The 213,854-nt window shown below is 34.8% G+C and overlaps 10 protein-coding genes, 2 long non-coding RNA genes, 2 other non-coding genes and 2 pseudogenes across 34 annotated transcripts; 10 read left to right on the plus strand and 6 right to left on the minus strand.

Moving 5' to 3' along the window:
* The first annotated feature begins 7,956 nt into the window (after positions 1 to 7,956).
* LOC126715130 (tubulin alpha chain-like) lies at positions 7,957 to 10,333 on the plus strand. Its single transcript, XM_050415573.1, has 4 exons — positions 7,957 to 8,186; positions 8,297 to 8,531; positions 8,620 to 8,990; positions 9,534 to 10,333. Exons 1-4 carry the CDS (start codon positions 8,094 to 8,096, stop codon positions 10,185 to 10,187), a joined length of 1,353 nt encoding a protein of 450 aa, XP_050271530.1. The 5' UTR covers positions 7,957 to 8,093; the 3' UTR covers positions 10,188 to 10,333.
* Positions 10,334 to 10,838: 505 nt separating this feature from the next.
* On the plus strand, positions 10,839 to 12,316 carry LOC126715131 (transcription factor ILI5-like). Its single transcript, XM_050415574.1, has 2 exons — positions 10,839 to 11,857; positions 11,999 to 12,316. Exons 1-2 carry the CDS (start codon positions 11,744 to 11,746, stop codon positions 12,143 to 12,145), a joined length of 261 nt encoding a protein of 86 aa, XP_050271531.1. The 5' UTR covers positions 10,839 to 11,743; the 3' UTR covers positions 12,146 to 12,316.
* Positions 12,317 to 17,598: 5,282 nt separating this feature from the next.
* Positions 17,599 to 20,380, plus strand: LOC126715136 (MDIS1-interacting receptor like kinase 2-like; annotated as a pseudogene).
* A 9,226-nt stretch (positions 20,381 to 29,606) lies between these two features.
* On the plus strand, positions 29,607 to 128,890 carry LOC126715135 (MDIS1-interacting receptor like kinase 2-like). 3 transcript variants are annotated; one of them, XM_050415578.1, is made up of 3 exons: positions 29,607 to 31,742; positions 32,037 to 32,198; positions 128,459 to 128,890. In XM_050415578.1, exons 1-3 carry the CDS (start codon positions 29,642 to 29,644, stop codon positions 128,671 to 128,673), a joined length of 2,478 nt encoding a protein of 825 aa, XP_050271535.1. In that variant the 5' UTR covers positions 29,607 to 29,641; the 3' UTR covers positions 128,674 to 128,890. The 3 variants fall into 3 exon arrangements, with proteins under 3 accessions (XP_050271535.1, XP_050271534.1, XP_050271537.1); XM_050415577.1 differs by lacking the exon at positions 128,459 to 128,890 and adding an exon at positions 94,322 to 94,406 and having other exon boundaries at positions 32,037 to 32,425; XM_050415580.1 differs by lacking the exons at positions 32,037 to 32,198; positions 128,459 to 128,890 and adding an exon at positions 43,483 to 44,039.
* On the minus strand, positions 33,618 to 135,222 carry LOC126715137 (sialyltransferase-like protein 1). Of its 18 annotated transcripts, none has more exons than XR_007651806.1 (13): positions 134,984 to 135,215; positions 134,810 to 134,889; positions 77,426 to 77,512; positions 77,254 to 77,331; positions 77,084 to 77,175; positions 76,786 to 76,987; positions 76,329 to 76,419; positions 75,696 to 75,754; positions 70,697 to 70,845; positions 70,372 to 70,453; positions 69,848 to 70,234; positions 45,029 to 45,123; positions 33,618 to 33,988 (listed from the first exon to the last, which is right to left on the minus strand). XR_007651806.1 is itself a non-coding variant. In XM_050415589.1 (13 exons), exons 1-13 carry the CDS (start codon positions 135,099 to 135,101, stop codon positions 34,113 to 34,115), a joined length of 1,395 nt encoding a protein of 464 aa, XP_050271546.1. In that variant the 5' UTR covers positions 135,102 to 135,222; the 3' UTR covers positions 33,618 to 34,112. The 18 variants fall into 18 exon arrangements, 13 of the variants coding, with proteins under 13 accessions (XP_050271546.1, XP_050271545.1, XP_050271544.1 ...); XR_007651805.1 differs by lacking the exons at positions 69,848 to 70,234; positions 70,372 to 70,453; positions 70,697 to 70,845; ... (4 more) ...; positions 77,254 to 77,331; positions 77,426 to 77,512 and adding exons at positions 130,306 to 130,692; positions 130,837 to 130,918; positions 131,162 to 131,310; ... (4 more) ...; positions 133,287 to 133,364; positions 133,459 to 133,545 and having other exon boundaries at positions 134,984 to 135,214; XM_050415589.1 differs by lacking the exon at positions 45,029 to 45,123 and adding an exon at positions 50,170 to 50,270 and having other exon boundaries at positions 33,618 to 34,310; positions 70,177 to 70,234; positions 134,984 to 135,222.
* On the plus strand, positions 65,100 to 128,459 carry LOC126715134 (MDIS1-interacting receptor like kinase 2-like). Its single transcript, XM_050415576.1, has 3 exons — positions 65,100 to 66,147; positions 126,586 to 128,001; positions 128,297 to 128,459. Exons 1-3 carry the CDS (start codon positions 65,148 to 65,150, stop codon positions 128,410 to 128,412), a joined length of 2,532 nt encoding a protein of 843 aa, XP_050271533.1. The 5' UTR covers positions 65,100 to 65,147; the 3' UTR covers positions 128,413 to 128,459.
* On the plus strand, positions 91,264 to 94,381 carry LOC126715133 (MDIS1-interacting receptor like kinase 2-like). The gene is made up of 2 exons (XM_050415575.1): positions 91,264 to 93,635; positions 93,932 to 94,381. The coding sequence occupies exons 1-2, from the start codon at positions 91,319 to 91,321 to the stop codon at positions 94,306 to 94,308; spliced, it is 2,694 nt and encodes an 897-aa protein (XP_050271532.1). The 5' UTR covers positions 91,264 to 91,318; the 3' UTR covers positions 94,309 to 94,381.
* On the plus strand, positions 96,422 to 99,077 carry LOC126715140 (uncharacterized). The gene is made up of 2 exons (XR_007651810.1): positions 96,422 to 96,798; positions 98,684 to 99,077. It is a non-coding gene; the product is annotated as an uncharacterized LOC126715140 (long non-coding RNA).
* A 3,506-nt stretch (positions 135,223 to 138,728) lies between the features above and the next one.
* LOC126715141 (uncharacterized) lies at positions 138,729 to 140,714 on the minus strand. The gene is made up of 2 exons (XR_007651811.1): positions 140,148 to 140,714; positions 138,729 to 139,142 (listed from the first exon to the last, which is right to left on the minus strand). It is a non-coding gene; the product is annotated as an uncharacterized LOC126715141 (long non-coding RNA).
* A 3,328-nt stretch (positions 140,715 to 144,042) lies between these two features.
* Positions 144,043 to 147,539, minus strand: LOC126715142 (40S ribosomal protein S9-2). The gene is made up of 3 exons (XM_050415595.1): positions 147,324 to 147,539; positions 145,908 to 146,289; positions 144,043 to 144,460 (listed from the first exon to the last, which is right to left on the minus strand). The coding sequence occupies exons 1-3, from the start codon at positions 147,349 to 147,351 to the stop codon at positions 144,277 to 144,279; spliced, it is 594 nt and encodes a 197-aa protein (XP_050271552.1). The 5' UTR covers positions 147,352 to 147,539; the 3' UTR covers positions 144,043 to 144,276.
* Positions 147,540 to 149,410: 1,871 nt separating this feature from the next.
* LOC126715143 (cullin-3A-like) lies at positions 149,411 to 154,387 on the minus strand. Of its 2 annotated transcripts, none has more exons than XM_050415596.1 (2): positions 153,912 to 154,387; positions 149,411 to 151,569 (listed from the first exon to the last, which is right to left on the minus strand). In XM_050415596.1, the coding sequence occupies exons 1-2, from the start codon at positions 154,070 to 154,072 to the stop codon at positions 149,526 to 149,528; spliced, it is 2,205 nt and encodes a 734-aa protein (XP_050271553.1). In that variant the 5' UTR covers positions 154,073 to 154,387; the 3' UTR covers positions 149,411 to 149,525. The 2 variants fall into 2 exon arrangements, with proteins under 2 accessions (XP_050271553.1, XP_050271554.1); XM_050415597.1 differs by having other exon boundaries at positions 149,411 to 151,586; positions 153,912 to 154,049.
* Positions 152,673 to 152,775, minus strand: LOC126716244 (small nucleolar RNA snoR109). The gene has a single exon (XR_007652057.1). It is a non-coding gene; the product is annotated as a small nucleolar RNA snoR109 (small nucleolar RNA).
* Positions 154,388 to 158,603: 4,216 nt separating the features above from the next.
* LOC126703746 (cullin-3A-like) lies at positions 158,604 to 191,133 on the plus strand (annotated as a pseudogene).
* Positions 166,728 to 166,859, plus strand: LOC126716231 (U6atac minor spliceosomal RNA). Its single transcript, XR_007652045.1, has one exon. It is a non-coding gene; the product is annotated as a U6atac minor spliceosomal RNA (small nuclear RNA).
* A 7,632-nt stretch (positions 191,134 to 198,765) lies between the features above and the next one.
* Positions 198,766 to 199,722, plus strand: LOC126703754 (uncharacterized). The gene has a single exon (XM_050402835.1). The coding sequence runs from the start codon at positions 198,766 to 198,768 to the stop codon at positions 199,720 to 199,722; it is 957 nt and encodes a 318-aa protein (XP_050258792.1).
* Positions 199,723 to 207,234: 7,512 nt separating this feature from the next.
* On the minus strand, positions 207,235 to 208,451 carry LOC126703768 (protein ATAF2-like). The gene is made up of 2 exons (XM_050402846.1): positions 207,375 to 208,451; positions 207,235 to 207,291 (listed from the first exon to the last, which is right to left on the minus strand). Exons 1-2 carry the CDS (start codon positions 208,449 to 208,451, stop codon positions 207,235 to 207,237), a joined length of 1,134 nt encoding a protein of 377 aa, XP_050258803.1.
* Between the last annotated feature and the right edge of the window lie 5,403 nt (positions 208,452 to 213,854).

Genomic DNA, 213,854 nt, shown 5'->3' on the forward strand with positions numbered 1-213,854 from the left:
TGATCCTTGTCCCATCAGCACCTTCCTGAAATCTTTGGGGAGTAGCTGTAAGGCTGAAAATTAGTGTTCAAGTATCACTTCCTCATTAATGCCGGCCAGAAAGTTAAATACAGAGCATTCAATGTGGTGATAGCAGTTTTCTTTTAAATATTATATGGCTTCCCTCTGTCCTATGCTTCTAGGGTATTCGTCCTTATCAACAGACCACACCGTCGATCCTTGGCTTTGCTTAGCTGAGGAGACATTCATCCTCAGACCACTCTCTCTGAGCATCATGGCTGGATCTCCTCCTTTATTTATGAACACCGACTTCCATAATAACGTTTACTTGTCCTCGGATAACTACGAGTCCTCGGCCCAATATACACTATTGGGCCCATTAACCCTACAATAACATTTCCCATGAAATATATATACATATATATATATATATATATATATATATATAACTTAAGGATCATTTAATACTACATCAAATAAAGTTTTTTGTTTTTTTTTGTTTTTTAAAAGAAAGTATATAGGAGGAAGAACTTGGAAGAGATGAGACAAATATTTATTATTATTTAACTTGTGCTCTTGCCTGTTAGGATACTTCGTTAACAGGATTTACTTACAAAATAGAAATTGAAGATTCATTAAAAAAAAAATTTTAACCAAAAGTCTTGTAACTCAATTAATTGACACTTTTTGATGTTTTCAATGAAAATATTTAAGGTTCGAATCTCCTATCCTTAACTATTGATATAATAATAAAAAACTAAAATAAAAATAAACAAACTAACAAACAGAAAAAGAGGAAGACTCCTATATATGGATCTCCAAAATCATACATTGTGGTCCTAAATAAGAGGGAAATCTTCTCATCACTCTGTGTATGTACGATGACAAACTAAACATGTTAGGAGTAGGTGAGTTGGCAAAATCAAAAGGTAATTCCATATGACACAGTTCGAGTCCGTAAACTTGTACCGTTTGTCCAAGAATGGTCATATAAAAAAATATTCTGTGCAAGTGTTACTCCTAGTCCCATCCAGTGTGTAACCATCAATTCCCACAGCACCCCCTAAAAGTCTAAGACTTTAGGCTTTAAATTGGGCTGGACCATTCTATAAAAGACCCCCTATATGCTGCTTTTTTGTCTTATTTCTTGTTAACTTTAAGGTAGCACAATTGAGCAGGAATATATACTGGCCCAAACCCAAATGTTTTTGCTAAATTGCATTCCCTTAAAATTTGGCTCCTCCCCTCAACGAAAAGAGAATGTAAATTTAATTATATCTTTTTAAAGAATACTTTTTTTTTTTTTTTTTTTAAGATACAACTGTAATTTTATGTAATAAATAAAATATGTTTTATTTTTATAGGTAAGATAAATTTCAACTTTTTGCTCTATGATTATTGTTTTTATCATTAAATTAAGATACCAAATTAATTTTTGGTGTAAACGAGGTTTGAACTTCATATCTTTTTATTCGACTACAAGAGATTTTACTGGTTGTGTTAATTGAAACCTACAAAAATAAACCATATAATGATTCGTTAATCTTAAAAGTCATATAACAATATAACATCATTTTAAAGGCTTTATTTTTCCCCTTTCTCAAAACCTAATTAAGCTGTTTGGTTCTCTCTATTAGTGAATAAGTAGTTTAGCAAATTTGCGTTACTACAAGAAAAGTTAAAATTGTTTGAATTTCTTTTTAGATGCAAAAATGTATGAGATTTGAGTTTAGATGTTAGCCCAAAAGCATTGAAACTTGAGACCCAGGTTGAATCCAGGCCCAAATAAGTTTAAGCAAACTTGCAAAGCTTGAACAAAAACAACACAAAGATAATCAAAATATACTCATGACAATCATATTATATAAGTATCAATATATGATAATGCTTAGTTATAGTACGTAGTAAGACCATAGGGACACTGTGACTAGCATCTTATTGGGAAGCGTGTTCCACCAAACCATTATCTTAGCATTTTTCTAAGTCTCTAACTAACCCATTATGGAAAATATTTAGGCTAATCCCATATTTTTTAACATGTTGATTTATAATTTATAATTCAAAACTAGACCATCCCATCAAAATTATACTCAAAAACTACCTGTCGTTCTCCAACCCTCAGGCTAATTCCATGAATGTGACAGCAACGAAGCCATCGAATAATCTAATCTCATTCCTTAATTAAACAATTAAAAGTGATTATAAAATAATAAACAAGATGCTTAGGGTTGAAAGTCATGTCAAAGTCACAAATAGGAGGGAAATGGTCGGCTAATCCTTTGACACTTAAGTGTACTTCTGAGGTCCTTTGGCTCCCTATGGTTTTAAAGTATGGTTTAAATGTTTATACATGAAAATAAATATAAACAAAGCCCAGTTTTTGTTGAGCCGAAAGGATTTGTAATTCAATGAAGTGGCTTTGGTTGTATTGTTGTCACTTTTTGAGACACTAGATCCGTTTTGGTGAACTAATTTTAGGCCTATTTTATGTTTCACTATGTAGCATTGAGGCATGTGATGTGTTGCTAGTGGTTAGAGTTTAAATTGTTAATATTTAAGAAGATATGAATTTGGATGATCTGGTGGTGCTGAAGTTACCTCATTACTTTGTATACCATCCAAATTATCCAATCACAATAATTTATTGGGTAAATTGCAAATTATGCCCCTAAAGTTTGGGGGTGTTAAGATTTTACATCTTAAACTTTTAGAATTTGGATTTTTCCTCCTGAAGTTTGGGGGTGTTTCAATTTTACACTTTAACATTTTAGAATTTGGATTTTGCTTCATAAATTTTAGAGGTATTTGGATTTACTTCCTAAAATTTAGGAGTATTTGAATTTTATACCCTAAAGTTTTAGAATTTGGAGGTGTAAAATCTAAATACTCCCAAACTTTAGGGGTGTAATTTACCCTAATTTATTTGAACCAAAATAAATTGGTTGGTAATCTTTTTTGGTTTGAGATGGATTTCATTTCATTATACCTCTAGAAATGGTTGTTGCTGATCATAACTCATATGCAATTAAGAATGACCAAAGAGATGGTAAGGAAGAAAAAACAATAGCAAAAAAATGATACTAGGGCCTAAGCTAGGACTAGGAGTAGGATGGGTGTATGAGAAAGGGAGTGATGGACCACAATATGGAGTCAAAGGTCTAATTCATGTGGCTAAGCCATGAATACCAAGCTTGATTGCTCTGGCTGCTCATAATTTAAGAGTAACTTTATGTGAGATTACTATATTGATTATGCCAAGTATTCCACCTAATCCGTGATCATTTGCATGATACAGCTTGATTATGGAGATCCCTAAGCTGATATTCGCCTTAATATCTCAGGAGTTTCACATGAAATGATTTGGTATGGTTGGGATAGGTGTAAATGTCCCACATAAATTGATCACTTCTTTGAACTTAGGGTTGCATTTTAAATCTTCACCTTGATAATTGCTTGAATGAGGGTTCCATTATCCTCTTCTACTTCTTCTTTTTTTAAACAAATGGTATTAAGATATTTGCTGTTGTAATTTGATTCCACGATAAAAAGCAATTATAATATATAATATATTAATATATACCATAGATTAAAAACATATCATAATTAGTAGAAATATTTAAGATTTTTCCTAAATTAATAGAGACTCAAGTGCAAAAAATTTAAGAGGTCGAATCACAAAATTAGTCTACGAAATCACTGCAGTTTCCATGACTTCTTGTAGTTTTTTTTTTTTTTTTTTTTAATAGCTAAAAATGACTTTTTGTAGTTGTATGTTCATCAGTAAGGTTGTATAAATGTTATAATAATGATTTAATGATTAAAATTTTATTTTAATAATTTAAAATTTTGAGATAATTAGTAATTTATCATGATATCAGATCTGGTAGTAGTAGTAATAATTTATCATTTTTTTATTAATATTAATAATTTATCATTAGATCATAATCTAATTAAACTTTTTCCAAAAAAAAAAAAAAAAACATGAATACATGGGAGTAGTACTGGGCCATCTCCTACATAACCAAATTCCCCTTAACCACAGGCCGAACAACACTTTGAGGGTCCTCATCAACCTGTCATACTCTTAATTATACAAATCTCATATATCCTTTTGTCATTCCAACTTTACAAGCTTCTTTTTCTTTTTACAAAAGAAAAATCTTCGCTAATTATTTTTAGCATAAACGACCAATAGCGAGCAAAAATAGATTAGCTTTAGACATGTGGGTACCTCTTGGAAACTTTCATGAGTGGTCATGAGTTTGACAAGTGACTCAATTATGGGTGTGTTCAAAGAAACTCCCTTTGCTTTCTCAATTTTTTTTGGCACAGACCACTAATTTTGCTACTTTTGGGCTACTTTTTTTTTTAAAATTTTTTTATTACTTGAAATTGTTCCAAGATTAGGTGTGATTTACTGTAAATCCTACTTTTGAAAACAGTTTATTTTGCTTTGAGTTTCATTACTAGGAATATAGCATCATCACTTTCCTCAATCATGAATAATTAAAACATGGATTATGCAAATAATGATCAGGCCAATGGCTATATTTGACTTAGTAGCCAGTACAGTACACCTCAATGATACCCATAATATATATAAACAAATTTCAATATTTTTCAAGCCTGCCCAGCTTTTGTACAGGCCCAAATTTGAGGCCCATTGTATTTCAAATAAGAGATTTGGGTTAGTCAGCTCTGCTAACTGGTAGTTAGCCTGTTTGTCTCTTATTTTAGTCAAACAACTTCAAATTTTTCATCAGCATTTTTTTATTTTTGGATGAAAAGACTACTACTTTTATTAGCTGCTAGCAATAGAGAGTACATAATGAAGAAGAGTTTGTTATAAGAAATAAAGGTTCTCTTCAATCTAGTAGAGAAATCAACAATACCCTTAATATATTTAGTTAAAAGGCGAGCCGGCCTATTTCCTTGATGACCCACGTGTGAGTACGAGACCTAGCGAAACTCTCCACTAAAGGACTGTAAGCCCTGTATTACAAAGTACACTAATGACGGAGGTGCATAAAGACCAGATAGAGCCCGATAGATAATGAATAAGTCTCCCTCCAAAATAAATTCTTGGACTCCTATATCTATCCCGAACTAAAACTCCAAGCCCCACTGCTCCCTGTTTCGAAAAAACTGCACCATCAACGTTTATATTTAAGGTACGTGCAGTTGGAGGGGTACACGATACTGCCTGTAATTCTGGAATCGACGCTTGCTGATTCAAGTCCAATGCTGCGTTGTATTCTGCCAAATACTGCACTGCCCTCTTCATCAATACAGTCCCCTCCTTCACGCCTCCAGCACGCACCTCGTTACGATTATTAATTCCATAAGCACCAAGCGCCAGTTACAAGCTTCGCCGTCGTCTCTGTCCGTCTTTCTTCCGCCATTAACAACTGCCATAACAGAGATCTTTAAAGGACTGCCAATGACCTCGATCGAACGTGATAATTAACTTCGAACACTCCCCAATGGGGCTCAAACATTCAGGCTGAATAGGGGGGAAAAAAATAATTCAAAGCCATATGTTGTACACATTGCTTGCTCTAACTTTCTAGTCTCTACTAGTTTCACCTTTTTTTTTTTTCCCTGTTTTCATACTACTTTTTCCTCTTGTTGTCAAATATATATACTTTAAATGATAGTTTTCCATTTCTTTTTCTCCACATCGAGTCCCAACAAAAGAAAATTATTAAAATTATATAACTTCATACTTGATTCTTTTTTCCATTTCCAATTTCTTCTAGTTTTATTTATTTATTCATACTTGAAATTGTTCTAAGATTAGCTGTGATTTACTGTAAATCCTACTTTTTCAAAACAGTTTATTTTGATTTGAGTTTCATTCCTAGGAATATAGCATCATCACTTTTCTCAGTCATGAATAATTAAAACATGGGTTATACAAAATAATGATCAGGCCAATGGCTATATTTGACTTAGAGTTTGTTTGAGATCCACTTATTTTGTTAAAACTAAATTTTTTTTGCTGAAAGCACTGGTAAAAATTAGCTGAAATAGTATAATGAGACCGATGAATAATATCAAAAAGTGCAGTGAGACCTTTGAATAATAGCAAAAATAAGCTGAATAGTAAAATAAGTTAGCAAAAATAATATTTGCCAAACCCACCCTTAGTGTCTATTTGAGAATAGCTTATTTAGTTGAAACTAAAAACTTTTTGCTAAAAGTACGGTAGACAAAGGTAAAAGTTAGTTAAAATAGTACAATGAGACCTATAAATAATACTAAAAAATGTTGTGAGACCTATAAATATTAACAAAAATAAATTAAATAATAAAATAAATTGACTTTTTAAGATTTGCCATGCCTGCCCACTTTTTGATTGCCCATTTATTTGTACAGGCCCAAATTATAGGCCCATTATATTTCAAATAAGAGGTTTGGGTTAGTCAGCTCTGCTAACTGGTAGTTAGCCTGTTTGTCTCTCATTTTAGTCAAACAACTTCAAAGTTTTCATCAGCAATCTTCTGATTGCAACTGTTTCTCTAGAGAAATAATTATGATAAGTTAGTTCATCATAATGACTTGAAGATCACAATGGGGCGCCAAAGCCATATGTTGTCAATGTTGTACGCATTGCTTATTCTAACTTTCTAGTCTCTACTAGTTTCACTTTTCTTTCCTTTTTTTTTTTTTTTTTTTCCCGTTTTCTTCTTTTTCCTCTTGTTGTCAAATATATACTTTGAATGATAGTTTTCCATTTCCTTTTCTCCACCTTGAGTCCCAACAAAAGAAAATTATAAAAATTATAAAAATTCATACTTGATTCTTTTTTCCATTTCCAATTTCTAATAGTTTTGTTTATTTTTTTATTTTATTTTCTGGTTTCATAATACTTGTTCCTCTTGTTATCAAATATAATCACTTTGATTCTTTGAATGATAGTTTTCCAATTTTTTTCTCCACTTTGAGTCCCAAAAGAAGAAAAATTTATTGAATTTATATAACATCATATTTTTTTTTTCCCATTTTCAATTTGATTAATCCTTTTTAATACTCATGTGGCTAGACAGCTTTGGTTCATCATTAATATATATTTTCCATAAGTTTATTTATTATTCATTTGGTTTTAACAACTATTGGACAAAGTTTAATTTGGTTCCTTGATTATTATTTTTGTCAACATAGCCATTCACATTTTAAAATCAACTCAATTACATCATTGGGTGTCTCCTACATTGAAATTTTGATCGAATTGTTTGATTTGGCACTTGCAACATGCATTAAATCTCTAAAATCTCATTTTTCTTACGTCAAATAATCCCAATAAATTTTTAATAAATGTGAAATTTAAGAATAAAATTAAATTGACTTTAAAAGTTGAGGAACTAAATTAATAGTTGATGATTTTTCGATTATAAAAGAATCAAATAAAAACATAAAAATAAAAAATATATTGGTTTTCTAGGCCATGGAGATTTGTACCCAAAGATACTAAAGAACTATTGGAATAGTGATCTCTCCCAACTAAGCCCTAGCCCATTTGAAATACATTTGTCAATTTTATTTCCATGACATGTGGTACTGCTGAACGTTCCTAAAGAAAAAGTCCATACTAGGCCCAGTTTATATTAAATTTCATGCCATTCACAAGATGTTGGATTTAATTCTTCAAACCACACAAATTCAAGGGATAGTCAGGCCCATTAACAATGCAGTGAATCTGACCCTATGTCAACGACCCATCTGAAAAACATTAAGCACACTACTTGGTAACCCAGCCCACGAAAACAAGTTTACCTACCTTTCAAAATTCAAAATTCGAAAAGTTTCAAAGCCGGAAAAAACGGTCAGAACCAGCTGTATCCCAATTCCCCCCAAAATAGCATTTTCAAAATTTGAAAATCTAGCCAATCGAGAAATAGACGTTTCAAACGGACACTCTTTGCAAAACCTCTTTATATATGTACCACTAGTTACTTTACAAGGCTCCATTCAAATCCTCTAGATCTCATTTTCTCACCCAAAGTTTTTTTAAAAAAAGCCCCAGACGTCTTTGTATACGTCTTTGGCAAACCTTGTACCTTAGTTTTACTAGCAATCAAAATCAACCAAAAATGAGAGAGTGCATCTCAATCCACATCGGTCAGGCCGGTATCCAAGTGGGTAATGCCTGCTGGGAACTCTACTGCCTTGAACATGGCATTCAGGTAACCCTTTTGCTTCAACAACAACAAAAAAAAAAAAAAAAATTAGGCCTTTGTTGTTTTCTATTGGGGTAGTACTAATTTTCATTGTTGTTCTTTCTCTAATTTTTAAGCCTGATGGACAAATGCCTGGTGACAAAACAGTAGGAGGCGGAGACGATGCCTTCAACACCTTTTTCAGTGAGACCGGCGCCGGGAAACACGTCCCTCGTGCCGTGTTCTTAGATCTGGAGCCCACTGTCATCGATGAGGTCAGGACCGGGACATACCGCCAGCTTTTCCACCCCGAACAACTCATCAGCGGCAAAGAAGACGCTGCTAACAACTTTGCTAGAGGCCATTACACAAGTAAGCAAAAAAATCCGAAAATATATAGTAAATGTATGTTTTTTTATGAAGAAATTGAGGTATATTGGGGGGTTTTTTGTTTTGGCAGTTGGGAAAGAGATTGTGGATCTGTGCCTTGATAGGATCAGGAAGCTAGCTGATAACTGCACTGGGCTTCAGGGGTTTTTGGTTTTCCACGCTGTTGGTGGAGGAACAGGTTCTGGGTTGGGGTCTCTGCTTCTTGAGAGGCTGTCTGTGGACTATGGAAAGAAATCAAAGCTGGGTTTCACTGTCTACCCGTCCCCTCAAGTTTCAACCTCTGTTGTGGAACCTTATAACAGTGTTCTGTCCACTCACTCGCTCCTGGAGCACACTGATGTCTCGGTGCTACTTGACAATGAAGCCATTTATGATATTTGCCGCAGATCATTGGACATTGAGAGACCCACTTACACCAATCTCAATAGGCTTATTTCTCAGGTATAATTTAAAAAAATTAGTAGATTGTCGTTAAAGGAGTGATTTTTATGAATGTAGTTTAGCATTTGGTATGAAAATACATCAATGAACATGTGCGTTTTGAAAAAATAGTGTAGTTTTCACCAGTATAGTTTATTGTTGGATAAAATTTGTGAAATTTGTTTAGGCTTATTTCACAGGTATAGAAAAAAATTATCTTGCATCATTGGCTATATGTTACATTTGTTCGCATTAGTACTAAGTGTCCCTTTGGGTTGAAACGTGCATTCTGGGGGTAAAAGGCCTGATTTTGATGAACGTAGTTTAGCATTTGGTATGAGAAAGCATCTTTGGAAATGTAAAAAATTTCAAATTAGTGTGATCGTTACCAACATAATTTGTGAACAGTGTTATTATTGGGAAATTTTGCAGTATGAAAACATTTTTCTTTTAAAAAATAGAAATTTTGAAAAAGCATCCTATGAGCTGAGAATTGAATTCGCGGGCCAAATGGTCTCCAAGTTATACATCGCTGATGATAAATTGTGGTTGTATGCAATGCAGGTGATTTCTTCATTGACTGCATCTTTGCGTTTTGATGGTGCATTGAATGTGGATGTGACGGAGTTTCAGACCAATTTGGTCCCATATCCAAGGATTCACTTCATGCTTTCATCATATGCACCAGTTATCTCAGCTGAGAAGGCTTACCACGAGCAGCTCTCTGTGTCTGAAATCACCAACAGTGCATTTGAGCCCTCGTCCATGATGGCTAAATGTGACCCTCGACATGGAAAATACATGGCTTGTTGTTTGATGTACAGAGGTGATGTTGTCCCCAAGGATGTGAATGCAGCTGTGGCCACCATCAAGACCAAGAGGACTATTCAGTTTGTTGATTGGTGCCCAACTGGGTTCAAGTGCGGTATCAATTACCAGCCTCCAACTGTGGTTCCCGGTGGTGACTTGGCTAAGGTTCAAAGGGCTGTTTGTATGATCTCCAACTCGACCAGTGTGGCTGAGGTGTTCTCAAGGATTGATCATAAGTTTGATTTGATGTACGCGAAGAGGGCCTTTGTGCATTGGTATGTTGGTGAGGGTATGGAGGAAGGAGAGTTTTCAGAGGCTAGAGAGGATTTGGCTGCATTGGAGAAGGATTATGAGGAAGTTGGGGCTGAGTCTGCTGAAGGAGAAGATGATGAAGGTGATGAGTATTAGGTTGTGGGCAGTGTTGGTGTAGTGTTCTGCCAATGGACTCATTGGTGTGAATTTAGGCTTAAGTGTCTGTAGCTGCCTTATGTTTTAAATTTTCTTTAGATGTATTTTGATGTTGGTTTAATGGAATTGAAACTATCTTTGCTCAAGTAACACATTTTATATCACAATTGCCAAAGTAACTGAGACACGACCAAATCAATTAAAATTAGCTAGCTCATTTGGGGAAAAATATCATTAGCTTCCTTTTCTGCAAATGCTACTAGAGTTTGTAGTTTTGGTCCGGTCATCTCTAGCAGCAGACCAGTTTTTAGTGGAAGAGCAGTCAAACTCAATTTTAGAGGAAGATTTTATAAAGTATATAGAATAAGCCAAATGAAATGTCGTGATGAGATGAGGGGTGCATTAATAAACACTTGTGTTGATTTGTTTAATAAAATGTCAGTACTTGCCAATTTAAATTTTTGATTAATATGTTCTTTCACATGCCATCATATTTTTTAAGTTTTTGACGATTCATCATGTATAAGGGTGTATTGATGGGACCATGCTGACTACAACAAACCCGAGTCTCCCAAGGCCGAACAACTTACCCAGATAGATGGCCAAAGAATATCTCTGTCGATATGTTTCCCCAACAGATTACAGGTTCCAAAGAAAATAGCTCATGCTTCTCTAATTTTATATAGATAAAGGTTGATTTTTTTAATATCCCTTTCTTGAAGCATCTGAGATGGTAAATTTATGCGGTTTAAATTTTTAATGGCTTCATTTTCTCACCTTATAATTTTGAAAGAATTGAGAGAGGATATTTGAGTTCACTCCAAGGGTGAATTGGTTTTTAAACCAGGAAATGATAGTATAAAATTATGTATAAGCCAAACAAAATCTGACATGATGCGAGAGGATGTTTGATTCCTGAACACAATGATATTACTGGTTCTTGATGGCAACTCTGTATAGTGACATGCAAAAGGAAATTCTTATCAATTGATGAAAGAACTGGTTCTATTGAGAAGCTTTGGTCCAGAAAAATCGTTTGGTTTTAACGAAATATTCCACCTTTTTCTATTGCTAACCAAATATTCCACCTTTTATTATCACAATGGAATATTTTCCAAAAGATCTGCATTATAATTTATGAGTATATGTTCGTACTTGCCAATTTAATTTAGATAGATTACCGTGTTCTTCACATGCCGTTATGACAGAAAAACCAACGCATATTGTCACTGACTCCAAACTCTAACAACGTAGTAAAACGAATACGAGGATGCAATTAACAGCTTAAGAAACATAAGAAAATAAAAGGCCCACATAATTGAGGGGGCCATTTGGTCTAGCAGATATAGGACAAATGGATTCCAAAGCACCAACCAAGAATATCTTTTATTGATATGTTTCCCAAGCAGAATACTCACTCCATTCCTTTTCCCATTCTTAGCAACAGTCTTGCACTCTTGCTCCATAATATAGAGTCTATATAGCCTCCTTCCTTTTCATCGATCCCAACTCACCTTCTCACACACACAACACAAGCTCACCTTTAAGATCTAACAATGTCTAGCAGAAGATTAGATTCTACAATTGCAACAGAAGATGAGGTTAAAGATCTCATTCTAGAACTTCAAGCACTGTTATCCACTGAGGTGGACAGGAGCAGGACAACAAAGGTAGGAAAACTCACATTGTGTATAAGCATACATAATAAGATATGTTATATTGGTATTGCTCAGCCCCATTTTTTTCTTTTTGGTTAAGTGTTGTTATTGCTTAACTTGGTTTGTCTTGCAAACTTTGTTATCATTGTCCAGGTTCTGGAAGAGATTTGCAATCATATAAAGAGGCTGCAGAAAGAGGTCGACAACCTGAGCAAGAAAATATGTGGACCACTTGGGCCTCCAGACACTAGTAGAAATGTTGATTTTGCTGAAGTCCTCAAGCTAGTTATGGAATTGTAGGCACAGTATTTCTACTATTGTATGTACCTAACTTTTATATCAGTTATCACCATGTATATCTTCTTTCTGCCTTAATGTGTTTTCAATATGCCTAGATTTACTCATGCTGGCTGATGTATATCCCAACAATAAGCAGAAAGGAGATTAAATTCAATAAGGATTTGATATAAATACCCAGTTCACACCTCCAATAATAATGTGTCACATCAACTTTTTCAAAGTAAAATTAAAAAAGATGAGATCTCAAAACATAACACAGGCATTTACCATTATTAAAATTACATTATGTAGTGTTACGTCAAACCCGTGATTTTGTCTTTGGTCTCACTTTTTTCCCCCTAGTTTCTTCGAAACTTTGGTCATCATCTTCTTTTTATCATCATGTGTAGATAAGTTAGGAAATCAGAAAAAGCATGTGTAAATAAGTTTCACTTATCTTGACCGATTGAGATTCGTGCGGATTTCAAATCTTACCATTATTAAAATTACATTATGTAGTGTTACATCAAACCCGTGATTTTGTCTTTGGTCTCACTTTTTTCCCCCTAGTTTCTTCGAAACTTTGGTCATCATCTTCTTTTTATCATCATGTGTAGATAAGTTAGGAAATCAGAAAAAGCATGTGTAAATAAGTTTCACTTATCTTGACCGATTGAGATTCGTGCGGATTTCAAATCTAGCATTTTCTCTTAGTCGTTTGATCTAGGGTTTTGATGGATATTAAGTATATATAAATACAAACCTTAAAGCACGTTTTTACACATTCAAGAGGGGAGTGTTATGTACATAGATTTGGAGATTTTCCATACCCTTTTGGAACTATAGTTGGGAGACCTTGTGCAAACAATAGAACCAGTTATAAAGCAAAGTTATTACATTTAATCAACTATAGTTGCTGATCTAAATCTTTGAGTGAAGATCTCAAAGTCACAAACTAGAGAGTTTGTCCAAATCTTTGAATGGAGATCTCAGAGTCACAAACAAAGGGAGTTTGTGTGCAATAGTTTCACAATAGAAGAGTTCATGGATTTGGAGTTACGTGTGGTCATGAGGTATTTGTAGATTTAGGGTTAAGTTTATTGTATAAACTTCAATTCTATTAGTGAAATGTTGCTTTGAGGATTGTTTAGGTTAAATCCTCTTTAGGTTTTTTACTTTGAAACCACAATCTTAAAAGTTTTCTTGGGTCATCATTCTTGGTATACATGTGATTTGTGAATGTTTGATATTTGTTTAAATCAGATCTATTGCATAATTAATCTAATTAATTATTTGTTTAAAAGTTGATTAAATCTGAGACAACTAGTGTCTAAAACCCTAACACAACTCATTTAAGACAATTTGTTTTTGACCGAACTTGATCTTGGCCAAACTTGATTGATTCAAACTCTAACTTAATTGAACCAACTTGTGCCAAAATTGAGTTGAGCTTGTTTTCTATGGTTGTCACAGTAGTTGGGGTAGGGAGTTGGATGGACAATGTGTATGTGTGTACGTGTGTGTGTGTTTGAGAGAGAGAGAGAGGGAGAGAGAGAAATTTCTCAATGGACTTTGAATTCTCAATCAACAATGGCATCTTTGGTGGTGTCTTCAGTAAAACCAATGACTTCCCTCAGATCCAAAGGTGTCTACGACGACATCTCACATTGGTGGTGGGATTTTTAATTTTTTTATGATAAATTTAATTTTCTAATTATATTAGTTGAATATGATAACAATGAGAATAAGTGGACTTTGAATTCTCAATCAACAATGGCATCTTTGGTGGTGTCTTCAGTAAAACCAATGACTTCCCTCAGATCCAGTGGTGTCTATGACGACATCTCACATTGGTGGTGGGATTTTTTTATTTTTTTTATTTTTTGTGATAAATTTACTTTTCTAATTATATTAGTTGAATATGGTAACAATGAGAATGAGGTCTAGGTATGATTCTTTGTAGTAACTCCTATTTCTCTATTTATAAAAATATGATGTGTCACATTGGTATAGGATGGTGTAAATAGTTGCATTTGCATCAAATCATTATTAAATTTAATCTCTTCTCTAATCATATTAGCTAATAGAGTTTAAGGGGAGTGATTGTTTATTTATTGTATATCAATTTTTCTACGACCACAACTTTTGTCAAAACTCTAAAGTGGTTGATTTTAAAGGGTAGACAATAATTTATACATAGTCCCTCTACTTATTCTCCACTATTCACAGTCAACTACATCAAATTTGTGGCGAAAGTAATGCAACAAAAGTTGTATTCCTAAAATTTTCGCATAATTTATGTAGGGTAGATAGATTTATTGATGCAATTTCCATTAATATAAGGACATCATATGAAACTCTAAGAGTCTTGTAAGTCAATTAGCACATTTAGTTTGTCTAACAAAGACGTATAGGGTTCAAATTCCCACTTTCCTATTATAACTATTGAATTTATAAAAGCAAAAAAAAAAAAAAAAAAAAATTCATCATATTATATTTATATGAATCCTTTAATAAAAGTGTTAGAAATGACTCATAGTAAGTCAACACCTTTTTATTTTTTATTTTTTTTTATTTATTTTTTTTAATTTCTAATATCATTACACCATTAATTTTTCCAATAATGTATAAAACCTTTAATAAAATGTAAGAAATAAATCGTGGCCATAAAACGTAAGACAAAAATTGCACTAGGAAAGATTCTTCGCAACGTGTCCAAACTTAGATTGCAAGCTACGCAGCAAGTCCGCTATATAGAGCTGGACTTAGAGTCATCCGACATCGATGGAATTTGAAAGATGTTCATTCAATTGAATTATGAGGAAGATTTTTAGAGAAATTTCCAAGATGTTCACTTCAAGTTTAATTTCTGCACTTCAATAGGATTCAAAAGGATAATATTTCGGGAGATACACGTTATTGTTAATTCAAAGTTTGAAAAAATAAAAAAAATGCTAGTGCCACAGGGGCACAACTCGCCCACACCAAGTGACAAATTAGGAGTAGTAGAAAAAAAGTAGTGGGTTCACAACTTCACTATTCACAACTTATCATATGAGTGAGTTGTGACAAAAGTTGTATTATTTGTTATGACCTTTTTCAAAAATGTTATCCTAGTTATTTGACACCATTTGTTGGAGTTAATATCTCAAGAGAGGGCATAGGTTCAAGCTATGGGATAGCAGGCTAGCAAAATTTGTAGTAATGTAAGTATTTCTAACTATCTCAAAAAGAAAAAAAATTAGTACATTTTTAAAATGTGGTCAACATCAATTATGAATATGTACGTTTCTGAAATAGTGAATGTAAAGTAGATATTTTTTCCAAAAATAAATATCGGATATTTTACTAATGAGTCAATTCTGTATTTCATTCTTTTTTTCAAAGAATGCGGCCAATTTTTATCACTTTTGAGAGAAAGTACAATTATTATTACTGCACTGGTAATAATAATATTAAAGTAAACTAATAATTTTCCCTTTAATTATTATAAGGCTTTCTTTCTTTTTTTTTTTTGAGAAAGAAACTGATAAATTTTATTAATAAAATTTAACTACATCCAATTGTAAAATCGAACCAATATGAGATGGGACATCTTCCATCCATATTTGAAAATCTGGTATGCATAATGCATTTTTAGCCAGACTATGAGCAACCTCATTGTTGTTTCTCTTAATGTGAGAATACAACAATCCTTCTCTATGAACATGTGAAATCCTAATACAGTGAAATAAACTTGCAAAACATTTAACATCACGACTATGTAACCCAAAGGATTCCAAAGACTGCGATATAAAAAGTTTCAAGCTCTATTACAGTTAGGGGGAGAGGGATGACTCCGACCATGTGTGCCAAGCCTTTTCCTTGGCATTCTCGGATGATCACTCCAATCTCTGCCCTATCTTCTTCTTGAAACATTGTATTGATATAATTTGTGCTCGAACCCTCCACAATTACATCAATAGTCGATCTCCAAAACAACATTAATCCACCTCCCATATCCAAAACAACATCCACAGATTTTTGTTCCCGGAACATTACATTATCAGAGGTCACCTTCAGGATCGGCCATGGAGGTGGTTTCCAAATGGCACGGTGTGGAGGCTGGTCGGACTGATCAGGCCCATTACCCTTCATTGTTGTTGTTGCGCTTTTTTCCTTGTCTGGAATATTGACCATATTAACCGACCCAAACTCATGAGTCATCACTAATCCACCTGGCAGATCCCAAATATGCTCCTCTGACTTATTACCAATCAATTCCGTAAAAGGAAGGGTTGAAGGGTTACCAATATGGATAGACTTCTTTTTGGTTTCAAACTCATTCAATGCCTTGTTAAAATCCGAGATTAATTGGTTTACCTGATTTGGTTGTAACGTTCCTTCCACGTCCCCACAATTATTGTTCAGCGCTTCACCCTCTTTAATGCCATCAATGCTCTTTAATGCCTCACCATCAACGCATCTTTCTGTCACCCTCTCTGCTGGTTGCGCCACTACCGGACCTCCTCCCTCCCCTGCCCTCACGGATGAGCTTGACTGCTGTTGAACACCATGAAACTTATCACAGGGTCTAGGCTTCGAACGCTCATAATAACACTTTCCCACATCACCCAGATTATCCAAGGCAAATAATACTCGATGCTCCTTATGATTGCGTATCCTGGAACCATTCGTGGACCTCCATAATAGTTTGGAAGTTCTTGCCTCGGCTTCCATATCAAGGAATCGGGGCGTCAGTAACTGTGCTGCTAGGATGAATTCACCCGATTGTTGGTCCCTTTGAAGTACAAAGCCAGTGTTCTCCCTCTCGGATAGAATAATTTGACTCCATTTTCCATCTAAGTTCTCCATATCCGTGATAGGTAATATGCAAACTGACTGTGTTTCCCTTAAACCCCAAAAAAACAAAACCCCACTAGCTCTAAAGGTAACTTTGTTACCTTAGAGATACAAACTCTCCTTCGTTAGAAGGGACAGAACACTTCTACTGCCTAAGAGAAGAGAGAAAGCTCTCTTTCTAGAGACAGAGAGACTTTTCCTGCTGTGCTCGGTAGTGGACTTTAAGGCTTTCTTTCTTGAGTCTTGAATGATGCATATAACAATCAACCATTTGGCCTTGTATCGCATATATCAATCAATCAAAGAAATTACACCATTTTCTGATTTCACTTATCTACTGAGCTCACACGGAACAAGTGCGAGAAATAAACCGTGGGCCAGGATTACAAAGGGAACGTGTAAGAAATTTTCGAGGAAAGATCATGTGGGTAGATCTCAAGTAGACTTCTGAGCTAGATCTCCAGGATTCAAAGAGAATGATTTCGTGAAAACCACGTTGGTATTTATTCAAAGTCAAGAAGAGTAGCGACTTTCAGTCTTCGAAAAGTTTGCATTTCAATTAATAAAGCGTGTTAGAGTGATGCGTATATATAAGAACAAACCATTTGCCATGGGCATTGCACTCATCAATCAATCATACACTTTATTTTAACATGGCTCCCTCTGTCTCCATTTCCATTCTGGTATTAGCATTATGGGTTCTTTGTATATTCACGCACTCCACAACTATGGTTGTTGCAGCTAAGTCATCAGCGCTAGAACTAGAAGCCAAGGCTCTGCTGGAGAGTGGGTGGTGGAGTAGTAACTACACCACCAACGGTTCCTCCTTAAGTCATTGCGAGTGGCCTGGAATCGATTGCAATGTTGACAGAAGCGTCGTATGGATTTCCATGGAAGAGGTCTATCTGGGAGATAAGTTTCGAAAATTCAACTTCTCATCCTTCCCAAATTTAGAAGTTCTTTATCTTTATAATACTGGACTCCAAGGAAGCATCGCGCCAGAGATTGGTACTCTCTCTAAACTCAGAATGCTTTCTCTATCCATGAATAATCTCACAGATAATTTGCCTCTTTCACTTACAAACCTCACTCAATTAGAGGTGTTTTCCATTGACAATAATCTAATCAGTGGATCCATCCCCGACGAATTGGGAAATTTAAAGAATCTTCGATATTTAAATCTAAGTAGAAATGCTTTCAGTGGTGAGTTTCCTCTTTCGCTTGCCAACCTCACTCAGTTAGAGACACTTGACATTTCTTCTAACCTAATTAGTGAGTCCATTCCTAAAAAATTGGGAAATTTAAATAATCTTTATAGTTTAGATTTGAGTAATAACACACTCACCGGGCCAATCCCTTCAACTGTTAGCCTTCTAACCGGTCTTTCTCATTTGGATCTGTCTTCTAATGACATTGCTGGTCAAATCCCTTTCACAATAGGTGATTGCATTTTGTTAGTATATTTAGATCTCAGCTACAATAACCTTAGTGGTTTCATTCCCCGAACTATCAATCATTTAAATGCTTTGGAAACTCTGTCCCTCAAATGGAATCAAATCAGTGGCTCCATCCCCACTATTGATTGCCAGAGCTTGAGACATTTGACATTAAGCCACAACTACTTAAGTGGAAACATTCCCTCTCACATTAGTTATCTTAATTTCTTAAATGCTATTGACCGAAGTCATAACAATATCAGCGGAGATATTCCATTTGAACTAGGAGATTCACCATCTTTAGAGCTATTGGATCTTAGCTACAATAATCTTACTGGAAACATTCCCATTTTTTCTATTTCCATAAAAGAAATAAACCTTTCATACAATTCATTGCAAGGTCAAATCCCAAATGGCTACTTAAATTGTACACCTTACACATTTATTGGCAACAAAGATTTATGTGGCGACATCCAAGGTTTCCGTCCTTGCTTTCCAAATTCCCCAAACAATAACAAATCAATTGTCCACCAAATAAAAATTGTTGTTCCCCTCAGCTTTTTCCTTTTGTTTTTACTTCTTGGGTGTATTTTCCTCTCTCGACGTGGGGATAAGAAAACTAAATCGGATTCAAGTGAACCAAAGAATGGAGACTTATATTCAATATGGAATTATGATGGAAAAATTGCATGTGAAGACATCATCGAAGCAACAAAGGACTTTGACATTAGCTACTGCATCGGGACAGGCGGTTATCGTAGTGTTTACAAAGTATAGCTACCTAGTGGTAATGTAGTTGCCATAAAGAAACTTCATTGCTTGGAGGCTGAGAACCCAACATTTGACAAGAGTTTCAAAAATGAGGTCAAAATGTTAGCAGAAATCCGACATCGAAATATTGTTAAACTTCTTGGCTACTGTTTGCATAATCAATGCATGTTTTTAATATATGAGTATATGGAAAGGGGAAGCTTATTTTCTGTCCTAAGCAATGATGTTGAGGCTATGGAATTCGAGGATAAATGTCATCAAAAGTACAGCACATGCCTTATGTTACATGCATCATGAATGTGCTCCGGCAGTTGTTCATCGAGATATAACCGACAACAATATAATATTGAACTCTGAATTGGAGGGTTTTGTCTCTGATTTTGGCATGGCTAAATTTCTTGATCTTGATTCCTCCAATCAAACTTTAGTTGCTGGGACTTATGGTTATCTTGCTCCAGGTAAATTAATATTCTTTTTGTGATACTCCCAACTATTATTTTAAAAGGTTTGCCACGCGTGGAGCTTTCTATATTTTATGCTATTAGCATACTTTATTGTTTGTTATCTGATAGGACCATGCAAGCATAATAGAAAATATCACTTTCACAACAAAAATTTTATATACTAGCAAGTTGTCCAATGTCTTCATAAAATAAGTATATAGAAATAAAAGTAAAACATTAAGATTAAAGGTACACGAAAGATATTACATCTTTTCATACTTCTCATTTTTTTTTCTTCATCTCATGTATGCAAAATTAACCTATACTATGGTGGTGATTGAAAAATGTGATGTTTATAGCTTTGGAGTAGTGGCATTAGAAATATTAATGGGAAGACATCCAGGCGAGCTCATGACATCGTTATCATCATCTCAAAGTGTGATATTAAATGAAATATTAGACCAACGTCTCCCACCTCCAAACCGTTCGGTTGCAAAGGATGTTTTTCTTGTTGTTGCAATTTCATTTGCTTGCTTACACACTAAACCGAAGTCTAGGCCGACAATGAAATGGCTATCCCAAGAATTTCTCTCTCACAAGAAACCAATAACGAACCCCTTACATTCAGTTTCACTGTGGTAGCTGAGGAACCAAGAAAATTATATAATCGGAGAGAGTGAAACTCAATAAGGAATGGAGAGAGTGAAACTCAATAAGGAAGTGCTTGTTTTTCAGTTGAGAACCATATTGTTTGACGAACTTCTATGGCAAAAAATGTTGTGTGACAATAACAATACCTTAAGAATCTTGTGCAAGTTGTATGTGTTGTTCTTTATGATTTGTAACTTGTATTTTGCAACATGAAATTTATGTCTTTTCTGCTTTTCTAATGCCACACATCTAGAATTCCCATAACCGATCGCGAAAGTTACAAAGATTGATTTATATGCTTGATGCTCGACACTAGTTCAAGCTATTCCATAAACAATAATAAAGAAAAATTTCAATAAGTAAAAACAAGAAGTAATAAAAGCTCCCTTGCTATCTACTCCCAAGACAAACAATCCTCTCTCTCGTCCCTTCCTCAATAAATAATTAAGGGAAAATTCTTACTATCTCATGCAAGTCTGTCTTTCATCAAAGTTTTTGTGTAATTAGGATAGAGTTGGACCATAGGGCATTTGTTAATAGATCATTTTAATAAATGACAAAACTTAGGTACAATACTTTAGGTGTTGTTCCTTAGGTTACCCACTTAAGATTGAGCCATGTGGCTACTTTACTAAAAAATACACTTCAATCCCATGAGAAAAAAATCGAAATGGTAGAATCTTAGGAGGGATCATAAGTTACAAAACATAAGGCATTTGTTAATAGATCATTTTAAGAAATGACAAAATTTAAGTATAATATCTTAGATGTTATTCCTTAAATTCCCCATTTAAGATTGAGTCATGTGGTTACTTAACTAAAAAATACACTTCAATCTCATGAGGAAAAATCTACATAGCAGAATCTTACAAGGGGAACCTAAGGAACAGTATCTAAGTACTATATCTAAGTCTTGCCATTTTAGAAAAGTTTTAATACCCACTTTTATGAAAAATATAAAAAGCTATAAAAAAATGTTAATTATCTTTTTCTTTTACCATAAATAGTTACATTTTTTTAAAATATTTCCTAAACCAATACCCTTAAGACTTCCGTTAACTTTTCCCTTGAATTTATATCTCCTCATGGTGGCAGGCAATAATTCCAAATCTCAAATGCCGGCTACCTTCCTGGAACACAATATTAGACAATAACGGAAATCAAGCCCCATGGCAGAGACATTACTCCACCAAAATAAGCATTTCCTAGAAACTATGAGCTAAAGGAAGAGAGAGAGAGAGAGAGTGAGAGAGAGAGAGCATGTCCCAAAACCAAGATACAAGGCACTACCTTGGAATAGCTTCTAAAATTAGAAAAGAATACAAACTTTCATTCCTTCTACCAGATAAATTTCTTGTCTTCTATCAACTACAGGAACATACATTTAAGCCCAACCTAGAGCATACCAAAAACCTATGATCACAGCTTCACTCCATAAACTCAACTCTTAATATTCTAAAATTAGAAAAGAATACAAACTTTCATTCCTTCTACCAGATAAATTTCTTGTCTTCTATCAACTACAGGAACATACATTTAAGCCCAACCTAGAGCATACCAAAAACCTATGATCACACCTTCACTCCATAAACTCAACTCTTAATATCACTTCATAAACAAAAGTTGTCCCTAAATTTTCTCATATTTTATATAGGATGGATAGATTTTTACTTATTCCATTTCCATTAATCTAAGGACATCATATGAAACTCTAAGAGGCTTGTAGCTCATTTAGCACATCTAGTGTGTACATATAGGATTTAAATCCTCCATCTCCCATTATAAACTATTGAATTTATAAAAGAAAAAAGAAAAAGAAAAAGTATGAATCCTTTAATAAAAGTGTTAGAAATGACTCATAGTAACTCACTACACTATTTTTTTTTTTTTTGGCTAATATCATTACACCATTTACTTTTTCCACTAAATATAAGCACCTCATATGAAACATTTAATAAATTGTAAGAAATAAATCGTGGTCATAAAACGTAAGACAAAAATTGCACTAGGAAAGATTCTTCGCAATGCGTCCTAACTTAAATTGCAAGCTATGCAGCAAGTCCGCTATATAGAGCTGGACTTAAAGTCATCCGACATTGATGGAATTTGAAAGATGTTTACTTCAATTGAATTATGAGGAATATTTTTAGAGATATGTCCAATATGTTCACTTCAATTGAATTATGAGGAAGACTCATAGAGAAATGTCCAAGATGTTAACTTCCAGTTTAATTTTTGCACTTCAATAGGATTGAGCACATCTAATGTGTACATATAGGATTTAAATCCTCCATCTCCCATTATAAACTATTGAATTTATAAAAGAAAATAGAAAAAGAAAAAGTATGAATCCTTTAATAAAAGTGTTAGAAATGACTCATAGTAACTCACTACACCATATTTTTATTTTGGCTAATATCATTACACCATTTACTTTTTCTACTAAATATAAGCACCTCATATGAAACCTTTAATAAATTGTAAGAAATAGATCGTGGCCATAAAACGTAAGACAAAAATTGCACTAGGAAAGATTCTTCGCAACGCATCCTAACTCAAATTACAAGCTACGCAGCAAGTCCGCTATATAAAGCTGGACTTAAAGTCATCCGACTTTGATGGAATTTGAAAGATGTTTACTTCAATTGAACTATGAGGAAGATTTTTAGAGATATGTCCAATATGTTTACTTCAATTGAATTATGAGGAAGACTCATAGAGAAATGTCCAAGATGTTAACGTCCAGTTTAATTTCTGCACTTCAATAGGATTGAGCACATCTAGTGTGTACATTTAGGATTTAAATCCTCCATCTCCCATTATAAACTATTGAATTTATAAAAGAAAAAAGAAAAAGAAAAAGTATGAATCCTTTAATAAAAGTGTTTGAAATGACTCATAGTAACTCACTACACTATTTTTTTTTGGCTAATATCATTACACCATTTACTTTTTCCACTAAATATAAGCACCTCATATGAAACCTTTAATAAATTGTAAGAAATAAATCGTGGCCATAAAACGTAAGACAAAAATTGCACTAGGAAAGATTCTTCGCAACGCGTTCTAACTTAAATTGCAAGCTACATAGTAAGTCCGCTATATAGAGCTGGACTTAAAGTCATCCGACATTGATAGAATTTGAAAGATGTTTACTTCAATTGAATTATGAAGAAGATTTTTAGAGATATGTCCAATATGTTCACTTCAATTGAATTATGAGAAAGACTCATAGAGAAATGTCCAAGATGTTAACTTCCAATTTAATTTCTGCACTTCAATAGGATTGAGCACATCTAGTGTGTACATATAGGATTTAAATCCTCCATCTCCCATTATAAACTATTGAGTTTATAAAAGAAAAAAGAAAAAGAAAAAGTATTAATCCTTTAATAAAAGTGTTAGAAATGACTCATAGTAACTCACCACACCATTTTTTTTTGGCTAATATCATTACCCCATTTACTTTTTCCACTAAATATAAGCACCTCATATGAAACTTTTAATAAATTGTAAGAAATAAATCGTGGCCATAAAACGTAAGACAAAAATTGCACTAGGAAAGATTCTTCGCAACGCGTCCTAACTTAAATTGCAAGCTACGTAGCAAGTCCGCTATATAGAGCTAGACTTAAAGTCATCTGACATTGATGGAATTTGAAAGATGTTTATTTCAATTGAATTATGAGGAAGATTTTTAGAGATATGTCCAATATGTTCACTTCAATTGAATTATGAGGAAGACTCATAGAGAAATGTCCAAGATGTTAACTTCCAGTTTAATTTCTGCACTTCAATAGGATTGAGCACATCTAGTGTGTACATATAGGATTTAAATCCTCTATCTCCCATTATAAACTATTGAATTTATAAAAGAAAAAAGAAAAAGAAAAAGTATGAATCCTTTAATAAAAGTGTTAGAAATGACTCATAGTAACTCACTACACCATTTTTTTTTTTTGGCTAATATCATTACCCCATTTACTTTTTCCACTAAATATAAGCACCTCATATGAAACCTTTAATAAATTGTAAGAAATAAATAGTGGTCATAAAATGTAAGGCAAAAATTGCACTAGGAAAGATTCTTCGCAATGCATCCTAACTTAAATTGCAAGCTACGCAGCAAGTCCGCTATATAGAGCTGGACTTAAAGTCATTCGACATTGATAGAATTTGAAAGATGTTTACTTCAATTGAATTATGAGGAAGATTTTTAGAGATATGTCCAAGATGTTCACTTCAATTGTTATGAGGAAGACTCATAGAGAAATGTCCAATATGTTAACTTCAAGTTTGATTTCTGCACTTCAGTAGGATTCAAAAGGATAATATTTTGAGAGAAACGTGATATTGTTAATTCAAAATTTGAAAAAAAGAAATGCTAGTACCATGGGGGCACAACTCGCCCACAACAAGTGACAAATTATGAGTTGTAGAGAAAAAGTAGTGGGTCCACAACTCCGCTACTCACAATTTGCCAAGTGAGCGGGTTGTGGCAAAAATTGTATAATTTGTTATGATTCTAGCATTTTTCAAAAAAGTTACCCTTGTTATTTGATACCATTTGTTCGAGTTGATATCTTAGGAGAGGGCATAGGTTAAAGCTATGAGGGTAATAGGCTAATGAGATATGTATTAATGAGTATTTCTAACTATCTCAAAAAGAAAAAAAATTAGTACATTTTTAAAATGTGGTCAACATCAATTGTGAATATGTGTCTGAAATAGTAAAGGTAAATTAAATATTTTATTCAAAAATAAATATCGGATCTTTTACTAATGAGTCAATTTTGTATTTTTTTTTTTTTTTTTAAAGAATCTGGCCAATTTTTATCACTTTTGGGAGAAAGTGTACAATTATTTTTCTTACAATTATTATTACTACACTTTGCATGGTAATAATAATATTAATGTAAACTAATAATTTTCCTTTTAATTATTATTAGGCTGTCTTTCTTGAGTCTTGAGTAATTATTATTTGGCCTTGCATTGCACATATCAATCAATCTAAGAAATTACACCATTTACTGATTTCACTTATCTAGTGAGCTCATACCGAACAAGAAAGTGCAAGAAATAAATCGTTAGCCAGGAATAAAAAGGGAACTGTAAGAAATTTTCGAGGAAAAATCATGCGGATAGATTTCAAGTAAACTTCTGCGTTAGATCTATAGGATTTAAAGCGACTATAATTTCGTGAAAACCACGTTGGTATTTATTCAAAGTCAAGAAGAGTAGCAACTTTCAGTCTTCGCAAAAGTTTGCATTTCTTTGTTTTTTTTTTTTTTTTTTTTTTTTTTTTTTTTTTTTTTTTGAGAAAAAGGTAAGCGAAATATTATTAAAGGAAAAGAAATGAACTACAAAGAAAAACAAAAACCAAACTCGAGGAAGATCTGACTGGAAAACAACATCCACATCCTCTGGTAAATCTTCTACCCAAACCTTAAGATCTGTAGATAAAATTGCTTTTTTAGCTAAACTATGAGCTAATCTATTCCCATCCCGCCCAACATGTTGAAACATACAACTTCTTAATACATTTCCAAGTTGTTTAGTCTCATCTATAATATGACCAAACATCAGAGGACAGGGACCATTACGTAACAAGGCCTGAATAACAAAAAGACAGTCACCTTCAACAATAATGTGAAATAAACTCATCTCTTTGGCGAAGACCACAACCCTTCGAGCCTCCAAAGCTTCAGCCATCTCAGCTGACTGCACCTGACCTAGATTCTGACAAAGAGCAGCAATGGCTAGACCGGAATAATCTCGACAAACCACCTCGATACCAGCAAAACCCGATTCCTCACAATAGGCGGCATCAAAATTAACTTTGAAACAATCTTCAGACGGAGGAGACCAACGCACCCTGGGGCGAGGAATAGACTGTTTCAAAAGACTAGCTTATTAATATTTAACTTATTTTTGCAATTATTTATGGGCTTCACTGCACTTTTTGGTACTTTTTATGAGTCTCAATGTATTATTTCAACTAACTTTTACCTTTATCTACAGAATTTTCCGCCAAAAAAAAAAAAAAATTCAATTTCAGCAAAATAAGCAAATGAAGGTTGTTAAAATCGGGATCCTATATAGAATCGTTGAAGATAGGTAGGATCGTAGATCATATGATCGGATCGTGAATCGTAAGATCCTACATATTTTTAGATTTAAAGCAAAAAATACATTAATAATGACTTTGTATGTTGAATAATCACGTAAATTATAAATTTATCCATATGATATAATTTGCATGTCATACATCGCTAAGTCTATACCAACGAAACAAATATATTTAAGTTTTGTCCCAATGTATTTAAAAAGTTCAATAAATATTTAATTAGTAACCAAATACCAAAATATTTATCAAAACATATGGAAAATATTTTCCAAGTTCTAAGTTCCAAATTTGAAATCCAAAATAAGTTAGCAAATGGAAACTAGGTAACTACAATATGAAATCCAAAAGCAAGATGAATATTAAGGTGAAGTGAACATTTAATTATTCTCATTCTAAGGTTCTTATAACCACTATCCTAAATTCCTAATCATCATCCATTTCATCATTTATGTAAACATTATATATTTGTATACTAGAACTGCAAAAGACATCAAGATACAATTTCATACTCAACTATTCAAGTTATACCGCTTAGCAACAATTAAAGAGCATGTTCAAAAAAATCAATCAATCAATATACAAATACAAGTATAACTGATAAAATTATATATAAAAAAATATTTTAATAATATTAGAATACAAATTAGTATGTTGATCAAACAAATTTAACAACATTATAGCCAAAAGGCAGCAAAGCCAACATCAAATTATTCATTTAGAAATGATGAAGCATTCCTTCATTTTGATTACAAGTGAACTAGAAACTAAAAAACATTTACTTAGGTTAACATAATTTTATATAAATAAAATAAAAAGTCATACTATCATAACATTAAAAAATGAAAACCCTTAAAACTTCATCAAAACAAAAAATTTATCTCATAAAAAAAAAAAAGACCAAAAATTTATGTTTTTGGTAGGATCGGTAGGATCCCATACGATCCTACACGATCCTACATATGATCCTATCATTTTTATGATCCTGGTGCAATCCTAAATGTTTTGGTGAAGTGGAATTGTAAAATCGTGTGATCCTAATGGTTTGTTTAGATTGAAGGGGAGGGGAGGGGAGGGGAGTAGATTGGAATTGTTTTAAAATTAGTATTAAGAGGACGGGGAAGGAGGGGAAGTGGAGGGAAGAGAGTAAAGTTTGTTGAAAATAAATTAATTTTGGACTAAATTTATTATACTTTATTATACTTCTCTCATTTTTCCTTCAATCCAAACAGACTATAAATCCGTTTAGAAACAATTTATTTTATTTACTGAAAACTTTTTGTTGAAAATTTGTAAAGAAAAAGCTAAAACTGACTTTTGGAACAATAAAACTCACTTTTGGAGCAAAAGTAAGTTAAAAAGTAAAATAAGTTAACTTTTTCTTAAATTCCAATCGTAACTTATGTGTATAAGTGGTACATTTATTTTTGAAAATTTTGCGATTAAAAATACAAATCTATTTGCAAATAATATAATTAGTAAAATTTTTATTCTGTTTCCATTAAACACATTCATATTATAATTAAATCATGAACAATTAAAAATATATTTATTAAATAATAATTAAATAATATAATATAATAAACTTTGTTACTTTTTTTTTTTTTTTACGTTTTTTTGCCTTTTCCATCCTTTTTTTTTTTTTTTTTTTTTTTGATAAAACGGTTTGAAATTTTTGCAAGCATATTTGATATTTCTAAAAAATAAAAATAATACTAGCATATACATTGTATCTTAAATAAAATATTTAATAGAGAAAATAAAATGCATTAACTTTTTTTTTTTATGCCTAGTGTAGCTTGTGAAGACGTCCTGAAGTGTGTGAGGCACAAATGTGATATTTCCCTAATTTAAAGGAATAAAAAAGTATGAGTACAGCGCTGTAGCCTGTTAGTTCACTTTTGAGTGTTTGTGATTATTGCGTTTTTGAGACTATTTCTTAGCATTTATCTATCTCACCATTAAAAAGGAAAAATAAAAGATTTATCTATCTCGTTTTTTTAGTAAATAAAATTTTAGCATTATCAATATAACGCAAATGATACATTTTATTTGAAAATAACATGTGTGTATCCGTACAGTTGTAACAAGCATTTTTACTAATTTAGCATCTATTATAATAAATCCATTTAAAAAAAATTTTAATACCACTTTTATAAAAAAAAAAAAAAAAATTATTAAAGTGAATTTTTATCCTAATAAAAACTTTTTAAAAATAATTTACTAATAATTAATACTGTTATGATCGTGTTGGGCCACCTCGTCATTGTCCTCATACCAAACAAGAAATTACAACATTTACTGATTCCACTTGTATAAAATAAGAGCTCACACATAACAAGAAAGTGCGAGAAATAAATCGTGGGCCAAGATTAAAAAGGAAACTTGCAAGAAATTTTCGAGGAAAGATCATGCGGGTAGATCTCAGGTAAACTTCTGCGCTAGATCCAGGGGCGGCTTGATGTATTTGGGGGCCTAAGGCGAAAATTTATCATCTTAATTTAGATGCAAAATTACTACTAATTAACATGAACTGCATAGATATATATATATTTTTTTTTGGAATTTTTAAGACAAAAAAAATTTGACAAAATTTTTCATACTTGTTGATATGGTAGATTGATAGTGGTAAGTAAAACAGTGGTGTTAGTAGTAGATTTAGATGAAAACTAGTAAAAGTTTGCTAATTAAACTCTTATTATTATTTTTTTTTAGAAGTGCAACATTCACAATATTTTTTACAATAAATCCTAGATTTTAAACTGCTTTTTGTTTTTTATTTGAAAATATCACTATAATTATTTTTTTGCCATCAACAATAGGCTATAACAACCTGCTACTTAGCATTAGTTGTAAAAGTGTTGTGAAAAATATTATGGACGACGTTACATTTTTCTCTATTTTTTTATTTGTTTTTCATCTAATAAAAAATTTATTTTATTTATTACTTATAAATAATCCTATTGGTTAAAATTTGGGGGCCTTTTTTTTACTTGGGACCTTAGGCGGTCGCATTTCTTGCTCCACCGTAGAGCCGGCCCTGGCTAGATCTATAGGATTCAAAGAGAATAATTGCGTGAAAACCACGTTGGTATTTATTCAAAGTCAAGAAGAGTAGCGACTTTCAGTCTTCGGAAAAGTCTGCATTTCAATTATTAAAGTGTGTTAGAGTGATGCATATATATAAGAATAAACCATTTACCATGGGCATTGCACTCATCAATCAATCCATCATACACTTTATTTTAACATGGCTCCCTCTGTCTCCATTTCCATTCTGGTATTAGCATTATGGGTTCTTTGTATATTCACGCACTCCACAACTATGGTTGTTGCAGCTAAGTCATCAGCGCTAGAACTAGAAGCCAAGGCTCTGCTGGAGAGTGGGTGGTGGAGTAGTAAATACACCACCAACGGTTCCTCCTTAAGTCATTGCGAGTGGCCTGGAATCTATTGCAATGTTGACAGAAGCGTCGTATGGATTTACATGATCAACGTCTATCTGGGAGATAAGTTTCGAAAATTCAACTTCTCATCCTTCCCAAATTTAGAAGATCTTGATCTTTATAATACTGGACTCCAAGGAAGCATCCCGCCAGAGATTGGTACTATTTCTAAACTCAAAGACCTTTATCTACCTGCGAATAATCTCACAGGTAATTTGCCTCTTTGGCTTGCCAACCTCACTCAGTTAGAGACATTTGACATTTCTTCTAACCTAATTAGTGGGTCCATTCCTAAAGAATTAGGAAATTTAAAGAATCTTCGAGATTTAGATCTAAGTGCAAATGCTTTCAGTGGTGAGTTTCCTCTTTCGCTTGCCAACCTCACTCAGTTAGAGAGATTTAACATTTCTTCTAACCTAATTAGTGGGTCCATTCCTAAAGAATTTGGAAATTTAAAGAATCTTTCTACTTTAGATTTGAGTAATAACACACTCACCGGGCCAATCCCTTTCACAATTGGTCATTTTACTAACTTGAGAACTTTGTCCCTTGCTTGGAACCAAATTAGTGGCTCCATCCCTGCAGAAATAGCTAATTGCATTTCGTTGAACAACTTAACTCTAAGCCACAACTACTTAACAGGAACCATTTCCTTTGACATGAGTAACCTTTATTTGTTAGTATATTTAGATCTCAGCTATAATAACCTTAGTGGTTTCATTCCCCGAACTATCAATCATTTAACTGTTTTGGAAACTCTGTCCCTCAATTGGAATCAAATCAATGGCTCCATCCCCACTGAAATAATTGATTGCCAGAGCTTGAGACACTTGTCATTAAGCCACAACTCCTTAAGTGGTTACATTCCCTCTCACATTAGTGATCTTCATTTCTTAAATGCTATTGACCTAAGTCATAACAACATCAGCGGAGATATTCCATTTGAACTTGGGGATTCACCATCTTTAGAGCTCTTGGATTTTAGCTACAATAATCTTACCGGTAACATTCCCAATATTTCTGTTTCAATAAAAGAAATAAACTTTTCATACAATTCGTTGCATGGTCAGATCCCAAATGGCTACTTAAATTGTTCACCTTACACATTTATTGGCAACAAAGATTTATGTGGTGACATCAAAGGTTTCCCTCCTTGCTTTCCATCTTCCCCAAACAATAACAAATCAATTGTCCACCTAATAAAAATTGTTGCTCCCCTCAGCTTTTTCCTTGTGGTTTTACTTGTTGGGTTTTTTTTCCTCTCTCGACGTGGGGATAAGAAAACTAAATATGAGTCAAGTGAAACAAAGAATGGTGACTTATTTTCAATATGGAATTATGATGGAAAAATTGCATATGAAGACATCATCGAAGCAACAAAGGACTTTGACATTAGCTGCTGCATCGGGACAGGCGGTTATGGTAGTGTTTACAAAGCACAATTGCCTAGTGGTAAAGTAGTTGCCATAAAGAAACTTCATCGCTTGGAGGCTGAGAACCCAACATTTGACAAGAGTTTCAAAAATGAGGTCAAAATGTTAGTAGCAATCCGACATCGAAATATTGTTAAACTTCTTGGCTACTGTTTGCATAATCGATGCATGTTTTTAATCTATGAGTATATGGAAAGGGGAAGCTTGTTTTCTGTCCTAAGCAATGATGTTGAGGCTGTGGAATTTGATTGGATGAAGAGGATGAACGTCATCAAAAGTATAGCACATGCCTTATGTTACATGCATCATGAATGCGTTCCGGCAATTGTTCATCGAGATATAACCAGCAACAATATATTGTTGAACTCTGAATTGGAGGGTTTTGTCTCTGATTTTGGCATGGCTAAATTTCTTGATCCTGATTCCTCCAATCAAACTTTAGTTGCTGGGACTTATGGTTATCTTGCTCCAGGTAAATTAATATTCTGTTTGTCATACTCCCAACTATTATTTTAAAATGTTTGCCACGTGTGGAGCTTTCTACATTTTATGCTACTTAGCATACTTTATTGTTTGTTATCTGATAGGACCATGCATGCATAATAGAAAATATCACTTTCACAATAGAAATTTTATATGCTAGCAAGTTGTCCGATGTCTTCATAAAATAAGTATATAGAAATAAAAGTAACACATTAAGATTAAAGGTAAATGAAAGACATTACATCTTTTCATACTTTTCATTTTTTTTTTCTCATGTATGCAGAATTGGCCTATACTATGGTGGTGACTGAAAAATGTGACGTTTATAGCTTTGGAGTGGTGGCATTAGAAATATTAATGGGAAGACATCCAGGCGAGCTCATGACATTGTTATCATCATCTCAAAGTGTGATGTTAAATGAAATATTAGACCAACGTCTCCCACCTCCAAACCGTTTGGTTGCAAAGGATGTTTTTTTTGTTGCTGCAATTTCATTTGCTTGCTTACACACTAAACCATTGTCTAGGCCGACAATGAAATGGGTGTCCCAAGAATTTCTCTCTCACAAGAAACCAGTAACGAACCCCTTACATTTAGTTTCACTGTGGCAGTTGAGGAACCAAGAAAATTATATAATCAGAGAGAGTGAAACTCAATAAGGAATGGAGAGGGTGAAACTCAATAAGGAAGTGCTTGTTTTTCGATTGAGAACCATATCGTTTGACGAAATTCTATGGCAAAAAATGTTGTGTTTACAATAACAATTCCTTGAGAATCTTGTGCAAGTTGTATGTGTTGTTCTTTATGATTTGTAACTTGTATTTTGCAACATGAAATTTATGTCTTTTTCGCTTTTCTAATGCCACACATCTAGAATTCCCATTACCGATTGTAGAAGTTACGAAGGTTGATTTATATGCTTGATGCTCGACACTAGTTCAAGTCATTCCATAAGATGAGTCCAAATTTTTTGTTCCACTTTTCCTATTCCACCCTATACTCCACCAATAAAAACTTTTCACATGTTCACCTAATTAATCAATTACTACCACTAATTAATAATGGTAGTATTAATAAGTCAATAATGGTAGTATTTAATTAGTTAGGTGAACATGTGGCAAGTTTTTATTGATAGAACATAGAATGGAGTAAGAAAAGTGGAACAGAAGATTTGGACTCCTATAAGATTCAACAATAATAAAGACAAGTTTCAATAAGAAAAAACAAGTAGTAATAAAACCTCCCTTGCTATCTACTCCAAAGACACACAATCCTCTCTCTCATCCCTTTCCTCAATAGATGATTTAAGGGAAAATTCTTACTATCTAATGAAAGAAAGTCTTTCATCAAAGTTTTTGTGTAATTAGGAATGAGATGGACTATAAGATATTTGTTAATAAATCATTTTAAGAAATGACAAAACTTAGGTATAATACCTTAAATACCGTTCTTTACCTTAAATACCGTTCTTTAGGTTCCCCAATTAATATTGAACCATGTGACTACTTAATTAAAAAATACACTTCAATTCCATGAGGAAAAACCCAAATAGCAAAATCTTAAGTTGAGAACCTAAGGAACAGCACCTAAATACTATTCCTAAGTCTTGTCATTTTAGAAAATTTTTAATACCCACTTTTATGGAAAATATAAAAAGCTATATCCAATTAAGACTTCCACTAACTTTTCCCTTGAATTTTTATCTTCTCATGGTGGCGGGCAATAGTTCCAAATCTCAAATGCTACCTTCCTGGAACACAAAATTAGACAATAATGCAAATCAAGCCCCACGGCAGAGACATCACTCCACCAAAATAAGCATGTCCTAGAAACTATTAGCTAAAGGAAGAGAGAGAGAGAGCATGTCCCAAAACCAAGATACAAGGCGCTACCAGCTTGGAATAGCTTTTAAAATTAGAAAAGAATACAAACTTCCATTCCTTCTACCAGACAAATTTCTCGTTTTCTATCAACTACAAGAACATACATTTAAGCCCAACCTAGAGCATACCAAAAACCTATGATCACACCTTCACTCCATAAACTCAACTCTTAATATCAACATGAAAGAATCTCCACTAAGCAAGAAGAATCCCATCAGTGAAATCTCACACAACATCCATGTAATTTGTATTAGCAGAACTTGAGATTCCATTTTGCCACTGTTGCCAACAAAATTTGTTGAAAGTGGACGATAGTCATGTTCACTGTAAGACCACAAACAGTCAGTTAAACTAATTTTCGTTTAAGAATATAGGTATACCCAGTCAGGCCTGCTCTCAACCACAATCAGTGTAAGATCACAAAGAATTACCCACATCGCTTATACTTCAGATTTTAAGGAATGCCTAACACATACTAGATCATCCAATTTATTGCCACCATTTTGTACAAGGAGACAGCTTGCATTTGCATGTAGTGATCTTGTGCTTCCTTCCTAAGACTTTTAAAAGGCATGACTTCCCATTTACTGTAATTTGAGTACTTCCTGACATTGCTCATGTCTGGAGATCCTGAGATGGGTCCATTGCTGTCAGGCTCCACATTGCCCCACACCTTACAACTACCAAACTGGCTCAAATCACCCACTTGACTACCTTGACTCTTCTTGAAGCGCAAAGCTGCAGCGTGAGCTCTGCTAATCATATCTCGACTAGGTACATTTGACCATTCTTGCTTCCTCTTGGATCTCATTAGAGAATGGATCCTAATAACCTGACAGACATGAACCCTGGTCATTCAGAGAGAATAATTGGTGCATATGGGCCTGAGGTAATAAGAGTGTATGATAGCTTCTTAGAGAGAGGGGGGGGGGGGGAAGAGTAAAATGGAGAGAGAGAATATCCTTACCCCAAGGCATTCTAGAAGCTGATAGTATGCTCTCCCTTGAAGTGGATTGTGCCCCTTCCTAGGTGTAGAGAAGTATCGTGTCCTATCATAAAGATCATGACATATATGAGCTAGAATGCAAAGATAGCAGCATAGAGTAAAACATGTAAATAAGGAAACCTGATTTTAATGATTTCCTGATACAAGTCAAAAATATATATCCAGCCAGCATACAAGGCAATGGCAAATAACAATTAATTGAGATACAGATGCAAATAACAAGGACATCAACAGGTTATCAATTGCTGGAAAGTAAAATAATATAAGCAAGAAAATTAGAGCTAACCATTCCGTATAACCAGGATCAACAGTGAAACCATATATGTCAACAATGTCACACATTGAGAGTGCTAGTTCTATAGATTTCATTCCAGTTCCTTTGGCACCTCGACGCAGCACAATTCCTTGGAAAAGATAAACCGGATTTGGAATACTCTGCAACAAAAACAATCCAAAATGTCAAAATGATCACTGTCTTTTAAGGAGGCCTCAATTAATGGTTCTGCATGTAACAAGTGTCCAACCACACTACAACAAGAACATTTTACAAAAGCACTAAATGATAAAGGACGTTTACAAAAACAACTAATATTTATCATCACAGAAGTGAGGTACTTGGCAAACTGAAAGAATGATCTAGCACACAGATAGAAGCACGAGTTACACAAATTACATAACTCAGAAAAGCAACTCAATCACTCATTCATCTGATCATGATGCATGTCCTCTTTCTTCAGGTATGTGACCATTAAGGCCAGCATTAGATCTTGTTAGCTTATATGTACAGTCTTCCCACTTAACTATCTACTTGGCAATGAGGAATGCAACAGCATTCTAAGACAAGATTTTCACCTTAATCATAGCATTGAAGTCTCTATGTGTAACACTTTTAATTATAAGCACCTCGTCAACTGCAAGAGAAAAGAATTGTGAGTCATTAAACTGTCTAGATCCTGCACCAACAGAAATTTATGACTTTACTAAAAAGGGCACCAAAATCAGAGGCATCCTAAATGGTAGCCAATAACAAAGGAACTATGGAAGACTAAGCGTATAGTTTATCACTCCTTTTTTTTATTATTATTATGGATTAAGGCTTGTTGTTGATGTAATCTAAAACTTATGTTCAACCTGTACCATCATTCTTAGAGATAATAGTGAATTTTCAATAGTCAGTGCTAGAATTCAAGTTGTGGATTTCCATTGAAAAGATTGAGCACTATAAAAATGGTTTTCTGTAAAAGTTGGACGAGACTAAGAATCTTATACCAGTCAAAAATCTCATAATGCATCAATAACTGGTTAGGAAAAAGCAACAATAAACAGAAGAACAAGAAACACTACCATAACACAACTGAAATGCAAGTGCAGCATAACTCTTGTTCCTAAAATATGATAAAATAAGAAAGAAGAGAAAAATATACTAAGGGTCCGTTTGGATACCGCTGAAAACTGAAAACTGAAACTAAAAACTGAAAAATACTGTAGCAAAATAATTTTTAAATGTGTGAATAGTACCGTGGGACCCATTTTTAATGAAAAAGTTGCTGAAAAGTGAAATTTGTGGGTCCGTGAACAGTACACGATATGCACTGATTGGCTGAAAAAAGTTTGAAAAGTCAAAATTTGCGGTTACTGTTTATTGAACAGTACATGAACAGTAACCGCAAATCTAAAAAACGCGTGAAAAAAAAAAAAAAAAAAAAACCTGAAAAACGCAAACGCGCTGGTTTTCAGCGCAATCCAAACGCAGGCTAAATAAGAATTTTAAGAACCCATATTAATAAAACAAAATATATAGAACAACTTACCAGACCCATTTAGAATGGTGACCATGTTACGAGCAGCACCCCTCACCACAAGTCGGAAATCCCTCTTCAGGCCAACATACTTGGCATATTTCTATAATATATCAAAAGACAAAATGAATAATTTCACAAAAACACTTGAGTATGTCTATCACTTATATTACACTTAAAAAACTTTTTATTTTTATTTTTGGTTGACATCTAATATGAAAAGGAGGAAATATCATAATTGGAGTGCCTGGTGACCAGACATACCTATGAAAGTAAGTGTGAATAACAGATACTATGTAGAGGAAAATGCACGTTGGAAAGAACCAAGCAAATTATCTAAACAAACGATCAATTTCATTCTCAAAAGGAGTGTATGTGCATTTATAGCTAACAGAGACTCAAGGGCCATCAAATAACTGCATATTAAGAAATGACAAGAATTCATTGATGGTAAGGAAAATATTTTTCACCTCATTAACAGGAGCCTCATTGTCTCGTATAACAGCATCATGACCATCAATCTCTTTCCCAAACTCCGTCTTTAAGAGATCTCCTGAGTTTCCAACAAGTGCACATCTGCGGAACTGCCGGGGATGAAAAGGGGGTTTCGCTGGTAAAATCAAATTCAGGTGTTCTTCACAAAGGGTCCGGTTATGGCATTTTTTTGCTCCCCTGCAACCAAGGAAACAAAGGTATAAAGAGACTTCCTTGATGACAAACCAAAATGACATATATAAAACCACAAGGCATGACTGTGTAGAACCATACAATTGTGCTATCCTTTTTGCTGCATAATCTAGCCACCCATCAGGTCGAGCATCCAAATACTCTCTTGTCAACACAGTAGTCATGTTACGATACTGCATCCTAAAATTGTTTAGTACCTATACTCTCCTCAAAAAATAATTACCCAAATGGAAAAAGGAATAACATCTGACCTGTTCCCATAATAGAATTGCCTCACAAACATCATATGTGTACTCCAAGGGTTCATATATTTTAAACTGTTCATTGTACTGCAATTATTATAACTAAAACTATCAGCACTCAGCAGCTTATAACAAAATGCATCATAGAGACTGTGAGTGGGGGAGAGTAGAAGAAACATACCCAAGTACTGTTAGTACCTTCAGGGAACTTAAGAATCAATTTGCAGTGGTCAATTATATGTGCAGTGAGTCCAAGCCCCCTGTTTGCCTACACCCAATTTCAAGCTGAATACAAAACTGGCATGCTAGCAAATACAACAAATAATTATACAAGAGGAATAAAAGTGTACGACTTCTCTCAAATATTCCAATTTCAATAAGCCAAAAAAAAAAAAAAAAAAAAAAAAAAAAAAAAAAAAAAACTAATGAGCAAAGTACAACAACAACCCTTAGACCCAAATTTGTTGGGGTTGGCTATGGATCATCAATAGATTCATTAATATTTATTCTTTTTCTTCATTCTACTCTGTCTAAAGTCATACTCATTGTCACTTCCTTGATTTACATGTCTTTTATTATTTCTACCGATGTTATTTTTGCTCTTCCTTTACCTTTTTTTTTATTCCTTCAACTTGTTCCTTCTTACCATACCAGTGCATTAAAAATTTGGAGCTACGTGTGGTTACGCAAGTAAGTACTACATGAGGTAGCAGTAGATTTAGGGTTAAGTTTATTATAAATTTGAATTCTATTAGTTAAATGTTGCTTTAAGGATTATTTAGGTAAAGTACTCTCCAGGTTTTTTACTTTGAAACCACAATTTTAAAAGTTTTACTAGGTCAACATTCTTGGTATACATGTGATTTGTGAATGTTTGATATTTGTTTAAATCAGATTCGTTGCATAATTAATCTAATTAATTGTTTGTTTAAAAGTTGATTAGATCTGAGGCAACTAGCGTCTAAAACCCTAACACAACTCATTTAAGACAATTTGTTTCTGACCGAACTTGATCTTAGCCAAACTTGATTGATTCAAACTCTAACTTAATTGAACCAACTTGTGCCAAAATTGAGTTGAGCTTGTTTTCTATAGGTGTTAGAGTAGCTGGGGTAGGGAGTTGGATGGACAATGTGTGTGTGTACGTGTGTGTTTGAGAGAGAGAGGGAGAGAGAGAAATTTCTCAATGGACTTTGAATTCTCAATCAACAATATCATCTTTGGTGGTGTCTTCAGTAAAACCAATGACTTCCAATGGTGTCTATGACGGCATCTCACATTGGTGGTGGGATTTTTAATTTTTTATGATAAATTTAATTTTCTAATTATATTTGTTGAATATGATAACAATGAGAATAAGTGGACTTTGAATTCTCAATCTACAATGGCATCTTTGGTGGTGTCTTCAGTAAAACCAGTGACTTCCCTTAGATCCAGTGGTGTCTATGACGGCATCTCACATGGTGGTGGGGTTTTTAATTTTTAATTTTTTTATGATAAATTTAATTTTCTAATTATATTAGTTGAATATGATAACAATGAGAATGAGGTCTAGGTCCTGATTCTTTGTAGTAACTCCTATTTCTCTATTTATAAAAATATGATGTGTCACATTGGCATAGGATGGTGTAAATAGTTGCATTTGCATCAAATCATTATTAAATCTCTTCTCTAAACATATTAGCTAACAGAGTTTAAGGGGAGTGATTGTTTATTTATTGTATGTCAATTCTTCTACGACCACAACTTTTGTCAAAACTCTAAAGTGGTTGATTGTAAAGGGTAGACAATGATTTATACATAGTAGACCCATTACTTATTCTCCACTATTTACAGTCAACGACATCAAGTTTGCATCTCTCCATGCACAAAGTGCTTGGAGGTCTAAGGGGGAAAGGGTTTAAGTTGCGAGATTAGCAGCATGTTGTAATTATATCTCCAAAAAAAAAAAAAAAAACTACATCAAATTTGTGGCGAAAGTAATGCAACAAAAGTTTTATCCCTAAATTTTTCTCATAAATTATGTAGGGTAGATAGATTTATTGATGCAATTTCCATTTATATAAGGATATCATATGAAACTCCAAGAGTCTTGTAAGCCAATTAGCACATCTAGTTTGTCCAACAAAGATGTATAGGGTTCAAATTCCCACTTGTCTATTATAACTATTGAATTTATAAAAGCAAAAAAAAAAAAAAAAAAAAGTCTTCATATTATATTTATATGAATCCTTTAATAAAAGTGATAGAAATCAAATGACTCATAGTAACTCAAAACACCATTTAAGAAAAAAAAATTTCTAATATCATTACACCATTAACTTTTTTTCAATAATATAAGCACCTCGTATGAAACATTTAATAAAATGTAAGAAAAAAATCATGGCCATAAAATGTAGGACAAAAATTGCACTAGGAAAGATACTTCGCAACGCGTCCTAACTTAAATTGCAAGCTACGCAGCAAGTTTGCTAGAGTTGGACCTAAAGTCATCCGACATTGATGGAATTTGAAAGATGTACACTTCAATTGAATTATGAGGAAGATTTTTAGAGAAATTTCCAAGATGTTCACTTCAATTGAATTATGAGGAAGACTCATAGAGAAATGTCCAAGATGTTAATTTCAAGTTTAATTTCTGCACTTTAGTAGGATTCAAAAGGATAATATTTCGAGAGAAATGCGTTATTGTTAATTCAAAGTTTGAAAAAATAAAAAAAATGCTAATGCCACGGGGGCACAACTCACCCACGCCAAGTGACAAATTATGAGTAGTAGAGAAAAAGTAGTGGGTTCACAACTCCACTATTCACAAATTGCCACGTGAGTGAGTTGTGACAAAAGTTCTATTATTTGTTATGATCTTAGCATTTTTCAAAAATGTTATCCTAGTTATTTGACACCATTTGGTCGAGTTGATATCACAGGAGAGGGCATAGGTTCAAGCTATGGGGTAGCAGGCTAGCGAGATATGTACTAATGTAAGTATTTCTAACCATCTCAAAAAGAAAAATGATATCACAGGAGAGGGCATAGGTTCAAGCTATGGGGTAGCAGGCTAGCGAGATATGTACTAATGTAAGTATTTCTAACCATCTCAAAAAGAAAAAAAATTAGTACATTTTTAAAATGTGGTCAACATCAATTGTGAATATGTGTTTGAAATAGTGAATGTAAACTAGATAGTTTTTTCCAAAAATAAATATCGGATCTTTTACTAATGAATCAATTATGTATTTCATTTTTTTTTCAAAGAATATGGCCAATTTCTATCACTTTTGGGAGAAAGTGTACAATTATTATTACTACACTTTGCATGGTAATAATAGTATTAATGTAAACTAATAATTTTCCTTTTAATTATTATAAGGCTGTCTTTCTTGAGTCTTGAGTGATGCATATAACAATCAACCATTTGGCCTTGTATTGCATATATCCATCAATCAAAGAAATTACACCATTTACTGATTTCACTTATCTACTGAGCTCACACCGAACAAGAAAGGGCGAGAAATAAACCGTGGGCCAGGATTAAAAAGGGAACTTGTAAAAAGGGGACTTGGTGTAGATCTCAAGTAAAATTCTGCGCTAGATCTATAGGATTCAAAAAGACAATAATTTCTTGAAAACCACGTTCGTATTTATTCAGAGTCAAGAAGAGTGGCGCCTTTCAGTCTTCGGGAAAGTTTGCATTTCAATTATTAAAGTGTGTTAGAGTGAATGAGTGATGCATATATATAAGAATAAACCATTTACCATGGGCATTGCACTCATCAAGCAGTCAATCAATTATACACTTTATTTTAACATGGCTCCCTCCATTCTGGTATTAGCATTATGGGTTCTTTGTATATTCACGCGCTCCACAACTATGATTGTTGCAGCTAAGTCATCAGCGCTAGAACAAGAATCCAAGGCTCTGCTGGAGAGTGGGTGGTGGAGTAGTAACTACACCAATGGTTCCTCCTTAAGTCATTGCGAGTGGCCTGGAATCTTTTGCAATGTTGGCGGAAGCGTCATAGAGATTGACATGGAAGGCGCCTATCTGGGAGATAAGTTACGAAAATTCGACTTCTCATCCTTCCCAAATTTAGTCCGTCTTTTTCTTGATAATACTGGACTCCAAGGAAGTTACCTCACTGGTGAGTTACCTCCTTCGCTTGCCAACCTTACTCATTTAGACACATTTGACGTTTCTTCTATAGTGTCAGAAATTAGATTTCTAAAGAATCTAGAATACTTGGACCTACAACAAAACAAGCTCACCGGTCCACTCCCTTCATTTCTATGGTATCTAACTAACTTGACCTATTAGTCTCTTAATTCAAACCAAATCAATGGTTCCATTCCTGTAGAAATCGGCGATATGAAGAATTTGGGAGAGTTGTACCTCAATTATAATGACATCGCTGGTCAAGTCCCTTTCACAATAGGTAATTTAACTAACTCGAGAACTTTGTCCCTTGCTTGTAACCAAATTAGTGGCTCCATTCCTATAGAAATAGTTAATTGCTCTTTGTTGCACAACTTAAATTTAAGCCACAACCATTTAACAGGAAACATTTCATTTCACATAAGCAACCTTTATTTGTTACGATTTTTAGATCTCAGCTATAATAACCTTAGTGGTTTCATTCCCCGAACTATCAATCGTTTAGATGCTTTGGAAACTCTGTCCCTCTATTGGAATCAAATCAGTGGCTCCATCCCCACTGAAATAATTGATTGCCAGAGCTTGAGACACTTGACATTAAGCCACAACTACTTAACTGGAAACATTCCCTCCCACATTAGTGATCTTCATTTCTTAAATGCTATTGACCTAAGTCATAACAACATCAGCGGAGATATTCCATTTGAACTTGGGGATTCACCATCTTTAGAGCTCTTGGATTTTAGCTACAATAATCTTACTGGAAACATTCCCATTTTTTCTATTTCAATAAAAGAAATAAACCTTTCATACAATTCGTTGCATGGTCAGATCCCAAATGGCTACTTAAATTGTTCACCTTACACATTTATTGGCAACAAAGATTTATGCGGTGACATCAAAGGTTTCCCTCCTTGCTTTCCATCTTCCCCAAACAATAACAAATCAATTGTCCACCTAATAAAAATTGTTGTTCCCCTCAGCTTTTTCCTTGTGGTTTTACTTGTTGGGTTTTTTTTCCTCTCTCGACGTGGGGATAAGAAAACTAAATATGAGTCAAGTGAAACAAAGAATGGTGACTTATTTTCAATATGGAATTATGATGGAAAAATTGCATATGAAGACATCATCGAAGCAACAAAGGACTTTGCATTAGCTGCTGCATCGAGACAGGCGGTTATGGTAGTGTTTACAAAGCACAATTGCCTAGTGGTAAAGTAGTTGCCATAAAGAAACTTCATCGCTTGGAGGCTGAGAACCCAACATTTGACAAGAGTTTCAAAAATGAGGTCAAAATGTTAGCAGCAATCCGACATCGAAATATTGTTAAACTTCTTGGCTACTGTTTGCATAATCGATGCATGTTTTTAATCTATGAGTATATGGAAAGGGGAAGCTTGTTTTCTGTCCTAAGCAATGATGATGAGGCTATGGAATTTGATTGGATGAAGAGGATGAACGTCATCAAAAGTATAGCACATGCCTTATGTTACATGTATCATGAATGTGCTCCAGCAATTGTTCATCGAGATATAACCAGCAACAATATACTATTGAACTCTAAATTGGAGGGTTTTGTCTCTGATTTTGGCATGGCTAAATGTCTTGATCCTAATTCCTCCAATCAAACTTTAGTTGCTGGGACTTATGGTTATCTTGCTCCAGGTAAATTAATATTCTTTTTGTGATACTCCCAACTATTATTTTAAAAGGTTTGCCATGCATGGAGCTTTCTACATTTTATGCTATTTAGCTTACTTTATTGTTTGTTATCTGATAGGACCATGTATGCATAATGGAAAATATCACTTTCACAATGGAAATTTTATATACTAGCAAGTTGTCCAGTGTCTTCATAAAATAAGTATATAGAAATAAAAGTAAAACATTAAGATTAAAGGTAAATGAAAGACATTACATCTTTTCATACTTTTCATTTTTTTTTCTCATGTATGCAGAATTGGCCTATACTATGGTGGTGACTGAAAAATGTGATGTTTATAGCTTTGGAGTGGTGGCATTAGAAATATTAATGGGAAGACATCCAGGCGAGCTCATGACATCGTTTTCAACATCACAAAGTGTGATGTTAAATGAAATATTAGACCAACGTCTCCCACCTCCAAACCGTTTAGTTGCAAAGGATGTTTTTCTTATTGCTGCAATTTCATTTGCTTGCTTACACACTAAACCAAAGTCCAGGCCGACAATGAAATGGGTGTCCCAAGAATTTCTCTCTCACAAGAAACCGGTAACGAACCCCTTACATTCAGTTTCACTGTGGCAATTGAGGAACCAAGAAAATTATACGATTGGAGAGAGTTAAACTCAATAAGGAATGGAGAGAGTGAAACTCAATAAGGAAGTGCTTGTTTTTCAGTTGAGAACCATATTGTTTGACGAACTTATATGGCAAAAACTGTTGTGTTACAATAAGAATACCTTAAGAATCTTGTGCAAGTTGTATGTGTTGTTCTTTATGATTTGTAACTTGTATTTTGCAACATGGAATTTATGTCTTTTCCGCTTTTCTAATGCCACACATCTAAAATTTCCATAACCAATCGCGGAAGTTACAAAGGTTGATTTATATGCTTGATGCTCGACACTAGTTCAAGTTATTCCATAAGAATCAGCAATAATAGAGACAAATTTCAATTAGTAAAAACAAGTAGTAATAAAACCTCCCTTGCTATCTACTCCCAAAGACACACAATCCTCTGTTTCGTCCCTTCCTCAATAAATGATTTAAGGGAAAATTCGTATTACGTCATGCAAGAAAGTCTTTCATCAAAGTTTTTGTATAGGACATTTGTTAATAGATCATTTTAGAAAAAATTTAATACCCACTTTGACGGAAAATATAAAAAGCTATTAAAAAAAGAAGAAGTTAATTATCTTTTTTCTTTTACCATGAATAGTTACATTTTAAAAAATGTTTCTTTTGTTAACTTTTCCCTTGAATTTATATCTCCTCATGGTGGCGGGCAATAATTCCAAATCTCAAACCGCGACAACCTTGCTGGAACACAAAATTAGACAATAAAACAAATCAAGCCCCATGGCCGAGACATCACTCCACCAAAATAAGCATGTCCTAGAAACTATTAGTAAAAGGATGAGAGAGAGAGCATGTCCCAAAACCAAGATACAAGGCACTACTAGCTTGGAATAGCTTCTAAAATTAAAAAAGAATACAAACTTCCATTCCTTCTACTAGACAAATTTCTTGTTTTCTATTGACTACAAGAACGTTCATTGAAGCCCAACTTAGAGCAGACCAAAAACCTATGATCACATCTGCACTCCATAAACTCAACTCTTAATATCAACATGAAAGTATCTCCACTAAGCAAGAAGAATCCCATCAGTGAAATCTCACGCAACATCCATGTAATTTGCATTAGCAAAACTTGAGATTTCATTTTGCCACTGTTGCCAACAAAATTTGTTGAAAGTGGACAATAGTCATGTTCAGTATAAGACCACAAACAATCAGTTAACCTAATTTTCGTTTAAGAATATAGGTATACCCAGTCGGGCCTGCTCTCAACCACAATCAGTGTAAGATCACAAAGAATTACCCACATCGCTTATACCTCAGATTTTAAGGAATGCCTAACACATACTAGATCATCCAATTTATTGCCATCCATTTTGTACAAGGAGACACCTTGCATTTGCATGTAGTGATCTTATGCTTCCTTCCTAAGACTTTTAAAAGGCATGACTTCCCATGGATCCATATCCCGTGCAATACCTCAAATCCCAGCCATCCATTCAATCTAATGGCTTAAATCTTTGACACCTCACCAAATAACAAAAAGTCTATTTTACCCTTCAAAAAATTCACAGCCTGCCCACTGTTTCTGGTAAAAGTCTGAGTAACCAAACAGAAAATCAAGTTTTTTTCTCTCTCTTTCCCCTGCGTAGCTGCCGTCTCTGCCTCTCCTTCAATCCATTGTCATAGCAGCCCCAGCTCATACCCAAACACCGAAACTTAGCATTTGAAACCAAACCCCCAAACACTCACACTCCCTCTTTCTCGTGTGTGAAGCTGTCCCAAGTCCCAACTCTCATGGAGTGAAGTTCTCTCTGAAGCCAAGCGCCTTTGTGGTAGTCACCACGGGTCCATCACAACATAGAAGAAGATCGAGCAAGACAAGAACAGAACACAGAAAGACAGAAGTCAGAAGAATAACCTCAAACTCCTCTGCTTCTTTCCACCATGCACGCTTCAATCTCGATCTAGGACTCGCCATTTCCACTCTGTGAGTTCATCAACTCAAATACCAGTTTTTGTTTTCTTCTTCTTCTTCTTCTTTGAATGGCATACTCTTTATTCTTTTCCTTAATGAGCTGACTTTCTAATCTTGCCCAAGATATGTATTAGTTATTTCTTATACCCAAAAGAAAATCACCATTTTTCATTGGGCTAAATTTCCCTATCCATTGGAATATTTAGGCAAAACATAATTTGAGTTGAAAAAGGTTACTTTTTGATACTTGGGTTTATTGTAACTATCCACCATAAACTATAGGATTATTTGTAATGTCCATCCTAAACTATAAATTTTTGTGATCAATATATATTCAATACCCAGATTGGAGATCAATTTACCAGTCAAAATTAGTGTTGAATTTACCAAATCAGTGGGCTGGTTTATGTGGTAGTGTGCTCTAATGTATCAAAATTAATTTGTAATGTTCACCCAAGTGGGCCTTTACTAAATTTTGCATTTTAATACTGATATTAGATATTGGTGTGGGCATTGCAAGTTAATCTTGAATTAAGGTGTTGATATTGCAAAAATATTTGTGGGTTAGGGTGGAGATTGTAAATGAGTCAATGACTATGTAGGTCAGTGTCAATACTCAATAGCTACATTGAACCCTTAATACCAGAATTGCTTAGCTTCCAATTAGCCCTGAAATGTCCCCCTTTAAGTCTTATAAGATTTTTAGACGATTTTAGTAATTTTGTTTGTCCCACCAGTAGAGGTCTACTCATGATTGAAACCTTATTTTGTCATATAATTCAGGTAATTGAAAAATGGATAGTTGTTTCAGCGTTAATAAGTTTTGCATATTTCAATAATAACTAAATCAAAATCTTATCATTTATGACTTTATTCTCTCTCAAAGATCAATGAATACAAATCATCCTCAATAACTTTACTGATGTCTTTTACATTCTAATTTGAAGTATCACTTGGGTCTTTAGGATTCCATGGTCGATTGAGTTCTCAACTTAGGTTCATTATTTGTGCATTCCAATTGTTTGATAAATTGTCCTAATGATTATGTGATATGTGCTTTCTGTTCAATCTGGTGGGGTTGTTGCTGGTAGATGCCGGAGTCTATGCTAATCCTTGTCTCTGATCTAGTTTGGCTTTAAATGACTTTGTTTTGTATTATTAGTCTTGTTGTTATGTAAGCTAGCAATCTTTGTTAGGTTGTCCTTGAAGGACTGTGAGTTTCAGAGTAGCTTTACTCTGCTAGATGTAATATGTTTGTTCATCAGTAAAATATCTGAATAACCAAAACAATTCTTGTAAACATACTCTTTTGTGCCATTTGGATGAATTATACACAAAAATTTCTAGATAGAACGTGGTAATAGGCAGTAGAAGAACCTTGTCAAGTGAAATTTCTGATAAAATGTTACCAAAAGACTTAATTGGTCCAAATGAAGAACCTTGCCTATGTGTATGGCTAAAGGAATAGAATGTTAAAACTGTGAAAACCACTTAATACACCAGCATACTGGCTTCCCATATATATGCACACACTCAAAAAAACATTAGTTATGTAAGGTGGAATGAAGATATGTGAATACAGACTATGAAGTTAACCCTGGTATTTTTTACGCCTTCGACTAACGATCAATTGAGATTTGATTAAAATCTTATTTGGTTATGTAAAACCTCTCAAGTTTGGCAGAAATACACTAGAGGTTTTAGCTATAATTTAAATGCACGATAGAATAATTTAATACATCTAATACTAAGCTTGCTATATGATTTATTGATGTTTTACATATTTTTTTTTCTTGATTATTTCTTTCAAAAATATTAGAAATGATTCATTGATTATTTCTTTCAAATATTACATTTGTTTTTTTTACATTTGTGTTATGTGTAATTGCTTTCTTGTAGATGTCCTGTACAAGTAATGCATTAGGTCAGGAAGGATCATTTGCAAGTGTTGCACTATCATCTCCTCAAGAGAGGAGATCAAGTATTGCAAGCTCCAGCCACAAAAATTGATGGTGCAAGAGATCCTCAACTCAGAGAAGTGTTGCATGTGGAGAGAATGGGTGGTCCACAACATCAAGCAATTTTTTTTAGTTTAGAATCATGTTTTTTAAACTTTGGCTAAGTGCTCTAATGATTGTTCATATACCAATTAGTTTGGCAATGATGTACTAGTGATTTGTGCGAGATATATTCATGAGCAGATTATGATCTTCATTTTGTTATTAATAAAAAAAAAAAAAAAAAATTCTGCACCTATGTGCAATTTATACAAATTATAATTCTCGTTTTATCATTAAAGAAACATGTGCGCCTGTGTAATTTATTTTTGTAAATTTGTGTTTTGTTAACATCAATGAAAAAAAAAAAACAAAAATTGTACACAATAAATTGCTTCTCACAAAAAGAAAAAAGAAATAGTTTGTGGACAAATGATCACAAACAAGGTCCGCATTGCATATCCTTCAATTCATATGCAAATTTGAGTTAGTTTTTTTTATATATATAAACATCATTATATTACAAACAAGTAGTCAAGGTTGCAACTTAAAACTTGTAACACATTTTTGATCCCTTACATCTGTTTGAGAAAATTAAAAAAGAAATTAGATAAAACTAGATGTGAAGGCCATAAAGTCATTAGAAATACAATGAGAGAAGTCATTAGCAAGCATTTAGATTTCATTCAATTTTTCATCAGGTCGAACATTTTGATCCTAAAAAAAAGGAGAGCCCAATAATTAAACTGTTTTTATTTGCCTATTCTTGTTGATAATAACAAATCTAAATCTGTGTATAAAATGTTCAATCTATAAACTATGTTTTGAATATTTCCCCAGCCAAGTGAAGCTAATGGAGCCTCAAGCTGCTCTGCCATGTGATATAATCCTAGACTTAATTAAAATGAAGGTCATTAAAACAAGGTATAGGTTGAGTTTGATGTTTATGCCTTTTCTTTCTCACCTGAAACAAATATTGCTAGCTTACATAACAGCAAGACTAATAATACAAAACCAAGTCATTTAAAGCCAAATTGGATCAGAAAAAAGGATTAGAATAGACTCTGGCATCTACCAGCAACAGCGCCACCAGATTGAACAGAAAGCACATATCACATAATCATTGGGACAAATTACCAAACAATTGGAATGCACAAATAATGAACCTAAGTTGAGGACTCAATCGACTATGGAATCCTAAAGACCAAACACAAAATTCATTAAATCTACATCATTTGATCAATATCTAACCATAATCATCACAAAAATCCACGAGTATCAAAGGAACTAAAAAACAAATCAAAATAAATAAAAAAGAAAGAATACTTTAGGTGTTATTGAAATTGCCGAGTGCATCACCAACAAGACCGCTGTACCTGTAGTGACGATATTGGAAATCCATTTTCATTCAATCAAAACAGATTCAGCCATATTGCAAAGCCCCAATTTTCAAACTCAAGCAAAACCATCAAGCTTTACACTCAACAAGAAAACCCACTAATCAAGCTAATAAGAAAAAAAATCCAATTTCCATACACATAGCATCACAGTTTTAGCAAAAAAATCCAAAAAATAGCAAGGCACAATACAGAGAGATAAACTAAAACTCTATGAAGCATTTTAACAAACATCTTCAATGCCCACCCAAAAACCAGCTTTAAAAATGCCAATAATAACAGTTATTGCTAATACCAGAAATCCAAACAAGAAAACCCATTCATCAAGCTAATCAAAATTGAAACAAAATGAGTGTCAAAGGGGTTTCGGTCTTGTCTAAAAGGCAAATAAAAATTGAAAAAAAGAAAAAAGAAAATAAAGAATAAAGCTGGACCCGCGGCCACCAGTGGTTGTGACGCCGATGAGAGGCACCGCCAACGGCGATAGGTGTGAGTGGAAGCAGAAGCTCGGCCATGGCTGGGCTTGAGAGAAGGAGAAAACAGATAAACCCAGATGAGAGAGAGAGAGTGAGACGAGGAGAAAGCCATAGCGGCAAGCATCACCGGTGGTGGTGAGGGATTTGGTGGCTGCTAGCTATAGCCATGGAGATTCAGCCATAGACAAAAGTTTTGTGGAAGAGAGAAATATTTTGAATTTTTTTGAATCTGATGAGAAGCTTAGGCAGGAGGCAGTGAGGAGAGAGCAAATTGAATTGGCAAAGAGCTGAGCACACGGATTGCCAGCTTGGATTGGTGAGGTGTCAAAGACTTAAGCCATTAGATTAAATGGATGGCTGGAATTTGAGGTATTGCACACCGTGCAATACCCTAGGTATTGCTCGGGATATGAATCCGACTTCCCATTTACTGTAATTTGAGTACTTCCTGACATCGCTCATGTCTGGAGATCCTGAGATGGGTCCGTTGCTGTCAGGCTCCACATTGCCCCACACCTTACAACTACCAAACTGGCCCAAATCACCCACCTGACTACCTTGACTCTTCTTTAAGCGCAAAGCTGCAGCGTGAGCTCTGCTAATCATATCTCGACTAGGTACATCTGACCAGTCTTACTTCCTCTTGGATCTCATGGGAGAATGGATCCTAATAACCTGACAGACATGAATCCTAGTCATTTGGAGAGAATAATTGGTGCATATGGGCCTGAGGTAATAAGAGCGTATGATAGCTTCTCAGAGGGGAGAAAAGAGTAAAATGGAGAAAGAGAGAATATCCTTTCACCAAGGCATTCTAGAAGCTGATAGTATGCTCTCCCTTGACGTGGATTGTGCCCCTTCCTTGGTGTAGAGAAGTATCGCGTCCTACCATAAAGATCATGACATATATTAGCTAGAATACAAAGATAGCAACATAGAGTAACATGCAAATAAGGAAACCTGAATTTAATGAGATCATGATACAAATCAAAAAATATATCCAGCCAGCATACAAGGCAATGGCAAATAACAATTAATTGAGATACAGATGCAAATAACAAGGACATCAGCAGGTTGTCAATTGATGAAAAGTAAAATAATATAAGCTAGAAAATCAGAAGTTAGCTAACCGTTTAATATAACCAGGATCAACCGTGGAACCATATATGTCAACAATGTCACACATGGAGAGTGCTAGTTCTATAGATTTCATTCCAGTTCCTTTGGCACCTTGACGCAGCACAATTCCTTAGAAAAGATAAACCGGATTTGAAATACTCTGCAACAAAAACAATCCAAAATGTCAAAATGTTCACGATGTCTTTTAAGGAGGCCTCAATTAGTGGTTCAGCATGTAACAACTGTCCAACCACACCACAACAAGAACATTTTACTAAAACACTAACTGATAACGGAAGTATACAGAAACAACTAATATTTATCATCACGGAAGTAAGGTATGTGGCAAACTGAAAGAATGATCTAGCACACGGATAGAAGCATGAGTTACACAAATTACATAACTCAGAAAAGCATCTCAATCATGCACTCATCTGATCATGATGCATGTCCTCTTTCTTCAGGTATGTGACCATTAAGTCCAACATATATTAGATCTTATTAGCTTATTCCTAAAATATGATAAGATGAGAAAGAAGAGAAATGTCATGATAGGATGAGGGGCGCATTATGAACAAAAATAAAAACTTGTGTTGATTTGTTTAATAAATCTCAGTACTTGCCAATTTAACTTAGATTACCATGTTCTTTCACATGCGTGCCATCATATATTCATAATTTCATATATAAGGATGCAATTATTGAGGAGACCATGTTGACTCCAAATCCCCAAGTCTCCAAGGGCCAAACCACTTACCCAGATAGATGGCCAAAGAATATCTTTGTCGATATGTTTCCCCTACAGATTGCAGGTTCCAAAATGTTTCTTTAATTTTATATAGATTTTAGATTTTATGATGATTTTTTTTAATATTCCCTTTCTTGAAACATCTGAGACTGTAAAAATTTATGTGGTTTAAATTTTTAATAGCTTCATTTTCTTGCCTTATAATTTAGAAAGAATTGAGAGAGGATGCGAGTTCAGTTCAAGCATTGGCGAATTGGTTATCCAAAGATATGGAATTTTGGTGAATTGGTTTATTCCTGTGGTGATTTAAACCAGGAAATGATAGTGTGAATAAGCCAAAGAAAATGTGCCATATGATGAGAGAGGAGTAAGGTGTTTGTTTTTGAACACAATGAAATGACTGGTTCTAGATGGCAATTGGCAACTCAGTGACATTCGGAAGGAAATCTGATCAATTGATGAAAGAACTGGTTCTATTGAGAAGCTTTGGTCCAGAAAAATCGTTTCTTTTTAAACAAAAATTCCACCTTTTTCTATTGCTAAGTGGTAACCAAATATTCCACCTTTTATTTGCCCAATGGAATATTTTCCAAAAGATCTGCATTATAATTTATAAACATATATGTTCGTACGTGCCAATTTAATTTAAATAAATCACCATGTTCTTCACATGCCATTATGACAAAAGGAAACCAAACTCTTTTACAACGTAGTAAAACAAATATGAGGATGCAATTAATAGCGTAATAATAAGCTAAAAGGTATACACTAAAAAAAAAAAAAAAAAGCTTAAAGGTCCACATAATTGAGGGACCATTTAGTCTAGCAGATATAGGACAAATAGGTTCCGAAGTTCCAAACAAGAATATCTTTTATTGATATGGTTCCGAAGGTCCACAAACAGACAGTATTTCTGCAATTGTACGTAACTGTTTTATCAGTTATCACCATGTATATATATATATTTTTTTTTGGAGAATATCACCAAGTATATTTTCTCTATGCTTTAATGTGTTTTCCAATATGCGTAGATGGCTAGATCTACCGAAGCTGGCTGACATATACCCCGAATATAAACAGAAAATAGATTAAATTCAATAATGATTTGATGTGAATACCCATATTACACCCTCCAATAGTGATTTTCCACTTAACGTACGGATTTACAATTATTGAAACTGCATTTTTTTAGCGCCATGTCAAACCCCTGACTTCTTCAAAGACAAAGTAAATTGTAGTGCCACTTAAGATTACACCTAGCAAAATTGGATTTGGACTTATAACACGTCCAAACTAAGAGTAAATATATGGGTATGGGTCAGGAGTATTTGGACCCATGGGCCATGAAAAAGGGTTGACTTGAACTGACTCGTTAAAATGGTGAGTTAGGTTAGCCAGCTTTTTTTAAAGGGATTTTTCTTTTTCATTTTTTGCTTGTTTTGGCTTTATTATTTTGTGTAAACATGTTTTACACTTTCAAAACTTGCATTTTTCTTTTCCAATTTTTTTTTTCCTTCTCACACACGCTCATAGATTCTTTCTTAATTAGGTCGAGGCTTAAATGCTTCAATTTAATAGTTTTGTACGGTGTAAACTTAAGAATTTTTATGTTATTTAACTATTATTTTATATTATTTATTTTTATCGAAAAGTAGGGAAATATTATATTATTATTTTCATTTATTATTAATATTATTATTTTTTGCATTTGAAAAAAAAATATGGATTGTATTGGGATGACCTAACCCATAAAATACCATATTAAGGTCATAAGTTTTACAACTCATTTAGGACAATCCATTTCTAACCTAAACCTAATCTAGCCCAAATTTGACCAATTCAAACCGTAACTTGAACGGCACAACTCATGCTAAGTGTCTATTTGAGAATTGCTTATTTTTGACGATTTATCTGTATAATATGATACAAAAAATTAAAAGCTAACTTATTTTCAAAAGGCTAGAAGTTAGATTATTTAAAATAAAATTGATACAAAAAGTAGTGTGGAATTGGCAAACAATACATAAAATAAGCAAAAAGCTACCTTATAGTCATTCCCCTAACACACGCTAGGAATGAGTTAAAGTTGTTCTATGTGGGTGTCGTAGAAGTTGGGGTTGGGGGATGGACGGACAATGAGAGAGAGAGAGAGAGAGAGAGAGAGTAAATTCTCAATAAATTTTGAATTTCTCAATCAACAATGACGTCTCTAGTGGTGTCTTAAACAACACCAAAAACTCTCCTTAGATCTAGTGGTGACAATGATGACATCTCACACTTGTAGTGAATGGGATTTATAATTTTCTAATCAAATGGGTTTAATTTTTCGATTATACTGGTTGAATATGATATCAATGAGGGCGTGGTTGGTGTGCAGTATCTCCTATTTTTCTATTCATAAAAAACTGGTATGTCACATTGTTATTGAATGGCTTAAATAGGGGTATTTACATCAAGAGATTAAATTTAATAAGGACAAGGTGTAAAACCCCTTATTTACACCATCCAATATACAAATGCCACATCAGAATTTTTAAAACAGAGCATCAAAGACTAATATATTTGGTAACACTTGATTAAAGCCCCCAAAACCCTATTCATCGTCTCCCTCAGACCCATTCTCTGACCACAAAAACCATTAGCCATGGTTGAGCAACCCTTGCTCGCTGCTGCCGTCGCTCACTAGTGGTCACCATCATTATTGTCTTGTCCATACCGGTCTTGTCTCTCTCTCCTCTTCTCTGTTCCCACTGTCTTGCTCCTTCACTGGTAACTGCAACTACCATGATCAGCAGTGCCTTACTCCTTCACTGGTAACCACAATTGCCATGAGCGATGGTGAATCTCAGCTTATATGAATGAACCTCAAATCTTTAGTGTGATTGTTCTAACCTTTGAAATAAATTAATTAATTAATTAAAAATAAGTAGAAGAAGAAGAAAAATTGAGTTTGAGATTCGTATTTGGAGTGATGGGTATGAATCTCAAATCTCAATGAATCTTAGTGTGATTGGGTATGATTTTGTATTTGGAGTGTTGTTAATCTAAGTTTTCCTTTTTATTTCATTTGTTTATTACAGATTACTTGGAAGACTTCCATGGAAGTCTTGGACAGAAACATTTTATTTGAGTTTTGTCATATAAAAAGACATTTCAGTGTTTATAAAAAAAAAAAACACATTTCAGTCTCAGTATGTTTCAGGCGACTTCTCCAGTTCGATGAGACAGTGTGTTCAGACTTTACACAGCAATAGGTTTTCTTTTTTATTTGCTTGTTTTTGTTAGTAAATATTGAATTATATTGGATTTTAATGGGTTGTCCGGTGAGGTAGTGAGGTGGCAAATGGAGGTCCAGCGAGGATTGTGCCTGGAGATACAGGAACTGAGGAGAGATTGATATTTTAGGGAAAACGTGAGTTTTTTGGTTTTGTTTTTTGAGATGTTATTAGATGTATTAGGATGTATTGATATTACTATAAATTTAAGTAAAAGTCTGATGTGGCATGTTCTTATTGGCTGGTGTAAACCGAAGGGTTTACACCCCGTCCTTATTAAATTTAGACTCTTCTCTTCTTTTTTTTCCCTTTTTTTTTTTTTTTTTTTTTTTTTTTTTTTTTTTTTTTTTTGAGAAAGAAATGTAGACAATCAATTAAACATAAATTCACTACTTTTTTTCCATTACTCACAATCAACCATATCAAATTTATGGTAAAAGTAATGCAGCAAAAGTTGTCCCTAAATTTTCTCATATTTTATATAGGATATATTTTTATTTATTCCATTTCCATTAATCTAAGAATATCATATGAAACTCTAAGAGGCTTGTAGCTCAATTAGCACATCTAGTGTATACATATAAGGTTTAAATCCTCCATCTCTCATTATAAGCTATTGAATTTGTGGGGCCAAAGAAATTGTGGCCCTGGCCCAGTTTACCTTAGGGCCCAAGGCCCGAGCCGAGGTGGGGTATAGCTGAGGACATACAATAAAAGCCCAAGTAGCCTTGAGACATAGCCGAGGATGACTCTGTCCTCGGCATCCTCAAAGCCCTCCTAAAAGAAAGGGCAAGAACGGCATAGGAACAGTTTTGGGAATGACCGAACACATACGCGTTGAAAAAAAAACCCCTGGATAATATGGCGACAAAGGACAAAGGAAAAGCTGTCATTACTGCCATTGAATACTCTGCGTCAGACAGAGCAATACTTTTCAGCTTTTACAACCACCCCCAACCACTTTGAGTATGGGTTAATGGGACAAGTATCAGTCCTGGAAAGTCAAACCTACACGTGGAAGCTGGATGAGGGGTGCAGGCTAATATAAAAGGGGAAGTAAGCAGTCCAGAAAAGGGGCTGGGAAAAAAAGGCCAAGAACCAGAGCCTCTCAGACCGTATCGAGGAGATAGACTTCTCGAGCGAACATAGTTTATTTTCCGTATGAATACCACGACTAACCATCGTCCGGTGACCAAGGCCTAGCCTTTCAAACCCACGCTCTACAAATTATATTGTTTGGGCCCTTAACGTGCGAACCCAATATCATTTTGGGATCGTTATGAATTGAGTCCTTACAATTGGCGCCGTCTGTGGGAAGGCTTGTGTGTTGGCACAGGCGGTGGGTCGAGAAAGTCCCCCCATCATTTCCAACAGCCCGTTGTAGTGCCCTAACATAAAGTTCCACTAGTGGCTATGTTTTTCCATTAGGGGCTACGCTTTGAAGTGCCAGTAGCGCGGATGGTTCTAGGGGCTTGGCCGAGGGGCTAATCCCCCCAAACCAATGTCCCATACCTTGGCTGAAGAGCTAATCTCCCCAAACTTAATGAAAGTATCTAAGTGTTGGACAGAACCAAGGTATTGCATGGTCCTCGGACTCAAACCTATGGGGAAACCAACTACTTAAAAAGCTAAGTTTTGGACAGAACCAAGGTATTGCATGGTTCTCGAACTCAAACTTATGGGGAAACCAACTACTTAAAAAGCTAAGTTTTAGGCAGAACCAACGTATTGCATGGTCCTCGGACTCAAACCTATGGGGAAACCAACTACTTAAAAAACTAAGTTTTGGACAGAACCAAGGTATTGCATGGTCCTCGGACTCAAACCCATGGAGAAACCAACGAATTAAGGAGAATTCTAGATTACTCAGACCTATGGGATGATTATATACTAAAAGTCGGATTAAGTCCTAGACGGAATGAAGATCCCGACCTGTCCTCGGATCCTCAATTCTAAGGGAACTGATGCAAACGAGTGTTTAAGTTCGGTACGATCGTACTTCAATCCTCGGACCAGATGCCAAAAATGGCTAAAGGCTATGAAGGATATTAAGAAGGTGGCAAAGCACCCTAGTACTTGGTGACCCGCATGGGCAGCTCATTTTGGGTTACCCCTCCTCGGATGATTACCTCCTACACAGTACCGAGCATTCAGCTGTCATCTTGGTTAGTCTTGGGTATGTAACCTTTTTCAGGTCGGCATTATTGTGCCGGATAGTTTCAGTAAGCTCGGAATAATATCCTTTTCTTAACAAGAGCCTCGGCCCTAAGTATCGTTTTTTCATGTCGGCATTATTTTGCCGGATAGTTTCAATAAGCTCGGAATAATATCTTTTTCTTAACGAGGGCCTCGACCCTAAGTATCGTTTTCCCAGGTTGGCATTATTGTGCCGAATAGTTTCAATAAACTCATAAAGATATCTTTTTCTTAACAGGGGTTTCAGCCCTAAGTATCGTTCGGAATAATAAAAAATATAATCATATAATAGCACATCCATTCATAGCATAACTATTGCAGAAAAGAAATAATACATAGAATAAAATAATGTCAACTTTATTAATATAAAGAAGTAGTACAACGTACAATGAGGGGCTTAAACAAGCCTATACAGGAAGCTAATTACAAAAGCAAAAATAAAAAGATACAAGGAAACGACAAATCTTTCTAAACACTGCTCCAGTAGCGATTATGTATGAGAGGGTGACCCCCTTTGATGGATGAGGAGAAGAAGAGGAAGAAGTAAAAGCACCAGGATGGATCCGGTGATGGGAAAGAAGAAGAAAGGGAGGCAAAAGGAGGCACCAGTGAAGGAAGAGAGGAAGAAGCAGGGATACTTAATCCCTGCGTCAGCCTTGACTCCTATCATGCTGGTACCATATTAGCTATGCTCAAAAGAGAGCGGATGGTACTGATGATGAGCAACTCCAGCTCAGTTGCACCAACAATTTGATGCGATTAACACCTGTTTCGAATTTTGGCTGAAGGAAGATGAAAAATATCTTGAGTCTCTGCCTACCCTGTCCTGACCGAGCCATCTTAAGCTTCGGAGGGACACGATGCTTCTGGAGAGGGTGTGGTTCCTTCGTCCCCGCTTTTACCTCCGACATATCACACTCTAAGGTTTGATTGCGCTGATAAGGAAAACTTTGAGTGCAGCTGGAGGTTTAAGACTTTAGAAAGATTAAAGGGTCTCTATGTAAAGGAAGTATCCTCTTGCCTTGCTTCTTATATGGAAAGCAAGTTTAGTGGCATTTAATCCATACAGATTTCCAAGAAGAGCTGCAAACGAGATAGTATCCACTCAACTCCCCAACGCCGTCTATAGCCGTCAGATTTGATTGGCCTCGTAAAGGGAAGTTATTAAAGACGCGTCTCGTACACGGAAACGGCAGGAGCACATCGTGAGTAAATCTAAAAGAATGTCTCGTAACCCGGCGCATTTTCTAGGCAGATGAAGAGACACCGACATTAATGAGGGATAAAGCTGGGCGAGCCATAATACAAGCCCAATATCACCAAAACCCTCCTCCCCGACCAAGAGGTCGGGTAGCAGGATTTTGAGGGGCTATTGTGGGGCCAAAGAAATTGTGGCCCTGGCCCAGTTTACCGTAGGGCCCAAGGCCCGAGCCGAGGTGAGGTATAGTCGATGACATACAATAAAAGCCCAAGTAGCCTTGAGACATAGCCAAGGAAGACTCTATCCTCGGCATCCTCAAAGCCCTCCTAAAAGAAAGGGCAAGAATGGCATAGGAACAGTTTTGGGAATGACCGAACACGTCCACGCTGATAAAAAAACCCCTGGATAATATGGCGACAAAGGACAAAGGAAAAGCTGCCATTACTGCCATTGAATACTCTGCGTCAAACAGAGCAATGCTTTTCAGCTTTTACAACCACCCCCAACCACTTTGAGTATGGGCTGATGGGACAAGTATCAGTCCTGGAAAGTCGAACCTACACGTGGACGCTGGATGAGGGGTGCAAGCTAATATAAAAGGGGAAGTAAACAGTCCAGAAAAGGGGCTGGGAAAAAAGGCCAAGAACCAGAGCCTCCCAGACCGTATCGAGGAGATAGACTTCTCGAGCGAACATAGTTTATTTTCCATATGAACACCACGACTAACCATCGTCCGGTGACCAAAGCCTAGCCTTTCAAACCCACGCTCTACAAATTATATTGTTTGGACCCTTAACGTGCGAACCCAATATCATTTTGGGATCGTTACGAATTGAGTCCTTACAGAATTTATAAAAGAAAAAGAAAAAAGAAAATGTATGAATCCTTTAATAAAAGTGTTAGAAATGACTCATAGTAACTCACTACACCATTTTTTTTTGGCTAATATCATTACACCATTTACTTTTTTCACTAAATATAAACACCACATATGAAACCTTTAATAAAATGTAAGAAATAAATCGTGGCCATAAAACGTAAGACAAAAATTGCACTAGGAAAGATTCTTCGCAACGCATCCTAACTTAAATTGCAAGCTACACAACAAGTCCGCTATATAGAGCTGGACTTAAAGTCGTCCGACCTTAATGGAATTTGAAAGATATTTACTTCAATTGAATTATGAGGAGGATTTTTAGAGATATGTCCAAGATGTTCACTTCAATTGAATTATGGGGAAGACTCATAGAGAAATTGCACTAGGATTTTTTTTTTTTTTCAAAGAATATGGCCAATTTTTATCACTTTTGGGAGAAAGTGTACAATTATTTTTCTTACAATTATTATTACTACACTTTGCATGGTAATAATATTAATGTAAACTAATAATTTTCCTTTTAATTATTATTAGGCTGTCTTTCTTGAGTCTTGAGTAATTATTATTTGGCCTTGCATGCACATATCAATCAATCTAAGAAATTACACCATTTACTGATTTCACTTATCTAGTGAGCTCATACCGAACAAGAAAGTGCAAGAAATAAATCGTGGGCCAGGATTAAAAAGGGAACTTGTAAGAAATTTTCGAGGAAAGATCATGCGGGTAGATTTCAAGTAAACTTCTGCGTTAGATCTATAGGATTTAAAGCGACTATAATTTCGTGAAAACCACGTTGGTATTTATTCAAAGTCAAGAAGAGTAGCGACTTTCAGTCTTCGCAAAAGTTTGCATTTCAATTACTAAAGTGTGTTAAGAGTGATGCATATATATAAGAATAAACTATTTCAAAAGACTAGCTTATTACTATTTAACTTATTTTTGCAACTATTTATGAGACCCATTGCACTTTTTGGTATTATTCATGAATCTCAACTATTTCAACTAACTTTTACTTTTATTTACAGAATTTTCTGCAAAAAAAAATTTCAGTTTCAGCAAAATAAGCAAATGAAGGTTGTTAAAATTGGGATCATATGTAGGATCGTTGAAAATAGGTGGGATCGTAGATCGTAGGATCGAATCGTGAATCGTAAGATCCTACATATTTTTAGATTTAAAGCAAAAAACACATTAATAATGACTTTGTATGTTGAATAATCACGTAAATTATAAATTCATCCATATGATATAATTTGCATGTCATACATTGCTAAGTCTATACTAACGAAACAAATATATTTAAGTTTTGACCCAATGTATTTAAAAAGTTCAATAAATATTTAATTAGCAACCAAATACCAAAATATTTATCAAAACATATGGAAAATATTTTCCAAGTTCTAAGTTCCAAATTTGAAATCCAAAAAAAGTTAGCAAATGGAAACTAGCTAACTACAATATGAAATCTAAGCAAGATGAATATTAAGGTGAAGTGAACATTTAATTATTCTCATTCTAAGGTTCTTATAACCACTATCCTAAATTCCTAATCATCATCCATTTCATCATCTATGTAAACATTATATATTTGTATACTAGAGCTGCAAACACATCAAGATACAATTTCATACTCAACTATTCAAGTTATACCACTTAGCAACAATTAAAGAGCATGTTAAAAAAAAATCAATCAATCAATATACAAATACAAGCATAACTGATAAAATTATATATATAAAAATATTTTAATAATATTAGAATACAAATTAGTATGTTGATTAAACAAATTTAACAACATTATAGCCTAAAAGGCAGCAAAGCCAACATCAAATTCTTCATTTAGAAATGATGAAGCATTCCTTCATTTTGATTACAAGTGAACTAGAAACTAAAAAATATTTACTTAGGTTAACATAATTTTTTTAAAAAAAATAAAAAGTCATACCTTCATAACATTAAAAAATGAAAACCCTTAAAGCTTCATCAAAACAAAAAATTTATCTCATAAAAAAAAAAAAAGACCAAAAATTTATATTTTTGGTAGGATCGGTAGGATCCCATACGATCCTATTATTTTTACGATCCTAGTGCGATCCTAAACGTTTTGGTGAGGTGAAATCGTAAAATCATGCGATCCTAATGGTTCGTTTAGATTGAAGGGGAGGGAGGGAGGGGGAGTAGATTAGAATTGTTTTAAAATTAGCATATTTTCAGCCAACTCTATTATACTCTTCTCTACTCTCCCTCCATTCCCCCTCAATCCAAACGGGCCCTAAAGAATTTATATATTACTTAACTATTATTTTAGATTTTTTTTTTGTTTTGTTTTTTTATTGAGAAGAAGACAAAGACAATATTATTAAGTTTTATTTTCATTTATTATTAATATTGTTATTTTTTAGCATTTGAAAAAAAATAATGGTCATATTGGGTTGAACTACTCCATAAAATAGTTTAATAGGGTCATAAGTTTTACAATTCATTTTTAGGACACTCTGTTTTTTGATTCAAAGTTGATTTGTACCAAACTTTTACTTTTATTTATGGTACTTTAAGTAAAAAAATTTTAGTTTCAGCAAAATAAACAAATCCCAAATAGACCATTTAATCTTGGATTGTGTAAACTAATGGTTCGTTTAGATTGAGGGGGAGGGAGGAGGAGTAGATTAGAATTGTTCTAAAATTAGTATATTTTTAGCTAACTCTACTATACTCTCCCTCCATTCCCCCTCAATCCAAACGGGTCCTAAAGAATTTATATATTACTTAACTATTATTTTAGATTATTATTATTTTTTTATTGAGAAAAAGATAAAGACAATATTACCAAGTTTTATTTTCATTTATTATTAATATTGTTATTTTTTAGCATTTAAAAAAAAATAATGGTCATATTGGGTTGAACTACTCCATAAAATAGTTTAATAGGGTCATAAGTTTTACAATTCATTTTTAGGACTCTGTGTTTTAATTCGAAGTTGATTTGGCCCAAACTTGATGGATTCAAAGTCTAACTTGATCAATCCAACTTGTGTTAAGAATGAGTTGTGCTTGTTATTTGTGGGTTTTACAAAAGTTGGGATTGGGAGATGGACAGAGTGTGTGTGTGTGTAAGAGAGAGAGAGAGAGAGAGAGAGAGAGAGAGAGAGAGAGAGAGAGAGAGAGAGATTTCTCACATGACATCTAGTGGTGTCTACTATGACATCTCACATTAGTGGGGAATAGGATTTTTAATTTTCAAATTAAATGGGTTTAATTTTTTTATTTTATTAGTTGAATATGATATTAATGAGGGTGTGATTGTGTGTAGCAACTCTTATTTTTCTATTTATAAAAGATGATGTGTCCCAATGGTATTGGATGGTGTAAATAGGGGTATTTGCATAAAATCTTTATTAAATTAAAATTCTTCTCCCATGTTAGCTAGAAGAGTTAAGGAGAGTGATTTTTTTATATATTGTATATCTTTCTTCTTCTTGGCCAAAATTCTAAAATGGTTGGTTGTTAAGTACTTAAGTGTATACAATCACTTATACATGGAGATGGAGTTATGAACCTACCATTCTTTCTCGGTCATTCACAATTAACCACATCAAAGTCGTGGTAAAAGTAATACAATAAAATATGTATCCCTAAATTTTCTCATTTTCTATATAGGAAAGATAGATTTATTTTTTCCATTTACATTAATTTCAGGACATCATATGAAACTTCAAAAGCATTGTAGCTCAATTAGTGCCTCTAGTTTATCTTACGGAAACATATAGCAGCCATAATCCATAGAGTTCAAATCCCTCTCTCCATTATAACTATTGATTTTATGAAAGGAAAAAAAAGGACATCATATCATATGAAGCCTTTAAATATTTAATAAAGGGTTAGAAATGATTAGACCATTTATTTATTTTTTGAGTTTGCTAATATCATTACACCATTTACTTTTTTTTCATTAATATAAGTATCTCATATGAAATGTGAGTTTCAATTAGCTTAATTGATCGGATATCATATGTTCAAACTATATCTTAAAAAAAAAAAAACCTTTAATAAAATGTAAGAAATAAACCGTGGCCATTAAACCATTAGTAATGATTGCACTGGTCAGATTATTCGCAACGCGTCCTATTTTTTTTTTTTTGATGAGAACGCGTCCTAATTTCTAACTCAAATTGCAAGCTTCGAAGCAATTCCACTGGCAGGACTAACGCGCATTGGCCCAATTTCTGCAGTTCAATGGGATTTAAGAACATCATACTTCGTGAGAATTACGTTGTTGGCATTCATTCAAACTTCAAAGTCAAAAAGAAAAAGTAGCGCACCATTTAAGTGACTTTCGGTGGTATTTTTAATTATGAACGTGTCTTCTTTTTTTTGGTCAACATTATGAACGTGTCTTCTTGGTCATCTACAGTTAGTAAAATATAGTGCGGATGGGAATATATCCACATTAAAATAAAAAAATTGTTTAAAAAATTCGGCATAAAAACATGGGAACAGATAGAGGGAGAGTAGTATTAAGAGCCCGGGGAAGGAGGGGGAGCAGAGGAAAGAGAGTAAAGTTTGTTGAAAATAAACTAATTTAGGACTAAATTTATTATACTTTATTATACTCCTTTATTTTCTCCTTCAATTCAAATGGACTATAAATCCGTTTAGAAACAATTTATTTTGTTTACTGAAAACTTTTTGTTGAAAATTTGTAAAGAAAAAGCTAAAAAATGACTTTTGGATCAATAAAACTCACTTTTGGAGTAAAAGTAAGTTAAAAAGTAAAATAAGCTAACTTTTTCTTAAATTCCAATCGCAACTTATGTGTATAAGTGATACATTTATTTTTGAAAATTTTGCGGTTAAAAATACAGATCTATTTGAAAATAATATAATTAGTAAACTTTTTATTCTGTTTCCATTAAACACATTCATATTATAATTAAATCATGAACAATTAAAAATATATTTATTAAATAATAATTAAATAATATAATATAATAAACTTTGTTAATTTTTTTTACGTCTTTTTGCCTTTTCCATCCTTTTTTTTTTTTTTTTTGATTAAACGGTTTGAAATTTTTGCAAGCATATTTGATATTTCTAAAAAAAAAAATAATACTAGCATATACATTGTATCTTAAATAAAATATTTAATAGAGAAAATAAAATGCATCAACTTTTTTTTTTATGCCTAGTGTAGCTTGTGAAGACGTCCTGAAGTGTGTGAGGCACAAATGTGATATTTCCCTAATTTAAAGGAATAAAAAAGTATGAGTACAGCTGTAGCCTGTTGGTTCACTTTTGAGTGTTTGTGATTATTGCCTTTTTACAATTTTTATGGGAAGTGATTATTGCCTTATTGAGACTATTTCTTAGCATTTATCTATCTCACCATCAAAAAGGAAAAATAAAAGATTTATCTATCTCGTTTTTTTAGTAAATAAACTTTTAGCATTATCAATATAACGCAAATGATACATTTTATTTGAAAATAACATGTGTGTATCCGTACAGTTGTAATAAGTATTTTTACTAATTTAGTATCTATTTTAATAAATCCATTTTAAAAAATTTTAATACCATTTTTATAAAAAATAGAAAAAAATTATTAAAGTGAATTTTTATCCTAATAAAAAATTTTAAAAAATAATTTACTAACAATTAATACTGTTATGATCGTGTTGGGCCACCTCGCCATTGTTCTCATACCAAACAAGAAATTACAACATTTACTGATTTCACTTGGATAAAATATGAGCTCACACAGAACAAAAAAGTGCGAGAAATAAATCGTGGGCCAAGATTAAAAAGGAAACTTGTAAGGAATTTTTGAGGAAAGATCATGCGGGTAGATCTCAGGTAAACTTCTGCGCTAGATCTATAGGATTCAAAGAGAATAATTTCGTGAAAACCACGTTGGTATTTACTCAAAGTCAAGAAGAGTAGCGACTTTCAGTCTTCGGAAAAGTCTGCATTTCAATTATTAAAGTGTTAGAGTGAATGAGTGATGCATATATATAAGAATAAACCATTTACCATGGGCATTGCACTCATCAATCAATCAATCATACACTTTATTTTAACATGGCTCCCTCTGTCTCCATTTCCATTCTGGTATTAGCATTTTGGGTTCTTTGTATATTCACGCACTCCACAACTATGGTTGTTGCAGCTAACTCATCAGCGCTAGAACTAGAAGCCAAGGCTCTGCTGGAGAGTGGCTGGTGGAGTAGTAACTACACCACCAATGGTTCCTCCTTAAGTCATTGCGCGTGGCCTGGAATCACATGCTTTGATGGAAGCGTCGTAGGGATTTACATGGAAGAGGTCTATCTGGGAGATAAGTTTCGAAAATTCAACTTCTCATCCTTCCCAAATTTAGAAGATCTTGATCTTTATAATACTGGACTCCAAGGAAGCATCCCGCCAGAGATTGGTACTCTTTCTAAACTCAGAATGCTTTCTCTATCCATAAATAATCTCACAGGTAATTTGCCTCTTTCACTTACAAACCTCACTCGATTAGAGGGGTTTTTCATTTACAATAATCTATTCAGTGGCTCCATCCCCGACCTATTGGGAAATTTAAAAAATCTTCAAATGCTACAACTGGGTACAAATGCTTTCAGTGGGTCCATCCCACACCAATTGGGAAATTTAAAGAATCTTACATATTTAGGTATAAGTAGAAATAAACTCACTGGTGAGTTACCTCCTCCGCTTGCCAACCTCACTCAGTTAGAGACATTTGAAATTTCTTCTAACCTAATTAGTGGTTCCATCCCTAAAGAATTGGGAAATTTAAAGAGTCTTTCTACTTTAGATTTGAGTAATAACACGCTCACCGGGCCAATCCCTTCAACTCTAAGCCTTCTAACCGGTCTTTCTCATTTGGATCTGTCTTCTAATGAATTCAGCGGTCCACTCCCTTCATTTTTATGGCATCTAACCAATTTAGCCTATTTGTCTCTTAATTCGAACCAAATCAATGGTTCCATTCCCGCAGAAATCGGCAACATGAAGAATTTGGGAGAGTTGTACCTCAATTATAATGACATTGCTGGTCAAATCCCTTTCACAATAGGTAATTTAACTAACTTGAGAACTTTGTCCCTTGCTTGGAACCAAATTAGTGGCTTCATCCCTGCAGAAAAAGCTAATTGCATTTCGTTGCAAAACTTAACTCTAAGCCACAACTACTTAACAGGAACCATTTCCTTTGACATGAGTAACCTTTATTTGTTACAATATTTAGATCTTAGCTATAATAACCTTAGTGGTTCCATTCCCCGAACTATTAATCGTTTACCTCTCTCATTGGTTATCTTCATTTCTTAAATGCTATTGACCTAAGTCATAACAATATCAGCGGAGATATTCCATTTGAACTTGGGGATTCACCATCTTTAGAGCTCTTGGATATTAGCTACAATAATCTTACCGGTAACATTCCCAATATTTTTATTTCAATAAAAGAAATAAACTTTTCATACAATTCACTACATGGTCAGATCCCAAATGGCTTCTTAAATTGTACACCTTACACATTTATCGGCAACAAAGATTTATGTGGTGACATCCAAGGTTTCCCTCCTTGCTTTCCAACTTCTTCAAACAGTTTCTCAAAAAAAAACACTTCCCCAAACAATAGCAAATCAATTGTCCATGAAATAAAAATTGTTGTTCCCCTCAGCTTTTTCCTTGTGTTTTTGCTTCTTGGGTGTATTTTCCTCTCTCGACGTGGGGATAAGAAAACTAAATTGGAGTCAAGTGAACCAAAGAATGGAGACTTATTTTCAATATGGAATTATGATGGAAAAATTGCATATGAAGACATCATCGAAGCAACAAAGGACTTTGACATTAGCTACTGCATTGGGACAGGCGGTTATGGTAGTGTTTACAAAGTACAACTACCTAGTGGTAAATTAGTTGCCATAAAGAAACTTCATCGCTTGGAGGCTGAGAACCCAACATTTGACAAGAGTTTCAAAAATGAGGTCAAAATGTTGACAGAAATCCGACATCGAAATATTGTTAAACTTCTTGGCTATTGTTTGCATAATCGATGCATGTTTTTAATATATGAGTATATGGAAAGGGGAAGCTTGTTTTCTGTCCTAAGCAACGATGTTGAGGCTGTGGAATTCGATTGGATGAAGAGGATGAACGTCATCAAAAGTACAGCACATGCCTGATGTTACATGCATCATGAATGTGTTCCGGCAATTGTTCATCGAGATATAACCAGCAACAATATACTATTGAACTCTGAATTGGAGGGTTTTGTCTCTGATTTTGGCATGGCTAAATTTCTTGATCCTGATTCCTCCAATCAAACTTTAGTTGCTGGGACTTATGGTTATCTTGCTCCAGGTAAATTAATATTCTTTTTGTCATAAGGTAAATTAATATTCTTTTTGTCATACTCCCAACTATTATTTTAAAAGGTTTGCCACGCGTGGAGCTTTCTACATTTTATGCCACTTAGCATACTTTATTGTTTGTTATCTGATAGGACCATGCATGCATAATAGAAAATATCACTTTCACAACAGAAATTTTATATACTAGCAAGTTGTCCAATGTCTTCATAAAATAAGTATATAGAAATAAAAGTAAAACATTAAGATTAAAGGTAAATGAAAGACATTACATCTTTTCATACTTTTCATTTTTTTCTTCTTCTCATGTATGCAGAATTGGCCTATACTATGGTGGTGACTGAAAAATGTGATGTTTATAGTTTTGGAGTGGTGGCGTTAGAAATATTAATGGGAAGACATCCAGGCGAGCTCATGACATCGTTATCATCATCTCAAAGTGTGATGTTAAATGATATATTAGACCAACGTCTCCCACCTCCAAACCGTTTGGTTGCAAAGGATGTTTTTCTTGTTGCTGCAATTTCATTTGCTTGCTTACACACTAAACCAAAGTCTAGGCCGACAATGAAATGGGTGTCCCAAGAATTTCTCTCTCACAAGAAACCAGTAACAAACCCCTTACATTCAGTTTCACTGTGGCAGCTGAGGAACCAAGAAAATTATATAATTGGAGAGAGTGAAACTCAATAAGGAATGGAGAGGGTGAAACTCGATAAGGAAGTGCTTGTTTTTTCAGTTGAGAACCATATTGTTTGACGAACTTCTATGGCTAAAAATGTTGTGTTACAATAACAATACCTTAAGAATCTTGTGCAAGTTGTATGTGTTGTTCTTTATGATTTGTAACTTGTATTTTGCAACAAAAAATTTATGTCTTTTCCGCTTTTCTAATGCCACGCATCTAGAATTCCCATAACCAATCGCGGAAGTTACGAAGGTTGATTTATATGCTTGATGCTTGACACTAGTTCAAGTCATTCCATAAGATTCAATAATAATAAAGACAAATCTCAATAAGTAAAAACAAGTACTAACAAAACCTCCCTTGCTATCTACTCCCAAGCCACACAATCCTCTCTCTCGTCCCTTCCTCAATAAATGATTAAGGGAAAATTCTTACTATCTCATGCAATAAAGTCTTTCATCAAAATTTTTGTGTAATTAGGAATGAGATAGACTATAGGGCATTTGTTAATAGATCAATTAAAAAAAGACAAAACTTAGGTACAATATTTTAGATACTGTTCCTTAAGTTTCCTACTTAATATTGAGCTATATGGTTACTTAACTAAAAAATACACTTCAATCCTATGTGAAAAAATTCACATGACAGAATCTTAGAAAGAGAACTTAAGGTACAAAACATAGGGCATTTGTTAATATATCATTTTAAGAAAGGACAAAATTTAGTTACAATACCTTAAGTGCTGTTCTTTAATTTCCCCACTTAAGATTGAGTCATGTCGCTACTTAATTAAAAAATACACTTCAATCCCACGAGGAAAAATCTACATGACAGAATCTTAAGAGAGGAAGTTAAAGAATAGCAACTAAATAGTGTACCTAAGTCCTGTCATTTTAGAAAAGTTTTAATACCCATTTTTATGGAAAATATAAAAAGCTATAAAAAAAAGTTGATTATCTTTTTCTTTTACCATAAATAATTACATTTTAAAAAATATTTCCAAAACCAATGCCCTTAAAACTTCCGTTAACTTTTCCCTTGAATTTATATCTCCTCATAACTTTTCCCTTGAATTTATATCTCCTCATGGTGGCAGGCAATAATTCCAAATCTCAAATGCGACTACCTTCCTGGAACACAAAATTAGACAATAACGCAAATCAAGCCCCATGGCAGAGACACCACTCCACCAAAATAAGCATGTCCTATTAGATAAAGGAAGAGAGAGAGAGAGAGAGAGAGAGCATGTCCCAAAACCAAGATACAAGGAACTACCTGCTTGGAATAGCTTCTAAAATTAGAAAAGAATACAAACTTCAATTCCTTCTACCATACAAATTTCTCGTTTTCTATCAACTACAAGAAAAAATATTTAAGCCCAACCTAGAGCATACCAAAAACCTATGATCACACCTTCACTCCATAAACTCAACTCTTAATATCAACATGAAAGAATCTCCACTAAGCAAGAAGAATCCCATCAGTGAAATCTCACGCAACATCCATGGAATTTGCATTAGCAGAACTTGAGCTTCCATTTTGCCACTGTTGCCAACAAAATTTGTTGAAAGTGGACGATAGTCATGTTCAGTGTAAGACCACAAACAGTCAATTAACCTAATTTTCGTTTAAGAATACAGGTATACCCAGTCGGGCCTGCTCTCAATCACAATCAGTGTAAGATCACAAAGAATTAACCACATCGCTTATACCTCAGATTTTAAGGAATGCCTAACACATACTAGATCATCCAATTTATTGCCATCCATTTTGTACAAGGAGACACCTTGCATTTGCATGTAGTGATCTTGTGCTTCCTTCCTAAGACTTTTAAAAGGCATGACTTCCCATTTACTGTAATTTGAGTATTTCCTGACATCGCTCATGTCTGGAGATCCTGAGATGGGTCCATTGCTGTCAGGCTCAACATTGCCCCACACCTTACAACTACCAAACTGGCCCAAATCACCCACCTGACTACCTTGACTCTTCTTTAAGCGCAAAGCTGCAGCATGAGCTCTGCTAATCATATCTCGACTAGGTACATCTGACCAGTCTTGCTTCCTCTTGGATCTCATGGGAGAATGGATTCTAATAACCTGACAGACATGAACCCTAGTCATTCGGAGAGAATAATTGGTGCATACGGGCCTGAGGTAATAAGAGTGTACGATAGCTTCTCGCGCGGGGGGGGGGGGGTGGGGAAGAGTAAAATGGAGAGAGAAAATATCCTTACACCAAGGCATTCTAGAAGCTGATAGTATGCTCTCCCTTGAAGTGGATTGTGCCCCTTCCTAGGTGTAGAGAAGTATCGCGTCCTATCATAGAGATCATGACACATATGAGCTAGAATGCAAAGATAGCAACATAGAGTATAACATGTAAATAAGGAAACCTGAATTTAATGATATCCTGATACAAGTCAAAAATATATATCCAGCCAGCATACAAGGCAATGGCAAATAACAATTAATTGAGATACAGATGCAAATAACAAGGACATCAGCAGGTTATCAATTGATGGAAAGTAAAATAATATAAGCAAGAAAATCAGAGCTAACCATTCAGTATAACCAGGATCAACAGTGAAACCATATATGTCAACAATGTTGCACATGGAGAGTGCTAGTTCTATAGATTTCATTCCAGTTCCTTTGGCACCTCGACGCAGCACAATTCCTTGGAAAAGATAAACCGGATTTGGAATACTCTGCAACAAAAACAATCCAAAATGTCAAAATGATCACTATGTCTTTTAAGGAGGCCTCAATTAGTGGTTCTGCATGTAACAAGTGTCCGACCACACTACAACAAGAACATTTTACTAAAGCACTAAATGATAAAGGACGTTTACAGAAACAACTAATATTTATCATCACAGAAGCGAGGTACGTGGCAAACTGAAAGAATGATCTAGCACACGGATAGAAGCACGAGTTACACAAATTACATAACTCAGAAAAGCATCTCAATCACTCATTCATCTGTGTTAACGTGTATTAGGGTATGTGGGCTTTAGGCCCACCTTGTTTACTTGTATAGCACATTTACTTGTACTGCACACTTTGCCTCCTATATAAAGGCACTTATATATATTCTATTACTTGAGAAATACAATACAATCATTCAGTATTTCTATCATGGTATCAGAGCCATTGCTCTAATTTTCTTGTGTCTTGCAGTCCTGTCTTCGTTGGTATTTTCCGCTGCCTCGACTTTATCGGTCAGTAAACCTTTTTCGTGCCCTCTCCTGACTGTTCCATCGTCATCAGAGGTGCAAAGGTTGAATCTTCACCGCCAGAAGCTCGATCACCGAGACCAAGATCACTACTTCTGTCGGATCTTCCACACCGGATCTCCGATTAAGACATAAGACCTATCATCGGGTAAATCTTCAACCGATCTACACAACGCCGCCGGAATCACCACCAGCTGACCATTCACGCGCTTCCATGCGCCGGTCAAAGATTCCGCAGCTTGTCCACGCGCCTCACGCGTCACCAGTGTTGCTCTGATCAACTCACCGCTGCCTTCATCGGAATCGTCTTTCTCTGATCTACATAACCGGAGAAAAATCGGCCTGATCGGAATCTCCACGTGCTCTCACGCGCCGACCAAAGATTCGGCGAGATTGATCCACGCGCCACTGTGCACCTGCTGACGTCATCATCCACGTCAGCCCTAGCTGAGGTCTTCAGCTTACGTCATCCTGCTGACGTCATCATAGTGGTTGACCGTTGACTTTGACTTGACTGTTGACTTTTCTCAGGGTTGACTTTTTGCAGTCCAGGTGCTCCTTACCCAGTTTTTCGCGTAGATTTCATTTTTTGCAGTCCATTTCTGCATATTTTGCTTCTAAATGAAAAATAAGGACAGGTCTTCTTCTTGTTGCAATAATCGTCGTCGACAATCCAGCAAACGTTTTGGCCACAATATTGAGACTTGCTATCATCGCAACAAATCAGCTGTGTCAATTTTCGCTACTACTGTTGCTAACACTGAGAGTGTCCAACCAATGGCTCCCATCTCTGCACAGTCTAAGTCTTCAGGACGCACTTTCACCATGTCCACAGATGACCTTAAAAATATCATCGCCAATGTCATTTGTATGGTTGGTAATGCATCTTATTCCTCTTCTCTCTCAGCTTTATCTGGTATGTCTCCTTCCTCTTGGCTTATGGATTCTGCTTGTTGCAATCACATGACTCCTCACTCGTCCTTATTTTCTGAACTTAAACTTGCACCACACCCTCTTAATATTCACACAGCAAATGGTTCCACTATGTCTGGTCATAATATAGGTTCCGTTTCGACCTCCAATCTCTTGGTTCCTGGTGTCTTTAATGTTCCTGACCTTTCTTACAATTTATTTTCTGTGGGACAATTAGCTGAGTTAGGTTATCACATTATCTTTGATTATTCTGGGTGTATTGTGTAGGATCCAAGGACGGGACAGGAGCTTGGGACCGGTCCTAGAGTTGGGCGTATGTTTCCCGTGGACAACCTTCGTCTTCCACTTGTTGCTCCTGTTTCTGTTGTTGCAGCTACTGCAGTTTCTTCTACTCCTTCCCTTGCACTTTGGCATGCTCGACTTGGTCATGCATCTTCCTCTCGAGTACAACAATTGGCTTCTAGAGGTTTGTTAGGTTCAGTGTCTACAGAAAATTTTGATTGTGTTTCATGTCAGTTAGGAAAACAACCAGCTTTGCCTTTCAATACTAGTGAATCAATATCCACTGATATCTTTGACCTTATTCATTCTGATGTTTGGGGGCCTTCCTCTGTCTCTAGTATTGGTGGATCTCGATATTTTGTTGTCTTTGTTGATGATTACTTTCATTATAGCTGGATTTTTAATATGAAACATCGTTCTGAGTTATTGCAAGTATATTCTAATTTTGCAAAAATGGTTGAAACTCAATTTTCCAAACGTATCAAAATTTTTCGATCTGATAATGCTCTTGAGTACACTCAATATGCTTTCCAAGCTGTTTTGCATTCCTATGGCACTGTTCATTAACTAACTTGTCCAGGTACCTCTCAGCAAAATGGTAGAGCCGAACGAAAATTTCGTCATATTCTTGACACTGTTCGTGCTCTTCTTTTCTCTGCCAAAGTTCCTGCTCCTTTTTGGGGTGAAGTTGCCCTTCATGCTGTTCATGCTATTAATCGTATTCCAAGTCCTGTTATTCAAAATCAAACTCCATATGAGCGCCTTTTTGGGTCACCTCCAGACTATCACCATCTTCACTCCTTCGGTTCTGCTTGTTTCGTTCTTCTTCAGCCACATGAGCATAACAAACTTGAGCCTCGGTCAAGGCTTTGTTGTTTTCTTGGCTACGGCAAAACTCAAAAGGGGTATCGGTGTTATGATCCTATCTCTCATCGTCTTCGTATCTCCCGCAATGTTGTCTTTTGGGAACATCACTCCTTTGTCGAGCTCTCTCACTTCCGTGCCTCCCTATCTTCCTCCTCTGTTTTAGATCTTTTTCCAGATGAGGCACATATTCCTTCTGTAACTGCTCCTGATCCTCCTGTAGTTGCTCCTGATCCTCCTATAGACTTTTCTGTCCAACCACCAGATACCTTTGATCCCTTTCCTAGTTCACATTTTAATGAACAGGTGGAAGATGCACAGGTTGAAGACGAGCTACCCAACCCTGACCTTGGGTCCCCTGCTCCTGCTCCGCCTGAAGATCTTGCACAAGAAATTCCACCTCGTTACTCAACTCGGGTAAAATCCATTCCTACACATTTACTTGATTATCATTGTTACACTGCTCTTGCTACACTGCATGAGCCTCACATCTATCGTGAGGCTTCCACTGACCCTTTGTGGCAGATTGCAATGAAAGAGGAACTTGATGCATTATCTAAAAATCATACTTGGGATTTGGTGACTCTCCCCCCTAGGAAATCTGTGGTTGGTTGTAAGTGGATCTACAAGATTAAAACTCACTCTGATGGGTCCATTGAGCGCTACAAAGCTCGTCTTGTTGCAAAAGGTTTTACACAGGAGCATGGGATTGATTATGAAGAGACCTTTACTCCGGTTGCTCGTATCTCATTTGTTCGAGCTCTCTTAGCTGTTGCTGCTGCCAGAAAATGGGACATTTTTCAGATGGATGTCAAAAATGCATTCCTTAATGGGGATTTAAGTGAAGAAGTTTATATGCAACTTCCTCCTGGTCTCTCTGTTGAATCAAATAAGGTTTGTTACCTTCGGCGTGCTCTTTATGGCCTTAAACAAGCTCCCCGAGCTTGGTTTGCCAAATTCAGCTCTACCATCTCTCGCTTAGGTTACATGGTCAGTCATTATGATTCTGCCTTATTTCTTTGTCGCACTGACAAAGACACTATTTTATTTCTCCTGTATGTGGATGATATGATCATAACTGGTGATGACCTTAGTGGCATTCAAGAACTCAAGGGTTTTCTCAGTCAGCAGTTTGAGATGAAAGATCTTGGACATCTCAGCTATTTCTTGGGTCTTGAAATCGCTCATTCTACAGATGGACTTTATATTACTCAAGCCAAGTATGCCTCTGAACTCTTGTCTCGAGCTGGACTCACTGATAGCAAGATTGTTGACACTCCAGTTGAGCTTAATGCGCATTTGACTCCGTTAGGGGGGAAACCGTTGTCTAATCCCTCTCTTTACAGACGCTTGGTTGGCAGCCTAGTTTATCTCACTGTCACTCGTCCAGACATTTCCTATGCTGTTCACCAGGTGAGTCAGTATCTGTCTGCTCCACGATCGACTCACTATGCTGCTGTTCTGCGCATACTTCGATACCTAAAGGGCACTCTCTTCCATGGTCTTTTCTACTCTGGTCAGTCTCCTCTTGTTCTCCGTGCATTTTCTGATGCTGATTGGGCAGGAGATCCCACTGATCGTAGGTCCACCACTGGCTATTGCTTTCTTCTTGGTTCTTCTCTGATTTCTTGGCGAAGTAAGAAACAAACTCATGGGGCCTGCTCCAGTACTGAAGCAGAATATCGTGCCCTTGCTGATACCACATCTGAGCTCCTTTGGCTACGGTGGCTTCTCAAAGACTTAGGTGTATCCACATCCTCTGCTACTCCTCTTTATTGTGACAACCAGAGTGCTATTCATATTGCTCACAATGATGTCTTCCATGAACGGACTAAACACATCGAGATTGATTGTCATTTTATCTGTTGTCATCTTGTCCATGGTGCTTTCAAGCTGATCTTAGTTTCTTCTAAAGATCAACTTGCAGATATCTTCACCAAGTCACATCCTAAGGGACGTCTTCGCACTTTGGTTGACAACCTCAAGTTGGTCTCACATCCACCTTGAGTTTGAGGGGGGTTGTTAACGTGTATTAGGGTATGTGGGCTTTAGGCCCACCTTGTTTACTTGTATAGCACACTTACTTGTACTGTACACTTTGCCTCCTATATAAAGGCACTTATGTATATTCTATTACTTGAGAAATACAATACAATCATTCAGTATTTCTAACAATCTGATCATGATGCATGTCCTCTTTCTTCAGGTCTGTGACCAACAGCGTTCTGAGACAAGATTTTCACCTTAATCATAGCATTGAAATCTCTATGTGTCACACTTTTAATTATAAGCACCTCGTCAACTGCAAGAGAAAAGAATTGTGAGTCATTAAACTATCTAGATCCTGCACCAACAGACATTTATGACTTTACTAAAAAGGGCACCAAAATCAGAGGCATCCTAAATGGTAGTCAATAACAAAGGAACTATGGAAGACTAATCATATAGTGTATCACTCCTTTTTTTTTTTTAATTATTATTATGGATTAAGGCTTGTTGTTGATGTAATCTAAAACTTATGTTCAACCTGTACCATCATTCTTAGAGATAATAGTGAATTTCCAATAGTCAGTGCTAGAATTCAAGTTGTGTGTTTCCATTGAAAAGATTGAGCACTATAAAAATGGTTTTCTGTAAAATTTGGACGAGACTAAGAATCTTATAACAGAAAAAAATCTCATAAAGCATCAATAACTGGTTAGGAAAAAACAACAATAAACAGAAGAACAAGAAACACTACCATAACACAATTGAAATGCAAGTGCAGCATAACTCTTGTTCCTAAAATATGATAAAATAAGAGAGAAGAGAAAAATGCACTAAATAAGAATTCTAAGAACCCAAATTAATAAAACAAAATATATAGAACAACTTACCAGACCCATTTAGAATGGTGACCATGTTACGAGCAGCACCCCTCACCACAAGTCGGAAATCCCTCTTCAGGCCAACATACTTGGCATATTTCTATAATATATCAAAAGACAAAATGAATAATTTCACAAAAGAACTTGAGTATGTCTATCACCCATATTACACTCAAAAACTCTTTTTTTTTTTTTTTGGTTGACATCTAATATGGAAAGGAGGAAATATCATAATTGGAGTGCCTGGTGACCATACATACCTATGAAAGTAAGTGTGAATAATAGATACTATGTAGAGGAAAATGCACGCTGGAAAGAACCAAGCAAATTATCTAAACAAACGATCAATTTCATTCACAAAAGGAGTATATGTGGATGTATAGCTAACAGAGACTCAAGGGCCATCAAATAACTGCATATTAAGAAATGACAAGAATTCATTGATGATAAGGAAAATATTTTTCACCTCATTAACAGGAGCCTCATTGTCTCGTATAACAGCATCATGACCATCAATCTCTTTCCCAAACTCCGTCTTTAAGAGATCTCCTGAGTTTCCAACAACTGCACATCTGCGGAACTGCCGGGGATGAAAAGGGGGTTTTGCTGGTAAAATCAAATTCAGGTGTTCTTCACAAAGGGTCCGGTTATGGCATTTTTTTGCTCCCCTGCAACCAAGGAAACAAAGGTATAAAGAGACTTCCTTGATGACAAACCAAAATGACATATATAAAACCACAAGGCATGACTGTGTAGAACCATACAATTGTGCTATCCTTTTTGCTGCATAATCTAGCCACCCATCAGGTCGAGCATCCAAATACTCTCTTGTCAACACAGTAGTCATGTTACGATACTGCATCCTAAAATTGCTTAGTACCTATACTCTCCTCAAAAAATAATTACCCAAATGGAAAAAGGAATAACATCTGACCTGTTCCCATAATAGAATTGCCTCACAAACATCATATGTGTACTCCAAGGGTTCATATATTTTAAATTGTTCATTGTACTGCAATAATTATAACTAAAACTATCAGCACTCAGCAGCTTATAACAAAATGCATCATAGAGACTGAGAGTGGGGGAGAGTAGAAGAAACATACCCAGGTGCTGTTAGTGCCTTCAGCGAACTTAAGAATCAATTTACAGTGGTCAATTATATGTGCAGTGAGTCCAAGCCCCCTGTTTGCCTACACCCAATTTCAAATTGAATAAAAAACTGGCATGCTAGCAAATAAAACAAATAATTATACAAGAGGAATAAAAGTGTACGACTTCTCTCAAATATTCTAATTTCAATAAGCCAAAAAAAAAAAAAAAAAAAAAAAACAACAACAACAACTAATGAGCAAAGTACAACAACAACCCTTAGACCCAAATTTGTTGGGGTTGGCCATGGATCATCAACATATTCATTAATATTTATTCTTTTCCGTCATTCTACTCTATCTAAAGTCATACTCATTGTCACTTCCTTGATTTACATGTCTTTTATTATTTCTACTGATGTTATTTTTGCTCTTCCTTTACCTTTTTTTTTATTCCTTCAACTTGGATCAACTTGTTCTTTCTTACCATACCAGTGCATTAAAAATTTGGAGCTACGTGTGGTCACGCAAGTAAGTACTACATGAGGTAGCAGTAGATTTAGGGTTAAGTTTATTGTATAAATTTCAATTCTATTAGTGAAGCGTTGCTTTAAGGATTGTTTAGGTAAAATACTCTCCAGGTTTTTTACTTTGAAACCACAATTTTAAAAGTTTTACTAGGTCATCATTCTTGGTATACATGTGATTTGTGAATGTTTGATATTTGTTTAAATCAGATTCATTGCATAATTAATCTAATTAATTATTTGTTTAAAAGTTGATTAAATCTGAGACAACTAGTGTCTAAAACCCTAACACAACTCATTTAAGACAATTTGTTTCTGACCGAACTTGATCTTAGCCAAACTTGATTGATTCAAACTCTAACTTAATTGAACCAACTTGTGCCAAAATTGAGTTGAGCTTGTTTTCTATGGGTGTTAGAGTAGCTGGGGTAGGGAGTTGGATGGACAATGTGTGTGTGTACGTGTGTGTGTTTGAGAGAGAGAGGGAGAGAGAAATTTCTCAATGGACTTTGAATTCTCAATCAACAATGGCATCTTTGGTGGTGTCTTCAGTAAAACCAATGACTTCCCTCAGATCCAGTGGTGTCTATGACGGCATCTCACATGGTGATGGGGTTTTTAATTTTTAATTTTTTATGATAAATTTAATTTTCTAATTATATTAGTTGAATATGATAACAATGAGAATGAGGTTTAGGTCCTGATTCTTTGTAGTAACTCCTATTTCTCTATTTATAAAAATATGATGTGTCACATTGGCATAGGATGGTGTAAATAGTTGCATTTGCATCAAATCATTATTAAATCTCTTCTCTAATCATATTAGCTAACAGAGTTTAAGGGGAGTGATTGTTTATTTATTGTATATCAATTCTTCTACGACCACAACTTTTGTCAAAACTCTAAAGTGGTTGATTGTAAAGGGTAGACAATGATTTATACATAGTAGACCCATTACTTATTCTCCACTATTTACAGTCAACTACATCAAGTTTGCCCCTCTCCATGCACAAAGTGCTTGGGGGTTTAGGGGGGAAAGGGTTCGAGTTGCGAGATTAGCAGCATGTTGTAATTATATCTCAAAAAAAAAAAAAAAAAAAAAAACTACATCAAATTTGTGGCGAAAGTAATGCAACAAAAGTTTTATCCCTAAAATTTTCTCATAAATTATGTAGGGTAGATAGATTTATTGATGCAATTTCCATTTATATAAGGATATCATATGAAACTCCAAGAGTCTTGTAAGTCAATTAGCACATCTAGTTTGTCCAACAAAGACGTATAGGATTCAAATTCCCACTCTTCTATTATAACTATTGAATTTATAAAAGCAAAAAAAAAAAAAAAAAGTCATCATATTATATTTATATGAATCCTTTAATAAAAGTGATAGAAATCAAATGACTCATAGTAACTCACAACACCATTTAAGAAAAAAAAAAAAATTTCTAATATCATTATACCATTAACTTTTTTCAATAATATAAGCACCTCGTATGAAACATTTAATAAAATGTAAGAAATAAATTGTGGCCATAAAACGTAGGACAAAAATTGCACTAGGAAAGATTCTTCGCAACGCATCCTAACTTAAATTGCAAGCTACACAGCAAGTTCGCCAGAGCTGGACCTAAAGTCATCCGACATCGATGGAATTTGAAAGATGTACACTTCAATTGAATTATGAGGAAGATTTTTAGAGAAATTTCCAAGATGTTCACCTCAATTGAATTATAAGGAAGACTCATAGAGAAATGTCCAAGATGTTAACTTCAAGTTTAATTTTTGCACTTTAGTAGGATTCAAAAGGATAATATTTCGAGAGAAATGCGTTATTGTTAATTCAAAGTTTGAAAAAATAAAAAAAATGCTAATGCCACGGGGGCACAACTCACCCACGCCCAGTGACAAATTATGAGTAGTAGAGAAAAAGTAGTGGGTTCACAACTTCACCATTCACAATTTGCTACGTGAGTGAGTTGTGACAAAAGTTGTATTATTTGTTATGATCCTAGCATTTTTCAAAAATGTTATCCTAGTTATTTGACACCATTTGGTCGAGTTGATATCTCAGGAGAGGGCATAGGTTCAAGCTATGGGGTAGTAGGCTAGCGAGATATGTACTAATGTAAGTATTTCTAACCATCTCAAAAAGAAAAAATTAGTACATTTTTAAAATGTGGTCAATATGTGTTTGAAATATGTGTGAATATGTGTTTGAAATAGTGAATGTAAACTAGATAGTTTTTTTCCAAAAATAAATATGGGATCTTTTACTAATGAATCAATTATGTATTTCATTTTTTTTCAAAGAATATGGCCAATTTCTATCACTTTTGGGAGAAAGTGTACAATTATTATTACTACACTTTGCATGGTAATAATAGTATTAATGTAAACTAATAATTTTCCTTTTAATTATTATAAGGCTGTCTTTCTTGAGTCTTGAGTGATGCATATAACAATCAACCATTTGGCCTTGTATTGCATATATCCATCAATCAAAGAAATTACACCATTTACTGATTTCACTTATCTACTGAGCTCACACCGAACAAGAAAGGGCGAGAAATAAACCGTGGGCCAGGATTAAAAAGGGAACTTGTAAAAAGGGGACTTGGTGTAGATCTCAAGTAAAATTCTGCGCTAGATCTATAGGATTCAAGGAGACAATAATTTCTTGAAAACCACGTTGGTATTTATTCAGAGTCAAGAAGAGTGGCGCCTTTCAGTCTTTGGAAAAGTTTGCATTTCAATTATTAAAGTGTGTTAGAGTGAATGAGTGATGCATATATATAAGAATAAACCATTTACCATGGGCATTGCACTCATCAAGCAATCAATCAATTATACACTTTATTTTAACATGGCTCCCTCTGTCTCCATTTCCATTCTGGTATTAGCATTATGGGTTCTTTGTATATTCACGCGCTCCACAACTATGGTTGTTGCAGCTAAGTCATCAGCGCTAGAACAAGAATCCAAGGCTCTGCTGGAGAGTGGGTGGTGGAGTAGTAACTACACCAATGGTTCCTCTTTAAGTCATTGCGAGTGGCCTGGAATCTTTTGCAATGTTGGCGGAAGCGTCATAGAGATTGACATGGAAGGCGCCTATCTGGGAGATAAGTTACGAAAATTCGACTTCTCATCCTTCCCAAATTTTTAGTCCGTCTTTTTCTTGATAATACTGGACTCCATGGAAGCATCCCGCCAGAGATTGGTACTCTTTCTAAACTCACCTATCTTTCTCTATCCACGAATAATCTCACAGGTAATTTGCCTCTTTCACTTACAAACCTCACTCAATTAGAGGGGTTTTTCATTTACAATAATCTAATCAGTGGCTCCATCCCCGACCTATTGGGAAATTTAAAAAATCTTCAAATGTTACAACTAAGTACAAATGCTTTCAGTGGGTCCATCCCACACCAATTGGGAAATTTAAATAATCTTGGATATTTAGATATAAGTAGAAATAAACTCACTGGTGAGTTACCTCCTTCGCTTGCCAACCTTACTCATTTAGACACATTTGACATTTCTTCTATAGTGTCAGAAATTAGATTTCTAAAGAATCTAGAATACTTGGACAGTTGGACCTACAACAAAACAAGCTCACCGGTCCACTCCCTTCATTTCTATGGTATCTAACTAACTTGACCTATTAGTCTCTTAATTCAAACCAAATCAATGGTTCCATTCCTGTAGAAATCGGCGATATGAAGAATTTGGGAGAGTTGTACCTCAATTATAATGACATCGCTGGTCAAGTCCCTTTCACAATAGGTAATTTAACTAACTCGAGAACTTTGTCCCTTGCTTGTAACCAAATTAGTGGCTCCATTCCTATAGAAATAGTTAATTGCTCTTTGTTTCACAACTTAAATTTAAGCCACAACCATTTAACAGGAAACATTTCATTTCACATAAGCAACCTTTATTTGTTACGATTTTTAGATCTTAGCTATAATAACCTTAGTGGTTCCATCCCCAAACTATCAATCGTTTAGATGCTTTGGAAACTCTGTCCCTCTATTGGAATCAAATCAGTGGCTCCATCCCCACTGAAATAATTGATTGCCAGAGCTTGAGACACTTGACATTAAGCCACAACTACTTAACTGGAAACATTCCCTCTCACATTAGTTTTCTTAATTTCTTAGATGCTATTGACCTAAGTCATAACAATATCAGCGAAGATATTCCATTTGAACTTGTAGATTCAAAACCTTTAGACCTTTTGGATCTTAGCTACAATAATCTTACTGGAAACATTCCCATTTTTTCTATTTCCATAAAAGAAATAAACCTTTCATACAATTCGTTGCAAGGTCAGATCCCAAATGGGTACTTGAATTGTGCACCTTACACATTTATTGGCAACAAAGATTTATGCAGTGACATCAAAGGTTTCCCTCCCTGCTTTCCAACTTCCACAAACAATAACAAATCAATTGTCCACCAAATAAAAATTGTTGTTCCCTTCAGCTTTTTTTGTGTGGTTTTACTTGTTGGGTGTTTTTTTCCTCTCTCGATGTGAGGATAAGAAAACTAAATCGAAGTAAAGTGAAACAAAGAATGGTAACTTATTTTCAATATGGAATTATGAGGGGAAAATTGCATATGAAGACATCATCGAAGCAACAAAGGACTTTGACATTAGCTACTGCATCGGGATAGGCGATTATGGTAGTGTTTACAAAGCACAGTTGCCTAGTGGTAAAGTAGTTGCCATAAAGAAACTTCATCGCTTGGAGGTTGAGAACCCAAAATTTGACAAGAGTTTCAAAAATGAGATCAAAATGTTAGCAGAAATTCGACATCGAAATATTGTTAAACTTCTTGGCTACTGTTTGCATAATTGATGCATGTTTTTGGCCTATAAGTATATGGAAAGGGGAAGCTTGCTTTCTGTCCTAAGCAACGATGCTGAGGCTGTGGAATTCAATTGGATAAAGAGGATGAATGCCATCAAAAGTACTGCACATGCCTTATGTCACATGCATCATGAATGTGTTCCAGTAATTGTTCACAGAGATATAACTAGCAACAATATACTATTGAACTCTGAATTGGCGGCTTTTGTCTTTGATTTTGGCATGGCTAAATTTCTTGATCTTGATTCCTCCAATCAAACTTTAGTTGCTCGGACTTATGGTTATCTTGCTCCAGGTAAATTAATATTCTTTTTGTCATACTCCCAACTATTATTTTAAAAGTTTGCCACAAGTGGAGACTTCTACATAACCATGCTACTTAGCATACTTTATTGTTTGTTACATGACAAGGCCATGTATGCATGGTAGAAAATATCACTTTCACAATGGAAATTTTATATACTAACAAGTTGTCCAATGTCTTCATAAAATAAGTATTAGAAAGAAAGGTATAACTTTAAGATTAAAGATGAAAAAAAGACATTACATCTTCTCATACTTTTTTTCCCCTTATATTTACAAAGTTGGCCTATACTATGGTGGTGACTGAAAAATGTGATGTTTATAGCTTTGGAGTGGTGACATTAGAAATATTAATGGGAAGACATCCAGGTGAACTCTTGACATCATTATCTTCATCTCAAAGTGTGATGTTAAATGAAATATTAGACCAACGTCTCCCACCTCCAAACCGTTTGGTTGCACAGGATGTTTTTTTTGTTGCCGCAATTTCATTTGCTTGCTTACACACTCAACCAAAGTCCAGGCCGACAATGAAATGGGTGTCCCAAACATTTCTCTCTCACAAGAAACCAGCAATGTACCCCATACATTCAGCTTCACTGTGGCAGTTGAGGAACCAACAAACTTATACGATTGGAGAGAGTGAAACTAAATAAGATACTTGTTATTCGGTTGAGAACAATATTGTTTGATGAATTGCTGTGGAAAAAAATGGTGTGTGTTACAGTAACAATTCCTTCAGGATATTGAGTAAGTTGTACGTGTTGTTCTTTATGATTTGTAACTTGTATTTTGCAACATGAAATTTATGCCTTTACCACATCTAGAATTCCCCATTTCATTATGGCAACTCCACGCAGCACAATTCCTAGGAAAAGATAAACAGGATTAGGAATACTCTGCAACAAAAACAATCCAAAATGTCAAAATGTTCACCGTATCTTTTAAGGAGGCCTCAATTAGTGGTTCAGTATGTAACATGTGTCCAACCACACCACAACAAGAACATTTTACTAAAACACTTACTGATGAAGGAAATTTACAGAATAACTAATATTTATCATCACAGAAGTGAGAGTATGTGGCAAACTGAAAGAATGATCTAGCACACGGATAGAAGCATGAGTTACACAAATTACATAACTCAGAAAAGTATCTCAATCATGCATTCATCTGATCATGGTGCATGTCCTCTTTCTTCAAGAATGTGACCGTAAGGCCAACATTAGATCTTATTAGTTTACATGTACACAGTCTTCCCAGTTAACTATCTACACGGCAATAAGGAATGCAACGGCCGTCTGAGACAAGATTTTCACCTTAATCATTGCATTGAAGTCTCTGTGTGTCACACTTTTAATTATAAATACCTCGTGAACTGCAAGAGAAAATACTTGGGAGTCATTAAACTATCTAGATCATGCACGGTGCACCAACAGACATTGGTGACTTTCCTAAAAAGGGCACCAAATCAGAGGCATCTTAAATGGTAGTCAATAACAAAGGAACTATGGAGGACTAATAGTTTATCACTCCTATATTTTTTTTGGGAATAAGGCTTGCTATTGTTGTCATCTTAAACTTAATTCAACCTGTACGATCGTTCTTAGAGCTAATTGTGATTTTTAAATTAGTCAAGGCCAGAATTTCAAGTTGTGGGTTTCCATCGAAAATATTGAGCACTATAAAAATGGTTTTCTGTAATTGGATGAGGGATAGACACAACTAAGAATATTATAACAATCAAATATCTCATAATGCATCAATAACTGGTTAGAGAAAACAAGAATAAACAGAAATCCCTCCAGACCAACAAGAATAACTTGGCGTATTGAAATTGAATTTTGTAGTGCCATGTCAGAGTCGTGATTTTGTCTTTGGTCTCATTTTTTTTTTCCCCCCTCAAAACTTCTATTGTTGTTTCTTCTTCTTCTTGTTTAAAGGCAGAGTCGGTTGTAGTGCCAATTCAAATTAGAACTAGCAAAATTGGATATGGATCCGATAACCCATCCAAACTAAAAATAAAGATATGGGTATGGGCACAGATTTTTGGACCGGTAAATAGGGTTGACCCAAACCAGCCCACTAAAATGGCAGGTCGAGTTGACCAACTTTTTTCATAGGATTTTTTTTTTTTTTTTGGCTTTATAACTCTTTGTAAAACATGCTTTACACATCCACCTCTCTCTCTCTCTCTCTCTCTCTCTCTCTCTTCACAAACTCATAGATTAATCTTTCTCAACAAGTCAAGACTTAAAGACTTTAATCTTGGATTGTGTAAACTAATGGTCCGTTTAAATTGAGAGAGAGGGAGGGAGAGTAGATTAGAATTATTTTAAAATTAACTTATTTTCAGCCAATTTTACTTTACTCTTCTCCACTCCCCCTCTATTCTCCCTCAATCCAAACAAGCCCTACAGAATTTATATATTACTTAATTGTTGTTTTAGATTATTATTTTTTGTTTTATTGAGAAGAAGACAAGGACAATATTATCGAGTTTTATTTTCATTTATTATTAATATTGTTATTTTTTAGCATTTGAAAAAAAAATGGTCATATTGGGTTGACCTACTCCATAAAATAGTTTATTAGGGTCATTAGTTTTACAATTCATTTTTAGGACGCTTTACATTTTTATTAGGGTTTAGGGTTTGGCCAAAACTTGACAGATTCAAAGTCTAACTTGATCAATTCAACTTGTGTTAAGAATGAGTTGAGCTTGTTATTTGTGGGTTTTACAAAAGCTAGGATTGGGAGATGGACGAACTTTGTGTGTGTGTGTGTGTGTGTGTGTGTGTGTGTGTGTGAGAGAGAGAGAGAGAGAGAGAGAGAGAGAGAGAGAGAGAGAGAGAGAGAGAGAGAGAGAGAGAGAGAGAGAGAGAAATTTCTCAATTGACTTTGAAATTCTCAATCAACAATAGTGTCTTCAGTAACACCAGTAACAAGAACGACTCAGATCTAATGGTGTCTACTATGACATCTCACATTAGTGGGGAATAGGATTTTTAATTTTCAAATTTTTTTGAGAATTTTAATTTTCAAATTAGATGGGTTTAATTTTTTGATTTTATTAGTTGAATATGATATTAACGAGGGTGTGATTGTGTGTAGCAGCTGTTATTTTTCTATTTATAAAAGATGATGTGTCCCAATGGTATTGGATGGTGTAAATAGGGGTATTTGCACAAAATATTTATTAAATTAAAATTCTTCTCCAATCATGTTAGGTAGCAGAGTTTGAGGAGCGTGATTTTTTATATATTGTACACCTTCTTCTTCTTGGCCAAAATTCTAAAATGGTTGGTCCTTAAGTACTTAAGCATATACAATCACTTATACATGGAGATGGAGTTATAAACCTACCATTCTTTCTCTGTTACTCACAATTAACCACATCAAAGTTTCTCATAAAAAAATAAATAAAAAATAAAAAATAAAAAAAACCACATCAAAGTTGTGGTAAAAGTAATACAATAAAATTTGTATCCCTAAATTTTCTCATTTTCTATATAGGAAAGATAGATTTACATATTCCTTTTACATTAATTTCAGGACATCATATGAAACTTCAAAAACATTATAGCTCAGTTAGCCCCTCTAGTTTATCCTACGGAATCATGTAGTGGCCATAGAGTTCAAATCCCTCTCCCCGTTATAACTATTGAATTTATGAAAGGAAAAAAAAAAAGGACATCATATTATTTGAAGCCGTTAAATATTTAATAAAGGGTTAGAAATGTTTAGACCATTTATTTATTTATTTTTATTTGCTAATATCATTACACTATTTACTTTCTTCGTTAATATAAGCATCTCATATGAAATGTAGGTTCGGACATCATAGGTTTAAATTATATCTTATAAAAAAAAAAAAAAATCCTTTAATAAAATGTAAGAAATAAACCGCGGCCATTAAACCATTAGTACTGATTGCACTAGTCAGATTATTCGCAACGCGTCCTAAGTCCTAACTCAAATTGCAAGCTTCGCAGCAATTCCACCAAAGGTCCAAAGGGCAGGACTAACACGCATTGGCCCAATTTCTGCAGTTCAATGGGATTTAAGAACATCATTCTTCGTGAGAATTACGTTGTTGGCATTCATTCAAACTTCAAAGTCAAAAAAGAAAAGAAAAAGAAAAAGTAACGCACTATTTAAGTGACTTTCGGTGGAATTTTTAATTATAAACGTGCCTTCTTGGTCATCTACAGTTAGTAAAATATAGTACTAATGGGAATATATCCACATTTAAAAAAAAAAAAAAATTGTTTAAAAAATTCGGCATAAAAATATTGAAACAGAGAGAGAACAATATTAAAGTCCGTTTGAGAATAACTTATTTTGCTATAATTGAAAACTTTTTATTAAAAATACGTAAAAAAAAGAAAACTAAAAGCTGACTTTTGAAGTAATGGAACTCACTTTAGGAGCAAAAGTAAGCTAAAAAGTAAAATAAACTAACTTTTTTTAAAATCCTAAATGCATTTAGGAGAAAAAATAAACTAAAAAGTAAAATAAGTTAACCTTTTCTTAAATTCCAAACGCAACTTTTGTGTATAAGTGATACGTTTATTTTTGAAAATTTTGCGATTAAAACTATAGATCTATTTGCAAATAATATAATTAGTAAACTTTTTATTCTACTTCCATTAAACATATTTATATTATAATAAAATCATGAACAATTAAAAATATATTTATTAAATAATAATTATATAATAAACTTTGTTACTTTTTTTTTTTTTTTACGTCTTTTTGCCTTTTCCATCCTTGATATACCAGTTTTGAATTTTTTTTTTTTTTTGATAAAACAGTTTGAAATTTTTACAAGCATATTCGATATTTCTAAAAAATAAAAAAATACAAGCATATACATTGTATCTTAAATAAAATATATAATAGAGAAAATAAAATGCATTAACTTTTTTTTATGCCTAGTGTAGCTTGTGAAGACGTCCTGAAGTGTGTGAGGCACAAATGTGATATTTCCGTGATTTAAAGGAATAAAAAATATGAGTACAGCTGTAGCCGGTTGCTTAACTTTTTGAGTGTCTGTGATTACTGCCTTATTGGGACTATTTCTTAGAGCAGAGCATTAGCATTGGGGAATGCTAATGCCATATCTAAGAGAAATTTGACATTTTAAACCTAAAAACCTCCTGCATCAGAGAATGGTAAATAGTAGTATTGTAAATTTTTTTGCAATACTGCTACAGTACAATTCTAAACATAGAATTGTACTGTTCATAGAATTGCAAAAAAAAAAAAAAAATTTTACTCTCCTATTTCCCCCGAAATTTCTCTCTCATCCCTCTCATTTTTTCTGTTGTCTTCTCACTCTTCCTTCTCTTTCTCCATCTGCTCTCTCCTCTCTGAAGCTTCATCGCCAAAATTTCTCACCCATCTCTGAAATTTCTCACCCATCTCACACAGCCACTCTCTCATCTCTCATAGCATGGCCTCTCTCTCATCTCTCATCGCACGGCTTCTCTCTCATTGCACCGGTGCTGGGTTTTGGATTTTTGAGGTTGGAGGTTGGATCAGCGTGGATCGGCGAGCTGGGTTTGGATTGTTGGGCTGGGATCGGTTGATGGTGGGTTTGGATCGGTTGATCGGTGGGTTTGAAATGGTGGATCCGTTGATCGATGGGTGGATCGTTTGGGTTGATCATCGGTAGCTCCGATGGTGGCTCCGGTGATGATTTTTGGGTATTTTCGACGGCTTGGGTTTCAAATCGGCGGCGTGGGTTTGTTGATCGGTGGCTTGGTTTTGCTGATCGGTGGCTTGGGTGGTGGGTGTGGTGGCCGTTGTTGGCTCCAACTGGTTTGATGGTTTGTGTGTGTGTGGCTCTGTTGATGGTTTGTGTTTGTGTGTGTGTGGCTTTGTTGTGGTTGGGTTGTGGCTGAAGTGGCTGGTTATTCTGGGTTTCTGATGGGTTTTTTTTTTTTTTTTTTTTTTTTTTTTTTTTTAATATGGGTTTTTGTTCCTGTGGGATTTTGGTGAGCAGTGGGCCATGGCTTGGGTTTTTCTGGGTTTTTGTTCCGATGGGTCTGTGTGTGTGGCTTTGTGTGTTGAACCGGTGTTGAGGGAGAAAGAGAGGAAAAAAAAAGACTGTTGGAAAGCCTAGGAAAACAAAAGTTTCGGTCAGAAAAAAAATAATAAAGAAAGATTAAAAAATAATATTTTAATAAAAATAGAAGTTTGGGATGGTGGAGGTATTGTAAAATAAGATGATATAAATGATAAAGTGGTTTTTAGAATTGTAAAATAGAATAGCATTGCAATTTTCCAATGCTATGCTCTTAGCATTGGAGAATGCTAATGCTATATCTAAGGGAAATTTAGCATTTGTAGTCTTAAAATCATCTACATCAGAAAATTGTAAAAGCAAGTATTGTAAATTTTTTGCAATACTTGCTACAGTGCAATTCTAAAGATAGAATTGCACTGTAGCAGTATTCTAAAAAAAAATTAATATTTTATCTTTACTCTCTCTCCTCTGTCTCTCATCTTTCTCATTTTTTCCTTATCTCTTCTCTCTCTTCCGTCTCTGCTTCTCCATATGCTCTCTCGGCTCTGCTCTCCATCTGCTCTCTTATCTCTCTCATTTTTTTGAATGGGTTTGCTCCGGTGGCTCCGGTGATGATTTTTTTTGAATGGGTTTGCTCCGGAGGCTCCGGTATCTCTACTCTCTCTCCTCTGTCTCTCATCTCTCTCATTTTTTCTGTTCTCTTCTCTCTCTTTCGTTTCTGCTTCTCCATCTGCTCTCTCGGCTCTGCTCTCCATCTGCTCTCTCATCTCTCTCATTTTTTTGAATGGGTTTGCTCCGGTGATATTTTTTTTGAATGGGTTTGCTCCGGTGGCTCCAGTGATGATGTTTTTTGAATGGGTTTGCTCCGGTGATGATTTTTTTTGAATGGGTTTGCTCCGGTAGCTCAGGTGATGATTTTTTTTTGAATGGATTTACTCCGGAGATGATTTTTTTTTTAATGGGTTTGCTTCGGTGATGATTTTTTTTTTGAATGGGTTTGAATGGGCTTGCTCCGGTGATGATTTTTTTGATCGATGGCCTGGGTTTCAAATCTGCGGCGTGGGTTTCAGATCGGTGGCTTGGGTTTGTTGATTGGTGGACTGGTTTGATGGTTTGTGTGTGTGGCTCTGTTGATGGTTTGTGTTTGTGTGTGTGGCTTTGTTGCTGGTTTGTGTTTGTGTGTGGCTCTTTGTTGCTGGTTTGATGTTTGTGTGTGGCTCTTTGTTGCTGGTTTGATGTTTGTGTTTGTGTTTGTGTGTGTGGTGATGGGTTTGGGTAGGATGATTAGTGTATCATGGGTGTGTGTGTGTGTTGTGTGTTGAACCGGTGCTAGAGGTTGAGAGAGAGGAATAAAAATTGCTGTTGGAAAGCCCAGGAAAACGGTTGGAAACAAAATAATAAAGAAAGGTAAAAAATAATATTTTAATAAAAATAGAGTTTTGGGATGTGGAAGTATTGTAAAATGGTATGGTATATTGATAAAGTGGTGTTTTAGAATGGTAAAATAGAATAGCATTGGAATTTTCCAATGCTGATGCTAACATTTATCTATCTCACCATCAAAAAAAAAAAAAACATTTATCTATCTCGTTTTTTTAGTAAATAAACTTTACGCATTATCAATATAACGCAAATGATACTTTTTATTTAACATGTATGTATCCGTACAGTTGTAATAAGCATTTTTACTAATTTAACATCTATTTTAATAAATTCATTTTAAAAAAATTTTAATACCACTTTTATAAAAAAAATTATTAAAGTGAATTTTTTTAATAAAAATTTTCTCAAAATAATTTACAAACGATTAATACTGCTTCTGCTATGTTGATGTGGGGCCAGCTCGCCATTGTTCTCGTACCTAACAAGAAATTACACACCATTTACTGATTTCACTTGTACAAAATATGAGCTCACACGGAACAAGAAAGTGCGAGAAATAAATCGTGGGCCAAGATTAAAAAGGGTACTTGTAAGAAATTTCCGAGGAAATTAAGATCATGCGGGTAGGTCTTAAGTAAACTTCTGCTCTTCTATTTCTATAGGATTCAAAAAAAGACAATAATTTCGTGAAAACCTCGTTGGTAGAGTGATATGCATATATATAAGAATAAACCATTTGCCATGGGCATTGCACTCATCAATCAATCATACACTTTATTTTAACATGGCTCCCTCTGTCTCCATTTCCATTCTGGTATTAGCATTATGGGTTCTTTGTATATTCACGCACTCCACAACTATGGTTGTTGCAGCTAAGTCATCAGCGCTAGAACTAGAAGCCAAGGCTCTGCTGGAGAGTGGGTGGTGGAGTAGTAACTACACCACCAATGGTTCCTCCTTGAGTCATTGCGCGTGGCCTGAAATCATATGCAATGATGGCGGAAGCGTCACATGGATTCAAATATATGGGGTCGATCTGGGAGATAAGTTCCGAAAACTCAACTTCTCATCCTTCCCAAATTTAGAAGGTCTTGATCTTTATAATACTGGACTCCAAGGAAGCATCCCGCCAGAGATTGGTACTCTTTCTAAACTCACCTATCTTTCTCTATCCATGAATAATCTCACAGGTAATTTGCCTCTTTCACTGACAAACCTCACTCAATTGGAGATGTTTTCCATTCACAATAATCTATTCAGTGGTGAGTTTCCTCTTTTGCTTGCCAACCTCACTCAGTTAGAGACATTTGACATTTCTTCTAACCTATTTAGTGGGTCCATTCCTAAAGAATTGGGAAATTTAAAGAATCTTTATAGTTTAGATTTGAGTAATAACACACTCACCGGGCCAATCCCTTCAACTCTTAGCCTTCTAACCGGTCTTTTTTATTTGGATCTGTCTTCTAATGAAATCAGCGGTTCTATAGCTTCAGAAATTAGATTTCTAAAGCACCTAGAATACTTGGACCTACAACAAAACAAGCTCACTGGTCCACTCCCTTCATTTCTATGGCATCTAACCAATTTGACCTATTTGTCTCTTAATTCGAACCAAATCAATGGTTCCATTGCCGCAGAAATCGGCAACATGAAGAATCTGGAAAAGTTGTACCTCAATTATAATGACATTGCTGGTCAAATCCCTATCACAATTGGTCATTTAACTAACTTGAGAACTTTGTCCCTTGCTTGGAACCAAATTAGTGGCTCCATCCCTGCAGAAATAGCTAATTGCATTTTGTTGCGCAACTTAACTCTAAGCCACAACTACTTAACAGGAACCATTTCCTTTGACATGAGTAACCTTTATTTGTTAGTATATTTAGATCTCAGCTATAATAACCTTAGTGGTTTCATTCCCCGAACTATCAATCATTTAACTGTTTTGGAAACTCTGTCCCTCAATTGGAATCAAATCAATGGCTCCATCCCCACTGAAATAATTGATTGCCAGAGCTTGAGACACTTGTCATTAAGCCACAACTCCTTAAGTGGTTACATTCCCTTTCACATTAGTGATCTTCATTTCTTAAATGCTATTGACCTTAGTCATAACAACATCAGCGGAGATATTCCATTTGAACTTGGGGATTCACCATCTTTAGAGCTCTTGGATTTTAGCTACAATAATCTTACCGGTAACATTCCCAATATTTCTATTTCAATAAAAGAAATAAACTTTTCATACAATTCATTACATGGTCAGATCCCAAATGGCTACTTAAATTGTTCACCTTACACATTTATTGGCAACAAAGATTTATGCGGTGACATCAAAGGTTTCCCTCCTTGCTTTCCATCTTTCCTAAACAATAACAAATCAATTGTCCACCTAATAAAAATTGTTGTTCCCCTCAGCTTTTTCCTTGTGGTTTTACTTGTTGGGTTTTTTTCCCTCTCTCGACGTGGGGATAAGAAAACTAAATATGAGTCAAGTGAAACAAAGAATGGTGACTTATTTTCAATATGGAATTATGATGGAAAAATTGCATATGAAGACATCATCGAAGCAACAAAGGACTTTGACATTAGCTGCTGCATCGGGACAGGCGGTTATGGTAGTGTTTACAAAGCACAATTGCCTAGTGGTAAAGTAGTTGCCATAAAGAAACTTCATCGCTTGGAGGCTGAGAACCCAACATTTGACAAGAGTTTCAAAAATGAGATCAAAATGTTAGCAGCAATCCGACATCGAAATATTGTTAAACTTCTTGGCTACTGTTTGCATTATCGATGCATGTTTTTAATCTATGAGTATATGGAAAGGGGAAGCTTGTTTTCTGTCCTAAGCAATGATGTTGAGGCTGTGGAATTTGATTGGATGAAGAGGATGAACGTCATCAAAAGTATAGCACATGCCTTATGTTACATGCATCATGAATGTGTTCCAGCAATTGTTCATCGAGATATAACCAGCAACAATATACTATTGAACTCTAAATTGGAGGGTTTTGTCTCTGATTTTGGCATGGCTAAATGTCTTGATCCTAATTCCTCCAATCAAACTTTAGTTGCTGGGACTTATGGTTATCTTGCTCCAGGTAAATTAATATTCTTTTTGTGATACTCCCAACTATTATTTTAAAAGGTTTGCCATGCATGGAGCTTTCTACATTTTATGCTATTTAGCTTACTTTATTGTTTGTTATCTGATAGGACCATGTATGCATAATGGAAAATATCACTTTCACAATGGAAATTTTATATACTAGCAAGTTGTCCAGTGTCTTCATAAAATAAGAATATAGAAATAAAAGTAAAACATTAAGATTAAAGGTAAATGAAAGACATTACATCTTTTCATACTTTTCATTTTTTTTTTCTCTCATGTATGCAGAATTGGCCTATACTATGGTGGTGACTGAAAAATGTGATGTTTATAGCTTTGGAGTGGTGGCATTAGAAATATTAACGGGAAGACATCCAGGCGAGCTCATGACATCGTTTTCAACATCACAAAGTGTGATGTTAAATGAAATATTAGACCAACGTCTCCCACCTCCAAACCGTTTGGTTGCAAAGGATGTTTTTCTTGTTGCTGCAATTTCATTTGCTTGCTTACACACTAAACCAAAGTCCAGGCCGACAATGAAATGGGTGTCCCAAGAATTTCTCTCTCATAAGAAACCGGTAACGAACCCCTTACATTCAGTTTCACTGTGGCAATTAAGGAACCAAGAAAATTATACGATTGGAGAGAGTGAAACTCAATAAGGAATGGAGAGAGTGAAACTCAATAAGGAAGTGCTTGTTTTTTAGTTGAGAACCATATTGTTTGACGAACTTATATGGCAAAAACTGTTGTGTTACAATAAGAATACCTTAAGAATCTTGTGCAAGTTGTATGTGTTGTTCTTTATGATTTGTAACTTGTATTTTACAACATGGAATTTTTGTCTTTTCCGCTTTTCTAATGCCACACATCTAAAATTCCCATAACCAATCGCGGAAGTTACAAAGGTTGATTTATATGCTTGATGCTCGACACTAGTTCAAGTTATTCCATAAGAATCAGCAATAATAAAGACAAATTTCAATTAGTAAAGACAAGTAGTAATAAAACCTCCCTTGCTATCTACTCCCAAAGACACACAATCCTCTGTTTCGTCCCTTCCTCAATAAATGATTTAAGGGAAAATTCTTATTACGTCATGCAAGAAAGTCTTTCATCAAAGTTTTTGTATAGGACATTTGTTAATAGATCATTTTAGAAAAATTTTAATACCCACTTTGATGGAAAATATAAAAAGCTATAAAAAAAAAAAAGTTAATTATCTTTTTTTCTTTTACCATGAATAGTTACATTTAAAAAAATGTTTCTTTTGTTAACTTTTCCCTTGAATTTATATCTCCTCATGGTGGCGGGCAATAATTCCAAATCTCAAACCGCGACTACCTTGCTGGAACACAAAATTAGACAATAAAACAAATCAGGCCCCACGGCCGAGACATCACTCCACCAAAATAAGCATGTCCTAGAAACTATTAGTAAAAGGATGAGAGAGAGAGAGCATGTCCCAAAACCAAGATACAAGGCACTACTAGCTTGGAATAGGTTCTAAAATTAAAAAAGAATACAGACTTCCATTCCTTCTACTAGACAAATTTCTTGTTTTCTATTGACTACAAGAACGTACATTCAAGCCCAACTTAGAGCATACCAAAAACCTATGATCACATCTGCACTCCATAAACTCAACTCTTAATATCAACATGAAAGTATCTCCATTAAGCAAGAAGAATCCCATCAGTGAAATCTCACGCAACATCCATGTAATTTGCATTAGCAGAACTTGAGATTTCATTTTGCCAATGTTGCCAACAAAATTTGTTGAAAGTGGACGATAGTCATGTTCAGTGTAAGACCACAAACAATCAGTTAACCTAATTTTCGTTTAAGAATATAGGTATACCCAGTCGGGCCTGCTCTCAACCACAATTAGTGTAAGATCACAAAGAATTACCCACATCGCTTATACCTCAGATTTTAAGGAATGCCTAACACATACTAGATCATCCAATTTATTGCCATCCATTTTGTACAAGGAGACACCTTGCATTTGCATGTAGTGATCTTATGCTTCCTTCCTAAGACTTTTAAAAGGCATGACTTCCCATGGATCCATATCCTGTGCAATACCTCAAATCCCAGCCATCCATTCAATCTAATGGCTTAAATCTTTGACACCTCACCAAAGAACAAAAAGACTATTTTACCCTTCAAAAAATTCACAGCCTGCCCACTGTTTCTGGTAAAAGTCTGAGTAACCAAACAGAAAATCAAGTTTTTCTCGAATTTTTTTTCTAAATAACAATAAATATTAAAAAATTTAGTTAATTGTCACTTTCAAAACAATGTTGAAAACTAGCATCTCGAGTGTCTAAAACTCGAGTTCCAAGATAGAACTCGAGTTTTTAAGTCTCGATTTGCAAGTGGATTAGTTGGAAGTTGGAAAAAAATCAAGCTGAAAATCGAGTTTTAAAGACTCGATTTCCATAAATTGAATAAAAACGCCGCTATAGGTCTATAAAACGTCACTATAGGGCTTAAAAACGCCACTATAGGACTCCTTAAACCTGTACTTATAAAAATTTCTTTTGCAGGAAAACGTCGCTATAGGGTTTTAAAACGTCACTGTAAGTCTTAAAAACGCCACTATAGGTTAAATTTTTTTTGCATGAAACTCGAGATCTAAAGCGAGTCTTTCATACTCGAGTTCTAATATGGATCTTGAGTTTTTAAAACTCGAGATGCTACTTTCCTTTATTGTTTCAAACGTTGCCTAACTTACTATTTTGAATGGCTGAAGACATCTGTTATGCACAATACCTCAGTTTCTCTCTCTCTCTCTCTCTCCCTGCGCAGCTGCCGTCTCTGCCTCTCCTTCAATCCATTGTCACAGCAGCCCTAGCTCATACCCAAACACCGAAACTTAGCACTTGAAACCAAACCCCCAAACACTCACACTCCCTCTTTCTCATGTGTGAAGCTTTCCCAAGTGCCAACTCTCATGGAGTGAAGTTCTCTCTGAAGCCAAACGCCTTTGTGGTAGTCACCACGGGCCCATCACAACATAGAAGAAGATCGAGCAAGACAAGAACAGAACACAGAAAGACAGAAGTCAGAAGAATAACCTCAAACTCCTCTGCTTCTTTCCACCATGCACCCTTCAATCTCGATCTAGGACTCGCCCTTTCCACTCGGTGAGTTCATCAACTCAAATACCAGTTTTTGTTTTCTTCTTCTTCTTCTTTGAATGGCATACTCTTTATTCTTTTCCTTAATGAGCTCACTTTCTAATCTTGCCGAAGATATGTATTAGTTATTTCTTATACCCAAAAGAAAATCACCATTTTTTTTTTGGGCTAAATTTCCCAATCCATTGGAATATTTAGGCAAAACATAATTTGAGTTGAAAAAAGTTACTTTTTGATACCTGGGTTTATTGTAACTATCCACCATAAACTATAGGATTATTTGTAATGTCCATCCTAAACTATAAATTTTTGTGATCAATATATATTCAATACCCAGATTGGAGATCAGTTTACCAGTCAAAATTAGTGTTGAATTTACCAAATCAGTGGGCTGGTTTATGTGGTAGTGTGCTCTAATGTATCAAAATTAATTTGTAATGTTCACCCAAGTGGGCCTTTACTAAATTTTGCATTTTAATACTGATATTAGATATTGGTGTGGGCATTGCAAGTTAATCTTGAATTAAGGTGTTGATATTGCAAAAATATTTGTCGGTTAGGGTGGAAATTGTAAATGAGTCAATGACCATGTAGGTCAGTGTCAATACTCAATAGCTACATTGAACCCTTAATACCAGAATTGCTTAGCTTCGAATTAGCCCTGAAATGTCCCCCTTTAAGTCTTATAAGATTTTTAGACGATTTTAGTAATTTTGTTTGTCCCACCAGTAGAGGTCTACTCATGATTGAAGCCTTATTTTGTCATATAATTCAGGTAATTGAAAAATGGATAGTTTTTTCAACGTTAATAAGTTTTGCATATTTCAATAATAACTAAATCAAAATCTTATCATTTATGACTTTATTCTCTCTCAAAGATCAATGAATACAAATCATCCTCAATAACTTTACTGATGTCTTTTACATCCTAATTTGAAGTATCACTTGGGTCTTTAGGATTCCATGGTCGATTGAGTTCTCAACTTAGGTTCATTATTTGTGCATTCCAATTGTTTGATAAATTGTCCTAATGATTATGTGATATGTGCTTTCTGTTCAATCTGGTGGGGTTGTTGCTGGTAGATGCCAGAGTCTATGCTAATCCTTGTCTCTGATCCAGTTTGGCTTTAAATGACTTTGTTTTGTATTATTAGTCTTGTTGTTATGTAAGCTAGCAATCTTTGTTAGGTTGTCCTTGAAGGACTGTGAGTTTCAGAGTAGCTTTACTCTGCTAGATGTAATATGTTTGTTCATTAGTAAAATATCTGAATAACCAAAACAATTCTTGTAAACATACTCTTTTGTGCCATTTGGATGAATTATACACAAAAATTTCTAGATAGAAAGTGGTAATAGGCAGTAGAAGAACCTTGTCAAGTGAAATTTCTGATAAAATGTTACCAAAAGACTTAATTGGTCCAAATGAAGAACCTTGCCTATGTGTATGGCTAAAGGAATAGAATGTTAAAACTGTGAAAACCACTTAATACACCAGCATGCTGGCTTCCCATATATATGCACACACTCAATAAAACATTAGTTATGTAAGGTGGAATGAAGATATGTGAGTAGAGACTATGAAGTTAACCCTAGTATTTTTTACACCTTCGACTAACGATCAATTGAGATTTGATTAAACAATCTTATTTGGTTATGTAAAACTTTTCAGGTTTGGCAGAAATACACTAGAGGTTTTAGCTATAATTTAAATGCACAATAGAATAATTTAGTACATCTAATACTAAGCTTGCTATATGATTTATTGATGTTTTACATTTTTTTTTCTTGATTATTTCTTTCAAAAATATTAGAAATGATTCATTGATTATTTCTTTCAAATATTACATTTGTTTTTTTTACATTTGTGTTATGTGTAATTGCTTTCTTGTAGATGTCCTGTACAAGTAATGCATTAGGTCAGGAAGGATCATTTGCAAGTGTGCACTATCATCTCCTCAAGAGAGGCGATCAAGTATTGCAAGCTCCGGCCACAAAAATTGATGGTGCAAGAGATCCTCAACTCAGAGAAGTGTTGCAAGTGGAGAGAATGGGTGGTCCACAACATCAAGCAATTTTTTTAGTTTAGAATCATGTTTTTTAAACTTTGGCTAAGTGCTCTAATGATTGTTCATATACCAATTAGTTTGGCAATGATGTACTAGTGATTTGTGCGAGATGTATTCATGAGCAGATTATGATCTTCATTTTGTTATTAATAAAAAAAAAAAATCTGCACCTATGTGCAATTTATACAAATTATAATTCTCGTTTTATCATTAAAGAAACATGTGCGCCTATGTGTAATTTATTTTTGTAAATTTGTGTTTTGTTAACATCAATGAAAAAAAACAAAAAACAAAAATTGTACACAGTAAATTGCTTCTCAAAAAAAGAAAAAAGAAATAGTTTGTGGACAAATGATCACAAACAAGGTCCGCATTGCATATCCTTCAATTCATATGCAAATTTGAGTTAGTTTTTTATTACAAACAAGTAGTCAAGGTTGCAACTTACAACTTGTAACACATTTTTGATCCCTTACATCTGTTTGAGAAAATTAAAAAAGAAATTAGATAAAACTAGATGTGAAGGCCATAAAGTCATTAGAAATACAATGAGAGAAGTCATTAGCAAGCATTTAGATTTCATTCAATTTTTCACCAGGTCTAACATTTTGATCCTAAAAAAAAGGAGAGCCCAATAATTAAACTGTTTTTATTTGCCTATTCTTGTTGATAATAACAAATCTAAATCTGTGTATAAAATGTTCAATCTATAAACTATGTTTTGAATATTTCCTCAGCCCAGTGAAGCTAATGGAGCCTCAAGCTGCTCTGCCATGTGATATAATCCTAGACTTAATTAAAATGAAGGTCATTAAGTGCCCGTTTGTTTCCACATTTTGAGCCCAAAAAGGGCTTTTTGAAAAAAGCTAAACCTAAATTTGCGTTTGGTTAAGCCCAAAAACGCGGACAAACGTGGAAATTTTTATGGACCTCTGAGGGTCCATAAATGAAAACACGCAGTGTGCGTTTTGGATGGGTTACCGTTGCTACGGTAGAATTACGGAAATACCCATTCAATTAGAACAACAACTCTTTCGGAAACAGCAGATCAAGAACAGAAAAAAAAATTAGAACAACAACTCTTTCGGAAACGGCAGATCAAGAACAGAAAAAAAAAATTTAGAACAACAACTCTTTCGGAAACAGCAGATCAAGAACAGGAAAAAAAAATTTAGAACAACAACTCTTTCGGAAACAGCAGATCAAGAACAGAAAAAAAATAGAACAACAACTCTTTCGAATCAACAGCAGATCAACAACAACAAGAAAATTAGGACAACAGCAGATCAAGACCCTCTGGCGGATCAAGAAGACTGACGAAAAAAAAGGGGGGGGAGAGATTTACCGACCATCCAATCTTCCCGATCATCCAAGAACAAGAAAAAAAAATAGAAAAAGAAGAAGGAGAGCTGATTCCTTTGTTTGTTTTGAAGTGCTAAGAGGAAAAAAAAAAGAAGAAGAAGAAAGAGTTGTGGAATGTTCTGGACTGTGCTGGTATGGTAGGGAATAAAAGAGGAAAGAAGGAAAAAACAAAAGAAAAGAGTGTGGGTACGTGGGTAGAGGAGAAAAAAAGAGGGAAAAAAAAAAAGAAAAAGAAAAAGGAAGGAGAGCCCACGTGTGTAGAGAGAAAAAAAGAGAGAAAAAAAAATTATATCACAATATTTTCACAATAAATCTTAAGGTAGGTTATTATTAGCTAATATTGGTGAGAAAAAAATAATTTTTTTAGAAAGAGAAAAAAATAATTTTAATAGTATGTTAAAATTAAAATTAGTATCAATTTTTATCACAATATTTTCACAATACTTTCATAATAAATCTTAAGTGGTAGGTTATTATTAGCTAATATTGGTTCTAAAAAAATAATTTTTTTAGAAAGAAAAAAATAATTTTTTTAGAAAGAAAAATTGATTTAAATATGATGAAGTAATTGATTTAAGTATGAAACAAACTCACATAAAAAAAAAAAAGTATGAAATAAATTCCCTTATATATACATTGTCCTTTTTGGTAATTTATCCCTCAAACTGCCACTTTTATAAGTGCTAGCCAAACACTCAACTTTTTCATTATACACTTTTTAACAGTTTTTACCAAACACTCAGCTTTTTGAAACTCCACTTTTTCATTATGCACTTTTAACAAAACTCCACTTTTTCATTATGCACTTTTACAAAAAGCTGAACCAAACTCACCCTAAAACAAGGTATAGGTTGAGTTTGATGTTTATGCCTTTTCTTTCTCACCTGAAACAAATATTGCTAGCTTACATAACAGCAAGACTAATAATACAAAACCAAGTCATTTAAAGCCAAATTGGATCAGAAAACAGGATTAGAATAGACTCTAGCATCTACCAGCAACAACGCCACCAGATTGAACAAAAAGCACATATCACATAATCATTGGGACAATTTACCAAACAATTGGAATGCACAAATAATGAACCTAAGTTGAGGACTCAATCAACCATGGAATCCTAAAGACCAAACACAAAATTCATTAAATCTACATCATTTGATCAATATCTAACCATAATCATCACAAAAATCCACGAGTATCAAAGGAACTAAAAAAAAAAATCAAAATAAATAAAAAAGAAAGAATACTTTAGGTGTTATTGAAATTGCTGAGTGCATCACCAACAAGACTGCTGTACCTGTAGTGACGATATTGGAAATCCATTTTCATTCAATCAAAACAGATTCAGCCATATTGCAAAGCCCCAATTTTCAAACTCAAGCAAAACCATCAAGCTTTACACTCAACAAGAAAACCCACTAATCAAGCTAATAAGAAAAAAATCCAATTTCCATACACATAGCATCACAGTTTTAGCAAAAAAATCCAAAAAAAGAAAAAAAGGCAGAATACAGAGAGATAAACTAAAACTCTATGAAGCATTTTAACAAACATCTTCAATGCCCACCCAAAAACCAGCTTTAAAAATTCCAATAATAACAGTTATTGCTAATACTAGAAATCCAAACAAGAAAACCCATTCATCAAGCTAATCAAAACTGAAACAAAATATTATTCATCAAACTAAGAAAAAAATGAAACAAAATGAGTGTCAAAGGGGTTTCGGTCTTGTCTAAAAGGCAAATAAAAATTGAAAAAAAGAAAAAAGAAAATAAAGAGTAGAGCTGGACCTGCGGCCATCAGTGGTTGTGACACCGATGAGAGGCACCACCAACGGCGATAGGTGTGAGTGGAAGCAGAAGCTCGGCCACGGCTGGGCTTGAGAGAAGGAGAAAACAGATAAACCCAAATGAGAGAGAGAGTGAGATGAGGAGAAAACCATAGTGGCAAGAATCACTGGTGGTGGTGAGGGATTTGGTGGCTGCTAGCTATAGCCATGGAGATTCAGCCATAGACAAAAGTTTTGTGGAAGAGAGAAATATTTTGAATTTTTTTGGATCTGATGAGAAGCTTAGAGCAACCACATCAGCTCGTGTAAATTTTCTGTCTATTTTGCAAGAAAAAATCTACTTTTTCTATTTTACACATTCATTTTTACAAAACACTCATATCAGTTTATCTATTCTACACATTCATATAATAAAATATTCATTCTTTTTACATTTTTTATTATTTCATTCCCTCTCCTCTCTGGCACAAACTCATCACCTCGTCTTCTCCGTCCACACCCACACCCAGCCAGCCACTGTTCCACAAAATCCGGCCACTGATTCACCGATCTTCCACAACCAGCACCATAAAAAAAACCAACTCACTCAATCCGAAACCCAGTCAATCCCAAACCCATTCATCACCCACCAAACCTGAAACCCAATCAAGCCATCATCACCCACCCAACTCGAAACCCACTAACGATTTGATGATTTGATCGGCGTGGTTTGATGATCGGAGAAGCCTTCGTTTGATGATTTGATCGGCGTGGTTGGTGATCGGCGTGGTTCAATGATCAGCAGCAATTGATGATCGGCGATCGCGTGGCTTGATGAAAATGAGCAAAAGAATTCGGACTGTAATATGAGAGGAAGAACTCAAGAGGGAGAGGGAAGCTGAGACCTGAGAGAGGCACTGGTGTGCTCAGTGAGAGGAGAGAGAAAAAAGAGCGAAAATGAGGTTTTTATTATACTGTACAGATAATATTATTTTATGGGATAAACGGGCTACAGTGCCCGTGTAAATTTACACGGGTACTGTAGCTCGTTGAAAATTTTAGATGAGTTTACACTATTTTAAATGGACTGATGTAGTGTGTTTTTTGGTTCAAAATGTGTAAAAATGGTCAAAATGTGTATTTTACACAATTATAGAAGAGCTGGTGTGGATGCTCTTAGGCAGGAGACAATGAGGAGAGAGCAAATTGAATTGGCAAAGAGCTGAGCACACGGATTGCCAGCTTGGATTGGTGAGGTGTCAAAGACTTAAGCCATTAGATTAAATGGATGGCTGGAATTTGAGGTATTGCACACCGTGCAATACCTAGGGTATTGCACGGGATATGAACCCAACTTCCCATTTACTGTAATTTGAGTACTTCCTGACATCACCCATGTCTGGAGATCCTGAGATGGGTCCATTGTTGTTAGGCTCCACATTGCCCCACACCTTACAACTACCAAACTGGCCCAAATCACCCACCTGACTACCTTGACTCTTCTTTAAGCGCAAAGCTGCAGCGTGAGCTCTGCTAATCATATCTCGACTAGGTACATCTGACCAGTCATGCTTCCTCTTGGATCTCATGGGAGAATGGATCCTAATAACCTGACAGACATGAATCCTAGTCATTTGGAGAGAATAATTGGGGCATATGGGCCTGAGGTAATAAGAGTGTATGATAGCTTCTCAGAGGGGAGAAAAGAGTAAAATGGAGAAGAGAGAATATCCTTACACCAAGGCATTCTAGAAGCTGATAGTATGCTCTCCCTTGAAGTGGATTGTGCCCTTCCTAGGTGTAGAGAAGTTTCGCGTCCTATCATAAAGATCATGACATATATTAGCTAGAATGCAAAGATAGCAACATATATAGAGTATCATGCAAATAAGGAAACCTGAATTTAATGAGATCATGATACAAAAAAAAAAAAAAATCTAGCCAGCATACAAGGCAATGGAAAATAACAATTAATTGAGATACAGATGCAAATAACAAGGACATCAGCAGGTTATCAATTGATGAAGGGTCATTCTACCGTACCCCCTCCAAAAAAGAGAGGGTACGGTACCCACCTACATCTAAACCATTCATTTAATATTGTTTTAATCTGGACCGTTAATGTAATTTTAAAGGATTTTGGTTACCGGTTAAACAGGTTTCATATATAAACAAAAAATTATAACATTCATCCCACTTTTTTCCTCTCTCACATTTGCTTCACGCTTGCTCTGTCTCATGTTTGCTCCTTGCTCTGTCTCACGTTTGACTTTCTAAACAAAACTCTCAAATTAGACAACTAAAACCATACCCACAGAAGAACCAGACAGTGGCACAGCCACAACCTCAAATCAACAGCGCTTCTTCTCATCCAATCCAACTCGTTGGCTTCGCTCTCTAGCTTCTTCTCTTCCAATCCATCCTCAAATCGGCAGTGCACTCATATCCAATCCAACTCGGCGGCGCTTCCTCTCTTCCATTCTAAATCGGTGGCACCACCCACAATCTTCAGGTTCTCTCTTTACATATGATTAACGCTAATATGGGTTTATATTATTTCTCTAAACTTTGTGGGTTTAAGCTATTATTTTTTTGTTTGAGTTTAGGTTCTTATATATTTGACAAATTAATCTATTCTGGTTTTTTTTTCCCCCTGTTTTCTTCTTCTTCTTCCATTTTTGTTTATATTTTTTATAAAACAATCTTGAGTTTGAATCTGGAAAATTCTACAAGAAGTATTTAACTTAGCAGTACAGTTATGTGTAAGTTCAAAATAGCTTAAATCTTTTTTTACCTACTTGCCCATTTTGATAACAACATAAGGATCACTGCATCTGACATCCCTGACTGCAAGGTTTACCCCTCTATGGACCTTCCTGAGGTTTGCAGTCATATCTTGGCTTTCCTTCATGGTAAGTCCTTTACAACTCTGTTGGTAATATGAGTTCTTTATATTGGGTCTTGTATTTTTTTCTTCCTTGTATGATTATAAGATCATGTTAACTTACCAACTTGTCATGGACATATCTACTTGAGATTCTTTACCTGTTTCATGTATTTGTTACAATATGACATGATTTGGGATAACTTTTGCTTGTTGTCTATGTGGTCTATAATTACATTCATTAGGAAATGATTTTAGATAACTTTAGCTATTCACAAGATACTAGTAAAAGAGAGCTGATGACTTCCAAGGAAGACAAATAGTTTTTGGTTCTTAGAAGTTATTTGGGTGAAATTTAATGTGTGGGGAAGGTACTTTTTTGAAGAAAAAATGCCAACTAAACTGCCTTATTTATCATTATGCCTTTTGTTTCTTCTATCATAAATGTGAACATTGCATAATCTGCATTATTTACAATATTTGCATGACATATTAGGGGATATGTGCTAAGACACAAAATGTTGCTGAGCAACCAAAACTAATCTGCTTTCTATAGTTTTATATTGAAATCATGCATTAGTGTTTTGCTTGGTTATGTTGAGTGTGGTCCTTAGCATTTGATTTTTGTGATATAAGAAACTGGTAAACCATTCAATACGGTGGCTTGGAATTGCAATATTTGCTTCATTGCTGTTCAGAGGGCAGTTTTATGTTTATAAAATCAATAAGGGTTTAAAGAGGGGAAAAGTTATTTTTTCTTTTTCTGAGATATTTGCATCAGGTTTTGGAATGGGGAAGGGGAAGATATGTCAATTTTTTTGCATGGGTTCATATGTGTGATAGACCTAGTGCCATAAAATGAATGTACTACAATGTTTTCTTCTTTTCTATATATCATTCTTTTGAGGTCTCAAGCTGAACCATGAGGTTATAATTTACATCCTTTAACTGTTATTGCAGAAGCCTAAACTCCCAAGTTAGGCAAGATGCCAATCTCATCTAGCAATGAACAAGGTAAAGAAAGCAATGGGATTGTTGGGACGAGCCGGATCCCAGTTGGCTAAAATCTATTTATTCAGAGAAGGCCCCTCAGTTGGACAAGGCACCTGTTGTATTTCCTTGATTCACAAAGTTGCATTTGGCTGAGGCTTAAGAAATGCATAAACAAAAATACGAAGAAGTCCAGGCTCTAGTCAGAGCACATCGAGAGTACTATGATATGAAGATGAGGATGCAAGCAGATATTAAAGATCTGTTATTGAAAATGGAAGCTACAAGACAATCTTGAATTATGATTAGCCGATCAGTAGGTCTTTCTATAGAATTGTCATCTTCTCAGGTAATTGTACCCTTACTGCTGAAGGTTCTATGTTGTATTATAACATCATGTGTCCTATCTGTTATAGTTCATGATCAGTAGGTGAATTTTCTATTCTAGGTTCTGTAAACAAGGCAACTAGATTAGAAAATTTTCTTTTGTTAGGTCTCTTAGTCTTAGGCAATTTGGTGGATAATTTCTGTCAGGCAGCTGCCCCACCTCAAAGAAGCAAAAGAATAAATTATGAAAGTAGTGTGTGAATGTACAAAATTCTATAATAATCTTTATTTTCTGATGTGTTGTAGATGGAAGAAACCACTTTTATTTGGATAAGTTTGTCTTGTCAATGAAATTCTCTTCTGTTGAACTGATGGAACATTAGGAAATGTGTTCTAAAATACTGTTGGGCTTTATAGAATTTCTTAGGCATACTTATCTTGATTTGTGATATACTTGGAAAGATTAGATACCAAGTAGTACTTTGGAATATGTGCTTGTGCTGCACTATAGAAGCCTAAATAGCTAAACATTTATTGGCTGCAATTGTTTCCTTCTAATTTACTTTATGTCATTCAATGGCAAAGGAGATGCTTGAATCAACAAAACCGAGGATGACTAGCAGCTTGGCTACTCTAGCTTCTACGTAATACATTCTTCAATCTCTTTTTCATATGTTGTTGTTTCTTTTTATGTGGCATGGTTTTTAACAGGTCTCTAATTTGGTCTCATTTATCAAGAGCTGAGGAATTGAAAGGTAGCAGTGATGAGAGGCCTACTCTATTTAGTGGCAACCCCTTTGAGTCAACAATGATTGAACTAGCCAGCGGTTCAAAACAGGTCTTCAGAATCAACTAGATGCAGAGCTAACAGCACCTATTTCCAAGACCAAGGAGTCTCTCCCTTCTTAACCAAAAGAATAAATTATGAAAGTAGTGTGTGAATGTACAAAATTCAATAATAATCTTTATTTTCTGATGTGCTGTAGATGGAAGAAACCACTTTTATTTGGATAAGTTTGTGATATACTGTTGGGCTTTATAGTAAAATCTCTAGATCTTATACTTACAGTTGCCCCATCTGTCTCTCTCATTTGCCAATGATGAGGTTAATTGAAATTCAGAGTTTATAGTTTACTTAAGTACTCCATCATACATTTGGTAGATAAGTCAATTTCATTTTAGCATATATCTTTGGCTTCTCATTTTCCAAGTGCCACTACATTTTAATCTCCTATGATGAGAGATCCACAATAAAATAAAATACATATAATAATCCTCAACCCAAAATAGTTTGCATGACCAAATACATCCAATTTATGACTTTTACTCTGTCCAAGTGCCACTACATGTGGTTGACTACAAATGGCGGAGCATAAAATAGAACATAGTAAGAGTAAGACAGAGGACTTTTACTCTGTCCATTTCACCTTGCATTACAAGCTGTGGTTCTAAAGCTCATTGTCATTTAATTATTAACATTTAAAAAAAAATTAAAAGGAATTTACATTGTGGCACTGAGTATGCACTTGGGGTTGTAAGGTTATCTCTAAATCACTCTATTTGTAATTGTGTTGCCTGAATGTTTTTAGGGATGTTTGGCAAATTACAAAGCTTGTTTAGTTTGATACAAGTTGAACTAAAAATGAGACTATTAATCCAGTTTGTCTAGAATCAAAACCAGTTTTAGTTAACAGGTAGCTTGTGAAAATGTCAAATTTGTACGCATGTGAAAACACCAAAATTTAAAATTTTAATTTGGAGGGCATGATTTTTAAAGAACCACTTTGAAGATATGGGAATGCATTTAGTTCCCACTTTGAATAAGTTTTTTGAACAAAAGACTTGCCAAACTAAAAACAATTAAAACTAATTATGTTGATCTTGGCTGCCCAACCTGGTTTTGTGATTTGCTACATTCCTTTACTTATTGGTAATTGCTGCTGCCAGGGAGGCATACTTGAAAAAAGAAAATAGTGTAGGCTCTCTCAGACTTAGCTAGTGGAGGTTTTGTTGACTCAAATGAGGCTCACACTTATCATTATGGCCGAAATGCTAAACTCTCAATGACAAAATTATTTTTGATAATTTTTTTAAAATAACTGGGTTGTTCGTTTTTGGTAAAATTGGTCAATTGTGCTTAATTGTTTTTAGCTTTTTTATTGGTAATTTTTGTTATTGTGGAAATTTTTTGGGATGCTTATTTTGTTTTAGATGGGTTCAAATGTTATAGTAATTTTATGAAACAAAATTGCATAGACACTTTAGTTGGGGTGGTTATACTGGTGTCGGACATAGACATTTGGGACACCTCCACACACGTGGATCTAATGAAAATGCCTAAAAAATATAAGATCTAGTGTATTAGCCTTGATTGATGACCTTTTCATACTGGATCTGTAATTTCAATTTAGGTGTTTACTGAAAATTTTAAAATTGTCAACAATCTTTGGATTGGATTTTTTGCATAACTTGCTAATTGTATGGTCACCCTACTTCCAACCTTAGACACCACAATAAACACACAACTATGATTAAGTTGCAGATGTTGCATAAGAAAAATTAGAGAGCACATAAGGTTATACATCTTCGGTTTTATAGTATATATAAATAATAAAAATAAAAACATCAAGAAAGTGACCAAACACAAATGTGAGACAAAAGTAAGGGAACCACCAAATGTGAGAAAAGAACTGTCACATGTGGTGTTGGAATAGCATAATGTGAGGATGAAATTGTTAAATGTGAGAAAAAAGTAAGGGAACCATCAAATGTGAGAAAAAACTGTCACATATAGTATTAAAATTGCACAATGTAAGGATGAAACCGTCAAATGTAAGAAAAAAGTAAGGGAACCACCAAATGTGAGAAAAGAATTGTCACACGTGGTGTTGAAACTGTACAATGTGAGGATGGAACCGTCAACCACCAAATGTGAGAAAAGAACTGTCACATGTGATGTTGGAACTACACAATGTGAGGATGGAATTGTTAAATATGAGAAAAAAAAGTAAGGGAACCACCAAATGTGAGAAAAGAATTGTCACATGTGATGTTGGAACTGCATAATGTGAGGATGAAACTATCAAATGTGAGAAAAAAGAATGGGAACCACAAAATGTGTGAAAAGAACTGTCCCATGTGGTGTTGAAATTGTACAATGTGTGGATGAAACCGTCAAATGTGAGAAAAAAGTAAGGAAACCACCAAATGTGAGAAAAGAACTGTCACATGTGATGTTGGAACTACAAAATATGAGGATAGAACCGTCAAATGTAAGAAAAAAGTAAGAGAACAACCAAATGTGAGAAAAGAACTGTCACATGTAATGGTGGAATTGTACAATGTGAGGATGAAACCGTCAAATGTGAGAAAAAAGTAAGGGAACCACCAAATGTGAGAAAAGAACTGTCACATATGGTGTTGGAACTGCACAATGTGAGGATGGAACCATCAAATGTGAGAGAAAAGTAAGGGAATCACCAAATGTGAGAAAAGAACTGTCACATATGGTGTTGGAACTGCACAATGTGAGGATGGAATCGTCAAATGTGAGAAAAAAGTAAGGAAACCACCAAATGTGAGAAAAGAACTGTCACATATGGTGTTGGAACTGTACAATGTGAGGATGGAACCGTCAAATGTGAGAAAAAAGTAAGGGAACCACCAAATGTGAGAAAAAAATTGTCACATGTGATATTGGAACTGTACAATGTGAGAATGGAACCGTCAAATGTGAGAAAAAAGTAAGGGAACCACCAAATGTGAGAAAAGAACTGTCACATATGGTGTTAGAACTGCATAATGTGAGGATGAAACCGTCAAATGTGAGAAAAAAAAGTAAGGGAACAGCCAAATGTGAGAAAAGAACTGTCACATGTGGTGTTGGAACTGCACAATATGAGGATGAAACCGTCAAATGTGAGAAAAAAGTAAGAGAACCACCAAATGTGAGAAAAGAACTGTCACATGTGGTGTTGGAATTGCACAATGTGAGGATGGAACCGTCAAATGTGAGAAAAAAATAAGGGAACCACCAAATGTGAGAAAAGATCCGTCACATGTGGTGTTGAAACTGCACAATGTGAGGATGGAACCATTAAATGTGAGAAAAAAATTAAAGGAACCACCAAATGTAAGAAAAAAACTGTCACATGTGTTGTGGGAACTGCACAATGTGACGATAGAACCGTCAAATGTGAGAAAAAAGTAACTTGTTATAGCAAGTTACTTACTAGTGGGTACTGTACCCCCCCCCCCCTCTTTTTTTGGGGGGTACCGTAGAATTACCCATTGAGGATGAAAAGTAAAATAATATAAGCTAGAAAATCAGAAGTTAGCTAACCATTTAGTATAACCAGGATCAACTGTGAAACCATATATGTCAACAATGTCACACATGGAGAGTGCTAGTTCTATAGATTTCATTCCAGTTCCTTTGGCACCTCGACACAGCACAATTCCTTGGAAAAGATAAACCGGATTTGGAATACTCTGCGACAAAAACAATCCAAAATGTCAAAATGTTCACCATGTCTTTTAAGGAGGCCTCAATTAGTGGTTCAGCATGTAACACCTATCCAACCACACCACAACAAGAATATTTTACTAAAACACTAACTGATAGCGGAAGTTTACGGAAACAACTAATATTTATCATCACAGAAGTAAGGTATGTGGCAAACTGAAAGAATGATCTAGCACACGGATACAGGGACGGACCCAGGTACAAGGCTAAGGGGGCCCGAGCCCCACCTGGGCCCAAAAAAAAAAATTTTTAGCAAGTAAAATTTTTCCAAAAAAAAAAAAAAAAAGGGGCTTGGGCCCCCCTGAAATTTTTGCTCCGGCCCCCCTTCCCCTAGCCCATCATCCGGCCAGCTCAGAGCAGAGCCCATAAGGCCATAACCCATGTCAATACACAAAAAAAAAAAAAAAAAAAAAAAAAAAACTCAGCCCTCAGCAGTCCAAAACCAAACGAAGAAAGCAAAAACCAAAGGAAAAAAAAAAAAGAAAAAAAAAAGAAAAGAAAGGAAAGTGAGAGACCGAGAGGCGAGAGCTACGAGTGAGAGTGCGAGACGGAGAGAGACAGAGAGGCAGCGGTGTCGCCGTGACGGAGAGATTAGAGAGACAGAGAGTGAGACGAGAGCGAGAGAGTCCCTAAGTGCGAACCCAGCTTCGAGCGAGACCCACGCCGGCGAGAGCGAGACCCATGCCGCCACGCGAGACGAGATCCACTTGCCGCTGCTGCCGCCGGTTGCCGTTTCCCGATCTGCCCAACCCAGCTTCGAGCCTTCACAGAATCACAGGTATTTACTCTTTAACTCTTATCTTTTCCTTCAAATTTCAAAACCTTGTGAATCTGTGATCTGAGATTCTGAGAATTAAAGAAACTGTGCTTGTGGTGTTTGAGTGTTTCTTGTTTGTGTTTTTACTGATGAACTGAAGTTACTGAACTGATTTGGTGATTTGGTGGCTGGTGCTTGTGCTGCGGCTGAACTGAATTGCTTGTGTTTTTTTTTTGTTTTTTTTTTGTTTTGGGTTTTTGGCTTTGTGACTGTGTTTGTGGCTCTTGCTGCCTTGCATTATATAGATAAAAGAAATAGAATGATAGATAGAGAGAGTAGAGATTGTATTGAGTAGTGACAGTCAGATGCTTTGTTGACCGGTAGTTGGACATTAGTTGTACATAATAATAGGGAATAGGGAAAAGTGGTGTGGAGTTGCTGTTGGGCAAAGACAAGTGACAGGGGAGAAAACAAAAAAAAAAAAAAAAAAAAGGTAAAGTTAAGAAAAGTTTTTGTTAGTAGTGCTTGACTGTCTGTAGTGGGATTCATTGGATATTTGGGTTAGTGGGTCAGAATTAGGAAGATGAAGACAAGAGACAATACAAAGATACAAAAAACATAAAAGATATAAATAAAGGAAGAGACAACACAGAGACATAAATAAAGGCAGTTTAAAGGCAGACAAAAGACAAAAAGAAAAAAAATAAATCATATAATATAAGAAATTATCACACAAATTTAAAAAAATAACGGTAATTCTTATATAATTTTTATTTTATTTGTAGATCATGAAAAAATCAACTACAATGCTTGATTTTTTCAAAAGAAAAGGTTCAACTTCAAATTCTTCTGAAGTCAACGTGGAATTGCCAACAATTAATGTTGCTATTCCAATTCCGGAAAATGCGGATGTTCCAATTCCGGAAAATGCAGATGTTCCAATCTCTCAAATACAATTTCAAAGAATTGACCTTGATTCTTTGGATTATGATCCCGAAACACGCAAACAAATATGGGAATATCATGTTAATCAACGTGATGAAATTCGACGGGCTTACATTAAAAAAGGTCCGCACCAACCTCCTCTAGAGACATTCAAAAAAAGTGGAAAGCAGAATCGTAGTTTTCAAGTTTCTTGGTATAGAAATAATTCAAAATGGCTTGAATATTCTCCTACAACAGATGCAGCTTATTGTCTACCCTACTTTGTCTTTCATAATCAAATGTGGTTGTGGGACAAAATACATTTATTGTTGGTGGATTTAGAAATTGGAAAAAGGTTGGGGACAAAGATTGTTCTTTTCAAGTTCATATAGGAAAAGATCCTAACTCAGCTCATAGAGTTGCTGAGCAAATGTGTAAGGATTTGATGAACCAATCGCAGCATTTGCAAAGGGTAGTTGATCATTTCACTATTGAACAAATTGCAAATAATCGGTTGCAATTGAAGGCCACAATTTTTATTGTGCGATATCTTGCCTTTCAAGCTATAGCTTTTAGAGGTCAAGATGAAAGTTTTAGTTCATTAAATCGTGGGAACTTTCATGAATCATTGGGTATTGTGACTTTTTGGAATGAGAAGGTTGCTGAAATAATAGAAAAAGCTCCAAAAAATGCAACCTACACATCACCTAGGATTCAAAAGGAAATTCAACATGTTTTCTCAGCCAAAGTGAAGAAGGCCATTCGGGAAGAAATTGGTGATGCAAAGTTTTGCATAATGGTTGATGAAGCTCGTGATGAGTCCATGAAAGAGCAAATGGTTGTGGTGTTTAGATATGTTGATGCAGAAGACTTTGTGAAAGAACGCTTTTTTGGGCTTATTTATGTTGTTGACACTGCAGCTTTGACTCTAAAGAAGGGGATATATTCTTTGTTATCTCAATATTGCTTAGATATACAAAATATTCGAGGGCAAGGATATGATGGAGCAAGCAACATGCGAGGTATGTGGAATGGATTACAAGCTTTGATTTTGAATGATTGCTCATATGCTTACTATATCCATTGTTTTGCACATCGCTTACAATTGGCATTAGTAAAAGCATCAAAACAAGTTGTTCCCATTAGTCATTTTTTCCTTACATTGCTTTTTCTGATCAAAATTGTTAGTGCTTCATGCAAGCGCAATGAGCAATTGAAAGTTGTCAATGCTAATGAAATAGCACGTTTGATTGATCTTGAAGAGCTTGAGACTGGAAGTGGACTTAATCAAATTGGCACTTTACAACGACCTGGAGAAACACGTTGGAGTTCACATTTTAGATCAATTTCTAGCTTATTAAGGATGTTTAGTTCAACTGTTGAAGTTTTACAAAATATAATTGATGGTGCAATTGATGGAGAAAATCGGGCAGAAGGAGAGTCAGCTTATGAAGGTTTAACTTCATTTGAATTTGTTTTCATCTTGCATCTTGAGAAGGAAACTATGGAGATCACTGATAAACTTTGTTAAGCTTTGCAAAGCCAATATCAAGACATTTTAAATGCCATGCATTTAGTTTCATCTACTAAAGCACTTATCCAAAAATTTAGAGATGATTGATGGGATGGCTTACTCACTACTGTGATATCATTTTGTGAGAAGCATCGCATTGATGTCCTGGATATGAATGCTCGTTATGTTGCGAGGCGAGGTCGAGCTCGTAATCAACCAGATAACGTTACAAATGAGCATCATTATCGAGTAAATATTTTTTATGCTACAATAGATTCTCAACTACAGGAACTAAATTATCGGTTTAATGAAGATGCAATGGAGTTGCTTAGGCTTAGCTCAGCTTTAGAACCTCGAGAGGCATTAAAATCTTTCAGAATTAGTGATCTTTGTTTGTTGGTAAAGAATTTCTATCCATAAGATTTTACAGATTATGACAAACAAGTGTTGGAGAATGAGCTTTATCATTTTGAGCATAATGTAGTCCAAGATCCAGAGTTCAAAAAATTGAAAAGTTTATCTGAGTTGTCTCAATGGTTAGTGAGAACTGGAAATTCAGAACACTACAAACTTGTTTATAGAATGGTGATACTTGTGCTTACTCTTCCAGTTTCTACTGCTACTACAGAGCGAGCATTTTCAGCTATGAAACTTGTCAAAACTGAACTTCGAAACAAAATGGAAGATGACTTTTTGAATGACTCTTTGATGTTATACATTGAAAAGGATATAGCTTCGACATTTAGTTTGGATTCAATAGTAGATGATTTTGAAGATTTGAAAGAGCGTCGAGTTCCCTTTTCATAGATGATTGTATAAAGAAACAATAGTGTTTCGCATCTTTTGTTTTTGTTAGTAGATTGTATCTTAATATATTAAGAAACAATGATTTTTGGGTATTTGTCTTGGTTGATAATTTATTAATACTATATGGATGCGTATTTGAAAAAAAAAAAAATTGCTTATCTCTGGCCCCCCCGGCTTAAAATCCTGCGTTCGTCCCTGCACGAATAGAAGCATGAGTTACACAAATTACATAACTCAGAAAAGCATCTCAATCATGCACTCATTTGATCATGATGCATGTCCTCTTTCTTCAGGTATGTGACCTTTAAGGCCAACATTAGATCTTATTAGCTTATTCCTAAAATATGATAAGATGAGAAAGAAGAGAAATGTCATGATAGGATGAGGGGCGCATTATGAACAAAAATAAAAACTTGTGTTGATTTGTTTAATAAATCTCAGTACTTGCCAATTTAACTTAGATTACCATGTTCTTTCACATGCGTGCCATCATATATTCATGATTTCTTATATAAGGATGCAATTATTGAGGGGACCATGTTGACTCCAAATCCCCAAGTCTCCACGGGCCAAACAACTTACCCAGATAGATGGCCAAAGAATATCTTTGTCGATATGTTTCCCCTACAGATTGCAGGTTCCAAAATGTTTCTTTAATTCTATATAGATTTTAGATTTTTTGATGATTTTTTTTAATATTCCCTTTCTTGAAACTTCTGAGACTGTAAAAATTTATGTGGTTTAAGTTTTTAATAGCTTCATTTTCTTGCCTTATAATTTAGAAAGAATTGAGAGAGGATGCGAGTTCAGTTCGAGGCATTGGCGCGAATTGGATATCCAAATATATGGAATTTTGGTGAATTGGTTTATCCCTGTGGTGATTTAAACCAGGAAATGATCGTGTGAATAAGCCAAAGAAAAATGTGCCATATGATGAGAGAGGAGTACGGTGTTTTGTTTTTGAACACAATGAAATGACTGGTTCTAGATGGCAATTGGCAACTCAGTGACATTCGGAAGGAAATCTGATCGATTGATGAAAGAACTGGTTCTATTGAGAAGCTTTGGTCCAGAAAAATCGTTTCTTTTTAAACAAAAATTCCACCTTTTTCTATTGCTAAGTGCTAACCAAATATTCCACCTTTTATTTGGCCAATGGAATATTTTCCAAAAGATCTGCATTATAATTTATAAGGGAAATGATATGTCTACAATATTTTTACAACATTTTTACAACAAATCCTAAGTGGCAAGTTGTTACTAGTTGTTATTGTTGGGGCAAAAAAGTAATTTTAGCATTAGTTTGAAATTTGAACCAATAACAATTAACCACCTGTGATTTGTTGTAAAAATGTTTTAGACGTAACATCTCTCAATTTATAAACATATATGTTCGTACGTGCCAATTTAATTTAAATAAATTACCATGTTCTTCACATGCCATTATGACAGAAGGAAACCAAACTCTTTAACAACGTAGTAAAACAAATATGAGGATGCAATTAATAGCGTAATAATAAGCTAAAAGGCCCACATAATTGAGGGATCATTTGGTCCAAATAGGTTCCGAAGTTCCAAACAAGAATATCTTTTATTGATACGTTTCCCTAGCTGAATACTAATTACATTCCTCTTCCCATTCTGAGCAGCATTCTTGCTCTATATAGCTTCCCCCCTAGTCATTGACCCCAACTCACCCTTACACACACATACACATTAGATATTACACAGAACACAAGCACACCTTTAAGATCTAACAATGTCTGGCAGAAGATTAGATTCTACGAGTGCAACAGAAGATGAGGTTAAAGATCTTATTCTAGAACTTCAAGCACTGTTATCCAATGAGGTGGACGATAGCGGGACAACAAGGGTAGGAAAACTCACACTTTGTTTATAATCACACATAATAACATGTGTTATATTGCTCAGTCAAACCCCTTTTTTCTTTTTGGGTAAGTTGTTATTGCTTAACTTGGCTTTGTCTTGCAAACTTTGTTATCATTGTCCAGGTTCTGGAAGAGATTTGCAATCATATAAAGAGGCTGTAGAAAGAGTTTGACAACCTGTGCAAGAAAATATGTGGACTGCTTGGGCCTCAAGATACTAATAGTAATGTTGATTTTGCAGAAGTCCTCAATCTAGTAATGGAATTGTAGGGACATATTTCTGCTATTGTACCTAACTGTTTTATCAGTTATCACCAAGTATATTTTCTCTATGCTTTAATGTGTTTTCCAATATGCGTAGATGGCTAGATCTACCGAAGCTGGCTGACATATACCCCGAATATAAACAGAAAATAGATTAAATTCAATAATGATTTGATGTGAATACCCATATTACACCCTCCAATAGTGATGTTCCACTTCGTATGGATTTACAATTATTGAAACTGCATTTTTTAGCGCCACGCCAAACCCCTGATTTCTTCAAAGACAAAGTAAATTGTAGTGCCACTTAAGATTACACCTAGAAAAATTGGATTTGGACCGATAACACGTCCAAACTAAGAGTAAATATATGGGTATGGGTCAAGAGTTTTTGGACCCATGAAAAAGGGTTGACCTGAACTGACTCGTTAAAATGGTGAGTTAGGTTGACGAGCTTTTTTTAAAGGGATTTTTCTTTTTCATTTTTTGCTTGTTTTGGCTTTATTATTTTGTGTAAACATGTTTTACACTTTCAAAACTTGCATTTTTCTTTCCCAATTTTTTTTTTTTCCCGTTCTCACACACGCTCATAGATTCTTTCTTAATTAGGTCGAGGCTTAAATGCTTCAATTTAATAGTTTTGTACGGTGTAAACTTAAGAATTTTTATGTTATTTAACTATTATTTTATATGTTTTATTATTTATTATTTATTTTTATCGAAAAGTAGGGAAATATTATATTATTATTTTTTGCATTTGAAAAAAAAATATGGATTGTATTGGGATGACCTAACCCTTAAAATACCATATTAAGGTCATAAGTTTTACAACTCATTGAGGACAATCCATTTCTAACTTGAACCTGATCTAGCCCAAATTTGACCAATTCAAACCCTAACTTGAACGACACAACTAGTGCTAAGTGTCCATTTGAGAATTGCTTATTTCTGGTGATTTATCTCTATAATATGATATAAAAAATTAAAAGCTAACTTATTTTCAAAAGGCTAGAAATTAGATTATTTAAATTAAAATTGATACAAAAAGTAGTGTGGAATTGGCAAACAATACATAAAATAAGCGAAAAGCTACCTTATAGTCATTCCCCTAACACACGCTAGGAATGAGTTAAAGTCATTCTATGTGGGTGTCGTAGAAGTAGGGGTTGAGAGAGAGAGAGAGAGAGTTCTCAATAAATTTTGAATTTCTCAATCAACAATGACGTCTCTAGTGGTGTCTTAAACAACACCAAGAACTCCACTTGTAGTGAATGGGATTTATAATTTTCTAATCAAATGGGTTTAATTTTTCAATTATACTGGTTGAATATGATATCAATGAGGGCGTGGTTGGTGTGCAGTATCTCCTATTTTTCTATTCATAAAAAACTGATATGTCACATTGGTATTGAATGGCTTAAATAGGGGTATTTATATCAAATCATTATTAAATTTAAACTCTTTTTTTTTTTTTTTTTAGAAAGAAATGTAGACAATCAATTAAACATAAATTCACTACTTTTTCTCCATTACTCACAATCAACCATATCAAATTTATGGTAAAAGTAATGCAGCAAAAGTTGTCCCTAAATTTTCTCATATTTTATATAAGATATATTTTTATTTATTCCATTTCTATTAATCTAAGGATATCATATGAAACTCTAAGAGGCTTGTAGCTCAATTAGCACATCTAGTGTATACATATAGGGTTTAAATCCTCCATCTCTCATTATAGGCTATTGAATTTATAAAAGAAAAAGAAAAAAAAAAGTATGAATCCTTTAATAAAAGTGTTAGAAATGACTCATAGTAACTCACTACACCATTTTTTTTTTGGCTAATATCATTACACCATTTACATTTTCCACTAAATATAAGCACCTCATATGAAACCTTTAATAAAATGTAAGAAATAAATCGTGGCCATAAAATGTAAGACAAAAATTGCACTAGGAAAGATTCTTCGCAACGCGTCCTAACTTAAATTGCAAGCTACGCAACAAGTCCGCTATATAGAGCTGGACTTAAAGTCGTCCGACCTTAATGGAATTTGAAAGATATTTACTTCAATTGAATTATGAGGAGGATTTTTAGAGATATGTCCAAGATGTTCACTTCAATTGAATTATGGGGAAGACTCATAGTGAAATGTCCGTTAACTTCAAGTTTAATTTCTGCACTTCAATAGGATTCAAAAGGATAATATTTTGAGAGAAACATGATATTGTTAATTCAAAATTTGAAAAAAAAAAAAAAATGCTAGTACCATGGGGGCACAACTTGCCCACACCAAGTGACAAATTATGAGTTGTAAAGAAAAAGTAGTGGGTTCACAACTTCACTACTCATAATTTGCCACGTGAACGGGTTGTGGCAAAAGTTGTATAATTTGTTATGATTCTAGCATTTTTCAAAAAAGTTACCCTTCTTATTTGACACCATTTGTTCGAGTTGATATCTCAGGAAAGGGCATAGGTTCAAGCTATGAGGGTAATAGGCTAACAAGATATGTATTAATGAGTATTTCTAACTATCTCAAAAAGAAAAAAATTAGTACATTTTTAAAATGTGGTCAACATCAATTGTGAATATGTGTCTGAAATAGTAAAGGTAAATTAAATATTTTATTCAAAAATAAATATCGGATCTTTTAATAATGAGTCAATTCTGTATGTTTTTTTTTTTTTTTTTTTTTCAAAGAATATGGCCAATTTTTATCACTTTTGGGAGAAAGTGTACAATTATTTTTCTTACAATTATTATTACTACACTTTGCATGGTAATAATAATATTAATGTAAACTAATAATTTTCCTTTTAATTATTATTAGGCTGTCTTTCTTGAGTCTTGGGTAATTATTATTTGGCCTTGCATTGCACATATCAATCAATCTAAGAAATTACACCATTTACTGATTTCACTTATCTAGTGAGCTCATACCGAACAAGAAAGTGCAAGAAATAAATCGTGGGCCAGGATTAAAAAGGGAACTTGTAAGAAATTTTCGAGGAAAGATCATGTGGGTAGATTTCAAGTAAACTTCTGCGTTAGATCTATAGGATTTAAAGCGATTATAATTTCGTGAAAACCACGTTGGTATTTATTCAAAGTCAAGAAGAGTAGCGACTTTCAGTCTTCGCAAAAGTTTGCATTTCAATTACTGAAGTGTATCAGAGTGACGCATATATATAAGAAAAAACTATTTCAAAAGACTAGCTTATTACTATTTAACTTATTTTTGTAACTATTTATGAGCCTCATTGTATTTTTTGGTACTATTTATGGGTCTCATTGTACTATTTCAACTAATTTTTACATTTATTTGCAGAATTTTCCGCAAAAAAAAAAATTTCAATTTCAGCAAAATAAGCAAATGAAGGTTGTTAAAATCGGGATCCTATGTAGAATCGTTGAAGATAGGTGGGATCGTAGATCATAGGATTGGATCGTGAATCGTAAGATCCTACATATTTTTAGATTTAAAGTAAAAAACAGATTAATAATGACTTTATATGTTGAATAATCACGTAAATTATAAATTCATCCATATGATATAATTTGCATGTCATACATCACTAAGTCTATACTAACGAAACAAATATATTTAAGTTTTGACCCAATGTATTTAAAAAGTTCAATAAATATTTAATTAGCAACCAAATACCAAAATATTTATCAAAACATATGGAAAATATTTTCCAAGTTCTAAGTTCCAAATTTGAAATCCAAAATAAGTTAGCAAATGGAAACTAGCTAACTACAATATGAAATCCAAAAGTAAGATGAATATTAAGGTGAAGTGAACATTTAATTATTCTCATTCTAAGGTTCTTATAACCACTATCCTAAATTCCTAATCATATCAATTTCATCATCTATGTAAACATTATATATTTGTATACTAGAGCTTCAAAAGACATCAAGATACAATTTCATACTCAACTATTTAAGTTATACCGCTTAGCAACAATTAAAGAGCATGTTCAAAAAAATCAATCAATCAATATACAAATACAAGCATAACTTATAAAATTATATATAAAAAAATATTTTAATAATATTAGAATACAAATTAATATGTTGATCATACGAATTTAACAACATTATAGCCTAAAAGGCAGCAAAGCCAACATCAAATTTTTCATTTAGAAATGATGAAATATTCCTTCATTTTGATTACAAGTGAACTAGAAACTAAAAAAAATTTACTTAGGTTAACATGATTTTATATAAAAAAAAAAAAAAAAAGTCATACCATCATAACATTAAAAAATGAAAACCCTTAAAGCTTCATCAAAACAAAAAAAAATTCTCATAAAAAAAAAAAAGACAAAAAATTTATGTTTTTGGTAGGATCGGTAGGATCCCATACGATCCTACGATCCTATACGATCCTACATACGATCCTACCATTTTTACAATTCTAATGCGATCCTAAACGTTTTGGTGAGGTGAAATCGTAAAATCGTGCGATCCTAATGGTTCGTTTAGATTGAAGGGGAGGGAGGGGGAGTAGATTAGAATTGTTTTGAAATTAACATATTTTCAGCCAACTCTATTATACTCTCCTCTACTCTCCCTCAATTTCCCCTCAATCCAAATGGGCCCTAAAGAATTTATATATTACTTAACTATTATTTTAGATTGTTTTTTGTTTTGTTTTTTTTTTTTTTTTTTTAATTTAGAAGACAAAGACAATATTATCAAGTTTTATTTTCATTTATTATTAATATTGTTATTTTTTAGCATTTGAAAAAAAATAATGGTCATATTGGGTTGAACTACTCCATAAAATAGTTTAATAGGGTCATAAGTTTTACAATTCATTTTTAGGACACTCTGTTTTTTGATTCAAAGTTCATTTGTCCCAAACTTTTACCTTTATTTATAGTACTTTCAGCAAAAATTTTCAGTTTCAGTAAAATAAACAAATCCCAAATAGACCCTTTAATCTTGGATTGTGTAAACTAATGGTTCGTTTAGATTGAGAGGGAGGGAGGGAGGAGGAGTAGATTAGAATTGTTCTAAAATTAGTATATTTTCAGCTAATTCTACTATACTCTCCCCCACTCTCCCTCCATTCCCCCTCAATCCAAACGGGTCCTAAAGAATTTATATATTACTTAACTATTATTTTAGATTTTTTTTTTTTTTTATTGAGAAAAAGATAAAGACAATATTACCAAGTTTTATTTTCATTTATTATTAATATTGTTATTTTTTAGCATTTGAAAAAATAATAATGGTCATATTAGGTTGAACTACTCCATAAAATAGTTTAATAGGGTCATAAGTTTTACAATTCATTTTTAGGACTCTGTTTTTTGATTCGAAGTTGATTTGGCCCAAACTTGTCGGATTCAAAGTCTAACTTGATCAATCCAACTTGTGTTAAGAATGAGTTGTGCTTGTTATTTGTGAGTTTTACAAAAGTTGGGATTGGGAGATGGACAGATTATGTGTGTGTGTTTTTTGATTCGAAGTTGATTTGGCCCAAACTTGTCGGATTCAAAGTCTAACTTGATCAATCCAACTTGTGTTAAGAATGAGTTGTGCTTGTTATTTGTGAGTTTTACAAAAGTTGGGATTGGGAGATGGACAGATTATGTGTGTGTGTGTGTGTGTGTGTGTGTGTGTGTGAGAGAAATTTCTCAATTGACTTTGAATTTCTCAATCAATAATGGTGTCTTCAGTAACACCAACGACTCAGATCTAGTGGTGTCTACTATGACATCTCACATTAGTGGGGAATAGGATTTTTAATTTTCAAATTTTTTTTTGAGAATTTTAATTTTCAAATTAAATGGGTTTGATTTTTTGATTTTATTAGTTGAATATGATATTAACGAGGGTGTGATTGTGTGTAGCAACTCTTATTTTTCTATTTATAAAAGATGATGTGTCCCAATGGTATTGGATGGTGTAAATAGGGGTATTTGCATAAAATCTTTATTAAATTAAAATTCTTCTCCAATCGTGTTAGGTAGAAGAGTTAAGGAGAGTGATTTTTTATATATTGTATATCTTTCTTCTTCTTGGCCAAAATTCTAAAATGGTTGGTTGTTAAGTACTTAAGTGTATACAATCACTTATACATGGAGATGGAGTTATGAATCCACCATTCTTTTGGATCAAAAAAAAAAAAAAAAAAAAAAAAAAAAAAAAAAAAAAAAAAAAAAAAAAAAGAAATCCACCATTCTTTCTCGGTCACTCACAATTAACCACATCAAAGTTGTGGTAAAAGTAATACAATAAAATTTGTATCCCTAAATTTTCTCATTTTCTATATAGGAAAGATAGATTTATTTATTCCATTTACATTAATTTCAGGGCATCATATGAAACTTCAAAAGCATTGTAACTCAATTAGCACCTCTAGTTTATCCTACGGAAACATATAGCAGCCATAAAGTTCAAATCCCTCTCCCCATTATAACAATTGAATTTATGAAAGGAAAAAAAGGACATCATATTATATGAAGCCTTTAAATATTTAATAAAGGGTAAGAAATGATTAGACCATTTTTTTTTTTTAATTTGCTAATATCATTACACCATTTACTTTTTTTTATTAATAGAAGTATCTTATATGAAATGTGAGTTTCAATTAACTTAATTGATCAGACATCATAGGTTCAAATTATATCTTAAAAAAAAAAAAACCTTTAATAAAATGTAAGAAATAAACCGTGGCCATTAAACCATTAGTAATGATTGCACTAGTTGCTGACCAAAAAAAAAAAAAAATGATTGCACTAGTCAGATTATTCGCAACGCGTCCTAAGTCCTAAGTCCTAACTCAAACTGCAAGCTTCGCAGCAATTCCACTGAAGGGCAGGACTAACGCGCATTGGCCCAATTTCTGCAGTTCAATGACATTTAATGAAGGGCAGGACTAACATTCATTCAAACTTCAAAGTCAAAAAAGAAAAGAAAAGAATAAGTAGCGCACTATTTAAGTGACTTTCGGTGGTATTTTTAATTATGAACGTGTCTTCTTGGTCATCTACAGTTAGTAAAATATAGTACGGACGGGAATATATCCACATTAAAATAAAAAAATTGTTTAAAAAATTCAGCATAAAAACATGGAACAGAGAGAGGGAGAGTAGTAGTAAGAACACGGGAAGGAGAGAAAGTGAAGGGAAGAGGGTAAAATTTGTTAAAAATAAACTAATTTTGAACTAAATCTATTCTACTTTATTATATTCCTCTCATTTCTTCTTCAATTCAAACGGACTATAAAGCCGTTTAGAAACAATTTATTTTGTTTACTAAAAACTTTTTATTGAAAATTTGGAAAGAAAAAGCTAAAAATTGACTTTTGAAACAATAAAACTCACTTTTAAAACAAAAGTAAGCTAAAAAGTAAAACAAACTAACTTTTTTTTAAATCCCAAAGACATTTAGGAATAAAAATAAGTTAAAAAGTAAAATAAACTAACTTTTTCTTAAATTCCAATTGCAACTTATGTGTATCAGTGATACATTTATTTTTGAAAATTTTGCGATTAAAAATACAGATCTATTTGCAAATAATATAATTAGTAAAAATTTTATTCTGTTTCCATTAAACACATTCATATTATAATTAAATCATGAACAATTAAAAATATATTTATTAAATAATATAATATAATAAACTTTGCTACTTTTTTTTTTTTACATCTTTTTGCCTTTTTCATCCGTCTTTTTTTTTTTTTTTTTTTTATAAAACGGTTTGAAATTTTTGCAAGCATATTTGATATTTCTAAAGCATATACATTTTATCTTAAATAAAATATTTAATAGAGAAAATAAAATGCATTAACTTTTTTTTTTATGCCTAGTGTAGGTTGTGAAGACGTCCTGAAGTGTGTGAGGCACAAATGTGATATTTCCCTAATTTAAAGGAATAAAAAAGTATGAGTACAGCTGTAGCCTGTTGGTTCACTTTTGAGTGTTTGTGATTATTGCCTTTTTAAATTTTTTTTTTTTTAAATTTTTATGGGAAGTGATTATTGCCTTATTGAGACTATTTCTTAGCATTTATCTATCTCACCATCAAAAAGGAAAAATAAAAGAATTATCTATCTCGTTTTTTTAGTAAATAAAATTTTAGCATTATCAATATAACGCAAATGATACATTTTATTTGAAAATAACATGTGTGTATCCGTACAGTTGTAATAAGTATTTTTACTAATTTAGTATCTATTTTAATAAATCCATTTTAAAAAATTTTAATACCATTTTTATAAAAAATAGAAAAAAATTATTAAAGTGAATTTTTATCCTAATAAAAACTTTTAAAAAATAATTTACTAACAATTAATACTGTTATGATCGTGTTGGGCCACCTCGCCATTGTTCTCATACCAAACAAGAAATTACAACATTTACTGATTTCACTTGGATAAAATATGAGCTCACACAGAACAAAAAAGTGCGAGAAATAAATCGTGGGCCAAGATTAAAAAGGAAACTTGTAAGGAATTTTTGAGGAAAGATCATGCGGGTAGATCTCAGGTAAACTTCTGCGCTAGATCTATAGGATTCAAAGAGAATAATTTCGTGAAAACCACGTTGATATTTACTCAAAGTCAAGAAGAGTAGCGACTTTCAGTCTTCGGAAAAGTCTGCATTTCAATTATTAAAGTGTTAGAGTGAATGAGTGATGCATATATATATAAGAATAAACCATTTACCATGGGCATTGCACTCATCAATCAATCAATCATACACTTTATTTTAACATGGCTCCCTCTGTCTCCATTTCCATTCTGGTATTAGCATTATGGATTCTTTGTATATTCACGCACTCCACAACTATGGTTGTTGCAGCTAAGTCATCAGCGCTAGAACTAGAAGCCAAGGCTCTGCTGGAGAGTGGCTGGTGGAGTAGTAACTACACCACCAACGGTTCCTCCTTAAGTCATTGCGAGTGGCCTGGAATCTATTGCAATGTTGACAGAAGCGTCATAGACATTGACATGGAAGAGGTCTATCTGGGAGATAAGTTTCGAAAATTCAACTTCTCATCCTTCCCAAATTTAGAAGGTCTTTATCTTGATAATACTGGACTCCAAGGAAGCATCCCGCCAGAGATTGGTACTCTTTCTAAACTCACCTTTCTTTTTCTATCCATGAATAATCTCACAGGTAATTTGCCTCTTTCACTTACAAACCTCACTCAATTAGAGAGGTTTTTCATTGTCAATAATCTAATCAGTGGGTCCATCCCCGATCGATTGGGAAATTTAAAAAATCTTCGATATTTAGATCTAAGTGCAAATGCTATATGTCTTTTAACTAATCTCACCTATTGGAGTGCAAGTAATAATCAACTCACTGGTGAGTTACCTCCTTCGCTTGCCAACCTCACTCAGTTAGAGATATTTCACATTTCTTCTAACCTAATTAGTGGGTCCATTCCTAAAGAATTGGGAAATTTAAAGAATCTTTCTACCTTAGATTTGAGTAATAACACACTCACCGGGCCAATCCCTTCGACTCTTAGCCTTCTAACCGGTCTTTCTCATTTGGATCTGTCTTCTAATGAAATCAGCGGTCCACTCCCTTCATTTCTAGGGCATCTAACCAATTTAAACTATTTGTCTCTTAATTTGAACCAAATCAATGGTTCCATTCCCGCAGAAATCGGCAACATGAAGAATTTGAGAGAGTTGTACCTCAATTATAATGACATTGCTGGTCAAATCCCTTTTACAATAGGTAATTTAACTAACTTGAGAACTTTGTCCCTTGCTTGGAACCAAATTAGTGGCTTCATCCCTGCAGAAATAGCTAATTGCATTTCGTTGCAAAACTTAACTCTAAGCCACAACTACTTAACAGGAACCATTTCCTTTGACATGAGTAACCTTTATTTGTTACAATATTTAGATCTTAGCTATAATAACCTTAGTGGTTCCATTCCCCGAACTATTAATCATTTAGCTATTTTGGAAACTCTGTCCCTCAGTCGGAATCAAATCAGTGGCTCCATCCCCGTGGAAATAACAGATTGCAGGAGCTTGAAACACTTGTCATTAAGCCACAACTATTTAACTGGAAACATTACCTCTCTCATTGGTTATCTTCATTTCTTAAATGCTATTGACCTAAGTCATAACAATATCAGCGGAGATATTCCATTTGAACTTGGGGATTCACCATCTTTAGAGCTCTTGGATATTAGCTACAATAATCTTACCGGTAACATTCCCAATATTTCTATTTCAATAAAAGAAATAAACTTTTCATACAATTCACTACATGGTCAGATCCCAAATGGCTACTTAAATTGTACACCTTACACATTTATCGGCAACAAAGATTTATGTGGTGACATCCAAGGTTTCCCTCCTTGCTTTCCAACTTCTTCAAACAGTTTCTCAAAAAAAAACACTTCCCCAAACAATAGCAAATCAATTGTCCATGAAATAAAAATTGTTGTTCCCCTCAGCTTTTTCCTTGTGTTTTTGCTTCTTGGGTGTATTTTCCTCTCTCGACGTGGGGATAAGAAAACTAAATTGGAGTCAAGTGAACCAAAGAATGGAGACTTATTTTCAATATGGAATTATGATGGAAAAATTGCATATGAAGACATCATCGAAGCAACAAAGGACTTTGACATTAGCTACTGCATTGGGACAGGCGGTTATGGTAGTGTTTACAAAGTACAACTACCTAGTGGTAAATTAGTTGCCATAAAGAAACTTCATCGCTTGGAGGCTGAGAACCCAACATTTGACAAGAGTTTCAAAAATGAGGTCAAAATGTTGACAGAAATCCGACATCGAAATATTGTTAAACTTCTTGGCTATTGTTTGCATAATCGATGCATGTTTTTAATATATGAGTATATGGAAAGGGGAAGCTTGTTTTCTGTCCTAAGCAACGATGTTGAGGCTGTGGAATTCGATTGGATGAAGAGGATGAACGTCATCAAAAGTACAGCACATGCCTTATGTTACATGCATCATGAATCTGTTCCGGCAATTGTTCATCGAGATATAACCAGCAACAATATACTATTGAACTCTGAATTGGAGGGTTTTGTCTCTGATTTTGGCATGGCTAAATTTCTTGATCCTGATTCCTCCAATCAAACTTTAGTTGCTGGGACTTATGGTTATCTTGCTCCAGGTAAATTAATATTCTTTTTGTCATACTCCCAACTATTATTTTAAAATGTTTGCCACGTGTGGAGCTTTCTACATTTTATGCTACTTAGCATACTTTATTGTTTGTTATCTGATAGGACCATGCATGCATAATAGAAAATATCACTTTCACAATAGAAATTTTATATGCTAGCAAGTTGTCCGATGTCTTCATAAAATAAGTATATAGAAATAAAAGTAACACATTAAGATTAAAGGTAAATGAAAGACATTACATCTTTTCATACTCTTCATTTTTTTTTTCCTCATGTATGCAGAATTGGCCTATACTATGGTGGTGACTGAAAAATGTGACGTTTATAGCTTTGGAGTGGTGGCATTAGAAATATTAATGGGAAGACATCCAGGCGAGCTCATGACATTGTTATCATAATCTCAAAGTGTGATGTTAAATGAAATATTAGACCAACGTCTCCCACCTCCAAACCGTTTGGTTGCAAAGGATGTTTTTCTTGTTGCTGCAATTTCATTTGCTTGCTTACACACTAAACCAAAGTCTAGGCCGACAATGAAATGGGTGTCCCAAGAATTTCTCTCTCACAAGAAACCAGTAACGAACCCCTTACATTCAGTTTCACTATGGCAGTTGAGGAACCAAGAAAATTATATAATCGGAGAGAGTGAAACTCAATAAGGAATGGAGAGGGTGAAACTCAATAAGGATGTGCTTGTTTTTCGATTGAGAACCATATCGTTTGACGAAATTCTATGGCAAAAAATGTTGTGTTTACAATAACAATTCCTTGAGAATCTTGTGCAAGTTGTATGTGTTGTTCTTTATGATTTGTAACTTGTATTTTGCAACATGAAATTTATGTCTTTTTCGCTTTTCTAATGCCACACATCTAGAATTCCCATTTCCGATTGTAGAAGTTACAAAGGTTGATTTATATGCTTGATGCTCGACACTAGTTCAAGTCATTACATAAGATGAGTCCAAATTTTCTGTTTCACATTTCCTGTTCCACCCTATTCTCCACCAATAAAAACTTTCCACATGTTCACCTAATTAATCAATTACTACCATTAATTAATAAAGGTAGTATTTAATTAGTTAGGTGAACATGTGATAAGTTTTTATTGGTAGAGCATAGAATGGAGTAGGAAAAGTGGAACAGAAGATTTGGACTCCCATAAGATTCAACAATAATAAAGACAAGTTTCAATAAGTAAAAACAAGTAGTAATAAAACCTCCCTTGCTATCTACTCCCAAGACACACAATCCTCTCTCTCATCCCTTTCCTCAATAGATGATTTAAGGGAAAATTCTTACTATCTAATGAAAGAAAGTCTTTCATCAAAGTTTTTGTGTAATTAGGAATGAGATGGACTATAAGATATTTGTTAATAAATCATTTTAAGAAATGACAAAACTTAGGTATAATACCTTAAATACCGTTCTTTAGGTTGCCCAATTAATATTGAATCATGTGACTACTTAATTAAAAAATACACTTCAATTCCATGAGGAAAAATCCACATAGCAAAATCTTAAGATGAGAACCTAAGGAACAACACCTAAATACTATTCCTAAGTTTTGCCCTTTTAAAAAAATTTTAATACCAACTTTTATAGAAAATATAAAAAGTTATATCCAATTAAGACTTCCACTAACTTTTCCCTTGAATTTTTATCTTCTCATGGTGGCGGGCAATAATTCCAAATCTCAAATGCTACCTTCCTGGAACACAAAATTAGACAATAACGCAAATCAAGCCCCACGGCAGAGACATCACTCCACCAAAATAAGCATGTCCTAGAAACTATTAGCTAAAGGAAGAGAGAGAGAGAGAGAGCATGTCCCAAAACCAAGATACAAGGCACTACCAGCTTGGAATAGCTTTTAAAATTAGAAAAGAATACAGACTTCCATTCCTTCTACCAGACAAATTTCTCGTTTTCTATCAACTACAAGAACATACATTTAAGCCCAACCTAGAGCATACCAAAAACCTATGATCACACCTTCACTCCATAAACTCAACTCTTAATATCAACATGAAAGAATCTCCACTAAGCAAGAAGAATCCCATCAGTGAAATCTCACACAACATCCATGTAATTTGTATTAGCAGAACTTGAGATTCCATTTTGCCACTGTTGCCAACAAAATTTGTTGAAAGTGGACGATAGTCATGTTCACTGTAAGACCACAAACAGTCAGTTAAACTAATTTTCGTTTAAGAATATAGGTATACCCAGTCAGGCCTGCTCTCAACCACAATCAGTGTAAGATCACAAAGAATTACCCACATCGCTTATACTTCAGATTTTAAGGAATGCCTAACACATACTAGATCATCCAATTTATTGCCATCCATTTTGTACAAGGAGACAGCTTGCATTTGCATGTAGTGATCTTGTGCTTCCTTCCTAAGATTTTTAAAAGGCATGACTTCCCATTTACTGTAATTTGAGTACTTCCTGACATCGCTCATGTCTGGAGATCCTGAGATGGGTCCATTGCTGTCAGGCTCCACATTGCCCCACACCTTACAACTACCAAACTGGCTCAAATCACCCACCTGACTACCTTGACTCTTCTTTAAGCGCAAAGCTGCAGCGTGAGCTCTGCTAATCATATCTCGACTAGGTACATCTGACCATTCTTGCTTCCTCTTGGATCTCATGGGAGAATGGATCCTAATAACCTGACAGACATGAACCCTGGTCATTCAGAGAGAATAATTGGGGCATATGGGCCTGAGGTAATAAGAGTGTATGATAGCTTCTTAGAGAGAGAGAGGGGGGGGGGGGGGGGGAGAGAGTAAAATGGAGAGAGAGAATATCCTTACCCCAAGGCATTCTAGAAGCTGATAGTATGCTCTCCCTTGAAGTGGATTGTGCCCCTTCCTAGGTGTAGAGAAGTATCGCGTCCTATCATAAAGATCATGACATATATGAGCTAGAATGCAAAGATATCAGCATAGAGTAAAACATGTAAATAAGGAAACCTGATTTTAATGATATCCTGATACAAGTCAAAAATATATATCCAGCCAGCATACAAGGCAATGGCAAATAACAATTAATTGAGATACAGATGCAAATAACAAGGACATCAGCAGGTTATCAATTGATGGAAAGTAAAATAATATAAGCAAGAAAATCAGAGCTAACCATTCAGTATAACCAGGATCAACAGTGAAACCATATATGTCAACAATGTCACACATGGAGAGTGCTAGTTCTATAGATTTCATTCCAGTTCCTTTGGCACCTCGACGCAGCACAATTCCTTGGAAAAGATAAACCGGATTTGGAATACTCTGCAACAAAAACAATCCAAAATGTCAAAATGATCACTGTCTTTTAAGGAGGCCTCAATTAGTGGTTCTGCATGTAACAAGTGTCCAACCACACTACAACAAGAACATTTTACAAAAGCACTAAATGATAAAGGACGTTTACAGAAACAACTAATATTTATCATCACAGAAGTGAGGTACTTGGCAAACTGAAAGAATGATCTAGCACACAGATAGAAGCACGAGTTACACAAATTACATAACTCAGAAAAGCAACTCAATCACTCATTCATCTGATCATGATGCATGTCCTCTTTCTTCAGGTATGTGACCATTAAGGCCAGCATTAGATCTTGTTAGCTTGTATGTACAGTCTTCCCACTTAACTATCTACTTGGCAATGAGGAATGCAACAGCATTCTAAGACAAGATTTTCACCTTAATCATAGCATTGAAGTCTCTATGTGTAACACTTTTAATTATAAGCACCTCATCAACTGCAAGAGAAAAGAATTGTGAGTCATTAAACTGTCTAGATCCTGCACCAACAGAAATTTATGACTTTACTAAAAAGGGCACCAAAATCAGAGGCATCCTAAATGGTAGCCAATAACAAAGGAACTATGGAAGACTAAGCGTATAGTTTATCACTCCTTTTTTTATTATTATTATGGATTAAGGCTTGTTGTTGATGTAATCTAAAACTTATGTTCAACCTGTACCATCATTCTTAGAGATAATAGTGAATTTTCAACAGTCAGTGCTAGAATTCAAGTTGTGGATTTCCATTGAAAAGATTGAGCACTATAAAAATGGTTTTCTGTAAAAGTTGGATGAGACTAAGAATCTTATACGAGTCAAAAATCTCATAATGCATCAATAACTGGTTAGGAAAAAGCAACAATAAACAGAAGAACAAGAAACACTACCATAACACAACTGAAATGCAAGTGCAGCATAACTCTTGTTCCTAAAATATGATAAAATAAGAAAGAAGAGAAAAATATACTAAATAAGAATTTTAAGAACCCATATTAATAAAACAAAATATATAGAACAACTTACCAGACCCATTTAGAATGGTGACCATGTTACGAGCAGCACCCCTCACCACAAGTCGGAAATCCCTCTTCAGGCCAACATACTTGGCATATTTCTATAATATATCAAAAGACAAAATGAATAATTTCACCAAAAAACTTGAGTATGTCTATCACTTATATTACACTTAAAAAACTTTTTATTTTTATTTTTATTTTTGGTTGATATCTAATATGGAAAGGAGGAAATATCATAATTGGAGTGCCTGGTGACCAGACATACCTATGAAAGTAAGTGTGAATAATAGATACTATGTAGAGGAAAATGCAAGTTGGAAAGAACCAAGCAAATTATCTAAACAAACGATCAATTTCATTCTCAAAAGGAGTGTATGTGCATGTATAGCTAACAGAGACTCAAGGGCCATCAAATAACTGCATATTAAGAAATGACAAGAATTCATTGATGATAAGGAAAATATTTTTCACCTCATTAACAGGAGCCTCATTGTCTCGTATAACAGCATCATGACCATCAATCTCTTTCCCAAACTCTGTCTTTAAGAGATCTCCTGAGTTTCCAACAACTGCACATCTGCGGAACTGCCGGGGATGAAAAGGGGGTTTCGCTGGTAAAATCAAATTCAGGTGTTCTTCACAAAGGGTCCGGTTATGGCATTTTTTTGCTCCCCTGCAACCAAGGAAACAAAGGTATAAAGAGACTTCCTTGATGACAAACCAAAATGACATATATAAAACCACAAGGCATGACTGTGTAGAACCATACAATTGTGCTATCCTTTTTGCTGCATAATCTAGCCACCCATCAGGTCGAGCATCCAAATACTCCCTTGTCAACACAGTAGTCATGTTACGATACTGCATCCTAAAATTGTTTAGTACCTATACTCTCCTCAAAAAATAATTACCCAAATGGAAAAAGGAATAACATCTGACCTGTTCCCATAATAGAATTGCCTCACAAACATCATATGTGTACTCCAAGGGTTCATATATTTTAAACTGTTCATTGTACTGCAATTATTATAACTAAAAATATCAGCATTCAGCAGCTTATAACAAAATGCATCATAGAGACTGAGAGTGGGGGAGAGTAGAATAAACATACCCAAGTACTGTTAGTGCCTTCGGGGAACTTAAGAATCAATTTGCAATGGTCAATTATATGTGCAGTGAGTCCAAGCCCCCTGTTTGCCTACACCCAATTTCAAGCTGAATACAAAACTGGCATGCTAGCAAATACAACAAATAATTATACAAGAGGAATAAAAGTGTACAACTTCTCACAAATATTCCAATTTCAATAAGCCAAAAAAAAAAAAAAGAAAAAAAAAAAGAAAAACCAACTAATTAGCAAAGTTCAACAACCCTTAGTCCCAAATTTGTTGGGGTTGGCTATGGATCATCAACAGATTCATTAATATTTATTCTTTTCCTTCATTCTACTCTATCTAAAGTCATACTCATTGTCACTTCCTTGATTTACATGTCTTTTATTATTTCTACTGATGTTAGTTTGTGATGCTGGGGTCTTGGGTCGAAACGGGCGATATTTTAGTAGGTAAATTAACGCCTCAGGTGGCAAAAGAATCGTCGTATACCCCAGAGGACAGATTATTAAGAGCCATACTTGGCATTCAGGTATCCACTTCAAAAGAAACTTGTCTAAACTACCCATAGGTGGTATAAAAGAATAATAAGTAAAAATAATATAATATATAAGGAAAAGTCGATTATCTATTCAATTATATCATATTAAATTGATTGCCGGAGCACTTAGAGAATTTCATGAGTCTGTATACAAACAAAGTATCTTTCGACTTTTCCGCAACGAATAATTCCATTCCCCGTTCGTCTATCCAAAAAAATTCAAGATTCAATTAATAAGCATTAGTAATAGAAGAGTTGTCATATCAAGATTTAACGATCCCTTTTCAATATTCACTAATATAATCTTTCCGCTTTTGCTCTTCCTCTACCTTTTTATTTATTTTTTTATTTATTTTTTTTTTATTCCTTCAACTTAGATCAACTCGTTCTTTCTTACCATGCCAGTGCATTAATTGCTCTACTCTAAACATAACTAAACTATCTCAAGCGACTCTTCCTCATCTTTCCATCAACATGAGCCACCACTATCTTTAAACTAATTTTCTCATTTCCATCAACATGAGCTGAAAAATCAGTCTCACATATCTAAACATATCAAGTTTAGAACAGTGGTAAGTTAAAACTGAACCAACCCAATTAAACCCAAAACAAATTACCTTTGCTAAAACTAATTGAACATCTATAATTCAATCCCAAAAACAAAAGCACTACAGAGGTAGAAAGGCCAATTATCATAAAAAAACAGATTGGATTGGAGCATGTATATAATCAAAGCTAGAGAACCCAGAAAGGAATTCATGTAAAAATGGTAAATTTAGCGAGAAATGTGGGAAGAAATTAATGCTAACCACGCATTGCTGAACACTGGACTGAAATTCTGACAAAACCCGAACTTCTTCTCTGTTGAGATCTGATTTATTCTGATTACCTGAAGAAACACATTCCAAATTTGGAATAAGAAAGAATGGGAAATTGGGTGTGAGTGTAAAAGTTAACAAATTTCAAAGAAAGAAAGGAGAAACCTGTGAAGAAAGAGGATTGGATAGCGAAAACGAAGAGAGAGAAGAGAACGGCAGAGCAGACCAGATGGAGAAGCAAAGGTCGTTTGTTGTTGTTCGAAGATGTCTTGTGAGATCTCATGATCGAGAGAGCAGAGAGAAGAACACTTTTCACAATTATACAAAACACGCAAAGACACACACTCCCTATCTCTCTCTCTCTCTCTCAGAGTATTGTGCAGATCGGTTTAGTAATTTAGTTTTAGCATTTTATAATGGGTTGGGCTGAACAAAAAAAGTCATTTTGTGGACTACTTGGACTAATGTTGATTTTGGTGAAATCCTAAAATCTAGTCATGAAATTTTAGGGACATTATTTTGGGCTATTATACCTAAACTGTTTTGCTTTCAGTTGTCACCATGTATATCTTCTCTCTAGTTTATTTTGTTTTCCACTATGTCTAGATTTGATCAAATCCATTAAGATCATGACACGTGACAAAATGTGACAAAATGGACCTTTATCGTAACTCTTACCGGTTCTTGACCCAATTTTTGTCCATAAAAAATAGGTTTCATTTATAACTGATGTTTTTACTATTTAAGTTGTCTTTGTGAAGTGATTTTCTCTCTTTTCTTAATCAACAAATATATGGGTATAAAATTTATTTTTACTTAAGATTTATTTATGAATTATGATGGGTACATACAAAAATAATGTTAATATGACCCATATAAAAATGATGTTACTCTCATTACAACATGCTAAGCCAAGTTCAACTATTTTGAAAAAATGCGGTGTCTTTGAATCTCAAACATCACTCTTATAGGTTGAGTAGCAAACAACTATTTTATTCATTGGGTTATTTATCATCTCTATTTCAAAGTTGACGTATATAATCACAATGAATTTTGTTATATGAGTCCTTCATTACATTTTCTTAATTTAATGCGCTATCATACAACTACTTTTTATTACTTTCTTCTCTCTCTTTTTTTTTTTTTTTAATTTTAATTTACTTACTTTTTAGATTAATATAAAAAGGTTTCTTTGTGTGATGAAAATTAATGTCATTTGGGAACATAATGACACCTCTCTTTTTTGAAAAATTATTGAATACATCGATAGCCCTAATGACATCTTCTCTCTTTTGAGAAAATCTTCAACTTGAACAGTTACACGATCCTCCTAATTCCTAATTAATAGAATTAGACCATTCTGGTTTTTTATGATTATATGATTGTTTTAAAAGTAAGAGATGATAAAAATAATAATAACATCTTTTTATTGGTGGAAGACTATGTGACTGTCCTCTCGTTATATTGATCTCTCATTGAATAAGAGATCATGTTCGAGTTTCAATAAAAACAAAAAATGGATCAGTTTTAGGGGTACTCAACCCATAAATTGGGTTTGGGGATAAATTGTATGGTACCAAAACCGACCAACCGATGAATTCATGAAGTCATTTTGAGCCCATTTTTCTAAGCCTAGCTTGTCGTCATTTCACTGCTCTACTTACAGATAATGGATAGGAATGGCATGACAAATAGTTGCACTTATATCATCTGCCCATTTTGCCTGACCAAAACTTCATATTACACATAAAAACTTATCTAGCCTAGGAAAATATTTCAAACCGGCCCATAATTTTTCACATTTGCTTTCTTCACTGTACACATAAAAGACCCCCCCCCTCTCTCTCTCTCTCTCTCTCTCTCTCTCTCTCTCTCTCTCTCTCTCTCTCCCCTAACTGCTAAAAAAAAGTGACCAGAGATGAAACTTTGATTTCAACTTCACTTTTTCTTTAACTAAAGTCCACATCTTCTCCTTGGAATCCCCTATACGAAATCCTGCCAAAAAAAAAAACCCATTCAATGTCATTACTACACTTCAATTTGTGCAACACAACACATACCTATAACCTACCAAAAAAAAAAAAAAAAAAAAACTCATTCAGCTAGTCAACATTCTCACTGGGCCTGTTCACGGGTCGGTTCGGGTCAGGTTTGTGCCCAACCCAGAACCGACCCGACCAGATCGGATGGTCGGAATTTCAACCCGCCGCCGACTGCGTGGTTGATCGGATCGGGCGGATCAAACGTTCAACAGAGGGCGGTCGGTTCGGTCGGAGTTGGAAATCTGAAAATCGGCCAAATTCCAGCACTTTAATGGCGAAATTTCGGTGATATTTTCACCGGATTTTCGCTGGATTTTCTTCGGATTTGTCGAAATCACATCAGGTTCGGCGAAATCTTGCCAGATCTAGTGAGATCTTGCCAAATCTGGTGAAGATTCCATGGATCTAGCTGAGATCTCGCCGGAAATGGCTGAGATCTCGCTGGATCTAAAAAACTTCTTCCGGAAATGCTTAGATCTCGGTTCGGTCGGGTTTCTTCAGGTTTTGGAGAGAAAACCCGCCAACCGACCCACCGTTTTCGGGTTCTAGAGGCCGAGATCCGCTGCCGACCGTCACCTGCGTCAGGTTAGACGGTTGTCGGGCCGGATCGGACGGGTTTGGGCAGGTTGGTCGGATCACGGTTTTGTTGGACACCCCTAATTCTCACACTTCTGAACCTTAGGGGTGGAAATATAGGTACAGGAGAAACCTCTCTCAATTTCCTCTTCTCGGTGACTGTGGGTCGAAGTTTCAGACCTGTTGAACCACGTTTTCCCTATAGAGCTGAAACTTGAGAGCCAAAATCCATTGAGTTAGGAAACATTTTCACAATTCTGAATCTTAGAGGTGGAAATATGAGTACAGGAGTACCTTCCCTCTCTTTCTCACAACCTCTCTCAATTTCCTTTTCTCAGTGACTATGGGTCGAAGTTTCAAACCTGTTATGTTTTTATGCTTTTTTTGCACTTTTTTTATTAGCATTTTAATTCTCTCTTGTCAAAGCATCATGAGCCTTTGTTTTCTATACATTTTGAATTTTGGGCTTGATTCTCTATAAATAAATACTTCTAAAGAACCTAAGGGGAGATTTGGGCCATTTTCGCATTTTCGGCCCTTGTCGCAAAAACATCCCCAATAAATGTTAATTGATTCATATAGAAGTAATGTTACTCCAATTACTACATGCTAAGTCAAGTTCAACCGTTTTGAAAAAATGCAGTGTCTTTGAATCTCAAACATTACTCTTTTATATATATATTGAGAAGTAAACATTACTCTTATAGGTTGAGTAGCAAACAACTATTTTAAAGTTGATGGATATAATCACAAAATTCTGTTATACAAGTCCTTCATTACATTTCCTTAATTTAATGCTCTATCATACAACTACTTTTTATTACTTTGTTCTCTTCTTCTTTTTTAAAATTTACTTTAGATTAATATAAAGGGTTTCTTTGTGTAATGAAAATTAAGGTCATTTTGGGAACAAAATGAAACCTCTCTTTTTGAAAAATTATTCAATACTTATTTTTTGTGGTTATGTTGTGGCTTTAAAAGTAAGAGATGATAAATAGATAAATAAATAAAACATCTTTTTATTGCTGGAAGAATATGTGATTATGCTCTCTTTATATTTATTTCTTGTTAAAGAGTAATACTAGGGACACATAACTTGGTAGAATTTTATGCCACAACTTGTCTTATGGCAAGTTGTGATTTGTAGAGGTGTGATGGTGGGTCATGTCACATGTGGAGGCACCTTTACCAATCACAACTTGTTACATGGCAAGTTGTAATACAAAATTGTGTCAATTTATGTGTTCCTAATATTATTTCTCATTCAATAAGATATCATGCTCGAGTTCCAATAAAAACAATAAATGGGCTTGGGGATAAATTGTATGGTACCAAAACCGACCAACCGATGAATTCATGAAGTCATTTTGATCCCATTTTTCTAAGCCTAACTTGTCATCATTTTGCTGCTCTACTTACAGATAATGGATAGGAATGGCATGACAAATAGTTGCACTTATATCATCTGCCCATTTTGCCTGACCAAAACTTCATATTACACATAAAAACTTAACTAGCCTAGGAAAATATTTCAAACCGGCCCATACTTTTCACATTTGCTTTCTTCGCTGTATACATAAAAGACCCTCTCTCTCTCTCTCTCCTAACTGCTAAAAAAAGTGACCAGAGATAAAACTTTGATTTCAACTTCACTTTTTCTTTAACTAAAGTCCACATCTTCTCCTTGGAATCCCATATACGAAATCCTGCCAAAAAAAAAAAAAAAAAACCCATTCAATGTCATTACTACACTTCAATTTGTGCAACACAACACATACCTATAACATACATAAATTTTCTTTTTGTACTAATCAGTAATCACAATCAATAAGTTCACAAAAAAAATTATATAAATACTTCTTTTCATATTTGGTAAATATATTATTATGATTAGTATACAACAAAAATGATTTCAGAGTAATTATCTCATCAAGTTGTCAAATTTTAGAAAAATTACCAACAACACAATATTTTTCGCAACTTATTAAAGAAATTGACTATTAATACTAGTAGAAAAAAAGTGATGAATTCAAATTTAGCTTGGGTCCAGAGTCTTTTGCACTAGACATGTTGCCGTGTGTTCAAAAATTATTACATGGCAACATCTCATTGGGTCTAGTGTACAGGAAGCACCGAACCCAAATCTCTCTTGATAGATTTATATAGAAGTGTTATGATGTTATTCACCACCTTCTTCTTCTTCTTTTTTGGCTTTTTGAGAATCTCTTGTGTGAAATACTTTTAATTGAGTAATTTAAAAGACACAAAATTTCAAATGATAATAACATTTGGCCTGGCGCTCTGGCTCAAACTCAAAAATTACAAGTTACTCAATTTTTTAGTATTTTTTATTTTATTGAAAGGATAATTTTGAAAGATAATTTACTACTATAAAATTCTAATAATAATAATAATAATATTTCGCCCGAATTTGAGCTAAATTTTAAGGGAAATTGTAAAATAAAAAACAAAAATGAATATAAACATTCTGTTATCGTTTTCTCTTTCTTGGTAACCAAACAGAAAATAAAGCAAACAAATTAAAATTTTATCAAGCTTAATCCGTTTCTTTCTTGGTAAAAGTAATGACTAGGTGAAGTAATCGTTCTTTGTTGTTTAACTGGAAAATTTATATTCTTCCTTTTTCTGAATTTTCCTTAAGTTTTTCTCGGGAATGAAACTAAGAAAACAAAAGGTCAAAGAAGGCTAACCTTGATTATGTCCGTCTGGTTCGATTTTCTCAGTGTAACGACTTGACAGTTGTTGTGGTGGTGGTCTTGCCGCTGAGAGGTGAGCTCGGCAAGGTCGGCTTCGTGAACATCACCACCTCCATCGCCGATTCCACATCATCATGATAATCACGATCACGATCATGATGATCATGATGATAAAGATGATGATGATGATGAGAGTGTTCTTTGAGTCCGAGACCGAAATCCTCGCCGAGATGCGAGTCTTCCTCTCGGATCTTCAAGATCTGACTGTGCACGTACTTCATCGTCGTCGCCTTCTTCTTCGGCACATTCTTTCCAGCGAGGAGATCGCCGGAATTCACTCTCAGCTCCGTCTCCGGCGACGGTATCACCACCTTCTTCGGTTTCTGAAGATCAGACTCGTTCACGTGCTTCACCGTCATCTTTCTTTCTTTTTTCTCTCGGACACGACACGACACGGCACCGAAATGAAGCGATACGATACGTTTTCTTTTTCGAGGGCGATAATTATAAAATCAAAACGCAAAGAGCTTTGCTTTGAGAAATCTTTCTGTTAAATATTTTTTGCATGCAAAATTCGAATGGAATTTAGCTATTTATAGAGGGCGGGGGTGAAACGTTGCGTTTTGTGATTGGGTGACACGTGGCAAGAATATCACGTGTTGAATTGAAAATGACGTGAGGTTAATAATAGTTGTTGAAAGATTGAAAAATGCTAAAATCACACCAAAATTTATCATATTTTTCACAATAATTGAATTAATAAATTTTTATATGTCTTCATCTGAACATGATATTATTAACTTTATTTTATTACTTACGGCTAATAATTTGCCATGTCAATTTATTGTAAAATCTTTTGTACCTCTAAACTTTTTAACTAGGGTTTTCGGTTTTGAATTTATGGGGGACCAGTGAGTCTATGAAGCTCATCAGGTCGTTGCCGTTTTGTTAGGATTCAACATTTTTTTTGTGTTTTGGCTCAATGCCACGTCTCTTGGACCTTTCTAAAAGATTTTATTTTCATTTGTTGAAGTGATAATTATTAGTGATTAGACACCCCACTAATCCTGGTTTGGGGTACTAGGTGTTAAATAGAGATTGGGTTTTGGGGTATTGGGTCACCATCAATCTGTTTACCTTGGATGCTTGTGTGGTATAATTGCGGTTTGATACACAGGATCAATTATCAAATACTGTTTTCTTATATTAATTTATTGTTTTATTGGAGATTTAGTGGTGTGCATATGGCAGAGAAAATCACAAGTGAGGTTGAGTGTCTTAGAGCATCCACAACAGTGGAGCTATAATGCTATAATACTAAAATTTAGCTCCACAAACACAAAAGTCTTGCTGCAGCAGTGGAGCTAAATCTAAAAAATTTAGCTCCATTGCTACAGTGCACATCTATAAATAGATGTGCACTGTTCATCACATCTAAAAGAAAAAAATATTATTATATTAAATTTCTCTCTCTTCTTTTATTAAAAAAATATTTTTTTCCTTTTTCTTTCTTTTCTCTCTCTCTCTCCGGTGTCACTTCTTTCTTCCTCTTTCTTCATCTTCCAGTCCTCCATTTTAATCAAACCAGCCTCTCTGCTCAGTCCTCCGAAGCCCAGCGCCGATCGCCGATCGAAGTCCATCCCAAAGCCGACCACTCCTCGCTGCCTAGCGCCGATCGCCGATCGAAGCCCAGCCCAACGTCGACCACTCCTCAGCACCGATCGCTGATCGAAGCCCAGCCCAGCACCGACCACTCCTCGCTGCCCAGCGCCGATCGCCGTTGTTTTTGAGGTGTTGGGACCAAGGGGAGGTGGTTCGGAGATCAAAGGCTCGGACCTAGCTAGCCCCTCTTCTGACGAGCTCCAAGCAGAGAGCGGAGCGTACGAATCCAAGCCCACCGCTCACCACGAAGGCGTTTCCCTCTATTCCTTAGTTCTCGCTTAAGTGCATTTTTTTTTTTTTTTTTTTGGGGGGGGTTTCTCTGACTTTTTTTTTTCTTCCTCTCTCTCCTCTTTTGCAGCTGCAACTGTTTTAAATTCACTGGACACTCAAATGGTGAATGTAGACTGGCCCATATTATGACAAATCAGAATTTGATCTGATGTGCTGGCGGGGGATGGATTAGGAATTAGGATTTTGTAGAGTTACCATCTTGTGTTTGTGTTTGTGTTTGTGGCAGTGGGCTTGTGCTTGTTGTGGTTTTTTTTTTTTTTTTTTTTTTTTTTTTTTTGCTGTGGACTGCCGGTAGTGGTGGTGGTGGTGGTGGTGGTGGTTGTGCCTGTGGTTGATGGTAGAGGTGGTTGAGGTTGGTGGTGTAATATTTTTTTGGTAGTGAAATATATTATTTTATTGTAGTGGTTATAATATTTTATTGTGATGTTTATATTATTTTATTATGCTGAAAGCTAAAATAGATCCACTGCTGCAGTATGTGTGTAGGTAAAATAGATAAAGTAACTTTTGGTGGAGCTAAATTGTTAAAAATTTAGCTCCACTGTTGTGGATGCTCTTATATAGCTTTTTGGGGTTAGCTGAGCTTAGTACATAATAGGGACACGTGGTGTGGAGTTTAGAAATTGGCATTCTGGTCACATCCGATACTAGTTGAAGCGGGTCCAACCAGATTTCTGTCGGGACTTACATGACATGGCAATTGACAAGCCCAAGTCTGTGGCATAAAATTTTCACAATATTTTTGGGTGTCGAGGTCTCATAATTGGTGTTTTTTTTTTTTTTTTTGATTGAGGTCTCATAATTGGTGTCAATAATATAAGATTATCAGAGAACTCACTAAATGATATTACACCAATTATAACTTGTCATAGTTTGACATCATGAACAATTTTTGTATCCTTGACACTTGTGTTAATAAAAATGAAATGTGGTTGATGGTGGAAATGCTTATAATGCAAACGTAGTTTGACATCATGAGCAATTTTTGTATCCTTGACACTTGTGTTAATAAAAATGAAATGTGGTTGATGGTGGAAATGCTTATAATGCAAACGTGGCAAGGGTGTGTTTGGTTTCAAAAGGGACCCAGGTAACAGGTGGAGTCTGGTGGCAGGAGCTTTGCCAAAATAGGTTTTCAAATGAAAACCGTGACATAATATCAGATCCAAAAACCGTGCACGAGTCAGAGAAGAGGCCAAGCTGCCCATATTTGAAGTGCAAGCAAAAACAGGAAGCCTAGGTGCCAAGAAAGGGGTAAAGCTGAAATTGAAATGCAAGCAAAACGGGATGACTTGGTGTTAATGATGCGTGTTTAACTGGGCACATTCCATCAAGAGAGAAAAGAGACTTCTTGCAAATCTATCTAAATTTAATAACCAAATCTATTGGCACACTTTTTTATTGGTAGAATGGTAGGTAACAAGATCAAAACTTCACAACTTGAGAACCTACAACAACCAATGGTAAAACACTTTTTTAAAGACAAAACTTAGGTAAGTATCTTAAACTTAAGTACAGAACTTTAAGTGCTTTTTCCTAAGTTCCTTCTTAAAATTCAACTATGTAACTACTTAACTAAAAAATACACTTCTATCTCATGAGAAAAAATCCAAATGGCAAAATTTTAAAAGAGGAATCCAAAAAACAGCACCTAAGAATTGTACCTAAGTCTTGCCCCTTTTCAAATTGGTAAATAGCAAGATCAGAACTTCACAACTTATCAACAGAAACCAGTGATTGTGGCGTGTTAAATACAACTAAGCTAATAATAGCTCATAATATACAAACCATTGACCATCTAACAAAGTGCACTAGTTGAAACAAGAACCATTCATATCCTCCATCACATGTAATCGATGATGATAGGAAATGTTGAACAATCTAGGTCAAAATGCAGCATTAAATCTTAAACGGACATGAATCTACAATTTCCAAATAAAATAGATATAGGCATCAACTGCCAAAATTTTCATTGATTAAACAAAATCATGGTGATCCATAGGAGTGCTTTCGAGTTCTATTCCAAATAAACCAAAATGAAACATGTACTAAAATTCACTAGGATAAAGATTTGAAAACAAATGTCAGGTACGCGAACAAAAGCCGAACATAAAGATGCCAGATAGGAAAAAATCTCAAATAGTTCCTAGGGTTGGAGCTAGCCTAAGCTTCATTCTTCATCCTCCTCACCTCCATCCCCACCAGAAGCCTTCTTGGCAGCTGCCTTCTGGTTCTTTCGCTTCACTCTTCCAGGGCGACCACCTCCGAAGGGGCTAGCAAGAGAGAAATCAATGTGCTTCTGAGAATCAACTCTCACCATGAAAGATGGTATGTTAACCACCTGCCTCCCAACCCTGACAAGGAAAGAAGTGGATGAATGTGTGAGATTCTGAGAGTTTAAAGAAACTATTAGATAATATAAAATGTGAAAGGACATGGCTAAACATGCATATGATAGGCACGAAAGATACTTAAATCCTCCTACGAAAATCAATATAGCACTGGACAATCAACATTAAGCTGCTATAAAAGAGATTATTCAAGTGGCCAGGAGCTGTTTCAGCACCATGTAACAAGGACATCACAGAAGCACACATGGCATCAAATACCCCAGAACCAGATAAAAAGAATCCTAAAACTAAATACATTTAAAAGAATACTGAACATGAAGCAAAGGTACACACAACTACAGTGCAAGCTGAATGTATACTGTGTTAAGAAAAGGTAGTGATCATAATGTGGTTTGATTGCACTTAGACAGAGGCAAGGAGAGTTACGTACTGGTGTACAACTACAAGAACATGGACAAACAGAAACTAGCAAAACATCAATGCCATTAATGTAGAGACAAATACAATATAAGTGAAAGGCAGTGAAAAGGACAATACATTTCACAGAAACAGACACAGGTGTTTTCATTCTAACTAGCTCACCAGGTAGCTACTAGCTATGGAACAGAAAAATCACCAAGCATCTTTTAAGTTAAGAAAAGGTAGTGATCATAATGTGGTTTGGTTGCACTTAGGCAGAGGTGCGGAAAGTTATATACAGATGTAAAACTACAAGAACATGCACAAACAGGAACTAGGAAAACATCAATGTCATTAATGTAGAGACAAATACAATATAAGTGAAAGGCATTGAAAAGCAAAACACATTTCACAGACAAACAACAGACACTGGTTTTCATTCTTACTAGCTCACCAAGCAGCTACTAGCTATAGAACAGAAAAATTACTAAGAGCTTGTTTGGATGGGATGAGTTTTGAGTGATATCACTCAGTTTTCTGTTTCCATTATCCAAATTGTGTGGGTCCCACAAAAAAAATAAAATTGTTTGGCTTAGTTTTCAACCCTTGTTTTCATTACTCAATTCTTTGATTTTTGAGTGATGAGTTATGGAAATTGAAAACACATTTTAGGCGTTTTCAATTTCCATAACTCAGTTTCCAATGGCATTTTCATAATTATCAGCCGCAATGTTTAACTTTTGGGTTTTTTTTTTTGAAACAAAGTAACGGGAACTGAGTGATGAGTGGGGTTTGGGAAATTGGGGTATTTTAAGTGATAAGTGATGAAAATTGAATGATAACAATTTACAAACCAAACGGGTCCTAAGCATCTTTAAGTGAATAACTAAGATAACAAATAACACTTTCATAAATTCTATTTACCACAATGCATTAGCCAATCAAACTAGTTATACATAATCTGTGTATATGTAAAACATAAAAGGATAAAACAAAATAAAAATTTAAACAATGTTAGTCATTTTTTGTGGGAATAAAACAGAATTTATACCTGATATGCCTCTGCCTAATAAGCACACGAGCATGGTGAATAGACTTGGCCATACCCGACTTGAACACAAGGGTTTGAAGCCGGCGCTCAAGAAAGTTCTCCACGGTTAAGGCCAGGACATAATCAAGCTTGTTCTGGCTCTCATCCAAAAGTCCATACCTGTTCATCCTACGCAAAAGGGCATCACCCTCAAAGATCCGACGAGGATTCTTTTCATCAAGAGTAAGAAGCTCCCTGGCAGCATTTCGGATGCGGCTCAAAGCATATTGAACCCTCCACAACTCCCTCTTACATCGGAGCCCATATTCTCCCACAAGCCTCAGTTCGTGGTCCAATCGCTCCTTCTCATATGGACGACGCGGCTTCTTGAAAGTCTTCCCATCTAAAACCAACCACCATTGCAAAGTTAATATACAGATGAACCATTAACTACAATGTCAAAATTCAACACGTAAATCATTATATTTAATCTTTGTACAGATCATTTCTGTAACAATTAGGGAAATCACGTAATGCATGAGGAATTTCATAAATTATTCATTTATGACGTAACAACAACCCAAAAGCTTCTACAAATACAATGTTAAACCGACCCAATTGAACATGGAAAAAAAACTGGGTCTCTTACTCTAGACAAGAATCGTAGAGCTACTTACGACTAGCCAGGTTATTGCATTAGGCACAGTTTTTAGAAGACTAATTTTAACCTACACATTACACTTTTCTAAGTAACAAATCCCAATTGATTGTTTCTCAGTTTTTTCTATTCCTCTCATAAACTACAACATAAGATTTTGGAGCAAAAACCCATAACAAGCTTAGGTTCGATTTTGTATTAAAAATGTACAGATCATTAAGGCAATTACGTATGAGAAATGTCATAAAATTCATTTATTAAGAAACAACATAATAGAAGCTTGTACAGCTATAAAATTAGACTAACCCAAATGAATATCAAATTACAGGGCCTCATATTTTCTATTGGGTATTTACAAAAATGGATTTTTTTTTTTTTTTTTTGTAAAAAAAATCCCCTTTCAACCAGCTATTTGATCGTATTAGGCACAGCTTGAAAGATCAATTCTGAATCAAAATATAACATTTTTTTCTAAGTAACATTAATCATTTTACATTTCGTCGTTTTTCTCAGCAAACAAACGAGGCAAATAGCTAAGAAAGTTACAATGTACAACTCGAAACAGTAAAAACCAACTGAACCTAATGCGTATCCAATAAAATCAATGCATAATTATCAAAGATCAATTTAACAAACAAATAAATCTCACACACACAACAACAAAAAAAAAAAAAAAAAAAAAAAGTGCATACACAAACATAACCACTTAGCTAATAAAATAATAAACCCTAAATCAAATCTCAGATCTGAATGAAATCTCAGAGAAAGTGAGAGCATACAGTTGCGGTAGAAAACGACGTGCACCATTGCTTCGGATCAACAGAGAGGTGCACAGAGATACAAGACGAGAGGGCACAAAATGAAACAACGTTTGGTTATATATACGGGCAAACCCTAAAACCCTAATTGCCAATCGCAAATTACCTTTTTGCCCATAAGTTATTTCGTGGGGGCCTATCAGAATTGGGCTGTGTTTGTTTATGGAGTTTTGGGCTTTAAACTTTGACAACACTATGTATAGGTTTTGGGCTGGGATCCGAATCAGATTTTTTTTTTAAACCCTATTCAATTTTTTGAAACGGTAAAATCTTGTTGCATACGATACAACATATGCAAACTTTTTGAAATCGTGTTTTCCAAACAGATTCTCAAATAAAATTATGAAATGGTGAAAATATGGCCCATGTTGCACGGTGTGTATAGGTTGTGTGCAAATATCGTTGTCCTCTTGAAAAGCCATTGCAATCATTGCTAGAGAGTGAATTGAATGGATTGAGTTAGGTTTAAGATATTTAAATATTCGAACTCTTCGGATTGATAAATCTCTAACCCAACTCAACTCATAAAAATTGAGTTAGGTTATCGGGGAAGGGTAATTTTGTTAGGCATAATAAAAAAAATTGGATTGTATTCAATTAATTAAATACACTATTCAATAAAATTATCACAATTTGCACAATGAATAAAGTTTCTCTCCAAACTAGAAGTTTCTCTCCAAACTAGTTTTGAGAGAAACCCTTCAAACTTATCATATATTTTTATATTGAGTGTGAAATTTGAAAATTTAACCGTTGAATTGCATGTTCTTATTATATCCTTCATGCTTGCAAAATTTCAAGAAGATCAATTGCTATGTCATCAAATAAATGTTAAAATTTCAAGTTTTTGTAATCTAAAATTGTGTATAAAAAATAAGTTCATTGATCACATAGTAAATAAAATCCGATTTGAACGAAATTTGATAGGCATGTTAAGAACATAAGGAACATGAAATTTAACGGTTAAATTTTCAAAATTCACTCTCGAAAAAGAGATATATGATAAGTTTGAAGGGTTTCTCTTCAAACTAATTTGGAGAGAAACTTTGTTCTCGCACAATTTGGCATAATATTTCAATTCCGTTAAAAATTTAAGTATAGAACATAATAAAATAAATCAGACAAATAAATTTAAACCAAGTCTTAAAATTCAAAAGAAATCAAACTAAGAAAGTTGGAATATAAATATTTTTTATAAACTATTAATAGCATGACTTGAGTCTAGTTAGTTGTATTGAGCATATTATCAACCCAAACTTTTAAAAAGAATTAGGACCCAACCAAACCCATCAACCTATGAAAAAACAACCAGATACCTCAGGTTGGATTAGGTCACGCTGGGTTATGTTTGTTAAGTTAGCGAGTTGAATGAACGTCCTTAAGTATTTCATTTGCCTTAAAAAGAAAAAGAAAATAATACTAATTATCTAGGCAATTAGTTTTAAATATAGCATTGCAATGTAGGCATATTTGAGAAAGTCCACCCTAATTTGAGTGCTCTCCTATTCCAACTTTTCTCCGGTTCCAACATTTCTTATTTTGTATGTCAATTGTTCGCGAAACTATAGCGTTGATTCCTTCTTTTTGTTAACCTATATCAATTCACATTTGTTTTAGTTTTTAGGACAGCTCTATCCATAGAGTTCTTAAAAATTTTATATATCCTCTTTAAAATGAACTTAAATCGTATTATCAAATCTTTAAATTATCAAAAAGGAAAATTTTAATTTAAAAGAATGTTACTCATAATAACGAATAAGAGTGAAATACCCATCAAAAAAAAAGAAAAAAAAGAATAAGAGTGAAATAAAACCAAATAAGATCAAATTTAACAAAGTGACCTTTTTGATTTTGTTAATCTATCATCAGCCATTTTTTTTGCCTGTGAGATTCAACGAGTTCATGGCAACTCTCTGCTGTGCAAATAACGAGGACTGCCAACATTAGTTATCTAAGGCAGAAACAGAAAGCACTAATAAATCCCATCCAAAACTCAAAACCCCAAGAAATTGAAGCAAAACGAGCTAATAGATTTGATGAAACAGGGATGCACTGTAATGAAATTCATTGAAACTTATCCAAGCCTGGATTAATTCAAGAACAATATTCCAACTCACCAAATTGAGGATACAACCACACAGGCCTTGCCAATAATACAGTTTCTTAAGCAAGGTACCGATACAGTTTCCTATCATTTTTATCCCTCTCTAAGAACTCCCGCTCAATAAGGGATTCGATTCGTTTTTTTATAACAACGGGGTTTGGCAAGAACCGTGACTGCAGCTGCTTTATGACCTCAGCAACAATGTTATTATGATCTAGCACCCGCCTTGACTTCATGATTCTCACAATTGCTGCCTCGATCTGAGGCTTCCTGTCTTCCTCCACTCTCTGCCGCGTTTCCTGATTTTCAGGTTCGGACTCCCGTTGTGCGGCCACTGTACTTATTCTTACCTTGTAAAGCTTGCTTGAGAATTTGTCATTGACGGAGAAAGCATCATCCTCAGCTATGTCCCTGCCAATAGGTTCCTTCCGCAAGACACTCTTCACCCTGGCACAGGCTAGAGACTGTAGGCATCTCTTCAAGTCTGAGGCAGGTATCTCTGTGGCTTGCTCAATTTCTTTATAGCTCAACCGGTCAGCATTGTTGAAAAGCATAAGTACACACATTTGGTAAGTGGAAACATTCAGCTCATGCTTCTGGCCCTTTCCAAAGATTGCTTTCAAATCAGCAGTACCCATGTTTGTTTGCCAAGAGAGCCTACGCCCAGTGTGGGTCCCAAGATAATAACTCCTAAACTTCTCACATACACCCAGTATTTCTGCTGGAAGGTTGCATGTAGCACTTGGTTGAGTTGGCCATGAACCTGTGGTGAGGACCTGGACAGTTAACGAGGGGCTGTCCCCTAACTCAGCACCAAGGCTTTCATGGAAGCCCTGCATTGTATCCTGAGAGGTCTTCATATCAGTGAACATACCTTCCAGTTTAGATGTAAATTGATATCCACATTCAGTTTTGAGCTTAACAATCAAACTTCTTTCTGCGTCATCAGAGACAGTTTTCCCTGCAAGAAGCCTCTTCGCCAAATGTTGTTTGTAATACTTCTCAAACACATCTTTCTCTTGAAGGTAACGGAAAAGCATCATAACCTTGTCCAGTACAACCTCCACGTCCTCCTCACTAACACCTTTCAATCCTTTACGGAGCTTGTCATCCACAAACAAAGAAATGAATTCTGGTGACCGTGCATTCAAATTTATGAAGTACTCAAATGAGGAGTTCAAAGCATTTTGGAATGTCTTGTCGTTGTTAAATGCCAAACTGATGATTTTGTCATATTTATCCTTTAAATCCAGGAGACGTTGCACAAAGTCTACAGGATCCTTCAACCTTTCTGGATCAGTAACTAGCTGCTTACCAGTATCCCGAATATATGAAGTCATGACATCCCTTACTATTAAGAGTCCACCATTGGCTACCCTACGGAACAAGTTATACTTCCTTCCCAAGTCGTCATATTTGTCATTCACAAGCATATTAACTAATCCTGAGTTCTCCATATGGACTAGTCTATGCATGTGATTTTCAATCATCTCCTTTTCAACCACATTTGTTATCTTTTCTAAACTTCTGGCATCCAAATAATGGGACACTCTCTCCATTTCTTCGTTGAGACGTCTCTCAGCCTTCTTTAGATAATCTCCGCAATCACAAGACTCAATGTATTGTTGAGACTCAAGACCGTAAAAATTAGCTGAAACTTCAAGAAAATGCTGCTCAAAGTCATCTTGGTATACAGACGAACCTAAATCCATTAGCATCTTTATAATACTCCTCATCAAACCCCTATTTATGACTTCACCATTCCTTTCTCTATGAACAAGCTCAAGAAGTGTGTCCTGAAGCCTAATTTGGGTTTTGCTGGAGTGGATAACAACATCTCTCCACAAATTCAACCCAAGCTCATGAACTGGGGTTTTTTGGGTGCTTGGGATGAAAGTTCTATCCATATACATCAATATATCTCGAATCATTTGCAATGCCTTGTTATGATCTAACCATTTTCTGTTCAGCTCTTCTAAAAATAACTCTCCCTGAGCAGCTTCAATCGATTTAGATATATCACTTAGATGAGAAGTCATAGTTGTCACAAGTCCAGAGTAGAGTTTCTCTCCAAATTTGTGCAGCACCATATTGTAAGCATTCCTGAATGTATTTGGAATCTTAAAAATCACAAAATAAAAAGTAATGTTTTGTGAAAAAATTATTATCAGCATCTCACACATTTGATAATATTCAATTCAATTGAAATTCAGTCACTTTACCACATTAAGAAAAAATGACTTGACAAAAAGAAAGGATGTGGGACAGATATATATTTAGTTATATGAAAAGCTTTGGAATGAAGCTACAACAATTAGCAGGACCTTGCCAAATGCCATAGGATTAACTCGAGCAAACCAAGTTATACTTATGATGAGGCAGGACAATACATTTCAACCAAGTTAAACCACACTAACAGATAGAATGGCAAATTCAGTAACAAGAAAAAAGAAAAGAGAGAAATGAATGGAAGGTAAGAAAACCAAAAAATAACAGCACAAACACAATGGATGGAATAAAAACGTCTAAGACTTTAACCTATTAATTTTATACAAGACTTCTATAACCAGTTAAGTCTATAGATAATGACAAATTTCAAATAAAACATAAAAATCATGTATATATAAAACTGGATTCTACAAACTATGAGAACACCTTTCAAAATCACGGGCAGTTAATTCTAGCAAGTCGGTTTGTGATGGAGTGAACAAATGAGGTGTCATATTTTCTCCATACTTGAAACATGAATTCAACCTCAGCATACATTTTTTGGTCCCCTGCAGTGATGCAGCATGGAATTACAAGCTTAATGATTTTAAGTTTCATCACCTTGAAGTTCCTAATTGAATGAGCTAAAGAATTTTCAAAAACCCATGTTAATTGCTAATGTCATAGTACAAAGTTACAAACACTAAGTGAAGCAACTCCTAAGCTAACCCTATTCTTGCATTCCTACTGGGCAGTAAAAGCATCTTGATAATCAAATATTTTTCTTGACAAGCATAAAAATGATAAATCCTTCCCAAAACCTATAGCTGTAGAATACATGAGTATCTCTGGGTTCATGTCTAGTATATGAAATTCGTAGGCTTGAGCTGGGGATAGCCCTCCAACCTGTGTATGTATTAGTCACAATTGGTTCAGATTTGCAGTTAATCCATAAACTTGAAAGTCAAAGTTGCAGATTTGACAGCAAATTCAACTATCAATATGAGAAGTTCGGTAAGCAGATTAGTCAACATAGACCAAAGGGATCTCACAACAACCGGCCAGTTAACTTCTCTCAGATGTCTGATTTGGCTACAGCCGCTTTGGCAATTCAAGATTAAGGGTACAAGTTGACTCCCTTCTCTTGGTACATGTAGCCTTACATCATAATTAAAAAACACCAACAGAAAAAAATAATAAGAATAATCTAATCAGGTTAGCACAAAAGCTCAGAAAAGGGGGGGGGGGGGGGGGGGGGGGGACAAAACGAAGGCATCAGGTAGGGAAAATGAAGGAATGAAGAGAAATGAAACTGAGAGATGTTGGGTCTTTGCAGCGTACACCAAAACAGAGGAAAATAAAGGCACTGAAATACCACTGTCACAGCATAAGGAACCATTCAAACGGTCTCAAAACAAATCTGATATATTATGGCAGTGCACAAACTACACAAATTACCTACTACCAAACTGATGTGGGATATCTTAAAGTGAAAACAATATGCTTCAAACAGGTTTAAGTAACGGATACAACAGACAGCGAGTCACATTTTCAGCATAATTTTCAATCAGTCTCAAAACAAATCTGATATCACATGGCAGTGCACAAACTACATAAATTTCCAACTACCAAACTGATGCAGGATATCTTAAAGCAAAAACAATATCCTTCAAACGGATTTGAGTTATGGATAAACCAGACAGTAAGTCACATTTCCAGCATAATTTTCAGTCGCTACATAATTTCCCACTACCAAACTTACACGGGATATCAAATATGCTTCAAATGGGTTTGACATTTTAGTTAAAATACAACAGACAGTGAATCACCTTTTCCTCATAATTTCCAATTCCTTAATAAATTTCCTACTACCAAAAACTAAAAACAATAAGCTTCATACGGGTTTGAGTTACCGGACAACAAGTCAAATTTTCTGCACAATTTTCAGTTATTTCCTAATCTTCCCACATACCTAATAACCAATTCCCATCATGCTCTCTTACAAACCTCAAATCTTTGAACATTCTTTCCTTTTTGACTGAACAATTATCAAATACAATTCAACTCTAAATATTAACATAATCATTTCTCTGATTCCAAACACAGGCAAACGATCAAAGCCCAAAAAACCCAATAAAGAAAAAGTAAAATAAAACAAGATTATAGTAAAGAAAACTGTAAAATTATACATATATAAGCAACCAAGAATTAAAGAGGAGGGGACAAATTGCGAAAACCTATAAAGCTCCTCGAAGCTGAGTCCGCTAGCATTGTGATTGTAAATCTCTTGAATCGCATGCTCCAGAATCTTCCAAGTTTTCTCTGCATATTTCGGATCCACCATGACCCGGTGCTTGAACGCCTCTATCTGAAAGTTCTTCTTCTTCTGACCGCTCATATTCGGGTCCGATTTGAAGCTCAGTTCAAGGTCTCAAAAACCCTAATCCAATACGAATCCGAATTATCCCTCAATTGAGAAGGGAATTGGCACGGGTCCTAAAAACCCTAGAGGTTTTGGGGTCGAATTTCGAAAGGCGAATAACAGAGCGAGAGTGGTTTCGATGAAAAAAATTACGGTTTTGTGAGAGAATTGGGAAATTAGGGTTTGGTTGTGAGAAAAGGGAGGAAGAACTGAAGGGAGTAGCAGAAAGAAATGTTGAAGACGAAGGAAGAAGAAAAACCTCGAAGGTTTTTAAATACTAGTCTACAACAGTCATGGATAAAGTCGTACAGTAAAATAAAATAAATTTCTTTTTCTTTTTTAAGTGCTTAACACTTAACAGTCGCAGAAAAAAAAAATAAAAAAAAAAGGAAACACTTTTGTGGGGGGTTTTTTTTTTTTTTAATAAATTGTAAATTTGATTAATTCTTTTCTTGTCTCAAAGTTTTCTTTTTAATTTCTTCTTGTCACAAACTAGTTTAATTTCATTGTATTTATATAAAAAAAATATAAATATGAATACAATCAATCAATCATATTGTTTCCTCCAAAAAAAAAAAAAAAAAAAATCAATCATATTGAATACTTCAAATACTTGATTTGTTCTAATTTGTAATGTATCTCTCAGAGTGTATGGACCTCACAAGTACATGAGGCCCATGTATTGTGAAAAGGCCGATCCATGGTAAGAGATAGTTGATGGAGCGGGTGGGAGATCAAAAGATGAAAATGTAAGGAAAGATGAAACAGGGTTTAAAAGGCACTACAATAAAACAATAGAATTCTTTTAAATGTGTGGATATAACATATTGTGAGGGAGATGTTGTAATGTAGACTCTATAAGATAATTTTTCCTATCCACACACACACATTCACCTCTCCCCTCTCAATATCCTTGAAAAAGTGATGGTCATTAATAAAAGTATTAGTTTAACATGGACATACTATGTGTTTATTTAGATAGCTTTTTTTTGCCAACTTATTTTATTATTTAACTTATTTTTACTATTATTCATAGCCTCACTTCACTTTTTGGTACTATTCATAAATCTCACTGTACTATTTCAGTTAACTTTTATTTTTATCTACAGTACTTTCAATAAAAAGTTTTCAGTTTTCGCAAAATAAGCGGATCCCAAACAGACCTTATGTGTTCTATAATATTAAAATTAGCTAAAGTTTTAGGGTAACTCCATTGTGGAGTCCCTAAAATTATTTTTAGTGTCTCATATTAGGAACCCATCTGTATCTAACATAGATGAATAAGAATTAAAAAGAATTTGACCCTATTGCAGGTAGTCTAGTCACCCTTCAAGAGAAATATCAAGAGAGAAAGATATGCGCATGGTGACAATTGGATTAGAAAAATGAATTTGTAGGACAGTAACTCCTATCTCATTAGTTCACATGACTCAAAATAATTGATTATCTAATTCAACACGTGCTTTAAGAATTAAAGTCATGTGTTTAATGTTTTACACGCGTTTAAATTCTAACTAACTCAATCTAATCTCAACTAATTAGCTAGATGCATGAGATTACAAGAATTTTATCTACATGCCTATAGCATAATGTGGGATTCTTAGCATTTCTCCTAGTAGTAAGATCTTTATTCGAGATGTTTGCATCCTATAAATCGTTGGAAATGTGATATATGGAGATTTAAAACTCTCACAATATTAAAAACTAGACACTCATATATATTAGTAACCTTTAAGAATTTTAAATTATTGCCAACCAATTTTTAAAATAGATGATAGGATTTTAGCAACTTCACAAATCCACTAAATATTGGAATTATTATAATAATCTAATACAATCTTTTCCAATCTTTTCCATGCAACATAATCTAGCAATAAATAGTTTCTCCTTCAATTTCAACAAACATGATCAAAACATTAAAACTTTGATAAGTGCATTCAGATTGCGAATAGGAGGAACCAATTCAACCCAACCCAATGTCTTGAGTTGGTATCATGTGGGTTGATGAGTTGGGTTAGATTTTTAAAATATTTTGAACTTCAAGTTAGGTCAAGTTTAGATTGAATTTTGTAGCTCGAGGAGGTTTGTAAAAGAATAATAATAACAATGTCCGGAAATTTTAAGCACTTTTGAGGGAAGAAATTTATATATATATATATATATATATATTGAAAATTTGTCATTATATTTAAAATAAATAAATAAATGGATGGGACCAAATCTTTTACCTTTTCTCCTATATAGTATTGTACTTTCTCTGTTTCATAAAATAAAATAAAATAGCCTTTTATATATTTTAAAAAATTTGATAACACAAATGATTGATACAGGAATTATGTATATTTTACATTTTTTTATTTATTATATACCAACTGATATAAGTGTTCTAATTCTTCTATTAAAATAAGACCTCTGTTGAAAGTTGACTTTTATTTTTTAAAGAAAAAAAAAAGTTTGATTTTATCAAATTAAAAAGAAAAAAAAAATGCAGTTTAACTGGAAACCGTTTTTGAAGGACAGTGGTAGTTATCTGATTAGAGGAGTCGGTGTATCATTATTAGACTTTTACTTCTTCTCAGTACACTCTCTCACTCAGTCTCTGAACCAGTGAAACCTCATTGATCGGTGTTTGTTAACATCACCAAAGGTAATGCTTTTTTTTTTTTTTTAATCAAAATTTTTGGCTCTTAAAACTCTAATCTTTTATTTATATTTTATTGAGTGCTCTCTCTCAGTCTCAGATGAAGAGAAATCGCTTTGAGATGGAAATATTGAAGCACCGGTTATTGGTGGATCCCAACTACGCAAACAACACGTGGAAGATTCTTGAGCATGCCATCATGGATATTTTGACCAATCACAAACTTGGCACCCTCTCTTTTGAAAACCTTTATAGGTATAAATATAATATCTTTTGCCCCCATTTTCTTTTTTTATTATTTATTCTTCTTTTGAATGTTTTAGTATAATTATAAGATTAATAAATTCTTTTTTTTATTGGGTTTTAATAGAAAATTACATTTTAAACTCTATAATTTAGTACGGGTACTTTAAAATATCCTAATAAATTCAACATTCAAGTTATAAAAAGTAATAAATTAAATCCGAAGCTATTCAAGTAGAACGACATTGTGTTTGATCTGTAATATAGCTATGTGAGTTGAGGGTTTAATTTGTTAATTTTTGATCCCTTAGGATTTAATGTGTTGCTTTTTCAAATTACAGGTTTAATGTGTCATTTTTGAAACTATAGGGTTTTATTTGTTACACACTTTAAGAATGAAAAATTTAGCATTTCTTTTATTAAGTTGGATGATTTGATTATTGTACTGTGTTTATCTTTCAAAATTGACACAGACAGATGATTTTTGATTGGGTCTATTTGCAGCTCAAGTTTGTGGGTTCTTTTGGTTATTGTGTTATGTATGTTAACATTTTGCTAAGTATGTTTCCATTTAGCTTTGATGATGTTTGTGGGTTTCAATTAGCTCAACTGAGGGGTTCAATCTCTGCCTACATAAAAAATCGATTGGTGTCTTAGTCTGATGATAAAGAGCTATTATTAGTAGTGAATGTCATATGTTGATACTCTCTTAAAAAAAAAAAAAAAAGCTTTGTCTAACGGTTTGAAGTGTGGTAGAGAGCATGGTGAAATTTGGTTTAGTTATTTGGAAGGAAAAGGAAATATTTTCAAATTGATGCAGAAAATTTGACTCACAGTCCATTTTATGGTTAACTTGAACCTGTTTGAAGCATATCATACTTACTTCAATACTCCATGCTAGATTGGTAGTAGGACATATATGTAGTTATCACATTGCTACATCACATCTGATTTTTGTTCGAGTCTGGTTGGGGCTAGTTAAGTTATCACACTGCTACATCACATTGCTTGGTTTAATGTTTGCATCTACATTTCTTGGCTCAACTCAACTAGGAATTAAGTTTATGAATTTTAAAGTCATTAAGCTTGTAACTCCATTCTAAATCAATGTGGGAGAGCAAATAACGGCTGTGAAGGTTGAATAAATGTTTGAAGTGCGAAGAAAGTATGACATTCTATTCTAATTGGTTGCTCCATCACAAACCAATGCAGAACATGATGTACTAGAATTAGCTTTTCGAAGGTGTTCTCATTGTATGCAGAATCCTTTGTTAAATTTATTTTGATGTTTTAGTGGAAACTGTCTTTATCTATGGACTTAACTGGATACAAGTCCTATATCAAAGTTAAGGGTTGGAGTGTTTGACGTTTCTATGTCATCCATTACCTTGGTGTTTATATTGTTGTTTTTGTCACTTTTATTTTCCTTTTCATTTTTTCCCTGTTATAATTTTTACAATGGATTATCCTCCCATTTAAATATGTTTCTCTGGGATCAGTATTGCATATTTTTTTCACATAAGAAAACTTTGTATTTTCTGATGTTTAAATACATTCAGGCATGCTTATGAAATGGTGCTGCACAATTTTGGAGAGAAACTCTATTCCGGACTTGTGATTACTATGACTTCTCATCTAAGCGGAATATCTAAATTGATTGAAGATGCTCAGGAAGAGTTATTTTTGGAAGAGCTGAACCAGAGATGGGCAGATCATAACAAGGCTTTGCAAATGATCCTAAATATATTGATGTACATGGAGATAGCTTTCATCCCACGCACCCACAAAACCCCAATTCTTGAGCTTGGGTTCAATTTGTGGAGAGATATTGTTATGCCCCGCACTAGGCTTCGGGATACACTTCTTGAGCTTGTTTATAGAGAAAGGAATGGTGAAGTTATAAATAGGGAATTAATGAGGAATATCATAAAAATGCTAAAAGATTTAGGTTCTTCAGTTTACGACGAAGACTTTGAGCAGCCTTTTCTTGAAGTTTCAGCTGATTTTTACAGTCTCAAGTCTCAACAGTTCATTGAGTCTTGTGATTGCAGGGATTATTTAAAGGCTGAGAGATGTCTGAATGAAGACATCGAAAGAGTGTCCCATTATTTGGATCCCAAAAGTTTAGACAAGATAGCTAAGCTGGTCGAAAAGGAGATGATTGAAAGTCACATGCACAAACTATTCCAGATAGAGAACATGGCCTTACTTGATATGATTGTAAATGACAAATATGAGGACTTGGGCATGCAGTATAACTTGTTCCGCAGGGTACCTGCTGGACTTTCAATAGTAAGGGATGTATTGAATTTATACATTTGGGATACTGGTAAGCAGCTAGTTGCTGATCTAGAAAGGTTGAAGGATCCTGTCAACTTTGTGCAATGTCTACTGGATTTGAAGGATAAATTTGACAAAATCATCAGTTTGGCATTTAACAATGACAATACATTCCAGAATGCTTTGAATTCCTCTTTTGAGTACTGTTGGAGCATTTTAATATTAAATAATTAAAATGAGTAAATGTTATAACATAAATGTAAAGATGTGGGAGTGAATATGGAAGATGAAGAGTTGTGAAAAATGTTTAATCCCACATTGAAAAGGAGAGAGACTATTTTATTCTTTTTAATTGTGGTGATTAATGGGCTAACATGAATTGTCTCAGATATTGGGCTAGATACGTGCGCAAGGGGAGGTGAAGAGTGGAGGTATTTGGGCCTATTCATTCTTCAGAAACTCCTTATCTCACCATTAATTGTGTAACTCCAGCCCATCAAATTAATATCCAACAATTAATCTTATAACACCCACTACATCAGAATAATTGGACCTAATTAATCAGAATAAATTGGGTAGTAATTTCGTAAGGCCCATTGAGCCTATAAATAGACTCATTCAGACCCAATCCATGTTACTGTAATGCTTGAACACTTTGTGCAGAGGTTGTTCTAGCCATACGACACTTGTTGGGCTCTTGTATCCTGGGGGAGACAAGTCAGATAAGGTCTGCACCGGTTACAAGAGTTAGCCAACCAAGGGCTTGAATCTCCTTAAAGAGAGCGAGTGCCGCGCCTCAGTCCAAACAGTGTTGTGTATTTCCACTTTGTGCAGAGGTTGTTCTAGCCATACGACACTTGTTGGGCTCTTGTATCCTGGGGGAGACAAGTCAGATAAGGTCTGCACCGGTTACAAGAGTTAGCCAACCAAGGGCTTGAATCTCCTTAAAGAGAGCGAGTGCCGCGCCTCAGTCCAAACAGTGTTGTGTATTTCCTTTCTTTATATTAATAATATTCAGAAGTACTATTCAGTTTCTCTTTGTGTATTATTTCCATTATTATTGTGTTTGCACCAACAAGTACTTCATTAATTTGAAGCCTTCGTCCCCGGAATTCATTTCTTTGTTTGTGGATGACAAGCTCCGTAAAGGACTGAAAGGTTTAAGTGAGGATGGTGTGGAGGTTTTACTAGACAAGGTCATGATGCTTTTCCGTTACCTTCAAAAGAAAGATATGTTTGAGATGTATTACAGTCTACATTTGGCGAATAGGCTTAGTTCAGGGAAAACTATTTCTGTTGATGATGAAAGAAGTTTGATTGACAAGCTCAAAACAGAATGTAGATGTCAATTTACATCTAAACTGGAAGGTATGTTAATTGATATGAAGACCTCTCAGGATACAAGCGTTAGTGGTGAGGACTGAGGACTGTGAACCTAAAGTCAAGCGAGCTAGATCTTAATTACATTGTTGTTGAGGTCACAAACGGTTCTTGCCAAATCCTGTTTATATAAGAAAACAAATTGACTATCTCATTTTGGGATAAAAATGATAGGATGTTGAATTGGAATATTGTTCTTGAATTACTACTTGCTTGAAGTAGTTTAATTTCTATGAGCATATCAAAAAAAGAAAAAGAAAATTATCAGACTTGCAAGAAGTGAGAAAAAGAAAAGTTTAAAAGTGAATGAAAAATTATAAACTTGGTATATTAGACTTGCATATTAATTTTATAACCCGATTAGGTTTGTAAAAGAATAATAATAACAATGACCGAGAATTTTGCACACTTTTCAGGGAAGAAATGAACTATATATATTGAAAAATTGACAATAACTTAAAAAATATAAGTAATTAACCTTCATGGATGGATCCAAATCTTTTACCTACTCTCCTGTGTAGCATTGTACTTTCTCTGTTTCATAAAATAAAATTGCCCTTTTGATTAATTTTGTTGTTGTTGATAATACTGATATTCTAGACCGAGTCAATCAATTTAAGTGGTCATATTCTCATTAAAAAAAAAAAAAGTGGGCAAAACTAAATTGTCTAGCGAAAATATTGATTAATCAAAGCTAATAGTCTATCAAAATTCCCACTTATTTTTTTGAGAGAACCAAACAAACACAGGAGAGAGAGGGACTTTCAACATTTAGTTATCAATAGGTGGCAAATTTTTTTTGTAAATGTTCTTCATCGTTCCACTCCCTCTTTAGTAAATTCAAAACAATTTGATCATACAATACCATAACACAACTTCAACCTTTGTGAAGCTTTGCAAGTCTTCCTTTCTTCATCTTTACACTCCCTATTTTGTAAATTGTTTTTTGAGAGGACCCTCTTTAGTAAATTCAAAACCAAATTTTGGTTTTTAACTTATCGGTTGGGATTTTATTTTTGTCACAAATATGTAAACTTTTCGGCTCATAATATTGCCCATTGGGCTGCTAGCCATAATTGGGATGGGCCCAACAATACTTATTCTCTTCATTATTAGGTTTTCTACTTTTTTTCTCCCCCGAGTTTATAGATGGTATAAGGGCCCCTCTCTTCTTGTGTGTGTATATATAAACACTAGTAATTTAGATAGAATTTTTTTATTATTCAATGAAATAAAATTAGAATATTGAAAGTTTGATTTTATCAATTGAAAAAAGAAAAGCAAAAAAGAAAGCTAGTTATCATTCATGTGGAAAAAGGGCGTAAAATTTACATAATTTTGTTTAAAAAATCCAAATTAGTTTGTGTATAATTGTGTAAATTTGTTTATTATCATAGCGATATAAATTTAAATTGACACTATTCTTTTTTTTTTTTTTTTTTTTGAAAGACACCAGAGATGGACCTACAGTAGGGCAGAGGGAGGCCATGCCCCCCCCCCCCCCCCCCCCCCAAAAAAAAAAAAAAAAAAAAAACTAGTATATACATATAAGCTGAAAATTTAAATTTCGGCCATAATACCCCCCAATTAAAAAAAAAAACCGGTATACAAAAAATTAAGATTTTCCCTTAAATATATATATATATATATATATATATTTATATTTGGCTTTTCTTCTCTAAAATATTTAGATATTGACCTAGAAAAATAAATAAAATTCATGCCCCAACTACAAAATAAAAAAATAAATATGGACTAAACAAAAATCACGCACAAAAAAATAAATTCCAGAAAACCTAAATTACAAGTCCTAAATTTCTACTTCATTCTTCCTCCACTCAACCTCAACGCCTCCAATTCTCAAAAAAAAAAAAAAAAAAAAAACAAAAACAAAAAAAGGAAAAAAAAAAAGAAAAGAAAAAACCGCAACACCTCCATCATTGCCATCTGCTATTGCTGCAGTGTTGTTCCTTATATCATATCCGATCTATGGTTGTTGGCTTACTGCTGGTTGCTGCTGGCTGCTGCTATTCCTTAGATCCTCGATCTACATCTGCTGGTGTTCACACTCACACACGAGTTGAATTGGCTAAGGTATGGTGAATTTGAAAAATTTCTCTCCTCTCTCAAGTTTATATTTGTGTTTTATTTCCTCTACTCTTTGCGTTTTTAGGGACTGGTGTGAGTTGTGACCATAGTTTGTGTTGTGTTTAACTGTTTGTGACTTTTTTTTGTTTTGGTTTTATACTTTTATTACTTTATCTATAAAGGCTTAACTTTGTCTGAGCTTGTGAGTACTACAAAACTTTGTCTAAGTTGGCTAGTAATAAATGCATAACTTTATTACTTTATGTGAATACTGTGTCTGAACTTGAGAGCAAAGTCTTTGGTACTGAGTCATTAAACTTTGTCTTTGACTCTTTGTCACTTTGTGTGGTGTGGGCCATGTGGCCAATATATTATATATATGAACTTGTGTTTGTCTCTTGTGATTTTATTTAATTCTTTGTGTGGTTGTGATTTAAGTCTTTGTGTGGCTAATAGTCAATAATTAGATAGCATTAAATAACTATTTAAATCATGACTTTAGCAAACATTTTAGCGAGTAGGAACATTGGTGTCATGTTGTGGGCGTTGTTGTGTAATTGTTTTCCATTCTTTTAGATTTTTTTTTGAGAAGTCAATTTTTTTAGTTGGTGAATCTAACACATGATTAACAATTTAACATTAATATTGTTTAAAAAATACTTATTTTGTATTTTATACTTTGTTGATATTTTTCTAATATGAAATGTTTAAGAAATACTTATTTTGTATGCAATATTTTGTTGAATATGAAATAGATGTTAGTTATTATTTTCATTTTTTTTTTCTTTGGTTTTAAGCTTTGGCCTCCCCTTAGGTTGGAATCCTGGTTCTGTCCTTGAAATACACTATTTATTTTTCATTTAGTTGTTTATTATTTCTTTACATATCTGAAGGTGTAAATTTACACTAACTTTATTTAATAAAGAGGGTAGATGGAAGTTGATATTATTTATTTTGCATTTAGTTGATCACTTAAGGATGAATAAAGAGGATGAATGGTAGTTATTATGGGTGAAGAAAGAGAAACAATTAATAAAAATCAAGCCTTGTTATTATAGTAATTTTTGGCCTTCTTTCTCACAGCAAACACTCTCTCACTCACTCTCTCTGAAAAAGAGATTTTCATTGATCGGTCTTTTGTTAACATCATCAAAGGTAATGCTTTTTTAATGATTTTTTGTTTTTGTTTTGTTTTTCTGAATTCTATTTCATTCAGTTTTTGTTAACTTTTCGGCTCTAAATTTAAACCCTTTATTTTACTTTATTGAGTGTTTTCATCTGTCTCTCAGATGAAGAAAAATGGCTTTGAGATGAAGTATTGAAGCAATAGTTATTGAGGGATCCTAACCACGCAAAAGACACTTGGAATATTCTTGAGCATGCCATCAACGATATTTTGACCATCAAAAGTTTGGAGCTGTCTCTTTTGAAGACCTTTATAGATATTATTTTTATTGCCCCATTTACTTTTTTATTATTTATTCTTCTTTTGCATGGTGAGGATTTGTGTGTGCACGCGCGTATGTGCGCATGTAAGCAAGAAAGAGATTTGATTACATTGTTACAAAGTCCTCGTAAGTAAAAGTAAGATAGAGAATGGAATAATGAAATCAATACTTACAAGTTGCTTGTGTGACTTATTGTCAAACATTAACTTCAGTTTAATTTAGTTTTTAAGGACTTCTTTAGATTAGATTATATTTGTCAATTTGGGTAGATTAAATTGAAAGTTTCACTATTAAATTAGGGAAATTTTAATTTTACCCCATAAATTTTTAAAATTTTTATATTGGCACTCTTAAATTTGCATAGTGTATGGAATAAAAAGACCCCTTTGCCCTTATCCATTAATGAGGTGACCATTAAATGCCACATTAGCTCAAAATGTTTTAGTTTTGAATACAATCAACTGAATCTTCTTGGAATTATGGTTTTTGGAGTTACCATCTAATTGAACTTCAATAAAATTTTCGATAGTATTTCAACAATCTTCATCATATGATTTTTGAAATCCTTCTCAATCAATTTAGTCTTCTTCATTTTTGACCAAACAAACCTTGCCCCAAACATGGGTTGGCTATTATAAACTTCAAATTAAATTAATTATTCAGAAGCCCGCATGTATTGACTGACTGGAGTCAATCTATGCAAAAGAGACCCATGCAATTATGGTTGTCAAAATCCCGATCTGGATCCTACGATCTTCTGATTTTATGATCCCACCTGCCCAAAATGATCTGGATCTTTCAAGGGTCTTTGTGATCGTTCAGGATCAGTAGGATCGTACAATTTTGACGATTCCAAACGACCTTGGTTTCTTGTAACCTTCTTTAACTTGAAAGAAGACTCAGTTGGACCTAAATGAAAAATGAAATCTCAATAGACCAAATTTTTCCACTCTAATGTAGAAAGAGTGTCAGTTGGACCTAAATAAAAAAAAATCCTAATAGAGTGTCACGTTTGAGGTTTTTGGCCTCTTTAAATGATGCTTACAAATAGATGTAGTGATGTATGGTAATTATATCAATGAATGTATAATTTATGTGATTATTTAACATACCAATGTGTAATTTTTGTTTTTTTCTCAAATAATGTAGGATCTTACGATTTACGATCCGATCCTATGATCTACAATCCCATCTACCTCCCACGATCCTACGTAGGATCTCGATTTTGACAACTTTGCACGCAATAGAAAATTAGCTGCTTTGACAGTAACATGAATTTTTTTTTTCTTGAATAAAGATTAAGATTAATAGAAACAGGATCTTGAGTTGAAGTCAATAAGAGGAGCTAACCCATGATTTGGTCCTCATTGCATTTTCATGGGTGGTTCCCCTTCCTTGACAAGTCTCCTGTAATAAATTTTTTTAAGTGTTTGTGGGTTGTGGAGGGCAAGGGTTGGGGTTCAAGTCTTCAAGAGGAAGCTTTACACACATATACACTTAGATTATGCTTAAGTAGAATTTCTGCTTTGTATCCCAAAAAAAAAAAAAAAAAATCTAAACTGAAAAGGACCGACTTTCACTTTTAGCTGCAAGTAGCAACTGAAGTTTTTGCTATATCAGAGCACTAGTTGATCTCTTCCTCCGTTACTTTAATCAGGTAATACTCTCTAACCCTTTTTTTCTTTATAATTGGACTGTTTGATTTTCCATCTTGCATTTCTTAGCTTGCTTCTTGACTTTTTGGTTTCTGGGTTCTATATATACACTTGTGGAAGGTGATATTTTTGGTTTATGATATGGATTTGTGTTTTCTAGGGGCCAAATTTGCTAAATAGCACAATTGGAACTCAAGTTTGTCAAACTTGAATTCAAAAAATGCGTTACGTAACTAAATAACTTTGTCAAGTGCTTTTTACCTAAAATTTTGATAAAATTGTGCTATTTCGCAAATTAGGCTGTGTTTCTAAAAGATTTACATGTTTAATTTTTGGTCTTTTTATAATTTTTAGGATTTCTTGGAAAACCCATGTGGGTATATTGTTAATTCAAGCTAGAGAAGAGCATAGGCTTTGCTTGTTGCTTTTATTATTATGCAGAACCTATGAATAATAGGAAAAGCCACAAGGGTTTTGTCTATCCTGAATAACTCATTCAGTTTTTGTTAACATTGCCTCCAAAACTCCAATCCATGAGTGAGTGCTCAGATGAAGAAGTCATTTGTGCACAGGCCCATTGTGGATTCGAACTACGCAAAGGAGACTTGGAAGATTCTAGAGCATGCAATCCAGGATATTTTGAGCAATCAAAATTTTAGAAACCACACTTTTGAACAACTTTATAGGTATTGCCCCCCTTTGCTTTACATATAATTTCACAGTTTATACTACTCTGCTATTGTTTATTTTTCTTTTCAATGTTTAAATTTAAGATTGATTCATTTCTTTTTTGGGGGTTTAAAAGAGAAGAGTGCATTTTAAACCCTGTAATTTAGTGAGAGTACTTTCAAAAGTACTAATAAATTTAACATTGAAGTTTTAGAAAGTAACAAATTGTGTTCGTAAAAAGGAGAGATGGTTGGCATCTCCCTTGACAGGGACGGGAACGGCTTTCGAGCTTACTTGTTACCTACACATCCAGTTAAGGCTTCCCACCCTTTGGGGTGGATCTATAACCCAATTTTTACCATCGCACACTCTTGGTGCGATGGTCACTTCACAAGTATAAGTGCTTGTGGAGTGTGGGGGGACAAGGGCCAAGGTTTAAGTCTCTAGGACGGAGTTTTCACACACATATACACTTAGATTAGGCTAGAGTAGAATTTCTATCTTGTATCAAAATTTTTTCCCACTAATAAATCCAGAAAACTTGAGTCATGAAAATTTTTTGCATTTGTGATTTTTATTTATCATGTAGGGTTTCATGTACCCTTAATATTGAATTGATAGTTGAATTATGGTTAAATTCGCAACATTGACTTTCTAGTTCATGGATTGACTGCAAATCTTCACCAATTGCAGCCAATTCATGGGTTGGAGGGCAATTACCCTGTCCATCCTTAAAATTCTGTATCCTGCACATAAACTTGGAACTGGTTATGTAGTCCTGACCTTTAGGTTTTGCGAAGGATTGATCATTTTTGTGGTGACTTGTCAAGAGAAATCTTTGACTATTAAGGTGCTTTGAATGCCCAGTAGGAACGCAAGAATATGATTTAAAGCATAGAAGTTTCTTGGTTTAATGTTTGCACTATAAAGTTAGTAGAGGACACTCTTAGCTCACTCAACTAGGAATTAAGGTGACGAATTTCAAACAATGGCTGATGAGGTTGAATTAATGCTTTAAGCGTGGAGAAAATATGACATTTTAATTAGTTTCTCAATGACAAACTAACCAAGAACATGATGTGATAGAATTAGCTTCCCATGATTATGGAAGGTGAACACCATATGTAGAATCCAATGTTAAATTTATCATGTTTTTGATGTCTTGGTGGAAATTTGGTCTTTATCTATAGAATTAACTGGATACAAGAGTCCAATATCAAAGTCAAAGGTTGGAGTTTTGGGCGTTTCTATGTCATCAATTGCCTTGGTATTTATATTGTTGATTTTGGCAATCTTGTTTTCCTAACTTTTTTTTTTCCTTGTTATAATTTTTACCATGGATTGTCTCATATTGAAGTTACCAAATTTTCTGTTCATTTTGTTATCCTAGTTATTTAACTTCAATAAAATGTATCCTCCCATTTAAATATGTTTCTCTAGGTTTAGAAGTGGCAATTCTTCAAATGGTTTTTTGTCAAATTGTTAGCAACTCATGGATTGATTTATCTACTTATTCTATTTTTATGTATCTTCATTGATGTCTCAAGATTCTCGTTCCATCAGCTCTTTATCTATATTGTTCTTTGAAGCTCGTCATTTTGTGCCATGAAGCATAATATCACAAAAGGACTTATAACTTGGTTTGATAGAGTCAATCCTATGGCATTTTTTGCAAGGTCTTGCTAGTTGTGGCAACATTAAGAGTTCTCTTATAAGTGTGCATTTGTTTAAGCTTTTAGAAGCTGAAACGCGCTTTTTGAGACCAAAAATATTTTATGTGTGTTTGGTAATGGTTTTAAAAGTTGCTTTCTCCAAAAAGTTGCGTTTTGAAATGTGAAAGATGAGCACTTTATGTGTGGACAGCTCTCAGCTACTTTTGCAAAAGCCAAAGTGCTTTTAATAAATATTATTGTTGGATCTGTAGTTCAATTACCAAATTGCCCACATATTTTATTGAAAACCCAATTTTACCCTTTGATAAATCAAAGGATAACACCATCTCTGTAGCTCATGCTAGAAATCTCATCTCTCTGCTTTGCTACAGAATAGCAATCCTCTTCGTGCTGCTACAGGTAAAAGACTTCTTCTTCTTCTTTTTCTTCTTCTTCTCCTCTCTATATTTAAAAAAAAAAAAAAAAAATTATTGATGTCTTATATATCTGATCTGAGAAAAACATTTTGAAGGTAGAGTTTTTAATCAACAAAACACCAAGCAACATTGATCTACTACCAAAAACCACTAGGTACCACTAGAGATTTTGAAATATTTGTTGAAAAATTTTCAAATCTGTGTGTGCTTTATTTGTTCTTGCTATTTACATGATCTATTTGTTCTCTTTTGGGTACTGAAAAAATTTGTGGGTACATACTTTGTATTTTTTTTTCTTTCTTTTGTGGGTAAATGCTCTGTTATAGGTCTGAATTGTTTAATTCTCAACTAGGTTGATTAAGTATGTTTAGTCTGCATTTCAATTCCTATAAAAAGAGAATGTTTTGGGGGTGTGTTTTTGTCTTGTGTATCAAATTTGTGAATCTGCTATTTCTTGTTATGATAAGGTTTGTAAAATGTTGGAAGCCTTTTCAGCACAATTTTAACTTTTGGATTATAAAAGGATTTGTTAAGTTCTTTTCACATTTATCTTTTTCCAATTTCCAATTATTCTTTCTTTCTTGAGACTTTCCAAAGTATTTGTAGGGGCGGTTTTTGGGGCCCAGGCCCAGCAAATAAGTGGATCTGGCCCAAAAGTCCCTAGACAATGAATTTGTAGAGAGCGGGTTACAGAACTAGGGCTGGACGAAGTGAACGTCAATTAGATGTATACCATGCAACAGACTGAACGTGAGAATATTCCATTTAAGTTCACAGGACATCGGTCCGAGGAGACGTATAAGTGCTCCTCATGCTCTGGTTACAGACTACAGAATTCTTTCACCTCCCTCTCTCTCTTTTTCCTCAATTCTCTGATCCCCTCTTCATGGGGGTTTCCTTCTCTTATATAGCACCCTTAAATTGATAAGGACCTTACACTTGTTAACCATCTGGACTTTCACTTGAGTGCCTGTCCCATTAGACATCCACCTTATTTTTCTGTGAGTTGCACTGGCCAAGATAACACTATTCACCTGTCTTCTCTACATTAATGCGGTTGGAAAAGTAGCTTCCTTGCATTTAATGCGGCAGCTGTGGTTGCCTCCTGGACGTCTAACATTTTCCTTTTGCTTGGGATGGTTCCTCACTGTGTGCAGGGTGTACGTTGGACTCCCATTTGGGGTATCCGAGGAGGCACTCCTCCTCGGACGCCCCTTAAATAAGTCCGGCCCAACAGGATTGGGTTGGAAATCTTCTGGCCCCGTTTTCCCTTCTTGTCATGGCTAGACTCCGCGCCGGGCCCAAGGCCCACTGTTGACTTGTAAATTTTACCCCTACAGTATTCATTAAGTTTCTTGTTGATTGATAATGAAATTTATTTTATTTGGAGCTTAATTTATTTTAATAATTAAATTGGTTATAATATAATTGTACACAAGCTATTTACATTTCCGTAGTGATTGTACGGGTTTATGTTTCCACTCTTTATTATTGATTTTTGGAATAAATCTCATGCTATGGTGGGTTGGTGCTTCTGGAGTAATTGTGTTAATTGTTCAGTGTTTGATTCATTGTCATGGTTTGTAAAATGCTTGTCCTCTGTGGCAGAAGAGTTTATTATTATGAATTCTATTTTTTGCATTTCTTATGATAGCTTAACTCTATAGATGGATAAAAACACCACTTCCAACTCCAAAGCAAAAAAAGCAAGAGCATTATGGGGAAATCCAAGTTAGACAACTACTTTTTGTAACCTTTGTGTGGAAGAGATTGAAGCCAGGAATAGAACAATCTTTGTTGCCTTTAGTCCCAAAGGTTGGAGCAATTTGGTGATCAAATTTTGTGATGAGACCGGTCTAAACTATGATAAGGATCAATTAAAAAGTAGGTGGGATGCATTAAAAACAGATTGGAGAGTGTGGGAAAAATTGAAGGGTCTTGGCACAGGTTTAGGTTGGGATGCAGTGAAGGGAACGATTGATGCTAGTGATGATTGGTGGGACATGAAGTTGAAGGTGAGTTGAGTATTTTATTAATATGTAGTTGGTTGGAGATAGTTATGTATATTATTGTAATATGAGTGAAATGTCAATTACATTTTGTAGGAAGTACCCAAAACTTCAAAATTTCGACATAAAGGTCTGCAGAATCTACAACAACTTGATAAAATGTTCAGGGATGTTACAGCAACTGGAGTAGAACTCAAGATCTTTAACAGACCCTGATATGGTGGTTTTTCATGATTCCATTGCTAATTCCATTTGGGGGATAATAATTAGTAGTTGTCTTCTTCTTTTTTTAAATTTTAATTTTTTTATATTATAATATCATGTAGTATAATTTTTTTACATTTTTATGTAGTACAATTTAAACTTGGACTATTGGTATGTATTTTATCATCTTTTTACATTTTCATTTTGTGCTTCATGATGATGAAAATTATTTAGATTTAATTAATATTGAAAAGAAGCCAATAATGGTAATAACAAATAATTATGACACTAAAAAGAACTAAACACAAACATTATTAAAATAATACCAATAATATATATTTATTATTATTATTATTAATTAGTTTTTTTTGAGTAAGTATATGAAGTAGTTGATTTAAGTATGAAATAAACTCCCTTATATATACATTGTCATTTTTCGTAATTTACCTCTCAAGCTGCCACTTTATAAGTGCTAGCCAAACATTCAACTTTTTCAAAAAGCATTTTTTGACATCTTTTACCCAATGTTATTAATACTGTTTCGGATCCCTTTTCGGTTTGCCCATTGGAATGGAATCTTTCGGTACCGGCTTATTTCGATGTACCATTTCAGGGCATTTCAGAGTTACCGCTATTTTATAATATAAAAAAAATATATTATTAATAAAAAAAACCCCATATAAATTATTAAGGGTTTTAAAGAAGTTATAAATACATATTTCAACTAATATGTGATCTTTAAGCCCAAATAATAATAATAATAAGTATCAGTTCAATCATTTATAAAATATAATAAGAGTAATAATATGAAGAAAAAAAAAAAAACCTAGATGTTAATATTAGTAGGTGGAATAGTGGAAGAGGGTTAAGGCTAGAACATTCTATTTTTATTGTTTGTCTTGTGGGGCTCACTACAACATAACAAAGAAAAAAATTCAAAATTTAAAACAAGAGTGACAAGAGAGAAGAGTATCACGTGGGCTGGCAAAACAAACAAAAAATTTAAGGACATAGCATTTAAGGAAGAGCAAGGAGGTTGACAAATAGTCAAATACATTACCATTTACCTGTACAACACAAATAAAAAACGAAAGGGAGATTGGCAGGACCGAAACCCACCAGAAGAAAAAAAACGAAGAAGATGGGTTCGAAACCCACTAGAAGAAGACGAAGAAGAAGGAGGTAGGATTTTTTTTTTTTAAAATCCAAAATCTGGTACCGGTCGAAATTGGCCGGAATGGTAGAAACACCTTGAAATAGGCCGAAATTTGACCTAAGGTGGAATGAGGGGTATTATGGTACCGGTTTTAATGCCGGTACGAAATATTCCGGCCGGAACGGAATGGAATCAATAATAATGCTTTTACCAAACACTCAACTTTTATAAAAAGCCTAGTTTCATACCGTACTTTTTAAAACCTCCACTTTTTCAAAAAGCACAATATCAAAAAATGGAACCAAACTCATCCTAAGTAGCATGTATCTTTCCACATCGTCTGTCCTAGTAAAGTAAATTTTTTTTTTTTTTAAGTGGCAAAGCTACTGGAATTCTATTGGATTAATATTGCTAAATGTGTGAGATGCTGAAATTATTATTTTTTACTTGAGAAAACTTCACATTTCTGATGTTTATGATTCTGAATACATTCAGGCATGCTTTTAATATGGTGCTGCACAAATTTGGAGAGCAACTCTACTCTGGACTTGTAATGACTGTGACTTCTTATCTTAGCGAAATATCTAAATTGATTCAAGATGCCCAAGGAGAGTTATTATTGGAAGAGTTGAAAAGGAAATGGGCAGATTACAAGAGGCATTGGAAACGATCCGAGATGTAATGATGTATATGGAAAAAACTTTCATCCCAAGCACCCACAAAACTCCCATTCGTGAGCGTGGGTTCAATTTGTGGAGAGATTTTGTCATTCCCCAAACTAGGCTTCAGGATACACTTCTTGATTTTGTCCATCCAGAAAGGAATGGTGAAATTATAAATAGGGATTTAATGAGGAATATTATAAAGATGCTAACGGATTTAGGTTCTTTTGTTTACAAAGAAGACTTTGAGCAGCACTTCCTTGATGTTTCAGCTGATTTTTACCGTCTTGAGTCTCAACATTTCATTGGGTCTTGTGATTGTGGAGGTTATCTAATGAAGGCTGAGAGACATCTCAACAAAGAAAAGGAGAGAATGTCCCATTATTTGGATAATTGAGAAAAAGAATAAAGAAAGAAAAACCTTCATGTTTGGCTGGTATATGCCAATTATTAACAGGACACTAGTTCATCATATAAGTAAAACACAAATAATGAATATGTTAAAACGAACGCTTGATTTTCCTTTCGAAGATGCTAGGTCTGTAAGTTGAAATTTCCATGGCAACAAGAAGGGGGAACTGCATCAATACAAAGAGGGTGATAGCAATGCTAGCCAAATAAATGACAGGTTTGAAAATCCATGATTGTTCATGTAGCATAAGAAAAAGAGCAGCGGAAAAGGCTGTCATCATGGCTGCAATAGAGAAGAAAAGGGTAGAACGGCCTAATATCATCTTTCTAGGTAAGGACTCAAGGAAATCTTCTTTTGCATAACGAGATGTGAGGATTCTTATAAACATTAAGACTGAAGTTTAGGAAGAAAAGAGTGAGAGAATAATTTTTTTCATCACACACACACACAAAGACAGAAAGGGAAGGAGATTCCAATTTATTTATTTATTTTTATAGGTAAATAACAAAATTAATTAGAATGAAGAAATGCACCTCCAGTACACAAGCAGCGTACTGGAACTGCAGAATTATGACATATTACTGGAGTCTAGAAAATCGAAAAAAGATCTCAAGTACATAGATATTTCAGCAATCCAATAAAAAAAAAGATCTTAAAATAATCATCTTGAGCTCCATTGTTCTGCGTTCTGTTCTAATTCCTTCAAAAGCCCAATTGTTCCGTTCACACCAAGTGATCCACATAAGGCACAAAGGAATGGCCTTCCAGCAATTGCCTCCCCTGAACTTACCACACCGACCTGTCCAACCAGCCAGCAAGTCCACTACACGGCGAGGCATAACCCATTGCACGCCAAATAGGCACAAACCCATATGCCATAATTCCCTAGAATACTCACAATGCCACATAATATGATGCTATGATGATGATAATGTTGAAACAATTATGAGCAGCCTTCATAAGCAGTTCTAGATAATACCTATGCTATGAAACTTCTTCTAGCTACTATTAGGCAATGAAACTATAAAAAAAAATAAAATTAAAAAAAAATTAAAAAAACAATCATTGGAATTGGAATTGCACCTTAAAATCATCTTTAGTTACAAGGGAAATTGGAATTGCACCATAAAATCAATCATTGAAAAAAAAAAACCTAACCAATAGTGTAGGGACACGATTTCTTTAACGGCTCAATAATGATGTTGGGCTCGCACGTGAAAGATCCCTCACAATATGATTTGTAGAGAGTGGGCTTGAAAGGCTTGTCTTTGATCACGGGGCGATGGTCCGGTCCTGTTTTTAGAGGAATTCATGTAGAAAAAAGGGATTGGATTTGAACATTTAGGCCCTATAGCGTCACATCCTGAGGGGTTGGACTCCTCGGACTTAGTCCGAGGACGATTAAGGTCTTCCTCCGGTTATCCGGCGATGGGTTTTTCTTTTTTATGTGGTGTACATACATTGCTAAGGGATTTTTGCCCATGGAGTTTTTCTCCTGGAGGTAGGATGGGAGCCCCTGGTTTTTTGTCCCCCCCCCCCCTCCCTTTATCCAGATTACTTACTTTCTCTTTTATACTCGCTGACGCTCGTTGTCTTTCGTCCACGTGTAGGGTCAATCTTTCCAAGACTGATATTTGTCCCGTCAGTCTAATCCCAGAATCACTGAGGATGGTTGATAAAGCCGAAGAATCCGGCTCTGCTGGAAGCAGAGTCTTATCTGGGAAGGGTAATGAGGGCAGCTTTCCCGAGATATTTTAGGTCTCCTTTCCAGTCTGGTCCTATACCGTTTTTGCCCCTCTTCTCGGTGGAATTTTGGGTCTGCCGAGGACTGAACTGTCCTAGGCAACATCTCCGGGCCATTTGGGCTTTATGTTATCGAGCTTGGGCCGTAGCCTTCTTTGGCTTGGGCCTTTGGACTTCCCACGAGCAAGTGGACCTGACCCATAAATTATTGGGCCCCACAAATAGCATCCAAGTATTGCTAAGGGAAAGAGAATGAAAAAAAATGTGATAAACGAAACCAAGAAATAATAGTCACACTATATCTAAACCTTCACAACACATTTATATATCAAAACATAAAGATTGCAAATAAGAGAAGAAAGCATAAGAAGTTTATAACTTTGAGTTGACAAATAGCTCCTTCACCACCAAAACAAGTTTTTGTACAATCCTTCAATTCTTAAGCTACATTGCTAACAACCCATCTTCCAGAGTTTAACTATAGACATGCTAACTATAAACTGAAAAGAGAAGAACAAAAAATCTGTGCAAGACTAAAAGAGAAGAAAAAGAATTCTCATATATAAAAGATTTTATTCCATACTTCATCAGGTTGTGTCGGATCAGAAATTAATGAAGTAATTAATGCATCAAAATCAGCAACAGAGTCTGATTTGGATTGACTGCATACTTCAACCAGGGGTGGTAGATCAGAAAATATTTGACTCAATGGTTCATCTGGGAATGTGGGATCATCTATGCATGCAGCAAACTCTTCATTCGTAACAGCATCAGCATCAGCAACAGCATCCAACCGTCTTTTTTTGTGTTCTTGGGCTTGGGCATCTTCTTGTCCATGTGACATCACACCAGTTGTATTGAAGGTTGAGGCCTCTTCAGAGACAGCGGCAGTAGAAGAAAAACATCCAGAAACCCATGCAGCAAACTCTTCATCATCAGCACTAGGCATCTCAGGCTCAGGCTCAGGCTCAGGCTCAGGCTCAAGTGAAATCACAGCAGCAGAAGTTGTATTGAAGCATGAGAACTCTTCATCAGCAGTAGAAGAAAAAGCTCTTTTGAGACCTCTTCCGTTGGCCTCCTCACAATCTGACCCTGACCCTTTATTTAGTTTATAGATGACGCAGAGGACTGTGTTGGTTCTTCCAAATTCCTGATTTGCCAAGGAGAACTCGTGCATTATCCAATTAGTTTTATTGAATTTGCTCGAATGGAGATCCTTGGCCTTAAAAGAGAGCATCTTGTCGATCCCAATAACATTGCCCTGAGAATCGTAAAGTCTTTTGGGCTTGCTTTTTTCAAGCCAGGTTCCGCAAGCGGCAGCCCTGCACACACGATTGCCGGATGTTGTTTTGAGGTCGGTGAAGACGTAGAGCTTCCGGTGGAAAGTGTGTAAATGATAGTGGGTATGAGAATCATATATTTCCCATGGAGGAATTTTGCCATATATCTCACAATCATTCATAATAAAATGATGATTTTGGCGAGTATCTTGTTCAGCATCGTTGACTTTCTTCATTAAAATCTTCATCAATTCATCATCTGTAGGATCATATCGAAACCCGATCATCTCCATTGTTTCAAGAAATCAAAGAATTTTCTTTCCCTTTTCTATAAACACGTAGGAAGTCTAACTTTTTGATGAATGTTTGGTGAATGTAAGAAATCTCAAACTCAGAATTAAATAAGAAACACGTAGGAAGTTTCAAACTTTTTGATGAATGTTTGAAGTCTCAAACTTTTTGACGAATGTAAGAAGTCTCAAATTCAGAATTAAGTTAGAAACCTTTTTTTTAGGAACAAGTTAGAAACTTCGAATACCTATGCATATATATAGCAACGCTAATAGTGGCGGTCAATTAAAGTTAAAAGGGCGGTTATATATAATTATATTATATCTTAACCTTTCTAAAAAATATATATATTATATTTTATATGCAAAGGGCGGTTATATATAATTATATATAAAATTATTACTAATACCCTAAATATACCATAGAAGGCGTATAATTATTACTAATACCATAGAAATGATTCACTGCTTCAAAAATACTTCAGCCCGTACTATACCAAAAAATAAAAAGGTTTCTCCTGCGCGTGGCGCTGTTGGTTTTGGGACTACTGAGGCTAGGCTATTTGGCTGATGTGAACAAAGAATGCGCGCTGATCGTTGGCAAACAAAAAAACTTTGGGCACGTTAGCTATAATGTGCTAGACACTGTAAAGGAACATTCATACATAGAGCTCTCACAGCAGTGAAACTAAATAGCTATATAACTATTCTAGTTTCACTAAAACACAAAAAATGTTCTACATCAATGTATATAAAACTAAAACTTTTTAGCTTCAAGCTTCCGTAGGAAGCTACTTTTGGCTTCGTACGGAAAGGGAAGCTACAACTTTAAAATATTTTTTTAATTCCTACACATATTAAAATAATACTTCTATTTTTTTTTATTCTTTTTATTTTCTCTTTATGCCTGTTACTCTCATTCTCTCCCTCTCTCCTCAGATCAGCTCTCAAACTCATGAACTCTTAACTCTCTTAAACTCACTCTCTCAAACTCTCATCTCTCTGTCTCACCACCGTTGGCCCGATTTGAACCTCAACGTCACCGGCCCACCGAAGCTTAACATCACCGACCCATGGGTTGACCCACTCTGTCGAACTCCCAAGCCGACCCAAGCCGCTGATCCATGCCTCAGACCCATGCTTCCGATCCACGCCTCCGAGCCACGCCTACCTGACTCGCCTTTCTTCTCTTCTATCTAACCCACCAAGCTCTTCTTCCTCACCTCCACTCTGCGGTTGGGTTCGTGGGTGGGTTACTAGGGTCGTGGTGTGTGTTTGTTGTGTGGGTCTCTTTGGATAGCATATTTGGGTTTTTATTTTATTTTATTTTTTTTAATTGGTTACTAGTTTTTTGGTTGAGCTTGAGGCTACTATGATGGTGGTTGTGTTGTGATGTTGCAGTGGGTTTTATTTTTGTGGTTGTGGGTTGATTTTCTTGGTAGTTGTGGGCTGATTTTGGTGGTTGTGGCGGTGGGAGAGTTGGCTGTGGGTAGTGGTAGTGGTGGTGGGCTGTATGAAGTGGTGGTGGCAGTGGTAGGATGTATTATTTTATTGTAGTAGATATATTATTTTATTATGATGTTTATATTATTTTATTGTGTTGAAAGCTAAAATAGATCCACTGCTGCTGGATGTTTTGTAAAATGAGTAGGTAAAAAAAAAAAAAAAAAAAAGCTTTTTGTGGTGCCAAATAGCTAAAAAAACAGCTCTACTACTATGAATGCTCCAAGGAATAACTAGGTTTAATTAACATTTTGGTCTTTGATCATTGTCCCATCCATTTTTGGAGTTAGACCATTTGAGTGCTAAATTAAAGTCACTACGTAGTATTAGTTAGTAACTCCAATGTATGTTGCTTCTGGAAAGCATGGTTATGATTAGGAGGTTAATGTTCAATTGTTCACACAGAAAGAGTCTGGAAAGCTTAAATGATTGGATATTGTACAGGCACCTTGCTTGAAGAAATTGTGTGATTGTTACCTTTTGACAGGGTATTTGGTATTGGCTTGTGTGATTGTTTCTTCAAGTTGTTTATTTGGAATATTGCTTTTGAATTACTATAGGCTTGGATAAGTTTAATCTCAATGAATATCATTTTTGTTTATCTTTATTGTGTAAAATCTAGGAGCACATCTAAGAATTATAGGACTCTTGCTAGAAGTGAGAATAAGGAAAGTGAATGAAAATATATATATATCTAAAACCTGAAATGTAGCATTTATTGTTGCTACACTCCAGTTAAACCACATCAGTAGTTATGTCATTATCATTTTTTCTCCAATTTTTTATATTATTTTTTATCATTTAAAGTGAATTAAAAACTCTATTATATTTCAATCAAAATATCATATTTATCTTATTTTTAACTATTCTTATTTATTATTAAATTTTTAATTTCATTTTAACTTTTCATATCCTCACTACTCTCTACCTTAACTTTCTTCAATCTTTCTCATTCCATTTTAACTTTTCATATCCCCACTACTCTCTAACTTAATATCATTACTTTTCTATCTCTTTATCTTCCTTTATTTTTGACTCTTCTTATTCTTATATATCCTCATACTATAAATTTGTCATTCCCTCTCTCATTTCATGCATAATTTTCTATATTTTCACACACAAAAGGTTCTCTCTCTCTCTCTCTCTCTCTCTCTCTCTCTCTCTCTCTCTATATATATATATATATTTAGTTTTTTTTTTTCCTTGCATATCTACTTTAGGTTGATGAACTTTTGTATTCTTTAGAATTCTCCTTTGAGTTGATAGGATTTAGTTTTGTGTTTTATGTTGTTATCTTTTTTATTCTCATTGATTGTTAAATGTTATCCTATTGTATTATAAAAATAGTATATAAAATAATGTTATATTTTATTACATAGCATAATTTTGTGTTTATCGCTATACATTTCATTTTTACTATTTTTTCTTCTCATCCTATTTTATTCAACATTTAAATTCAGCAACATCCTCCATATCATTAAATTATTTATATTTTGTCTCTTTTTTTTTAATATTAAACATATAATATTTTATTTAAATTCAATAAATAAAAATTGTTCTTATTTGTGTTGAATCCAATACATTGAAACATTGGACCTAAATCCAAACCCAATTTAACAAATAAAAAATGCAACAAATAAGCCTATTCAAACCAACATTAGATATTCATCTTTGGTTCAATATGTCAAAGAAAATGATAAGATGAGGCACTGACATCCAATGATCCAACCCAATCAAACAACAAATCAGTGTTTATTGTCACAACAAATCGTTGGATAATATGTAGTTCTGCTAAGGCACTGAAAGAAAGTTTACAACAAATCAACAATTCTAGCTACCATAAACTCTGTAGTTTAAGATTTGATAAACCATAGGGACCAGGGTGAGTACCACGATATTTATAGGTTGCAAAATAAAAGTGTTGAATTCATGAATTATTATAAATTCATAATTTTGTTTGTCTATCATTTATTGGAGGGCTATTCTAGCCTTTAGGCCCATGCAATGACTTTTTAAGGGCCTAAAAGTCATTGCAAAAAAGAAAAAGAAAAAAAGAAGAAGTTATAGAACTACTAATTTTATTAACAAAATAAAAGTAATTTAATGTGACAGTAAATATAATTTGTGTTACATCAACCATAGGAACAAGGTGGACCAAATAAGATTGAATTAGAATGAATAGAACCAAAGTGGATAGAATGGACTGAACGTGACCAAATTGGACCGAATAGGACCAATGTGGACTGAATAGAGCCAATGTGGACTGAATAGACCGAAGTGGACAAAATAGGACCAATGTGGAGCCAATGTGGACTGAATAGACCAAAGTCGACTGAATTAGACCAAATGGGCCGAATTGGACCGAATAGAACTTTAGTGGACATAATGGACTAAATATGACCGAATGGACTAAATAAGACCAAAGTAGAAAGAATGGACCGAACGGGACCAAATTGGACCGAATATGAATGAGGTGGAAATATTGGACAGAAGTGGACTGAGTAGGTGTAATATGGATTGAATAGGACCGAAGTAGACAGAATGAACCAAAGTAGACAAAATGGACTGAATCAGACCAAAGTGGACCAAATGGCCCAAATGGGACTAACGTGGATCAAAGTGGACAAAATGGACCGAATAGAACCAATGTGGACCGAATAGAGCCAATGTGGACTAAGTGGACTGAATTAGGTAGTGGACAATATAGGACCCATGTGGACCGAATAGAGCCAATGTGGACAGAATTGACCGAATTAGACCGATGTGGACTAAATAAGACTGAATGGGCCGAATTGGACCAAATAGAACTTTAGTAGACAGAATGGACTAAATAGGACCTAATCGACCGAAGTAGAACAAATGGACTGAATAGGACCAAAGTGGACAGAATGGGACTAACTTGGACTAAATAGAAGGTGGACATACTGGACCGAAGTGGAGTAATGTGGACTGAATAGAACAGAAGCGGACAGAATGGACCAAATCAAACCAAAGTAGACAAAATGGACCGAATCGGACTAAAGTGAACCGAATGGCCCGAATAGGACTGAAGTGGATCAAAGTGGACAGAATGGACCGAATAGGACGAATGTAGACCGAATAGAGCCAATGTGGACTGAGTGGACCGAAGTAGACCAAAGTTGACAAAATAGGACTAATATGAACCGAGTAAAGCCAATGCGGACTGAATGGACTGAATTAGACCGAAGTTGACTGAATAAGACTGAATGGGCAAAATTGGACTGAATAGAACTTTAGTAAACAGAGTGGACTAAATAGGACTGAATGGACGGAATAAGACCAAATTGAACTGAAGAGGAAAGAATGGACCAAATAGAATCAATATGGACCGAATTAAACTGTTGAATGTTTATCATTTTTATTGCATTTTTAGGTTCATTTTTCTAATGTCTATTTTATTTTATTTTTATTTTTATTTTACTTAAAATTAAAGATTTTAGCCCAAAAATATAATAAATTTCATACTTTTCAACCAAAAAATGAAGAATTTTTTTTGGAGCTAAACATGAAAAGAAAACCTACAAAAAGAATCAAGCTAAGACTCAATTAGTCTAAAATGGACTGAAAGGGGATTGAAATTGACCGAGTGGACCAAATTGGACCTAAGTAAACCTAATTGGACTGAATAGAAATTTTTTAAGTTGTAGGAAGAACAAATTATCTTCAAAAAAAATTTAGAAAAGAAATTATACATTAAATTACAATATAAAATAATTATTTATTCCCATGCATCGCGTGGGTTTGCAACTAGTTTTTATAACTTGGGATATAAGACTCTTGCAAGAAGTACAGAAAATCAATTCTGGTCCTTCTGGAGTAATTTAGAGGGTTGTTCTAACTTTGTCAAGTTTTTTATTTTGTCTTCTTCTTCAATTTCTTTTTTATTTTTTTTTTAAAGATGCAAGAGTACAAATGGAAAAGAAAAAAAACATCTTATGCATCTTGTTATTATTAAGGAATTGATGAAATTAATAGGAGATGAAATTGCAGCTCTCCAATGGACTGTACCATTAATATGTAGGCATAAGTCTTTACCAGTGATATTATGGTGGATAAAAAGCTAAAATTGTCGAGAAGAAATTGAAGTACTTAAAAATAGAAAAAGCAAGAGACTTAACTTTACTAGTGATATCATGCAATGGTGTTGATAGAGGATTAGCCGAGTTGAATAAGTGAAAGTATATATGCAAAAAGATAGTGTCTTGTATCGGTTGATATATTTTAAATGAAATTCAGTCTTTTCTATTCTAATTAATCTATACCCTGATTCCAGATTCATATATCAAAACCTTCGGATTGCAAATAAGAGAAAAAAAAAATCTTATGAAGTCTATTCTTTAATGTTGACATATCAAAATAATAACAAAATCACATACCTTCCTCCTCTCTTCCAGCATAATTTCCACCACAGGCACTAATCAAACCACCTGAGCTTCCCATAGCAGTGAGTGAGGTTGATTCATCCAACCCACCACAACTCCATGATAAACCACCCTTTACCCTATATCCCTCAAATACAGTGGCCTCTCTGGTCTCTCCCACAGAATCTCCTCCAAACCATGAGCACACCCCACAGACTACATAAATTTTGTACTGTAGATAATTCTGGAACTTTAATTCTGCAGTAGCCAACATTGGATTTCACATCCCATTTGAATTTATTACCACATATACCATTCATATGTATTCATTCAATTCACAAGGTGCTTAGAGTGACCAAAAATCATCTTTTTTATACTTTAGTTACAAGGGAAATTGGAATTGCACCATAAAATCAATCATTGAAAAAAAAGTAACCAATAGCATCCAAGTATTGCTAAGAGGGAAAGAGAATGAAAAAAAATGTGATAAATGAAACCAAGAAAGTCTCGTTTATAACATAATAGAGTCAAACTATATATCTAAACCTTCACAACACATTCATTTGTCAAAAGCATAAAGATTGCAAATAAGAGAAGAAAGCATAAGAAGTTTATAACTTTGAGTTGAAAAATAGCTCCTTCACCATCAAAACAAGTTTTTGTACAATCCATCAATTCTTAAGCTACATTGCTAACAACCATTTGCCAGAGTTCTAACTATGGACATGCTAACTGTCAACTGAAAAGAGAAGAACAAAAAATCTGTGCAAGACTAAAAGAGAAGAAAAAGAATTCTCATATACAAAAGATTTTACTCCATACTTCATCAGGTTGTGTCGGATCAGAAATTAATGAAGTAATTAATGCATCAAAATCAGCAACAGAGTCTGATTTGGATTGACTGCATACTTCAACCAGGGGTGGTAGATCAAAAAATATTTGACTCAATGGTTCATCTGGGAATGTGGGATCATCTATGCATGCAGCAAACTCTTCATTCGTAACAGCATCAGCATCAGCAACAGCATCCAACCGTCTTTTTTTGTGTTCTTGGGCTTGGGCATCTTCTTGCCCATGTGACATCACACCAGTAGTATTGAAGGTTGAGGCCTCTTCAGCGACAGCGGCAGTGGAAGAAAAACATCCAGAAACCCATGCAGCAAACTCTTCATCGTCAGCACTAGGCATCTCAGGCTCAGGCTCAGGCTCAAGTGAAATCACAGCAGCAGCAGTTGTATTGAAGCATGAGAACTCTTCATCAGCACTAGGCATCTCAGGCTCAGGCTCAAGTGAAACCACAGCAGCAGCGGTTGTATTGAAGCATGAGAACTCTTCATCATCAGCACTAGGCATCTCAGGCTCAGGCTCAGGCTCAAGTGAAATCACAGCAGCAGCAGTTGTATTGAAGCATGAGAACTCTTCATCAGCACTAGGCATCTCAGGCTCAGGCTCAAGTGAAACCACAGCAGCAGCGGTTGTATTGAAGCATGAGAACTCTTCATCATCAGCACTAGGCATCTCAGGCTCAGGCTCAGGCTCAAGTGAAATCACAGCAGCAGCAGTTGTATTGAAGCATGAGAACTCTTCATCAGCACTAGGCATCTCAGGCTCAGGCTCAAGTGAAACCACAGCAGCAGCGGTTGTATTGAAGCATGAGAACTCTTCATCATCAGCACTAGGCATCTCAGGCTCAAGCTCAGGCTCAAGTGAAATCACAGCAGCAGCAGTTGTATTCAAGCATGAGAACTCTTCATCAGCACTAGGCATCTCAGGCTCAGGCTCAAGTGAAATCACAGCAGCAGAAGTTGTGTTGAAGCATGAGAACTCTTCATTAGCAGTAGAAGAAAAAGCTCTTTTGAGACCTCTTCCGTTGGCCTCCTCACAATCTGACCCTGAACCTTTATTTAGTTTATAGATGACACAGAGGACTGTGTTGGTTCTTCCAAATTCCTGATTTGCCAAGGAGAACTCGTGCATTATCCAATTAGTTTTATTGAATTTGCCCGAATGGAGATCCTTGGCCTTAAAAGAGAGCATCCTGTCCATCCCAATAACATTGCCCTGAGAATCGTAGAGTCTTTTGGGCTTGCTTTTTTCAAGCCAGGTTCCGCAAGCGGCAGCCCTGCACACACGATTGCCGGATGTTGTTTTGAGGTCGGTGAAGACGTAGAGCTTGCGGTGGAAAGTGCGTAAATGATAGTGGGTATGAGAATCATATATTTCCCATGGAGGAATTTTGCCATATATCTCACAATCATTCACAATAAAATTATGATTTAGGTGAGTGTGTTGTTCCGCATCGTTGACCTTCTCCATTAAAATCTTCATCAATTCATCATCTGTAGGATCATATCGAAACCCCACCATCTCCATTGTTTCAAGAAATCAAAGAATTTTCTTTCCCTTTTCTATGAACACGTAAAAAGTTTCAAACTTTTTGATGAATGTTTGAAGTCTCAAACTTTTTGATGAATGTTTGGTGAATGTAAGAAATCTCAAACGTTGAATTAAGTAAGAAACATGTAGGAAGTCTCAAACTTTTTGATGAATGTTTGAAGTCTCAAACTTTTTGATGAATGTTTGGTGAATGTAAGAAATCTCAAACGTAGAATTAAGTAAGAAACAGGAAGTCTCAAACTTTTTGATGAATGTTTGAAGTCTCAAACTTTTTGATGAATGTTCGGTGAATGTAAGAAGTCTCAAACTCAGAATTAAGAAAGAAACTTTTTTTTAGGAACAAGTTAAAAACTTCGAATATCTATGCATATATATATAGCAACGCTAATAAGGGCGGTCAATTAAAGTTTTTTTTTTTATTTTTTTTTATTTTTGAAAGTGGCGGTCAATTAAAGTTAAAAGGGAGGTTATATATAATTATATATATTATATATAAAATCATTGCTAATACCCTAAATATACCATAGAAGGCATATAATTATTACTAATACCCTAAAAAAAGCCCAAAATCAAGAGAACAGTCCAAAAGAAATGGTTCACTGCTTCAATACCAAAAAAAAAAAAAAAAAAAAAGGTTTCTCTTGTGCATGGCGCATGGTGCTGTCGGTTTTGGGACTGCCGAGGCTAGGCTATTTGGTTGACGTGAACGAAGAATGCGCGTTGATCGTTGATAAACAAAAAAACTTTGGGCACGTTAGAGCATTTCATCTAGGATTCTTAAAATTTTAGTATTTAACACTTCAAAATTTTACTTTATCTATTATACCACCCCATTTTAAGATACATCAAACATCAAAACTTCTATATTGTTTACCATTTCATTCAAATAATAAAAACTACTCATTAAAATAATAATAAAACAACTACACAAAAAACTATAGCAACCACCTCCTCCATCACCCCTACCACCACTCCACTTGCCATAGCCACCATTGTAGCAACCACAACCCACCATAGCCACCACCACCACAAGTCACAGCACCACCGTGGCAACCACAATCACCTATAGGAAGAAAATAAAAAATAAAAAAACCCAAAATATAACCACAACCATCCACCAAAATCACAACCAACCGCCACAAAAACAACCAGCCATTGCAAAAACAAAATATCAACCAAGCACTCCCTAGTGGCTGATCTAACCCACTGCAGGAAGAAAAAAAAAAAAAAAGAAAAGCAAAACCACAACCATCTAGCAAAAACAACCAGCGATCAAAACAAAATTATAACCCAAAGATCCAACCCACGGACTCGCCGATCTCACCACTATGCCTCCAAATCAAACCCACAAATCACCGCCACTGTGACCCACCATCGAAACCCACTGAAAAAAAATTGGAAGGGAAGTAGCTTCATTGGTTCAAATCCAAGTCGTGAGATAGCTTCAAGTGGGGAGCCATAGGGAGATTGATTTCAGAGAGAGAGAGAGAGAGAGAGGAACGACGGGTCTGAACAGAGAAGAAGGGAAGAATAAAAAAAAGGGAGAAATAAAATATGTTTTTTTAAGAGAAGAAGAGGGAGAAAGCTTTAAAATAATATTTTTTTAATAAGATATAGCTATAGTGCGCTCTCAAAAATGAGAGTGCACTGTAGCAAGATGGCAAATCTTTTAGCATATGCAAGTTTTGATGTAGTGGGTTTTTTGAGTTTCAGATTCTAAAATTTAAGTTTTAGCGTTTTTGCAATTATTGATAAGGATGCCCTTAGCTATAATGTGCTAGACATTGTAAAGGAACACTCAACCGTAAGGAATAACTAGGTTTAATTAACATTTTGGTCTTTGATCATTGTCCCAACCATTTTTGGAGTTAGACCATATGAGTGCTAAATTATAGTCACTGTGTAGTATTAGTTAGTAACTCCAATGTATGTTGCTTCTGGGGAGCATGGTTATGATTAGGAGGTTAATGCTCAGTTGTTCACACAGAAAGAGTTTGGAAAGCTTTGGTTAGAAGAGTTTGACCCATTTTTCAACTTAGGTCAAGGAACAAACATGATTTGGCTTCAGACGAGGGCTACACTTGGGGAGTTGACTAAATTTGGAGTACTCAGTTGGGTATTTCACCTTATGATCATATATTAATAGGTAATTAGCACTTGTTAAACACATGACACGTATGGTTAGCAAACTTAAGTAATGATCAATTATTATTTTTTAAATGCATAGTGATCTTTTATTTTATTTTACGAAACAATAAGATTTATATTTATGATCTTCGCTCCATAATAGTTTTTTTATATAATAAAACTAATATATATATATATATATATTGGTGTAGGTGAGATTCAATATTGGTTTTGTTTTTGTATAGACATAATTCAATCGTAGATACTTTATTTAACAAAATTTTTTTCCAATTAAGTTTAACTAATACACGCCCGAGCTTCCCCATATGTAATCAATAAAAAATTATTCTGCTTAATAGTGTGATTACAAAGCCCATGACTATTGTTGAGCATAATAGTACGAGTTGTGCTAGGGATACTGCATGGTATATTATATTTTGCTTACGATTCTCATAATATATATATACATATAAAATAAAATAAAAATAAAAAAAAACAAAAAAAACATTGAGCTTACAAAATAATGTGTTACCAATTATAAAGAGAAATATTCATTTATAAGAGAAAGTTAAAGCCCATTAGTCACATTCATTGCTACATCAGTTTGTAAGTTTTATGTAGTAAAACTTGTAGTATTTTTAGCATTTTCCAAATAATACTAGTTGACAAGTACACTATCATTTACTATGAGAAATTAGGGGAGGCCAAGTGCCTCCCTGGCCTCCACCCTTAACCCTTAGGTGCGGCATCTCAGGGGATTGAGTTATGCTTGAGACTGTAATGGTAAACTACTAAGCTCCTAGTAAGTTAGGGGTTGTTTGGTAGATAAACTCCAACACATGTTTTCAGTTTTTAAATAACATTACATGCATTTTCATACACTTTTTCACCCACACGTATTTTCACACATGTTTTCAAACACATGTACTAAACACTCCCTTAAGGTCACTTATATCAGGGTTCAACGTGAATGAATATTGACCATATATAGGAGAAGGGCATGTATTTAAATTTCTAAAAGTTGCCTATGCTATGATACAGAGAGAAGTGGCTTCTTGACTTCTTGTTTCTTTTTTAAAGAAAAATTCGGTGCATATTATTAAGGGAGGCTGTCTAAATTAGCCTGTAGTACAAATTTAACATTTGATGGTACATTTTCCATCTTCCATCTTCCATTCGGGCTGTTCAGTTCTGACTTCTTGTATTGTTAAAAGATTTCCACACAATTAGAGTGCAGGTTAACAAATTCAAGAATTTGAGTAAATGTAATAATTATTATGCGGTCTATTTCTTCTGGAATATTGGAAGAAACTCTAGACAGCATAAATATCTATAACTCTATATACCGTTTACTTTTGTCACCCTTTCCTTATGGCCCCTTTTTTTTTTAACAATTGAAATATATTTAAGAGGATTATTTCTTAAAATTTTTAGGTATTTTCTATACTATTATAATAAAATTTTTGAGGGTACTTAATACCAATTTTTTTCCTTAAAAATACTAATAAATAATATCTATATTAGTTAAAAAAATTTATAAAATAATTGAAAGACTTGGGTGACCATGGCCCTCAGTCTCTGCTAGACATTACTGTTTGAATGTATTTCAAAGTTTGATAACCTGAAATATTCTAAACCAAGTCAATTAGTTTAGTAGGAATAATTAAATTGTCTGGCAGAAATATTGTTTAATCGAATATAACAGTTATTTCTCACCCAAAAAAAAAAAAATTTCAATTAAATTTCCAACATTTAAATGATAAAAAGATGGCCAATTGTTTGTTCTGGTTGTAAATTGTTTCACTCCTGTTGATCAAATCATAACAGCAACTTCACCACAACTTAAGCTTTTGGTGTAAACTCCAAACCATTTGTGTCTATTGGTGGGTGGTTAATAGCTTTTTGTTTTCCTGAAATCTCATTCAGTTTTTGTTAACATCCCCCCAAAACTCTGATCCTTCATTGAGTGCTGAGATGAAGAAGAGCTTTGTGACATTAAAAAATGAACATGGTGGATCCAAACTACCCAAAGGAGATGTGTAAGATTCTAGAGCACTTGATCCAGGATATTTTGATCCATCACAATTTTGGAAGCCTCAATTTTGAACAGATTTATTGGTGTGCCCCCCTTTGCTTTTTATATATAATTTCGCAGTTTTAGACTACTATGCTATTATTTATTTTTATTTTCAATGTTTAATAATGAGATTGATTCATTTCTTTATTGGGGTTTAATAGGAAATTACATTTTAAACTAGAGTACTTTCAAAAGTGCGGTGAAAATATGACATTTAATTGGTTCCACCATCACAAACCAACCCAGAACATGATGCGCTAGAATTAGCTGCCCACGATTTTGGAAGGTATTCTCATTGTTTGTAGAAACCACTGTTAGTTATCATGTTTTTGATGTCTTAGTAAAATTTTTGTCTTCATCTATAGTCCTAACTGGATACAAGAGTCCTATGTCAAAGTCAAAAATTGGAGTGTCCCGCAGTTCATAGTCCATGGTGTTTAAATTTTTTAATTTGAAACTCTTATTTTCCTTTCCCTTTTTTTTTTTTTTTTTTTTCTTCTTCTTCTTATAATTTTTACCATGAATTATCTCATATTGAAGTTACCAAATTTTCTATTCATTATGCTATCTATATCATTTAACTTTAATAAAATGTATCCTCCCATTTATTCAGTAGGTTTCTTAGGGTTCAGTATTGCCAATACTGAATGGTTTTCTGTCAATTTGTTAGCAACTCGTGGATTCATTTATCTCTCTCTCTCTCTTTTGAATGTGTCTTCTCTGAAGTCTCAAGATTTTTGTTCCGTCAGTTCACCTATTTTGTTCTTAGCAGCTAATAAAACGCAAATGGATTTATAACTTGGTTTGCAAGAGTCGATCCTATGGCAATTTTTTGCAAGGTCCTGCAATTTGCTGTGTAGGTTTTCACATCCTCTGTCATAGTAAAGTCTTTTAATTTTTTTTTAAGTGGCAAGTGGCCGGAATTCTTTTGAACTAATATTATTAAATGTGTAAGAAGCTGACATTATTATTTCTCACAGATGAAAATTTCATATTTTATGATGTTTAAGATTCTGAATACATCAGGCTTGTGTATGATATGGTGCTGCACAATTTTGGAGATGAACTCTATTCTAGACTTGTGACAACTATGAATTTTCATCTAAGGGGAGAGGTATTTTTGGAAGAGCTGAGCCAGAAATGGGCAGATCATAACGAGGCATTGCAAACGATATTAGTTATATTTGCGGACATGGATATAACTTTCATCCCAAGCACCCACAAAACCCCAATTCATGAGCTTGGGTTCAATTTGTGGAGAGATATTGTTATCCCCCCCACGCTAGGCTTCGGGATACACTTCTTGAGCATGTTCATAGAGAAAGGAATGGTGAAGTTATAAATAGGGATTTGATGAGGAATATTATAAAGATGCTAATGGATTTTGGTTCTTCTGTTTACGAAGAAGACTTTGAGAAGCCTTTTCTTGAAGTTTCAGCTGATTTTTACCGTCTTGAGTCTCAACAGTTCATTGAGTTTTGTGATTGCAGGGATTATCTAAACAAGGCTGACAGATGTCTCAACAAAGAAATGGAGAGAGTGTGCCATTATTTGGATGCTAGAAGTTTAGATAAGATAATAAGTGTGGTTGAAAAGCAGATGATTGAAAGTCACATGCACAGACTAGTCCATATGGAGAACTCAGGCTTAGTTAATATGCTTGTGAATAACAAATATGATGACTTGAGAAGGATGTATAAGTTGTTCTTCAGGGTACCTAGTGGACTCTCAATCATGAGGGATGTCATGACTTCATACATTCAGGATACGGGTAAGCAGCTAGTTACCAATCCAGAAAGGTTGAAGGATCCTATAAACTTAGTGCAACGTCTCCTGGATTTAAAGGATAAGTATGAAAAAATCATCAGTTTGGCATTTTACAAGAACAAGACATTCCAGAATGCTTTGAATTCCTCATTTGAGTACTTCATTAATTTGAATGCTCAGTCCCCAGAATTCATTTCTTTGTTTGTGGATGACAAGTTCCGTAAAGGATGGAGAGGGGTAAGTATGGAGGTTGTAGTGGATAAGGTCATGGCACTTTTCCGATACCTTCAGGAGAAAGATGAATTTGAGAAGTATTACAGACAACATTTGGTGATGAGGCTCCATGCAGGGAAAAATCTCTGATGATGCTGAAAGAAGTTTGATTGTTAAGCTAAAAACAGAGTGTGGATATGAATTTACATCTAAGCTGGAAGGTATATTCACTGATATGAAGGTCTCTCAGGATACGAGGAAGGGCTTCTATTGTAGCCTTGGTGCTGAGATTTGTGAACATGTAGAGCGTGCTACATTCTGATAGCATTGTTGCTGAGGTCACAAACCAGCTGCAGTAGCTGTTCTTGCAAAACCCCCTGTTGCTATAAGAAAACAAATTGAATCCCTCTTTGGGCGGAATAAAAATGATTGGATATTGTACAGGTACCTTGCTTGAAGAAAGTGTGTGATTTTTACGTTTTGACAGGGTATTTGGTATTGGCTTGTGTGATTGTTTCTTCAAGTTGTTTATTTGGAATGTTGCTTTTGAATTACTCTAGGCTTGGATAAGTTTAATCTCAATGAATATCATTTTGTTCATCTTTGTTGTGTAAAATCTAGGAGCACATCTAAAAATTATAGGACTCTTGCTAGAAGTGAGAATAAGGAAAGTGAATAAAAATTTTTATAACTTGGGATATAAGACTCTTGCAAGAAGTACAGAAAATCAGTTCTGGTCCTTCTGGAGTAATTTAAAGGGTTGTTCTAACTTTGTCAAGTTTTTTTATTTTGTCTTCCTCTTCAACTTCTTTTTTTTTTTTTTTTTTTTTTAAGATGCAAGAGGACAAATGGAAAAGAAAGAAAACATCTTATGCTTCTTGTTATTGTTAAGGAATTGATGAAATCAATAGGAGATGAAATTGCAGCTCTCCAATGGACAGTACCATTAATATTTAGGCATAAGTCTTTACCAGTGATATTATAGTGGATAAAAAGCTACAATTGTCAAGAAGAAATTGAAGTACTTAAAAATAAAAAAGGCAAGAGACTTAACTTTACTAGTGATATCATGCAATGATGTGGATAGAGGATTGGCCGAGTTGTATAAGTGAAAGTATGCATAAAGATAGTCTCTTGTATCGGTTGATATATTTTAAATGAAATTCAGTCTTTTCTATTCTAATTAATCTATACCTTGATTCCAGATTCATATATCAAAACCTTCGGATTGCAAATAAGAGAAAAAAAAATCTTATGAAGTCTATTCTTTCATGTTGACATATCAAAATAATAACAAAATCATATACCTTTCTCTCTTCCAGCATATTTCCACCACAGGCACTACCCAAACCACCTGAGATTCCCATAGCAATGAGTGATGCTGATTCATCCAACCCACCACAACTCCATGATAAACCACCCTTTACCCTATATCCCTCAAATACAGTGGCCTCTCTGGTCTCTCCCACAGAATCTCCTCCAAACCATGAGCACACCCCACAGACTACATAAATTTTGTACTGTAGGTAATTCTGCAGTAGCCAACATTGGATTTCACATCCCATTTGAATTTATTTCCACATATACCATTCATATGTATTCATTCAATTGACAAGGTGCCTAGAGTGACCAGAAATCATCTTTTTTATTCTTTAGTTACAAGGGAAGTTGGAATTGCACCTTAAAATCAATCATTGAAAAAAAAACTAACCAATAGCATCCAAGTATTACTAAGAGGGAAAGAGAATGAAAAAAAATGTGATAAATGAAACCAAGAAAGTCTCGTTTATAACATAATAGAGTCACACTATATCTAAACCTTCACAACACATTCATTTATCAAAAACATAAAGATTGCAAATAAGTGAAGAAAGCATAAGAAGTTTATAACTTTGAGTTGACAAATAGCTCCTTCACCATCAAAACAAGTTTTTGTACAATCCATCAATTCTTAAGCTACATTGCTAACAACCCATTTGCCAGAGTTCTAACTATAGACATGCTAACTGTAAACTGAAAAGAGAAGAACAAAAAATCTGTGCAAGACTAAAAGAGAAGAAAAAGAATTCTCATATACAAAAGATTTTACTCCATACTTCATCGGGTTGTGTCGGATCAGAAATTAATGAAGTAATTAATGCATCAAAATCAGCAACAGAGTCTGATTTGGATTGACTGCATACTTCAACCAGGGGTGGTAGATCAGAAAATATTTGACTCAATGGTTCATCTGGGAATGTGGGATCAGCTATGCATGCAGCAAACTCTTCATTCGTAAAAGCATCAGCATCTGCATCAGCAACAGCATCCAACCGTCTTTTTTTGTGTTCTCGGGCTTGGGCATCTTCTTGTCCATGTGACATCACACCAGTAGTATTGAAGGTTGAGGACTCTTCAGCGACAGCGGCAGTGGAAGAAAAAAATCCAGAAACCCATGCAGCAAACTCTTCATCATCAGCACTAGGCATCTCAGGCTCAGGCTCAGGCTCAAGTGAAACCACAGCAGCAGCGGTTGTATTGAAGCATGAGAACTCTTCATCATCAGCACTTGGCATCTCAGGCTCAGGCTCAGGCTCAAGTGAAATCACTGCAGCAGCAGTTGTATTGAAGCATGAGAACTCTTCATCAGCACTAGGCATCTCAGGCTCAGGCTCAGGCTCAAGTGAAATCACAGCAGCAGCAGTTGTATTGAAGCATGGGAACTCTTCACCTGCAGTAGTAGAAGAAAAAGCTCTTTTGAGACCTCTTCCGTTGGCCTCCTCACAATCTGACCCTGATCCTTTATTTAGTTTATAGATGACGCAGAGGACTGTGTTGGTTCTTCCAAATTCCTGATTTGCCAAGGAGAACTCGTGCATTATCCAATTAGTTTTATTGAATTTGCCCGAATGGAGATCCTTGGCCTTAAAAGAGAGCATCCTGTCGATCCCTATAACATTGCCCTGAGAATCGTAGAGTCTTTTGGGCTTGCTTCTCTCAAGCCAGGTTCCACAAGCGGCAGCCCTGCACACACGATTGCCGGATGTTGTTTTGAGGTCGGTGAAGACGTAGAGCTTGCGGTGGAAAGTGTGTAAATGATAGTGGGTATGAGAATCATATATTTCCCATGGAGGAATTTTGCCATATATCTCACAATCATTCACAATAAAATGATGATTTAGGTGAGTGTGTTGTTCAGCATCGTTGACCTTCTCCATTAAAATCTTCATCAATTCATCATCTGTAGGATCATATCGAAACCCCACCATCTCCATTGTTTCAAGAAATCAAAGAATTTTCTTTCCCTTTTCAATAAACACGTAGGAAATCTCAAACTCTTTGATGAATGTTTGAAGTCTCAAACTTTTTGATGAATATTTGGTGAATGTAAGAAATCTCAAACTCAGAATTAAGTAAGAAACACCTAGGAAGTCTCAAACTTTTTGATGAATGTAAGAAGTCTCAAATTCAGAATTAAGTCCTAAATGTTTTTTTAGGAACAAGTTAAAAACTTCGAACATGCATATATATAGCACCGCTGGTAAGGGCGGTCAATCAAAGTTAAAAGGGCAGTTATATGTAATTATATTATATTATATATGCAAAGGGCGGTTATATATAATTACTAATATATATTATATAAAAAATTATTACTAATACCCTATATAATTACTAATTATTACTAATATACATCTAAGGCATGATTCTTCAATTGAGCATAGAGGCTCTTTCTCCCATGGGCCAAAAAGCCACCCTGCTTCACAAAGCCCAAAAGGCTCTATTTCTCAAGGGAGCCGAAGTACTAAAGCCCCTTTAGATAAAAATGAGAAAGACAACCCAGAGAAGAAGAATCTGGCCAATGCTGTCCAAGTTGGTGTAATTTTTCAGGCCTAAGCTCATGTAGGGACGAAGCTAGAACTTGAAGTTAGTGGGGGCAGTTTACTATTAGTTGCGTGTGGTGGCTCTAGCTTCCGGCTCAGTTGCTTAACAGCTAATGAGGTTTTGTGTGTGTGTGTGTGTGTGTGTGTGTGTGTGTGTGTGTGTGTGTGTGTGTGTTTCTTATGTGTGCATCCAGGTATGGACAAAATTATTTGTTTAAAATTTTTTAAAGGGTCAAGTTGTTTGTTTTAAGTAAAATTGGTTGATTGAGTTTAATTATTTTTAGCTTTATTATTGGTAATTTTTGTTGTTGAATAATTTTTGTGGGCTTGTTTATTTTGTTTTAGATTTTAGATCTGGCCTTTAAAAGGAGGAAAATGTTAGAATTACAAACTTTTTTTTACAAATTATTAATGTGATGAGTGGTTATTAGTAAGTTAAAATACGATATAAGTGATGAGCCTAGATGCAAACCAATAAAAGTTTACTACCACATCAGTTTGTTAAAATGTTATAGAAAATTTTGTGGCTAGACTAGTACTCCTAAAAGAATCAATGATAATATTAAGGGCGGCAAAGTGTGATTTTATAGAACAAAATTGCTAAAATTGGTGATTATGTATATATTAATTATAAAAATAAAAAATTAGGGGTGGCCATTGCCTCCCCTAGTCCAAGTCTCCCTTCGCCCTTGAGCTCATGGAAAAGGAAAACAAATTTTGGGTAAAGGCAATCTAAAAAAAGTTGCCCGTGCGACAGGAAAAGTTAGTGATGATCAAACTCTTGCCCAGATGTTGAAGATTGGAGCAAAGCACTTGAGAGCAAATGAAGCTTCAGAGGAAGAGAACAACCGGGCTCCTAAGCGCCTCTGTGAACCGGTTAACTCGGGTCTAGCTGACGCTGTCTTTGGGACAGTTTAACTTGACTGCACTTTTCAGTGCTTGTTGGGATCTTGGGCTTATCTTGCTTTTGTTAGTTTTGTCTTCTTGAAAAGGGAGTTCAACAGTGATGGGAGTGACGAGAATGCATTACCTTGACGAAGTCAACACTAATGACGAGGTCATCCCTAGTGACGAGGAAATCAGTCATCACTGACGAAGGAAAGAAAATCATTCAATGAAGCCAGCCAGTACCCTTAGCAGTTACGAAACCAGCAAAACAGACCGTTGGGAGCCTATTAAAAGCCCCATTATTGGGCTGGAGGCGTTACTAAGAAAGGCATTAACACTCCAACGGCTAGCAACCAAAATCACATATATAAAGCCCATACATTGGCAGCACAAGGTACAGATACTGACACTCTAAGAAAATACCTATTACTTTTCTAGTTCATTCATTCCCATTTGGCGAATTGCTTTTCTGTTCTAACTTTGGCATCGGAGGCGTTGTGGCAGACATCACACCGGTGACCCTCTTACAGGATACATTGGTGTTGACGGGGAGTTCCATCTGCCCATTTCGACTGACGAATTCACACTTCATCAAACAGGATAGTTTATAATTTTTTTAGCTGGTTGGTGTGTATAAGCTTTTTAGGTTTAGGAGGGTCCTTCTTGGTTTGCTGTTCCTGCGCTAGCAGGTTAGCAGCTAGAGGTCTTTTTTCTTCTTTTGTCTTTCCTGTTGTGTTTCAATTTCTTGAAGCAATGAATCTTTGTTCCCCTTCAAAAAAAAATATATCATAGAAGGTTTCTCCTGCGCGTGGCGTTGTCGGTTTTAGGACTGCCGAGGCTAGGCTATTTGGCTGACGTGAACGAAGAATGCGCGTTGATGGTTGGTAAACAAAAAAACTTTGGGCACGTTAGCTATAATGTGCTAGACAATGTAAAGGAACACTCAACCATAAGGAATGACTAGGTTTAATTAACATTTTGGTTTTTGATCATTGTCCCATCCATTTTTGGAGTGAACTATATGAGTGCTAAATTATAGTCACTATGTTGTATTAGTTAGTAACTCCAATGTATGTTGCTTCTGGGGAGCATGGTTATGATTAGGAGGTTAATGTTCAGTTGTTCACACAGAAAGAGTTTGGAAAGCTTTGGTTAGAAGAGTTTGACCCATTTTTCAACTTAGGTCAAGGAACATACATGATTTGGCTTCAGACAAGGGCTACACTTGGGGAGTTGACTAAATTTGGAGTTCTCAGTTGGATATTTCACCCTATGATCATATATTAATAGGTAATTAGTACTTGTTAAACATATGACACATATGGTTAGCAAACTTAAGTAATGATCAATTTTTTTTTTTAAATGCATAGTGATCTTTTATTTTATTTTATGATACAATAAGATTTAAATTTATGATGTTCGCTCCATAATAATTATTCTTTATAATAAAACTAATATATATATATATATATATATATTTTTTTTTTTTTTGGTGTAGGTGAGATTCAATATTGGTTTTGTTTTTGTATAGACATAATTTGATCGTAGATACTTTATTTAACAAAAAAATTTCCAATTAAGTTTAATTAATACATGCCTGAGCTCCCCCATATGTAATCAATAAAAAATTATTCTGCTTAATAGTGTGATTACAAAGCCCATGACTATTGTTGACCATAATTATACAAGTAGTGCTAGGGATACTATAGGGTTTATTATATTGAGCTTATGATTCTCATTTAAAAAAAAAAAAAAAAAAAAAAAAAAAAAAAACATTGAGCTTACAAAATGACGTGTCACCAATTATAAAGAGAAATATTCATTTATAAGATAGTTAAAACACACTAATCACATTTATTGCTACATCAGTTTGTAAGTTTTTTGTAATAAAACTTGTAGTATTTTTAACATTTTCCTAATATTACTATAGTTGACAAGTACACTATCATTTACTTTGAGAAAGTAGGCCAGGGGAGCCCAAGATCCCCTCTGGCCTCCATGCTTAACCCTTAGGTGCAGCATCTCGGGGGATTGAGTTATGCTTGAGAATGTAATGGTAAGTTACTAAGCTCCTAGTAAGTTAAGGTCGCTTATATCAGGGTTCAACATGAATGGATATTGACCAAAGGAGAAGGGTATGTATTTAAATTTCTTAAAGTTGCCTATGATACATAGAGAAGTGGCTTCTTGACTTCTTGTATTTTTTTTTTTTTTAAAGAAAAAATTCGGTGCGTATTATTAAGGGAGGCTGTTTTAATTAGCCTATAGTACATATTTAACATTTGATGGTAAATTTTCCATCTTCCATCTTCCATTCAGGCTGTTTAGTTCTAACTTCTTGTATTGTTAAAAGATTTCCACACAATTTGAGTGCAGGTTAACAAACTCAAGAATTTGACTAAATGTCATAATTATTATGCGGTCTATTTCTTCTGGCATATTGGAAGAAACTCTAGATAGCATAAATCTCTATAACTCTATATACCGTTTACTTTTGTTACCCTTTTCTTATGGCCTACTTTTTTTTTTTTTTTTTTTTTTTTTTTTTTTTTTTTTCTAAACAATTGAAATATATTTAAGAGGATTATTTCTAAAATTTTTTTAGATATTTTCTATACTATTATAATATAAAAATTTTGAGGGTACTTAATACCAATTTTTTTTTCTTAAAAATACTAATAAATAATATCTATATTAGTTCAAAAAAATTATAAATAATTGAAAGACTTGGGTGACCATGGCCCCTCAGTCTCTACATGACTCAACCAACAAAAACACGATTTCAATTGTGATACCAAATCATGTTTTCATAACATGGTTTTAATTTATAAATTTTGAAATAAAATTGTATTTTGTAAACATAATTTTAATTTAAAATTATTGGATTCCGCAAAATTCAGGTGAGGAACCATATAACATAAATTTGCCTCTTTGCTCCTGCTCTTGAATTAGAGAGGTTGTGGGACTGGAGAGTCAACTTCTAAGCATTCTATTCTTAGGCCCCAGCTGTTGAATAAATGGGTTATAATTTTAGTTCTAAACTACATAAAGGGCAAACATACTTAGTATTATTACTCTCCACGATAGGAGTTTTTTCTCTCTCCACTGGTAGGAGCTTCTCTCTCCCCTAGCTTTGCGTGGGGTTTTTTCTTTTTCTCAGAATACCTGTACCCTGTAATAGAGTATGATTCATCCAGTGGCTTAGTATGGAGCAAGCAATTCTTGATGGGTTACAAAATCTACAGCTTACTAAGGAGGAAGAAGAGGACATTCAAGTCACAATACAAGATAGAGCAGATCTTCTTGAAGAATGCGCCCTCAGTCTTTTTGGAAAGCTTCAGTCGGACAGACAACAGAATCAACGTGCTCTTAAGAGCACACTCAGAGCGGTTTGGAAGATGGGATCAGATTTTAGGATTGTTGAAGTGGGTAATGGTATACTACAGTTTAAGTTCAGTTCACAATATCAGATGGAATGGGTTGAAAGAAATGGTCCATGGAATTTTGACAATAATCTACTCCTCCTATGTCGTTGGAAAAAAGGTCTTTCTGCAGCAAATATTGTGTTCACGCATTCACCCTTTTGGGTCCAGGTATGGGGGCTTCCCTTTGAGTTAATGGCAGAAGAAACAGGGAGGGATATTGGGAGCAGAATAGGCAACTATCTTGAAACAGACAGAAGATCATGGCAGATGGATCAGGCCAAATTTATGAGAGTCCGAGTGGCCCTGCAACTAGATAAACCACTTCGTAGAGGTGGGTATGTTACAAACTTGGAAAAAAAAAGAATGTGGGTCACTTTCAAATATGAAAGACTCCCATCTGTCTGTTATGGTTGCGGCAAGATTGGCCATGATGAGAGACACTGTGCAACGCCACCAAATGATCGAACAGCTGAACGCCAATATGGAGACTGGATTCGGGCAAATGGGATTCACAAAGCGAGTCAAGGAAGAGAAAAATCTAATAAGTCCGATAGCTACCCTTCAAGGAATGAAAGTGGAAGACCTGGATCACCACTGGGAACGAACGGCACGAATGATCCAACGGCTAACAGCAGTGATGGGGATCAACGTTCAAGAGGAAATCAGGGGCTTGAAAACAATGACAGCGTAGGTGAGCTAGGTGTGGCTGAGTTGACAAGGAGTCAGGCGGTAGGTTAGTCAATCAAACGGGATAGCTCAGACAGTGATCGTCTCGAGGCTCAGAAGGGTGACGCCCCACGCAACAGCTCTCTCACAGCTTTAGTTAAAGGAAAAGAGAAAGTAAGTATGGACCAGAGCTCAGTAGTGGGCCAACAAAAGCCCAAAGGAAGAGAAGAACCTGAGGTAACGAGCCCAATAAAGCCCAATCTGAATGCAGAAACAGAGAAGGTGGTGGGCTATCTTGACAGTAACAACGGTAAAGAAGGTAAGCCCAAAACTAAGGCATGGAAAAAATTAGCTAGAGAGCAGGGCCCAAATAGTGATATGGACATGGCAGACCAAAGGATTGGGCTTGGAAATAAACGTGTAAGTAGTATTGAGCCTCTGGAAATTAAGGAAAAGAGAGTGACTAAGAAGACCCGTGGTGAAGCTCTCCCTTCTGATGAGCAACAAACTAAGGAAACGGCGGTGGCTGCTGGTCAGCACCGCCGGAAGCAATGATTGCCTTGTGCTGGAACTGCCGGGGACTTGGGACCCCCCGGTCAGTTGGTGCGCTGCGCGAGTTGGTGCGGCGGTGGGATCCCATGGTTGTCTACTTAACGGAGACAAAAAAGAAAAATGCAAGTATGACAAAAGTTAGAATGAAAATCGGTTTTGAAAACGGGTTCTATGTAAAGAAGGAGGGGAAAGGGGGTGGCTTGGCAATGCTCTGGAGAAGGGAGGTGAATCTTGAGATTAAGAGTTACTCAATGCATCATATTGATGCTGTGATAACTGGGGAAGGGGCTGGATTTCAATGGAGAATAACAGGTTTTTATGGGCATCCTGAAACCCACCATCGTAAGGATTCATGGAATTTTCTTGATGCGTTGAACCGCCAGTACAAATTGCCTTGGTTGTGTCTTGGAGACTTTAACGAAATTCTCTCATCAAAGGAAAAAATGGGTGGTGTTCCAAGGTCTCAAAACCAAATGGAGAGTTTTCGAAGAGTTGTCAATAGATGTGGGTTTAAAGATATGGGATACTGCGGAGCGGATTTCACCTGGTGCAACCAACAGGAAGGAGTGGACAGGGTCTATTTGAGGCTTGATCGCGCTTTTGCAACATTGGATTGGCTTGAGCATTTTTGTAACATCAAAGTTCACCACCTTGTAGATACCACATCTGACCATTGCCCCCTTCTTCTAACTGAGGCTAGTTCTCTTAGGCGCAGTAAGGAATGTAGGTTCCATTTTGAGGCTGTGTGGACGACCAGGGCTGACTGCAAAGATGTAATTGAGGAAGTGTGGAATAGTGGCTCCAACCTTGGTACTCCGAGTGGTCTTGTTGCAGGGCTTAAGCAATGTTCTAGTGCTTTGAGTAGTTGGAGTTTGGGAGTCTTTGGGCATATACCGAAAAAGATTGAAGAAAAGAAGAAGAATCTACACAAGCTGACTGTGCAGGATAAGGAAGGACAGAATGGAGCTGAAATTAATAGGTTGAAAAAAGAAATAAATGAATTACTAGATGGAGAAGAAGTGTGGTGGCAGCAGAGATCAAGGGTTAGATGGTTGGGAGAGGGTGACCGCAATACAAAATATTTCCATAACCGTGCATCAGAGAGGCGAAAAAAGAACACTATATTAGGGCTATGGAATGAGAATGGAATATGGTGTGAGAGCAAAGAAAGTGTTGCAGCCACGGCTATCTCCTACTTCGAGAACATCTACACTACTACAAACCCAACCCGAATTACTGAAGTAGTAAGCCTTATTCCAGCCAAAGTCTCTGGAGAAATGAATGACAGCTTGGTTCGAAACTTTTCTGCAGAAGAGGTCAGAGTAGCTCTTCAACAAATGCACCCAACTCGTGCTCCCGGCCCCGACGGTATGTCAGCTATTTTTTATCAAAAATACTGGAATATTGTAGGCTGTGATGTTACTAGTATGGTACTTAATGTGCTTAATTTGGATAACCCCATGTCTGAATTAAACAAAACTAATATCACTCTTGTGCCAAAAGTTAAACAACCTACCAGAATGAAGGATTTTCGACCCATAAGCCTTAGTAATGTTGCCTACAAGCTTATTTCTAAAGTTCTTGCTAACCGCCTCAAAGTAGTTTTGCCACAGCTCATTTCAGAAAATCAGAGTGCCTTTTTACCAGGGAGGCTGATCACAGATAATATCCTTGTAGCCTTTGAGCTAATGCACTACTTGGATCATAAAAAGGAAGGAAGAGATGGATTTATGGCTATCAAGCTGGACATGAGCAAGGCTTATGATCGAGTGGAGTGGAAGTTCATTGATGAGGTAATGCGAAGAATGGGATTTCATGAGCGATGGATAGGGTGGATTATGAGATGCATCACCACGGTTTCATATTCCATAATTATCAACGGGGAAGCACATGGCAGCATAGTACCCTCTCGGGGGCTGCGTCAAGGGGATCCGCTCTCTTCCTACCTCTTTCTATTATGCACGGAAGCCCTTTCAGCACTCATTGAAGAAGCAAACAACAATAACGCCCTCACTGGTATATCAGTGTGCAGAGGCAGTCCGAAAGTAACTCATCTGTTCTTCGCCGACGATAGCCTACTCTTCTGTAAGGCAGAGAATTTGGAATGTAGCAAAATGGTGGAGATGCTTAAGCAGTATGAAGCTGCCTCGGGTCAGCAAGTGAACACGGATAAATCCTCTGTGTTCTTTAGCCACAATACATCTTCCACCATGAAAGAGGAAGTGATAGACATCCTGGGACCTATGCAAAATACAAGACATGGAAAGTATTTGGGTCTCCCATCTCTAATAGGAAAGTCCAAAACACAAGTTTTTGCTGAAATCAAAGAAAAGGTGGGGAAAAAGCTATCGGGTTGGAAAGAAAAAATGCTTTCGATGGGGGGGAAAGAAATTCTTATCAAGGCAGTAGCGCAAGCGGTTCCCACTTATACTATGGGTTGTTTTCTGTTGCCTAAAAGTCTCTGTGAGGATTTGGAAGGGATGATGAGGAATTTTTGGTGGGGTCAGAAAAACCAAGAAACAAAGATGGCTTGGATTGGTTGGAAAAAGATGTGCAAGGCTAAGAGACAAGGGGGGATGGGTTTTCGCAATCTCAAAGCCTTCAACCTAGCTATGCTAGCAAAGCAAGGTTGGCGTCTTCTTTCGAACCCATCTTCCTTAGTGGCTCGCATTTACAAAGCAAAATATTACCCCTTTGGAGATGTCTTAGGGGCGAAGCTTGGAAGCAATCCCTCGTACGCTTGGCGGAGCATATTCAACAGCTTGGAGGTCATAAGGAGGGGTTCTAGGTGGAGAGTTGGAAATGGGAAACTTATACACATTTGGGAGGACAAATGGCTCCCCACCCCAACTACATATAGAGTATGCAGCCCACCAAGACTCTTTGATGATTTTCCTATGGTTTCTTCCCTCATTGATGAGGACACAAGGCGTTGGAAAGCTGATGTGGTCCATTCCCTATTTTTACCCTTCGAAGCCCAAACCATCCTAAATATTCCTCTCAGCTTTAACTTACCTGAGGATACCATTGGCTGGATTGGAAACAAGCGGGGTGTTTTTTCTGTCAAGAGTGCGTATTATGTGGCTTTAGCGCTAGTGGATCAAACTGTGGAAGCTGAGAGTTCAAATGGAGACTATAGGACCCCCCTTTGGAAGAAGATGTGGCAACTGAAACTACCTGCAAAAATCAGAGTTTTCGCTTGGAGGGCTTGTATGAATGGACTACCTACTCGACAAAACTTGGAAAACAGAGGGGTCAGAATTGAAGGCTCATGTCCATTATGTGGAAAAGGTCCGGAAAGCATTAAACATGCATTAGTTCATTGTTGTAAGGCTTGGGAGGTTTGGTGGAGTTGGCAGTCCTGTCCATTAAATTTGGGAGAAGGAAACTTGGATATCACAGATATAGCTTTGCGAATTATGGATAAGGGGACAGATATGGATATAGAGATCTTCTTCGTCACAGCTTGGTCAATCTGGTACAATAGGAACCAGGTGGTGCATGAACAGCCTTGTCTCACACCCTCTCAGGTTTGGGATTATGCCCAAAGGCTTCGGTGTGACTATAAGGGTGCTATAACAACAAACCTTCTCAGGCAGCAGCCCCCTGGTGTAGGATGGGCAGCCCCACCGCCAGACATGTTCAAGATAAATGTTGATGGAGCTACAGCTGATGATGGCAGACGCTCTAGTGTTGGGGTTGTGATTCGGGATTGTAGAGGTATTATGGTTGCTGCAAGAGGCGTTTTGTTAGATGCTTCCTATGATGTGGAGACTACTGAAGCTATTGCAATTGAGGCTGGAATTCTTTTGGCAGCTGAGATGAAGTTTCCTCAGGTGCTTATAGAATCAGATTCCCTTATTGCTGTCCAAGCCGTGAACTCTGGTTCTTGCCATGGTACTATGGGCCCTGTTATTCATGGTATTCTTAATTTGCTTAATCAGTTTAGGATTTGGAAAGTTTTGCATCTGAAAAGGGACTACAACAAAGTGGCACATGAGCTAGCTCAGTATGCTAGAAAAGCTGGGATGTCTCAAACCTGGATTGGGTCCGAGCCCCCTTGGCTTCATAACCTGCTTTTGCTTGATAGATCAAAGTGCTAGTGTTGGCTTTGTTTTCTGCCTTGTTGTATTTCAATCTCAGTTTAATGAAAATTTCGAGGTTCATTTTCAAAAAAAAAAAAAAACATACTTAGTATTAAGATTGAGAAGACATGTGAGTTCTAGTTAGCTTAACTGATAAAGTCTCTGATGATTGTATAAGAGATCTGGCAGGAACGGAAGACATAGGTTGAAACTCTCTCTAAAAAAAAAAAGATTGAGCAGACATAGCTTATCTCTAGTGGGAATAATGTTTGATGCTATCTTCCATAAATGCATTTTGAGCCTTTCATTTAAATTTGTTTTTCCAAATGCTGTCTTTTAAAGTGTCTTCCACACTATCTCAATCTTGGTCACTGATAAACCAACATCTTGATTTCACAGTTAAACACCCCTTGGATTCAAAGTCCACATACATTTGTCTTGTAGCTCCCTCAAGCTCACTGGAATCTTCAATATAGATTGGGGTCAAAAGTTGACTTGATTTTTCGGATGTACCTAGCCATATGGTCTTGCCGCATTAAAATGTGTTTTCAAAAATTGTATAAACTGGTTTTGGAATAGGTTTTCAAAACATGTTTTTGTAAAATTTAACAAATGCCCTAACACTATTAATTTATGAAATATGCTTAGATATTTTTTAAGAAAAAATGAAAAAAAAAAAAAAAAAAACTATTTTTTCACAACTTTTTATATTTTCCAGGAAAGTAGTATCAAAATTTTCCTTAACAGTACCCTAGTTATTTAATTAATTATGTGTATCTAGAACTCTTCGAATATCTGACTATTCATGAGATGTGTATCCTAATCCTTTCATTTCATAGGGAGAAATCATGAGGTTTTAGGAACCACTTAGCCAATCTGTTGAGTCAGTACCTTAGTTTTTTTTTTTTTTTTAATTTTTTTTTACAAGATCCAAATTCAAATTCTACTCTAAAATAATCTAAGTGTATATGTGTATGAAACTCTCTCCTGAAAACTTGAACTTCGACCTTAACCCTTCACAGCTCACAAACATTTATATTTATGGAGTGACCATTATACCAAGGGTGTGCGGTAATTATCTTAGGTCTTAAATGCGAAAGAAATGGCCCCAAAAAAAAAAAAACTGTTTGGCAAAAATAAATATTATATAAAAGAAATATACCCCAACATCAATAATAAATGTCAAATTAAACTTAGTAATTTAGGATATATCTCTCTGTAAAACGCCTTCCTCCAAAATTTGTGTCCGTTACAACAAAGTGGTGTGTGCCATATGTCATCATACTATTCCTACAAATATAAACATCAACAACAACGAACTACGATTTCTTCAATATATTATAAATTGGTTAAACTCAGGACTTAACCATCTTTCCCTCTCAATAGTTTTTTGTTGTTGTTGAAGTGGACGTGTAATGTAAGTTGTAACAATCCATCAGTCTTTGCTTTTCTTGTTACAAACTCTCAAGTCTAATCTTATTTGCACTGATTCTCTTCCTCGGTTACTTCTCTTCCTCCCTTTAAAGCTAATCAGGTAATACATTCTTGCATGCATTTCTTGCTTGCTTCTTGGCATTTTTGGTTTCAGGGTTCTATATATATTTGTGGAAGGTGCGGTTCTTGGTCTTTGTGTTTGTGATGTTTTTGGCTTATGAGTTATGATATGGGTTTGTGTTTCTAGAAGATTTTCATGTTTGATATTTTGTTCATTTTTAATTTTTAGGATTTCTTGGAAAAATCCATGTGGGTATATTGTTAATTTATTAAGCTACAGACTAGAGAGCATAGACTTTACTTGTTGCTTTTATTATTATGTAGAACAGGAAAATTTTCTTCTTTAAATTATATAGAATTGGCTAATTTCTATGTATAACAGGAAAATTCTATAACATTTCTCCCATTAGTAAGATTTTTGTTCTTACAAATATGATGAGTCATAAGAAATTAGTTTTAGAAATCATGAGAGCTTAATGTATGTTTAATTATAAGAAAACAACCCACATGACCACTATGATAAGATGATCATGAGAAATGTTAAAGGAATTTTACTAATTTAGGTGTGATTTGTTACAATTTTATTTAAGTGCGAGATGTGAAGGATTAATATTTCCAAATATTTTGCGAGACTTTTGAATCCTATAAATCATATGCATTGAGAAAATAATTGCATTGCAAAATGTACCTAATCAACCTTCTTGGATGGACCAAAATTTTTACCTTTTCCTCTTTTGCATAGTATCTTGTGTCATTTTGTTTCTAGACACTACTGTTTGAATGTATTTCAAAGTTTGATAACCTGAAATATTCTAAACCAAGTCAATTAATTTAGTAGGAATAATTAAATTGTCTGGCAGAAATATTGTTTAATCGAATATAACAGTTGGTACTGTAGGTAGTTCTGGAACTTTAGGGGCTGTTTGGTTGGCGAGTTTAAATAATAATTTTCAGTGTTTAAACAACATTACACATATATTTCCAAAAAATATAAACAACTTTATTAGAACAACATTGCCAAATGGGCTTTTGCAGTAGCCAACATTGGATTTCACATCCCATTTGAATTTATTTCCACATATACCATTCATATGTATTCATTCAATTGACAAGGTGCCCAGAGTGACCAGAAATCATCTTTTTTATTCTTTAGTTACAAGGGAAGTTGGAATTGCACCTTAAAATCAATCATTGAAAAACAAACTAACCAATAGCATCCAAGTATTACTAAGAGGGAAAGAGAATGAAAAAAAATGTGATAAATGAAACCAAGAAAGTCTCGTTTATAACATAATAGAGTCACACTATATCTAAACCTTCACAACACATTCATTTATCAAAAACATAAAGATTGCAAATAAGTGAAGAAAGCATAAGAAGTTTATAACTTTGAGTTGACAAATAGCTCCTTCACCATCAAAACAAGTTTTTGTACAATCCTTCAATTCTTAAGCTACATTGCTAACAACCCATTTGCCAGAGTTCTAACTATAGACATGCTAACTGTAAACTGAAAAGAGAAGAACAAAAAATCTGTGCAAGACTAAAAGAGAAGAAAAAAAATTCTCATATACAAAAGATTTTACTCCATACTTCATCGGGTTGTGTCGGATCAGAAATTAATGAAGTAATTAATGCATCAAAATCAGCAACAGAGTCTGATTTGGATTGACTGCATACTTCAACCAGGGGTGGTAGATCAGAAAATATTTGACTCAATGGTTCATCTGGGAATGTGGGATCAGCTATGCATGCAGCAAACTCTTCATTCGTAAAAGCATCAGCATCTGCATCAGCAACAGCATCCAACCGTCTTTTTTTGTGTTCTCGGGCTTGGGCATCTTCTTGTCCATGTGACATCACACCAGTAGTATTGAAGGTTGAGGACTCTTCAGCGACAGCGGCAGTAGAAGAAAAAAATCCAGAAACCCATGCAGCAAACTCTTCATCATCAGCACTAGGCATCTCAGGCTCAGGCTCAGGCTCAAGTGAAATCACTGCGGCAGCAGTTGTATTGAAGCATGAGAACTCTTCATCAGCACTAGGCATCTCAGGCTCAGGCTCAGGCTCAGGCTCAAGTGAAATCACAGCAGCAGCAGTTGTATTGAAGCATGAGAACTCTTCACCTGCAGTAGTAGAAGAAAAAGCTCTTTTGAGACCTCTTCCGTTGGCCTCCTCACAATCTGACCCTGATCCTTTATTTAGTTTATAGATGACGCAGAGGACTGTGTTGGTTCTTCCAAATTCCTGATTTGCCAAGGAGAACTCGTGCATTATCCAATTAGTTTTATTGAATTTGCCCGAATGGAGATCCTTGGCCTTAAAAGAGAGCATCCTGTCGATCCCTATAACATTGCCCTGAGAATCGTAGAGTCTTTTGGGCTTGCTTCTCTCAAGCCAGGTTCCACAAGCGGCAGCCCTGCACACACGATTGCCGGATGTTGTTTTGAGGTCGGTGAAGACGTAGAGCTTGCGGTGGAAAGTGTGTAAATGATAGTGGGTATGAGAATCATATATTTCCCATGGAGGAATTTTGCCATATATCTCACAATCATTCACAATAAAATGATGATTTAGGTGAGTGTGTTGTTCAGCATCGTTGACCTTCTCCATTAAAATCTTCATCAATTCATCATCTGTAGGATCATATCGAAACCCCACCATCTCCATTGTTTCAAGAAATCAAAGAATTTTCTTTCCCTTTTCAATAAACACGTAGGAAATCTCAAACTCTTTGATGTATGTTTGAAGTCTCAAACTTTTTGATGAATATTTGGTGAATGTAAGAAATCTCAAACTCAGAATTATGTAAGAAACACCTAGGAAGTCTCAAACTTTTTGATGAATGTTTGATGAATGTAAGAAGTCTCAAATTCAGAATTAAATCCTAAATGTTTTTTTAGGAACAAGTTAGAAACTTCGAATATGCATATATATAGCACCGCTGGTAAGGGCGGTCAATCAAAGTTAAAAGGGCAGTTATATGTAATTATATTATATTATATATGCAAAGGGCGGTTATATATAATTGCTAATATATATTATATAAAAAATTATTACTAATACCCTATATAATTACTAATTATTACTAATATACATCTAAGGCAGGATTCTTCAAAGAGCATAGAGGCTCTTTCTCCCATGGGCCAAAAAGCCGCCCTGCTTCACAAAGCCCAAAAGGCTCTATTTCTCAAGGGAGCCCAAGTACTAAAGCCCCTTTAGATAAAAATGAGAAAGACAACCCAGAGAAGAAGAATCCGGCCAATGCTGTCCAAGTTAGTGTAATTTTTCAGGCCTAAGCTCATGCAGGGACAAAGCTAGAACTTGAAGTTAGTGGGGGCAGTTTACTATTAGTTGCGTGTGGTGGCTCTAGCTTCCGGCTCAATTGCTTAACAGCTAATGAGGTTTTGTGTGTGTGTGTGTGTGTGTGTTTCTTATGTGTGCATCTAGGTATGGACAAAATTATTTGTTTAAAATTTTTTAAAGGGTCAAGTTGTTTGTTTTAGGTAAAATTGGTTGATTGAGTTTAATTATTTTTAGCTTTATTATTGGTAATTTTTGTTGTTGAATAATTTTTGTGGGCTTGTTTATTTTGTTTTAGATTTTAGATCTGGCCTTTAAAAGGAGAAAAATGTTAGAATTACAAACTTTTTTTTACAAATTATTAATGTGATGAGTGGTTATTAGTAAGTTAAAATACAATGTAAGTGATGAGCCTAGATGCAAACCAATAAAAGTTTACTACCACATCAGTTTGTTAAAATGTTATAGAAAATTTTGTGGCTAGACTAGTACTCCTAAAAGAATCAATGATAATATTAAGGGGGGCAAAGTGTGATTTTATAGAACAAAATTGCTAAAATTGGTGACTATGTATATATTAATTATAAAAAAAAAAAAATTAGGGGTGGCCATTGCCTCCCCTAGTCCAAGTCTCCCTCCGCCCTTGTGCTCATGGAAAAGGAAAACAAATTTTGGGTAAAGGCAATCTAAAAAAAGTTGCCCGTGCGACAGGAAAAGTTAGTGATGATCAAACTCTTGCCCAGATGTTGAAGATTGGAGCAAAGCACTTGAGAACAAATGAAGCTTCAGAGGAAGAGAACAACCGGACTCCTAAGCGCCTCTGTGAACCGGTTAACTCGGGTCTAGCTGATGCTGTCTTTGGGACAGTTTAACTTGACTGCACTTTTCAGTGCTTGTTGGTATCTTGGGCTTATCTTGCTTTTGTTAGTTTTGTCTTCTTGAAAAGAGAGTTCAACAGTGATGGGAGTGACGAGAATGCATTACCTTGACGAAGTCAACACTAATGACGAGGTCATCCCTACTGATGAGGAAATCAGTCATCACTGACGAAGGAAGGAAAATCATTCAATGAAGCCAGCCAATAACCTGAGCAGTTACGAAACCAGCAAAACAGACCGTTGGGAGCCTATTAAAAGCCCCATTATTGGGCTGGAGGCGTTACTAAGAAAGGCATTAACACTCCAACGGCTAGCAACCAAAATCACATATATAAAGCCCATACATTGGCAGCACAAGGTACAGATACTGACACTCTAAGAAAATACCTATTACTTTTCTAGTTCGTTCATTCCCATTTGGCAAATTGCTTTTCTGTTCTAACTTTGGCATCGGAGGCGTTGTGGCAGGCACCACACCGATGACCCTCTTACAGGATACATTGGTGCTGACGGGGAGTTCCATTTGCCCATTTCGACTGACGAATTCACACTTCATCAAACAGGATAGTTTATAATTTTTTTAGCTGGCTGGTGTGTATAAGCTTTTAGGTTTAGGAGGGTCCTTCTTGGTTTGCTGTTCTTGCGCTAGTAGGTTTGTAGCTAGAGGTCTCTTTTCTTCTTTTGTCTTTCCTGTTGTGTTTCAATTTCTTGAAGCAATGAATCTTTGTTCCCCTTCAAAAAAAATATACCATAGAAGGTTTCTCCTGCGCGTGGCGTTGTCGGTTTTAGGACTGCCGAGGCTAGGCTATTTGGCTGACGTGAACGAAGAATGCGCGTTGATGGTTGGTAAACAAAAAAACTTTGGGCACGTTAGCTATAATGTGCCAGACAATGTAAAGGAACACTCGACCATAAGGAATGACTAGGTTTAATTAACATTTTGGTTTTTGATCATTGTCCCATCCATTTTTGGAGTTAACTATATGAGTGCTAAATTATAGTCACTATGTAGTATTAGTTAGTAACTTCATTTATGTTGCTTCTGGGGAGCATGGTTATGATTAGGAGGTTAATGTTCAGTTGTTCACACAGAAAGAGTTTGGAAAGCTTTGGTTAGAAGAGTTTGACCCATTTTTCAACTTAGGTCAAGGAACATACATGATTTGGCTTTAGACAAGGGCTACACTTGGGGAGTTGACTAAATTTGGAGTTCTCAGTTGGATATTTCACCCTATGATCATATATTAATAGGTAATTAGTACTTGTTAAACATATGACACATATGGTTAGCAAACTTAAGTAATGATCAATTTTTTTTTTTTAATGCATAGTGACCTTTTATTTTATTTTATGATACAATAAAATTTAAATCTATGATGTTCGCTCCATAATAATTATTCTTTATAATAAAACTAATATATATATATATATATATATTTTTTTTTTTTTTTTTGGTGTAGGTGAGATTCAATATTGGTTTTGTTTTTGTATAGACATAATTTGATCGTAGATACTTTATTTAACAAAAAAATTTCCAATTAAGTTTAATTAATACATGCCTGAGCTCCCCCATATGTAATCAATAAAAAATTATTCTACTTAATAGTGTGATTACAAAGCCCATTACTATTGTTGACCATAATTATACGAGTAGTGCTAGGGATACTATAGGGTTTATTATATTGAGCTTATGATTCTCATTTAAAAAAAAAAAAAAAAAAAACATTGAGCTTACAAAATGACGTGTCACCAATTATAAAGAGAAATATCCATTTATAAGATAGTTAAAACCCACTAATCACATTTATTGCTACATCAGTTTGTAAGTTTTTTGTAATAAAACTTGTAGTATTTTTAACATTTTCCTAATATTACTATAGTTGACAAGTACACTATCATTTACTTTGAGAAAGTAGGCCAGGGGAGCCCAAGTTCCCCTCTGGCCTCCATGCTTAACCCTTAGGTGCAGCATCTCGGGGGATTGAGTTATGCTTGAGACTGTAATGGTAAGCTACTAAGCTCCTAGTAAGTTAAGGTCGCTTATATCAGGGTTCAACATGAATGGATATTGACCAAAGGAGAAGGGTATGTATTTAAATTTCTAAAAGTTGCCTATGATACATAGAGAAGTGGCTTCTTGACTTCTTGTATTTTTTTTTTAAAGAAAAAATTCGGTGCGTATTATTAAGGGAGGCTGTTTTAATCAGCCTATAGTACATATTTAACATTTGATGGTAAATTTTCCATCTTCCATCTTCCATTCAGGCTGTTTAGTTCTAACTTCTTGTATTGTTAAATGATTTCCACACAATTTGAGTGCAGGTTAACAAACTCAAGAATTTGACTAAATGTCATAATTATTATGCGGTCTATTTCTTCTGGCATATTGGAAGAAACCCTAGACAGCATAAATCTCTATAACTCTATATACCGTTTACTTTTGTTACCCTTTTCTTATGGCCTCTTTTTTTTTTTTTTTTTTTTTTTTTTTTTTTTTTTTTAACAATTGAAATATATTTAAGAGGATTATTTCTAAAATTTTTTAGATATTTTCTATACTATTATAATATAAAAATTTTGAGGGTACTTAATACCAATTTTTTTTTCCTTAAAAATACTAATAAATAATATCTATATTAGTTCAAAAAATTTATAAATAATTGAAAGACTTGCGTGACCATGGCCCCTCAGTCTCTACATGACTCAACCAACAAAAACACGATTTCAATTGTGATACCAAATCATGTTTTCATAACATGGTTTTAATTTATAAATTTTGAAATAAAATTGTATTTTGTAAACATAATTTTAATTTAAAATTATTGGATTCCGCAAAATTCAGGTGAGGAACCATATAACATAAATTTGCCTCTTTGCTCCTGCTCTTGAATTAGAGAGGTTGTGGGATTGGAGAGTCAACTTCTAAGCATTCTATTCTTAGGCCCCAGCTGTTGAATAAATGGGTTGTAATTTTAGTTCTAAACTACATAAAGGGCAAACGTACTTAGTATTAAGATTGAGAAGACATGTGAGTTCTAGTTAGCTTAACTGGTAAAGTCTCTAATGATTGTATAAGAGATTTGGCAGGAACGGAAGCCATAGGTTGAAACTCTCTCTCCGTAAAAAAAAGATTGAGCAGACATAGCTTATCTCTAGTGGGAATAATGTTTGATGCTATCTTCCATAAATACATTTTGAGCCTTTCATTTAAATTTGTTTTTCCAAATGCTGTCTTTTAAAGTGTCTTCCACACTATCTCAATCTTGGTCACTGATAAACCAACATCTTGATTTCACAGTTAAACACCCCTTGGATTCAAAGTCCACATACATTTGTCTTGTAGCTCCCTCAAGTTCACTGGAATCGTCAATATAGATTGGGGTCAAAAGTTGACTTGATTTTTCGGATGTACCTAGCCATATGGTCTTGCCGCATTAAAATGTGTTTTCAAAAATTGTATAAACTGGTTTTGGAATAGGTTTTCAAAACATGTTTTTGTAAAATTTAACAAATGCCCTAACACTATTAATTTATGAAATATGGTTAGATATTTTTTAAGAAAAAATGAAAAAAAAAAAAAAAAACTATTTTTTCACAACTTTTTATATTTTCCAGGAAAGTAGTATCAAAACTTTCCTTAACAGTACCCTAGTTATTTAATTAATTATGTGCATCTAGAACTCTTCGAATATCTGACTATTTCATGAGGTGTGTATCCTAATCCTTTCATTTCACAGGGAGAAATCATGAGGTTTTAGGAACCACTTAGCCAATCCCTTGAGTTAGTACCTTAGTTTTTTTTTTTTTTTTTGGTTTTTAATTTTTTTTTTTACAAGATCGAAATTCAAATTCTACTTTAAAATAATCTAAGTGTATATGTGTATGAAACTCT

Source organism: Quercus robur, chromosome 2 (genome assembly GCF_932294415.1).
Source record: "Quercus robur chromosome 2, dhQueRobu3.1, whole genome shotgun sequence".
Lineage (NCBI taxonomy): Eukaryota > Viridiplantae > Streptophyta > Magnoliopsida > Fagales > Fagaceae > Quercus > Quercus robur.

Bases quoted from the DNA above. Each gene is read 5' to 3' on its own strand.
- LOC126715130 (XM_050415573.1), top strand. From the start codon at position 8,094: ATGAGAGAGTGCATCTCAATCCACATCGGTCAGGCCGGTATCCAAGTG. The intron at 8,532-8,619 runs GTAAGCAAAAAA...TTGTTTTGGCAG, and splicing joins TGCTAGAGGCCATTACACAA to TTGGGAAAGAGATTGTGGAT. The intron at 8,991-9,533 runs GTATAATTTAAA...TATGCAATGCAG, and splicing joins TCAATAGGCTTATTTCTCAG to GTGATTTCTTCATTGACTGC.
- LOC126715131 (XM_050415574.1), top strand. From the start codon at position 11,744: ATGTCTAGCAGAAGATTAGATTCTACAATTGCAACAGAAGATGAGGTT. The intron at 11,858-11,998 runs GTAGGAAAACTC...ATCATTGTCCAG, and splicing joins ACAGGAGCAGGACAACAAAG to GTTCTGGAAGAGATTTGCAA.
- LOC126715133 (XM_050415575.1), top strand. From the start codon at position 91,319: ATGGCTCCCTCTGTCTCCATTTCCATTCTGGTATTAGCATTATGGGTT. The intron at 93,636-93,931 runs GTAAATTAATAT...TCATGTATGCAG, and splicing joins TTATGGTTATCTTGCTCCAG to AATTGGCCTATACTATGGTG.
- LOC126703754 (XM_050402835.1), top strand. From the start codon at position 198,766: ATGGAGCAAGCAATTCTTGATGGGTTACAAAATCTACAGCTTACTAAG.
- LOC126715137 (XM_050415583.1), bottom strand. From the start codon at position 135,101: ATGAGATCTCACAAGACATCTTCGAACAACAACAAACGACCTTTGCTT. The intron at 134,890-134,983 runs GTTTCTCCTTTC...GTGTTTCTTCAG, and splicing joins CCAATCCTCTTTCTTCACAG to GTAATCAGAATAAATCAGAT. The intron at 77,176-77,253 runs GTCAGATGTTAT...TTTAGGATGCAG, and splicing joins CAATTCTATTATGGGAACAG to TATCGTAACATGACTACTGT.
- LOC126703768 (XM_050402846.1), bottom strand. From the start codon at position 208,451: ATGGAGATGGTGGGGTTTCGATATGATCCTACAGATGATGAATTGATG. The intron at 207,292-207,374 runs GTATGGAGTAAA...TTCTCTTTTCAG, and splicing joins ATCCGACACAACCCGATGAA to TTTACAGTTAGCATGTCTAT.
- LOC126715135 (XM_050415578.1), top strand. From the start codon at position 29,642: ATGGCTCCCTCTGTCTCCATTTCCATTCTGGTATTAGCATTATGGGTT. The intron at 31,743-32,036 runs GTAAATTAATAT...TCATGTATGCAG, and splicing joins TTATGGTTATCTTGCTCCAG to AATTGGCCTATACTATGGTG. The intron at 32,199-128,458 runs CTCCAAACCGTT...AACGTCTCCCAC, and splicing joins ATTAGACCAACGTCTCCCAC to CTCCAAACCGTTTGGTTGCA.
- LOC126715142 (XM_050415595.1), bottom strand. From the start codon at position 147,351: ATGGTGCACGTCGTTTTCTACCGCAACT. The intron at 146,290-147,323 runs GTATGCTCTCAC...GGTTGGTTTTAG, and splicing joins CGTCGTTTTCTACCGCAACT to ATGGGAAGACTTTCAAGAAG. The intron at 144,461-145,907 runs GTATAAATTCTG...TTTCCTTGTCAG, and splicing joins ATTAGGCAGAGGCATATCAG to GGTTGGGAGGCAGGTGGTTA.
- LOC126715134 (XM_050415576.1), top strand. From the start codon at position 65,148: ATGGCTCCCTCTGTCTCCATTTCCATTCTGGTATTAGCATTTTGGGTT. The intron at 66,148-126,585 runs GTAATTTAACTA...CTTTTACAATAG, and splicing joins TCAAATCCCTTTCACAATAG to GTAATTTAACTAACTTGAGA. The intron at 128,002-128,296 runs GTAAATTAATAT...TCATGTATGCAG, and splicing joins TTATGGTTATCTTGCTCCAG to AATTGGCCTATACTATGGTG.
- LOC126715143 (XM_050415596.1), bottom strand. From the start codon at position 154,072: ATGAGCGGTCAGAAGAAGAAGAACTTTCAGATAGAGGCGTTCAAGCAC. The intron at 151,570-153,911 runs GTTTTCGCAATT...AAATACATTCAG, and splicing joins AGCTTCGAGGAGCTTTATAG to GAATGCTTACAATATGGTGC.